At 33.2% G+C, this 288,358-nt stretch overlaps 2 protein-coding genes across 4 annotated transcripts; one reads left to right on the top strand and one right to left on the bottom strand.

Annotated features, from left to right (window-relative positions):
• The first annotated feature begins 84,051 nt into the window (after positions 1-84,051).
• Galk (N-acetylgalactosamine kinase) lies at positions 84,052-172,320 on the top strand. Of its 3 annotated transcripts, none has more exons than XR_015038588.1 (9): positions 84,052-84,248; positions 113,532-114,027; positions 130,591-130,700; positions 135,032-135,189; positions 144,029-144,250; positions 160,533-160,759; positions 163,439-163,637; positions 165,091-165,181; positions 171,469-172,320. XR_015038588.1 is itself a non-coding variant. In XM_085807887.1 (8 exons), exons 2-7 carry the CDS (start codon positions 113,543-113,545, stop codon positions 163,611-163,613), a joined length of 1,377 nt encoding a protein of 458 aa, XP_085664013.1. In that variant the 5' UTR covers positions 84,052-84,248; positions 113,532-113,542; the 3' UTR covers positions 163,614-163,637; positions 171,469-172,320. The 3 variants fall into 3 exon arrangements, 1 of the variants encoding a protein (XP_085664013.1); XR_015038589.1 differs by having other exon boundaries at positions 165,091-165,223; XM_085807887.1 differs by lacking the exon at positions 165,091-165,181.
• A 9,532-nt stretch (positions 172,321-181,852) lies between these two features.
• Positions 181,853-226,929, bottom strand: Ilk (integrin linked kinase). Its single transcript, XM_035377564.2, has 11 exons — positions 226,578-226,929; positions 220,305-220,470; positions 217,038-217,133; positions 203,640-203,736; positions 201,459-201,539; positions 201,274-201,359; positions 196,970-197,201; positions 196,441-196,562; positions 188,959-189,058; positions 182,645-182,775; positions 181,853-182,378 (listed from the first exon to the last, which is right to left on the bottom strand). The coding sequence occupies exons 1-11, from the start codon at positions 226,664-226,666 to the stop codon at positions 182,232-182,234; spliced, it is 1,347 nt and encodes a 448-aa protein (XP_035233455.1). The 5' UTR covers positions 226,667-226,929; the 3' UTR covers positions 181,853-182,231.
• Positions 226,930-288,358: the final 61,429 nt, after the last annotated feature.

Below are 288,358 nucleotides of genomic sequence, written 5' to 3'. Positions count from 1 at the left end.
ACCCTAATTATATCTATGCACAATCTCATACTGTACCGTTTTTCTGGTCAGCTGCTAATGTTGTACATATTTACCTGTATATAATGTATATATTTTCTTATATTTTTCACTTTGCATTTATGTTTTAGTGTTATGGTATTTACTTGTAATATGTAAACACTACACACGAGAGACTCTCAGATTCTGTGAGCTAAGGCATTTCTCTACCACGCCATTTGCTTATCTGCGCACTTACCTTCGCCAAGGCCTGCACCGCAATTGTATTTCTGTTGGACTCATTTACGTGCTTACCAAGACTGTGAACGGTTCTGAACTTTCATTTTCTTTGATACGACTCATAATCTGTTCGAACTTACAAAGAATCGAAAGTCAGAAATCATTATGCTGGGATAGCGTCTACACGCGGGCACCCGTAACTGCGAACCTTATCGAGTTTGCCTGAGCCGACGAACGCGCTTTTACGTTACCAGCGAAAAAGCGTCCAAACGAGTACGCTTGCGAAGAGTGCGTTTAACCAATAGAATTATTTTGCGCAAAAATCACGTGGCGCTGTAATATAGCGTCAACGGAGCTGTTATCTTATTACTTCGCTGTGCTTCTGTATGTTTGCGGCAAGTTGTCCGAGTCAGATGATTTTTTGATTGCTGAAAATTTACTTCATAAAGCAGGGGCGAAACCGCAAAAAAATGGCCAGAATGGGTCCGAAAGATTTATTTAAAGCGACCTGTTCAAAGAGATTTTTTTTTTTTTTTTTTTTCTCTTTACTGCCTCTTTTGCGAAATGAATATCCGGAATTATTAAATTTCTACTATTAGCTCACACTCTCCGTATATCTTGTTCAAATTTTCAGTCGTTAATAAAATACTTTTTATTCATCCACTCAAGTTCAAATACGATTTTTTAAACTTGTAGTGGATGACACTTGATGTTAATACAGCTTTTTCACATATTAAAATTTTTAATTAAAAAAATTCTGTGTGTATTTTAAATTTTTTTTTTAGTTTTGAAATTTTTCTTTGTTGACCTAAGTAGGAATTGACTTAATTTTTTTTATATATTACTTGTTTTTTAATTACTTCAGGATGAGTATCGACCAGTTTGACAGACTTGCAGATTCTATATTGTATGAAAATTACGATTTATAAAATTGGTTTCGAATGCAGTATATAAAGAGAATTTAATTACGTAATTCTCTTTATATACACCATCCACCATATAATAAAATCAACTTCATATTTTTTAAACTCCCCTTGGTCTTTTGTTTTCCTTTTTATTTATTTTTGAATTTAGAATGAGGTTCAAACTTTGGACAGTTTATGAGAAATTATGGGCATGATAAAATATGCAATAAAGTAAAAATAAAGAGATAATTTATAGATGATATATGATAAAGAGATGCAGATACTATATCATTACAAAAAAAAATTGCGTCAATTACGTCGCGAGCGTACTCGTGTGGACGAGCCTTAATAAAGCAGGAAAGTAAACGCGGGAGATTTTCGCTGCTACTTTTCGATCGCTGCCTCAAAAATTTTCAATACAATGGCCATTTTCAGCGCCAACTAAACGGCCGTCCTTTAAAACTTAAACGGGTTTCTATTTACTCTGCACATTTTTAAACTAAATTAAAAACAATAATAATAATGAATAAAATAAGAAATGAAAACAATAATAATAGGTAAAATAAGAATATAATGATTCATGATTAAATATAAGAAAAACTTTTCAAAGTGCGAAAAGCTAACTGAATTATATACTGTCTACGGGTGAGGTTTGAACTCGCCACCTTTCCATTTGCAGTGCAGCGATTCTGTGAAAAATAATATAACAAGTAGAAGTCAGTGCAAAGGTAATTTAATTAATATTCAATAAATGATTGCCGTATGACGCAAGGTGTAACTTTCTTCCAAAATTCCGTAATTGTATTTTATTGAATACTTTTTCACGGTCAACTGCTTTATTTTGGAAGTGGTTATATTGCTGAAATTAGTTTTTGGTGTATTAAATATTGGGATATTTATAGAGCTTTTTATTACGCATGATATAGCGAATATTTATAATAATTAAGGAGAATTTTGTAAGGCAGAAACTTTGATTTCGTAGAAACTGTAATTTATTTAGGTTTTTATTACTCACGGTATTATAAACAGGTGAAGCATATGGAAATACTGATCGGATCATTGCTTTATACATATACAGTTTTCCCCTTTAAAGAGAATTTGAAATTGATACCAATATATATGGTTTGAGAATTATGAGGATGGCATGAACGATGCTGATTATTTTATTGCTGTATACAGTTATGATATTTCTAAGCAAAAACTCATCTCTGTGGGGTTCTGACGCCATATTGAAACGGGTAAGCAAGAAAATTTTCCGGTAACGACACGTGATAAGAACTCGGTCGGCTATTGGCTATTCGTTCACGTTACAGGCGTAAAAGCTGAACAGGAGCGAACTGAGTTTTAAGTCTTCTGCGTAACGCAAATTTACGCCGGCGAAAAAAAAAAATTGCGTCAACTACGTCGCGAGCGTACTCGTGTGGACGAGCCTTAAGAAAGCAGGAAAGTAAACGCGGGACATTTTCCCTGCTACTTTTCGATCGCTGTCTCAAAAATTTTCAATACTATGGCCATTTTCAGTGCCAACTACACGGCCGTCCTCAGGGCCACTGGATCAGATTGCTTGTGAAAAATGCCAGACAGCGTTTACGCAACGAAAACGTTTATATTCTCATATGCTAAACGTGCATTCTGTAGAATCGGATCTGATATCTAATCAGGTTTGCTGTATGTGTAACAGAAGCTTCCGTACTATATAGGAATTGCATGATCATTTATAGGAGCAACACAATGTTTCGTTGAAATTTTAGGAATTCACACTATACTCCGAAGAAGACTTTCTTGAACGGAAAAGAAAAATTGAAAAAGAAAATCAATCGTCGTACAGGCTTAAGAGTTCTGGAAAAAAAAAAAAAAAAGAAAGAACTCCCATCAAGCTCTCCTATTATATTATAGCCGTCTTCGAAGTGGAATTTTTATCCCGAAAGAGGATAGAACGCAACGCTTAAAAGCAAGAGATTCTGTACGTTCTGGCTGTACCTGTTCCGATATTATTAATGTACCAGCACAAACTGTTAATGAAACGACTAAAATCAAAGTTCAATCAACACATGTTGGGCATGAATTGGAAGTAGACAACTCTGTCTAATGAAAAAAAAAAAAAAAAAAAAAACTTGCTTCCTCTCTTAATCTCGGGATTCCTATGTCGAAGATTTTGGGTGAAACAAGAGAGAAGTATTCTGTAACGAAACGATATGGCTTCACTACTCGAAAGGATCTTCCTAACGTTCGGAAAGACTTCAGAATTGGAAAAAAATATAATGTTACATGAGGATGATGCCACATGTGTCGATTTAACTGTAAAAAATTTACAAGATAGTGTTGTCCATTCTACACATACGCGAGCATAGCTTGAGTAAGCTCCCTGTACCCATTCAGGACTTTAAATGCTTCCCAAGGCAATAAGAAGGAATACTAGTCCTGATACCTTCTTGAAAAAATTTTGTCGGCCTGATAACTTTTTTACAAAGACTTCCTGCATTTTGTTTTCTTTCATATTTGGACATTGCTTCGAAATTGGAATTCTTATGCTTAGATGTGAAATGAGAGGAAATGTTATATTCTTTGAAAACTGCTACAGCTTCATTGTAAATGACTCACACTTTTACAACTGTAAAAAAATATTTCCAGGTCCATTCATCATTAAAGGCACGGCCCTCTAAATTAGCTTTACGTTTTTTAGTAGCCATTTTGGGTTTGAAATATTTTACGAATAACCCAAACAAGCACCAGCTATACGCAATACTTTTAATAATTTCACAACGATGCTATATGTCTGCAATTTTTCTATACGCATTTGATAACATTAGAACTCGCGCCAAAAGAAAAAGCTGCTGGCCGGTGCTTAAAAAAATGTGCAGTCTGCCACATGTGAGGTCTAATTCATCTATATTGGATTCCCATATGTCTGCTGCCCGAGAAACAGATAACGCTTGTTGGCGTCAATCTACAGCCGTAACTAACAAAAAACTTCCGCTTTTAACACTACCGATTGAAAGCTGTCTGTGCTTGCTATTTCCTCGATTTATATTTTGTAGAACAAACTAGAGAAAGTAAAAAGATAATCCGTCTTTTGAAAAACAGGAAGAAAAAATATTTTTATATATATATAAATATATATTTCTTGTAATTTGTCTCCGACCGGCAAATTAAAAATATATCCTCGGGCTGGATAGAGCCTTTCGGCGGGCCGTAGTTTGCCCAACCCTGCCTTAAGCTATAAACACCATCTGGAATACTGGAGAACAGAAAAAGACTTCGTAGGTGGTCTTTAGGCTTTTTTAAAAGGATATACATTCAGTGGTATGCGGAAAAAATGTCACCCAGAAAAAAGGGAAACGGAAAGAAAGTCCCCGGAAAATAAGGAACGGAAAAAATGTCACTGGGAAAATAAGGAACGGAAAAAAAAGGAACTCTAAAATCTCGCCAAATAATGTCGCCAATCGGAGTTGGGAAAACCTGCCAAATTCTAATTTAATCGGCAGGGGTTATAGCGGGCTCTCTTAAGGGAATTTTTAAGGCTAAGATGTTGAGCTGGCTGCAGCCGAGCAAGGTCATTTCGATAGTAGGTTTTTCCAACTTCCCTGCGTGAAAATTCGCATTTCTCCCCCGCGTTTGTTTCACCAGTTTCATTTAGGAAACCGACCTACGTTACCCGGAAGGAAAGAATTCATGGGGAGCCGAAATGTTTCTCCTTTGTTATATTAATGATTGCCGGCCTTGAAACTAAATTTCATCCATCGTTAACTGGAAGCTAACAGTTTGTTCACATTTAAGTGTTGATAAATGGCGAATTGTCAGTAATGACGGCACGCGAAAGCTGCTTTTTTGCAGGACTAAGTAGCTTAATAATTTCATAACTCGTAAAAATTTAAATAGAACTTTTGGCGTAGTATAGTCTTATTTTTTATTACGGTTTAACGAATCTAGCAATAATATTATATTATGCATTTCGTTTTTCTTTCTTATTTAATCTATCCGTAATATGAAATATAATTTTCTAAACATTAACGATTTATCATCGATTAATTTAAAAACGACAGATATCTTATAGTGTCAATTATTTTTTTTAAAGTCCAAAGGGGCTTTGTCTTTGAAGGACTATTGTTTTCGTTTTGCGATTTTGCGTTGAATCACTAAATCACTATAAACGGCGAATCACTTTTCAAACTGTTGCCACCAAATGTTAAGAGTTCTGCATTATATGTAAAGAAATTAAATAATGAAAAATCTGCATAAATGTATGTATATTTCTCGTATTGCGATAAAACAGCGGTACATAGAGCCATCGAATTTTGAATGACGTAATCCTCCTACGAATATGGGCATGTGGAAGACTAAATTTGAAATTTGTTTTATTATCGATTTCATATTTTGTAAAACTTAACAAAATTTTGAGTAACAAACTCCACAATTTAAAAGCGAGCAATGGCAACACTGTACCGGAGGGAAAACCTTTTTATCTCAGCGCGCTTAGCTGTGTATCGGAAATTCTAAAAGGCTCATTTTAAAAGTTATCGGCTCAGTTATCGGAAAGGTGTGGTGTATTTAATCATGGCAAAGCACACTAGGGCTATCTGCCTAAGGGAAGGGAGGCCTTCGTGGAGGACTTTCTAAGGGAAACTGGCTCGTATACACGTTACACATGGGGAAAACCACGAAAACACCCATGCAGCCAGCCCGTTCGCGGGATTCGAACCTTGGACCGAACTACCAGTGTTCAGCGACTTTACCGCTCGGCCGCTGGGCGGCTTTTACCTCTCGGCTGCTAGTGGTCGAAATTCATCCAAGTTATTGTCTGAATTTCAAAGTTATCGGTCTATGCTTTATTACAAGATTATTCATGCTCAGATTTTTGGAAACTAGAGACCAATTAAAAATTGGAATTCTGGATTACCAAGTTAAGTAATTAAATTTATTTAATTTACCGTTTTGATACGTTTTAGGTTATGAATACGGAAAGCTCCCACGTATGATTTATTTGAAGCACAATTCAGAGAGTAGAATGAACAAGTTTCTTTAATTTGGTTTGGTTTACTTGATTATAACAAAGCGCACGAAAGTTATCTGCCTAAGAGAAGGGTTGCCTTCGTGGAGGGCTTCTTAAGGAAAACTAGCTCGTAACCACGTTATATAGGGAAAAAACCCCGAAAAGCTGCTTTGCTAGGAATCGAACCCAGATATGACAACCAGTATTCAGCAACTTAACCGCTCGGCCGCTTTTACGTTTCCATGAGCTTTACACGTAATTGTAATCATAACTACTATGAGAAAAATCCTTTCTAGGATAACCATCCATGTTTCAGCCTATCAGCGGCCGAGCGGTAAAGACGCTGAACACTGGTAGTTAAGTCCGAGGTTCAAATCCCGCGAACAGGCTGGCTGCATAGGCATTTTCGTGGTTTTCCCCCCATGTATAATGTGTATACGATCCAGTTTCCCTTAGAAAGTTCTCCACGAAGGCATCACTCCCTTTAGATAGATAACCCTCGTGCGCTTTGCCATAATTGAATAATCCTAATCCATCCATGTTTCTAGTTGATTTTTGGTATTCTGTGGAGGTGATCACCCTAGAAAGATGATGTTCAGTGCAAGTGTTTGTTTATATTTATAGAAATGCTGATCACTTTTGGAAGTGATCGTCTTAAGGAGAAAGTCATCAATCGTTTATGGGCTACTAGAAGGTCCTGCTCTGAATGGATCACGCATCGGTGCTTTGTAAAATGTATTAAATCCTCTCTAAGACGATCATCCACGTTTCTAATTATTTTGGTCTTTCGTGGAAGTGGTCGTCTTAAAGAGATAATGCTCGGCACAAGTGTTAATTTCTGCTCTTGGAAATTCTTTTGGAAGAGGTCACCATAAGAGGATTCATTGCATGTCAAATGTTTAAATCCAGATTACGTGGTTATAGGATCCATTTTAATTAGAATTTAAAATTTTAGTAAAATAAAAAATCTGAAATGTTTCAGATTTTAAATTACGTCCAAAGGGGCCTTTTTTTAACATTTTGTGTGTTACCTTTATTTATTAAATATCATATTCTTCGCACTTTAATCATAAAATTCAGTTCAAGAGCAGTATCGCAAAATAATTTTAAATCGAGCATATTTTTAGAATTTCCGATTCAGTCTCACGCGTTAGAGATAAAAATGTTTTCTCTGTACAACGTTGCCATGACTCGCTTTGAAATTCTTGAGTTTGTTCATCAAAAATTCGTTAACGTTTTACAAAATATAAAATCGATAATAAAACAAATTTCAAATTTGGGCTTTCCAGTTGCCCATATTCGCAGTAGGATTACGTCATTCGAAACTCCATGGCTCTAGGTACCGTTTATATATCACAATATTTGGTGGCAACAGTTTGAAAAGTGAAACTAACATTCAGAGTGATTCGACGCAAAATCGCAAAATGAAAACAATAGTCCCTCAGGGACAAAGCCCATTTGGACTAATAATTTTGAAATAAACATATTAATTTTAATAACTCTGATATTTTTGTTTTCAAACTTAAGTGCAAAATTAAACAATTGCAGATACGTTACTTTTAATTAAAATCAATTGAGAAAAAAATTATGCGAAAATTAGTTAGCTAAAAAATTCAGTACTATTCTTCGCAAACCGTAACTTGAAATTGCATCTAAAACTTTCTTATACCAAAGCTCAGATGAATTCGTTTTCTGTTATGCGTCAATGTTTCACTAAACCGCAGCTTAAGGCTATAACTACATGCGGTGCGAGGAGAGCAATTACTAAAGACCTGACAATGGGCCCGATTCATGACATTTTTAACCACAGCGTTAAGTGATTTTTACGGAATCACGTGGTACTCTGACGTCACAAGTAGTTAAATCGCAAGTATTGGTTTTCTCATCAAAGCTAGCGTTAAATTTGACCGTTAAATTGACGAGACGGCTGTTAAAGTAAGGACAGGTCTGACCGTGTTAAATAAGGAGATGATTATATTTCCAGCAATAAACATGGCGGAAGGTTTTGCGTCAGTTTTAGCTGAAGCGCATTTGGATGAAATAAGTCGAATTTCTCTGCGTCGGCAGCGAATTTTATGGGTAATTAATTGGTAATTTTATGGGTAAGCAATGGGTAATTAATTATTGTCAAGATTAATGAATTCCGGGCCCAGGAGAGCGTCGTTGGTGAGGTAAGTTCAGCTTCGTATTTCTCCATAGCATGTTAGAAAAATTACTCTTCGTATTTCTTCAGAATGTATTATTTCACTGTCACTTATTGACGATCAACTGATTGTATAAATACAAAATGAATTGCGGAATGTGCATGTGTTTGTGCAGTAAAATTATCGCCAATACTGTTTGTGATGTTTCTTTTACTATCGCAAATAGTTTATGTTGTTTGTAAAATTGTATCCTACATTTTATGTAAACTTTGTGCTGAGTTATCACAAAGGTTAAAAATGTGATGTGCCTTATTTTTATATAATTTTACTGTACGACTGATAATTTAAAGTAGCATTCTATTTTGATTCTAATATATTGTCGCCAAATCTGTTAGTTGGCGCCAGTGTTAAAAACTTGATAGTGTGATCTAAATCATAAATAATTTTGTTTTTCTTTATAGTAAGATATATTATGTATTTTTTAGGAATTTTGAAGACGTTAAGTATTAATTTAAATTTTCGACAAATTGTTTTGAGCCCATTATAATGCATCTAGTAGTAGATCTTCATGTTGCATTTTTAAGTATACTTACTTTAAATTTATTTAAATGTGTGAACAGAAAACATGTTTTAAGTAGCTTTACAAAATTAATTCTATTTTCTTATAAAAATTAAAATTTATCAGAAAATTGCATTCTTAAAAGTGTGATTAAATTCATTTAATACATGGAACTGCTATTAAATACTAGTGCTTTAGAATTTAATGTTAAATTTCATGCATGCTTTTGTTAAATTTGCAAGTACATTTTAAAGAAAATCAATTTGTTCATAAATTTGTCGTGGAAGATCTCATGTTCAGCTAAATCAAATTTACTTTTGTGTGACCTTAAATTTGGGCACCGATAGTGAATTTGTTTTGGCATATTCATAATTTTGATTGGGAAACTTAGTGCTACTGTAAAAGAATGATCAACTGATTTTTACCTTATTATTGTAATGACTTGCAGGATTTTTCACAATGTGATGTTGCATACGTTTTACTCTTCTTTGTTATCAAATACATAAAAGAGTATATTCCTAATCTGATATTTCTTCTTTTATAAGAGTGTAATAATCATAATGTGATACTTGGGATTTTTTTTAGAGTACATAACAGCATTTTTTTTTTTTTTTTTTTTTTACATGCTAATAGAACCAGAGTATTTTATTTACTTGTTGCTTTAAATCAGGTTTTAAATCAAGGCTATTTTTTTCTGCCTACTCAGTATGCACATAAAACTTACTTAAACTATATTTTTAACAAATTAATGAGATATATGTTTTAGGTTAGCTGCTTTAATAGAAAAAGAACTAAACTAAAATGATGTACCTTGAAACATTTTATTGAAAATAAGAATATCTTAGCAGTGTTGGCTAAGATTTATTCAGACCTTTTTTTTTCATTTATTTTGATATTTCCATATACACAGAGTCGTAGCTAGGGTTTTCAGCGCCCAGGGACAACTGAAGATTTCGCGCCCCCTACTGCCTGCCAAGAATGGAAAACATTTAATTCTAAAATGTCGTAGCATCAGTTTGACGCCCCTTGGATTCTGCGCCCGGGGACAGATGCCCCCCTTGCCCCCCTCTAGCTACGCCCCTGCATATACATTCATTTAAATAAGAATCCAGTAAAGTAAAATCATTCTATACAAAGCTGTTGATTTATAATAGAAAAACATATCAAATTACTGCTGTATTTTAATAAGATTTCAATATAATGGAATGAATTGCACTACATTAAGGAAAAAAAAGTGAAAAAAATTCTGTTTTTGCATTATTTTCACTATCTGTGTTTTGCATATGCTTGTTACAAGAGGCCATAATCTATAGATCTGAAGCTAAATGATATTTTTATGTTTTTACATATGGAAATTAACTAATAAGAACTGTGATCAGAGTCGTAGCTAGGGTTTTCAGCGCCCAGGGACAACTGAAGATTTCGTGCCCCCTACTGCTTGCCAAGGATGGAAAACATTTAATTCTAAAATGTCGTAACATCAGTTTGACGCCCCTTGGATTCTGCGCCCGGGGACAGATGCCCCCCTTGCCCCCCCTAGCTACGCCCCTGACTGTGATTTAAGCATTGCCCTTGCAGTGGTATAGATTGAATCTTATATAGGTTATGGAATTATCATTAAATATTCAGATAAGTGTACTATTAACAGCATATGTATGTTTTTTTCATCATTTAATGCATGTAAATTCTTAAATTTATCAGTATTTTTTCTATGTGTTATAAAAAGTAGCTATCAATAACAAATAATTGATTAGTAAATAATATCTGCAAATTCCGTATGTAAAAGTATTATTTTTATTTATGTACGTATTATTTTTTAATTTCGTTTTACCTAAATAAGGGTGAAAAAATGTTTTTGATGTGGAATTTTTACTCTACTAAATCTATACAATTTTTTTTTTTTTTTTTTTTTTTTTTTTTTTTTGCCATCAGAGAACTGAAGTATATTTTACAGCATTTTGCACTTCAATCTGAGCATTATAATTTAAAGGTGCTTGTCTTGAACCAGTATTTAAAATCATAAAGCCTTTTCTGGAAACACATGCAAAATAACATTTTTAACCAGTTTGCTACAATAATAGATGTTAGATTCCATGTAAGCAAACTTCAAATAGCAGATTTAAAATAAAAAACATGCTTTATATGCAGACATGCTATTAATTTTTTTCAGAAGTTTAAACTGTGAACTTGCTAGATATATTAAAGCGCCAGCATGCACTTATGTATTCATCATGTAAAAATTTATTGACAATTTTAGGAAATTATCTGTTGATTCAGGAAAGCTTTAGAAACTTAAAAATTACTGAAGTTGTATTCATACCAATTTGTACCCACAGCTTTAATGGCCTCTAAATAGTTTAACATGTAATGTAAATAAAAGTAATATGCTTAACTCCATCAGTACTGAAATGCCATAGCTGAGAAATTAAGAATTATCATACAAATAGAGCACTGAGAGACATAATTTTTATATGACACATGAAATTACCTTGAATTCTAAAAAGGAAAAAGTTTAATAACTATGAAAGTATGATTATAAATCCAGTACAACCTCATAAAAATTTCAACATACAGCTGCGAGGAATTTATTGTCAAAAAATAGATTTTGAGATGCTTAACATTATGCATGTATTTACAAGTAAAAATTGAAAATTCAATAAAGAAAGTATTTTTAACTAATATACAAATGTGAAATATACTATATGAAAATGTTTTAGAAACTTTCAAAATAACTTAAATCATATGAGAAATTTGGCAGTTTAAAAAAAATAGAAGAAAGAAGCTGAACTGCAGAGAAAAGAAGGGGGACAAATCCACACATCTTTATATGAATGCAAAAAATCGGAAGTTTGGATACCCTACAATGTTAAATAATAACGTTTTAGCGAACACCGCTAAAGAGCCAAAAATGGCACCCCAAACCTGAAATACAACCCTAAAGCGTGACTACAATACGAAGGCCCACGCTTGAACATGGCTGATGAGTCAACCTGTGTCTCTAGTAGCTGTAATATGATTGGCTTATTTTAACGAAGTTTCCCAACTCTCGAACGAAGGTTGCTTACCGTAAGGATTCCTCCGACAGTCGTTGTCACGAATACCAATTTAACCAACAGTCCTTACGGTTACTGGAGCCGTGAAATTTAGCGGTCGTCCGTTAAGAGATCGTTATTAACGCTCCTTGTCGTGAATAGGGCCCAATGACAGACGCTGGACACCCCGCTGGTTTCCATCGCAAAAGCTTCCCCCGCTAAACATCCCTCTATTTTTAACCTTAACGGAGAAAGCAGCAGCTAACACTTCTACTCGCACATGTTTCCGGTAATCCAAAGTTACGGTTTTTGAGATAAAACTTATCACCTAGCTTGGCGATCTTTCTAAATATGCCTTATATTTCCCATTGCAAACGAAGGGTGACATTTTTTCCGTTCCTTATTTTCCGGGGACATTCTTTCCGTTTCCCTTTTTTCCGGGTGACATTTTTTCCTACAACCACATTCAGTGATCGTGTTAGAAAATAGTACCATTCACTTGTGCAATGTTAAGTGCTGTGGTGAATTAAGACTTTCTGTTCGTTCTTTGCCTTTTGTAGATTAAATAAATTTCATTTGCAATATTTAAAAATGCTGATTCGCTTTTCGATAAGATTATAGACTCTAGGATAAAGATTATTAATTTTTGTCTGTGTTGCAGTGGTAGTATTTTTATTCTTGTCTTATTTAGGAATTTTGATTTTCCTATTCAGCATCGGCATTTTAAAATTTTTACCACATTAAAAGTAGTAGGAGCGGTAAAATAAAAATATAGTTCAATCGTTTTATAGTCAAATTTTTTGTGCGAAAACTTAAGACGACCACCTCTTAAAATGATCAATCTTTCTGAAAATATACATAAAACTTTGCTTTAAATATCATTGCTTTTAAACAATAGTCTTCACAGAAAATCAAATCTTTTGGACATGTTGAAGATTTTCTTAGAAAGGCCATATTCCATTCTGTAAATTTCTTCAATTTCAATGATAAATCAGAGATTGAAGGTGATATATATATATGTCGGCATAGCTAGAACATTTCCCGCCGGGGGCGAACCCTGAGTGTGTCCGCCTAAGCAGTCTTTGAATTTGTCTCTCCTCTTGATATAAGCAGCTGAGTGAATGGAAAAAGGGCATAGAGGAAAATAAATTAAAAATCTACCTTTACTTTTCAAAAAAATTTAATTTATACTGAAAAGAAATATCCTAAAGCTTTCTAAGAGGAACAAAACTTGAGAATAAATGATGACAACTTAGTCTCTTTTATTTATTAGATTTTTCTATGACGAAAAAAAAAAAAAAATTGTAAGTAAATTATTGTAAACATCTTTGTTTTTTACTACACCTTTCAAGCTACACCACCTCATAAAGTTTCTAATCTTGGAGGGAAATTACTAAAAAATATCATCCCAAATTGTAGGTACTCATCGGCAGTCTGGTTCTTCTCGTAGACTTATTAATTTTCAACCACGAAAAAAAAAAAAAAAAAAAAAAACTATTATGCAAACGTGCTCAAAAACAAAGCGACTATTCAGATTTGGATCTTAAAATCTTTGAGCAAGATTTATATAACAGTATAAATAAATTAGCTCTATTTCTAGATTTTCCGAAGAGTTACGTTCGTTTTTGGTAATGAATATAACTTAAAACTAGACTCCAGACCATTAAAATTTTAAATATTTTCTTCAAATTCTTGTCATAATAATGCTAATCAATTTACGGGAAATGTAATCGCAGACAGCATAAAATTACTTCGAGGACAGCATGCGACCCGTGGGCCGCCAATTTGACCGACACTGCTTTTACTATAAAACAATATATGTGATTAAAATTAATTTGGGATGTCCATATCGCTAGTTTTAAACAGGCAGAGCAGATGCAACATAGAGACGTCAGATTACTTCCTGTTAACCCCTCCACCTTACGAAGATCGCGTTGGCGAGAAGTCGCACAAAGGAAGGAGACAGCCCTTCTGTTTAAGCCAGGGATAACCTTTCCTATAGAAACAGCTGCAGAAATCGAACATACTGTGAGCCCGCACAACCTGCTCCACGCACCTCTAAAGCGACCTTGAGCCCAAGTGAGTATATGGTAGGACGTCTAAGGAACGTCCACTATATACTCTCACTCGGTTATGAGCTCACTCGGTTATGAGCTTTTGAAATCTAAAGAAAAGCTTAGTTCAGAGAGATACTGTTAGCAAGTGGACGATTTAAACAAAGTGGTCAAACAAAAGAGGTCAGCGATCCTCAATATAATGTTCAATCTGGCATCATGATAATACCACACCTCATGCTGCTTTGGTGATTTATAAGAAAGCTAAGCTTGGAATTTCTGCCGCATCCACCATATTCTTCAGACCTAGTACATTCACATTATCACTGGTTTCTTTCCTTGCAAAATTTTTTGAAGCGAAAAAATTCGAAACTGAAACAGATGTCAGGCAAACACTGCTTGAGTCCTTCGCCTCGCCTCTAAGGTGGTGTGGTGTATTTAATTATGGCAAAGCACACTAGGGCTATCTGCCTAAGGGAAGGGATGCCTTCGTGGAGGACTTTCTAGGGGAAACTGGCTCGTATACACGTTACACATGGGGAAAACCACAAAAACACCCATGTAGCCAGCCCGTTCGCAGGATTCGAACCTCGGGCCAAACTACCAGTGTTCAGCGACTTTACCGCTCGGCCGCTGGTGGGCCTCCGATTTCCCTTAAAAATCCTCCACTAGGCATTCCTTCCTTCACGCAAAGAGCCCTCGAGCGCTTTGTCATCTTCAAGTAAAGTAACCTAACTGCAGAATAGACAAAGGCATTTTCTTACCCCAAGCAGAGCCCCAAGTTTTGAAGGAGGAAAAGGATATCATGGGGATCAAAATTTTTCGTTTTAGGACTAGCTGTACAACTCGATATTCAATCTGCTTCGAGGACCACCAGTGGCCGAGCGGTAAATTCGCTGAACACTGGGCGTTTTCATGGTTCCCCCCATGTGTAACATGTATACTAGTTAGTTTTCCTTAGAAAGTCATCACGAAAGTATCCCTCCCCTTAGGGCAGATAGGCCTCGATGCTTTGCCGTAATCAAATAAACCAATCTACTTCGAAAATTTTTCCTCTAGCATTAAAGCAGTTGTCATTTTTGTTTGAATGCGCAAAGCACACTAAGAATAGCCATAGTCTTGTTTCAGAATATACACTTCAGGGTCATTTTAAAGGCCCGCCCTGCCTCGTAACCATAATAGCGTAAGCTGCGGTAGATGGTCGAGTTTCCCAATACATTTTTCTCTACTTCATTTCACTTCGGCGTGTTCCGTGTACGATTGGAGGTCTGACTTGAATTGCATGATTTCAAATGAGATTGAAAAAATAAGTGCTGCGAGTGCTTTACGATCGAAAATGAGAGAGGATGAAGACATTAAATTTGAAGCACTTTTTTAGAGTAACAAATTATAGTTGAATGAAGGGTTCCTTCATAGAAGATTTTCTGAAGGAAACCGGCTTGTATTTACCTTTCAAATGAAGAAAACCGCGAAAACGCTCATGAAACCATTCTGTTTGCTGAGATTTGAACCCAACTGGAATAATCAGTGTTTATCAGTCTTAGCCGCATAGCCTGTGATGGGCAACTCTTTATTAACTATATTAAAAAAAGCTCTTTTGGCACAAGTAATATCTACTGGATAAAAAGAAATCGACGCAGCCTGGCCTAGAACCAACGTCCTTCGAAGACAGTTTTAAAGTATTACAGATGAGCGTGTGTGTGTGATTATGGCAAAGCCTCGAGGGCTATCTGCGTAAGAGGAGGGATGCCTTCGTGGAGGACTTTCTAAGGGAAACTGGCTCGTATACACGTTACACATGGGGAAAACCACAAAAACGCCCATGCAGCCAGCCCGTTCGCGGGATTCGAACCTCGGACCGAACTACCAGTGTTCAGCGACTTTACCACTCGGCCGCTGGTGAGCCGTATTACAGATGAACAAATTTCGAATTGAGAGAGACATTTATCTATAGCAAATTTAATTTTGAGGGCTAGTGTCTCTCATTCGAAGACCTCTTCCATTTACAAGTTTTCTGCTTTACGATCCATGCAAGATGAGGATGCGCAACGTCGAGTAGTTGAATAACTTGTCTAGAAGAGTTACCAAGCTGTTTCGCCTTAGTTGCATGTCGCAAAGGAAAACTAGAACCAGATAAATGTTCATTGATACAAGTCCTTCCGAAGAAATTTTTTTCAAGAAGTCTGCTCTGAACGCATTTAGTAGCTATGACATCACATTATTACCCTTACTAAGCATTCCACATACAGGACAGGAATAAAGCTACAGGACAGCGGACTTTAAAATGAAACAATTCAGCCAGTTTTTATAGTACGAGATAATACATTTTTAAAATTTACTTTTCTTATGCTCCTTGTAAGCTAAATTAACTTTTAGTATTATATTTAAGTTCGCTTTCATGAAAGTGTGATTATGCTACAGGAGAATTCGGAATGAAAAATATTGACACTAATTCCAGATTTAAACTAGGAAGATGGAAGTGGTATGAAAATTAGTTCTCACGCAAGAAATCATTACAGAGCATGCGCAAGCGACTTACGAAGCCATTTTATGAAAATGCTGTAGCCGATAAGCTGTCAATATCACGTTTGATTTTTTATTTGATTATGGCAAAAAAATACGAAGGCTGTCTGCATAAGGGGAGGGATGCCATGTGGAGGACTTAACTGGCTTGTATCCACGTTACACATAACGCCTATGCAGCCAACCCTTTCCCTGGGATTCGAACTCCTATCGAGGCCTACCAGCTGCCGAGCGGTAAAGTCGCTGAACACTGGTAGTTCGGTCCGAGGTTCGAATCCCGCGAATGGGCTGGCTGCATGGGTGTTTTCGTGGTTTTCTCCATGTGTAACGTGTATACGAGCCAGGTGCCCTTAGAAAGTCCTCCACGAAGGCATCCCTCCTCTTAGGCAGATAGCCCTAGTGTGCTTTGCCATACTTAAAATACACACCGAACTCCTGTCGAACCCTACTAGTTTTCAGCGACTTTAACGCTCAGCCACTGGTCGGCTCCTGTCAGTATCACGTCCTATAGTCTCGTGTTTTGGGGGATAATATATCTTCGAAAGAAGCAAAGATAAGGTAGATTTATTTAAAATGCTCTCATTTGGTACTAGCAAGAAAAACCAGTCATTCGAAAGTGGAAAATCACAAAATTTCACAATAATTAAGCCTACGCAAACTACAAAATAAACTGTTTTGCTGGCTTTGCGCTCCGAGATAAAATATTTTTTAACCATTTATTTACATTTCGGGTAAAGGTCATTAAATTAAAAAGCTAAAAAGAGTTATTTATATACACTTACTTTGACTTCGCCTCTTAATCCAATTTTCATAAATTTTATCAGTGTTAACCATTATTGTACTCGTTAGTCGACATTTCCAAATGCAGTAATCCTTGTCTTAACGTTCCAAGACGACCACTTCTGAAACGTGGCCAGTTTTCCGAGACCAAAAATAAACATTAGCCCTGAATTTCACCTCTCTAAGACAACGACCACTGCCACTGTACACTCGCTGTCTTCTTAAAGAAGATTCTAATTTTCTTTATACCTAGTCCCCTTCGGTAAAGGCCGTCACGGCACGCCACTAAGTCTGATATAACGTAAAGTTTCTGCCCGGCTATATGTTTGCGAGTTTTAGCTTAAATCTCAAGCTTTGGATAAAGTGACGGAAAATGATTAGGTTTTAAAATTGTTTTTGCCTTTGTGTAAAATAAATCGGGAATGCCAGCCTGTTTCCCGGACAAAGGCATTCACGGAGACATATCTTCCCTAAAGCAAAGTGTCTTTGGGTGCTTTCCCGTATGGAATTCAGCATACTTTACAAAATTTCACAAATTAAGGGAAAAGATGCAAGTGTTCTGGCAACACCCGTGACGTCCCTAACAAAGTGAAACCTCACTGATGCGCCAAATGTGAAAGCTTAGCCAGTCACGAAGTATCATTAAATAAATTCAAAATTTCGCTACACTGCAACAAAACCCTATACATTTTTTTTTTCCTCATTGAAATGTATTATTAAACAGTTTTATGTCGAATTGTTTTCGCTTGAAATGCAGAATAATATTTTCTCAGAGTATCATTCCTTATCCTTACAGAGTTAAAAGATGATACTTTACAAGATGGCTCAACAACTGACGCGGCACACACATCTCTGGCATTTTTACATAACATTTGTTTAGGCCAAGTAATCATCAGACCTCTCGCCACGTGACCATTTCGTAAAGGGTTCAAAGAAAAGACTTCATATTCAGATAACACCCAGTGAATTGAAAATTATCATTAAAGGATAAGTACAGAATTTGGACAGTAGCATAATGGAAGAGGGGTTGGTTGGTTGGTAGGACTAAGCAAAGCACACGAGGGCTAGCTGCCTAACAGGAAAGATAACTATCGTTGAGGACTTAAAGGAAAACTAACTCGTATTCACGTTACGCACGGAGGAAACCACGAAAACCAACCACGTAGCCAGCTCGATCACCTGGGATCGAACACAAGCCAAGTTGAACTACCAGTATTCATCGGTCTTTCTAAAGGTAACTGGCTCGTATCAACGTTATACATGGGGAAACTACGAAATCGTCCATACAGCCAGGCCTTTCGTTTGGATTCGAACTCGGGTCGAACTACCAGAATTCAGCAATTTTACCTCTCGGCCGTTGGTGAGCCATAATGGAAGAGTGTTCAGAGGAACAAGAATCGCTATGTCAGAATGAAAAGTCATTTCCAAAACATAAACGGAAGATTTTTTTTAATCGAATATCAACATTTTTGGCATCCTGTAATTTATGTTGATAACCTAATCAAACAAATATTAATACCCAAACAAGTTTTGCAGCGAAAGCTCCGTGAAGTGGAAGATTTCATGCCTCCACCCTAAATTAGTTAAAACTGAAGATGTCTTTGCTGGAATCTAAAAATTGTCTTCACTTTCTTTATAATGAAGTTAAGATATTCAAACAAGATAATAATTTAAAATAGTTTATTATAATTTATGTGATTTCACCATTACTAAAAATTTCATAGAGCAGAAATCCTTTGGGATACTACTGATCAGCATTGGAATGGATATTAGGCAGATAGTAGCTCTCATGTGCTTAATTGAAATAACGCCATTCAGGCTGATAGTTTTGTCCTCCCATGACGAAGTAATTAAAGCGGCGAAATTTTAATAGTTCCGTCCAAATTCTCTTCCCTATGATTGAATGGGCTGGCTGCATGTGTATGCCTTTTGACAAGTGAACAGAAGCCAATTTTCTATAGAAATTCCTCCAAGCAGGCAACGATTTAGAGGAAGATTACCTTCGCATGATTTGTCGTAATAAATTAACCAAACAAATTTTTGAAAGGGGGTTAGGTTCCTTTCAGACATTCATAGTAAAGTACCAGTTCAATAGGGAAGATATTTTATGAGTAAAAGTTCGTAACTAGCATTTTTGTACTAAACATGTGTAAGAATTTGTCTTTTAGAATAAAATTCGACTATATACTTTTTCTCCGCAAAGACTTCTATGCATTTCATTTCTGTAGAAAATGTCGATTATGAAACTTGGGCATGTTATCCTACGTTTTGTTAAAGTAAAATATAGTTCTTTTTATTAGGATTCTTCTAGCATAAATTAATTGCAACATAATAGAATTTGTAATAAACTAGAATTTAAAGTACCACTAAATGTCGGGCTTAAATGCGCATGAGGCTTACTAATTCGGCAAATGAACCAATGCCATTAACTAACTTTTTATGCATCCTGCGCACAACTTTTTGTTTTACAAATGGGAGAAATAAATAAAGTTTTATGCATAACTTATCTGCTTAAAAATTGTCTATAATCACCTACGTTTTATAAATCTACACCTAAAATTATTTTAATTACACTTTTCTACCTTTCCTTTCAGCGATTGATTGACTACGTCCTTTCCCTTATTTGATTCTATAAAAATTAAGAAAAACTTAATATCATTATCCAGTAATCTGTCTTAATTACTTCTGAATATTAACTTGCTGCAAGTTTGCAGAAAAGGCAACAGAAAAACAAGTGGGAAATATATTTGGAGAGCAAGGTAAGATATGCTAATCTGTAATCATAAACTGCCAAAAAATCAATTAGAATTCCAGTATTTAACATTTTGCGCTTGGGTCGAGATTTAAAACTCTTCTACAGCACGCTAAGTCGGAGAAATATAAACAATGAAAATTAGTATAATACGTATTTTTTCCTTACCAGTGCCATTCTAAGTATCGTCCCGGGCTTCGCTCTTGTGCATCTACTCTATCCTAAATGGGGCCCAGCAGCGGCCGAGCGATAAAGACCCTGAACACTAGTAGTTCGGTCCGAGGTTCGAATCCCGTGAAGGGCTGGTTGCATGGGCGTTTTCCAGGTTTTGCCCATGTGTAACGTGTATATGAGCCAGTTTCCCTTAGAAAGTCCTCCCCAAGGCAGATAGCCCTCGTGTGCTTTGCCATAATTGAATAATCCAATCCATCCTATCCTAAATGACATGAATGTACCGACCACAGAATAGCGATTTCACATACAATTACATTTTAGTTGTTATGCGAGATGCAATGCATGAGAATATGAAAATTTACTTTCATAATGAAAGCGAATTTTAAATTATTGCTAGACATTTTAATTTATATATATCAAAGCAAGAAGTACGTTTTAATTGAACTTTCAAAAAGTTATTTATTATTAATTTTTGTAACTGATACGAAAATGTTAAATTATATGCAATCTTAATTTATTAACTTATCCAAAGCTTTATTTTTTTTTTTAGGATAAACTAACAGTGTTCAACTATTTTAATGGCGACTTCGATATTAAGTCTAACTGCACATATAACCGTAAAACTTATGTAAAAGCAAGTTTAATAACCGATTTTAAGAGTTCAGTTTAAACATGGAAATTCCTTGAAATCGATGATTTAATCTGATAGTCCTCAAGCAGTCGATATTTGATTTCGGAACACCAGCTACACAAAGATTTAGTAATAAATTTAAAGCCCAGTTCAAATTACTCCAATTTCTTCGATACATAAACGTCAGTTCAGTTTCTTATTTAATTATACCAGATTTAATACAGACATTTAAAAGTAACTTTTTTGTTATAGCCCTACCACGTATTTTTGGCTAATTTTTTCCCCCTCACATTTGACTAGGTATTAGCCGAAAGGTAATGATCGGAAACAGCCAACAAGAGACTAATTTCTAGACAAAAGCCTAAAAAACTCACTATGGGTAAAGAACACGCCTTACGCTATTTTATCTTTCTTAAACAAGTTTTCACCAATTTCCGCAATTATATTAACCCTTCGATTTTTAACATTAGGCCAAAATAACAAGCAATCGTCTCTTACCTCTTCCATAATTATTCCAAACAACCGTTGTGTTGCTATTCATCTGAAGGAAACTAAAAAGTTCGCAAAACTCAACAGACTTTAGTTCCCGGCATCATAAATAAATCGTACGGCATTAATGAAAGAAATTAGTGATCCAGACTGTTTGGACGGAATAAGCGGTCGGAATAATTCTTCCCGGAATAAGTATTACGGCTAGAAGTCATTTTAACTTTAATTTATGAAATGATTATTTGAACAGAACGTTTCTTTGTGGAAAAAAAATACTTTTTGGGGTAGAGAGAGGATATCCCGTTCTTCATCTCTTGGCAAACCAAGCTGTGAAATCCATTGCAATAGAAGAGAAAAGAATCAGGTGAAAAATGTTGGGCTTGCGAATGATTATAATAAAAATAATGACTAGGAAATAGGCCAAAGTAATTCCTTCTTCCCCCCCCCCCGGAAAATGTTTCAAGTGATCTTGTTTCGAACAGGAAAGTATCTTTCTAAAATAAAGACTACTAAGAATTTACTCAAAAATAGTTTATATGTTCCCCCTCTTGAGTAGATAATATACCAAGTTGCATCAATATAGCAGTTCACGTTCAGAAGTTTCGTATTGTCGTTTAACATTTTTGAACCATAGCGCTTTTAGTCATCGGCGATACAAATGGCATTGGAAATCTAAATTTGCTTAAGTAAGCGTGTGAGGCACCTAGAACATGTTTTAACCAATTTTTACCTTAGCTGGAGAATGTTATGTGTACCTTAATACTTTTATTATTTTAAGTGAAAATAATGAATGCAAGTCTTAAATATTACTAATCAGTTATAAGACTGAATGAATGCATATTTATAGAGTTCGCTCAATGCATTTTATTCAACAGTTCGTATTCACATTCACACAGCTTAAAGGTTAAGATAAAGAGCATTTCTTGGAAGGTTAAATTTAAGCTCAGCCAAACCACGCCATGGCTTAAAAATTTCAAACACCAGCGAAAGGTACTGTTGACAGAAATTGAGAGAGACATTTGAAAATGAAGTTGCGTTTCATCCTATCGCAAAATCAATTTCTGTACCTAAATCCCGATTTATTGCGGATATTGGTTTACACGAAAATCTCCATTACATGTTTGTGTATTCCTTAGTTTTCCGAATGGCTGCAGAATGTTTTGCCCTTTTTATTCACTTTCATTTAGTATTAAACTTCAAATTATTTACAAATACATATTTTGTACGAGCTAATCAATTTAAATTTACCAATTTTTAAACAGATAAATCACTTTCGCGAAAGGAACTACAGTTAGACGTGAGGAAAATGCTTTCTGCAGTTTCGTGGGGTTAAGCAGTTTATGAATTTAACAGAACATAGCATAGTTTAATGCTGAACATTCAAATTGTCGAATGCGAAATTCGTACAAAGAGTCTTAATTCTATTTAAAGATTGAAATGGCTGTTTACTTTTTCAAATGTGTCTATTCTCACAAAACTATCTGCTTAAGTAGGAAATGCCTTCTGAGGAACTTTCTAAGAGAATGGACTATTCGATTACGGAATTGGAACTTAAATGTTGATTAAAATGAGTTTATTTAAACATTGCTTAATGTGCATTTTCTTTTTTCTTTTCAAACTCTGCATAGTTCATTTAAAACCATGTGAATAAATGTTAAGGAAATTTAATACAGCACTAAACTTAATATTATAAATTTCTTTTAACGTAATAAGGTTCTTGTGTAGCGTGTACCGGTTTGATAATCGCTGAATTTGTATTCAGGTTGACTGATCTTTCAGTTAGATAGTTAGCAGATAGTCGAAATATGAAAAGCTCCACCAGTGGCCGAGTAGCTAAGACCGCTGAATACTGCTAGTTCAAACCTAGGCAAACGGCTAGTGGCATATTGGGTCCTCCCTTACCATGTGCAACGTGAATATGAGCAAGTTTCTCTTAGAAAGTCCTCTACGAAAAGCATCCTTTCCTGGAGCAGACAGCCATCGTGTGCTTCGCCATATTCGGGGTAACCTAACTTCGAATGCTCCAAGATAACATTGTTATAAACATACCACCAAAAATCTAGGTATTTTAATTACATAAGTTGAAACTAAAGCAAAAGATATGTTTAAAGGATAGTTTTAAACCTTACCTATAATAACAGACTCTTAACAATGAGCATCTTATGTTAACATGAAAAGAAAAAGTATCTTTTCCGTGTAGGACAACACGCACCAAATAACTTTCTATAGAAAGATCTATGTGCCAATGTTGATTGACCATTGTTAAATGAAATGAGTTTTTCTGATCTCTTGTTACAGTGTTCTTGTTTTCAGCTAGGTAATATCATCAATTGAAAGTTTTTGAAGTGACTTCAAATAGCTTTTAATTATTGAGGTAACTACATAAGAACCATTTTTTGCGTTCAGAAAATTTTTTCAACCGAAACGAGATTATGAAATTTTGTTCTTTTACTAGAAGTATCAAAATGACACACAACTTTCTAGAGAAAACTGTTTGGCGCGTCTTGTCCTGCGACAGAAAAGATCCATGAAATGTATTCATGAGAATATTCACTTTTAAATTTTGCAGTTTCCTTCATAATCAATACTTTGAGGATAACTAAGGAAAACTGGCACGTATCCTCGTTACCATGGAGAAAACCATAAGAACTCCCACGCAGCCGTGCTGTTCATTCTGATCGAACTGCCAGAGTTCAGCGAATTTTACCGCTCAGCTTCTGGTGAAATTAACTGAATGGAAAGTAGCGTAGAAATATCTCCAACACACTAATAAACTACACCGCTGCAAAATTATATACGATTGCAGCATATTTAGTTACTTTAAATTTCTGGAATGAGTAATTCAAGTGCACATTTTGAAACTGCGAGAGAAGTCAAAAGAAACTTCAACATTTTCTAACTGAAATAACACTTTTTCAGACGAAATCTTAGATTCTACTGTTCTAGGTCAATCGGATTTCACACTGCACTTTTTTGTGTTCTGTTTATTTGAAACATTACATCTTCTGAAAATAGAATTAAAACTGAAGATATCATTGTCGCAATAAAAGGAAAACTCTTTCAAATTTAATTTTTCACACAACTTTATTGAATGAGAAATATATTTCTGAAGTCAACAATAAAGCAAAAAGAGAAAATATATACAGTTCTGTTAAAATTATCATATGTTAAAATTTGCTCATACGCTAAAAATGTGGAGCTTGTTAATAACTAAATGTTGAAGATGAAGATCCACAGGAATTCTCAGGAAAGAACCTATAAATAAATTTTAATTTTTAGATTTAAGCAACTTAAGAGAACTTGCTATTTTCGAACTTTAAGTAGATTTTAGAGCAATATTTTTAAAAATTCAGTTTATAAAACTGTCGTGAACGACTTATTTCAATTAAAAAAAAGAGGCAATTAATTTTCTATAAGACTGCGTTTCTTACATGCAATTAAGATCACTGTAAGCCCTTGAATTAGTTTTAGAAATCTTTAGTTTTAGAAGTAAGGCAGATAACCAGTTATTTCACTGCTACATTTGATTAAAGCCCACGTTTTATTTTATAACAATCGCTTTTAATAACTCTCCTGAAAAATTGATCTACGAGTTATATATGTACGCATAACAAATTTTTTAACACCTTGTATTTTAAAGTAAATAGCGCTGATCTTCACTATTTAGCTTTGTAAAGAAATTGGGAAATACAGATACCATATATAAAAGAGTGGTAAATGCTTTTGGACTAATTATGCGAGTGGAAGGTACAATTTACAGGATGGTTTTTAAAGCATACTATTAAGTATTTTTCAAGTGCAGTAATTCAGGTTAATTCAGGATGCATTTAAAATTTCACAACCGTATTTAAATGCTTTGAAGTACATTGAAAAAGGACCATATTAAAAATATTTTCCGTCAAAGATACATACCTGAAATATTCAACCATAACGAGTGGAATCTCTAGCTAACTTTTTCACAGTTAACACACTAGATTTCACTTTGTTTGCTACAGCTTTTCCCTCAAGGACTTTACCAGCAATCTTCAAGGGAACACCCAGTGGGCCCAACACGACCCCAATCACTTTCAGAGGTTTACCGATTACTTTCTGCGCAGTTCCCTTTGTACCCTTTACTACAGCACCAACACCGTAAAGTATAAATTTCTTGTCTTTAGCCTTTGTTTTGATACGAGCTTTCTTATGAAGAAGCTTGCCAGCTATGAATGCTTCTAGCGGTTGGCAGTAAAACAAGTCCAGCAGAATTAAGATTACTATCAAAGCATAGACCTTCATTCTTTATAACCTGAAGGAAAGAAAAATTCATATTAGTAATTGAAGAAAGAAAAATTAACTCCGCGTATTGTTAAAACTTTTGAAAAAGAGACGGGCTAACTAAGTATGTGCTAAATTAAACTGAACGAAATTAAAGATGGGGGGTCAGTGCCGAAAAACCAGGAAAAGTTAAGTAGTAAACGTCTGGTATCAAGAGGATAAGAACTTCCATTGCACGATTCTAGAGAATCAAAAGTCTTCAAATATTTTAGTTCATTCTAAGGAGCTTCTACGATTAAGAACACGATTCACTTTCTGCGATATGAATCATCAGCAAGGATGATTAAAGATATCATAAAACATTGCGAGTTACCAAAACTAGAAATAAAACCTTTTCCTGTGGGCTGTAGAATTCATGTTTAATGTACATTGGGCCATTTAGTTAGCTATTAGCCAGGAAGGAACAGAAAAACAAATCCTTAGGATCTTCCACTTCGTGTTCGACGTAAGTAGCAAATTTTTATCTTTATGGTTGACTGAAATTCTTTGAGCCTCATTTAATATAGGGAACGCGTAGTAAATGTACGGCCTAGCCCAGCAAAATGATAGTTTAAAATGACAAGTGTAAATAATTTAGTTTATTCCATCGTATTAGATATTTATGTACCACATAAAGCATTAGAATTACGACTTACTTCAATTTAGCGAGTGCCTGCTTCTTTTATATTTAACAGTAATGCAAAAATTCTGAATAACAGATTCCATGAAAATTTAACAAAATCTTAAGAGTTACTTAGTGTTACTTATGTATTCTTTAGTGCTGTAGTGGTGCAAGTGGCTATCATATCCAGCTAACAACTGGAAGATTCGCGGTTCCAGTCCCCGGTGAGCAAATATTTCATTTACAAAGTTTCTCGCTTCCAAGAAAACCTAAAGTCGTTAGAAGACCATTACATCCAAGTTGTGTCGAATAAAGAGCAAACATAACGTGGAAGTAAAACTTGAAATTTAAATAAATTCCTAAATATAAATAAGAATTCGTACTTCACGTCTATCAGAATTTTTAAACTACATTTCTGGAAAAAAGGAGCTTTAATAAGTTCTTTGGTATTGCAGATTTATCGAACAAAATATCTTCGCTATCATTTACAATAATGAGAAACTAAAAGCTTTCGAATGAATAAATTCACTTCTTTAGAACACAGATTCATAAAGCAGGTATCTAAAACAATATTAAAATTATTAGAAATATCAAAGCTTTACCGCTATTCCTAAAAATCTTCTTAAGTCTGTCTGAACAAAGCTTAATTAATCTTACTTCTGATTGTTGCTCGCGAAGCAACTAATGCTTAAAAGTTAACATAAAAATGAAGAGCGATAAAGAAGAAAAAAAAAAATTAACTTCTTCAATAGAGCACAAAATTCTACTATTTACTGTCTTAACATAGACTGGCAAATTACTTTAGTAAATGCCCTGTCCCGCAGAAATTAAATTTCAAATTTGCATGAGAACAAGATTTCTTTCGTCTTCTTGTTCTCATCAATGAATTGTTCAGCAAAGTAGAAAATATATTTTATTTAAAAATTTTATATCACATGTTAATCTTTTAAATATTCTATTAAAAAGAATATTTGACTAGTTATGTTAAATTTTTATAAAATTAATAAGGAGACCAATTTTTTTATTATGTTCATGTACTCTGTATTTTTTTCAAATAGAGGTTTTTTTTCTTACTTTTTATAAATGCGATATTTTTATTCTTAATTTCTTTCTTGAGCATTTTACTTGAGCTCTTCACATTATTATTCATAACGTTGGAGGACTTTTACAAAATGTAACATGTGTGTGTGTGTGTGATTATGGCAAAGCCTCGAAGTCTATCTGCCTAAGGGGATGGATGCCTTCGTGGAGGACTTTCTAAGGGAAACTGGCTCGAATACCACGTTACGCACGGGGAAAACGACGAAAACGCCCATGCAGTCAGCCTGTTCGCGGGATTTGAACCTCGGATCGAACCTACCAGTGTTCAACGACTTTACCGCTCGGCCGCTGGTGGGCCCAAAATGTAACATGAAAGTTCATTTGGGGTTATTCGCTTCTGTTTTCTGCATTGATTATCTACGTTTTTGTAGTTTTATACATAAATTAATGCTGTCAACCTCGTTCTATATTCTTCTTCAACAAAACATATATTTTGATAAATTTTGATTTTTTATAAGTTTTGTTTTAGTGCAAAAGCCTAAGTGATAGTAGCAGGTTGGCTCCTGAGCATAATTTATATAGATTTAAGCAAGCAAAATGGAAATTGCAATACCGTATCATTGAACATCTGGCGAGGTCTAGAACTATTACTAAGGGCAAATTTGCTGTGTAGCAAGGTGCTATCATTTCGAAATTTTATCGCTGATTAGAAGGACAATGAAAAGGTAATAATCATGTTTAATGCAAGCAGTCTTTGAAAAGGTACTTTCGGGTGGTTTTTTTTTTTTTTTTTTTTTTTTTTTTTTTTTTTTTTTTTAATTTTGCTGCGACCTACATCAATAGAAATCTAAGCTTGGAAACACGCGTTAAGATTTCAACGAGCATGGCAATTACAGTCTTCCGAATTGCTGATTTAAGTAACGGCGTTTGATAGAATTAACGAGCTCTGCTAGAATATCAATTGAAGAACTAAGCGTTTAACCGCCGTTAAGGAGGGCGGGAGGGGGTACAACTATCTTATTTGCTTCAGCTAAAAAAGCGACGACTTTTTTTTTTGGCTTCTATTTAAAAATATTATTATTTTTTTAAAATTAGAAACGCGTAAACATAGCGATCAACTTTACAATAAAAAAAAAAAGCGTATTCAATAATTTTTGGAGCAATTCAGTAACTTCTGGCATCATTGCCAATTTCGCCACAACAAATAATTTTTAAATGCTCTATTGCACAGTTAAAATCTAGTATATACATTTTTTACACCTAAGGCTAATAAATGTTTCTTCCGCTGTGAGTTATAAAACTACATTACTATGCATAATTTTGCAAGGAATGAATGTGTGTGACTATCCTTTCATATATATTATATATAAACGTATTACATATTTCAAACATATATATAATATGTATGAAATATATATATGATGTACCAGCTTTTGTCCGGAATAAATAGATTGGTGAAGAATCATAGATGTAGTCGTAGCTTAAATTATCAGACGATAAGTTTTAAAAACAGGATCCATTTATTATTGGTCAGGAGAAATAGCAGTTACAAAATCAGATATACGGAGTAAATAAAAAAGAATTACTAGTAACCTTTTGTATTTAGTTTACTGCATCGTTACATTAAAGAAAAGACCCAGATATTCCTTTGCGAGTCCTTTTATAGCCTCTGGAAAGGCAGAGCTTCCAAGAAATGACGTCAGCCATTCCAGTTCGCTTTAAATATCTCCAGAACATTCTATAACTGTACGTGTAGAAAAGGCGGGAAAAACAACTTGACTACGTGGCTGTGGATTTAATTCCACGTACTTTCAAATAAGAGACCGTCGCCATTAAAAAATGAAAAGAACATACAGTTAGAATTTTAAGTGTATTCTTGACTATGGAATTTTATTATTACATATATATATATATCATGTGTATTAGTAAATAAATTATCAATATTTCTTAAGTAAAAATATTTATGAAATATATCTATGAATATATATATATATGTTGTATGGTCTTAAATTTATATATCATGTGTTATCCGTTTTTGAAATCCCAGATAATGCGTACTTATCGTTCACATCGATTTCTCTCGCGCGTTATTTCCTTATTAATTCGTTAATTCCATTTATTTATTTCTAAAGTTATACTGGATAATATGCATAAATTTTGGTGAAACTCATTTTACATTTTAAATTTCAAAACAGCAAAAGTCAAATCCTATTCGTTATCAATAAACCAAAATCTTCTGATAAAATATGATAGTGACGATGTATTGAAGCTTTTTGTAAAGGTACAGCTCGTAAACCAAGCTATGACTTAATTTTTGCTGTCTTGCTTTCGACTTAAATGAATAAAGGAATTTACTTGCCAGTCTCATAACAATTTATTTTGCGCACTCATTAGTCTCTCTTTAAATGCATCTTTTTTTCTTTATTAAATGCATTTGCTTAATATTTGAAAATTCTGAACTAAAAATAAGGAAGTTTACAGCACGTATTATCTGTTTGTTATTCGAATACCGGAGAAGGCATGGATGTTTGTATAGTGTCTGTGCGGCATGGGCGCACTCTAAATATTCAGCGAGCCTGCAGTCCTCTCCAGAGGTAGGTGGTAGGGCAGAGGGGTAGGAAATCAAAGGACCTGTTCCCCTGGGTTGAACTGGACCCAAAACTGGAGGTCGTACCCAGTCGTACTATTACCTGTATGGTGCCCAAGGCGAAATCTTATGGTATAAATCTGTATGGTGCCCAAGGCGCAAGGCCAACGACAGGCGCAATCTTGCGTCCTTGCTATGGTGAATTTCTTGGGCTTGCTCTGATATCAGAGAAGCGAAATTAGTCACAAAACAAGAAGAAGCGGAAGTATCGGTAAAGCGGGAATAAGTGGGAAAAGGTAGCGGTGAATCGGCACTCTTTTTGAGTTAAAATTCATCGGGAAAGGGATGATATAACACTCAACCGTTAGCTTCCGTTCTCTACGTCACATCATCAAAACTCCTTGCCCGGCGATAAAAGAACAAGAGGTTTCTTAGAGTGCATATGGTGTAACTTCCTGGACAGTTTTGTGGTAAAGGCGCATTCGTTAAACCGATGTCAAAAAATAATGAGTACAGCAAAAAATTTTATTGATCTTATGTATGATGATAGCACCTCAGATTTATTAAACCCTATAGGTAAAATATTACCTTTCTTTTTCATTAATAAAGGTATGCAATGAATAAGATTTAAAGAACAAACAACAGTAATATTAGTAAAAACAATATTTTTTCTTAATTAGTAAAAACAATATTTTTTCTTAATTCATGTACTGAACGTATTAATGAAAGTTGCAAAGTATTTTACTAGTAGGCATTTAGTTTGAGGTAAGTTAGAAACATATAAATAATTTTCCTCATCACACACTTGAAGTTGTGAATCTCATGAGAGACGAGCAGAATACGTTAGCAAACTTTAGAAGTATCAACAAAGAAAAATATCTAAAACATTAAACACATCCGTTTCTTTGACAGGTGTCACATTACATCTGATCTTTTAGAGCGTCTCTTGTTTAAACATTTTTAGATTTTAAATGAATGCCGCCCACTTAAAGTAATCCTTTTTGTGAGTAACTGAAATGTTGTTCAGCTAGTTGTGTGTAGGGTGCAGCTGCCTTCCGAAACGCTCCATCTACGGTCGAACTAAACTCCTTTCAGAAGCCGCCTAAATATCTCCTTTTTTCTGTATTTAATTTCACTATGAACACAGAAGACAAATTTACATTTAACAATTAATATTCTAAATATAAAGTGATGCCACTTTATACTTCAAACATTTTACTACATGAACACTAAGTATAAGAAAAACACGCTTTATTGTTAAGGCTTCCAACTTTACACCCCTAAAGATCACTGAATTGCAAATACATGGCCGACCATCATTTTATACTCGTATTTCTAATACTATAATACCATTAAAACATTTAACTGTTTTTATTTCCACAGAGGAACTGAGTAACACAAGCTATATTTAAAATTGTTAATTGTAACTGAAGTTAATAGTAATGGTAAATTCACTGCAGCCACAACTTTTACATAAATATATTCTTGTCATTTACTTATTCAGTGCATAAATTATAATAATATTTTTAAATGATTGGAATTGTAAAATACTTTTCAGAAGCGTTCCGGGTTAGATTAGGTAATCGCGAGGCATAGATATCTTTCAGGCAGGGCAGTATCTTGAATGTTTTTAATGGGTATGCTGCTGAAGACCAAATTTTCAAAAAAAAAAAAAAAAAAAAAATATATATATATATATATATATATATATATATATATATATATGGAAGCTAGAATTACAAGCATTCGAAAGTTGTTAGAATTACATGTATTCGAAAGGAAATTTACGTATTAATGTATTTTTAAATAATGCAGAACATGTAAAATTATGAAATGCACACAATAAAAAGTTAAAATTCCCAGATTTGATATCTGAAACTGCAATTTTTGAAATTAGTTTTGCAAACAGTTTATAAGCTAGAGTCATAATTCTATTTTGCTTGATATATGCGGATCTCACTATAATATATTTCCAAGTATAATCAGTAAATAAATTATATCAATCAATTATTAATTCATCTTAGTGTCAGATAATAGCTGAACACTGGTATAGTTAAAGCTGATAGTGGCAAAACCAACGATTCAATCTTTTAAGTTTCACTTATCATGTTACGAGTGGTATTTATTTATACATGGTATAAATTTACGCACAAATTCATTTTCAGCCTTAAGATAAAACAGGGAATATTCAAACCAAAACAACTTGCTGAACTAGTATTAAATGTAGTTAATGAAATTTCGAGAAAATCGGATTTACAAGAAGAAATGTCTTTACATTCAGAAAGCTCACAAATTCACACTTATACATAGAATCAAGATTTTCGCATATTTTCTTGGATATAATATAGATTCAAAGATAACTGATTTCATACTTTTTTATACAAATTCTGTTTGACGATGGGAAATTTTTTTCTCCCCTTCTGTGTTGGCTTTTTGTGATTTGTGATAGTGCTTTTTTCATTGAAATAAACTGAGAAATCCTTATTTCTTTTATATGGTACTTAGATGATTTATTAACTATAATTTATAAAATGATGTCGAACAGTAAGAAATACCCATGCTAAATTGTGACTAAATTTTCTTCTGTTACTTAAAACTACCAATTTTGTGTAATTTTATCTCTTTGTGGAATCAGAAGAAAAATCAAGGCCTCTAAGGGCAGCTCTTGTTTCATTAAGGCATGTATATAATTTATCCATTGATTTGATATTTTATTGCTTTTACTCCACGAAGTTTTAAAGATACTTTCATTTGATTATTTTACTCAAGATCCATTTTTTAACGCTTACATGTGAAAAGCTATAAACTTGTTCTAATATTAAAACCAAGGGTTAATTTTTAAAATCAGAACTGCTGGAATTGTATAAAATGCCGTCAAGAACGGTAAGAAAAATAAATATATTTAATAATAAATATAAAATAACAGATAAAGATTATAAATAACGAATAATTAAATAAAATTATTTATTAATTAAGTTTAACATAATGAAATTGATAATGAATTAAAATATAAAAAATAAAGAAAAATGATTAAATTAATAATAAATTAAAATATTTCGCAAAGTGAAATAATTAAATAAGTCAAAGATAATAATTTTATAATAACAAGACATGATATACGAGATAAAAATGTAAATTTTCTTTCTCTTCTTCCTTTCTTTTTAAATGGTCTGACACTTACTTTTCATGTCTTTGTTGGAAATAGCCGAATCTATCAGTCTAGCTATTGAATCTAGACAATCGTGTTATCACCCAGAATATTGAATAGGATATATCACTAGGGTGGTCTGGTATTTTGCTCACGGAGAAGGCAGAAAAACTCTTAAATAATCAAGCCTTAAAGAGATTCAATCCCTCCGCTAACCGCTCTACCGTCCAAGGGGAGATAAAACAAAAGCAAATATTTTATTAGTATTCTTCGCACTGAGATACAAGTACATTTTTATTTTAGCTTCTAATCCATTTAAAGACATTTTGACGAAATGGATATGACCAATAAAAAATCCGTTTTCTGATAGGTTTGCATTTTTTTGACAAGGAAGATTTTTTCTTCTTCCAGGTGCTGAAATTTACCCACGCGTTGTCGTTTATTCTGTATCGAGTACCAAAATCCGATTTAGTAACTGCTAAATAGAATGGAGCATTAATGTTTTACGTTAATAGTATTTTTTGTTAATATTGTAATTCAATTGTACAATGGACTATGCATTATTTGAAGCTCCGATACACTCTGGCTAGAATTCAGATTCCACTCAAAACTGTTTTCTGTCTGAAAACAGTTACTAATAGCACATTTAAATTTTTAAACTCATAATTTACAGCTTATCACGGCAAAAGAAAACCTTTCATTAGCAACATAAAATGTTAACTAGCTAGTTTTCTTGCATAATGTATTTTGAGCGAGTCTCGTTTTTACCTTTATATTTATTGTCCATTAAATTTCACCATTTTAAGGTAATTTTTATTTTGCAGAGGACGATCAAATCTAAATATCAGCTGAATTAATGCCTTTGAAAGCTCTCCTATTTCATCTTCGGTCACGCTTCAAATGTCTGAAAAAGTGGTGTTTCACTTAATATTACAGGTTTAATATATTACATTATGAAACTTCGAAAGAAGCCCAGAAATAAAAGTTATTAAACTAAACGTCAACTTTAAAGCAGGTAACTGGTTTTTACATAATAATAAATGCATATATATTATTAATGCCTAAAACGTAATAATAAATTGCTCCAAATTAAGTGCTAAACCACCAACACTCACCACTTCCCGCTGCATGCTATATGAAGACCGTAGGCAGTCTGAGAAAAATTCGCCTTTTCTTTCGTGTTTGAGGAGAGAAAAGGTTTTATTCCTGTTGTTGTCTTGTCCATATTCCATGGAACAATGGTTGACACAGCCTACTCCAAAGAGAGGTTGGACTTCTATTTTCCACCCCCCAATTTTGAGGAAGAGCACTCCGATGGAGATCCGAAGGTCTCCCACCCCTCTACCCTTCCACCAATCCACTTTCCGCTCGCCGCATATTTGGAGTGCCGCCATGCCGCTATGCCGCACCGACGCTATACATTTACAAATATCCATGTCTTCTCCGGGATTCGAACCCGGGCCCTTCGCTACCGTAGTAGGCTCCCCTAACCACTAGCAACCAGGAGCCAGTTTCTGGACAGATTGGTTCCAGAATCTACAAAGTAACAGAGTTGCCCAGCGGAAACTGAAAACAATAATTGACTACTGTACTCTAGCAATTACTCTTCTGACGCTGGAAGATAGTAGTCATAAAAGTCTATATAAGCTAGTTCAATATGTCAGCAACAGAGTATGTGATATGCATGTTCAATATGTAATTTTGTATTTATGCTGTGCCAGGTCCTCTTACATAAAGTTCGTACTGTATCTGAATGCTGTAATGTATCTGTACATGTTTATATCTTTTACATACGGTATCTAATTTATACTAAGTATCACGCGTACCTCAGTGGCATGCTTCTTGTAAACTTTATTATCATGATAACGTATATGTATAGATGTATATATCAATATGAGAGTATGTATACTTTTATTTGTTTCGGAATATATATGTGTGTAAGTGCGTATATATCTGTATATGAGTTGGTATTTAAATGTATATACATATATTTTGATTGTACTCTTCTTCAAGTGCCTTGTATGCACATGTATATATTTCTTTGTACATTGTTGTACTCTTCTTCAAGTGCCTTGTTTGCACATGTATATCTCTTTCTTGCATTTTATAAATGTTGTCTCCTCAGCAGGGGCTGCCCAGGGCTGCGGCCTGGTAGCTAGTGGTTGACTCCCGCCGAGTTGGTAACCAATTCTGCATGGATATATCTATACCTGGGTCGGAAGCCAATTCAGCGGTTTACCTCCCCTAACCACTGTACCGTCTGGAAGAGAATTTTTTCTCTTTGCCCCTGTAAAATAGTTTGGTTTGTTAATGATGCTGGCATTTGGTCAGCATGCAAATGCAGAATCAGAGAAGAAACTTCAGCGCGCAACTCGTTTTGTTTTAAATTTCTGATTCTAAGTAAAATGCATAATTCAATGCGAAGCTGTATATCTAAAGTAATTAATAAGGATTTTACTATACGACCGAGTTGAAAAATAAGAATTCTTATTTTCACAATTTCAGATTTATAGGCATGCACCGCCCGTAGTACCTATTTTCCTTGCTTTTATGACAGAAAACAGAGTTATGAGGCAGTGTTATAAGAAATTGTGGCCCCCTAAACCTGGGGGCTCTAGGCTCAGACATAGCAGTTTTAAGCGGTAATCAGGCTTTGGAAATATTTCGTCTGCTAGATTTTCACAGGCTTGCCTATTATTAAATGTAGCCTTAAAAGTGGTTACATTTAAGATTGATTTCTATGTCTTATTTTTACAGTACTAAAGTAAGACTATAACATACAGTACTAAACTAAGGTATGTTACAGTCTTACTTTTACAGCAGTATAGCACCACGTAATTTGATGAATCAGGTCTTAAGAGAACTACATTAAAAACATTAAGCTTTTTTTTTTTTGGTTCGCGCGCTCGCGTGTGTGAATATATATGTATATATATATGTGCTGAATATTCTTAATACATTTGGATCCAGAAATGTTTCCTAGTAACGCAGTTATCTTTCACTGAATTACAATACTTGAGTGAGAGCATTTCACTCAATTGCTCTTGTGCTGAAAGTAGAAAACTAAAATTTATATGTATACGTAATTTTCAGATATTCTACAGTTTATTATCTGTGACGGGGAGACATTTTTCAAGGAAAGGAAACAATATCTACGCAGCCATTTTGTCTTTTCTCGCCTTCAGCTTTAGTTTCTTAAATAGATTACTGCTATTTTCTAAGAGAAAAACTAAGATTTAGTTCAGGTTTTGACTGAAATATGTTAGACAGAAAGTTCAGTTACCCCACTCCCCAAAGCTTACGTTTGGAATCGCATCCAATTTATTATTAATTAGAAGTGTAAACATAATTTCGAAACTATTAAGCGCTACTTAAAATACGCCTTTTTCGAGTTCTCTGTGTACAGTATTATTTTAGAGTGAGCTGATCCCATTTCTTCTCATAAAAATACAAATAATTTTAAATTCCGCATATATATTTAATAAAGCTCATAAGTCCTGTAGAATTTATAAAATCTAATGTAGTAATTTAGAGCATACACATTTTGCAGAAAGCATTCTTCTTTGAATAACACAATGCCCTTTTTCGTTCCTTTTCATTTCATTTTTCAAAGACCTACAACATGAAATTTCGTCAGGTTTCCAGATGAGATGAACCACTTTCTACGCAAACAGAAGTGTATAACAGTATACGCATCCTGGCACCCCAAGGAGCTCCAGGCCCGGATGGTATTGATAATATCATAATTAGGGAAATTCGCCGGGAATTGCCAGAGTTATTCTTCACACTTATTTTAGCTTGCTGAAAATAAAATCACTTTCCTAAGGAAGATGAAATTGGCAGAAGGCAAAATTGGCAAATCCGACAAAACCGTTGTAGATTCTTTATTTACAGGCCGGTCTGTCTACTGCCAGCGCTCGGTAAGTCATTGGAAAGAGTAATTCTTTCAAGATTTAATTTCATTCGGTACAGGACCGAGGCCCTCTATCTCAACCAGTACGGATTCGGAGCAGGCAACTCAACCAAGCATACCATAAAAAAGACCTAATGACTACTATCCAGTGAAACAAATGAAATAACTTGCACTCACTGGCAATATAAGGGACACTCACTGGTAGTACATCAATATTAAGGGAGCCTTTGACTCCCTTTGGTGATTAGACGTAATACAATTGCTGGACAATATGGACTGCCCCACAGCCATTATTACCATCTTCCACTCGTTCATTCGGGATTGAATAGTACACGTAACATAAGACAGTTTCATCTACGTCAAAAATATCTCTAGTGGCCCACAGGTTCTCTAGGGCCCTCTATGTCCGCAGGGGTCGTATTTAAACCCAAGCCTGTGGTATATTATGGATAACTTGTCATTTTTTCAATTCTAGAGCATGGAATATGCTCGAATTATAGTCTACGCGAACTGTTTTATAATAATTGTAGCAGAAAGGAGCAAACTCGAAACGAAAGCCAAGTGTCTTGACCTCTTCTCCCAATAGGCTAGAGTACGTATGCTTCAGATCTCAGCCCAGAAAACTAAAGCTTTACTCATAGAACGCAGCAGATAGCTTAGATGTAAAACAAGTGTTAAACTCCATGGAATACCAGTTAAATGTCTCTCCCCATTGAAATATTTTGAGCTAATATTCGACTGCAGACTTTTCTGGATGCCACATGTCAGGAATCTCACGATGCGAATTAGCATCTTAAGTAAAATCATGAAATGCACGGCTTCACTTAAATGGGGTATCCGATAAAGCTGTTAAAATTTGGCATAGAGCCATTACAGAAAGGGTAATCATACACAACAGATCGGCAGCTGAGGTTGGTGAACTTATCTCTCAAGTGAGACAACCTTGCTCTCAATTCAGAGCCAGCAGCTACTTCAAGTATTCAGGGCCTACAGCATCATCTCAGCACTAGTTGTACAATAGTTAGCAGGAATTCCTTTCCTAGATTTGATAATGGAAAAAGAAGTATTTATCTCAAGGGTGACCAGGCTAGACCAAACGGTATCACTTTGGAGTGATAGTTATCACCGTTTGGAATATGAGGAGGAACACATCTGCAAAACTTTGTCCAGATGTTTTTAATCTCCGAGATTTCCAACAGAAATAAAAGTCTCCATGAGGAAATGCAAACGACGCTTTATCGTGCCACATGCGCAGCAAGAAATCCTTCAAGTACTGAGCGAGTAGTTGACCCTTGCTGTCTCCAATCTGCGTACAACACAAACACAGATACAATAATCGGAGGGTTTGCAGCTCTACCACCAAATTCAAGACTGAAATACCAGAAAAACGCATTACGAAGAGATTAAAAATTTCAAACCGGACCTGTATTAAATCCCAAATAAAGACCAAACGAGATATCAACTACAGCAAGAACTGTAACAAATCTCACCGCTGCAGGACCTCAGGGGCAAAATTTCAACTGTTCACCAAGTTCAGAGCGAAAGCATTTCAAATGAGTACCATACAAAGAACCTTACAACACTAGAAAACTCCTTCACTACTTCACTAACTGTGCATTAGGAGATGCACAGTTAGTGAATACAAAAACGCTAGTCCAACAAAAGCCGAGGTGGGCATTACATAACATACCAGCTACGATACGGAAAGAGGAACTAGAGCGCATTCTAGCTACAGAAACGCAACCTTACCTATCACATAGTAAAAGTCATCCATCACTTAACAACAAACAGCCACAATGTCAAATGGCTCATCGAATGCTCCGCGTAAGAATTCCAGACGCTCATACGAGAAACTTTTCCAGTGAAGCAAGAAGTTTTCATTGGATGACAGCACCGAAAAATCACTGAACATTTTCTAGTCTTGCTTCACGTTCCAAAAACTAGGATATGCAGATCAGGATTGCAAAAAATGTATCTACTTCGCCTATTGCTCAAGACCCCCACAAAATACAATAGTGCCGGGCACAATATCCAAAATGCTTCAACTACTGTGACACCAACAACGGCACAAAGACTAAGCACACAACACTCATTATACTCTACAGAATGCCCGTATTACATTATACGGAAAGAACGCAAGAGAATGTACTAATAACTTGTCGGTTACAAATACAGGCATTAAATGCAATACCAGATGCATTCAGATCAACCTTCAAAGTACGCGGACAGTCACCAGTTACTTAATAATACTTTGCAGAGGATTATGACGCAGATCTCAATGTGTTTTGAGAACTATACACCAGAGATGGAAAATTTCAATCTTACAAATACAATGGACAATTTTTAAGCATCCAACTGTCTCATCAGCCAAAGCACCAAGAGCAACCATAATCTCTTGCAAACCACAACCAGTACTTTGGATTTCTGTCATTATCAAGACCATAATAGACAGCATTCTACTGGAATTACAAAATCTTCAGACGGTTATAACTTCCATCAGCTCTAGCTCTCAGAGATAACCACCATCTGCCCGCAGACAGAGCCTAAAAACTTACAACCATAGCCTGATGAAACAAAGATGTCCAAAAGCAGCAACACAAATGCAAAGCCAGGGGACAAAAATTAAAAAGTGCTATATAGGATTCTTTACTTCAACTCCTTTTGTAGAAGTTGTAAAAAGAAATTCTTATTTACAAACATATGCTTGCAAGAGCTAAGCAACAAAACTGAAGAGACCTTTATACACAGACTACAGAAGCACATAGTATTTTGTACAAAATAGCGACAAAAAAACATTGTAACCATTCTATAATCGTAATAAAATGCAAATATTTAAAGATCTTTTGCAGGATCCGGCACGGCAGGCACTGCAGGCACAAGCTCCAGATGTGGAACAAAGACAATCACAAGGGCAAGCCATTAGGAGGCAGGAGCAATTGAAAAGAAAGTTTCCCCGTTGGAAAGTTGAAGGTAACAAGAAAAAGAAGACGTTCCACCGACCAGAAAAGAGAGAGCACGACCACCCCCAGAATGAAGAAGGGAGAAGTACGACGAATACAAAGAGAGCCAGGAGAAATGACGGCAGCTATAACCCGGCTCCAAAACGGAAGATCTACCCATCGGACAGGCGTCTACGCAGCAAATGTCGACGAATTGATGAAGGAACACTAGCTCCGGAGGCAAAGAAACAAGGAAAATTTGAACAGCCAGCAACGAGATCCAAGCAGGAACGAGAGAGAGTTGTCCCGGTTCCGCCAAGACCAGCTGCCATCAAACGGCCGAGACCACAGGCAGAGGCTAAAAAGAAGGTCTTCAAGGGTGACCAAACTGGAAGGAAAGGAAAGCTCATGGAGGAAGGAACTGAAGGGCGAACCCGCACAAGAAGGAAGATAAACCAAACCGTCATCTTCGCTACCTTCCAGGACTGGGCAGAAAAAAGGATGTCCGAATATCACAAAGATAAGTAAAACTTTGTTACTTTGAAACCTTAAGTTAATCTTTCATTCTTACTGCAAGTGGCAGAATTCAAGACGTTTTACCTCATGTGAGGTCTACCTTTATCGCCAAAAAGGCGAGAAATGAATTTTTACCTATTTTGGTATTATGTTTTTCAATTACTCGCGAGTAAAACTAAAATTAATGTATAATAGGAATGTGTAAATACTTGAATATTGTAAAAGTTATTGTATAAAATTTTATTTAAAAGATTCTGGCAAGAAAGAAGTTTTAGTCTGAAAGACTTTTGAAATGTAGTATTTCAATGTAGAAGAATTGGCACTTGCTTGGAAAAGAATAGAAGTTAACAATGCACTACTAATGTATGTTTTAAAATGCGTAAAATTAACGACATGTTAATATGTCATTACATAAAATGTGAACTGTTATTTTAAACGTTAAGAAATACTGTGATATGTTAAAAGTGAAAGTAATGCCAAAAATTTTAACTTATTCGTGTGACTGTAAAAAGAGCAAATTATTGTGAATATGTGTTAAAGGTTGAATGAATGTAGTTAGGCTCTCTGACGCTACACTTCAGAGTTAGCCACTTTCAGAATACTACCTCAGGGTTTAGAGTTGAAGATAGGGTGTATTAAGAGGTCTTGTCATGTTGAATTTTAACACGTAGTTAAAGTGTTTTGATTGTAGTAGGCAGTGTTGAACACGTATACATAAACACATTCGTGTTTGGTGTTCTTTTACAACACATGTCAGAGATCACGGGGAGAGATAATTAAAATAGTCATGAATGAAATAAGAATGTTAAGAGAAATATAAGTATTCATGTTACTTGCCATTTAATTGTGTAACATTTCATTAAACTAGCTTTCTTTCCAGAGATCTGGAAATAACCAGATTTCAACTAAGAACTCCTGTTTAGATGCAATACAGATGAAAAGTAATTGTCCATGGAATTGATAATGTAAAAACGACTTTTTTTTTTTTTTTTTTAATTTCTAGTTTCTAGTGAGAAATGTTTGTAAAAGATTGGCCTCGCGTTAGATTCTAGAGCTAAAAGTTTTCAACAAGGTCGTTTTAGACCTCAGTTTCAAACTAATTAACTCTGGCGGGAAGTATGTAAGGATCTTAAGTTTTACTAACGTTTATTTTATTTTAAATCTTTACTATCACTTCTTATTTTCTACTTCCGGCCAGAATTAAAAGCTTTAACTTATTTATGCAAATTTGTCTTGCGAACGCCAAGTACTTAAGTTGTGGCTTTTTGCCAAGCAAGAGAGAGGAAGGAGCTATTAGAAGCAGGCCGCTTGCCATAGTAGTTTTACTCGGTTGCTGGTTGCCTTCAAGGCCAGAGGTTTAATCCTCTTGATAATTTTAAACGTATCGTAGTGTTAGCAGTTCTTTGTACTACATACGGCTTTTTGCTAATATACGGCCAATCTTGAAGTAGGCACTTGTTTGATTAATCCAAAGTTAAGTTTAGTTAGAGTTTAGTTAATATTTTTATATTCTTACGTTCAGACCACAAGTGGTTGGTCTCTGTATTCCGAAGTCCGGAAATCATTATAAAGAGAGAAAAATAAAGGGTTTCGTATACCCTTGCTGTGTGTATTGTCTACTTCCCAAATTTATTGAACACAGCTTTAGTAAGCTCCCTATTCCGAGTCAGGACATTTAATGTTCCCAAAGCAAGTAAGGAGGATTACAGAACCTGATAACATATAGACCATTTCACTTCCACTTGTAATCTGGACAAATCACAAACAGTAGCCCAGAACACACGCTTAACAAAATATTGGATGAAGTATTTCCAACTGACAATCTCACACTAGAAACGCCATTGCAACATTCTGTGCGGACGAACACGACCAAGCCAACAACATCTGATGTTCTGCCTTCCACAGCAGAAGAAATATGTCTTTCAACAACTTCCTAAAAATATTCCAAACCCAGATAGAATTGGCAACGTCATGATTAAAAACAAAATCTACCACAGCAGACAATAATACTTCCTAAAAATTTCCACCAAGCTGCTGCATTATAGAATCTTCTCAGTACCTTAAAAATGGGCCGAGTTGTTCTTTTTCTCAAACGCAATAAAGATTCACAAAGTGCGGAGTACAGCCGTCGCATCTGCCTTTTACCTGCGCTAGGAAAAGTGTTCGAAAACTTAATAGTCTATTAATTATCTCGCCATTGACACGTGTCTCAGTACTTGACTTACAAGACATTATGGCTTTTGATTCGTAAAATCGTCAACTCATGCCCTCATGGATCTAAAAGACAGCATTTTGACCAACTAGTTAAACAGATATCACACAATACTTCTAAGCCTTGACCTCCAAAGTGTATTCAACACCCTCTGGTACACTGCCATTCTGCGCACAAAATGCCCAAACATCTCTCATTTTTGAAAATTACCTGATCAATAGACAACAATTAATAATGCATGACACTGATCCATCAGTAGAATGCAGAACAGAGGTTTCCCACAAGATTCACAGAATGGACTTATCTTGTGGAACCTGACTTTTAATGACATCATTAATGCACAATCGCTAAGTCACACCTCACTTATTGCCTATGCTAATGATACATAATAAAAGGGAAGCAAGAGACAGAGTTAAACGGCATTGCAACGAAACGAATTCAGTCTTTTAAATAATCGCTGCAGCTAAACAAAGCTTCACATATCCGAAACAGAAATCCACGCCATACATAGTCCCTAAAAATGGCATCAAACCCGATGCGAAGGTTATTCAAATAACGCTGCTTAGTAGTCCCCCTCAGATTCAAGATCTTATTTGAATTATGAAACCCGGCTACGCAAAGAACAGTTATTTAAGCTAGCGGTGAAGTTCGAAAGTAGGGAAGTTTCAATGGATATAAGTGCAGCGAGATATGAGCGGATATTTTTATGGATTTGTTGCGTGAGAAAGACCAAAGTTTGACGCCACTAGACGTCTTGATTACCTGAAGAATCTCTGAGACCTCAATGGTGATCGCCAGAATACATTGCAAAAGAGATAACTGGGGGAATATTTTAAGCCTTTAAGCAAGAGAACAGTACTGAAATACAAAGGGTACAGTCACCCCAGAGGGAAATAAATCCCTCTAAGCTCAATTAAAAACGGCGTGTCCAAATTTTATCCCTCCCAGTGAATCAATTTCTATTAAATAACGTACCAGAAAACGCAATGTTGACAAGGAGAGCAAAGTACAGTGGTACCTCGATATACGAGTGCCCTAATACACGAGTGTTTTGAGATATGAGCCGCCGAACGAGCGATATTTTGCTTTGAGACGAGAGCAAGATTTGAGATACGAGGAATCGCACACTACACCGCTGCACACGACCGCTACATGCGCGCGCATGTTGGTGTCGTGTGCAGCGTCTAACAGTTTCTCCCACCTCAAACTAGACTTGTTTCTTTGGGAAAATCCATAGGTCTGAAACGATTACAAGAGATAAAGGAGATCTTGGAAATGTGGGAGAAAGTTGTTGGATAAAAATCACCTGTAGAAACTGTATTGCACCAGATGGCGCTGTGTGCGCTTAAATTCTTCGGACTAGTGCAGAACATTGATGATTGCGAAAGATATAACACCAACGCGAAACATTAACCAAAGTTTATATGTGCCTCTCTTTGTTGTAAATGCATTTAATTGTGTCGTCAATAATATATAGAGAAAATGATAAAAGTCGAGAATGCGTCTGACAGGTAAGTGAGATTTCTTTATACGAGTATATTGATTTGAATTGAGTTTTAGCGACAAAGAATGTATATGCGTATTCACAATTCTTTTTGGTGCCGATAATCCGGGAGAGACCTTTAGATAAAGTAAATTGCGAAGTGAATACTGAGAAACGTATTTAGCGAATTGAATAATTTAATTTGTTATGATGGATATTGAAGCTTTAAAAAAGATTAGAGCACCTGTCAGACGCGCGGCAACTGACACTATGAAACTGTTGGAAACTGAAATAAACATACAGGAAAGATCAATTGATTTAATTGATGAACTTGTAAGGTCCCTCACTTGAAATCTAAGTTAATGTTGGAAGTGAGGAACCTAGGAACTGATAAGCGAATAATCGTTAGAGTTCGAAGACAGGAAACAACAAGAGAAAAGGGTAAATAACCCTTTATTATTTCTATAAGATTTCACAAAACTCCGCCTGGGAGTGAACAAATAAAGTCCGCACTTTGGACTTGAACTTAAAGGACTAAGAATTAAACTAAAACTAAGATTAACTAAGTATAGCCAAAGCTATCAAGGTACAATGAGAGTTGGCCCCTTAACCTATTTTACTACGAAGCTTAGCAAGGGCCTGAGTACGGCCGAACGTATAACAGCTTTGTGTGAGAGAGACGCCAAAATGGCAGACGCGCGTAGTTCAGAAACTCCGTTTCTCTCTGTCTCGGTAAGTAACTTCGTGGTTTAAATACCGCTCCTTCTCATTAAATATCCAGCAAATTCCAAAACTACGTTCTGGCCGGAAGTAGTAAGTTGAAGTTAAGAATTTGACAGGAAAGGAACTTTAACTTAAAATTTAACTGTTAATAAAATTAACATAATTCTTACATAGCTTCCGACCAGACTTTAAATACTCGAAAAATAAGGTCTCAAAACGACCTTGTTTAAGACTTTAAAGTCTGAAAAATTATATTAACTACACTCTTCCAACTTTTACATTACCTAAATGACTTTAAAGTTTCGTTTTTAGGGCCAACTTTACAATTCTAAAAGCTAGAATAAAGCTAGGAAAAACAAAAATTTACAATGAATTCTTTCTGGACATTATATCTTGACATAAATCTTCTTCCTACATACTCTTTATTCAGCTAGACTTATTTCAGGTCTTGATCCTTCCATATCTGGAAGGAAATGTCATTAGTAATGCATTTTTACAAAACTTAACTTTAAATTCTAGCTTTACGCTTTTAATTCATTATTTGGCCCTTATGCACTTTCATTCATCTACAGATTTATTTCACCCATACTCTCCAGAAAATGTACTGAAATGTACTTAGGGTCTTCTATGTTGTGTTACCGCGAACAAACTACCGCTACACAACACCTAACTTTGTTAAAATTTGACACACTAGACCTGCCAAGACTCCCTACACGAAAAGTGTTTCCTACTGTAGTAAGCAAAAGCTTATATTTTACTTTTAAACGTGTTAACTGGAGAGCCTAACATTAAACACATATATATCAATATTACATTCTTCCGTAACTCCCATACACAGAAATAAAAATTTATTTTCTATGTCCTTTTAATCTTTACGATATTTCAACACAAAGATCAAACATTTATACATGAACATAAACATTTAAATATTTACACATCACTTTTGAATTCCTTTTACATCAACAGTCATAGTTGCTTAATTACACTTTACCAAAATTTACACGAAATCTTAACTTTACGTTAACATATTTCAATAGTCTTCCGACTAAACTTATTCAGAATTTACTTCTCGCAACTTGCGAGTTCTTAACAAAAAGTATTTGACGCTAGTAGCTTCTCGCCAAATTACTAACATAAAAATCTATGTTTACGAACATTTACAAAATATCGCTATCTGCGATTTAAGTTTTCTAAACAGATTTAGCAACTTATAACAATATGATATAATTTGAACTTCAAAGAAAAATTAGCAAAGAAATTTTCACTTATCTTTTTCTGTACTCCTGCATTTTGTCTTTACAGAATTGATCAAATGTAGAAAACCTGATAACCTCCACTCTTCTTCTCGATGTTCGATGTTCCGCTCCATTCAGTTCCAGTGCTTTCCTTTTCTGGACTTTATGTAGGAATCTGGGACTCTTCCGGGCAGGTTGTGGATTCTGGAATGCCAATTTCCTTTTTGACTCCGGTGGGGCTCTCCGTCCTTCAGGGTCTTCGAATCTTCTCTTCGCCCTTCTAACTTGTTGCTCCGGCACGGTTGTGTCTACATGTCTTTTCTGGCTTTTCGGTCTCCACGCTGGTCCTCCTTGGGTCTGCCTTGTAGTTGTTGATGCTGCTGGAAACTGTGGTTTACGTCTACTTTGAATTCGTCGTTGAGTTTTCTCCTTTCCTGGAAACTTGTCAGCAGGCCTCCCTTGTGTGGTCGATGGCACTTGAGTTTTTGCAGCATCCTGGGTTCCGACTCGTTGATCTGTTGATGCTAATTTCCTCCTTTTTTTGTGCGCTTGTAGCCTTAGTGGTATGGGTTTCCCTGGTCGAAGTTTGTTGGCTCTGCTTTCTTTTTTGCGTTGGGGGACTCGAGCTGTACTCCTGAGCTGGCGGGCTTCTCTCCTTACTTCCAGAATCCTGTAATAAATCCTGCAATATTTTAAAGTCAGTGCGGCTGTAAGAAGGTTTTAACTGATCGATATTTGCCACCAGTTGTTGGCCATTTTCGGCCTTTAAATAAAACGTGGCTTCTCTTATTCTTTCCACCATGTACGGCCCTTCAAACCTGGGCTCAAACTTCGCCACTCTGTTTTCCGGTGCCGACGATAACGAATATTTCAGCTTCAGGACTTTTTGTCCCACTGTATATTCCTTCTATTTCTATCATAATAACTCTTTTGTTTTTGTCTTGCTATATCAGAACTTTTAATAGCTTCGTCAATAATTTTTTGAACGTCTTTTAACTTAAATTCTTCTTGTCGCTGTTGTACAAAGAATAGCTTATCCAACGGCGTTATGATTTTTCTTCCTAAAAATAACTCCGCGAGGGGTTTTCTGCGTAGTATCATGCTTTGCGGTTCTCAAGGCAAATCTAATGTAATCTAATCTAAGAAAATAAGCCGTACCGCCAAAATTGGCACAACCGACAATTTAAAAGAAATAAACTGAAAGATAACTGGATAAACACTACAACAGAATAAGGACTAATTCAGAAGACAAACAACAAAAATCAGCGTTATATTTACAAAATTTCCACAGGACTAGTTTCGATGGTTTTACCTTTTTTTTTTTTTTTTTTTTTTTGCGGTTTTGCAGCTGAGGATGGTGGTTCGGTAAAACCATCGAATCTAAGTTAATGTTGGAAGTGAGGAACCTAGGAACTGATAAGCGAATAATCGCTAGAATTCGAAGACAGGAAATAACAAGAGAGAAGGGTAAATAACCCTTTATTATTTCTATAAGATTTCACAAAACTCCGCCTGGGAGTGAACAAATAAAGTCCGCACTTTGGACTTGAACTTAAAGGACTAAGAATTAAACTAAAACTAAGATTAACTAACTAAGTATAGCCAAAGCTATCAAGGTACAATGAGAGTTGGCCCCTTAACCTATTTTACTACGAAGTTTAGCAAGGGCCTGAGTACGGCCGAACGTATAACAGCTTTGTGTGAGAGAGACGCCAAAATGGCAGACGCGCGTAGTTCAGAAACTCTGTTTCTCTCTCTGTCTCGGTAAGTAACTTCGTGGTTTAAATACCGCTCCTTCTCATTAAATATTCAGCAAATTCCAAAACTACGTTCTGGCCGGAAGTAGTAAGTTGAAGTTAAGAATTTGACAGGAAAGGAACTTTAACTTAAAATTTAACTGTTAATAAAATTAACATAATCCTTACAAACTCTTAGCGAAACTTTTAGATAAAGAAGCTAACTTAAAGTATCTTAACGAGGAAATTCTAAAACTGTGCAAAACGGATAAATAGAAAAGGAAATTGAAAAACAGCAAGAATATAAAGATAATATTATTACTTGGAAAATTCGCGCGAATATAATCCTGAAAACGAAACAAAGCGAAGTTGTTCGCGAAACTGAAAGAACGAATGTTGTAGAAACCAGAAGTTAGCAGCGGAATACAGTAAAACTTCCTCGCTTGCAGATACCTCAATACGATGGCAATATATTAAGGTTTAACGAATTTTATTCTCAGTTTGAAGTAGCTATCCATAAAAATGTGAATCTTACTAATGTAGAGAAGTTTAGTTATTTAAAATCGTACTTAACAGACGAAGCTGAGGTAGCTGTACGGGGTTTAGCATTAAGCTCTGAAAACTATGAAATTGCCTTGAACATATTAAAAGAACGCTTTGGTCGAAAAGATATTATTATCGATGCGCATATGGCAAGACTTTTAAACTTAAGTCCAGTACGAAAATCATATGACATTGTAGCGTTGCGTAGACTTTACTCAGAATGCGAAATACATATTCGAGGATTAGAAAATAACGGAATTAATCCTAATAGTTACAGTTGTCTATTGTATCCAGTGTTGTTAAAATCGATACCCAAAGATTTGTCCTTAGAATTTTCTCGTAAAACACATTCGGAAGATGAAAACAAAATATCTGATTTATTGGAATTTTTAAAAATTGAAATTCAGTGTCGTGAACGTAACGAGTACTTAAGTAGAGACTTTAATTTGAACACTTCAGATTCGCGATTGGAAACTAAATTTAATCCTTTACTAAAACCTAATGAAAAGTATGGGAGATTTAATAAAACCAAAATTGAATGTAAGGGGAAAAATAAATTAAATTCGAACATTCCTACTACTTCTGCATTTATTGTTGATGTGAAAAAATGTATATTTTGTACAAAACCGAAAATAGAGCACGATTCTACCTCTTGTCCCTTATCGGTAGAACAGAGAAAATTAATTCTTAGAAAATATGGTATATGTTATGCTTGCTTTTCGTATATAAGCAGTGTCAAAAGAAATCTATTTGTGGAATTTGTAAACGTTTTATGCATCACGAATTGATTTGCGATCAACCCAATGTTTATTCTTCTTCCCCCCCGCTCTGGAGTCTGGTCAGACCGTCGACGCGAATAAATTAAATGTTCTGTCTTCCGTAGTATGTGTGAATGAATCCGATGATTGCGACATACTACTTGAAACTTGCTCGGCAGTATTAATAGGCAATAATAAAAGTAAAGATATTAATATTTTGTTAGATAATGCGTCACAGAGATGTTTTTTGAGAAAAGAAGTAGCCGTAGAAATGAAACTACCCATAATTAGACAAGAAAGTCTAGCTGTTTACACTTTCGGTCCTAGAGTGCCAATACAAAAAACGTATGACGTAGTTCGGTTTTCACTTTGTAATTTATGTGATTCGGACAAGAAAATAACGATTGAAGCACTTTTGACTGACTGTATTTCTGGATCGCAGTTTAAAGTATCACATAACAAATTAATGCAAATACTTTCGAGGAAGAACCTGCAGTTGTCAAACTTAAGTAAATCGTCAGGAAATGAATTGTCTCTGCTTATTGGAGCACAGTATTTTTGGGATATTCATACGAGAGAAAAACAGCGATTAAACAAATCTTTGTATTTGATTGATACTCTATTTGGAAGGGTTGTTCAAGGTCGAATCCCTCCATCAGATTTAAATGCTAATCGGGATATTTCTATTATGAAAATTGAATGCTGCGCCGCATTAAATGAAAAACTAACGCAGTTTTGGCAGTTAGATTCAATGGGGATAAATGATACTCATGGTGGAGATTTTAAATTTAAAGAGGAATTTATTTCTCAATTCGAAAGTAATTTAAAATATGAAAGTGGAATGTATACAACTAAATTATTCTGGGACGGTAAACCAGAAAACTTGTCTAACAATTTCGCGGTAGCAAAACGAAGATTTCGTAACTTAAGTGTGAAAATGAAAGAAAATGATTGGGTTTATAATGAATATAAGAATATAGTTAAGGAGCAATTAAAACTGAATATCGTTGAAGAATGCCTTTTCGGCTTAGAAGAGAATTCTTATTATATGCCTCATTCAGCTGTAGTAAGATCGGATGATAGGGACACTACGAAAGTCAGATTGGTTTTCGATGCATCGTCAAAAGGTAATGGGTGCAAATCTCTTAATGAATGCTTAAATAATGGGCCACCGTTGAATCCCAGAATTTTGGATGTAATCTTGCGATTTCGCGAATATGAATATGCATTCAGCTGTGATATTCAGGGAGCATTTTTGACCATAGAAATGGCGGAAGAGGATAGAGACTATTTACGTTTTTTCTGGTTTCTAGATGAAAGTGATTCAAAAGCTTACAAAATTTTACGAATGACTCGCGTTCTCTTTGGAGTGACATCAAGCCCATTTATCCTTGCTGCGACTATTAAATACCACATTAGAAAATATAAACTTGAACAAAGCGAAACTTGTGAAATGCTTTATGTAGATGATCTTTTTTACGGAGCAAGTACAATAGAGAAAACTTTAGAACTTTCACAGAGCGCTGTAAAAATTCTTAAAGATGCGAACATGAATTTAAGAAAATTTAATACTAATTCGGATGAGTTGAAACATTTATGGAGTGAACGAGGTTTGTCTGATTTGACAGAAATTAAAGAACGTCTTTTGAAGGTTTTAGGCATAATATGGAACACCGAAGAAGATACTTTTAAGTTAGATGTAAAACCTCTACTGGACATGACCTGTGATAGGAAGAATTCAAAACGTAGTGTACTTCAGACAGCTTCGAAGTTATTTGATCCTATGGGAATTGCATCACCTTTTATTGTTCTCATAAAATTATTAATGCAAGAAATATGGGAACTTAGTTTAGGATGGGATGATGAGCTATCAACTGACTTGAAGAAAAAATGGGATAATTGGTGCTCTCAGATTTATCTGTTGAAAGATTTGACAATCGAAAGAAAATATTTCTCCATACCATGGAAGTTGGTGAAAGAATTAGAACTACACATATTTTCTGACGCTTCTCCTAAAGTTTTCGGAGCAGTTGCGTACTTCCGTTACGCGTCAAGTGATGATTGTATTTATACAAGTTTTATCACTGCGAAATCTAGAATCGCACCGCTTAAAAGGTTAACATTACCGAAGCTTGAACTTAGGGGAGCTGTTATTTCTTCTAGACTTTTCCAATATTTGAAAACAAAATTTAAATTTCCTGTGCCTAGGGTATATATGTGGACAGATTACTTAATCGCTCTTCATTGGATTAAAGGGAAAGCTTCAAAATGGAAACCTTTCGTATCGAACCGTGTATCCGAAATCCAGTCTAGAACTGATCCTGCTGATTGGAATCACTGTAGTGGGCAGGATAATCCTGCAGATTTCATATCTCGAAGAGCTACCGTGGGAAAGTTTATGTCCAGTTCGATTTGGATGCAAGGTCCAGAATGGCTTCGGTTGAAGAAAAGGGATTGGCCAAAAGGCTCTAATTATGAAATTTGTCCAGAGATTTCTCCAGAAGTATATTGAGAAAAAAAGAAGTAAACTGGAAGAAGTATCGTCTTTTGTGTGCGAAGTGAAATCGAATTTGACACATTTAATGGATTTGAATAGATATAGTAGTTTAAGAAAGTTATACCGTGTTACAAGTTGGATACTACGATTTATATACAACCTTAAATTTAAAACTAAACGATCTGGTGAACTAAGCACTGAAGAACTTAACGAGGCTGAAATTATCTGGACAAAAACTGTTCAAAGTGAAGCTTTTGCGGAAGAGCTGTCCTCTTTGAGACAGGGTAAAACAATTTCTAAGACTTCCTCTATTCTAGAACTGCCCTTTCTTAATAATGACGGGATAATGCATGTTGGTGGAAGACTTCAGAAGTCAAGACTTTCTTACCTTCAAAGACACCCAATTATTATGCCCTCAAAACATCACTTTGTGAATTTATTAATGTGGGATGCACACAGTAAAGTACTTCACGGTGGAATTTCTGAAACTTTGATAGAAATACGCGAAAGATACTGGATAATTAAAGGAAGACAAACTGTTAAAAATATCTTAAGAAAATGTATTCTGTGTAAACAATTTAATTCTTCTCCTGGTGTGCAAGTTACTGCTCCTTTACCAGTAAATAGAACAGAAGAATTACCTCCTTTTTCTGTAGTAGGTATAGATTTCGGTGGACCACTTTATACCAAAGACAGTGATGAGAAAAACTACATCGTGTTGTTTACTTGTGGAGTAACGCGAGCTCTTCATTTAGAGTTTGTTGGTAGCATGACCACAGAAACATTTCTTCTTGCTTTTCGACGATTCATTGCTCGTCGAGGTCTATGTTCTCAAGTTTTGACGGACAGTGCCAAAACTTTCAAACGATCGGAACTTGAACTTAAAAATTTGTGGACTGTCATTAGTCATCCAACAGTAAAAGACTTTTACGCCTTCCACAAAATCAAATGGTGCTACATCGCTGAGAAAGCTGCGTGGTGGGGTGGCTTCTATGAAAGACTAATTAAATCTGTAAAACTTGCTTTACGAAAAACTCTCAGAAAAACCACTTTATCTCGAGACGAATTAGAAACTCTAATTATTGAAATTGAAGGTGTTCTTAACTCTCGTCCTTTAACTTATGTTTATTCTGAATTACAGGAACCTATGCCTCTAACTCCAGCTCATATGCTATTGGGGCGCAGGGTGAATAGTTTGCCTCCTGCCAGGCTTCATTTTGATTCTAATTTAGTTAATAGGAAAATGCTAATTAAAAGATTTAATTATCGAGAAAGATTGGTAAGTATGTTTTGGAATAAATGGAAAAATGAATACTTATTAATGCTGGGATCTGTTCATTGTGTTAAGCCTTCAGGTAAAATTACTGAATTTAAAGTTAATGATATTGTATTAATTCATGATGAAAAGCTACCTAGACATTTTTAGAAATTAGGAAGAGTTGTAACAGTATTTCCTGGCAGAGATGGAAAAGTAAGGTCTTGTGAAATTAAAACAGGTACATCAGTTATTAAAAGACCTGCGCAGCTTTTATATAATCTTGAAATAAATGAATAAATTTAATTGTTTATTATATGTTTATTAATCTGTATTATTGTTACAGGACTATTCCATATATGTGATGAAAGTTTAATGTATGTACAGGTATTGAGTTGCCAGCTTATTATCTTTATTATACTTTATTGCAGGTAACTTTACAAATTGTTTAAAGATGAATGATTTGTTTAGATAGTAAATAAGTGTAGTTTCTTTAATATGTGAATTGATTGAACTTTACATTGTAAAAGTTTCTTTTGTTAAATTTGTATTAATGCAAGTGTTTGAATGAACCCCTGGTCATTCGGGAGGGCAGTCTGTAGAAACTGTATTGCACCAGATGGCGCTGTGTGCGCTTAAATTCTTCGGACTAGTGCAGAACATTGATGATTGCGAAAGATGTAACACCAACGCGAAACATTAACCAAAGTTTATAAGTGCCTCTCTTTGTTGTAAATGTATTTAATTTTGTCGTCAATAAAATATAGAGAAAATGATAAAAGTCGAGAATGCGTCTGACAGGTAAGCGAGATTTCTTTATATATTGATTTGAATTGAGTTTTAGCGACAAAGAATGTATATGCGTATTTACACACCCCGAAAATGTCTCAACTGGTCGTGCATCGGAGTTGTTCAACGAAACTTGCCTAACTCATTTCCGCAATATCCTGAAAGGAAGGAAGAAACAAATCTCATTGGACAGTTTTTTTAAACGATCTGCAGATGAAAATGAGCACAGCGTGACGAAAAAAGCGAAGACCAGTGACGAAAATTAAGCACTTCACTTTCTCTTTTAATTATGTTTTTATAGAATATGCATTTGTTATTTATAAATAAATGTTTCTTCTTGTAAATACATTTTTCTTATTCAAAAACACTTAACAAAAACAACTGAGGTGGTGTTTTGGGAGCTGGAACGGATTAATGGCATTTCAATTAATTTCATTGGGGAAAATTGCTTTGAGATACGAGCAAGGTTACGGAACGAATTAAACTCATATGTCGAGGTACCACTCTATACTGCTGGCTATTAAAATTGCAAACCATGAAAAAAAGCAAACACAAAAAGATATTTACTGTACGTAAATAGTATCGCATGAAGACAAAATGATTAAATTTGTAAGCAGTTTGGGGGTTTACAGGAGTGCGAAATTAGTAGAAGCAGCTGCCATTCCTGGCAGCTAAAACGGCCCTTACTCGGTTAGTCATGGAGTCGAACAGGGCTTGGATGACCGAAACGAGCAACTCATTCCATGCTGCTTCATGTCTATGCCACACTTCATCAACAGTATTAGCTGGAGAGGAGTGGCGAGCCAGTTTCTCAGCAACCCATGACCAGACGTTTCAATGGGTGATGGATCTGGAGACCGTGCAGGCAAAGGCAGCAGTTGAATATCCTGTGTATCGAGGACGGTCAGAACACGACGTATCACATGTGGTCTTGCATTATCTTATTGGAAGATGGCATCTGGTAAGCCCTGAAGATAGACACAGCCACTGGACGTAAGATGTCAGAAATTATACCGATCTGCGTTCAAATTACTGTCGATCCGAACTTGGGATGTGCTTGTCGTGTACCTAATAGCTGCCCAAACCATCACATCAGGTGCACGGTCTATACCGATATCGAATACAAGCGGGCGAAGTGCGGTCTCCTCGGAGCCTCCAGACACGTCATCAGAATATTGTACGCAGAAAGACGACATTATGCCACTCCTGTATCCAGCTTTGTCGTTCGGCGCACCAGAGTCCTCTTCTCTCTCTCTCTCTGTGTTGTAAAGTCAAAGGAAACAAAAGTAATGGTCGCCTTGCTGGCAGTCCATGCTGGTGCAAGCGTCCGTATACAGTATTATGTCGGGAAAAAGTTTGACTGAATGCAGTTTTTATCATTTTTTCAGTGTGTAACAGACACTACACTTTTTCCAAGAATGCATTCCTCCATAGCTGTAGATTGCTCTGCAGACGTTAAAAACCAGTTGTTAATTTATAAGCGGTTTCTAATGTTATTTGCTTTTATCAGACATCAAATCATATCTGACTACGCATTTGCATTTTTTAGATTTTGTGCAGTATTTCAAAATAAATAAGTTATTGAGATACAAAGAGCTTGATATACTATATTAAGTAATTATTCTTCCTTTTCAAAGTAAACAGTCATTTGAAAACATTAACAGCTAAACGTTTTATCATATAATAATAAATAAAATCCTGCTAATTACTAATCCCAAGCGAAAGATTTTACCACAAGAAGTTGTTTTTTTCTGAAGAGAAACTATACGTCAAGCATTTTATAAGCATGTAGTCACATATTTTGTAAATGTTAACTGCTCATAATTGTATTAAAAGCTTTGAATTTTGTTCGAGTTCTAGAAAATTAATAATAAACCGCTTAATACAACAGCAGGCTGTGATATCAAAATTAAGGATTAACTAAGGAAATACATGATTGAAAAAATGTACACTGCGCCAAAAAAAAGGGGGGACAGTTCTGTATCTCCCGTTCTACTGGACCGATTGACGAAATTCAACTTGCGTTTTTCATGTCTGGAAAGCGCGACTTAGGATATGTATTAGATTTATATATAGCATTGTTCTAATATAGGTATTTTGACACGAAATCGGCCTTTTCTGAAATAACATACCAATTTTTTTTCCATATTTCAATTCTACCACTCAAATCACGCCAAACTACCAAGTTTTGTAAAAATGGCACAAGTAGTTTTTAAAATATTAGCTCTCAAACTTTTAGCTCCTCAATGTTAATTGAGTTTGGTATATATTTATTAATATCTCTTTTTTCATTAAACTTATTTGATTCTTCCTTTCACATTTCGAAATTCAGGTTTATTCCAAATAAAATTCACTCATTTTTTTTAGGCCAAAGGGGCTTTGTCCCTGAAGGAATATTGTTTTCGTTTTGCGATTTTGCGTATATCCTTTTCACTTTTCAAACTGTTGCCACCAAATGTTAGAGTACTGCATTATATTTGAAGAAATTAAATAATGAAAAATCTGCATAAATGTATGTATATTTCTCTCATTGTGATAAAACAACGGTACATAGAGTTATCGAATTTTGAATGACGTAATCCTACTGCGAATATGGGCATATGGAAGCAGAAGTTTGAAATTTGGAATTTGTTTTATCATCGATTTCATATCTTGTAAAACTTTAACGAATTTTTGATTAACAAACTGAAGGATTTCAAAGCGAGCAAGGGCAACGTTGTACAGAAAAACATTTTTATCTCCAGCGCGCGAGACTCTGTATCGGAAATTGTAAAGATATGCTGAAATAAAAATTATTTTGCGATATTGCTCTTGAAATGAATTTTATGGTTTAAGTCGCGTGACATTTAATAAATAAAGGTAACAAACAAAAATGTTAAAAAACATTTTTGGACGTAATTTAAAATCTGAAACCTTTCATTTTTTCATGACTTATTTTTAACATTTGTATTTTTAAATAATTTTTATAAATTTTTCAAAAACATTTTGAATTATGAACTATAAAATTTTTATCATCTTAAAGTAGACGTATTTCTAAGCATACCTGCAAAAAATTAGTTTTTTATTCAAAATTTCCGAAGATATACGTTTATTTATATATTGACGCGTTTTGAAATTTGGCATATTTCTTGAAAGCGATGAAACATCAAATGTGGTTTAGACACTTTGCTAAAATTTTTCGAAAGTAAGAACTAAGTGGCTTTTTTCCCGCTCTTGCACAATGCAAAAAGGTAGGGACGAGGTGCCTTTTTTTTTTTTTTTCCGCTCCGTCATAATGGAAGGAAAAGGAAAATTGGTTGTCGTATATTAAGAAGTGCGCTAAGTGAATTATTCTTGGCGCAAACTGAAAAAAAACTTGCGCCAAGCTAAATTTTTGAATTTCTCCGTAAATTTCGCACCAAATTTTACAAAATTTAATATCTAGGCATAATTGGAGTCCTAGAATCGAAATACGGAAAAAAATTGGTATGTTATTTCAGAAAAAGTCCGATTTTGTGTCAAAATAACTATGATAGAACAATGCTGTATATAAATCTAAGTATATGTCCTAAGTCACGCTTTCGAGACATGAAAAACGCAATTTGTATTTTGTCAATCGGCCCAGTAGAACGGAAGATATAGAACTGTTCCTCTTTTTTTTCCCTTTTCCTGCCCCCCATCTTGAGTGTACATCTCAAAGTGTACATCTTTGAGTGTACATCTCAAAGGAACTGACAGTTTTTTTTTGGGGGGGGGGGCTGCAAATGAACTTATTTAATTTTTACTAAGAATGTGATTCAAACCTTTAAAAATAGCATACACACGGATTTGAATTTTTGTTTCCGCTTTTTATTTGTACTATCTCATTTCTTACCTAATTTTAAATGGAGAAAGGGAATTTAGGAATAATATTTGCAAATGTTTCCTTCCCTTTCTTGCATTCTTGACAGTGAGTACAAAGCTTTGATTTCACATCCTTCCCTTCTTCTTAAAGATCACATAGCCTCTTCTCGTTAACCTCAATTTATAACGTCTTTTCTTCCCGAAAGCATCTTAGATGACTACATTTGGGTCACTACCCTTCGAAGACGTGTATCTCATTTGAACTCGTGGAAGTCAGCCTAATAAAATTAGGTATTTGTTTTATAAATTTCTGTCAGTTCATTACAAATAGTGCCGGGCTTTTAAATCGCATCCATCTAAATTTCAAACATTGCAATCGATTTCCTTCAGCACCTCTTTTTCCGATTATTCTGTTAGTAAGTGAAATGTGTTATTTGTGAGATATTTAAAGGAGCTGATGTATTTTACTGTTAAGATGATGCGTTTTATTTACAATCAGGTCTTGTTATAAACAAATGAACTTGCCTGCATATTGCTCTGAGAAAGAAAAGGAGATATATTTTATGTCCAAACATAGTAAGTTATCTAACAGCACAGTTTGTGAATTTAGAGTTGGAAGCATCGAAAGTTTGCAACTGCACCATTTGTACATACTTATTTGTACGATATTTTCTCCTTCTTTACAGCAGTCATTCGTGTTGTAATTGGAAGCACATCTGGGTAGCGTCGGGTAGTTCGGAGTTCGAATTCCGAAGAAGGCATCACTGAATTTTCTTTCCGAGAAAAAAAAGCTAAAATCAGAGAATTAATTAAAAACTCGGAAAACGATAATTTTCGCCCTCATTTTCCCGAGTGGCAACAGTCTCACAAGACCTAATAGACTCTACATAATTAATTTTCATTCAAGGTGGAGTTACATAAAGTTCGTATTTTACTTTAATAAAGATGACTTATTGTACCTAGTTAATGAACTAAGCTGCTGTTACGTAAACCACAAATTCTTTGAATTCATTGCAACGAAAATCATAAATTTGTTATGTTGTTGTTATCATGTTTATTAGGATTTACGTTATGTGATCGAGTATGATATTACATCCAATTGTAAAAAAGTAGTGTCGCCTTACTGGCATGAGAGAATTGTTTGTGATAACAGAATTAAATCCAACATTTTATTCTGTTGTATGGAATTTCGTTTTTTTTTTTTTTTTTTTTTTTTTTTTTTTTTTTTTTTTTTCAGTGTTTGCTCCAAAAGTCATATTTTTCTAATGAGATTTTATTGATTTAACTACTATATGATAAATCATGATTTATTTCATTTCAAGAACTTAAAGAGTTGTATTTAGTTTGATACATGAATTTTCGTCTTACAACTAGACTAGTAGCCAGTTATCTCTATGTCTGAAACGGTGCGACAAAGACTTGTGAAAGTTACGAACAACACTTTTATTAAGCTGAACTTTTAACAAAACGGGCAAAACTCGTTTCACAGGAAAACAACTACCTGTGGTGATGTACAATAAGCAATAACAGGCACTTAATTTTAAACACTTAATTTATTATATTTAAACAGGCACTTAAATTTAAAAGCTGATAAAGTAATCTACGAGGTTTATTTTGAAGCTGAAGGACGTGGAAAAGGAGTAATGCCCCTCTCCGGGACTCGAGCCACGGACCTCTGGAATACGCGCACTACGAAGGCATGCTAAGAAGGCTACCTTATAAAGTGTCATCGAAATGTGTGATTCCATTTCTGTGGATTTTATAAGGAACATTATGTGATAACCCCGTTCGGCCAAAGTGCCGTGCCCATGTTCTCCTCACAGCCGCACCGTCGACGGATACCCCACCGCAGCAAATCACGTGGTGCTGCTGTTAGTGTTAGTGTTTGTAAAAAAGTCCGAAGTCATGGGATATTTTTAAGTCCAGAAATTGTTGACTTTCAGTTTAAAAATACAAGTGCTTCAATTCTGACCAGACCAAGCCAGCCACGGTAGGCTTATTTATCCCTCTCATTTACTATTATGTCTTAACTACCTTTCTTCAAGGAGTAGTGTGGTTTAAGTATAATTTTCCAATTAATCTCAATCTCTCTGCTACAAGTGTCAGCCATGTTTGTTTACTAAGGGTGACAATAACGGTAGCATTATACCCCCACAATAACTTTTCTTCACTATTATGCACTTAGGCATAATTTAGTGACTTCTGTATAATCTTACCTTTATATTATTTGTTATACTAAGCGACTCTTTATTAATATTTGGGCTTGGTTGCAATTTTTCTTTGTAATAGGATAATTAATTGTAATTCTGTTTAAGTAGTTGTATCATATTTTAACAAATAATTATCGTAATGTGAATTTAGTACTTAGCTAACACTCAGGTTCTGCATCTATTGAAAGCCTACGTTCCCCACCCAAACTATCTGTTACGTATTATAACGTTTTATTATTATTATGCTGGTTGATTATTGAAATTTAAGAACAGTGTTATTTTATGTAGTGTATGCAATATATTGTAGTGTTGAAATAGCTTAAAAAAGATTTCTAAGTTCAAACACTTTATAACAATGGAAAATCAAAAGGATTAATACCAGAGGCTTATAAACCCTTTTTAACACAAATTGACCTCAGCTTTCCAGTTTTCTATTTCAAGTCTAGAGCTTCCAAATTTCCGCAGTAGCTAGCTTTATACAAAATTATAACTCCTATATATAAAACTCTTATATATAAAATTATAACTCCTATTATAACTTTCAGAGCCTTTACATTTTTAATTGTATGTAATTGCCTTTAATTTGGTTTTATTTATTCAATAACTTCTTTTCCAGGAATCTCTCATAAATTATTTTTTTATTTAGTCCATGTCAATGCCAAGGAAAAAACTTAGCGGTTCTCAGAATCGGAAAAGAAAACTAGAACCAGAAAAAGAAGATATGAAATCGAGAATAAAAATGGATTTATATTTAATAAAAAAATAGCAAAAAGAAAAACTAGAAGTTAAGAAGGATGAAGAACTAAATTCAGATTTAGATTGTATTCCTATTGCTGCTGAACGTCTATACGATAACATAACACAGCAAATAAAATACTCTAAAGAAGATGAAGATGGAGGCCCAAGTACATCAGGAGTTCCAAGCCCATGTCCATATCTAATAAGTACAGAAAATACAACAGAAACACTCACTGTAATTCCGGAAGTTCTGGAGTTCAAAGATGTTGCTTATTTAAAATTCTCTAATAATCTTTTAATAATAGGGCAATACAGGGCAACAGTCGAATATCCTGTGTATCGAGGAGGATCAGAACACGAAGTGCAACATGTGGTCTTGCATTATCTTATTGTAAGATGGCGTCTGGCAGGCCCTGAAGATAAGACACAGCCACTGGATGTAAGATGCCAGAAATGTACCAAGCTGGCGTTCAAATTGCCGTCGATCCGAACTAGAGATGTGTCGTGTACCCAATGGCTATCCAAACTATAACACCAGGTGCAGGGCCCTATACCGATATCGAATGCAAGCAGAAGAGGTGCGGTTTCCTCGGAGCATCCAGATACATATACGGAAATCATAATACTGCATGTAGAACAGGGATCCGTCTGAAAAGACGACATTTTGTCACTCCTGTATCTAGTTTTGTCGTTCGGCGCACCAGAGCAGCCATCTCTCTCTATGCTGCATTATCAAAAGAAACCGAAGGTCACCGTTCTAATAGTCCACGCTGCTGCAAACGTCGATGCACCGTACGAGCGGATACTGGTCGTGCTGCAAACATGCCCATTTCCTGACTAATGGCCCGTGATGTAGTTGTACGGTTTTGCCGAGCTGATCTCAGAATACGTCTGTCCTTTCGGGTATTATACATGGGAGTGCGTTGCGATCCTACATGCCGTTTAATATGACCCTCAGCAACCCACTGATTTCATATTTGCATGACAGTGGTTGGATGTCAACCAGTGCGGCGGGCAAAATCAAGGAACGATAATCAGCACTCTTGATACACAACGATCCTGCCTCTATCGAATTCCGACACTTGCTGGTAAGCATTTCTTATTATTCGAGGCATAACATGATATTGTTACGAAATGTCCAGGCGCGGTAAGATAGCTTCCCCGCAAAGCAATTTTGGCGAGAAATCGCCATTTTGGCGGCAAAATTGGCAATATACCATGGACGGTTGGAGAACCTTCTGGAACGAATTCTTACCGGTTTAGCCCAGAATGTTCCCGAACACAAGCCGAAACCTATATAAACCCTGCTGGCCCGCAGTCAGTTAGAGTGTGTATCTCTCATCGAGTATGTTTCTCGTCTAGCGAGTCAGTCCCTGCGGAGTGGATCGAGTTGACAGCCGGGCAGCGAGTGCCGACTGGGTCGTCGAGTGCACCGCAAGAGTCTCGTAGTATATTGCGGTTAGTGCATCGTCGAGAGAGTGTGTTGGGCTCCCGAAACGACTGAACTGAAGAGGCGGGAGCTTTGCTTGTGTGTCGTCGAATGCATCGCAAGTTGTAGCGTGGACAGTCTGGAGAGTACGTGGGGTTCCGAGAGCGACCAAGCAGAGTCGGGAGCTTTGCAGCGAAGCTGTCTCCGCCGTTATTCCCTGACGGTGTGAGGGCTGTGTCACTGATTGTTCCAACGTGTTTGGAGTGGATCTTCGATGACTGTAAAAAGTGTTACTGGAGCTGTCCTGATTAATTTTGGGTAAATAAAGTGTGTTTCGATACTTCATCAAGTGTCGTCGTTATTCACTCCAAATCTACAAACCCCGTACGAACGTGAAGGAAGAAAATAACATAACAATATTCTGAGCAAATTGCGACCTTACAAAGCGGTTTCCGAGTGAGATATCCACTGCACAACTTTTCTTTTATACAGTGCCTCAGATGTCGTTTCTCTCTCCTGCGTCGTCTAAATGCGCTGATATCCCAACCTCTTTTTCTTTTCATGTGATTTTGACATTCGTCAGATCATTCCTTCCTGGTGTTGCAATTTTAATGGCCAATAGCGTACATATTATCTTTTTAAACCTTTTTCAAAAACTTAAATTTAGAATCATGAATTTACTCCCTAACCTGGCTTTCAGATTTTCAATGCTGAAAGAGTGTTCACTTTTGCAAAAGGTATTTTTTTTAATTGTATCAAAAATTTTATTGTGAAAATATGCATGTTAGAATGAAAAAAAAAAACTGGAGATTGTTCAGAAATTTCATTATTAAAAAAAGTAACAGATTTTGTAGGCTGAGACGGAAATAAGTCTTTAGAGCAGAAAATAAAGTAGTGACATTTTCGATTCTTGGAAATGAGGTTAAAATAGCCAAAAGCTGTTCTTGCTATGGGATAAAAGTTTTTGATAATTGATTTCACCACATTCGCAGTCCTTAAGTTATGTGCAAGTTGTGCGTAGATGAAAATGTAGCTTTTGATAACTATACTCTCTACGTTCCCTAGGAATATATCATCACCATTCTGCAAACAGTTATGAGGAATACGGCCTAACATCTATCAAATCTTTATATACATTCCTTTTAAGAGCAGAAATTATAGTCATTCCACTCTTCTGAGTAAGGCCATCGAAACTAACATTTGCATTATCCCCATTGAAAGTAATGCATGTAGAAAATATGTTTCTTTATAGTCTGAAGAATGTCAGAGCAAATGGTCTTTTACAGTGTCATCAGGACACGTATTTCTCTTTTATGAAACCTGAAATGTAAGTACATAAATATATGTAAGATTTATAGAAAGCTTCAAAGAATGTTTGTACCATACTTGTAAACTGACCAAATTTTTCACCCAGTATTTCCTTCGTCCTCTTCCTCCTTGTCTTATCCTTGAAATGGTTCTAGTTTCAGTTTTGGTTTCTTCTGAATGGGTAGTGAAGGGTGGTTACGAGATGTATCTCATTTACCAACTGACACATGTGCAAATTCCATCTATCTATATAGTTGTTTACGTATGTGAAAGAGTACAGCAGAGGAAGAGTCAATGTTATCACATATCATGTGTACATCGATCCAACACATTATATGATAGTGAGAGGAGTCATAAGTATATGTTCAATTATTCACGTGATGCTCATTGAAAATGAGAATGAAGCTACTTAAATATGCTTCAAGTTCTGATGTATTGTTACAAGTTATGAACTACACTATATTTATTTATTTATTTAACCATCATAATTTATTATATTTGTACTAGTTTAACAAATTGAGGCACACTGTATTAATGTATGCTCATAAGAGATATATTCAAGGAAATATAGATTAATCTTTGTCTCTCATTTGCGGAAGTCTTATACATTCACCAATGCCCAAGATCCCTTTTTCCAGATGCGCTGCGATCACTGAGGCAAGTGGCCGCACGTTCACATTGCTTCGTAAATAAGTAACAAATTTTCAGCTCCGATGTTGATGAGAGGGACAGAGCGGACACTGTGAGAATACACGACGAAAGCCTGAAATTTTGAGATAAGTATACTTCTTTCATCTAAACTAAATCAAATTCCTATTACTAAAGTGCTTTTAGATTCATTAATTTATATTTTCATCAGCTTTTAACGTTAAACAATACTTAAAATTGCTCTTTGCTTATGGGTCTGTTTGTCGTAACAATTCCAAAGACACTCAGCTCGTTATCAGCTCGCGTCTGTCAACAGTTGTCCCTTATCTTGCTTTGAGGAATTTCGTGAGAGGGAAAACGAAGGTTCTTGAGCATCGATCGTCCTGTATATTAGGTTGCGCTTGTGCCACTTTAATCTCCGATGTTTTTTTCTTTTTTTTCAGATATCTTAAATATTTTTTCGCCTTATTTATTAAACCTCATCGATTCTTTTTCCTCATACTGTTCTTTGTATTATGTTTAATGTCCAAATGTGAGGGATGGATTATTTTTCATTGTCTGAAATAAATTCTTAAAATTAATAGCTAATATAAATACAGTGTGTCTTAATGTGTTAAATTAGCATTAATTAACAAGTAATAAATTATGATAGTAAACTGATAATAAGTAAACTTTTAGTAAATTATGATAGTTAAATTAATAAATACTATGTTTAATTTATGTTTTTAATAAATTTACTCCGTAATTTATATATATATATATATATATATATATACATAATTTTTTTTGCTGATGTGATCTTGTTTTGTGTATGGATCTATGTTTTTGTCTGCTGCAGATTTTTGAAAAATGTATGAAAATTTTGGGAACGGTAATAGCTAAAGTTACTTTAACTAAAGTAATTTTTACTTTCGTCTGATGTTACGGATTTTTTGCTGTTTTGTCCCAGGATGAAAGCCTACATATTGCCTAGTTATTCCATGCTACATATTTTGATACGAAGCATCTCAACTGTGTCCACTTCCCCCCTATCATCACATCTATTCAGCCTTACCAAACATACTCACTACCCACATCTGTGGGACACTATTTATTGTAAATGAAAACAGTTTTCTCTTGACTGCACTCATGGACACAATTGTAATTTAGGATATTTTCTACATCCTTTCCTTTTCTTTCTATAGGCCCCCCTTTTTTTTCCTCTCCTCTATTAATTTTTTTGAGCCATTTATTTTAAATTTATTTTGTCAGATCTTTTCTTCCTGGCCTTTCGAACTCGTACAAAAAGTGTGAAGTTCCTTTTTACTCTCCTCTGAAATACGAAATTGCCTCCCTTTCTATATACATTTTCATCACAAGTAAGCTTAATTTTTCGTTCATCGGTGCAGAAAGACTTGGCGGGTGCAAAACAAAATATCTGTCTTTCTGCCTATCCCTTTTTCCCTCTCGAGAAATTCCTCAAAGGAGCCCACAAGCGCCTGGCCCCAGCCACCACCCCAAGCTCTTATTGGACAAGACTTATGATGTCATATAGTGACGAACAGAATTCTCCGCAAAATTTTTGCGCACCAAAAGCTTGAGTCCGAGGCCATTTTAGAGCTAAAACGGGCGAAGCGATAGGTGACAATAGAATAATTTGTCATATTTGAGAAAAACTTACAAAAATAAAAAGCAGCCTTAGAAACATTGTTAATATACATGGAATTTGAAAAAAAGGTAAATTTCGATGTGCAGTCGATAACTGTTTAGCAATATTTTTTGTTATTAGATGAATATCAAAGTCATTTGGCAATAAACACTTTTCATAAGATATAAAAGTTAAGAAACAAAACAATAATGCATAAAAAATACATGATAACTCCAATTGACAAAGTCAAATAAACGATGTTATAAGTGTATTAAAAATATCTTAGTACTTTATCTAATGTTTACCATAAAGGAAGAGAAATTAATGTCTGGAATTTGAAAGTAAAAAATTAATCTGACTACGAACAATTTTGATTCCAAACAATCTCTATTTAACAAACAATTAATAAATGAAAGAAAGTTTATTTAGTTAACAAACAGTTCATTTTTATGAAGAAACAACTAGCTTTTACATTTATATCTCTTTTAAAAACACTTTTTTGCAAAAGAAACCGCTAGTTCATGAAAACTGCGGCAGACAAAATTATTCTACACAGTAAGACTTAAGTGCTATTTGTTGACGTTGCTGAAGAAGCAAATCTTTTAATGTCTCCTGCTACGTGCAATTATACAATGTGTTTCCTAAATATCAGTATAGCGCTACGAATACAGACTACTACTGAATACAGATACTAAGCCAAACAGTATTTACGCATCATAAAGTTTTATCGATTCCAATTAACATTTAAAAATTGAAATAAAAAGTGGCGACATATTTTCTTATTCTGTTATGTTTGTTTTAATTGCAAATATTCTGTTACATTGCATAAATTCGCATTAACACAGGACATAACCAAAACCAAAGTAATAAGTTCCCCTTGACATAGCTCAAACGAAACGTATTCTACGAAAAATGTGATTCCTCCACTCACGAAGTTATTAAAAACATAGATTTCAACTATTTAATAAAGATTTTGTTTCATCTAATCATCCTTTTCATCTTACTATCGACTTCGGCCGGTACCAAGGCTGCTGACTTTATCATCATTAAATTCGTATATCACGTGACAGTCTACTTCCCTATCAGTATTCATATATATAGGTACTTTCGCCTCAGACGAAAGCACAAAAATTTCTGGGACTTGTATATATTATTTTCTATTTTTACTGTACGATACTGTGTCAAATCTACGATAATGTGTAAAAGATATGCCAAAGTTATTAGTTGCTATTATTGCTTATCCAACCAAGACTTCATCTGTGGCCGATATATGGCACCACGCCTGATCAACTTCACTACTGAAGACTTTGCAGTTTTATTACAAGTGCACAAGATTTTCCCGTTTTTATGGAATTTAAAGAACTTTTACAGGTCCTTAGAGGATTCATGAACATGCAGCGGTAAAGGCCTTCGGGTCGAACACCACTTAACGAATGATGATCGCCTTAGACTTTATATTTGACCGAGCTATTGCGAAGAGCAATGTTGCCGGTTCCAGAATTAAAGCCCAAGGGCACTTGATATAAAGAAATCCGGACGTGGGGAAAATCTCAGATGAGAAAACGGAGAAAAGGGGAAGAAGAGAAGTACCAAAAGGAGCAAGACAATCCAATCGGACAAGTTCGCAAAACTTGACGAGCGATCATAGCTTTCAAGGAGGACCCAAGACAATGCAAATCAATGGCAACAATATGAGAAGATACACTACAGCAATAGTTCCAATGACAAATTCAAATACTACTAAACAACCTCAATCAATAGTGCTAAATACAACACAATACAATGCAACTATACAACACAAATTTAATACAACTATTCAACGCAATTTACTACAGCAACTCAACAACAACCTAAGCAACCTATTTACAACACTACTATATCATCACAATGCGAAAAATCTCACAGCATTAGTTTTATAATTCACCAAAAATAATATTCAAGCTACAGAAGAACTTCAATCAAAATCAGATGCATTGGAAGTATAAACAGCTACCGATTCAGGAGCTAAGTGAAAAAATTGTCGTCTCCTCCCATGAAGGTGTGAGCTGCAAGTGGTTTGACGCTTCTATCTTCGAAGAGAATTTCATAATTAAAGACTTGGGAGTAATTAACAAAGTCACATTGCACAGCTTTGTTGAAGAATGTTTCATTAGATCTTCTGATGTAATCTGGAATCGTCTCAAGGTTTAAGTCTCTGTGTAAAAATTTATTGCGGATAAGATAGTGTGAATCAGTAATAATGCGCAGAAATTTGTTTTGCACTACTTGTAATTGATGCAGTTGAGTTTGAGTGACCATGTTCCAAGCAGGAGCAGGATAACAAAGTATCGGTCAAATGCAAGTGGTATATATATATGTTTTTTGGTACGCAAGCTAAGATTTGAATATTTTCCAATGACCGGGAGAAATCTGCATATTATGCCCATGGCTTTGCTCTTGACACTATTAATGTGGCTAGACCTAAGGCTCCTCTAAACCAGGCTGAATCACCAACTTTTCTCTCTTGGCGAGGGAGGGAACACGCTGCCAATTTTGGCGCGTTTATCGCACACGCTGGCTGAATGTCTGCTGTTTTTTTAAAGATTTATTTTATAGATGCGCCGCATTCAGCGCATATAAACTTTTCGGATAATTTATTAATTCTCGAATAGTATAATAGACGTTTTTCACTTAAATAAAAAAATTTCGCGTATATTTTGTAAACATATTCAAAATAACTTATTCTTTAGATGTTTCAGTTTCGTTAGCAGACTAAAGAGCCCACCAGCGGCCGAGCGGTAAAAACGCTGAACACTGGTAGTTCGGTCCGAGGTTCGAATCCCGCGAACGGGCTGGCTGCATGGGCGTTTTCATGGTTTTCCCCATGTGTAACGTGTATACGAGCCAGTTCCCCTTAGAAAGTCCTCCACGAAGGAATCACTCCCCTTAGGCAGATAACCCTCGAGGCTTTGCCATAATCACACACACGCGTTAGCAGACTAAAATAAATAAGATATGAATAAAAACTTTCAATAGTGTCAAATGGTGAAATAGTTAAAGCGTAGAGTGTGCAAATAAATTTATCTTAATGACATTTTAACAAAAATTTCCATAAAAACACTGTAAATTCATACTAAAAAAAATAACTTAAGAATATGTTGTCATTTAAGTCTGAGGTATATGGAAATAATTGTGCAAGACTCTGAAGAAACACTTTCTTTTAAATGTGTGAAATATTTCATAACATATATGGAAGAAGAAGGTACACCATTCTGTGTTTTGGATGCTTTTCACCAAATGTAATATAAATACGAACTGGAAACCGTAATAAAAAGTCCTTCCTCTCCAATCAGATCACCTTTGTGTTGCATTGTATTTGTAATACTTCTAAAAATCCAATTTTTACCTAAATTAAAAAAACAGTTATTCCATAAAAGGTAATAAATTTGAACGTATATAGAATGAATTTTGTAATTTGAGTTATGTTACAAAATAATTCATAGTTTATATATTTTATACTAATAATTTAGGTAAAACCTGTCCAATTTAAGAATGTGTGTTAACCACATTCTTAAATTGTAAAAGGACGACTTAACCACATGTAATTCATTTCAAAGCCTAAAAGAAAGCTTATTTTTTATTTTACACAGCAACAGCATTTTCATGCAGTCATGTTTTTTTAATTGCTAGTTATTATACATAATACTTAATTTTAAACACATTCTTATTAGAAAGCATAACTAAGAAACTTCTTTTTAAAGCACCACAGTAATTGCAAAGAATGTCGTTAAATTTACAAAAGTGTTGAAGATATATTGAACAGCATTATAACAAGAAAGTACTGTACAAAATATGTAAATTTAGCATAACTTCTTTTTTAGAATTTGCATAGTTTCCTTCAAATGAACCTTAATGGGAAGTTATCTTGCGAAAATTTAAAAGTATTAAAATGGCCTCTATTTAAGAAGTAACTGCATTTATAATTATTTTCTAATTGTGAATAGATTATATTATTGCAATTAGATTATGCACTTACAACATAATTGCATAAAGTAATGAAATTAAGAGTTCACAGATACAATGTAATATAATTACAATGCAATTATCTAAATTGTAATTATAATCACTTATTTAATACCACAATATTATTACAATCACAATGTAATTTAAATTGGGTACTATAGTTGCATACCCTCCACTCAAAAGGAGGTACTGATAAGCCTGGAAGTTATTATCAACAAAAAGCCTGTTCAGGACAGTTTGATGACAATTTCCACCGGGCGAAAAGTACATTCTTAAGCCCAGGCAAATCATGACAATAAAAATCATTTAGTCTCATGATTCATCCAATATTTATTTTTTACTTATAATTTAAAGTGTTCTTTAGAACATTATCCAAAAATTAAATGAAGCAGTGTTTTGCTATAACATTAAAAACAACTAAAATAAAACGTTATATTTCTTGCTATAGTGCTCTTACAATAGATAAGAAAATATCACTTCACCCAACTTTTAAGATACTAGGCCGATAAATACATTTATAATTAGAGCAGACTATGATTCTTGTTATAATTGTAGTAATGTTTATTGCTCTAATTGAAATATTTAAATTTTAATTTTTAATTCTCTAATCATTCAAAACATAGCCCTAATTTGGGAGCACAGTGCCAACATGCATTTTAAAAAGCATCAAGGCCAGTTTAAACGACAATTTTTTAAATTACATCAGCACAGACATATCCAATTATTAAACTCTAGAACGTAGTTCAGTAGCTTTCTGAATTTGTAGGCAATTTCTTATTTAGAGATGACAACACAAAATAACGCTTCAGAAAATATTATTTATCATGTATAAAATTCTGTTTTGTAACACAGATCAGTAATAACTGTTTATCAATGTCATGAGGATTTAATTTGATGAGATCACATTCTTTAGAAGTATCGAATTCATGAAAGGATTTTGGCTTGGCCTTTGAAATTCATCATTACAGGCAGATTTATTTGATTGTTATGCATGCATTATACACTACACTATCAGGGTCAATGTTCCTTCTTACCTTCTACGGGAACATACAAGGACCTGACTCGGAACAGAGAGCTTACTAAAGCTATGTTCACTAATTGTGGTAAGTAGACAGGATACAGACGAAGGGTATACAAAACCCTTTATTTTCTCTATATATACAAGAACTTCCGTACTTCGGAATACACTGACCCGCTACTTGGGGTCTAACGTAAAAGTATAAAAATAAAACTAAACTCTAATTTAACTTTAGAATAATAAACGTGGAAGATTGGCCTTATAATAACAGGAAGCGTATGTAGCACAGAGACTGTGAACACTACAATACGTTTAATTTATCAAGAGGATTAAAACCTCTGGCCTGGAAGGCAAACAGCAACTGCGTAACTTCTAAGGTAAGCGGCCTGCTTTGACTCACTGCTTCCTCTCTCTCGCTTGGCAAAAGGCCACAACTTAAATACTTGGCGTTCGCCAGACAAACTTTGCATAAAAACCTTAACGCTTATAATTCTGGCCGGAAGTAGAAAATAAGAAGTGATAGTAAAGATTTAAAATAAAATAAACGTTAGTAAAACTTAAGATCCTTACATACTTCCCGCCAGAGTTAATTAGTTTGAAACTGAGGTCTAAAACGACCTTGTTGAAAACTTTTAGCTCTAGAATCTAACGCGACGCCAATCTTTTACAAACATACTTCGCTAGAAACAAGAAATTTAAAAGAAAGAAATTTGTTTACAATAGCAGCTCCCAGGATATACAACATTTTTTTTTCATCTGTACTGCATCTAAACAGGAGCTTTTATTCAATTCTGGTTCCTTCCAGAGATCTGGAAGGAAAACTAGTTTAATGAAATGTTACACAATGAAATGACAAGTAACATATACAATTATATTTCACTTAACATTCTTATTTCATTCATGACTATTTTAATTATCTCTCCCCGTGCTCTCTGACATGTGTTGTAAAAGAACACCAGACACGAATGTGTTTCTGTTTACGTGTTCAACACTTCCTCCTACAATCAAAACACTAACGTGTTAAAATTCAACATAACAAGACCTCTTAACACACCCTAATTTCAACTCTAAACTCTGAGGTACTATTCTAAAAGTGGCTAACTCTAAAGTGTAGCGTCAGAGAGCCTAACTACATCATTCAACCTTTAACACATATTCGCCATGCTTTAGTCTTTTTACAGTCACACGAATTAAAAATTTTAACATTCACTTTTACCATATCATGGTATTTCTTAACATTTAAAATAACAGTTCACATTGTATATAAGAACATATCAACATGCTGTTAATTTTACACATTTGAAAACATATATTAGTAGTACCTTGTTAACTTCTTTCTTTTCAAAGCAAGTGCCAATTCTTTCTACATTGAAATAATACATTTCAAAAAGTCTTTCAGACTAAAACTTCTTTCTTGCTAGAATGTTTTAAATAAAATTTATACAATAACTTTTTACAATATTTAAGTCTTTACACAACGCTATTATACATCAACTTTAGTTTTACGCGCGAGTAATTGAAAAACATAATACGAAAATCGGTCACAACTCATTTCTCGGCCTTTTGGCGATAAAGGTAGACCTCGCATGAGGTAAAACTTCTTGAAATCTGCCACTTGCAGTAAGAATGAAAGATTAACTTAAGTTTGCAAAGTAACATAAAATTTTACTTATCTTTGTGATATTCAGACATCCTTTTCTGGGCCCAGTCTTTAAAGGTATTGCAGATCGTTGTGTGATTTATCCTCCTTCTTGTACGGGCTCGCCCTTCAGTGCTTTCCTCTGGAAGCTTCCTTTTTTCACCAGTTTGGTCACCCTTGAATACCTTCTTTTTCTCCTCTGCTTGTGGTCTTGGCCGTTTGATGGCAGCTGGTCTTGGCGGAACCGGGAACCTTCTTTCGTGTTCCTGCTTGGACCTCGTTGCTGGCCGTTCAAATTTTCCTTGTAACTTTTCCTCCGCCGCTGATGGCCCTTCCGCAGTTGGGCGACTTTTGCTGCGGAGAGTCTTGTCGGATGAATAGATCTTCCGTTTTAGAGCCGGGTTATAGTTGCCGTCATTTCTCCTGGTTCTCTTCACATACGTCGTCCTTCTCCCTTCTTCATTCTGGGGGTGTTCGTGAACTCTCTTTTCTGGACGGTGGAACGGCTTCTTTTTCTTGCTACCTTCAATTTTTCCGCGGGGCAATTTTCTTTTCACTGGCTCCTGCCTCTTATTGGCTTGCCCTTGTACTTGTCGTTTTTCCACCTCTGGAGCTTGTGCCTGCGGTGTCTGCCGTGCCGGATCCTGCAAAAGATCTGAAAATATTTGCATTTTATTACGATCGAAGTAGGGCTTGATTTGATCAATGTCTGCGGAACAGGTTTCACCATTTCCGGCTTTTAACACTACTACAGCGTGAGTTATTTTTTCTATAACATATGGTCCTTCAAATCGTGGAAAAAATTTGGCAGTTTTATCTTCTGGTGCTGAAGAAAGTGAATGCTTAATTTTTAAAACTTCATCCCCTACTTTATAAGTTACTCCCCGTCGTTTCAAATCATAATAGAGCTTCTGTTTTCTTTGTGCTACTTCCGTATTCTTTTTTGCTTCTTTTATTAGTTTTTCTATATCACCCATTTTAAATTCTGGGGCTCTTTGTTGCACATAAAATAATTTATTTAACGGCGTTATAATCTTTCTGCCTAAAAATAACTCAGCAGGAGTTTTGCCCGTTGTATCATGTTTTGCGGTCCTAAGGGCGAAAGCAAATTCATTGACATAGTTATCCCAGCTTTTATGAAAATTTTTAACACAACTACGGATAATTTTCACTATATTTCTATTGACCCGTTCCGCTATATTTGATTGCGGCCGATACGGGACCATTTTTAAATGACGTATGCCCAGTTTTTGGCACATGTCTTCAAATATATTACTTACAAATTGAGGACCATTATCCGATATAACTTTTAGGGGCGCCCCGTATTTTAAAATATATTTATTTAAAATAGAATCAGTAACTAATTTCGCGGAGGCTCGTTTTAAGGGAACAATTTCCGTCCATTTACTAAAATGATCAACCATAACAAGGAGATAGCGACTTTTATTTAACTGACTTTTTGGGAAAGGGCCCAATAAATCGATGCCAATTATTTCATTTGGAAATTCGGATTTAATACTATTTAGAAACCCGGCCGGGCGGAAATTAATATAATTAACTGCTTGACATGTTGGGCAGGACTGGACATACGCCCTTGTTAACTTTTGCAGTTCAGGAAAGTAGACTGCCTCGCGTACGCGTTGGATAGTTTTTCGAATACCAGCATGAGAAGCTAAAGGGCTGTCATGGAGCTCCTGCAGGATATTTAATCTAAGACTAGCTGGGATAACAGGTCGAAATTCGTTGTTGGAATTCGTAGTTTTTGTATAGAATAATAGACCATCTATTAGTTCGTAATGGGCCGCCCTATTTCGTATCGCCACAATATCTTGGTGGCTAAAATTTTCAGGATCCTTCAAATACTCATAAATGCTTCCAAACTCAGGATCCTTACCCAGTTCGGTTATTACAGTTTCTCGGGAATTTATTGTACATGCTGTAAGCATTGCCACATTTGCGGTATTACCTTGTTCGTCTATTTTAATTCTTGATAGGGCATCTGCTACGATATTTTCCTTCCCGGGGGTATGCTTGATTACCAGATTATATTCTTGCAGCTTGAGTGCCCATCTTATTAACCTTGGGGATAAATTTTTCCCTGAGTACAATCTAGTTACCGCCGCATGATCAGAGTACACTGTTATCGGCACCTTTCCAAAATAGACTCGGAACTTTTGTACTGCTAACAGAACTGCAAGTGCCTCTCTCTCGGTCGCGGAATAGTTTCTTTGTGTTTGATTTAAAGTTCGGCTAAAAAATGCCACGGGTTGCTGATTTTGCGAAAGTACCGCTCCTACCGCATAATCCGAAGCATCCGCTGAAATTTCTAAATTCTCATCCTTTTCAGGAAATTTCAAGACGGGCTTGCGTTAATGCTTGTTTTAATTTTTCGAAAGCACTATTGGCTTCGGCCGTCCACGAGAATCTTGCCTTTTTCCTTTTTAATTTTAACAATGGCTCAGCGATAACCGCAAAATCTTTTATAAAGGACCTACAATATGAACAAAGTCCTAGAAAAGAAGAGAGCTTCTTTGCCGTGTTTGGAGTCGGATACTTTTGTAAGCGATTATTTTTGATTCATCTGTCTCGATCTCTTTTTGAGATATTTTGTAACCTAAATATTTTAATTCAGGGGCTGCAAATTTGCACTTTTCGACATTAACGTTTAGACCGGCCTCATTTAATAAAGAAAACACCTGTCTTAAATCCTGTACATGTTGGTCGAGATTATCACTAGTAATAATGATATCGTCTAAATAGTAGATAAATGTGGACTTTCCAAGAACAGGTCTTAACACAATGTCCATGCATCGCTGAAATGTTGCCGGGGCCCCTGCAAGGCCAAACGGCATACGCAAAAATGCATAAGTGCCAGACTTGGTTATAAAAGCAGTCTTAGGCACGTCCTCAGGCCTCATCCCTATTTGAAAATAACCAGTCGTTAAGTCTAAAGTCGTCATAAATTTGGTTGATTTTATGTTCCTTAGAATTTCTTCTATGACCGGTAATGGATATGCCGGATATTTAGTTATGGAGTTTAATTTACGGTAATCAATAGCGAATCTCCACCTTTTTGGATGCTCCAAAGGATAATCATTATTTTTCTTACATAAGACCACCGGGCTAGCATAACTACTTGAGATGGGCGTTATGATCTTTTCATGTAGCATATCGGTAATATGCCATTCTATAATTTTTTCCTTATTCTTATCATACCGGTATGGTTTTTGACGAACTGGCATTGCATCTCCGGTGTCAATACTATGGTTAGTAACCTGAGTAAATCCTGGAATATCACTAAATAACGAAGCAAATTCACTTACCACTTGTCGGATTCTATCTTGCTCGTCATTAGGCAGGTGGTCAAGATTTACCATCGGCGGTTCAGCCTTTTCAGTACGAACTGGTTTCATTGTCAGCTTAAGGGACGCTTCATTAAAATCCAGTGTTGCTTGTGCGTCTGAAAGAAAATCTATCCCTAAGATTAAATGTGCTTGCAGATTCTTTACTATAAAAAACATCACCTTTATTTGTTCGTCCTTGATACGGATATACAACGGTACTTTACCTATGCACTTACATAGTTCTCCTTGCGCCGCTAACACTGTCGTATTATCCGAATTATATATGCGGTATTTCCGAAAATACTTCCTAAAAAAATCTTCTGCCACACAGGAACACTGCGCGCCTGTATCCAGGAGTGCGGTGGCTGGGATATTATTCACCAAGACTTCGATCTTCGGAAGAGTCACATTTTTCACCATTACTGTATTTAACTTGTAGGAAGAGGGGTTTTCTTGGTCTTCGGATTTCCGCACCCTCCCGTCAGCAGAAATCCGTTTTAGTTTAAATTATTTTTCCTTTCCGTGCTTTCCTTCTTTTTCCACTGGCCTTGAGACTTTTTTCCTGGGTTGCTATTGAACTGTCGACGTTCGCCGGCTGTTTTTGAATGCTCGGGTTTCCTTGCCCACTGATTCGCTTTTTCTCCGTAGCCGTGTTCTTGAGTTTGCTGTAGTCTTGGCGTACCAAATTGGTTTCGCTGTTGATATTGGCGTCTTCTTTCGACGTCCGCCGTTCTTCTACTTTCAAACTGGATTGCTAGCTCAAATAACTTTTCCAGTGTAGTCGGATTTCTTAATTCAATAAAGTCTTGCACTTGGGGTAGTAACCTCGGCAAAATCACTTGAATTATTTCAGGATCCGGACGGTTTCCATACAAGAGTTTGAAAACGTGAATTTTTCTTAAAATAAAGCTCGAGAGGTTTTCGATTCTTTGTTGATATATACTGAAAAGTTCCGTTTCTAATTTCGCACGATCCCTTACAACAGGGAAGGCTTTTAGTAGGGCAGTCTTGAAATTTTCGTAAGTATAGGTGGGACTTCCTGCTAAGAGACTTCTTCCTATACATTTAAACCAGTTAAGCGCTTGGCCTCTCAAAGCGCTGGTAGCTAAGGTAACTTTTTGAAACTCGTGCACGGGGTAGAGCATGAAGTGTTCATCCAATTTTTCCAAAAAACTGGTTACCGGTGAGTTTCCGTTAAATGTTGCTTCTGGTTTCATCGAAGCGCGCATGGTCTGGACGATGTAACCAAATCCTTCCAGGGCGGCAGCTGGCATTTCTGGATTCTGAGCCGTTTCTGCAGGCAGCACAGGTTCTTCTTGAAACTCGGCCATGGTTATTCTTCTTCGTTGGGAGCCACTATCAGGGTCAATGTTCCTTCTTACCTTCTTCGGGAACATACAAGGAGCTGACTCGGAACAGAGAGCTTACTAAAGCTATGTTCACTAATTGTGGTAAGTAGACAGGATAAAGACGAAGGGTATACAAAACCCTTTATTTTCTCTATTTAAAGAACTTCCGTACTTCGGAATACACTGACCCGCTACTTGGGGTCTAACGTAAAAGTATAAAAATAAAACTAAACTCTAATTTAACTTTAGAATAATAAACGTGGAAGATTGGCCTTATAATAACAGGAAGCGTATGTAGCACAGAGACTGTGAACACTACAATACGTTTAATTTATCAAGAGGATTAAAACCTCTGGCCTGGAAGGCAAACAGCAACTGCGTAACTTCTAAGGTAAGCGGCCTGCTTTGACTCACTGATTCCTCTCTCTCGCTTGGCAAAAGGCCACAACTTAAATACTTGGTGTTCGCCAGACAAACTTTGAATAAAATCCTTAACGCTTATAATTCTGGCCGGAAGTAGAAAATAAGAAGTGATAGTAAAGATTTAAAATAAAATAAACGTTAGTAAAATTTAAGATCCTTACAACACATGCATTAAAAACACTACAATTATTTTTGAAAAATACACATGCAGTTTCACAAGTTTTCTGTGCTTATTTGAATGTTCTGCATTCATTTCTAAATCTTTACTCCATTGCCAAATTATATAATACTGTGATTATAAATATATGGTACTTGCACAATCCTTGCAATTATTGAAGTCAGATTATATATATTTTGTCTCACACTATTCTATTGACTTCAGATTTCAATGTCAAAATTCTGGAAGTTATTTTAACCAAGAAACACTAGTGGGCACTGTGCATAAACAACTCATCTAACTTTTTAACAATAGTGATTATAAAATAAAGAAAAAAATTATATATCATTCCAACGATATTGCAACTATAGTATAATGTTACATATATCTTTAGCAAACATTCAGATTTTATCTTGACTTTCCAAATTATTATTTATTTTTAATAAATTTCAATATGCTAATGATTTTCATGTTACATTAGTATAAATTCCACAATTAGCACAGAAAAACAAAATCTGCGCTTTATATTAAAAGAGAAATTTCTTTTCCACATTCAAAACATCCACATTGGCGATGTTTGGCGACGGGTACATTAACCCTAGACTAATTTAATTATAGCTATTATTACAGAAATTAGCAGATACTTAGGTTATTGTACACAAGAATTTCACTTTACGTGCACATTATAAACATCAGAGAAGATATAAACTCTAAATGAAGGCGTAATTAACATTATACTTAGTAAGCAAAGTTCAGCGCCTGGACCAGGTTTCCAATTGTCTCTTCGGCAATTATTTACCCATATTTTTCTTCTTTCTTCATTTTTAGGAAATTTTACCAATGTATGACCTTTCCGTGAATGATTTGAACAATTAATAGCTGCACATCCGCCCATTTTACACAAAAAAACACAAAAAATTGTTGCACCGTAACTACACAGCCGCCATTAAAACTCCCACTTGGGATCGCGAATGCCTGATGATTCAGCCTGGTATATAGGAGCCTTAGTTAGACCATGTGAGCCTTTGGTTCAAAATAATTCCTAAGTATTTGGCTTTTGTGACCAGAGGAACAGCTTCCTGAAAAAGGTTGAGATATTTAAAAACGATGTTTTTCTTAGTTTTGCTAAGAATTAAAAGTTGTGACTTGCTAGCATTGATTTTTACGCCCCAATTTGTGCACCAGTCTTCTACGGCATAGAGGTAATTTTGCATTTTGTCTATTGCATGATTAGCTTGGATGGATTTAATTGCAATCGCCGTATCATCGGCATAACATGCTAACAGAGAGTAATTGTCCAAACCAGGGTGAGGAAAATCTGATATGTAAAAAAGATATAGCACTGGACCGAGAATACTTCCTTGTGGGACGGTGGATCTTATAGGTCTTGAATTGGATTTTTCATTTCCTTGAGCGACGAAGAAAGTGCGGTTCTGCAAAAAGGAGAAGATCAGAAGAATGAGTTCTATAGGAAGTCCCAAGTTCATAAGCTTGAAGACGAGCCCCTCATACAAGACGCTGTCAAAGGCTTTTGCCTCGTCCAGCATAAGGAGCGCAACACTTTGCTTGTTATGGAATGCAGATCCCACAAATCTACAATTCTTACTAGTTGTCGAGTAGTACTGAAGTTTTTTCTGAATCCGTATTGATCATTAGGTAGCAGGTGAAGAAAAGGTTCCAATCTTGTGAGAATAAGTCTTTTATAAATTTTACCAAGGCTGGTAACAAACTGATTGGACGATAGCCATCAGGCTTGGTCACATCTTTACCCGGTTTGGGAAGAAGAAAGATCTTGGCTTGCTTCCAAGGATCAGGGAAATAGTTGAGAGTAAGACAAGCGTTGAGAATACTAGCGAATTTACTGATAAGATTTCTAGGTAAGGGTTACGAAGCAATTTATTGGTAATTTGATCACTTCCAGGAGCTTTTTTGATGTTGAGATATCTAATAATATTAGTAATTTTAATAGGAGAAGTAAGCCTTGGGATGTTATGAGCCGAAGAAGAATGAAGCCAGGAACACACATAGTTTTCCAGAACATCTTTAAAGGTCTGATTCATGGGCTCCATATTATTAGTAAACTGCTTTTACAGGTATTCAGCGAAAATATCAACTTTATCTTTAAGTGAGTAGGCAATTTTAGTATCCGTATGAATAGGTCTATTGTTAATACTACGTCTTTTAAGATTTTTAAGATACTTCCACAAAGAACCATCATTAATATTAAGTTTAGAAATAAAATCGTCTCTTGTTTCCTTTTTAAAATCAGTGATAAGCTTCTTGATTCTTTTATTAAAAATATTGATTTCTCTTTTAAGGGCAGGGTCCCAGTTACGGTGCCAAAGCTTCAGCAATCGTTTCTTTCTTTGATAATGTCTCTGATACTGGGAATCGGATATTATTTGTAGTTAATTGAATGGTAACTGTAGCATCTCTGAAAGATTTCAGTATACTGTCAGTGAAGATTTGAATGGCAAGATCGATATCCTGTTTGGTAGAAAGTGAAGTGAAAATAGGGGAATGTTTGATTAGGATATTGTGAAAAGTAATCCAATCAGTATTATTTCTGGTAATAGGAGGGTCGTCTTTAGAAACACCAAGAGAAGCAATTACAGGTACATGATCAGATGTAAGTTCTGCCTTGACATCCAAGGAAATAGGGATAGAAGTATTTGTAAGGATAATATCCAATATGTCCGAGAGATTTGGAGAGGCAGGACGAAAAGTGGCTTCAGAAGGTACATGTAATGCGACAGGATAATTGCAGATAAAATTATGCATAATACGTCCATTGATGTTTGAACGACAACATCCCCATTCGAGGTGCTTAGCATTCATGTCTCCGGCAATAATAACTTGTTGATCTTCAGGAAGTACGTTTTTTAACATATTTTCAAAAAGTCGATTTCGTGGTGGATTATAAATAGCCGTAAAATGGATGGTACCAAATTGTGGGAGTATAACAGTAACAGTCACGAATCCAGAAGCAGAGTTTGTCGAGACAAGACAAGATTGCAGAGAGCTTTTAACAAAAATTGCAGCTCCTCTTCTTCTTTGTGTTAGTCTATCACCTCTGTAGGTGCGATAATTAGCAATATACAGCCCATCGGCAGAAACAACATCTGTTTCAGAGATCATACCAATATCTATGTTATATTCTATGATAAACTCCGAAAGTTCATCAGTTTTGTTAACAATGCCAGCAGCATTCCAATAACAAAGTTTAAGCGAATCTGACTTATTGAATATGCTGGTCAGAATTAGTTTCATCTGATACTGTATTAGTGGCATTTTGATGGATGTCTTGCGCAAGGAGTTGTATTCCTGAGTTTTTCAGGAAAGTGACTAGAGTATTAAGGTCATAAAATATCTTTTTTGCTTCTGCAATAAGATTTGGAGAAGGATTGTTATTAGTTTTGATGGCTTCAGCAAAAGACTTATTGATAATAAACCTATCAGCATATGATTTGATTTGTTTTATTTAGCTTGCTTCGGGAACTTTTCACAACCTTTAAATGAAGCTGTGTGGTCTAGACCACAATTTGCACATTTAGAAGGTGCATTCTTGTCTTTCTGACAGGTTCTTGAGTCATGGTTATCACCACATTTAACACTTCTAAAGTTATTGTGGCAAGCAGCTTGTGAATGGTGAAATCCTTGACATCGGAAGCACTGGACTGGGCCAGAGCGTCCTTTATATGGTTCGACTTTGATATGTAATCCACAAATTTTGGTTTGTTTAGAAATTTCTTTAGATTTTTCATTTTTCTGCAGAGTAATAAGAAAAAGAAGAAATTTTTTAACTTCTTTAAATCTACGAGAGAGTTGATTGGCAATTATAACTTGGTAATTTTTGCTTAAAATTTCTTCTTTGATTTCATCAAGATCTGTGTCCATCGTAAGATGACGGAAGACCACTTTATGATTCTTCTCATCAGGCAAGAGAAAGGAGTGATATTTAATTTCCTTTTTGTCCAGAATGCTTGTCATTTCTCTATGATTGTTGACATGAGAGACTTTAATTTTAAAGCCTTCTTTTTGAATGTAACCTGTGTAATCAGATTTGTCTGATAATTTATGTTCTGCAAATAACGCTTTTAGTTCTTTCCAATTAAACTTTTTATCATTTATATAAATAGCAGGTGGAACTTTGCCTTTTTTGTTTTGATCGTTTTCGATTTCTTCATTTATCTGAGATTCATTTGGAACAACAGAACTAGTGTCCATTGATTCTTGACTATTAATGGAAGGAGTAACAACTGGTTTGTGCTGAGAAGGATTAATGGGACGAAAATGACCCTTTTTTCTTTTACCCACACTACGATCTCCTCTGGGTTTTTGTTCAGTTTCATTACCTGAACTATCCGTTTCTTGTTCGAAAGGAATTTCATTTGAATTTTCTTTATTTGGCTTATTAGGTGAGCCTTTCATATGTTTTCTTTTGACAATTTTCCATTCACCTTTTGTAGATGTAGGAGGAGTTTCTTCTTGATATTCTAATGTCTCTTCAATTTCTTTGTGAGCAGTAGTTAAGGCATCATACATTTTTTGAAGTAGATCAAATTCTCTCCGACGAAACATACAATGGAATCTTTCCAGCCTGACGTCATAAACGGCAACCAATAAGAACAGGGGTAGTGGCTGGGGCCAGACACTTGAAAGGGCCCCCCCCCGATAGGAAGTGCTAATAGACGACAACTACTGATAAGGATAGCGTCCCTGCGGAATAGTTACGAGAAAAGAGCCACATGATTTAAAGAAATTACTATTATTTTATGCCATCTTACCCGAATGATACTTATCTGGATGTTCTGTCTTCATATTGTAGAAAATTAACAGCAAGGAAGGTATGACCTTTAGGGACAGGAAATTTTTAGGTTTTGAGGACCAGACATTGCAGAGGATATACGAAAAAACGTTTTTTTAAGGAAATGAAAATTTTCTGAAACACACATTTGAAAATTTCGGAACTCTGCTAAGATGCTGCCACCATCGTACGTAATTACAGCGCCCTCGGACACTAGAGTACAGACAGACAAAGTAGACAGATGTCTTATTTTGCACCCGCTAAGTCTTTCTGCTCCGATGGGCGAAAAATCAAGCTTAGGTGCGAAGGAAAGGTATATAGAAAAGGGGCAATTTCATATTTCAGAGAAGAGTAAAAAGGAACTTCGTACATTTTGTAGTAGTAGTAGTAGTAGTACATTTTGTACGAGTTCGAAAGGCCAGGAAGAAAAGATGGGACAAAATAAAATTTAAAATAAATGGTTCAAAAAGTAATAGAGGGGGAAAAAGGCCTATAGAAAGAAAAGGAAAAGAAGTAGAAGATATCCTAAAATAGGATTGTGTCCATGAGTGTAGTCAAGAGAAAACTGTGCTCATTTACAATAAATAGTGTCTCATAGGTGTGTGTGTGTAGTGAGTGTGTTTCGTAAAGCTGAATAGATGTGATACTGGGAGGAAAAAAAGGGACAGTGTTAAAATGCTTCGTATCAAGGTATTTAGCATGGAATACAAAGCAATATGTATGCTTGCATCCTGAGACACAACAGATGTTAAGGATTACCATCAGACCCATGACATCAGACAAAAGTATATATTAATTTAACTAAAGTAACTTATGCTATTTTCGTTCTCCACATTTTCATACATTTTGCAAAAAACAGCAGCAGACAAAGATCATATAACCATACACAATACAAGACCACAACCGCATACACACATAAAAAAGTATATATATTTATATATATGTGTGTAAATTACGGAGTATATGTATGAAAAACATAAATGAAACATAGTATTTATTAATTTAACTATCATAATTTATTACAAGTTTAATTGTTTTACTATCATAATTTATTACTAGTTAATTAATGCTATTTTAACACATTAAGGCACATTGTTATTTATATAAGCTCATAATTCTAAGAATTTATTTAAGGAAATGAAGAATAATCCATCCCTTACATTTGGCCATTTAACAGATAGCAACAAACAGTATGAGAAAAAAAAAATCGGTGAGGTATGATATTTAAAGGCGAAAATATATTTATGCGATCTTAAAAAAGAGAAACCAAAAGATCCGAGAGGGAAGTAGCGCGATGCCCCAAATCCCCAAATTTTCCTCTCACGAGATTCCTCAAAACAAGATAAGGGGGGCTTTGTAGGTGGTGACAGACGTGAACTAATAACGTAGGCGTCTCTTTGGAATTGTAACCACAAAGGAAGCCACAAGCAATGAGCAATTTCAGCTATTGTTTAATGCTAAAAACTGATGAAAAATTAAAATTAATTTATTTAAAAGCACTTATTTATAGAAATTTAATTCAGTTTAGACGAAAGAAGGGTACTTATCTTAAAATTCCAGGCTTGCGTATATACTACGAACATTGTCCGCTGTTTCATTCTCATCAACGTGGGAGCTGAAAAATCTTTGGAAAAGGTGTAGGTTTTCTAGAAAGAACACTATTTCAAAGTAATTTTATTGATAATCACTAAGGGGAAAGGAATGTTGTTCACTTATTTACAGAGCGCTGCAAATGTGCAGCCGCTTGCCTCGGGGATTGCAGTGCCACCTCGGACACTAAAGTGCAGTGTTTTTAGGGCTCGCGGACAGTTGAAGATATCTTCTGTGTCCATAATACATTACAGTCTAATGTAATTAGCATGATATATATAACAACCAAACAAATATGTAATTACAAATTGCTCTTTTTACCACAACTTTAATTTTGGAACTTAATATGTGATATAACTGCGAAAATATTGGCAATATTGATTTGCGAATGTGATTGCCGGCATTCATATCCCTGCATGCATCTGTGCAAAGCGTAAACAACTGGCGGCGAAATAAAAATGTGTTTAGAGACGTGTCCCTTATTTCAACACACCGTGATAAGAAAAATAAAGGGCGTTAAGCTTAATAACCTTTTATTAATCCGTATTGCCTGACTTATCATTTACTATATCTTAAGGGACCAGATTTGTAATCGACTGTAAGTTCAGAAAACTTTCTGTATTCTGTAAATTTTTTTCTAACTTTTGCTTTAAAATATTAACCGCATCCTGAGTAAAAAGGAAATGAAATGCATATACATATATCTGTATATAAAGAATGTAAAATTATATTTGAGGGTATCTGTGTTAAAGCATATATTTTTCGGGCAAAAAAATGTAAAAATATATTTCGGATTTTTGTTCCATGTTGCTATATCTTTAGTAGGGATTTTCTTGTTATCGTAGAGTAAAATATGCGATAATAAGCTTTCAAGCAGTAGAACTCGGTGATATTAATAAAGAAATATAAGTTACCTTGAGATAATTTTGGGAGGTAAGCTACTGAGGAAGCATTGTAATTGAAATTACAATTTTTTTTTGTTATATTGCCTGAAATTTGTAATTTTAAATCTAAGTTTATATTCTTGAATAATTATAGTTTTTCTGCTACGCTGAGTAAAAAATCCTTTATTACAGCAGGAATTCCTGTTTTCGAGGGAATGATTTTCGAAAATTCTTATATTGCTTTGATATAGTTGGAAATTTTTGTATAGTAGAACTGTTTATTTATGTAATGAGTGACTTGTAACAACTGTAATTTAATTTATAGTCTGAAGGACTTTCTTGAAAAATGCATTGAGCAAAATGATAAAAAAACTTTCATTTAGCAAATACTTTTTTGATACTATTGAATAACTGCATTTATTTGTCCAAGCTGCATGTAGTTCTCTGGCTTCATATCGAAGAGGGAAAAGGATTTGTGTGTTGATATTATGTTGTAATCACACAGATGCTTCAAAGGTCTAGAATTCATTTTAATCAAGAAATACCAATTCAAGTAGTTGTAAATTTATTTCCTCATTTATTGACTGATCCAAACTGAAAATTGTCTATCTAATTATTCTTCAAAAATGAAATAAAAAAATGTGGTTGTTTATTACAAGAAACAAAACCAACTAATTCAAAGATAACACCTACTTTTTTTGACCTCCCCAGTAGTATGAATTTAATTTTAAAGCTCTGTATCTATTGCATATCTTCCTATACAGTTATTTTGTCAGTTAACAGTTCCAGATGGTGGATGTAAGTAACTATATCGTGGTAGGTGTTATTAATTATAACTATGTTGCTACCCATCTTCTGAATAAAATTATAGTTGCTAAAAAATTGCAAATTTTTAAACATCAAGTTTGAGAACTTTAATTTCAGAATTTTAAAAATTAAAACTAAAAGATGTACATTTTATTTGTGTGTTTTCATATCAAAATAAATTATTAATATTTAAAAGTAAATTAATATTGTGCAAATTTTTTCCTGCAGTGTGTTTAGTTCACGAAAAGCTTATGTCTGAATGAAGGCTAGCTTCACTACAGTCTCAAAATAAGGTGGTGAAAATAAGTGCAGTAGGGTGTAGACAACATATGTTACGGTTGAAAATGGGAAGGGCTAGCAATGGTCTTGAAGTGCTTATTTTAAAGCAGCATACTGTAGCAAGTCCTATGTAGTTCTTATTGAGGGTATTAACTGCATGCCGAAAAAGCTGGTTCATGAAAAATATCTTCATTTTAAGCAAAGGTTTTGTTTGCTGAAAGCTAGTTAAAGAAAAGAAGAGTGTATAAAGATAAGTATATATATGAAGCTGATATATTTAAGAAATAATAATAAGTGTAAATTACATAAAGTTCTGAAATCAGAAATTTTAGCTTTGAATCTTGTTATTTACCGAAATACTAGTAGCTGGAAATGGCTGAAGAAAATTAAACCAAATATTAAAATTATTCAGCAATTAATATTAAGATTAAATGATAATTATTAACTAAAATTGTTTAGAACTTAAGATTATAACATCAAGATGAATTGACAAAGGCATTATCAGTATTACACCAAAGCCATGGATCTGCACTGTTTTTCACATACTTATATTTTTAAAATTGTTCTAAATATTCTGCACTGTACTAAAATAGTGCTTCCTACTCTTTGGTAAATGTGTAAGAGCTATTATCTAGAAGCTTGTTACTTGACTTTTCTCAAAGGCCTTTAATGTTAAACCTAATGTATGTTAAACCTTTAATATTTTGAGGGAATGATTTTGTGCATTTGTGTTTTTTGGGTACTGTTAGCAATATTATTATGCATAGTCAATAACACTGATACTAACTGAAAAGGGCTCACAGCTGTTCTCTAAACTTGGGATTATGATATTAATACTAAAGCAAACAGAAGAGTTTTGATTTAGTATGGTAGAGGTCAACCTGAGAACATTGGATTATAGTGGGAAAAGTTGTACATTTAACTAAAACATGTGGCTCCATCATTTCTGATCAGTGGCGTAGCTAGGGTGGGGCAAGGGGGGATATCTGTCCTCGGGTGCAGCATCCAGGCGGTGCCAAATTGATGCTACAAAATTTTTTAACGATATGTTTTCCATGCTTGGCAGACAGAAAAGGGGGCTAATCTTTAGAATATGGTAACAGGTAGTTTGGCGACATTTTGGTAAGGCGATAAAGGTTACTAGCTAGGACTTTAGCAATAATCTGAGAAGTACACAGTTTGAATCACAGACTATTTCGTCTCAGAGAAATGAGAGATCATGAGACATGTAATGTGACATTTTTTTGAAAATTCCAATCGGGATTTTAGCTAATAAGCACTTAGAAACAATTTCGCTTCTAAAGTGCAGAATCGTCCACTTATTTGTTTGGCTCTTTTTACAAGAGTAAGAAGAATTGGATTTTTGTCAATTTTCTTTGTTTTTTTAAGTGAAAATAGGTCGATGTGTACATGGATAAAGTCAAGAGTGTGCGCAATGCCATTTTTGTGCAATTCTGGGATTTTTTTAAGTGAAAATAGGTCGACGTGTACATGGATACCGTGTGTGTGCAATTCTTAAAAACGCAGCAAGCAGTGGGCGATTCTGCTCTTTCTCCCAATTTCGCACTTAATCTTCGTCATGATTAAGCACTTTTGTTCCATAAAAGTTCTAGCATAAGCGTAATTTGGCTACCAGATTGTTGGAAAAAATGTTGAGTAAAAAAAAAAAAAAGGCCTTTGTGAAAACAAAATGGCGTCCAAAAAAAAAAAATACTATCAGGTTGCTGTAGCAAGGTTGGTCACCAAATTTTTGCCAAAAATCACCAAGTTACCATAATCCGAAGATTCACCGAAAAGGGTGTAAATTCTTAAGTAGTCCCCAGGCATTGGAATCCTAGTTACGCCACTGTTTCTGATAGTCATATTTTAGAAATTACACTAGTAAATATGAACGCTATTAAGAAGAAAAGAATTAAAAGCAGCTCAAGGATGGGATATTTTATTTCCAAAGTTTTATTAAAAATTGTAGTAGAGTACTGATGAGTCATTTCATGATCTATGGCAGAGGATCTAATTTTTAGCAAAACTGCATCTTGCAGTAATTTCAGTCCCATTCTTCCTAAGAAAAGCAATTAAACACTCGTTCATTGACTAGAAGAATAGACAGAAATTGTCATATTTCTGGTTAATTGGGAATTCCTGAAAGCCAAATTATCATGGCATTGGAGGTTGGCAAGAGTAACAAATTTGTATTAAATTTAAATGCTTGCATGATGTTCAACTTATATGTTTAATTTTTAACATTAAAAGGCTACAAACGTTATTGTTATGATTATTTTGAAAAAGTTACATGGGTTCTGATAAATCTGGCACTGGAGATGGAGGCGTTGGTACCTCAAATTCTTCTAATGATGAAAATAATTTAATAAAATGAAATGTAATTTACAAATCTATAATTTGATACAAATTTATAATTTAATCCATAATTAATAATGTAATCTGCAAATTCTGCTATTACAAAATGCAAAGAAAGACAGCAATGTCTTATCATATAAAAATATGCTTCTAGTATTTTTTTATGTTACTTTTTAGCCTTTTGACAGTATTTGTAATCAATTTTTTTCTTCATTGTTATTCATTGCCTTATGTACTTTTTCATATGAAAAATGAGTTCAAATCTCTTTTCAGAATTATCTCGCATATTTTACTTCAATTTGCAAAATCAAATTCTGTTATTCTTTATCTTTTATAACTTTAATTATGTATTAATAGTGACTACAATCTAAATTTAAAGTTGGAGCTTAAAATCAGAGATTGAATCTAACGAATAAAATCCAGAGATTTGTTGTGTATATTTTCTTTCCTTGTATTTTTAAATAGAAATTGTCAGTCATAACTCATTAATCAAAATCATTTTAAAGTCTTTTTACAAAATTTAATTTGAATTTGTTAAATAATAAGTTAAAATCTAATTGTGTTCTTTAAAACAGAATTTGAAATCTGTGTGCGTTTTCACTTTTCTCCCCTCACTGATGAGCCAAAACATTATAAGACCATCCCTACATTTTTCAGTGAACTCATCTGGATGACGTGGAGGGTATGCAATTAAGTGGGAATGATATGTAACTGCTGCTAGAGAAGGTAAGGAATCATTCTTACACTTACTTTTGTGGGTGATGGGAAAGGCTTCTGATCTAAGCGAATTTGATAGAGAGCAGATTGTAATGGCCCAAAGCTTAGAACGAGTATTTCCGAAGTTGCATGGCTGTTAGGTTGTTCATGATCTGTCATTGTTAGTATTTATGCAAAGTAGATAAATGATGGTGAAACCAACAGCAGACGCCAAGTTGTTGGATGTGCATGCATCATCAAAGAAAAAAGATGTCGGAGACTGTCCCACTTGCAAATCGACTGGCACCAGACAGTGGCTCAGCTGTCAGCCCAATATAGTGCAAGTGTTTTGGAACACACAGTTCAGTGGACACTGTTGGATATGGGACTGCACAGCAGATGTCCCATTTGTGAGCCTCTGTTGACCAAGCATCATTGTCAGAGGGCCCGGAAACTTCGAATTTTTACCATGGATAAGTGGAAGACAGTTGCCTGGTTGGATGAATCATGATTTCTTATTCATTACATCGATGGTCATATCAGGGTATGCTGTCTTCCAGATGAACAGTTACTCCTTCCCAAACAGCAGGTTATACATAGGCTGGTAGTGGCGGTATTATGCTTTGGCGGACGCTCTCATGGGCAGCTTTGTTAACTTTAGTTGTAGAACAGATCATGAAAGTTGCAGATTATCTGAACATAACTGCGGATCAACTGCATCATTACATAGCATCTCTCTTTCCAACAGGAAATTGAATCTTCTAGCAGGACAGCACCCCATGTCACAAGGCTCAACTTGTGTTGGAGTTGTTTGATGAGCATTAATTGGATGAATTCCAATTAATGTTCTGGCCACCTAACTTGCTGAATCTTAGCCTGAAAGAGCATATTTGGAATGTCATGGAGTGGCAGCTCTGACAATGAATATCTGGACTGTGTATGGCTGCTGCTTAGACATTTGGTACAACCTACCAGTCATCTACCAAGAACTTGTGGCATCCATGCCAAGGTGAATAGCAGCTGTTTTGGCCATAGGTTGTGCAATGCATGATCATAATGTTTTGGCTCTTCGGTGTGTATGAAAAATAGTGGTATCAGATAAGCTGAATCGTACACTTACTTTTACAGATTATTAAGAAGTTAATTTACTGTAAAACTGCATATTTTGTTTTCTTCTGAAGCCCAGATGGGAAAGTGATTAGTGACTCTGACTGCCTTACCGAAGGGCACAGCTTAGAATTCCAGAGAAGGCATGGATGTAAATTCTGTCCCTTTATAGGAGGTAACAGTAGCCACTTATAAAGCCTTATTATTATAGAGACTCCTCCATAATAAAATGACCACCGCTTCTGGCCTTGGTAGGGGCCAAAGCGTAAAATACCTAGAGTCCAACTAAAAAAAAAAAAAAGTGCTTTCAAATGAATGTGATTTTAACAATTTTTAAATCAAAATTATGAAGAATATCATCCCAGTTTTCTTTTGACCAGTGATTCAGTTTTGAGGTCATACATAAAATTGCTGTCACTGAAACATGTTAAATTTTGCTACTGATTACCAAACATGTAAAATAATTGAAGAAATTGGACTTTTGAAGATTGTTATGGTATATTGATATATTGTATATTGATATATGGCAGTCATTTATTGTACTGGCTTGGATCTGTACCTTTGTGGTATTGGCACTAGGAGATAAAATAATGGAACCAGTTCCTGGTACCAGAAGGGCAGTTATTACTGTTCTGGAAGGTAGGTGGCTTTGGCCTTCCAAGTAGGCTGGCACAGTGGCCAGTCCTTCGACTGCTTGCTCTGTGTTCTGCATGATGCATTGGGACTTGCGAGCCGAATGACCCCTGCCTGAGATAGGGAGTAATTAATGGGTCAGCCTTGTTGTGTGACCTTGAATGGATGCGGTACAAGTAACCTCATAACTCGTTATATTGATATCTTGAAGAACAGGAGGGAAAACTAGTATCGATTTCTAGTAGGACCCAAAACTGAATATGTGAAAATAACTAATAAAATATGCATAAAAATTTTTCAAGTCTTCTTAAAAGCTTTGTAAATTATACAGATATGCTGATTATTCCAAAGTTGATAAGTTCTTATATAGATTATAGGTCTGATTTATCTGTGTAAAATTTGGAAAATTAACCCATGGAGGTAAGAAAAGGAGGAGGGGCCAACTCCACACTACAAGTGAAGCACTGCTCAGAGGCTTTGGTCTCCAGCTGGGGTGTTTTTTGTTTACATTAAGAAGTTCCCTTGACAGGGCATAGATAGTATTCCGACATACGACAGTTCCATACAAATTGAAAAAACTGTACACTTCCGCATAAAAGAAACATTCATTGTGTGATGGATGATAGCAATTTGTATAGTTTAATAACATTTGATAGCAATTTGTATATTTTAATAACATTTATTCAAAAATCACATCTTGGTTATTTTCTGATAACTAACAGCGATTTTGATTATGAATTTGTTTTATAAACTTCCAAGCTGTTGAACTACAAAAATATAGATTTTAGCAAAAATTTTATGCTTAGAGAATGAAAAGTACCTTACCAGTACCTTTGAAATTGTATAGGTCTTTCGATACCCTTGATAGAGTATTCGCTATTTTTATTTTATGTTCCAAATGCCGAAATGTTTTAAATAAAAAAATTTTTTTTGTCATCTACATATTATTGTAATATGTACTTTTTAAAAAAAATTTTAGAGCAGAGGCTTTATAGTTACTCATTTTAAATTCATCATTTTATTTTTATGTAATTAAAAAATAATCACTTTGGGGTTACACATTTTACTTATTTGGGTTAATTAAAAAATAAAACTACCACCAAATGCTGCAATCCTTATCAAAATTAATAAACATACGCACATGTATGCCAGTAAGTTAACTTTTCCTTGATTTGTAACCACACATTTGTGCAAAATTATGTACAGATTTACACAATGTGTGAAACAGAAGACGGATACATTTTCAAACTTTGCGAATGAAGCAATATTATGCAGAGTAAGGCAGTCAAGATTGCGATCTGATGGCAATGCAGTTAATGTTTAAATGTGAAATGTATAGTTATTATTTATTATATTTTCAGAGAATTATTAAACTGGGTAAAATTGCTAAAAGAGGTATTGAGTGCTCTGCCAAAATATATTTACTAGAGGATTTGAATTCGATAATGAATTTATCCCAACATGTGTTTTAAGTCAACAGTTTGAAACTTGATGGCTAAATGTAAATATAAAACTATGCATGATAAAATATTTGTAATTAGGCACATAGGCCAGGTTAAGGCCCACCAGCGGCCGAGCGGTAAAGTCGCTGAACACTGGTAGTTCGGTCCGAGGTTTGAATCCTGCGAACGGGCTGGCTGCATGGGTGTTTTCGTGGTTTTCCCCATGTGTAACGTGTATACGAGCCAGTTTCCCTTAGAAAGTCCTCCACGAAGGCATCCCTCCCCTTAGGCAGATAGCCCTAGTGAGCTTTGCCATAATTAAACACACACACATAGGCCAGGTTAAGTTTTTAATGAGTAAGGCATGCAAGGGCTATCTGCCTAAAAGGAGAGATGCCATTGTGGAGGAATTTTGAAGAAAAACTGTCTCTTGAGTGAGTATTAAAAATAATACATGTAATTTTCATTCAAATTATATTCATACATATTTCTTATGTAAAAATTTTGGGTATATGCTAAATTATTGTAAATTACTTTACTCAAAAAATATAGTGAATGCACAAAAATTAAAGATTCGCACCTGCCGGAAATGAAAAATATGAAATACGTATGGGTATTTGTGCATATGTTTGCAAAAAGCATGTATCTACCTTTAACAAAATGCGTAAGTATTTATGAAATTATTTATAAATGTATTTGAAGGCTCAGGTGCGAGGCACTTCAACAGGCTTCTAGGCTGGGAAAGCCACATCCTTTGTGTAGCTTCGTGTGGAAAAGTATATCTTTCCTGGCATAACATTGAATAGTTCCTTATTGAGAAAAAAATTTCTCTTGATAAGCGATGAATGAGCCTTACGCAAATACAGATTGAAGAGTCAGTCATATCATGAACTGAGCAATGAGAGGCCTCTGCTCGGGGGAGCCTCCTTGCTGATCAAGGCATACCCCAGTGCCAGAAACGTCAGGGCGGCATGAAAAAGAAACGAATTGCTTATGTAATGAGGAGAATACTCGTTAAATTTGTATGCTATTATTTTTGTTACTAATGAAATACTTTTTAGATTATAAATACATTAGAAACTTTATTTTTACTGTAAATGCTGCACACTGACACATTTCAAATTTATGGATATATTATTATGCATGATGAAAAACATTTGCGTATACATTCATTAATATACATCTGATTCATTACATTAATAAACATACATCAACAACTTCTAAATCATCGTATCTCTTGCTCTATATTATATGTAAATATATGTCTTATAGGTGTGTATTTATATGTATGCATGAACATGAAAACTGCCAGAAAGTTTATTTGAAGTCGCTTCTAATTCATATAATGATCGTATAGTTGATAGCAATAGTATTCACCAGTTCTTTGCATATTTTCCTGGTTATGGATAGTACGGTTCAAAAATAATTGATGAGCGTATACACTTTTTGGTTTTGTATTAATACATAATTATATCATAGGTATGATTTGCATGGTATAAACATAACTTATGAATGACCGTGAGGATGTAAATATCGGCCATATAGATTTTTGTCATAAAAGTTCTTTTTGATGTTTTTTAAATTATTATTTACAGACAAAACAGTAGTTATGAGTCGTAAAGTTTGTCAATTAAATGTTTTTGGCCAATTCACAAAATTGTCAGTGAGCCGGTGACTTTCATGGGAGTGCAAATATCAGAAAGTGCCAGATATACATATATGTACTGCCTGATAAGCAGACTTCTATAGATCCAACATGCATTTTAAAGTGGTCTTTATATATGCAGAATTTGGCCATTGCCGATGTAATTGATTGCTATAACCAGAGCTGTGTTTATTTGTCAAATGAACATTATTCTATTCTTAACGAAAATAATGCTTCACTGATACTAGAGTTGCAGTATTAAAATTAATTACATAATTCTCTCGTAATTATGACTTGCACAATATGTACATGAGTCGTGAACTATTTTAGTAATTATTATTAATTTTTTTGTATGATTTATTCAAAGGCCCTTCCCTTAGGCAGATGGTCCTCGAGTTCTTTGCCATAAATAAATAAATAAACCTCTTCGGACGTTTTTTCTGTTTAGTATTCAGAATCGCCAGTGTCGAGATCAAAGTGATCAGTTTTAATGGCCACCACCTTCCTATTATCTGCCATAATAACAAACAAGTTTAAACGTTAAGAAAATATTGAAATGCTTCCATGAGCGTGCAATACAGCACGAAATTTGAAAACAAACGTCAATCTGAGGGATAAATGATTTCGCTTTGGCGATCTAGTTTGTTTAGCAACTGAAGGTGGAAACCTGGCTACATAGATTTTATGGAAAAGGGGATTTTGAGGAATTTTTCTTTCGACGCGCTGTCCCGCCTATGCATAGCAGATATTAAGGAATTAAAACGGTTTGTTATGGTAGCGAAGTATCATCTGGAAGAATCTGTGAAGCAATGAATCAGTGGCCACATTGATTCGCCATTTCACAGATCATGGAAGGTCAAACAATCATGGAACTAGTGAAATGTGTGAATATTTCAAAACAGTCTCTGTGCTATGGAAACATTTTCAGAACTTTGGAACTGTTGTAAGAAGTACCTAAAAAGAGTTGTAAACGGTTGATAACCGCCTCTCAAGATGGATAGCTGGCAATAACTGCCCTTCGTTTGCTTCTCGACAATTTAGTCTGGTTTGCAGCCGCCACTGGAACTGTTGTGTCATAGCAAATTGTATACAGAAGGCTTAATGAAAATGGCCTTTAAGCCAGAAAGCCAAGGTTATGTGTTTCGCTGTCTTCTCAGGAAAAGCGGGATATTTTATTTGGTGCAAAGAACGTCATAACTGGAATGAACACGAGTGGTCCCACGTTCTCTTTACTAATCGTTTGATTTGGTTAACTGATTAAAGGAAAGCAACAAGAGCTTTTCTAATGAGTCGATGTTTAGTTTAACATCTGATTCTAAATGTGTTTACATCTGGAAAGTATCAGGAACGCGAAATGTTTCTTCGAGCATTGTGACCGCTGTGGTAATGCAAGTGTGATAGTATGGAAAGAAATAATAATCGATGGACGTACGCCCCTAATGTGTTTTCCACAACGGATCTGTTACTGACCAGAGATATCGGAATGAGGTAACCTTATGTAAGACATTTCAAAGTTGCACATGGATTTGATGTTTTATATCTGAAATATTGAAATGCTTCCATGGACTTGAAAATTGATTACAGTTTATGAGCACGAAAGTTTTTCATTTGCATCCTTTTGTAGACGTTAAATCCTAAATGGGCTTTCTTCTTTAATTTCATTAGCCTTTGTATCCAGAGTAAACTTTTGAAGGACAGACCTGATTTCATTCTGGTTGTTTGCATGTGAGATAATATTCTATTTTATTTATCTCGTATGTTTTGAAGGATGTTATACAGCAGGAATGGCCAACAATAGATCATAGATCATCTTTTGCGAACTGGTACCAACTGCTAAAAGTTTTTTCCAGGAAATTTAATTTTGCCGTAAGGCCAATCACTTTAATTTATTATTTAGGTGCAGTTGCACCTTTCACCCAGAGGCGTGAATGCATTAGGTGACAAAGTCATATATACACAGTTTCAGAGTTCATAAGGCAATATTCATATGGCATATCTTTTCTCAGATCGTATCCATCAATCTTAATATTCAGTTCAATTTATCATTCTTAATTTTCAGTTTGTCAATTCAATCATAGTAATGTAATTTACTGTTAATTTTTAAAATTAGTTAAAAGTTAAGTAAAGTTAACTTTAAAACTTAACTAATGTGCTCTCAAAATGAGTTAAGTAAATTTAATTTTGAGAGCACATTGGTCACATGATTTGTTTCCACGAATGAATTAACGCATGTATCCCTGTGATGTTTTCATTAAAGACTTAATTTCACTAGTTCGTGCTTTGGTAAAAAAAAAAAAAAAAAAAAAAAAAAAAAAAAAAAAAAAACAAAGTCTGGTCACATATTTACAAGTAATACCGTTTATTAAAAATTCCAGTAATAAATTCTTTGTAATCAAACAGTTGAGAAGTTAAATTTAGAGCAATTTACACTTGATTTTTCTTGTAATGAAGAGACGTTTTTAATGCAAAATTCCGGATTGATCATTGCGAACATTTTTGTAAATTAACAATACTTCACTAGTTGTATCTTTGGTCAAACGCAGAAAGTTCATTTGTAGCACAGTAAATAATTAAATAAGTTGAAAATCTAAATAAATAAAATTGTAGAATTTACTCAAAGTCCATATCCTGCTTTGCCAGGAAAGTTCAAAATCCTGCTTTGTCGAGTAATAAGAAAACAGAGAGAAAAACTTAAATATTTAAAAGCATTTAGATTCACCACCAAGAAGCATTGTGATGTATTGTGAGAGGTCTTTTGACTACACTTTTTACTGTAGGGTCGTAATTAATTCCTGAATTGCTTTGTAATGAAAATTTCTGATGTTTCGAAAATGTTATGTGCGTTGATTAATATCTGATCGTGTATTGTCTTGATACTCACACTGGCCAATGAGTTAGAAACCCAAGATCAATATTTTATTGAACCACCTTTTGCACGGATAACTGCTCTGATTTGTTTGGGCATCGAGTCTGCATGCTTCTGGAATGCATTTATATCCACAGAATACCATGCATTGGCTATGCAAATTTTTAGATCTTGTAAATTAGACGGAAGAGGAGAGTGCTGTAAGATGCATCTTTCCACCATATCCCACACATTTCCTATGGGGTTAAGATCCGGGCTATGCGGTGGCCAGGGAAGGTGTTGGAAGTCAGACTGATGTTCAGCGAACCAATTTGGAACACTTCTGGCGCGATGCATAGTTGCATTATCGTCCATGAAGTATCCATCGTCATCAGGATTAAAGTGCAAAATTTCAGGGTACACTTGATCTGCTAGTATATCTAGGATCTCATGGCTGTTTTTTTACCCTCGAGGAATACCAGGGCACCACTTCCATGCCAGAAGCACGTGCACCATATTATTATACTCCCACGCACAGTGTGAGTAAGGCAAGGTGGATTCATGGCTACAGGGGGTTTCGCCAAATTCAAAGTCTTCCATCAGTGCAAAATAAAGTATAGCGTGATTCATCCGACCACATTACCCGTTTCCAATCCTCAGATGTCCAGTATCGTCTTTCCCGACACCACTGCAAACGAATTCTTGCATGTCGGGCAGAAATGAGTGGTTTCTCTCAGGCACCGTACTATTTCTATCCTCTGCAATTCTCTACGCATGGTTCGAGCTGAAATCTGTTGGAAAGAGCCTTGATTGACGATTTAGTATCAGTTGAAGCACAGTAGAGTCCCTTTCTGCCGTACAATTCGTCGGAGACGACGCCGATTACTCTCTTGGAAACCTGTGCTCGAATCGCAGTTATGTCTTCTAGAGAAGGACTGTAGGTTCTGATTCCAACTTTTGAAAACCTTTGATATGACTGCTTTTGAGAACCCAGTGAGATTTGCTGTCTTCGAAACCACTGCTAAGCGAACACCAAATAGTGAAAGATCTGGCGTTTTCCCCATTTCACTTCATTCATCGTGAACAAGCACTCTTGCACGTTACTTATTCTAACTAAGTGTAACCGAAGTCTTAAAAAAATTTGCGTACTTCATCCCTAGCACGCATTCAAATGAAAATTCCAAAGGTGTCTAATTCATTGGCCAGTGTGCGTTTATAGATTTATATTGAATTTGGGAGTTTCTTACATACCGTGGAACATTTACTATGAAACGGAGGATTTTGTTTTGAGGTGCATTTATTTTGTCGTAGTCTGTTTTGTTAGCTTTAGCCCATGCTAGAACGGCGTACAGTAAAATCGAGCGAATTAAAATAATGTACAGTGTTGTCTTGACTTTTATACTAAATTTTGGTTTTTCTTCCTAGAAGGCTATAAACAGCTATAAAGGCTACTTTTGCTTTATTTGTTATGTGAGTGGTTTGGTTCTTGAAAGAAAATGTTCTACCCACAATGACACCTAAGCACTATAAGAATCTGCAGTAAGAATGGTGACATTTTTCAATTTTAACATCCATTTGTACATTCATGCATTTTTTATAACGTCGAAAAAGCACAACACAGCATTTATTTGAATTTAAATTTATCTTCCAATCTTTGTACCATTTGCAGCCGTCTGTTTAAGAAGCAAGAAATATAACAAAGGTGAGTAGTACGTTTTTGTGTCATCCACAACTGTTCCCTTCCAGGCAGACTGTTGAGTGGATTATTAAGTTAAGAAAATTTCAAGCTTGTTAAGTATTTCATATGCACATCCATGCTGCTGCATTCGTAGAGGAAAATATTTGTGGTGGTGAATTTTATTTGATCTGCATGTGGCAACATTGCAGTTATAAAGAAGCAACTGTTGCTTCGTTGCAATTAGTGCAAATTATTGTTAGTTTTTCTGCCAGGTTTTCTATTTTAACATAACGTTAATTTAGTTTTAGTTTATTTTTCATTTTTCGACTTTTTCAAAGATCTTTATGGCAGGGTGTTAATGTTGTAAGACATAGAGCAGATTCCTTCCTGGAAAACTTTTAAACGTGACTGAAATTGAAGCACAGGGGCCTAAATCAGAAGCTGTACTTTTGATCTTCCTTTGGGGACTAAAAACAGGAAAAGAAGGGGGGGGAATGAAAAGTTAGGTCATTTCCATCTTTAAATATAGGGTGTCGTAACAAAAGCGCCGGATTTGACATACGAAAAAAGGCTTTATTTTTAGAAAATGGAAATTATTTTTATATGCTTTCGCAACTTTGTTACAGCGTAGTCGACATGGAGCGCTGTACAAAGGAACAGTGAATTTTGATTTTGCAAACTCTTCGTGGAGGACTTTTCTTAACGAAACTGGCCTATATACCCATTCTACATGGGGGAAATTACGAAAACACCTATATAGCCATCCCGTTCGCTTGTAATCGAACCCAGGTCGGAACTGCCAGTGTTCAGCCGACTTTACCGCTCGGCCGCTGGTGGCCCTTTTAATCTTATGTTTATTGTATAGTATATAATAAAAGGTGTCCCAGTGAACGCGACGGATTTAAAATGCCCGATACAACACTTTATTTTTAGAAAACTGAAAATATTTTTATATATTTACAACAGGTAAATGTTCCGACTTAAGAATGAAAAATAATATCTGGCTTTCGTGACTTGTTTTGTAGCACATGACTCTATAGACTCTATCGAGCTGGCTAATGACATGTTCAATTTCTTCTTTGAGTTCTTTGGAAGTGCATGCAGTCTTTGGACCTGAAAGGGCAACTAATAAAAAAAAGTTCACAAATTGATAAAGACATTTGAGGGCATAGATTTGACTGCAGACATTAAATCTTCACGTTCTTGATTCAGCCGGTCTGTTGAAAACATCGCTATTGCAGGTAACAGCGTTATTTTAAGTTCCAAAAGAATCTGAACTTAAAGAGAAACTACAAAAGAACTCAAAGAAGAAATTCAACATGTTATTAGCCAGGTCGATAGGCAGATACGTGGAAAAGTTATTACGAATTTCGTCCAGAGAGTAGATAAGTTTATGATAAGTTTAACTGGGTTAAAACCGATGTTAACTGTACAGTGTTACATAGAGCGTTGAAGCCAAAGTCTCAGAGTTGTTAGTGATGGCAGAAAGTACGACAGAGAAGAGTCGGAGATTTGCATCCTGCTTGCAATATACCTACCTTGAAACTCCCAGTTAGTGTCATGATCTGGGATTCTCTGACATTGAAATGTGTGGGCAGAATTTGCAACTAACGGGAATATAAATGCCGTAAAATACGTAGATGAATACATTTTGCCCACACTGAAGCCTTTCACGCGTTTTTGTTGTTGTTGTGACTCGTCTCAGTTCTTTGACAGTAACATCAGAACAAGCCCCCGAAATTCATCGTGGCAAGTAGTACAAGATTTGGTCTGTCGTTGGCAAGAGCCTCGAGCACCATACAGGTGACAGTACGACTTTGCCCCTCAGTTTTGATGGAGAGACCCCGGGAGGGACTGGTCCGAAGGTATTCCACCCCTCTTCCCTTACTACCAACTTGTCGCGAGGACTTTCGGCTCGCTGCATATTTAGAGTGCCCTAATGCCGCACAGACTCTTTCTTTGCATTAACAAACATCTATGCCTTCTCCTGGCCCTTGGGTACGGCAGTTAGAGTCACTAACCACTATCGCGGTTTGGCTGCAGGCCTTATTTTTCAACAGAATTCAGCTGCATATCGTGTTGCTGCTGTGTGCAAAAGTAGTCTCAAGATTATCATATTTTATTGCTGGAATGCTCTGGACATAGCTCAAAATTTATAGCCAAGTTGAAAATCTATGGAAAACTTGTTGATAACCGAAAAACCCACCAATAAATCCAAATAATAGAAGCAATAATTCTATCTTGATTTCACATTATAATATGTGGAGAACTGAAAACTTGGTTCAGTCCATTGAAAGGCACTGTTAAGTCGTGATAACACAAAAGATATACGGTTATTATTATTAAATTAGTCAGGCTTTTATGATTTTAGATCTTCACTATAACTTCTCTGAGATTTTTGGATTTTAAGAGAGCGTATTTCTGGCCTGCGCGTGCACACTTCGTTTAATTCCTGCCATCCTGAATAGTTGTAATTTTCTGCTTTGTTTTATTCGCTGCTTACAAATTGATTTTGACGCTCAGGTTAGAGTAAGATTTAATTATGTAGTCTTTGACTATTGTTCCACGTTTTAACATGAATTTGACTAGGAATTTGACATTTGGCGAGCACTTGGGGGGGACGGGTCAGAAGGTATTCCACCCCTCTTCTCTTACTACCAACTTGTCGAGAGGACTTTCGGCTCGCTGCAGATTTAGAGTGCCCTAATGCCGCACAAACTCTTTCTTTACATTAACATAGTAGTTATTCCAGATATAGCGATAATTCGTCTGTTGGTGTTATTGGACTAATTACTAGTTTCGGATCAAGTAAAACCCCATAAAGGTTACTCAGCTAAGTATTAACGGTTATGTGAGAATTTTCGTATAATTCATTTGCTCTGTGTATTTCATGTTTCTTGTTTATGACTACTATTCTCATAAAAAAAAATCCCTCATACATTGCATTCTTGATTACATTATCGTTTCATTGGTATATACTTTTATGGTACCACTCTTAAAGAGAGGGGAAAAAAAAAGTGATATGAGGCATCAAGCCTCAAAAATACACTTTTTCCAAAAGGTTTCAACAATTTTTAGCCATTAGGCTAGGTCTGCACCACAGCATGTGTCAGAAATGCGGCTTCACATTTGAAGTAAATGTGTATTGTTTTATTTTGTACAGGGAAAGAGTGAATTGTACATTAAACTTGAAACATCATGATTTTTTTTTTTTTTTTTTTTTTTAAATTTCAAATAAGAGTCACGTGCCCGAGCTTACGTCATTACCCAAGATGGAACTGAATATGCAATAGCAAATTATATTTGCAGTGCAAGTAGTTCATGGCACATAGTCTCAGCCATGAGTATTCTTGAATGAGCATGCATTTCATACCTTGTGCATATAAAGTTAGGTTAGGCTATTTGAATATGGCAAAGCACACGAGGGCTCTCTGTCTGAAAGGATGCCTTTGAGGAGGATTTTCTGAGAGAAACTGGTTGGTATTCACGTTAAGCATGGAGAAAAACAACCATACAGCCCAACCCGTTTACCTGGAGGCAAACCCAGGGAGAACTATCTGTATTCAATGGTTTTAATCTTTCGGCTACTGATGGGATGAACTTTCTGCAGAGTAAAGATTTTATTATGCTAAAAAATGATAAAGGATTCATTGAATAGGCAGAATATATTTGTTCATCGAAACCTACCTCAGGAAAGAAGAATCGAAATAGAAAAGGAAGATTTATCCCAGATAAGTTAAAAAAGCTTAACTTAGCCATAACTTAAAGGCTAAATTTAGTCTGGAGGAAGAAAGAAAGTTCTAAACCTTCAGCAATCTGCTTGCGTCCATGCATTCAATTCCATTGTTTATTTACTGGTTTTTTAACTTAATGGTAAAGCATGCGACGATTGCTGTTTGCGTACGAGAAGAAGTGCTTTCGTGGTAAAATTTTTAAGGAATGCTGGATCTTTTTCATGTTACATATGAAAAAGACAAGAAAGGGGTCATGGAGCCAACCACGTCGTCGAGATTCGACTGCTGGAGTATTTTGCTGGGAGTGTTCGAATCCCTTCTTAGTTACCCACCCCAGATTAAGGCATGGAGGTAAGAAAGGAAGGAGTGGCCAACCGGCACTAGGAGTGAAGCACTGCTTCGAAGCTTCGGTAGTAGATAAAAAGTGGGGGTTCTGCGACACGGGGTGTGAGGTGTGGGCGTAGTCAGTGACGTCACACAGAAGGCGGGACCAAAGGCAACGTCATCACAATAGGAGGCGTGGTCACGAGTGGAGTTGAGGTGTTGGTAGATTGCTGATTGAGTTATAGACCTCCTGCTTTTCATTTAAAGTTAGTTTTTTTTAAATTGGCAACGGGGTCATGGCATCCTCTAGGGATGAAAAATGAAAATAATCTATTTAGGAATTTCTCATGGCGTCCTCTAGGGACGAAAAAAGAAAATAATTTATTTTAGAAATTTCTTTTTTAAAAAAAATGTTCTATTATTCAAAATATAGAATTGAACTCTCAAACTAAATATCTCACCAGCTCAGTAGTTTGAAGATTTTAACCACTAAGCTGATGTGATACATTCAGATTCAGGTAAAAAAGCCTATATAAGAAAATGGAATCTGAATCGCCTCATCAATTTATTCTGATACTTTTATCCTTTCTAGTTTTCCATGAAACTTTAACTTATTTCTCAGGTTTTCTGTTTCATAATAACATATTCATTTACTGTCATATTTTTTTAATACTTAACGTTTCTAATTTGTACTATTTTATTTAATTTCCACATACTATTTTTTTTTCATACCTTTCATAAATTTCAGAATACCCTGATTTTTAACTTATACGTTATATTTCACAAACGTTCCCGCACGTGCTGTTTACTTGTTACATTACTTAATTTTAGATGCAATTTCACACTTTTTTTAACGTTATAATGTTCAATATTTTCTGAATTTTAACTTCATTTACTTTTTTTAAACCATTCTAGTATTCCATACACACTTTAACTTAGTGGTTTGAAATTCTATTTAAAAAGAAACGTTTATTTTTCGTGATCTTAGTTCTTTTACTAAATTGTCTACAGAATTTCTAATTTCTTTCACATGTTCAACAATATCTTCCTTACATTACCGAATATTTTTTTTAAAAACGTAAGTCTATAACTCTTAATTGCTTTTTTTACGTTCACGATTTCCCTTCTGTGTTTATATTTCTTAATTCTAGTTTAACTTATTTAATATATAATATATATAATGTTTTTATTTCCGTGTCATAACTCGTAATTCCAACATTTTATCCCTTTTTATTCATTTTAACGATATGAATTGTTTTCATTTACTCCATATTCAAACATTTCCTTTCAATTTTTAAAATACTTGTTTTATTCTCCGATCATAATAGATCATCTACAGGTTTTACTCAGAAATTTCCATTCACAACTTTACAGTTTAATACCATTTATATCTAAATGCATTTCTTTCTCATATAGTTTTATGGTCTTCAAAGTTTCTAACATCATGTTTAGTTTTAAATCCCGATTACCTTTAAGTGTGTTGATAATTTTCATTTCTAATTTTACAACCACGTTCAGTGTTTCATCCACACATACCAAAATATTTCTTACATTTTCTGATATTTAGTCTATGTCATATTTCAGTACTTCAAATGAATTTACACTGCTCACACTATTATTTTTTCATGTTTTAGAGACACTGACTATACTAATTTTACTATTTTTCCTGCACTAATTGCACCTATGTCAGCACTCATGATAAACTAGCAATTGTTTTACATCACATGCATAAAGAAATTCTTAAAACCAACTTTTTCAATATCGTACTCAAATTACTGTTTTCCAGATGGGAATTACCAGTATTCTTTGGTTTTACTCTGTTACATCTTTTTAAATTTTAACATCTTACTTTTAATTCTAACATACATCTTTTGAACAGTTTTTTCTTTTAATGATAGCCTTACCTTATTTGTTCAAATTAATTCTTTCATTCACCTTTACTACCTTTCAGTACCTTCATAATTCACTATGCAAACGCAATGTCTTTCACTGACATTCCGTTTAATAATACTACAAGTTTCGTTAATTGACAAAAAGCGAATTATTTCTCAGTTCAAAATTGAACTACTATATTTTTGCACAAACATTACCTTTATCCATTCAAGCCACCCCTTAACCTGTAACTGACGTAGCGATAGGAAAGGAGACTCTTATCACATGATCTTTCGACATTTGAGGTTTCTAGAACTTCTTTGACAAGTATATCAATACCATCAGAAAATATACTTAACACTTTTACCCAGTTTAAAGGCAACATACTGTTATAAGAATGGTTTTAGTTAAATTTATAACACAAATAAACACATTTTGTGCTAAATAGGCATAAACATTTAGATTCAGAATATTTCTTTTTAATCCGATGTAAGACTTGAATTTCATTCATGATACGGATTGTCTCTTGATTTTCTTTTTGTTTACCTTACACTAATAGAAAATTTTTATTTTACAAGTTCAGCTTTTAACGAAATAAAAACTACGATACACCTGCTGTTTTTAAGAAAAGGAACTTTGATATATTTCTGGAAATGTAAATGCTTTTAGAGTTTTCTTTTAATAACGTGGATTTTCATTGCTTTACTAACTTCAATAATTCTTTTATTAGCTAATATGAATGAAAGAAGATTGTCAAAAATGTGACACAGTATACTTCTTACGAACATACGTACCTTTACCAGCATACAGATATTACCGATTGAAATGAAGAAAGATACAGATATTTTACTCCAATCTACATTAAATTAAAAAAAAATATTTAAACTTTCATACATTCCAAAGAATAAACGAAAACTCAATAGATATTGTCATGTTTGTATATATAAGAAAAAAATTTTTATGAATGGTATTTAAAGTAATGCTTAGAACTTCATAAAAGCGAACATTCACTATGTTAATACACATATCATCAGTTATTTACATTAATCAATGTAATATTAATCATTACATGTACTATATGCATATATATTTAAAGTTTAATTGTCTTACAATTGAATAATTAACTATTGAGAGAAAGAGGTTCATATCTTACACTATTTAATTCACATGGAACAAATTTTTCCATCAACCACATTGAACCACGTTTATTAAATTCGCCAAAGCTCTTTTATTTCTGCATTTTCACACTCACGACACATTTTAAATGTAACTATTGATTACGATTTCAAACACCGATATCATAACTCAGTGTGAAACTACATCATAACTCATTTTTTCCCTACTAACTACAATTTTATATATTCAAGAAGTACATCTAAGACATGATCATTTTCTATGTTCTAGCAAATCGATTCAATTGCGAACATACTATTAAGACTTGCGATTTTAGAAGACGCATGTATTAACGATGTCAACGTTTCTTCGTTTTTGTAAGATTCGCATCAAACCATGTCGCATTCGAATGTGGTGTAAGAGATCACTTTTTCTTTTAAACACTTGTAAACAATGGATGCAATTTATAAGAAGAGAAGTATCATGCTGTTTCAAAACATCATCATCAGCATATTTCTGTTTCTTTTGACACCAGCAAAATTAAAAAAAAAAAAAGGTTCGTGAGATTTTCTTCAAATTCTGTTTTACTTGAAAAAATGTCCGAACATTCAATACGATGTAAAGATTCATATTGTTTTAAATTCTTATGCTCACTAAATATTTTTTATCATGATTTACTCTTAAAAGTAACTTTATAAGTTTTCATATCCTTTTTACATGAAAAGAACTTGTGATTATTCACTACAAAATTCTAAGACGAGAAGCTTCGCGACTTTTCAAACTATAAACTTAAATAATTTCTTAGGACATACACTACATCTGATGTTTCTTTCATGAGATTTCAAATATCTCTTCAGATTACTCGTATTCAAGAAACCTTACAAATATATCACATAAGTTCAGCGAATAATCGCTTCATAAACTCTTAAATTTTTAACACGAGTGAATCACTTGAAGCATATACTGCACTGTAAACATACAATACTTAAAAAAATTGTTATAAAAAATAAAAATACATTCATTTCACCAAGAAGCTTTTCTATTTAAATACATTTATTTATTTCCAAAGAACAAGTTTCTGTATTACACTTAAAATACTTAGAATTTTCTTACATTAATTAACATCAAATTAACAGCAATATCCATTTACTGACATTTGATATACATGTTTGCTTTAAAATTAAAACTAAAATTTCAATATATTTCTATTAAAAAAAAACATAAGGAAAAAAAATAGTCATAACATGAAACAAACACAGAAATTTAAATAGAATAGCTGTACTTATATTAATGCATTTTTATAATCTTCATAACATTTCAATTCAAAAAACCTATCACAAAATAAATGAAAAATTTTTTTCTGCCTTAAAGAATCTCTTATATTTTTAAAATTAATACATAAAAATATATCTTCACCAATATATTTAATTCTATTATCAACACTTATTATAATGCAATCATGTCTTGTTTGTGAAGGATGATTTACAATGCAACCTTCGTATTTAAATAGTTTTTTAATCACTGAATTTAATTCAGTTTTGATAGAGTTTATGAGTTCTTTAAAAAGTTCATCATCATCACTTGCCATATCCGAACAATTGTTTTTACATTTGATTTGCAACGGTAAAATAATTTCAAAAATACTTTTATATAAAGTATTAGATACATCAGGAATAATTTCTTTCAATTTTTTAAAATATCACAGTTTACTTTTAGGTACGTAGGTTTTAGTTTAAAAGAATTTTCATCTTGTTTAAAAACTTGTTGAAAAATACACTCACCTTCTTTGTTGAAAACTACCAACTCATTATTGCAAATGATGCTGGCACTCGTATAGACAAGATTAAATTCATATATTTTTGAGGAAAATTCTTGCCATGTTGCAGGAGTTATAACAACACCGCGTGTAGTAGGGTATAATATTTTATTTTGTTCCACACATTCACGTAGATGAATGTTCATTCTGTTTTCAAACTGATTTTTGGACACAAAATATCCCCAACCAAGAGTCCACTGTGCAATCAACTTCGAACTTTCTTTTTTCTGTTCTCGATTATTCGGCATGAAGATATTTTCAGGAACAGATTTCATATAGTGGGCAAACCAGTCATCCTCTGGAAGTTCATCCTCATTATCTTCCAAGCGTCGTTTTTTAATTTTCGAAATTTTTATGTTTCGGAATGTGATACTAATTCTAGGATCTTTAACGTCAGGTTGAGAGGGTATTCCATGCATCCAAAATTGATTCGTTGGGGGTTTCATTACAAGGAGAGTTCCACGAGTTAAGTCCACGCTTCGAGATGTGAAATTTCGCCTGGTAAATACCATTTGACGTTTTGCACCTAAACTGACGATAGGTATATCACTTTCAGGTTCGAGACAAGTTTCATTGTCTTTATGCGTTGAAATTTTCGTCACTCCGTCAGGATAATAGTTCAATAAAGCAAAATTATATTTTTTGCCAGTTATCGTTTCAACATAATCTTTTACATTTAGAAGAGTTTGAGTCCATGGTTCTGCACAAATGCTCGTTCCAGAGAATTCGTAACTAAGTCCTTCATCACCAAAACCGAGTACTTTTCTTCGTGGAACATACTGAGTCCCATTAATTTCAAAACTAATATTTTTAAAATCATAATTTGATAGTTCATCTAGCAAAATATCAGCTTCATTTCGTGAATAAAATTCTTCGTATAATTCCACATTTAACTCTGTATCACATATATTCCTCATATTCGCTTTTGAATCTAACGACAATTCTGAATGATATAGAAATACGTAGCATTCTTAAATAGTAAAAATTATCTAAAAAATACATTAACGAAATGATTTCATCAACACTTATCGTAATACATTCTTGTCATGTCTTGTTTGTGAAGCCAGTCTTTCCGGCGTCATATGTGTAAAAATAATCATGATAGGATAGTGGGAAAGAGTTATAGTGTCCTAATGTTGTTATTCTGAACCTCGATATTACATATATGCATAAGGAGAATCTTAAAAGCATCATCCACTTATCATGATAGAGTAATGGAAAATTTCTAAAACTCTGATAATCATACGCGAAAGAATGTATTATCTTAAGGTTGTTGTTGCTATTCCAAGTTTGACAATACATACAGAAGTGTGCAGCGTCAGTTACAGGTTAAGGGGTGTCTTGAATGGATAAAGGTAATATTTGTGCAAAAATATAGTAGTTCTATTTTGAACTGAGATATAATTCGCTTTTTGTCAATTAACGAAACTTGTAGTATTATTAAACGGAATGTCAGGGAAAGACATTGCGTTTGCATAGTGAATTATGAAGGTATTGAAAGGTAGTAAAGAAGGTGAATGAAAGAATTAATTTGAACAAATAAGGTAAGGCTATCATTAAAAGAAAAAACTGTTCAAAAGATGTATGTTAGAATTAAAAGTAAGATGTTAAAATTTAAAAAGATGTAACAGAGTAAAACCAAAGAATACTGGTAATTCCCATCTGGAAAACAGTAATTTGAGTACGATATTGAAAAAGTTGGTTTTAAGAATTTCTTTATGCATGTGATGTAAAACAATTGCTAGTTTATCATGAGTGCTGACATAGGTGCAATTAGTGCAGGAAAAATAGTAAAATTAGTATAGTCAGTGTCTCTAAAACATGAAAAAATAATAGTGTGAGCAGTGTAAATTCATTTGAAGTACTGAAATATGACATAGACTAAATATCAGAAAATGTAAGAAATATTTTGGTATGTGTGGATGAAACACTGAACGTGGTTGTAAAATTAGAAATGAAAATTATCAACACACTTAAAGGTAATCGGGATTTAAAACTAAACATGATGTTAGAAACTTTGAAGACCATAAAACTATATGAGAAAGAAATGCATTTAGATATAAATGGTATTAAACTGTAAAGTTGTGAATGGAAATTTCTGAGTAAAACCTGTAGATGATCTATTATGATCGGAGAATAAAACAAGTATTTTAAAAATTGAAAGGAAATGTTTGAATATGGAGTAAATGAAAACAATTCATATCGTTAAAATGAATAAAAAGGGATAAAATGTTGGAATTACGAGTTATGACACGGAAATAAAAACATTATATATATTATATATTAAATAAGTTAAACTAGAATTAAGAAATATAAACACAGAAGGGAAATCGTGAACGTAAAAAAAGCAATTAAGAGTTATAGACTTACGTTTTTAAAAAAAATATTCGGTAATGTAAGGAAGATATTGTTGAACATGTGAAAGAAATTAGAAATTCTGTAGACAATTTAGTAAAAGAACTAAGATCACGAAAAATAAACGTTTCTTTTTAAATAGAATTTCAAACCACTAAGTTAAAGTGTGTATGGAATACTAGAATGGTTTAAAAAGAGTAAATGAAGTTAAAATTCAGAAAATATTGAACATTATAACGTTAAAAAAAGTGTGAAATTGCATCTAAAATTAAGTAATGTAACAAGTAAACAGCACGTGCGGGAACGTTTGTGAAATATAACGTATAAGTTAAAAATCAGGGTATTCTGAAATTTATGAAAGGTATGAAAAAAAAAATAGTATGTGGAAATTAAATAAAATAGTACAAATTAGAAACGTTAAGTATTAAAAAAATATGACAGTAAATGAGTATGTTATTATGAAACAGAAAACCTGAGAAATAAGTTAAAGTTTCATGGAAAACTAGAAAGGATAAAAGTATCAGAATAAATTGATGAGGCGATTCAGATTCCATTTTCTTATATAGGCTTTTTTACCTGAATCTGAATGTATCACATCAGCTTAGTGGTTAAAATCTTCAAACTACTGAGCTGGTGAGATATTTAGTTTGAGAGTTCAATTCTATATTTTGAATAATAGAACATTTTTTTTTAAAAAGAAATTTCTAAAATAAATTATTTTCTTTTTTCGTCCCTAGAGGACGCCATGAGAAATTCCTAAATAGATTATTTTCATTTTTCATCCCTAGAGGATGCCATGACCCCGTTGCCAATTTAAAAAAAACTAACTTTAAATGAAAAGCAGGAGGTCTATAACTCAATCAGCAATCTACCAACACCTCAACTCCACTCGTGACCACGCCTCCTATTGTGATGACGTTGCCTTTGCCCCCGCCTTCTGTGTGACGTCATTGACCACGCCCACACCTCACACCCCGTGTCGCAGAACCCCCACTTTTTATCTACTTTCGGTCACCAGATGGGGTATTCTTTGTTTACATTCAGAAGCTCGCTTGACAGTGTTCTGATAGTATTTCGACATACGACAGTTCCATAAAAATCGAAAAAGGGACACTTTCGCATGAAAGAAACATTCATAGTGTGATGGATAATAGCAATTTGTATAGTTTAGTGACATTTACGCGAAAATCACATCTTGGTTATTTTTCGATAACTAACTACAGCGATTTTGATTATGAATTTGTTTTATAAAATTCTAAGCTGTTGAACTACAAAAATATAAATTTTAACAAAAATGTTATGCTTAAAGAATGAAAAATACCTTACGGTACCTTTAAAATTGTATACGTCTTTCGATACCCTTGATAGAGTATTCGCTACTTTTATGCTCCAGACGCCAAAATGTTTTAAATAAAATAAATTTTTTTTACATCCATTTATTATTGTAACATGTACCTTTTAAATTTTTTCAGAGTAGAGGCTTTACTGCTGCTCATTTTAAACTCATCATTTTAATTTTATATATCTGAAAAATAATCCCTTTGGGCTTACACGTTTTACTTATTTGGGTTAATTAAAAATAAAATATAGTGAATGCACAGAAATTAAAGATTTGCACATGCCGGAAATGAAAAATATGAAATATGTATGGGTATTTATGCATGTACTTGCAAAAAGCATGTATCTGCCTTTAACAAAATACATAAATATTCATTAAATTACTTATAAATGTATTTGAAATGAAGAATTTATTCATTTATAAACAACTGTGAAGAAATCTAATTATTAAATGTATCTAATTTATAACGATTATAAATGTTATATAAATATATAATAACCTTAGTATTGAATTCTAAACATAAATTGAAATCCTGTTGACAAATACGTTATAAAACTATTTAAGCAAGAATTGTTCGTACTGGAAAGCAATCTGTTAAAAGGCATTGTAAAAGCAAATGCTATGAGATGCGCACTTAAGAAAGCAATAGTTTTGAATATGTATTGTTGAAATTAATGGTAAAAAAAATCTGATAAATATAATTAAAAGAATTATTCCCCTTACATTTTATAATAACTCAGTTACAAGTTTTAAATAATACTTAAAAAAATCCTTATTTTATTCCCTTTCAGAAATGTTCAGAGAAAGTTAAGTACTATTTAAGGTATTTCGCTAATTTCTAATAATTCTCTAATTTAAAATGAACCGAATAGAGCATTAATTATAAATTGACTTATATTTTTCGATTTAGCCTCAGAAGATGCCTCAGAAGCCAAAAAATCATGTCATATTTAAGAAAGTATTTTAGGAAGAAGCTCTATAAATAGAAAAGAAATAAAGCAAAATTTTAATATTAATAATACAATAAACTTTGATCTTAATTTTTGTACCTTAATCGAATTACCTTAAATTTTTTTTTTCTAATGTAATTAGCGAAAACTTGTGAAAATATTTCATTCAAATTAAACCATTTTGAGAAAAGTGTTTTGCGAAAAGTATAGCATTTAATTCCGTTCAGAATGAAATGTTTATTAAAAATATGTTGTTTTCATATACTTAGGACTCTGAAGTGTTGTGGAAAAAAAAATGTACATTTATATGTATATTTACGACGTAATTACAAAATATTTACATCCGATCGCGTCAAAACCCATTGAACTTAATGGTAAATGACCCAATGCTTTGGTCGCCACGTAGGGATCGCCAGTGCTTCAGAGCAGGGTACGGGAGAAACCTGTTTAGGGCCAGTCAATCTCACTTCCTACCTCCATGGATTACAGACATTTATCCCTCTGGCTTAGATCCCCATGCAAAGTGCAATGTAAAAAAGTGCAAAACATGTTAAAGAATATAACTTAAAACATTTATGAAACACTAAACAATAAAGTAAAAAAGGCAAGTTAAAAACAACACAAATAAGGAAAATATCAATCTCCGTTAGTCTTCAGATAAGGAATGGCCTTTATATAGTGTGTAGTAGGTTATTGTGTTTTTGGTTATTTTTTGTTTTTGTGCATATAAAACGATACAACGACCGGCTGCAGGTATTTTTTAAAATTTTCTTCTGTGTAATATAAATACGGATCAATTTCGCTTAGAAAGTCCTCCGTGAAGGTAAATTAGTCCCACCAGCGGCCGAGCGGTAAAGTCGCTAAACACTATTAGCTCGGTCCGAGGTTTGAATTCCGCGAACGGCATGGGCGTTATCGTACTTTTTCTTCAGTGTAACGAGCGGTAAAGTCGCCGAACACTGGTAGTTGGGTCCGAGGTTCGAATCCCGCGAACGGGCTGGCTGCATGGGTGTTTTCGTGGTTTTCCCCATGTGTAACGTGTATACGAGCCAGTTCCCCTTAGAAAGTTCTCCACGAAGGCATCCCTCCCCTTAGGCAGATAGCCCTAGTGTGCTTTGCCATAATTAAATATACCAAATAAATATACCTTCAGTGTAACATATATATGAACCAGTTTCCCTTAGAAAGTCCTCCACGAAGGCATCCTAAAAAAAAAAGTATTTCTACCCTTGGACGGCTAATCCTCATGCGTATTCTGTGAAACAATTTTCCGCTGGTAAGGACAGAGCAGCCGTTTTCTAAATTTAAATGAAACAGGAACGGGATTCTATGTGTAGCAGAAATTTAAACTGAGCAAAATAAAGGAAAAAGAATTAGATTTTTATGATATGGTCGAGAAGAAATTAGAAAGTATGCACATTATATTTTAAAATTTTAGTAGTCTCTTCGATTAATAATCTTTTGGTAGTTTTAAGCATATTTTGGTTCAAAAATCAAGTGTTCACGTAAATTCTTATATAACATACTATTTTTAACTCTGATCAGCTTTAAAAATTTGTAAAGGCTGATAATTAGCGTAGTGTACATTAGCAATTATTGGAATTGACATAAGAAAGATAAGACTTAACGGAAATGTAATGCTATTCAGATGCAGGGAAGGAGGTAAGTGTGATAACGCTTTGTGGATGGGAAATTTATAGTATTAAAGTTTGCATTGTAATTTTTACGTTTAAAGCTTTATTATTGGATAGTGTCTGGGTAATTCCTAGGCAACGCCGTCCTGAAACAGCACACCCTAGACTCAGATTCAGGGGATGCCGCCTGGAACGCATTGCGTTCGTTATCAAGGCATGACTGTACTATATTATAGTGAATGTTTTCAAATATAAATGATATGCTGATTGCATGTCTTTTTTTTTTTTTTTTTTTTCTCTTAAGATAATTTCTGAATGTGACGTTCGGATTGTTAAATGCATTTTTACTAATATAGGCCTTTTTTTTTTCCAGGTTAATGCAACATGGATTGTGTTCCTGTTCTTCCAGTACATAAAGCTAATAACGAAACTAAATATCATGAAATAGCGAAGTATTTTACGTCATGTTTTGGTAGCTCGCCGCAATTTTTTGCCAGAGTGCCAGGTAGAGTGAACTTGATCGGTGAACATATTGATTACTGTGGATTTTCTGTCCTGCCTATGGCGATAGATCAAGATATTGTGTTGGCTGTTGGAATAAATTATGGTGATATTTTAAATCTTATTAATTTCCATGGTGATAAATATGAAAAATTTTCTTCTTCAGTTAAGGATTTAAATATCGATACATCTTCTCCTCGTTGGTATCATTACTTCATTTGTGGGTTCAGAGGCATCGCAGAGAAATACGACATACCTTTCAAAGGTTTGGATGTTGTTGTTAAAGGAATAATACCACCTTCATCTGGTTTGTCAAGTTCAAGTGCTTTAGTGTGTGCAAGTGCATTAGCTACATCTTTTGCAAACAGGTAACTTTATCTTGAATTTGATGATTAGACAAAAAGGTTCACTTTATAATACTGGCCGTCAAAGGTGCCGGCGTCTTTTGTGAGACGGCCAGCATTCGAAAAGACAGAAACCTTCATAAAGATGCTCCAGTATAAAAGCTTCCACACTTTCTGAATATCAGCTTTAACTCCTAAAAAGTAACTTTCATAAAGATGCGAAAGCCTTTATGGCGAGCATTCCTTATGAAAGTTTCTGTGTTTTCGAACTGCCGCTAACTTGTCGGTTCGTGCCAAAATCTTTGACAGATTACTGTTATGGAGGCGTTCTGGGGAAAATAGATTTTTATTCAATGCACTACATTATTATAAACTAGAGTTTCTCAACAAGTGTGCCGCAAGAGAAAAGTGTAATGAGAAAGATGAGGAAATGTGCATTATGCCGCAAACAGAAAATAACGTACTATTGTACGAGCCGTAAAGTTTGATATAAACAGTTACCAAATTGGATTTTTGAGTTTGTATTACAATATACATATATATATGTGTGTGTATCTTAACATTTATAAAGTCCGATTTTTTTTTATTAATGTTTACATACGTAGAAGCGCAACCACCTTATTGTAGTTTGGTGATTTTTTGTGGAAAGAGCAGTAACTTATAATTTCAAAAAATAATTTGTTACATACGTGCATAATGCATACATACTTTACGTTTTAATTAGGTATTTATCCCGTAAAACAAGATATTAAAAATAGATAAAAAGATATTGAATAAATATATGTATTATACAAACGATTTGATTACATGTTTACTTTGAATTTCAAATTATTAAAATCAAATTGTCATACTTGCAAGCATAAGAATGACTAAAAATTCAGTGTGGTATGATATACCAATGAAGCATGGTACTGCACAAAGTCCAACATTACATTTCCTGCAATAGTATCTTGTTTCTTTCCTTATCTTTTTACCCCTCTCATCTTTTTTACTGCAAGAAACGGCGTAATTTCTACAAGGGCCCGCTTTCTTTTCTGTCGGTGGTACAAATTCAGGGAAGAGCCTTTCGGTTAGTCCCAAAGGCCCAGGTCGGTAATCAGGCCGGCGTATTCTTTTGGGTAACACTTTTGAATGGTATTTTTCAATTAATTTTTCCACAAGCATTTTACGGAATTCCAAATGGTCCCGTTTTCCTCCCCCCCTTTTATTATTATTATTATTATTTTTTTTTTAATAGTACAAATGAATTCCATACGGATATATCCACAAGATGGAAAACTATTTTCTTATAGTACATTTTTCTTTGTTTTCTTGTTGGGTAATCGTGGAGAAGCCGATCAACGCCTCCCATTGTTATCAATTACAGCTTTCGGCTTCTTTATTTGAGTACTGTCATTGGCTGTTTTACTTGTATTTTCCTGCTGTGTGTTATGGATTGTTGAAAGCATACAGACATATTTTTTGTCCTTCCACTTCATCACCATTACTTTCCCTCTTTGAAACGCTATAAGATCACCCTTTTTCAATTTTTTATTTCTAATTTCAGATGGAACTTCTTTTCTGATACTTTTCAGAGTACCGTAGGTATCTGTTTGGCGTTTTACTAGGAAATCCGCTAATTAAGGAGAAGTATAAAAGTTGTCAATCGTCAAAAAGTACCCCCTTTATCTAATAATGGTTCAACCAGTGACACCACCACCTGAGCTGATACCGGCATTTCTCGATATGCATCGCTCATATTCGTTCCTTTTCCGATATATATAATGGATGAATATAAGTAACCTGTTTTTGATTCGCAAAGAAGGTACATCTTTATTCCGAAACGAGATCGTTTAAGTGGTATATATTGCTTCCATTTTATTCGCCCTTTATACAGTATTAGACTTTCGTCTATTGTGATATCTCTTTCCGGTGTATATAGAGAAGAACACTTTTTATTTATATGGCCAAATACAGGCCATATCTTATTGAGCTTGGGATGGGGGTGAATCTCAGCATCGTAAGTTTCATTGTTAGACAAGTGAAGATATCTTTTTATCTCAGAATAACAACGAAAACTAAGGAGCTCGAGCAAAATAGGTGATTGAAAAATTTCAACTTTTGACCAATACATCCTTATTTCAGGCTTTCTAATTATACCTTGTAGTATAAATATGGCTTAAAAAATATATAATTCTTCCATGGTAATCGGTGACCATTGGTTCTGTGATGATCCTGGATGTTGAAATGCATATCTATTTGTTTCAGTTAGAATTATGTCCATGAAATAGTTATCAAAAAATAATTCAAAGTGTGACAAAACATCATAGCAGTCTGTCAAAGTAAAAGAACAGCCAGGGTTTGCTTCAAATCGAAATATCGGTGGTGCAACGTTTGGTTGATTTGTACTAATTTTGATACCAGTTTCTTTCTTGCTATATCCAAAATATCGTCATCATTATCTTCCGATTCACTTCCATTATTCAAGAAATCATCACTTTAATCGCTGAAATTGTCTGATAAGTTGGCATATTCAAAATCATCATCGTCAGAGCCGCTCATTATCAGATAACTTTTTCCAAACAATTACAAAAACGCTTAGTAAAAGTTAATTTGTGGTTAACTGTTATTTTTATATTTTACGTAATAAAAATGGATATATTACCTTTTCCACACCAAACAACTGCTTTATAATAAAGAATTTCTAGCAAACTTATAACCGCTTGGTTTACACAAGGAAAATGCTGCATAGTGGTGCCATCTATGTTAAGTTTAATTATAATGTAGCCTATCTATTTTTACTGGAGCGGATCTCAGACGGGCATTAAAAATAAAATGACGCGAAATACAAGAGCGGCCGTCTGAAACACGGGCATGTGCAAATTTGTCGGTAACTTTCGCCCGTGTCAGACAGGGGCAAATGCGTTAAGAGCACTAATCCACTTCATTCTGAGTTTTGCCTCATGTAAAGAGCAGAAAGTATGCTGCATCCATCATTATTTGAAGATTTTTTTAGAATAAATTTCAGTTTCTTAAAATAACATTTACGTTTCAGAATATTTGCTGCTGCATTCCCAGTGGACATCAGGCTTACATGAGAATTGGCAAATGAAATATATAAAGTTGAAATCTTTATGCAGCATAAGTTTATTTAATAGAACTTCTATAAATTGTACTTATCTAAGTAAAAGGTTTAGTACTTTGAGGAAATGATATATTCATGATATCTCTTGTTGAGAGCATTTATATTTGTGAGCAACTTTTATCCTTTATGGAGCATTCAGAATATAAAATAAGAATAAAATTCAGACACAAATTTTGAATATACTCTTCGCAATTGCCGCCACGTCTATTAGATTAGATATAAATCCTGCAGTATTTAAAACACATATTTAATGTTTGCATTAAAAATATCGTGTGCAAAATTTTTTCATAAAAATCTTGTTTTGGGCTAAAAAGCAAGTGTAATTTTATCAGGCGTAATAGTTACATAGGTGATACTGTGGTTAATAGTAAATGTAAAATGTACATGTCACGCCCTTGGTATATTTTTGTAAGGCTATGAAGCTCAGAATTTCCAAAACATTGGACGCTTTTACGATAAAGGAAGTGCAAAACCGGCTACGTGTTGGAAGCTTTTATTTTGTAAGACAGATTATAGGAATCGTGATTAACTTGTAAACCTTTATGCTGAAAACTCAACGACAATTGTGATTTCTCTCCTTGCCTTTACTTTTGCCGAGTTTATTAAAATTTTAGCCACTGTCTCACCACAAAAATGTCTAAGTTCCATTATGGGAATCATGAGTCTGGACTGCGGTATTCATATTTGGCCCAAACTGATACCATGCCGACTCGTAATGTTTTAAGTTTGACCTGATACTGTGACCACGAATCCGACCCCTGTATTCATGTTTAGCCCAAAATTGCGACTACGCGTTAATGCTAGTTACTGTATGGCAAGGGGTTAACAGTTTTCTTTTTCAGAAATATCTAATGGTAAATAGATTAATATTCTTAAGGCCCGTTTCCATTACTGCGTTGCCGATGTAGTGCGTATGCATTTCTCCAATCAGCAAGCGAAGATTGACCATCTGCAATCCGGTGACGGACCGGTGACGGACGGATGAAGTTCAGCGATGTTCAACTTCTATCCGTACGTCTGCGGAAGCGTTGGGGTCACGTGGCAGAAAAGGAAGCAATCAGGTGTTGTCACCAAAAATTAATGGCGACAAAAGTAGCCATGAACGCTGGATTAGGGAAAGAATGTTTTGCTGAAAAATACTTATTTCTGAAACATTATAGCGAGAAATCTGCATACTGAAATAGGCAACAATCAGCTGAATTTGGTTAAAAATAAAGAAAAAATACGATAACTGCAACTAACAGTACTAGTTCGTAGAAAGAGCAGTGATGACTGTCAAGAAAATCAAGTGCAAAAATACCATAATTCCAAGTCCATAAAACAGCAAAATTTGTCATGACAATTATTTCCTCGTTCTGTATTCTCATTTACTGTTAATGAAAATGAACGTCTGACTATATCAAACTGCTATAGCAAATCAGATACGGCATTAAAAGATTTTTTTTTTCTTTTGAAACAGGTAAAAATTAATAACGTTATTTATAAATTATATTTGATAGCCTTTTCAATATTCTACTGCATTAAAAGGGATGTTAAATTTTTATTTCTCTATTTATGAATATACCTTTTTGTCTTGCATGTATTGGTAAGTACATCTTTCACTTGGCATATATTTTTAGCAGTCTGTCTGACTTCAATCGGTATGCCACTTTAAAATTATGTTTTTGTAAGAAATGCCTTAGAAGCTGAAGAACAAATTCTGGTGAATGTTTTAGAGCATGGGTGTCTAAACTATGATTGTTTGAGGGCCGCATTGCAAAGAAAAAAATCTGCGGCTTTGCAGATTTTTTTCTTTGCATACATACAATATTTTTAACAAATTGAAATAAAATTAACTCTATGTTGTCTTATTAAAATATATTAACTTCTTTTTATTATTAATTTTTTTAATTTGAATTAGATATGTATAGGACATATTTATTATTAATTTGTAAAAGTTTCGTTTCATTCAGTTTGGATTTCATAAAGATTGAAAAAATTCAAATTAATGAGAGGAATATATTTGCTTTTGTTGAACAAGCAAATCGATATCGGGTTCAATAGACGAGTTTGCAATTTTTATGCATTTTCAATATGTTTGTCAGTGATCTTTGTCCTATTTTTGTTGTTCGCATGCTTCATTTTTGAAAATAATTCTTCACAAATATAGGTACTGCCAAAAGCTGAAGGTATTAATAAAGCATGATTGGGAAAATTAGGATATTTATCGCGGGGAAGGTAATCTTTATAAAACTCCAGTAAAGAAACATTTTCAAATTTGTTTTCAGTTGAATGTTAGTTTGCAGTTCAATGCATTCTATTTGAAGATTTCAAGGTAATTTACTTATTTCCAGAGAAAAATGGGGTAGAAAATATGTTGAAATACTCTTCAGTTTTTCGAAAATCTTGGAATCTACTTTCAAACTCTTGAATTAAATCAAAAATTAATGCAGCATATTTTACATATTTTGTGCAATTCACTGGTATATGTGCAGCCAAAGTACTGAAGCGTCAAATCTTTTATTTGATTGTGCCAAAATTTTAACTTTCTTTCAAACACTGTTATTGTTTGGAACATATTATAAATAAGTTGATTTTTCCCTTAAAGTCTCAAATTTAAATCTTTCAAATGTTAAGTCTATTAAAAAAGCTAAACCTGAAACCCAATCGTCGTCTTCAATTTCAGTCACAAATTTCCCTTTTGTTTCCATAAATATTTTTATTTCAGTTCTTAAATCGTAAAATCTTTTGAGCATTTTCTCCTTATTGAGCCATCTTACTTCTGTATAATAAATAACATCTGCAAATTCAGTGCCCATTACCTTGAGAAAATCTTGAAATGGTCTATAATTGAGTCCTTTTGCTCTTATAAAGTTAATGTTTTTATAACAACTCTTAATACACTTCCCATTTAAAAAAAATTTCTACATAAATTGCCTCTGATGTACAATACAATCATATGCCATTAAGGTCATATTGCCAGCAGCGACGGCTTCATTATTAACCATTTTAACGAGTCTCCCATTTTTACAAACTATGGCCAGTTATGATAACTGATAATCATCTGTTATGATAGCTGATAATTTTTTCATAGATAAGGGAAACCTTTTCGTCGTCGTTTTTAATGCATCGAATAAATCTACAGACTTTGTTGTGTTCTTTAACGATGATTGCTAAAGCAATCATTTCTTCCGTGATATTATAATGTTCAGTGATTCCTCTGATAAAGATTGCCAATTTTGCCGTATCAGAAACATCAATGCTTTCGTCCATGGCTAACGAATAAAATTTAAAATTGATTCATTTGCTTTTTAAACTTTTCAACTGAATTCCCCAACTCTTCAATTCTTGTGGCTATAGTTTTGTGTGATAAACTGATTTTAGAAAAATCCAACATTTTTTCAGGGCAAAATATGTTTGCTACTCTTTCCATATATTCTTTTATAAATTCGTCATCAATACAGGATTTTAATTTTTTCGCTATTAAATTTGCTACGACATAACTTGCTTTTGCAATATTATTATTTTGAGTAGCTGTCTTAAAAAAAAAAAAAAATTGTTCAGATGATAGCCCTTTTTTTAGTTCTGTTATTTTATCTTTAGGGCAAATGCTGAGATATACATCATATTTTGCAGCATGCTTCTGACTATAACGTTGTTTTATACTGCAGTCTTTAGAAACTGGCACAAAGTCCCTACAAATTAAGCAAAGTGCTTTACTATTCTCCTCAATAAAAAAGTATTTCTCCGTTCAGTTTTCATTAAAAACTCTTTTTTTTTTTTTTTTTTTTTTTTTTTTTTTCGTCTTCAATTTTCTTTTTTTATGTTCTGTTTTTTTTAATGACATGGACGCCATCTAAAAAAAATTATACATTTTAATATTATAAGCAAATATCCATAATGAATATGAATTATTCATACCTTTTTAAGAATTAGGAACTTAAACTACTATGCAATATACTGCATACAAATATTGTAATTCGTCGAAAATTTGTATACATATTTAAAATTTTTAAAAGTTTAACGACGGCAAAAAGACATTGACAATTAATGGTTGATTATTTTTGGAAATATAAAATCGAGTGGATACAAACATAATTCAAAACGTAATTCTCATGTGTGGTAAAATATGCCGCATGGAACTGTTTTAGGATGTATTTAAGTATTTTACAAGTTGTGAACTTTTGTGAATTGCAAAAGTATAAATTGAGCTACATGCTAACTAATTTGTACAGCTAATAATACTATTTATACTTACTTACTATTATTAATTAAGACACAATAACACGCCGAATAAATACTAATTCAGAAGTCAAACAACAAAAATCAGCGTTAATTTACAAAATTTTCACAGGACTAGTTTCGATGGTTTTACCGAACCATCATCTTCAGCTGCAAAACCGCAAATGAACAAGATAGGAAATAATGTTTAGATAAGATAAGAAAGCCTGGACAAGAATAAGCAAGTGGCGCCATCTGTTGGCGAAACCAGAACTAAAACATAAAGAAAATCCAGTTCTCCAATGGAAGATGATGAACATCTTCCATTGGAGAACTGGATTTTCTAGAGGCATTTCACATTCATAAAAATCTTTCTGTTCTAGTTAACGATCCTAATTCCAATCCAAATTTGCCTTTGGCTTTTAGAGAAATTATGTTTTAGTTCTGGTTTCGCCAACAGATGGTGCCACTTGCTTATTCTTGTCCAGGCTTTCTTATCTTATCTAAACATTATTTCCTATCTTGTTCATTTGCGGTTTTGCAGCTGAAGATGATGGTTCGGTAAAACCATCGAAACTAGTCCTGTGAAAATTTTGTAAATTAACGCTGATTTTTGTTGTTTGACTTCTGAATTACTATTATTACTTATAAACCAGAAATTCTGGTTTCCCAAATGACAAAGACAGTTCCCGCCAAGAATGAAAAAAGCAATAGTACTCCCTTATAATGATATAAACCTGTGGTTAGGTGCAAAACGAGACGTGAAATATGAATATTAGAATATTTTTAGCCTATACGAAAAAAAAGCGGGATCCATATTGAAAATAAGAGAAATAAACTTACGCAAGCTATTTTCACGTGACCCGTATTACGAGACTGATTTCGCATCCCATGAAAATCGCTGGAGCCGTGTGCGGAGGGTTTAAATACATCACGATATACTGTTTTTATATTAAAATAAATGTCAACAAATCGATTATAGATGAATCAAATTCAAGCATTTATTTTATTTTAATAAAAATGTGTAAATTTAAATACTTTCATAATTTGCGTTTGGGCCGCATTTTAAGGACTTTTAGTCCGCATGCCACCCGTAGGCCGCCCTTTAGACATCCATGTTTTAGACGATAGCACACTGAAATAAGACCAAAATATTTAGTTTTAAAATTTCATTTACTTGTTGATGTATATAAGACAAAATTGCTAATCAGGTGCTTGTGATGATAGCTTGGTGGTAAAGCTGACGGCAGCAGGATTTGTCTTTTGGGGTCGTGAGTTCGACTGTCATATTCTTTTTCCACCCTGTTTGCAACTTGCTTAGCTCCGTATTCTAATATGATCTATATTTGTGTATTATAGTTTATTTCTATTATTATGTGCATTAAATATAATGTTTTATTTATGCTCTTATTTATTTAAATTGTCCCCGCAAGAATTTATTTTGAAAGTTATAGTATAAATACGAATTTAAAGCATACTCCCGTATATATATATATATATATTTTTTTTTTTCGTTTCATTTTTATGTGAATATGCATACATGTGCTGAGACTTTGGGATGTTTCCAGCTCTAAATTTTTACTACCAATTAACGTAAGACAGTATTAATGCTCTAAACATTTTTAATAAAACATTTTTTAAAACAATTATTATAATAATTGCTTTAAAATTCAGTACTCTCCAGCTGAAGGCAGGAATCTTTACCTTATGTATATACATATATATATATATGAGAAAAAAGCTTACCTTTATAACTTCTTTAAAAAGAGGTCTGAATTTAAAATTTCTAAATTAAAAATAATATTTTATGGATTATGCATATAATATAACTGTGCCTAGTGCATTTTAAAATAAACGAGATTTCTAATAAATTATCCAGCTATGACACTGCAGAAATTGATGCTAAAATTTTATATATTATCTGTTTTCTTCCCAAATTTCGGCATATTTTAAAAATATATAATCTCACATGGCAGTCAGCGTTATTACAAGCATAGCAAATTTTGTGTAAATATTGCGAACCTTTCTTTACAGTTGCTCTGTATTTTTAATGTATCATCTATTTTTAAATGTTTTTAACTTTATTTGTTTTATAGTAACAGTAAATTTTAGTTTTTGTTATAAATTATTTCATTAATATTTATAGCTTCTAGAACCACAAAGAAATTTTCAAAAATTACTTCAGCTTCTATGCAATTGGGGATGTTCATAATATGCATTATAACCTTACTTATCAAAAAATTACTAACGTGCTTTACGTTCATAGTTCATAAGCAGAGTACCCCAAGAGTCCGAATCCCATAAGTTAAATACAGAGACCTCTGGTGGCAATAAATGCAATCGACCACCGAACTCCCGTACGCATATTTCACAAGTGCACATCTGTGTAGCCACCGAGGGAGTGGCTTCTAAGATGGACCAATGAGCATCCAGTAATAGTCTTGTCATGTCACATGACCTTTCGCGTGTTTTAAGATTTAAGCAAGATGGTTGAAAATATTCTGCCACACAATTTTCTGTACAAAATAATTAAAACATTGTCGATTGCTTCTGAAACTTTTCATTGCGAAGTTAAATCAAATACAGGAAATTTGAAGATTTCACTACCTCGTTGCAATAAATACAAACACATGTTGGATACTTCGCAAAAATATCGATGTCAAATATTACTTAATAAGTGGTAAATAAGATGAAGAAAGAAATATGCGATAAACATCCGAGCCCAAATGCAATCTTTGTATAAAATTATGCGTATGAGAAAAATATTTACACCAATTATATATGTGAATAGAAGTCAGCCCTTTTTATTGCAGTCTATATGAAAAAGATGTTCTATAATAATAACCAATGCAGAATTTTAATTAAAGTGAACTTTACTAATTTGTATTCGTATACATTTAGTGCGTTAAATTTCACATTTAATAAATGCTCACTCTGAAATGTATTTTCTACACAAGAAATACTCATCAAACAGAGTGAGTTCATTGTATTCACAATGAGTATATTCAATTTATTCATATAAAATTTTTAATGTTAACAATGGATATAATAAGATCATATATGTTCTGAATCTTACACTTTAAAAATCAAAAGAATGCAAGCACTGAAATAAGAAAACACTAGATTCATTGTAACACTTTCAGTCATTCTCAGCTCAATTAAAAACACTTGAATTCTCGTAGTCCACATAATATGCCGCGAATATCAATCCTAATATTAATGAGTGATAAAAATCGCGAAAGTGAAATGACAGCGATTAATCAAACTCAGAAAAGGAAAGCACTGCGAAATTTTCTACTATTACGCCATATATTTATAACTGCCAAACAAATGCAAATTAAAACGTAAACAACATACGCACACATGCACGAAGATTTAGCGTCACACGAGCAGTAGCAGCTCATTGGTCCATTTTCGAAACCCCTCCCTCAGTGGCTACGCTGATGTGCACTTGTGAAATATGCCTCCCGTACGCGTAAATCCAACGCAGTAGTGGTAATGGTCTTCCGTCTGCGTATGCGTTTCTCCCAATGACGCTACGCGTTCTCAACGCACTAATGGAAAAACTTTTTGTTTACTAAAACAGAATGAAATATGCAGACGTTTACTGTACCGTATACACTCACATAGGTCGTTCAAATATCGCGCTTTGTCTCGCAATTTTTAGTGTAAATTTCATTTCAAACAGCCAAGTTAAGTTCTAAGTGGAAGAAAATGGCTTAAGTAGTGAAAGTATCAAATTTAAAGTTGTCTAGTAGCTACCTAAAATTCACAAACTCACTTTCTCCCATTCACATATATAGTATAAATTTCCCCGTTTACGTTATCAACACTCGGCGCGTATTAGTTCGCACAGGATAGAGGCGCAAATTAACCCTCTGGCTGCTTATCCCGCGATTTCCACGGGCAACTCAAATGTAGCAAAATCTGCTCATCCCGCGGGCATGTGTTTTTCTTCCTTTATTGATGAGGGTATCCCGTTTTTTTCCCATTTGACCACTGAAATAAATTATATACAGTATTAGACGTTTAGGTTACGTTTTGGACAACAAATATCGTTAGTTGTCCGCTAAATTGGGGCGTTTGACGGCACGTGGTATTACCGCTCAAACACGACATTTTGCCGCTTTTTTCTTACAGAAATGGCCGCTCGAAAACATTCAGCGATTATCTTGATTATTTAATTAAATTTTTGAATTATTAATTAGATTTTTGATTAGATTAATAATTAAATTGATTATTAATTAGATTTATTGAATCTCGTGCAAAAACTGTGAAGTTGGACTTTGCCTTGAACCCCGTTTTGAACTCTATCATACTAAACTGCATTTTTAATGTATTTTTCCCTCAGTGCTTTATATTTTCTTAAATTTTATAATTCTACCTTTTATATTATGCAATAAATAGAAATTAACTGTAATTCGACTGAAATTTATTAAAAAAAATTTTTTTTGGTGATAACATTTAAAAATTGGTATTTCTGGCAACTTAGTTTCTCATGATAAAAATCTATATAAAAAATATTTTCTAGAAAGAAAAAATGCATTTTTCAATTCTCCAATATATATAGATTTAAAAATTGCAAAAAAAAAAAAAAAAAAAAAAAAAAAAGAATTACACAATTTTTGAAGCGATTTCGGTCCACAAATTGAGCAGTCAGAGGGTTAATCAATACTTGCAATTTTAATATTTACTTTTACACAAATTAAATAAACGTTGGTTCTTGTAATATCTTGCACACGTTATTTAAAAAAAAATCTCTTCTGACGTACTGTATGAAAATCCATTTCGTTTCATCATTCGCCGCAACCAGCCTTCACTCACTCGCCTTGAATTGCGATGTAGGAGTGTCTTGCGCACAGCTCCAGTTCCAATGTTAAGCCGCGAGTAGCTTGCAAATTTGCTCGCTAAGTTGCTACTACGTCCGGAGGACAAACTAGGAGGTGAAAATGGCGTGACTAATAGTCACGTGTGATGCGGCAAAGCATCGGGTTGGCTGTCCAAGAAGAAGTATTTAAAATAAACTTTTACATGCAAAATTACTAACAAAATGGCATGTAATATCAAAAGAATAATGTGGAAGCATGACATTGAAGATGGCGTAGATGTATCATCAGTAAAGGCATTACGTACAGATAATATAGACAGGTAACTTAATATGTACAGGTCTCGTGATCAGAAAAATTTCAAAAGCTCCATGCTGGTACATAGTTAATACATTGCAGTAACTCATAAAATGGCATGAAAGTAATCAGGATATATAAAATAGGAGGAAATCCTATAGGGGAGAGTAGCCTAATTTGAACCAATTTTGTATTTTTCACTATATAGAAAGACGGAAGAAGTGCCAATAAAAATTAAGTAGTAGAAAATAAACTCACTAAGTGTACCCTCAAAATAAAACCATTTATTAAATTTTAAAAATTATTTATAACGGTGAAAAATGAATTAAAAAAAGTCGTGTCATCGGTTCAATTTAGGAAACCGATCTCCTTATTTGGACCGCTAGTTTCCTAAATTGGACCATAAGCTTTCTTAACGGCAATTACAATGAAAGAACCATTTAATTGCAGCACTAACTCCAGCACACCGAGTATGTATCCAAGCGTGACATTTCATGCATTGTATCAGTTCTTCTTCCTTGGTTTCTTCACATAATATACAAAACCATGAATCACCAGTTTCTTTTTTATGTTTCTGCATTTTGTTAAACTTTGGTGAACTGATTTTTTTTTTAAAGTTTTGGTATAACCGCGATTTGTAAGGGCTACTTGTTATTTCCATTGCTTTCTGGGCTATTGGTGCACTGCGAGAAGACGGAGGGCTAGTTGGATTTAGATTTTTCTTTGCTCGCGGTGATATTTTTTCAAGAACTGTCCTAAATCCTTTATTTTCGTTATCACTTCTATCTTCATCATCATCACTACTAGAAGGTGAAACAGGGGTTCTGCAATTAGCTTTTAAAATAAGTTTTAAGCACGCTTACGCATACTTCGTCTCGGAGACGAATGGTTGCCATTCCCGTAAATTTTTCGAAGGGTAGCATTCTAGGGTTAATTATAATTTATCCATGAAAAAAATGTCGTTGACGAAATTGGACCGGTTCAATTTCGGCAACTGTTTTCGGTCCAACTTGAGATGCTTGATATTGTACAGAAACGTCAAACTAACATAACCTCGCAAAATTATAATTGCATATTGTAGGTAAATAAGCAAGTTTTGTAATGGTATAATAAGACATGTAATTACTTACGTTTAGACGAATTAACTGCTTTCACACTTATGTCGAAATAACAGATTTTCTTCTTAGTTCTTTAGAATAACACTTCTCTCAATGTAATCACGAGGCGTTTTTTTTACAAACACAGTTGCATTAATTTCTTCTACATCTACGTATAACAAAATGCCTATCTCAAATCTCGTAGATATCATCAGTCTTTGTATATCATAGCGGTCCAAATAAGGCTACGGTTCAAATTAGGCTACCTCCCCCTATACATACGTACAAGAATTCTGTACCATGGGTAGCAGATACAGTTCGGAGGGGGTCACGTGGGGTGGTCACCCTCTTAACCTCAGACCCTGGAGGATGCTGCTTGAAAAACGTAAACAGCACACTCAGTTACTCAGTGATGATCCGCACAGTATTAAGTTAGGAAATTGTGATTCCCATCATTCTGAGTGATAAAATACGCAGCATAAGGGCTTAAAAACTTATCCTCATTGAGGATTTCGTAGTGGAACAAGTTAGAGTGTTGCAAATATTCACAATCGAGTGCTCCAGCGTAAAAGTTTCTGTTCAGCCTGTGCAGGAAGTCCTTTATACTCTGCTGGCCGCCCAAATTGCAACACCAAGAAAGACGAGATACCACAACAAAATTTATTTAGTAGATAACATGTTGACCAAGTATCAAATGATTAAATTTATAGACTTCTGTAAAGTGTGGTTCCTTCTAGAATCAGTAGCCAGAGTAGCCTCCATTGTTGGAGATCACCGCTGCCACACGCCTCGGCATAGATTCAGAGAGACTTTGGATGTGTTCTTGTGGTACAGCAGACCAAGCAGCTTTCACATGTTGCCAAAGTTGATCTGGTGTAGCAGCTTGGGATGTAATCTGGGTCAATCGTTCAGCAACCATGGACCACATGTTTTCTATCGGCGAAAGATCCGGAGAGCGAGCCGGCCAGGGAAGCAATTCAATCTGGCGATTGACGAAGAACCCTTGGACAATGCGTGCCACGTGTGGTCGCGCATTATCCTGTTGAGATATGGCTGTGGGCAAGCCCTGAAGGTAAGGAAGGACAACTGGCTCTAACAGATCGGAGATGTAGCGCTGGCTGTTTAAAGTACCGGCAGTGTGTATTAGAGGAGAGCGAGAGTGATATCCAATACCACCCCGTACCATAATACCCGGTGCAGGACCAGTGTGGCGGTGCATAACGCAGCTGTTCAGCATCCTCTCTCCACGGTGTCTGCAGACTCGAATCCGACCATCCTGGTGTTGCAGATAGAAGCCTGACTCGTCAGTAAAGACAATTTTATTCCATTCTGCCGTTCACATCCTTCTTTCATCGCACCATTGGCGGCGAAGACGTCTGTGGTTCTGCGTCAAGGTTAGACGAAGCAATAGACGAAGACGTCTTGCAGACAAACCACTCTGCTGTAAACGGCGTCGAATGGTACGCGCAGACACTGGATGATGCGTTACAGAGTGAATGTGCTGTGCTGTGGTTCGTGATGTGACTGAGCGATCCGTCACTGCCATGCGCACAATATTCCTGTCATCACGTGAAGTGGTGCACTGAGGTGGATGCGATCGAACGCGTCGGTCCGTTTTACCCTCCTGCATCCAACGCTCACATTTCCGCATTACAGCTGTTTGGTTTCGTCCAACACGACTACCGTTTTCCCTGAAAGATAATCCACACTCTTGGTAGGCAACTATCCTTCCTCTGTCGAACTCGGATACTTGATCAAACGATGATCGCTGTTTACTACGAGGCATAATTGATCGTTTTTTTGAAAGAAAAAAAAAAAAAAAAAAAAAAAAAAAAAAAAAAAAACCCACAAGGAAAACACAATTGCTGAACTTGAAAGCGTCGAAAACTCCAAGCCTTAAATAGCGCTTTGAAGTGGCGCCACAGGCGCGCGTGATTTGCGTCTGCGCTGAAATTCTAATCATTTGCATATCTCACCTCCGCTAATGCATGTTTTAAATTTCATGTTATTTACATGCTTCCTTCAGGGTGTTGCATTTACGGTGGCCAGCAGTGTAGTATCCAATTTTAGGTCATGATGTGAAAGGTCGTTACGGACAAAGCAGTGTGCATTCGTGATAATGCGTAAGTACTTGTTTTGAATGATTTGCAATTTCTGGATATCTGAGTCTTTGGCAGCTGCCCAGGCTGGTGATGCGTAGCACATGATGGGGCGTATAATTGAGGTATAAATGAGTTTCTTTTTGGTCAGATCGAGTTTAGAGTAATTCCCGATAATTGGGAAGAGACATTTCATGACTTTTAGAGCTTTATTTCGGATGTTGTTGATATGACTGGTCCAATTGCGTACACACTTTTCGTCCACCTTATTATACTCTTGCTGCTGCTCTTTTTCCATTTTTCTCTGCAAATTCTACGACTTTCAGTTTAAAAGCCGCTGTATAGCTTTTGTATTTTTCCACGCTACTTGCTAACTACAATGAATTCCAAATGATACTATGAATGAAAAGAGAAAGCTTGAAATATGGGAAGGCTCCAAGGAGGAAGGAGGAGAATGTAATTTCATTACAAAACAGGATTTCCTGGAAGCCAGTGTAATGAAAACCTGTTTGGACTGCTTTCATTTATTGTCGCGTCTGCCGACTGGATTGCTGGCGCCGATGTTATGACTAAATAACAGCTGCACCAGACTGCAAGGAAAGTCTCTGCTTTCCATCCTGGTGCCAAACAAAGACTAAACAAATGCATATTCTTTCTTTAAAGGTGTTTATTGACTAATAGGGAAAAGGCAATTCTAAAAATAAGTATATTTTAAAGTAAGAAATCTTTAGTTTTGGGGGTGTAGACATTGCGCGGGTGCCTTTTTTTTTACATAAATTTTATCTGTAAAGTTGGGATGCGAACATTACATGAGCACGTATAGGGTAACTTGTAAATATCTTCGATCCAGATGATTTCTTTAGTTTATATAGTATACTTGCATTATTATTAAATGTGACATGGAATTATGAGCAATTAATTCTAATAAGTTACTTATTTCTTAGAATTTTTCCTTCTAAAATGGAAATTGCATCAATATGTGCGGAGGCTGAGCGTTACATCGGAACCCAAGGAGGTGGCATGGATCAAGCAATTGCTTTTTTGGCTGAGCCAGGTAACGAAATGCACTAAAAATATATTAAACTATGCTCTCTTTTTCTTGTATTAGAAAGAAATCCCTTCTTCATTGTATTATTGAAAGAGAGGGGTAACCTCAGTATTTGATTCCAAACGGATTTCTTGTTGGTCTGTGTTATGCCAAATTTAAACTTCTCTGTGAACATACTGATATAGAATAAGCCTGAGTTACTTCAGTTGAAAAAGAAATAATCATGTCTTGTTTGGACATACAAGCTACTATCCTCCCCCCCCCAAACAAAAAATTTTAATAGACCTTAAATTTCTAAATCTTCCAAATGAGCACAAGTGTGATATTCAGTAGCTGTAGCCTCCTCTGCAAAAAGTATGTAAAAACTATTTCAAAAAGAAAGTATGAACTACTCTTTCAGAATATGAATGAATAAAATGAATTTCAGAATGAAAGCGTTTACTGCTATTTCAAAATGAATCATGCCAAGTAATTTGTGGAATACAAATTTAACAATGTTAACATTTCTTTTAAGAAAAATAACTTCAGTTATTAGCTTTACCGTGCATATGTCATCTTTTATCTGAATTCACTTTCAGCATAACAACTTATTTCCCCTACTTGTATCAACCTCCCTCAGTATGATTCAGGATGTAGAGTTGCTGGGTGATCATCTCCTTCCATTTGTGTTTTCCTGTCATTCACATGTAAATGGAGTATTCCAACAAGACAGCTGCAACTGTCACAGGTCCCATTTGTCCACTACCTGCTTGGAAGAGCATTGCTCTGACTTCTCTGTCTTGAATTGGCTACTTAGAAGCCCTGATTTAAATCCTACTGAGTATCTTTTGGATGTTTTGGAGAAATGTGTGAAACCTTATCACAGAACACTAGCGAGCCTCCCTGATTTGTGGACAGCTCTATCTGATGTTTGGCAAACCATTCCTGTAGAATGTTCATGCAAACTTACTGAATCTATGTCTCATTGTGTGGCAGACATTATCAAGGCCAGAGGAGGCCCAACTCGTAATTGACTTGCTAAATTCAAAATTCAAAATTCAAAATTCAGTGGCACTTCTGTGTAAATGCCAATTAGAAGCAGGTCAATGACAGTTTGACATTATAAGGTGGTAAATGTCGACCTTCTCTGGTGAGCCAGTTGTGGAATCAGTTTCTGACTACTGATTCAGTCTTTCAAAGACCTACTGAAAGTATGCCGAGAGTTACCACTTCTAGATATAGCCAGTATTTGCAACTTATTGTATTTTGTAACAGGACTGAAACTCCATCTCAAGTTAGACCTGCACTTATTTCTCCTGTAGAATGGACGGTATCAGCTGTGACAACAGGCATGAAAGTAGTCTGTATGCTAGGTGACCAGCATTGTGTGCCCCACTTACCTCCTGCCACCAGAGAGATTGTTTGAATTGGGCATGCAGTCATGTAAATTGGACTGAAAGTCAGGGATGGTCTGTTTTGTTCATTGATGAGTCCCGCTTTAATTTATAGAGGGATTCTCGACATGTTTATATATGAGGAGAAGCAAATGCTCGATATCTTCCGTCTAACATACAGGAAAGGGATACCTATGCAGGAGGTAGTATTCATGTATGGAGAGACACATAAGCCTGTATGTGATGCAACATGGAATTCTGAATGCTCACAGGTATGGAATTTTGAATTCTGAATGCTCACAGGTATAGAAATGACATACTGGATTCTATTATTCATCTGTATGTTGTTGCAGTTGGCGATACCTTCATTTTGCAAACAGATAATACCCGCCCTCGCATTGCTCGCCTTGAACACCAGTTTCTTAGAGAAGAAACTGTACTACTAATGGAATGGCCAGCATGCTTTCCGGAGCTTAATTCCATTGAGCGTGTGTGAACATTCTTGGGAGGCTATTACTGGCCTCAACCCCTCCCTAAATCTTAGATGTGCTTAGAATGCTTTATGTGATCATTGGGCATTGCTACCCCTGCAGCTTATTGACAGTGTACGACATCGCTGTCAGATCTATGTTACTGTTCACTCATTATTGAGAATTTTTTTTTTGTATTTAGTATTTATGTGCAAATTTAGGAGATTTTTATGTTCCTGTTGATATTACAAAATGTAAATATTGCATAGAACACTTTCCTGTGTTTTTAAGTTACTAGTGGCATAATAAATATTATCACCGAGTTTGGTCCAATTTGCTTGTATACCTTTTGAGTTATCATAGGTTTTCCGTTCGTGGCTTAAATTTTGGGAACCAGTGTATTTTAATGAATTTATAATGGAAGTCTTTTCTTAAAATTAAACCATGCTATTTATCTTATGATGGATTAAGGATTTAAGAAGCATTGGGCATAATAAGCTATTTCCAAGAATTGAATTATATTTTATCTTACTTTACATAATACTGAATTATATATTATAAAAAATGCAGAAATATCAAAACACTGTTTTAGAACTTATCTGTTTGTAAATTTTGTCTTTTAACATTTTGCAAATCAAGCGAATAAAAGCCACTCCTAAGCTATGTAAGGTTAAATTTATCCTGAACACTGACCATTTTCAAGTACATCATTTGCATAAAATAATGGTTAATGGAGGGAAAAAAGTTTTTGATTGACAAGCATTGTTATGTAGACTCTTATGAAATGTCAGTATAGATTTTTTCCAAAAGAGAGATCTTATTCAGCATCTTATTTGGAAAACAGTGCAGGTGCTTCATTATTGGTCAGTGGCCATCTCATAACATTATTTGCATAAGTTAATAGTGTAAAACATTTCCAGTTTAATGATTTTTTATTTTTTTTATTTTCTTGATGGTTTGATTCATTAATTAATAAAATTGTATGTTAATATTTAATAACATGTTTATCATTTGAAAATATATCAGTTAATTGCATAAAAATTCTTCCAGCATATCACATACTAGTGAGTTACAAAAAAAAATATCACCTAAAAACACTAAAGGGGGGGGGAATCAGCCTCAAATCATTCTACTTTATTTTGTAACCTACTTCTGAAGACCAGCTGAAAAAAAAAAAAATGTCTAAAATCCCAATTTTTCAAATTAAATATCTCGGTCAATTTTTGTCGTATGGAAGTCAAGCTTTTTATATTTTAATTTTTATAACAAGTAAAACTTTTGCTAAATATGACTATGAGGACCATATAAAAATTTAATTTTGTAAATTTTCAATTTTTTAAAATTAAAAATTGCCCAAACCTGAGTATTTGCATAATTTAAAAACATTTTTATTACTAGGACTATATATATAAGACCAGTAGTTGTGAAATAAGTTTGAATAAGGCTTTTTATGGTATTCCACAAAATTCCTTACCCAGCATTTATTTTTGCAACTCTTGGTCATATAGATATATTTTGAATCACAAAATTGTTTTAAGCAATGCATATTTTGGTATTTTTAAATTTAAAAAATTCTGAAATCTATATTTTTATATATTCCTTCATTCCTTATTGTTATATTTAGAAAAACTTGTAGTCATAAAAAATAAAATACAAAAAGTATGACCTTCCATACATTTCTTCATGGCAGTTTCTTTTTGATGTGTTGGCAATATAATATATCTTATTTGTTTATGATGTATCAAAAATTCGTTTTTAACATACTTTTCAGCATGCAACTGAATCCAGTGTTTAATTCTCAGCAACATTGTAGGCTAACTGCATAGATGTATTTTGTGATTTTAACATATATTTTGTAAATGCAATTCAATTTCTCTTACTAATTCCTCCATGAAGATATCTTTTTCCTTACTCAGATAGCTTTAATAACAATAACCTACTTAGCCGCAAATCGGTATTCTTTTTTACAATAAAAATTATAATAATTCAACCTTTTTTCAAGCTAATGAGAATTAGAGAATATAAACTTGACCTAGTTTTGTAGACTCGATCACCAGTGAGTGGAAAGGGAGTTTGTGTTTTTTAGAATGAAAAATCCAAGTTTTTTTTAATAATAGTTTTTAGTTATGTGTTTAATAGTAGTAGCAATAATATGCATTTTTTGTTTTAAGCTAAGCCTGCAGTGTTGTCTTAAGTTGTTTCAGTTTGCATTGTTTCAATTTCATAAAATAAATTGCAGCTTCTGCATTATTTGAAGAATTTTCAGAATATAAAATTTAAGAACATTATCAGTAGTTCCATTGAAAACAGCAGAAATAAAATAATCGTTTCAGGGAATAAAAATCAAAGAACTTTCACTTTATTGATTGATTGTTCTGTAAAATGGTAAGACATTTAAACCTTTGAACTTCCCTATTGAAATCAAGTGTAGCAAATTCTAATCTATTTCAAGTGATAAATTATCTGCTGAGTGAAAAATTCCCTATATTTTCAGGTACAGCCAAGTTAATAGAATTTAACCCTTTGAGAGCAACCAGTGTAACTCTTCCCAAAGGAGTGGCATTTGTTGTCAGCAACAGCTGTGTGGCAATGAATAAGGCAGCAACATCACAATATAATATGAGGGTCATGGAGTGCAAATTAGCTGCTAAGGTAATATTTTAATTTTGCACAGCACAATTTTTATTAAATCATGGCAGTAATAGAGAGCTGCTTTTAAAATGGATAAGTAACTAATTTTTATGGAAATTTAGGTTAGAAGAGCAAATATGTAGCTTTACATAGTTCTAACTTTCAGGTAGATGTGTTTGAACTGTGAATTATTTTAGTCCAGCAGTAAAACAGTGTTTATCACATATTAATGTTATTATGTTAACATTTTTATATAACTTGTCGCTAAGGTTAATTTGGTGTTTATGTATTCAGTAGGGTTATTTTAAGTGAAAACGAATATTTTTTCAAAAGTCATTATTCAGATAATGCCTCTCATACTTGAAATATTTAAAATTATAATAAATATCAAATTTAGTAGATTATACACTTTTAATAATCTGAATCTTTTTAAAATGCTCACCAACATGGAGGAATGGTATTTTATTACAGATTTCATATAAATATATACCATTTATTTACATGTATCTGTTGAGAATATTTAACCATTCTTTTGCTACTGAAGTTTGGAGATTGGCTTATATACAAAAATTTAGTTATGATTTGATCACAAAATGATATTTTAGATTAAATAATTGAAAAAAAAGTACTTTTTAAAATTTTATTTGATCCTAATATGCATTTTTTCAAATTTCATGATGATTCCTTATTTTTTTCAGTTGATGAGGGCTCATTTTCGGTTTGTGTGGTATATCAAGCTAAGTTAGACAAACTATTATTCATATTTTTGGGAGCATACCACTACATTTACAAGGCTGTTTCAAATTTCAGCTTATATATGAATTTTCAATTTTGTCTGTTTTTTTCACAAAAACTTATCTCTCGTTTCATATATAGATTAGTTTATAGTTTGAAATGCATTAACTGACATTGAAAATGCAAGACCAAGTAGGAGTGACCCAAAAATTATGCAAGTTTCAGGGTAGACTCGCATCACTGAGTTACGCAAGTAATGTGAAATGCACAGCTCTCCAACATATGTTGAAGAAGATATAAGGAAATTAACCTTCAGGCATGTTAAATTTTTGTGCCTCTATTTCTGCTAGGGAAATCATCACAGAAAATTAGTTCTTGTCTCAGAGGACATGTGTAATAATGGAGAATGCCAGGCTGTCATCAACGGAGGCAGTTCCAGCAGGCAGACGATTTTACGAGTGGCATGGTGATCAGACTGAAAAGGGCAGTTTGGTTCATGGGGCAAATCTCAGCTGACACACACCTGGATGCATCCACAGTATATCGGCTGTGTCAATGACGGTTGGAACAAGGAAATGTGGCAAGTTCGAGGAGTGCTGGTGCAGACAGAGTGACGTCAGCTTGTGTGGATCGAAAAGTGGGGGTGCACTCGCAAGCCATTTCTACCTCCATTCTGCAACATGCTCAAGACACCCTGGATGTCCCCATATTGACCAGAACCATTTGCCACCAATTGGTGGCTAGTGGCCTGCACTCGTGGCATCAGTTCAGAAGACTTCCATCTACCCCACATCATAGACTCCAATGTCTGCAATGGTACCTGGCTCGAGCGATGTGGATGACAGAATGGCACAGGATCATGTTCTCAGTTCCATTTCTCCAATGATAGTTGCTGCATACAAATGTGGCGTTGATGTGGAGACAAGTCCAATCCAGCAGCAACTGTTGAAAACCTCACTACGCGATAATGCGACATCATGGTTTGGGTGCAATTGTGTCCCATTCCAGGTTACCTTCAGTTCGTATTTAAGGCACTATGACGGCCCAATTATATGCGGATGATGTGCTGCAGCCGGTGACATTCCCCTACCGTCAGGAAATGCACAGTGACCTTTATCAGTAAGTTAATGTCCAACCACACACTGCTTGCATCTGCCAACATGCTCTGTAAATTTCACAGATTCTCCCTGGCCATCGTTCTCTCCTGATATCTCAATCAATTAAACACATTTGGGATGTGATTGGATTCCATTTGCAGACCCTGCCTTTGCTGCTTTCAGGAGATGAAATGTGGTAAATGGTTGACAGGGAATGGGCAGCCATTCCTCAGAAGACCATTCGTAATCTCATTGACTCTGTACCTAGACATGTGACTTCATGTATTGCCATCCAAGGTGGTCCTGCAACCTTGATGCTGTTATCACTGTGTATTTTGTATATTGTTTCGAAATAAAGATCACTTATTGTTCATCGCTGTCTCTCTCTGTTTACCAAATTTCATCATTTTCTGGCCACTCCTTCTTGGTGTTGCATTTTCAGTGTTGGGTAGTGTATATGATCATCAGGTTACTTGTGGTTAGTAGACACAATGCAGTCATCGAGCCTCCCTTGGGAATCATTGCAAGATATTTAGTTTTCCATTTAATAATGATGACAAATTGTTGTCATCCTGAGGTTGATGGCCTTCCAGACACTGAAATTTCACTTTATGAAAACTGTCAACTAGTGACATGATTTTATGCCTAATAAATTTTCATTGAGTAATAGGTTTAATGTTTTCTTTACAATCAAGTTTATATAAAATAAAAGAATTTAAGAAACTTCAGCTCCTCCTATCCCCTAAAACACTTTTCACCATTATTTTAATTATTTGCATGAAAAGCAATATCTAGATCAGAAATGATTTGTACGATTCATGCCACCCATGAAAATCCTTAACTTACTAATTACTACTTGAATACTTAATACTACTTGAAAGTTTTTTGTTAACACTGCCATAGGCCCACCAGTGGCCGAGTGGTAATGTTGCTGAGCATTATTAGTTCGGTCCAAGGTTTGAATTCTGTGAATGGACTGGCTGCACATATGTTTTCATGGTTTTCCCCCATGTGTAGCACATATACAAGCCAGTTTCCCTTAGAAAGTCTTTCACAAAGGCATCCCTCTACTTTTGCAGATAACCCTTAAGGCTTTGTAATAATCGTATAAACCAAAACCAACACTGCCATATGTAATTCAGGCATAGTTTTCAATAATGTAATATGTATTCTAAGCATGGCAATAATTCATTTATCCTTCCATGGTAGGGTTAAAAAAGTATTCTTTAATTGAGTATAATATAAGAATTTAAGAGTATAATGCTTGTTATTCTGAAGGTATATTTTTCTTATTTTTGGTGGCAAAATTTCTATTGCTTTAAATGATCCTTGTTAAATAGCTCTTCCTTTTTGATATGTCTTCATGTGTTGGAAAACTAATAGTATAATATCTATCAATGTAGAGATGATATCCTTCAGAATTGGGAATTCTGTTGGCAGTGCTATGATACCTGAAACTGTGGAAAAAATGCAACAGGTTTAACATAAGTGAAATTCATCTTATTTGCATAATATTTGTGTGTACATAGTTTGATATTATGTATTTAATAGTTTGTAAAATTAACCAAAATGCAGCTATAAGTGTAATCTGGATAACTGCCTACTGTACTGCACCTTTCAAACTTTATGTGCATCTCTTATTTTTACATTATTTCTTATTTAGGTACTTGCAGTTTGAGTTAAAAATTAAACAGTGTAATTAATTTACTGAAACTAAACACTAAGAATATTAGACCTCATTCTTATGAATTCAATCTTGCAGATTCCTAGGTGTCAGTAAGCTTTGAAGTTCACAAATATAAACAAAACAAATAAAGACATCTTATTTATTCTGACCAAGGAAGAAATAAGTACAAGTTTGTTATCTACTTTTACTACTAAATAAATTGTTGTCAATTATGACTATTTGTATTGCAATACTGCCAGATTTTGTAAAATAAAAAAAAGATTGACAACTTCTTTGTTTATAATGATATTTTTCCTAATTAACAGGCTATAAAATATGCATAATCAACATACTACACAACTCTATAATTTGCAAAGTGCTACTACGCATTTGTATTATATAGATTTGCTACATATTTATAGCAAATAACAAATATGACATAGCCCTATTACATGTTCATTATATGTACTAAATATTACCTAGCACCAAATTTGTAGACCACACTAGCCTTACATTTTTATATTTTTTACTAACTTACATTTCTATTTTGCTGTTTCAAAATCTTTGAACTTGGTCTTTTCCTATAGAGAAAATGCTGCAAGTGATGTATGATCATCTATCATGTCATATCTTTTTTTTTACGGATACTGAAGCATATTGCTATAAAAGTTGTTCAGGTCTTCAGTAACCTTTTTTGGTAATAGCATAGACATTCCATTAATGACTTTTTTACTTTGCTACCAAAAATGTTGTTTTTTCTTTGCCACTGAATTTTAGAGTGAAGTTTAATTTGTTTGTAACTCTCTAGTATACTTAAGTTAGTCCTTTCCAGTGTTTTAGCTATTATTTCAAGCTGACCATTCAGAATTGCCTAAGAAATTAAAGTGGATTTCAGGCAACACTGCTTTGACTGGATAATATTTCATGAAAATATTAGATAATAATTTTGGACAACTGGGATTATTATTGAAGTAACTTTTAATTGCTTCTTGGTTCAAAAACTGATGGAACGTGCTTCAAAGATCTCCATCCACTCCACATTCACATATTCAAAAATGATTTTAACTGTTTTCTTCATTTGACTGAGTGATCATTCTTTGTATATATTTTCAACATCAGTCTATAATCTGCTAATTGCAAATTTAATTATGATATATATGCTATAACTATAAGAACTAGCTTTCAGTCAGTATGTCTTTTTACTTCACAGTTACTGATATATGGAATGTGTTTTTCAAAATTCACATCCAAACTGTGCTTTTTTAAGCTCTAAAGACTTAACGACTTGCTGACTTAATGACCGTGATTTTCTAGTGAAAATTCAATGGTTTAAAATGCACTGTCACCTATAACCTCACCTTGAAACAGACTGGAGATAACAACAGGAAGTAGAAAAGAAGCAGAACTGAAAGACCCAATCAGAGATTCTTTAAATTCACTCGTTGCAACCATATGATGATTGGTTGCTGCGTCGGTTTAAAAGTCAGCATTTATAAAATGCAGCATAACTAAAATTATAACAGTATTATTTTCCAAGGAATACAGGAATTTTATATAAAATTAGAATATTCATTAATGTGTTGACCTAGGGTTTTCAGTGTGTGTCAAGGAAAAATTATATCATGGTATTGAAATGTATTTAAAATGCTACAAACAGCTACCCTTGAAGAGCCAGCACACCTCCATGTGAAGAACCGAATTGTTGTAACTTTCATCACTGTGGCCTCGCAGTTTTGTAAAAAGGCCGTCATTCAATGCTTTAGCTTTGATAGTATTTATTATTGCTTTAATGCATAGTTTTAAAACAGTTAAAAATTTCTTTCTGAATATTTGCACAACTAAATGTTGTTCATGTTAAAAACAGCAAACAGTCTAAATGTTATGCAGCTTTTTTTATATATTTGCTAAAATGGCTAATATCACTGGTGCACCATCACAAAAAGCTGCAATAATCTTGAATAGGGGAATGTTATACTGTTGGAACATGTTTTCAAAAGAATGAAATATCTTCTCTTATTGTGTATATTTCCAAAGGTCTGTGTGAAAAAAACTCCGGTAGTATTTTTTCTGTAGCAGAATTATAATAATGTGCATAGATCATTAAATTGTTGTTCTTTTTAAATGTTGATTCATCCTGCAGTAAAGTGAAATGTATTAATTCTTTAGTCAGAGATTGGTTGTTCAATAGTTTCAGCCATTTCATCTACACAAAGTTAAACTGTACTGTTAATGAGCTGCAAACTTTGTAAAACTGGATCAGAATTTATTTTCATAACTGTAGTTATTCCTTCTCGAAACATTCAGAACAATAAATTGTTTACAGATATCTTCATTTTGCAATTAAATATGAAATGCTATATGATGCTTCAAGCCCTTCATCATCATCATCATCAGTTAGTTGGTAGAATTCTTGTCAAATGTAAAGACTGCACTTGCTTATTGTCATCATTGCTATCTGACCAAAACTTGTCAGAACTTGCCTTGAATAGGCATAGATTTTCCTATGGTTCATTATTATTTTTTCGGTTGTGTTTTCTTATGTTTCTGAGTTCTATTTCAGTATCATATAAAATGTTTATAAATTTAAAAAGAGTATTGAAGTTTAAAGTATATTAAATAATTTGTGTGTTTTTTCCTTTATATTTATTTTATATGATTTTTTCTTTTCTACATAATATAACTTTAAATCAGTAGATAATTATTTATCTGTTTTATTAAGATTTTCTTTTTGTAACCAATGAGATCATGATTATGCCAATCAACTGCCAGTGCATATTCAGCTATCACCACTTCATCATCATTGATCTCCTTCAAAATTTCATGAACCCTATTGTCCATTAAAATTATGCCTGCCTTTCTTATTGAATGTTTTGATCAGGTAATTTGGTATTTCTTTTTAAGCTTTGTCATGGAACTATTTAAATGCAATATATGTTAAGCATTTGCAACTCTATAATTCGTTTACGTTTTCTATAATAGTATCTGAGATAATATATGAGTATGAGGCTTCCATTTCTGTTGGTGCACCAGAAAGTAGATATATGCTCTTTGCTTGACTTCTGGAGATACATTTTGATGATTTGAATGCTTCATTGCTTTTGGATAATGCTCTTTAATTTAAGTCTGCTTGTTGACATTGTAAAGGTGATTCTACTGAATGCTTCCCTCTTTTAAAAATATATTTAGTTTTCCCGCAACTTTCAGGCAATATTTGCTTCTGCACTAAGAATTTTGGTTCAAAACTTTTTTTAAAAATGGTGAGCTCTTTTCTAAATCTAGAAAGCCAACCCAAACATGCTTTATCTTCATTCATGTACAATTTTTTTTCTAATCTTTTCTACTAAGTTGCACATCCATTATTTTATCTATTATAATAACACGTCACACATAATAATTAATATTATTTAAGAGCTGTCCTGATTAAGGGAATCCGAATTAATGAGAACTGCATATGAATGACAATTTCTAATGAAGAGAAATATGAAGTTAATTGCTTCTGCACATAATTCTTCACTTTCATATAGACATTTGTTATTTACATGTTTTACCTTTGATTTATAAAAAAATATTTAAGATTTTTTTAAATAAATTCTTGAAATCTTTCCAGTAAAATATTCAAATTACTCTGAAAATTCATGATTATTCTATTTTAAAAATCTTCTCTTTAAACTGTATAGTTTATTCTGTATTAGAAATGAAAAATGTGTTATTTTTTGAACGTAGTTTTGTTATTGTAAGATGCCATTTGTATGCATATGACTCTGGAAAAGAGTTTTCTTGGCAGTGCCAAAGAAATAAATATTAGTATTTTTCTTGCTTTTCTAGCAATTTTTCTGTCATATCTTTGTCATGAAAATTTGCAGTTATTGCCAAAGTTCTGAGATTTTAGCAATTTATTTTCTGTAGGCCTCCAATTTTTCTTGAAAATACTTTTTTTTCATTGCTCCAAATTGTATACTGAATTTACTTCATTAACTTTGTGGGAAATAAAAGTATAGTCATTGCTAATTCTGCTTTTCCTTGTTTAGCCATCTGCTAATGTAAAGCTAAAAAAAAAAAAAAAAAAAAAAAAAAAAGTATATTCTTGCATTGTAAAAAATATTTTAACCTTAAATTTATATGTAAAATGGAAGTATTCCTCTAGTAATATTATAGGGGTAGCAATATATTTATACATTTTAATTTGAAAATGCTTGAATGTGGCATTTTCATTTTATTGTTTATCCAGTATTAGAAGTTTGGTCATAATCGATATTAAAAAATGTGATCTAATCATTCCAAATTGCTTATTTAGCCAGTAGAAGTTTTAAAAATGCAGTATATAATTTTAACTGGTTTGTGTGATGGTAAAGGCTATAATCAGTTGTGAAGTGGGGACAGTATGAGAAAGCAAATTAATGAAAAAAGCACAAACTAAGACTTAAAGTTTTTTCTTTTAAGACTTGTTTTATGACCTCTGCCAATACAAAAAAATAATGAATACTGATTGCCAGCTTAATTTAATTCCCTGCCAAATGAATTTGGTTACAAGAGTTTATTAACGATAATTAATTCTTCCTGTATCTGTTAATATAGATGGAAGGCTTTTCAAATACATAAAAAGGAAAACAAAAGGTCTTTCCTAAAAATAATTTCTTCATGAGATTATTTCCTGCTTTCTTTTGAATATTTTCTTAGATAAATACCTGTTCCTTTCAAATGTTGAAAAACTTGGGGAATTTCAGTTAAATTCATGAAATGTAGTATCTCCACTGAATGAGTATAATTTAAATAAAAATTCAAAACATTTCCTATAATAATTTGTATTGAGACATCTAACATGTTTTTTACATGTTAACAGCAAGGCTATTGTTGATTTCAGCATAAAATACATTTTTCTCATAATTTTGGGGTATAAAATTACATCATCAATTAATACTTCAATGATTCTGTGAATTTATATCATTAGCTGTTCTTTGAAACTCCAATGATGGATAATTTATATGAGAAAGTAAGGAATACAAATGCTGCCATTTTGATAAAAGTGGCACATCTAAATAATATTGAAATTTTTCGCTCTGAGAAAAACTAATTAATAAATTTAAATATTGTGTCCTCTTTTGTGTATTGCCAACTCTCATTCAGTGCCACAAAATTATTATTTTTGCTATGCATTTTAATTGTTTGATGACGATTTACGAATTTGTTTCAATGGGCATTTTTTGCTGACTAATTCAGATCTGAAATAGTAGGTCATTATATTAGCTCTAGATGATGTACTTATTCATGTTGATTCATAATCTCAAATATCTGCCACATAAAGACTTTTTTGCAAAATTGTTATGACTTAATTCCTTTTGTAATTATTACCATTCATCCTTAGGTTTTAGCAAAATGTTTTGGTTTCAACTGGAGACGTGTTGAAAAGCTTGCTGAAATACCAATTTTACTTGGTAAAGATGTATCTGAAATGACACTTGTAATTAAGGATGTTCTATCATCAACATTTTATTCAAGGCCCGAACTATGTTCCATTTTAGAAATAAGTGAATTTGAATTTACTTCTTTGTTGACCAAGAATACTCTGCATATGGAAGAATTTCAGGTATCTTTTTATTTAGTGAAATAATAGTTAAGGTTTCAGTAATTTAAGTTTACATTTATGTTATACATTAGCAAAGCATCAATATGATCTGCTTGATTTCAGTATAATTCACTGAACATAGCTATTAAAATTATGATTACTAAGAATTCATTAACAATTTAAGTATAGGAAAAGTTAAAAAAAATTCTTGATGTTATTGTAATATAGCTTGAATTTCACTTCCAAGAATTCTTTTGCAATAGAAGTACAGAATTTTTTACCTGTAAAAAATAAAAAGGTGACTGAAATTACACTGAAAGAGGAATAAAAGGAGGAAATTATTTTGGAAAAAATAGTTAAATTGTTTACATGTCTGGTCTGTAAGTATTGTAATGCTTGAATAATATTGAAATTTAATGCTAAATTACATAGAATTTTGGATTACCTGTATCAATGCATAAATCCATAAGATTCTTAAGTTCCATAAATCTGTGGATATACCTCTGTGCTGCATGCTTTCATGTAAGCATGTTTTAAATTGGATTAATGGACTGTTTCTGTGTAAGATAGGCAAACATTTCAGGGCTATCATAACTGTCAGAAGAAAAGGTGACATCTTCTTTCCATGGCTATTTCACAACTGCGTATCCCTCTGTTATTTTGTAGGAATTGTGGAAATTTTTTTCAAAATTTCTATATCATTAGCAGACATTTCTTTATCTTGAGAAAGTTTAGTGCTAATGGTTTTTAAATCCCCAAATCTAAAATTTTCAGTTCTATGCATGACACTTGATATATTAGCATTGTGAATTACAGATAAGGGATTAACTGTAGTTTTGAAATGAGATCTAATGATCCAACTGAAAAATCAAAGGTACTATTGCAAGGATTTCTGTTAATTTGACAGGTGGCTCAGAGTTAACAACACTGCAATAAAAATCTATATTAATCAAACTTCTGTAGTTATGTTCTGTGGTGTGTCATAGAGATTCAGTTTCTGTTTGCGAGCAAAAAGTGCAGTATCTAATGATGCAATGTGATGATATGCATAAGTGTGGCTGCTTTCAATTGCCTTTAGGGTGACTGTAGATGTATTCCAAATGCTGGATATTGTGATGCTGGATAAATGAATTGCATCTCTATTAAATTCAGGATAATGTTTCTTCAGTTTAGTAATTAAAAAGCCAATTACATCTTTCCCTTTATAGTAAGTTATACCATGAACTGCACAAACTATTTTTTGAACTCGTAAACTGTGATCATCCATGAATGGGAAGATGCAGTCAAGCATCCTAAGGCCAATAATTTAATCCATTCTGAATGAAAATATTGTTTCATCGGTGGAATTTTTAGATATTGTTCCCAGTGATGGGTCTTCATCTCGCATACACAGTAGGTAACATAACCTGCAACATATGCTAATGCTTCTTTTTCTGTGGTTGAAAATTGTCTGGCATAATTCAATTCTAATTCCCAACCAATAGGAGAAGGCTCCTGTATGAAATACAAATCATCAACAGTATATAATGATGTAATGGAAAAGCATCTTCCTCCTCAGTTTTCAAAACCTTTTCAAGTAATCCTGATGTTAAAAATATGAATAAATATTTCTGCTTTCTTTATTTATGCACACAGAGATAATTTTGGCAGCTTATTAGCAAAGTAATAATTGCTTTAAGTGATGTATAACTTCAATGGGTGATGGGTGATCATTAAACCTATCAAGTCCTCAAATCTGACTAAAGAGACTTTCAAGTGCATCCTGAGTTAATCTAGAGGTTAAAATATATTTAGCATCATGCAATGATTTCAAATCCTGGTGTAGCTCAAAAAGATAATTTATTGAAATTTTTATTCCTTTTTGGAAAGGCAGTATATGAGATTTTCCCTGAACTCTTAATCCACTGACTTTCTTCATTAATTCTAAAACTTGAATTTGTTTCTCATGATGTTCATTTAATCCAAATGCTGCTTTAAGTATTTTATCTGAGGGAGGATGTGGTTGGATGCCTTTTTATTTTCTGTGAGGTGAAGTATACCTTTTGCAGTAGTTCTTGAAAATAATGTTTACACTGGAACGACTTTTTGTCTTTTGACCATTAAATAATTTGGTTTTAGTTTGTAATACAATTTAATTTCTCCTGAATCGCTATTTAGAACCTCTTTAATAATATCATTATTTAAAACAGTTCCATCTACTAAAACAAATCCTTTATCTAAAAAGTAGTTTCTCGGTAATTTAAGACAGTGCGCAAAATCTGCAAACACCCCCCCTTTTTTTTTGCAGTACAAGATTTGGAAAGTGAAAACTATTAATCGAAATATGTAACTCTTTGCGCAAAGTACTAGATCCTGCTAAATCAGGCACTATGGGTTTCACTTCTACTCCAGATGATTGAATATGTCTTATTAGGGAAAAAAGAAGCTCTTTCTTCACTGAAGTTTAAAATTAAAAAAATATTGGTAGTTTCCACTGCAAGATGAGACCTCTGATTAAAACAAACGGCACATTTTGAAAAGGACCAAGAATTTGGAGCATAGCAGAGTTTTGAATCTATAGAATTGTCAAAACTGAGAATGCATATTTTTCCTACAGGATTCAAATATTTGCATCTTTCCTTCATTGGAGCAAGAACATCATTTTGAATTCTTAGACTACACTAAAATTTAGTGCACCATTTCTTTAATTTGCTAATACTAGGTAAAGGAATTCCAATTTTTTTCTTTCCAAAAATCATAGCTTTAAGATGACAGAGCTCTTATGACAATGCAGTGTGAAATATCTTCACTAGTCCACTTGAGTTTTTCCGTCTTTTCTAGCATTGCATTAACACGTCTTTGTAAAAACGTGTTTTAGTCTTTTTTCCAAATTCTCCGGTCTGTGCTGTTTTTTTTTTTTTTTTTTTTTTTTTTTTTCTTCTAAATTTCGCTATTTGAGATTTCAATTTCTGAATTTCTGATACAAATTTCTTTCTAGATGTCGTCCACCTTTGTTGGATTGTCACTGAGTAAACTTTGTCACTGAGTAAACATTCTAAAATTTTTCTTTTCTCTATTTTTCAATATTGCAATGCAATTTTCTAAGGATATTATTTTGTTCTTCAAGTTATCAATGCATTCTTGTTTATATCTACACTTAGGACATTCAGGAATATTTACATTGCCATTTGTGAATTTTATTTCAAAATCATTCACACTTGATTTATTATTGCCATCATCAATTTTGTTTTCCACCTCAAAATGAACTTTCTTTGGACTTAATTCATGTAGTCTTTCATAAGCACTCTGCATTAGTTTTCTTCACTCTTGTGTATAATTTCTTGGTGTTATTTCATTTGCTGCACACAGTAAATTCATTTTCAGCACAGCATTGCATTTCAAGTTTCTTTTACGGCAAGCCAAGCAAGTGATTTTTCATGTTATGAAAATGTTTGCTGTAAATTATTGCACTCTTAACATTAATAAAATCCTGTCTTCAACATTTATGTATCCATTCTTTTGTCAAAAGCAAATTGTGCTTTGAAAAAGCATGAAATGCAATCTCTTCCTTTTGTATTTCTATAAGTGTTATGGCATGTTGCTGCAGTGCAAGAAGCCATATTACATAAACGATACTTTACAATGTAGAATCTTAAAAGGAAAACTGACTAAAACTATATATGTACAAATTATTTAAATAATATTAACATTATTAGAAAACAAATATATATGTTTAAAACTAATTTGGGATACGTATCCTCCAGAAAATCACCTTGCAGCTGTATGGAACTACAGTTTTAAATGCTTGAAACCATAGCAGATGCAACACAGTGACGTCAGATTATCTCCGATTAATTCCCTGTAAGGCTCATGTCAGCGATGAGTCACTCAAAGGAATGAACTAGCCCTTTCTATTTAACCCTGATAGTATCTGCTTATCCACAGCTGAGCCATTTAAAAAAAGGAGCTTCTTAATTTCATCCCAGGAAACAACTGCAAGCCGAGACTTGAGGTATTCTACTCTGTTAAAGTATGTGGTACTCATACATTGTAGATGCTTACATACCCAGTCTTCTTTAAAGGATCTTGTTCTGCACTTTTAGCAATATTTAGTTTGTCTCATATTTCTTGAACTATAATAGGGAGATTTTTGGAGGTAGTGTCTTTTAACTGGTTTTTATTTACAGAGGATGGTTGTTCTGAGGAAGCATAGTTGAAAGTTTCTTTTAACTGGTTCTTATTTGCAGAGGATGGTTGTCCAGAGTGAGCTAGTCTCCGAGGCTACAACAGTCTGTAAATTTTTCAGCAGCAGAACAAGCCACCAAATCTCTGCTGTTCTGAGTTTTTTTATGCTTTCTTGGCATCTGGCAATTCACATTTATTAACCTTCTAAAGCCGGCGGTAGAGCAGTTGTACCAGGAAAATGACTTTCTTTAACGCCGGCTGTGGTACAACTGTTGTACCAGCCATCCCCTCCCTATTTTAGGGAATCGCCTATCTCTAGATCTGTGGGTGGTCCATTGTCGCTGTTCAGAATAGCCACTGGCTACGCATTGTTTCCCTCTTCTTATCAGTTTGGCTACATTTTGGCAAAAACTGCAGGTTTCGTCTTGCGCCAATATACTTGAAAATCAAATACAAGCCATCTCTTTCTCAAATGTTAGAGCACTGTCATATAATTTTAGAGCTAACTTTTTTAGTACTAACTTTTGCTATGATTAAAACGTCAGCGATTTTGCACGCTGTTTAAGCTTACCAGATTTAATGCTTTTTAATCATAGCAAATAAGATTAGATTGATATTTTAGCTTTACCGTATTTTTCGCTGTATAAGACGCACCGGCATATAAGACGCACCCAATTTTAAAGGAGGCAAATCTAGAAAAAAAAGATTATGAACCAAATTCTGTAGTAAAATATTTTATATCAACTGTATAAAGTTAACAGCAGTTTAAGAAAAATTTTATGTCAACCATGTAACATACTAAGAGCTATCTTTACTCTCATAAACAGTCAGCAAACAGTGAAAGTAACAAAAATAAGGCTGTCATGTTTTTATTCTAACCCCAAGAATTCCTCTTCTTCGCTGCTATCAGAAATGAGGAAGGACAGATCCACGCAGTCATTGTCATCACTTTCTTCCTCACTGGTGTCAAATAAGACGTCATCTTCTGTTCCGTCCAAGGCATTACTAATGCCACACTTCTTGAATGATTTTACAACAATGTCTTTCTTTACGGAGTCCCATGACCTTTTAACCCATTCACACACTTGTGTGATAGTGGGCCTCTTCATCCGTCCAGTAGGAGTCAGATCATGGTTCCCAGCTGCCATCCAGGTGTTCCACTCCTCTCGCATCAGAACTTTGAATGGTTTGTTAATAGAAACGTCCAGAGGTTGCAGCTGGCTGGTAAGACCACCAGGAATCACAGCTATTTGGGTCTTAACTTCCTTAAAGTTCTTTTTAGTAGTATCTGTAATGTGCGCTCTGAACTGGTCAAGCACCAACAAGGAAGATTTCTTCAGAAGCCCGCCAGGACGTTTGGACCACACTTTGTCAATCCACAGCCTCATGCCATTTTCGTCCATCCACCCTTTATCATGAACGTGAACGATGACTCCCCGTGGAATTGTTTCTTTTGGGAATGTTTTCCTTTTAAAGATCAACGTTGGCGGCAGTTTGGTACCATCTGCACAGCAGGACAGCACAACCAAGTAGTGGGTTTTCTCATGCCCTGAGGTTTTTACGGTTATGCTTTTGCCTCCTTTGTTATTTACGGTTCTGTTAGATGGCACATCAAACGTTAGCGGGACTTCATCCATGTTCCCAATCTGGCTCATTTCAAAGTTATTCTTCTTCCTCGCATCAATAACAAACTTATGAAAAGACAGAATCTTTGATTCGTATTCCTTTGGCATTTTTTGTGCAATTCTGGTTTTGGTGTGCATAGAAAGGCCAGATCTCTTCATAAATCTATAGCACCACGATGGTGATCCGGTGAAATCCTGAATGCCTTTCTCCACAGCAATGCGTTTGGCCTCATAGATTATCATTTTTGTTGAGACAAAGTCCATTTTGCCGGTGACGTGTGATCCACTCCTTTACTTCTACCTCTAACTCTGGCCACTTTGCAGTTGGTCCACGCAAGGTGTGCTTGCTTTTATCCAACTTTTTGGGCTGATCCTCCTGTTTCCTCCACTCTCTTATCATTTTCTCAGTTGGAGGTGGCCCAAAGTGTCTCTCCGCTGCTCTGTTTCCATGCTCCTTAGCAAATTTTATTACTTCCAGCTTGAAAGCAACTTTATATGCCAGTCTCTTCTGCTTCGACATCTTGATGGGGTGGTATGAAATATGATATATTTCATTCAGATATACCATACTACATATATCACAGCTCACAGCTATCCGCGCCTCCGCTTGCTCCCGCACTGCGATTGGCTGGGCGAAGAGACGCGTGCCTTCACTTGCTCCCGCGCTGGCTTACAAGACTCTAAAAAGTGCACAAAGCCAGCGCGGAAGCGAGCGAAGGCACGCGCCTCTTCGCTCAGCCAATCGCAGCGCGAGGCAGAGACCGTCCAAATACAGTGCGAGGCAGAGCGGGGCTTCCTGGTCTCGGACGGCACCAAGAGGTGGAAGGGAATGGAGTGGCCGAGTATTCCTGTGGTAAGGTATGTATGCAGAGGTGGAGGGGCAGGTGAGGGCCATGGTGGGCTTTTGTATTTGCCGTATAAAACGCAGGCACTTTCCCCCCTGATTTTGGGGAGAAAAAGTGCGTCTTATACGGCGAAAAATACGGTAATGCCCTTCTAGAAGATAGGTAAAACAGCTTTTCTCGTTGAGTTTCTTTTTATACTTATGAATAATAAGATGTTATTTTGACCCTTTTCCTTGGAGCGCATAAAACCCTTAAGAACTGTTAACTCTTTCAAAGTGATTCTATTATGTAGGCAATTTTGTCTCAATTATCAGGAGAAAAACAAGAGACAATTGCATGCATAATAGTTTTTGTAATTTTCATTCATTGTAAATTAAATAAAACCAATTTATCTTTAGACCCTCTTTTTAGGATGACATCTGCCAAAAAGTATTCAAATATCATTAAAGTTCACATAACTTCTAAATTGAATCAAAACATCAGTTACTTTGCATAAAATTTCGGCTAGTTTTATTTGCTGAAATCTTATACTCCTCAAGAGATAAAGGGAATTCAGACAAGTTAATAAAAAAATTATCTTTAAAAAAGGAATGTTATTTTGTCTGTAATAAGGTGTATGTCAGCTTACTATTAAATGTTTGAGAATTAGAATTGGATTACGGAAAAGCATGCGAATGCTATCTGCTTAAGTTGATGGATGCTTTCGTGTAAACCTTTTTAAGAGAAAATTGCTCGCATTTACGTTTCTTGTGGAAAACTCCACATGTAATCAACCCGTTCTCCATGTTTGATTGGATTAATTTTGTTCTCTTATTGAATTATATCAAAGCACACAACAATTACCTGTATAAAGGAGTGGGATGCCTTCACGGAGGACTTTCTAAGGTAAGCTGGCTTGTATTTACATAACACAAAAACCATGAATCCAACCCTTTAGCCGGGATTCAAACCTGAGCGAGCTACAAGTGTTCAGCCACCTTTACCGCTCTACTGAAGGTCTCGTAAAAAATTAATAAAGAAAAAGTATTGAAATAACCAGTTTAATTTACTAACCTATATTTCTCAATTGACAGTATATAAATTAGGCATATGAGGGGATTACTTGTGAATAAATAAACTGTATTGCACTTTTCTCCACTATTTCATATTATGATGGAATTATTGCATTTCAAAGTTATTTCTCGTGAATTAATTTTGTTCCATTCAGGATTTTTTATTTTTTCAAAGAGAAAATTTAACACTTTAAATAAAAAATACACGAGAAGATACTTTATGCAAAATTTGGTATAAACAGTTTTCTTAATTTTGCTTTAAAAATATTCCAAGGTAATCATTTTCATTACTGGAAGAAATCTGAAAAACTGATTTACTACATTGTGTATGCCCTTATTCTTTTGAAAACGTGAAAGATTAAATTAGTCATTACCAATATTTTGTTAATGAAAATATGTTATTAAAAATCGCATTTCAACCTGCAGACTTACAAAGCTAGTTCGTATTTATTATATTTTGTTCTCGTTTTCTAACTTCTAATATGAAAATATGCGAATATAAATGAAGTGTGAAAACAAAGTTATAAAATTCACAAATTATTGCCGAGATTGATCAGAAATAGTAAATGAAATATAAACATTGCATACATTTTGTTCTTAATAGTGCACTGGATGCATTAGCAAAATAATCATCGAAAAAATCGCAAATCTAGCAACCCATCTACTATGGAACAGCACCCGACAAACATGTAAATTTTACTGCATCCATGGAGGGGACTAACAACTTTTCTCATTAGGAAAATGTCAAAGAGGGGGCAAAAGTGTTTTGGATCGTGCTGGTCTGAAGGCTTTATTATGAGAATTTTAGCTCAGTTTTAGAAGGTTAAGAAAAGACTCATTGCCAAATCTAAAGCGATAGTAACAATATCCTCCATCAGGATTAAATAATTTTCTCGAAGGACTGCAACTCTTACTTCTGTTTAGTTGAGGCTTAGTCAAAGCAAAATTCACTCTTGGGTTATCTTCAAATATTTAGTGCTGAAATCAGTTATTCCTTCACAGAAATTTTGTCAAGTAGAGTATTCAAAACAGAATTATTCGGAACAGAAGCATTCAAAATAGAATTTTCTGTGCTTGCCCAATAAATTTCTGAGGAAGTCTTCATTTCAAAAATTTTGTCAGGTATTAAGGACAAATTATCTAAATTTTGATTGTTTACAACTAAAATACATTTTATTGATTCTGGCAGTTTTTTGAGCCACAATGTTCTCAAAACTTTATCCGTTATATTAATGCCTAGCAATTTCATTTGATATAGCGATTGACTAGGCTTCGTATCACCTAAAGAAATTCCCATAAACAAACATTTTATACTTTTTCCCTCACTTTCTTTAAAAGTACTTAAAAGTTTATTTTTTGTAGTTGAATATGTATCATTTTATCACTTTGAATAATATCACATGTATTCTTGAGAAATTCTGATTCCAACTGTGGGTAATAATTAAATAATATAATTAAATTTAATTTCACATTGATTAATGCTAACAGCAGAGAACTAAGGTTCTACTTGATAAAAGCATATTTCAGATTTTTCTTCCCAAGAAGGAGAAGTTGTAATATTTTATCTTGCTTGTTTCATATTTGTCATTACCTGATTTTAAAGTAGAACTTCCATTAATTTCCTTTATCATGATCATGTCTGGATCACCAAATCTGAAGCTGCAGCTGCCGGTATTTCAAAAATAATAATTATGTACTTTCTTATATAACAAAAAATAAAACACCCAAAAATCTCTTCAATAGTAATACATTTTATTTTTAATGTTTTGGTTCCTTTTTTTGTTTCCCTCTTTTTGTTAACATTCTGAACTAGGAAAAGCCTGTAATCTGAGTACCAGCTGCTATTACAAAATGTAATACGAACATTTAAAAAAAGGATTATATTTAAAAATACGCATATGTATGCGTAAGGAAAATAAACTGACATTTCGACTTAAAACCACTACAGTTAGGGAAGTGACGAGTTGCAATGCAAGTTATGCTCTCACAGACAACTTGAAATGTTGAAAAATGAGGCACTAAGTTTTTGTTTTGTAAGGCACTTTGGTCCATAATTCGACGTACAGATTTCTTAAAAATTTATTTGAGCTGAACTTAAAAAATACGTAGGATTTCAACTGAAAATGCAGAGAAAAGAAAAAAATTCAAGGTTGGAGATGTTTTTGGTACAGCAAGTCCTGTTGTGCATATAAAATTGTATGCATAAAGAGGCATTACATAATTGCACTGCATGCATAATTATAGAAAGTTTTATTAAAATTTTTTTAGATTAGAATCATAGACTTGCCAGCTTTCTCAATCTTTGACCATACTCCTGCAGAACCGATTTACCACATATTTCTTCTGATTTTATCTTATTCCTAAAATTTTAGAATTTTTAGGTTGGCTTAATATTTCATTATTTTCACAGCAGAATGCAGTTTCCATCATCATTAACATCTGAAATCATTAGCTTTTTCCTTTTGATTACCTATTTTTTAAAAAAGGAAAAGTTTGTGGGACACTACTGCTGCCATATGGTGTAGACATGTCTTAAAAAATGCCATGATCTAGTTCTCCAGTGTGCATTAAGCACAACAGCAGAAATCTGGTACACATTAGCTTGTGAGCACAAAGTGAGATCAAAACAGTCCTCTGCATTTTTGATTTGGTGAACAGTGAGAGATTCATGCAAATGTTGAAGTTGCTTAATGATCTGCGAATATTTACCTTAGTTATGTGTAGGGAAAAGTAAAATACTCACATAAGTTTCTAAAACTGTATACCAATTTGCGATGTACCGTTTGTCATAGTGGTTTTTCAGTTTTGCATATAATAGCAAAAAGAAAGCATAAATTATGTTGAAAAAAAAAAAAAAAAAAAAAAAAAAAGAAAAAATTTTTCTGTGAAAACAAAGGATTAAATAGTTATTAAAGCAGAATGCCTATTTTCTGCATTTTGCTTCAGTACAATATGCCATTGAATGCCTTCGATTACACTGTGGCTTTATTTACAAATCCACTAAGAAATACTTTTGTGCAAGAATAAAAAATACTGCAATTGTTAGGAAATGATTTTGAAAATTAATTTTTCACTTTCATTCCTTTGTTGCTTGCATTACAATGGCCTTTTTTTTTTTCTTTGTAACAGTACTGATACAAAACTGTATCCAAGTGTTGTTACCTTTTTTGATCACGTGGCCTCCAGAAACTGAGTGTTTCCTTTGTGCCTGCACTTTAGAAAGAGATTTTACAGGCTTTAATATAACACAACTAATTGCTAAAACTCTGATGGAAATTGAAATTTAGGTAACCATTTAGCTGTTTATGCTGACAGTATACCAGTAACTTGAAGACTGGTTTTCCAAGCGTCTTAAAAATGAAAACTCATATTTACAAATTATGGGGTATACCTGTCACCCTTTAAATTTAGCAGAAAAAAAAGTATAGTTTCTTTTACAAATAAATACAGACGAATTCTTTGCTGATGTATATTATTTTCTTGAAAAAAGTTCTAAGAGGGAAGAAAAATTGAAACAATTTGTTCAACTGTATAATACTGAAATAAGAAAATTTATTTAGTGTCATTTGATTTTGGCAAAGCATGTGAGGGCTATCATCTAACAGGAGGGATGCCTGTCTAAAGGACTTTCTAAGGAAAATTGGCTTATCCGTGTTACACAAGAGTAAAACCACGAAAATGCTCATGTAACCAGTTTGTTCATATGGAATTGAACTGGCAGTATTCAGCAACTTTATCACTTGGCCACTGGTGGACCATCTCAAATAAGATACTAATACATGTTGATTATCTTAAGCTTGTTGGGGGGTACATGTTGATTATCTTAAACTTTTATTAGCAAAAGCAGATCCCTGTGGCAACTGCTATAAGCAAAATAATGATGCTGCTTTCTTTGCTGTTACTGGCAATTGTATGAAAATGGATTAAACTAAAGGCTTTCTATCAATCTTAAAAATAATAACATTTTTAATACATAAGTACTTTTGTACTAGCTACTAATCAAATTTAAAAGCTTTCACTTTCAGCTATTAAATACATAGTATTTATAGTTTATTTTTTTAAAAAATAATTTCCGTTCAGTTTATATTTACTGTTTAAAGATTTTTTTTTGTAAGTGAAAACAGCCTGATTTTTTAATTTGGCAGGTTGGCATGTCTGAAATCGGAAGCATCCGTAAATTAAAAAAAGGCGCTTTAACTCACAAACAGTGCAGCAAAACTTCAATAGGTTAGATAGTGTTTAGCTATAAGGACATCAATGCTGCCTGTCTGTAAACAAATGAATGTATGGAAGGCATTTTAAGTGAAATTGGCTCATAGAGGATAACTGAAATGCTGGATTATAGGGAATTTTAAAATTCATTATTTTATTGAAAGATGGAACTAAAGAGAGAAGTCACAACCATGATATATACTAGAATACTCTTGGCGAGCAGTTTTACTTTCATGTAAGTAAACTCAAGGAGGGAGAGAAAGTTGTAAAATTGCATAATATGGGTAAGGTACAGAGGAAATGGACTTTTGATGCTTAATTAAAGAATGTTACTTGTGAAATAACACAGCCTTTCCACTGTTAAATACCATTCATTCATAATTACTGACAAATCCAAAACAGTCATGTTCTCACAGTCATGTGTGAATTTAGAAAATGATTTTTTGAATTTCTGGCTAACCAACTTTGGAATTGCCCTAAATTTATGTCTATTTAAATAACTTTGGAAAATGAAGTTTATCAGTTGTACAGAGAATTAACTGTGAATACAGTGTTTTTATTAGAGAATTTATCTTAACTAAGTTTAAATAGTCAGGTGTTGAAATCATAAACTATTATCTTTGCAAAAATCAGGTATGATAAATAGTGTTGTATGCTACAGATTCACCTAGATCTCTTAAGTAACAAAGCAAGATCAACAGGATAACTTGAAAATTTATTTCAGCTTTAGAGGAAAACTAGTGGTAAGGTAAACAGCTAGGAATGGGTGAATTAGTATACAGGTTCTCCTGAATATGCAAGGGGTACACTGCTCAGAGAGCAAAGCGGGAAGCAGTAATCATTGAACAGTATAGCAAAATGGTCCTCAAACAGAATAAGGTTTGAACTCTCAGCTGAACTGACAAGTAGCTTTTAACAGCTATCTGTTTAGAAGATTGCTTAGGAGAGCGATTATGGAAGCTTTCTACAAAAGTAGCTTCCAGGGCATTTTAAGAGACCTCCAGAATGTCGCAAGGTAGAAAAATATTGCCAGATGTTACTAAGCCAAAATTAAAAGCATAAAGCACAGTATGAATCCACAAATTCAATATTAAGCAAAATACTTTGTGAAGGAACAAAATGACCCTACTAAATGCATCAAAAATAAAGAAAAAAATGCAAATATTTATGTGAATTAAAAGATTTTTCACATTTGTGATAAAAGAATAGAATGCAATTTTTCCTAGTTAGGTAGGTAGGTAGGTATCTTTTGTGTATTTTTTCATAGTTAATAATCAGCCGTATAAATATTGAACTTTGTAATTTAAGGGATTTTCCATGCAATACAGTTGAATCAGCGATTGGAGATATTCTGCAATTCATTAGGCAGTTGAGTCATTTTACTGGTATTAGCAGGCAATCAGTGCTTTTCTTGTTCCAAATGGTCATTCATGACTGATGGGAAGTTCAAGAGATGCAGCATTTGTGTATCAGAAATTGCAACAGTTGCATCTTCTTGGTATATGTCTTAGATGTGTATTCTAAATTCTATATAATTTAACTTTTATTTTAGGCACTAATATACTACTAGTATATTAGAAAGAAAACTGATTTTATCCAAATTCTGTCTTCTTTTTGCTATATGTTGCATACCTTGCAGGGTCTGTTTGTCATCATTTGAAAGGCTGATCCCATTAACTGGTACAAATCTTGAGTGTTAGAATGGCATGCAAGATATGTGTCTTGACTAAAATTCCAAAATTTTATAGTCAGTTTGTAATTTTCACTACTATTCCATTCCATAAGCTATGTAAAATACATGCTCATAAATTTTGTTTTTGTGCATTATTTGTATATTTGTATCTTCTGTTTAAATTTTATCCATAATACTACCCATTGCTTTTAATTGTATAAAAATATGTATACTGTGAGAACTTTAATTTTTGAATTGGGTTTTTCATGTCTAAAGTTGCTGAATGTGTAATATTTAAAAATGTATTATTCAAGTTGATTTATTTGAGCAAGCATGGATGTTTTCTTTCAGTACCAATACTTTAACATAAATCAGCTTTCTGATTTGCTTTTATGAGAACCTCTGTGTCTCCATGTCAAAGTTTATCCTAGAGAAAACTAGTTTGTGAATAAAATTATATGTTTAAATGTATGCTGTGTCTAAATTATGTTATATACATCACATAATGGTATTTCATGGAGGATGATTAAGTGTTAAATTAGTCTGATTTTTTTTTCCTTCATGAACCAAACATTATGCAAACCCAGTTATTATTATCTAGTTTGATCAGTCTTTTTCAGAAATGCTAACAGTAGCATTATGTCATCCCAAAATTTCACAAATTTTTGCTCAAAATACATTTGTGCATATACTGTGCTTTAGGATTTGATTTCAGTGTTTATTGAACAGTGCTTTGGGATTTGACATCAGTGCTTTTTTATTTTTTTTTACAGTGTCATTGAAAGAATTTTTGAAGGTGAAGCACTATTAGTTATTTAGAAGATCAGACAATTATGTAAGTGACAGAAAGGTTGAATGTTTCAAGACAGGCATTATCTGTCCCAAGGAAATAATTTTAAAATTCTGCAACTGTTGCTAGGAAGTAGGACAGAATCCTAAAAACCAGCCTTCTTCTCAATATACGTTTTACTGTAACTGCACATTATAACAGGAATTTGATTAGTAGTCAGCTGAGTTTGGTTATCACAGGAACAGTGTCATGATAACTATATCGAAAGCTTTGTAAAAAAAGCTGTTGTGCCAGAAATCAATGCATTGTTTCACTGAACTCACAACAAAAAAATGCCTGTCTGAACTGGTGCTGAGAACATCAGAGCTGGAGTTCTGTAGCTGTAGGCCTGTTTTCTGTGTAATGACATGACAACTCTGTGTAATGTCTGGTTCAAAATATATTTACATCTGGGAGGAGCCAGGAACTCAAAATGTTCTTGCCAACAACAGGAATATGATCATTACACTGATTAAAATGTGATAATATGTGGAGTAATTACAATCAATGATGTACTCACCTGTGTACATTTGACAGAAGCTTTTTACCCAGAGGTATTGAGATAAAGTCTGACAGCATTGTATAAGGCTGTTTAATGATGCATGAGGATTTGACTTCCCTTTAAGGTATAGTGATATAATATATAAGCAAAAGATATTGAGCAAATAATTTCTCCTGTCAAATTTCCCAATTTGAGTTACACAGAGAAATTGTGGGATACCACTGAAAGAGATGTTGAAAGAGACGAAATTCAGAATCTCAGCATCTTGAAAACCATATTGATGGAGGAGTGGAAATTACTTCTCAAGCAATTAACTACTTCATTAATAGCATGAACTTGAAATTGTGAAATGGGATCACATAACCTAAATGCAAGAGATTATTTTGCATGCATTAACTACACTTCCCCCCCTAAAATTTTCTTTTCACGTGTTATTTTAGTTTTATATATCTCATAGAACATTCTGTAGGCATTCATTTTCAGTTTTGGAGTTGTTTGTTTGTGTTACAACAGATGCAACAACACATATGCTATATCTTGCACCAAATAAATTTATTTTCTTTGTTATTTATACATCTGTTGCATTTCTAGACCACCTGCATTCGTTATTCAATGTGCAGAACTCTGTGTTTTTACACGCTTTATTGAGATTTAATAATTTTAATAACAAGTGTCAATACATCATCTCTACATATAATAAAAGAAAGAGTCTGTCTCTGTGTGTGTGTCTGTCTTTCATTCGTGCTGCGTGTAAGCTAATATTCCCATGGCTACGAAATTTGGCACATAGGTGCATCTAGACAAGAGGCAGTGCACCTCGAAGCGATTTTTTTCAAAATTCGAATTAGAGTTTTCAAATTTTATCTTTTCAATTTTATCGCATTATTTTGAATAGTTTCTTTTAGAAATTTGGTTTTGGCAACAGTTTATCATTCAATTGTATATTGGACTGCTGACTGTTGAAAATCAGCACTGTTGCCACTTGGAAAAATGAGGGTGATAATTCTGTGTAGTTTTTAAATTTAATGTTTCTCTTGGATACTGGGCATTTGTTGAGGAAGGCAACGGTAAGTTGTTTAATTTATTTATTAGGATAATTAATATTTGTATTAAAGGATATTGTTTATTTTGTTGTAATTTTGTTATATGCAATACATTTTTTTAATTTGTGGTTTTTTTATGAAGTTGTTCTGCAGAGTAAAATTCTGCGCAGTTTTTAAATTTGTTTGGTGTTCCCTTCAGGTATTTTTCTGGTACATTTAAAAGCCAAACAGAGGCTGGCAGTGTAGCTGCTAGTGTCAAATATAATATTCAAGTGAAATATTTATTTAAATAAAAAAATGTAATTTATATATTGTATTCATTATATCTATAATTATTATAAAAAATCTTGATTTTTTAGCTAGCTCAGCGTGCTGAACACGTTTTCCAAGAAGCCACTCGTGTAATGAATTTCAAATCAATTTGCAAAAATAGTTCTGAAGATACAATTAATGACTTAGGTCATCTAATGAATGAAAGCCATGAAAGTTGTAGAGATCTTTATGATTGTAGCCACCCTGATCTGGATGAATTAGTTAGAATATCATTAGAAGCAGGAGCCAAGGGTAGCCGATTAACGGGGGCTGGGTAAGTGATGACATATTTTTTACTTCCACAAGGAGTGTAAACAAATATGAGGGATATTTTTTAAATGCAGATTACTTTATACAGGATGATTCTAAATTCTTTTTACAAATTACAAGGGGTGGTAGTACTCATCCATATGAGCAATAATTACGATAGAACATAGGGTCGCATTCCACTCTGAGAGGCAGAAAATAGGAATATTAAAAATCCAACCTGAACTTACAACAGTATTGGAAGAGTGAATGGACGAGACCAAAAGTTGCATAATCAGTTTAGTGAAAAACTCGCAGAGCGTGCACAAAATGGATAAAACTGGAAACTTGATGTTCGAGAGTTAATTCGAGCTCAGACTTTGATGGCAAATACACATCTTTAGTTGGTAAGGTGTCAACCTCGCAAATGATTGCAACAAGTTAATTATCTAATCAAGGGCTGAATATTACCAACTAACTCCAACTTCCACTGTATGCCAAGATTGACATGAAAAGTTCATGCTGTGTTCCCGCTGTCGAAACTTCGTGTCCTACTAGAAGGGTGCTTCAAGTAGAATGAGCGCAGCACAGCAAGTCCAGGAGGACAGGATAGAAGATGGTGAAGAGTATCAAGGCAGCAGTTTTTTCCCCTAATAAATAATTTCTCCTAATAATTTAGATAATTAACTTGTTGCAGTCGTTTGCCAGACTGAAACCTTGCAAATCAAAGATATGTATCTGAGTGTTTGCCATCAAAGTCTGGGCTCGAATTAACACTCGAAAGCCAAGTTTTCAGTTTTGTCCGTTTTGTGCATTCTCTGTGAGTTTTCACTAAACTGATTGTGCAACTTTTGGTCTCGTTTGTTCAATCTCCCAGCACTGTTTAAGTTCAGGTTGAAATTCTAATATTCCTTTTTTCTGCCTCTCAGAGTGGAATGTGACCCTATGTTCGATGGTAATTATTGGTCATCTGGATGAGTACTATCACCCCTCTTAATTTGTAAAAACAGTTTAGAATCACCTTGTATAAGAAATAAACTACCAAACATTTCTGAGCTTCCTTTTTTAACTTTTAGGTACCTTCAGTTATTTTTTTTTTACATAATTGCCATTATTGTTGAAGCATTTGCCATACTGCAAGATGAGTTTTTGTAGACCTGTGTCATAGAAGTTTTCTACCTGAGAGGAAACTGTTCCTGAACCATTATTTCTGTATCTTTTTGAAAATGTTTGCCTCTCTCCACCAGTGGCTGAAAGGTTAAGACCACTGAATGCTGACATTCACTCCCAGGTGAACAGACATGCTTCACAGTTGGTTTTCTTTGCACATAATGTTAAGTTAGTTTCCCTTAGAAATTCCTAACAAAGGTATCCCTTCCTCTAGGCAAATAGCTCTTCTGTGCTTTGCCATATTCTAATAATCTAACCTAGAAATACTTACGAGTGAGGTACCTTTGCAGATGTAGGAAGATTTAGTAGTCTGTTGTCTTAAAATCTGGGCTGTTTGAGGGCTGATCAGTTCCAGTCAGCATACAGATTTTACTTGGATTAGTGTTTCAGCTCCAGCATGTGGTCTTGTATTGTTATGAAGCAGCAGAACTCCAGCATACAGCAAGCTGATACATGAATTCTGGATTGCATGTTGAAGTTTTCTTTAAAGTCTCTTAATATACAGTAACATTTTCGTTGTTCACCATGCAGCATGAAATCTACCATCAAAATACAGCATCTTTCCTTGAACATGATTGCATTCATAATACTCATAATAACATGATCACATTCATAATCTCTTGTTGGAGATGATGTGTGTTACTCTACTGTAGCAACTGCTGTGCTTGGATTGAGGAATCACATGATATAGCTATGTCTGATCTTCCATGATAGTATGACTGAAAAGTTGATGTTACTCATAGTATATAAGATCAAAAATTAAAACTAGTGACCTATTTTCTCATTTTATGTTCTTCTGTAGGTGTCCACAGTATCAATTGAGACCAAATTTTATGTCACTCAAGTTTTCAACACAATTTTATAAAGAACTGACTGGGAAATTCACTGATTATAAGGAAATAATGATCCATTTGTTATCATGAATTAGGATGTCTTCTATGCATACAAAATTGTTGACAATTACAGATGGTTATCATATGTGGTTCATCATGTATACTCTCCTGACCTTTAAACAGCCTCACCCTGTTATGAGATTTATTGTCATTAATGGCATTTAAACCATATATTTCACAAATCTAACAATAAATTTCTGCTGTTTTCACATGCCTTTCATTGGGAAGCAAATAATGGACCTTATTTCACAAGCAGTACACTGCTGAATCATTTTAAAAATTTTCGTCATGTGACACAAAGCATGCACATTCTCCTGTTAATGTCCAAGGCCCTTGCACATATACTGTATAGTTGTAAGGGATACCAGTATACACTGCACAGGTTCAAAATTGCAAAAGCAATGCTCTAAAAAGATATTGCTGTATTACCTTTATTTAAAAAATATTCCACCTATAGATATATGTAATTCAGAAAATATATAATTTATAAAATTATGTAAAATATAAAATATTTTTAATTAAAGAAATTTCTGGAAAATGTCCTAATGTCTTTTTTCCTTTGGAGTACATATGAGCATTATGACAGGAATGCTGCTAAATTTGTGAAATAATGATTTTTATGTATGTGTGTATCTAATTTAAAGGTGGGGTGGATGCTGTGTTTCTTTGATTATGGAGAAGCAAGTGGATGAATTTTTGAATGCAGTTAAACGAAATTTTTATGAGAAGAAAGGAATATCTCAGACTATAGATATTGAAACTGTCATTTTTTTGTCCAAACCCAGTGGAGGAGCAGCTATTTATACTACAGATAATTAATTATGCTATCTAGACAATATTCAGGTAATGTCATCATTAATATTGATTTTGTGACATGATGCTTAAAGTTTAATTACTGTATTACGGACTTCCATTGACTTTCCAAATGCATACTGCTGCAATGTTGTATTTTGATCTGCAGTTTATTTTTAAGATTTAATGCATTAAGGATTTTTCTGAAATAATTTTAATTTTATATTATTCTTCTAGTAAGAATATTCATATTGTCAACAGTAGATTAAGCTACATTTAAATTTAACTTAGCATCTTTTTTATACCTTTTTTGCTTATAAATCAAAATTTTTTAGATATGTTTAATTTATTTATTGAAATTTAAAAGTATGGTAATAACATGATTTTCTTAAATATCTGTAGCAGTGATGATGGATATCATACGTTTTTATCATGCAAAATGTTAGGTAACTTACAATATTTAATAATTGTGTTGTTTCTATATTCGTAACTTATTTTCATAAAAGCTACTTTTTCATGTTAAAACTCTTAATTTTACATACTAATATGTAACTGCTATCTTGAAAAATGATTCTACTTATATATTAAGAATGTGCAAACTTTTCTTAGAAGAAATTTTAGATTATTATGCTTAAGAGTGGATGTATAGGGTTATACTCTCAGATATGAAACAAACATTGTAAGATTTACTTTTCTAACAGCTTGGCCATTTATTAGGCTCTTCTGTTTTTCCTTATTTCTCTTTATTGGAGTTTTTTTTGGGGGGTCACTTAAATGAAGTTATGAAATTTAAATGGCTCTACAACTCTATGAGGATATCATTGGTTACACTTTGAACTTTTGAATTCTGAAAGTGTAGAGCCTCTTACTTATCAAGTAATTGGCTTAATTATTCAGCTGAGGAAGTAATTTAATTTTTGGTTAAGAGAGGTCCAGTGAGACATTCAAAGTTCATCTAAAGAAAATGAAAAATACATTGTTATAAGCAGGTCTCTTTGAGCTGTGATTTCTCTATTCAGATTGCAAATTGCTCCTGTTGTGTTTATGTAACCAATTAGTTTTATAAATTAGATTTGACATTTTTGTTCTGTGTTTTTTTACTACTTATTAGCAAAAGCTTTTTGTGATGGCTTAGTGCAGTGGTCTTAAACTTGCAGATGCATGAGGTTCTCAAATACATTTCAGTTATGTATTTGTTGCTTGTCATTTCAGAGGTATAAAGATATGGACTGAGATTATGTGCACAACACAATTGAAAGAAAAATGAAATGCTTTGTCTTTGAGTGAATTTAGTTTGCCAGCTGACAGCTGGTGGTGTGTCGGTAGTTTGGAATTTCCAGTTTAGGTTAAAAGTTAATTATTTAGTGGTTAATTTAGCATATTGGAATTAACCGAACTAAATGTCAATCTAAAATTTAATATTTAGCTGTCAGTATGTTTTATTGACAAAGTATAACCATTTTTTATAATAGTGGCATGCAATAATTTTTTTAAAATATTTCAGGAGGAGCAAAATTTTACATAATTACAAGTTTTCAAGTTCTTTGAGACAGCATTTGGAAATTTATTGCAAGATCATCCACACTATTTCCTTGGTTTGCTAAAGAATTTCGAAATATTTGTCATTACTTAGTAATGTAAAATGTGTTTGAAATATTAATTTTTTAATTTCACTTTAATGAAATAAAATAATTATGTTATATAGATAAAATAATATTTCAGCGGCTAGCATTTGCCAGATTTATATTTTCAGTTGTTAGCATTTTGTCAAAAATTTCTTGGGGATAAGAATAGGTGAGATGGTTAAAGTAATTGGTGAAAAGTTTGATAATGAAATGAAGATTAATGAATTTTCTAGGCATGCTTCAACACGTTGCTTCTAGAGGAATCTATCTTAGTAAAATAAATGTATACTAATTTTATTGCAATTTAATTATATATTTTACCACAATATTTTTATGCTAGAGTTTGCCAGTAATTGACTTTCTTTCTTTTTTATCTTTTTGCAAATATTCATCCGAACATGTTGGACTGTCTTGAAGATGGAAATTTTAATTCACGGGAAGGGCACAACCATTTGACATTCATATTCATGCATTTTAATTTGCGTGAGATAGTAAAATTATCATGCCACTGTTTTTTGGATTATTTGAGAAAGAAATATCTTTATTTCAAAACTGATTATGATAATTTTTTCCAATAGCATGAAGCACTAGGAGACACAGAGGAAAATAATCACTTAAAGGATAATTTTCTCACTTAAATGAAATAGTAAATGCGAGTTCATAACAGATAAGTTCGATTTAGAGAGATAGTCAAGGAAGCCAAGGCGTAACCAGGAGGGAACATCTGGGTTCTTTCTGGTGTTGAATTATTTTTTAAATTATAGTGATTTAAAGTTTCTGAAAAATAAAAATTATAATTTTTTAAAATATCACGCAATTTTTAAATTTTGACATGTACATTTTAAATTTGACATAAATTCAGTTGATTAACAAGGATTTCACATGAAGTTCTTAATGATGAAGTTTGAAGAAGAAAAGAACTAAGGACAAAGGAAGCACAGATACGATGCTGCTGGAAAATCTGATCTTAAGAAAAAGCAATTTTTCTTTTGGTTCATAACACTTAGTCATAAAAATATAGTCGTTCGTAATTTCTAAGTGTCCCATGACTCGTTTTCCATGCGGCCTTTAAAAAAAAGTTAATGTGGTAAAATCCAGTTTTATTATTTACCAGGAAATATATTTTTTAAATAAGGGGCAAATCATATTTTGCATAAATACTGATTAGTTATTAATGTTGCATAAAATATTTTGATTACAATTATGTCAATAAATAAAGTATAAGAAGATTTTTGATTAAGCAAACAATGTAAGTTGCAGTTACTTTACCATGCTGAATTTTTTTTCTCTTCATATTTTTAAAGTATTAATTTTTTTCATTTGTGTTCTGATAAAATCTTTTAGGTAAGCGTAATTTCTTGAAAAATTATATTTAATTATCCTTTAAGCATCTATCTTAAGATTGTAAAAGTAATTTTTCTTCTTGGCTGACATAGCTTAAGAGATCCCACAGTGAGAGATTATAAAGTTCAAACTTCACTTAACTTTCATGCATATCTCTTTTAAACATTTGATAGCATGAAAAGACTGATTTGAGTCAATAATTTAACTATAATTTCTTTAAATAATCTGTTATGTAACAGTTAAGTGCATAGTAGTAAATTGTGTGGATGTTCTGTATAGTTTTTCTTTTAAAGGTAAAAGCTATGAATTTTTGTTAAAAATGGGATTGAAATCAGAAAGAGAGAGCCATGAATGCCTTAATTCTTGTATATATCACTACAATTCATGTGAATAAATTTTTGCATGAAGGGTTATCACCATAACTTTGTATGCACTTTTTGTAAACTGAATATTAAGCCTAAATTCATCTTTAAAATTTAGTAAAATACACCCCAGATTAACCTTAATCTTACAGAAATGCTGTATGCAGACAAAACTCAAATCTCTCTTCTTTAGGCTGACCAGTGGCTTAATGGCTAAAGTCTCAAAATGGTAGATTGTTTCTGATCTCAGTGAGTGAAATGTCTGGCTGCACGAGTTTTTCAAATTTGTCTTCATACAGAATGAATATGTGTGTGACTGCTGTTTTGTCTTATTTTAAATGTATGTGATGTTTTTGCTTTTTGCAGGAAATTACATGTAAATCAAAAAGCTCTGTTACTAATTATTAACAGATATATTTCTTGGCTGCAGTAGCTTAGAATACACTTTTGTTACTTCTCTAACGTATCATGTTATTCCAGTTTTACTATCACTGACTGCTTTAAGAGCAATAAACCAGAGTAGCAGTAGTTACTGCTTGGAAATCTTTCCATCTAGTGGCATTCTGTTATCAACTTAATACTCCTCTCCATATATGATCAAAATCTTAATGAGAATATTCTTATTTCTGAGGGACTTCTGAGCTACAATTTTTCAAGTGTGAATTTTTTCCCAGTTAAAAGTTGACAAAAGAGATTATATATCTGTGTCTTTGCACTGGACTTTTTTGGTTCTACAAAGGTTTAGTGATTACTAAAAGTAGATGCTAAGGTCAAGGGTGTGGCTTGTCATACTGTAACTAGTTATGTGACTTGATTATTTTTTCAAGATTTGAAACTAGGGATGGGTGCTGTTTTCAAAAGACTATTTTAGAGAGAGAGATTTTGTATCTGTTACATAATCATATTCCACTAAATTGCCTATTTTTTGTGTTCTTGAAATTTAGTGTGCATAGTAGACTGCATGATGCACAAGCTAAAATATCTGCTATGAGAGTAAAATGTAAATTTCCTGTATCATCATAGTTGCTAGTATTTTGTTTCTTATCAAACAGTGATCATTCACAATTTTGCTAAGCATGTACTGAAATAGAATGGTAACTTTTTCTTGTCGTTCAATTTCCCAAGAGTTAAAAATATTTATCCCATCTTAGTATAGCAAATATTTCAGCACTTGATTTGCTGAGAACGAGAACAAGGTAAAAGCACAGAAATTTTTAACAACCAGCTGTTGAATGGGAGACAAATGATATTGTTTTACATCTTTCATTTGCCTTTTTTTAAAATTTCAAACATTAATTTTGTACTGGAGATTTTAAACTTGCTTTCAAATTATTGTATGTGATGCTTGATTTTAATGCATTTGTACTGAGATTTATAATGTGTGAAACTTAAGAAAACGTTTGTTCACATAAGGTGGTTGATTAAAAAAAAAAAAAAAAAATTCACCCAAAATCCTTAACTTTTCCAAATTAAAAATACTGTTAAATTTACAGATCTCTTTGTGACTGTGGCATTGTATTAAATCAGTATAACACTGCACAGCTATTATTACAAGTTAGAGCTTTCTTTGCTGTACTATCAGTTTTGATTGAAAATGGATTATCAGCTATTGCCAGTCATATTTATATTTTTCGAAAATCGTCAAATGTTCATGAAAACTCGTCATTTGGTGCACTAATGCTTCACTATATTTAGAAACTTCCTGATTTCCTTAGTAACTTCATGTTTGAAAAGTAGTCTATCTCGCTATTCAATAAACATTTCTATAACAACTGGAGTGCTCTACTTTGGAATCAAACTTTTTAACCACATCATAGGCATATAAATTTTTATCTCATAACATCAAATTGTGTCATGATGTCTACAGTAAAAGCAACATCACAAATCCAATCATTATTGGGTAATTCAAGGAAAGTCTATAATATTTTTTACTTTTATAAGTATAATGATATCTTTTTGATCCCCTACTCACAAAAGAACTTTTTCAAACCTAAGCCATCTCTGTGTTTATATTCAATATCGCAAAGAAAAATGATAAATCTGTATTTTAAGCCCCTGACTGTTATAAATTTATGATTAGTTTAACAGTGTAACAATGCAGGATGGTGCATGTTACTTTTAAGAAATTTTTACTGTATAATCAAATGAATAATTAAATTGTAATCAAGATAATTCATACAAATTTTATCCTGCATTTTCTTTTGTGCCCCAACACTTTCTCCTGACATACTTAGTTCTGTGTCAGCTACCAGTATGTTGCATGTTAAATTATAACTCGTGATGAGATTTTTAACTTTTTCGAATACATCGTCCCAATGTTTGGTTTTTAATTTCCATTGAAAAGTGCTGCTTAATAATTTCAAATTTAGAGGCACACACTTATAAAAAAATTAACTGTGCAATACTTGTTTCATCATTACTTTTGTCAAGAATAGTCAGGAGTTAGAACATGTTATAGAACAGTCAGGTATCATGTTATATAAATAAGCAATAGTAATTGCTCATTTATATTTTTGACAATAGATTCAGTTCTTCTTACATTGGTTCTCCAAGATAAACTTATATCTCAGGTTTGTGTTTCATATTATGCCTTATGATCACCCAAGCTTCAATCATGAATTTTTTTATATGATCTTCATCAAGACGCAGTTTGTTTCATTTTTTGCAATCATATGAGGGAAAACAAATTTTGCTTCTATCCGAGTTTCTTGCTCTTTAGTTTGCTATGTGAAGGCATTTCCTGTTTAGATAAATTTTGAGTCAATCCATCAACTGTTTTTGGAATTAAATTAGCACCACATTCAGCATATTTAATAGCAAATTGTTTTCTAATATATTCTTTAACCATTGGTATACTCTCTGTGCAAATTGGAAAAATAGCTTTACTAACATCAAAATCAACAACAAAATAATAATAAAAAACAAACTTTTTGCATTACTCTTTATTGAACATATAAATCTCATGTTTGACTTTTCTTATCTATTTTTAAAAGGATGCAGAAATTGTTTTTATTGCTACTGAGTTCAATATGATCAAAGTAAAAAAACAAACTACAGGATGGCTGTCAGAGATATTAAAACTTGGAACAATAGTCATATCCCTACTTTCATGCACTTGCCATCAGTATCACACAGTGGGACAAATTTGAATCTAGGCATTATTATAACTTATTATCTTGCTTCGTTTCATACGTGTTTACAAATTCTATCTAATTGTGAGTGGTGCGACATTACAAGAAGATTCTTCCTCTTTGTTAGGACTCATGCTTTTTCTTCTCAGAGAATAACTGCCATTTTAGGCCAAAAGTTTCATCAATTATTCTGCAAAGTTTGCATAATTTCATTCATGAATTTCTATAGGAACTACCGAATGACATGAAAGTCCTTTTTGAGGTGGATTCCAATGAGTGGTGATCTTTTATCTTGATTGGAATAAAACTAGAAGTTGCAAAATAGTTCACCAGCTGAAAAATTCAAAATGTGTTAGAAATTTAAAATTATTTTAATTAAAGAGGCATCAAAAGACAAAAAAACTATTTTAAGAAATATGATAATTGCTGGCATGCCACACTAAAATGTATGACAAGCCACAGTTTGCCTAATCTTGGTTTATAATGTGTATTTAAGGAAACTAAAAAAATATGGGAAATATACAAAAGGTATGAAAGTGTTAAAGGATTAATTGATTATGAAAATTGCATATAAAAGTGAATTGATAAATCTTAAAATTATTGACATGACGTATTGCATACAGACATTGTTTGGGGTGCTGTTGCATTGAATATCTGCACTTTGTCACATAAAAGAAGGAAAAAATTATTTGAGATATTTCTGATGTTTACATATGAAGCTGCCTTTTTTTTTTGGTGGGGGGGCAGGCAGTTTCATCATTATGGAAGTAATTCTACATTACAATATTTGCTGACATAAACGTTTAGACAAACAAAAACAAAAATCTGCTGTGAAGCATTGTAAATTATATATGTATTATTAGGCATTTAAAAGTTTGAAATACGGACATAATTTCCAATATGTTTAATTTTTATTTTTGTAACTAATTTGTGAATGCATATTTATATGATTATGGAGTTAATGCTTTTAATTTATTCACTTATTACATATTTTTGAGACCTCAGAAATGTGTTTTCCTTAGAAAGTGCATTGGTAATATACATTCCATGTAAATGCACTGTCCTACATTATTTTGAAGTGCTTGTTTCTATGTTGTAATATGCTCTGTTTGTAATTCCATAATGTAAAATATTCAATGTTCTATCAATTTAATGTTTTGTAATGCCATATAACGCATGATTTTTAATATATTTTGTCATGAGATTCTTTAATTTTGAAGTGTTTTATAAAATAATGTATATTGATTTCCATTTATCACTTTGTACAAAACTAGTAGAACTTTGATAAGCTAAAACAGTGGGGGGTGGGGAATATTTTGGCAAATCATGCCTAGAAATATTAAATTTTTATGTAGCTATACATATAAATACAAGGCAAGATACAAATTACTGCATACCTTAACGATGATTATTTCAATAGGTACAAAATACTGAAACAAGGTTGAGAAATTCAAGTACTGAATCATGGATTTATGCTGGAAAAAGTAATAGTGATATGAATTCTGATAGAAAATGACATGCTGGCTTGAAATCATAAAGATTCAGTTTAAGCTCTAAAAATTCTAAACTGATTGAAGTTCTGGTAGGTATAATTGTTTCAAATGTAAATGAATAATCAGTGTTACCTTAATGTCAGAAATAAAATTTTATTTGCAGTGGACATTTCAATGAATAAAGAAATGTTATTTTTAATTAACTTAAAATAACTAAATTTTAAATAACTTAAAATACTTTGAATAATTAAAATTTTATTAGTTTCAGTATTCTTAAAAAGAATAGAAAATATTTTTGATTGTTAAAAACAAAGAACAATACCTTAAGTAGCTGAACCTTCCAGTGCCATCATAAATTCAAAAATAATCTATTTTAAACCAGTCTTCTGGACAGTATTTAGTTTTATACTTTATGAACAATTTTCTTTTTCCTTCTGTGCATTAAATTTTTGTCAGCAATGTTGAGTTTTCAAGTAAATGATTATATACGTAAAGTAGAATGTTAACTTTTCTGTACAGATTTATAATTTCAAGATTTTCTTTTCTTTATGCTGTATCATTTTTCATGTGTATTGGACATTTTATTACTTCTTTTGTCATCTGTATCATTTTGGCTTTTAGAAATATCACCTATTTAGTACCAAAATGCATTTTCAGAAATTTACAATGTAGAATTTCAAAGAAAATGTTTTACTGCTTTTTCTAATGGAATTAGCTATATTTTGAAATATGTCATCTACTGAAAAAAAAATTTAAAAAAAAAAAAAAAAAAATTAAAATACAGTGTCCTCTTTCTAGTCATTTTATTTTGCCACAGGTAGAGATTATTGATTTGTTTCTCTAAATTTTTGTTTGGTGAATAAATATTTTTAGCACATTCTGTGTCTGGTATTTCACGTAAAATAAATATTTCTCTTGTAGTTACTCATTCTGTTTTTAACTCTTTAGATACTTATATAATTAAAATAGTATTTTTTTAATTATAGACCAGTGTCGGTAGCAACATTTATTTGGTTTGATAAAATAGTACATTGTTAGTATATATGAGTGCTCGATAAATGATCTAAATTGCAAAAATCTTAACTATAAGTGGATTGTTTCTTTCAACAAAAAATCATGATACATAGAAATTATTGGCATATAAGTTTGCAGTGATAAAAATTCTGTAAATAAAACATTTTTAATTTATGAAATCCAAGCACTATTAAAAAATTTCATAAAATATACATGAGAACATATATCTGATCATAGTGAAACTTGACAAAAACACAAATGTTTACAATATTTTAAACCAATTGGTAAAAGTAACAAAAGCATTCTAAAAATCACATATTTTGGTTAGTGAACTTGGTAAAAATTATATGTTTCAGTTAGTGATTACATTGATGAACTGAATTTTTTAGACTTTTGCAAGAAATATGAACTAAAATACAAAGAAAATATCATAAATTATTTTTATAGCAGGCATTACTATCTATCAACTTATGCATCACATGAATAAATTATTTCTATGTATAAAATAAATATGGATGGTATCAAAAGATATGTATGATGAATATGATAAATTTATGTTGGAAAACTAAAATACAGGAATTTGTTGTAAATCTACAAAATCTAGAAGTCTAGAAGAAATCTACAAGAGCTTATTAACCTGCTTCCAGTTATGTGACAATTATATAGCAATACTTCTATTTAAAACAACTTTTTAGTCATTAAAGCGGTTTGGAGGGAACAGAACTATCTCTGCATATTCAAAAGGAATTATACAAGTTAGCTGCAAACCTACTACAGTTTAGTGAAAAATGAAGTTTTTTTATTACTGAACATTTTGACAAAACTGGGCAACATTTTAGTTTTAGACAGGCAATTTTACATCAGTTTAACAGTGTTCCCCCCTTCAATACAGTATTTCTAAAGAAGTAGAAATTTTGTCATAGAATGCAATTTATAATTGTCTAATTTATGTAAATCATTTAATTAATTCATTGGTGCTTCACCTAATTTCCAACCTATACTTTATGTAAGTTAGTGACTACTTATAAATTTGCATAAATACGCACTCTTGCTACAGCTAATTTGCACAAAATGTAGGTTTTTTTTACAATATTTGACATGTTCAATTTGGTGTATGTAACTGCTATAAAATATTTTTTTATAATTTCTTTAGTGTACTTCTATGTTATATATAGCTATATAGCATACATTGTTTAAAGCTACAATTATTTCTTGAACTATCACATGAATTGTTTATACTAACATGAACATGAGTGTCAAATGTTTTTCAAGAATAGGATTATTTTTAAATTCCTCAAATTCTGGCTAGAATTTTTTAAAGCTTTTTTTTAAGTTCACTCATGCTGTTGTTGCATGGTCAAAAGTTTGTCACTAATTTTTAATCTTCTTTCTGATACGCTATAGAGTTCAAATTTTGTACATATATTGTGGATGACAATGCTATGTAGTGAAGCATCTTTTGTAATATTTAAACCATTCTTAGCACATAGCTTGCTTTAACGAGCAAACTAAAGAACCTCGATTCGTACACTGACCTGATGCTGAGGACAAAAACTGCTTATTTCTCCCATGCAGCTGCCAATGTCAACCTCATCTCATAGTTGATTGTATATGCATGAGGTTGTGCACGTTATGGTTTTGGGTGTATATTAGACATTTGCTAACTTGAATAGTCTGATTTACTCATTGGTACTAAGCTATGTTTGTTCTAATGATAGTAGGCCCTACCAAAATGCAGAAAACTTATCATTTTCATTCCTCATGGAAAACAGATTACTTCTTTACCCAGGTAAAGGACAAAAGTGTGTGTTTATTGTACTATGCAAGTTATGAGTTGGGAAAAGGAGCGTTGAATGTCACTTCACAACCCATTCACACAGGGTCTGAAAAGGGTTTCCCCACTGAATTCTGCTCTAAGGAAAGAAAAGGTAACGCAGCTAAAGCCTAAACTTGAAGCTCAACAATCAACTTTTAAAAAATCATTTAATGAGAATACAGCAGCAACTGAGGCGTCATTGGATTCAGATACTTATTACACAGTATAGGAAACCATACACGAAGACTGTGAAATAATCAAAACTGTACTTTTAGAAGCTGCAGATGCATTATTTGATAGTTTCAAAAATAACAGATAATGTCTGCTATTAAATCAGCACAGCTTTTTGCAAATAAAGTAATAAGAAGGTTTGAGGTTATGAGTTCTGATGTTATCTCACAATTTAAAACTGACTTTGATCGCTGCAGCTGTTTCTCCCTGCAACTTTACGAAACGACTGATTATTTCGATACAAGTCAATTGGTCATTTTTGCAAGAATGATTTTTGATAATTTTGAAGTAGGAGAGGAGTTAGTAAAGATTATATTGTTAACAGAATGCACTACAGAACAGGACATATTTTTAGCAGTTAAAGATCTTATCAACTCTGAAAATATTCATATAAATAAGTTGTAGGTTTACAAACTGATGTAGCTCATGTGATCGTAGGCAGAGAGAAGGGATTCATAAACTCGTGTTGTAAAGACAACAACTTTCCAAAATTTCAGCCTTACCATTGTGTAATACACCAGGAGTCACTCTGTGGAAAATTTTTAAGTATGAACAATGTAATGAAAACAGTACTAAAAATAGTGAACAAGTTAGAGTACGTATAATTCAGAGTGTTGACTGATAAACTAGATTACCAGTATGCTGATCTACTTCGTACGGAAGTTCATTTGTTGAGTAGAGACAGAGTTTTACAATGTTTTCATCAGTTGTTTCCTGTATTAGCAGAGTTTTTGAAAGAATGAGAGGATTCAGTGATCTAAAAGATCCCGTTTGGCTGCAGGTTTTGCTTTTCTCGTAGACATCATCGAAAAGTTAAATATCTTTTAACTTATAGCTTCAAGGTAATGATCAAGATATTGGTGGAGCAATTTTAGATGTTGCTTTATTCTGAAGAAAGCTGGAACTGTGGGGTAAATTATCATCGAAGGTGAATACAAACACTTTGCCTGTTTGAAACAAACCCTTGGCAAGCAAGGGTTTTTTAACGCCTCCTTACGACAACAAATAATACATTGAAATTATACGAGATTCAAATGTGAATTCAACCAACGACTTCATATGACAGGTAGACGGCTCACCCACAGAGAATTCATCTGCTAGGGTGTCTCCAACATATACCACGTGACTAATGCTCTTGGAGAGTGATAACTTAGGCTGTTCATCGCCAGTTTGGCCCGCTTTTGATATGGCAGGTAGTGCTTTTTATTTCCGTCTGCTAGCAGTCAGCAGACAACGGCCTCGAATTAGGTTGTTCGATTTTTTACAATTATATTTAGATATAACTTAACCCCTTTTTTCCTGAATATTTTATCTATATTTTTAATAATCGCTTTAAATTATTTGCACCATTGTTTAAGATGTTTAGGTTAAATAATTTTAGGAAGAAAATCTAAAATAAATAATAAAAAATTGAGATGGAAACTTTAATTTTGAATAACGTTAAAAAATTAATTGCACTACTGTTATAATATTTGAGAAGGTAAAAAAAAATCTCGTTTAATTTTAATGCATTGCATCCTAAAGAGAAAAAGAAAATCACATTGTATTATATGTATTTATGCCATTTATTGCCCCTCTTTTCTTGAGATTATATTACTGGAACAAAATAATGCACTCTCTTTTCTTGAGATTATATTACTGGGACAAAATAATGCAATCTTAATTACTGATTTCCACACTCATGTGTATGTCATGGCAGGGATCAATACATCTTATTAACTATAACAAATATTTTATATTGAATATGTATCAAATGGTAACAAACTTCAACTCAGTATTTATTATTAGGATCAAAACGATATTACAGTTAAAAATTCTCTCACTCTCCCTTTTTTTTTTTTAAATACTATTTAAAATATGGTAAGTTTTTCACATCACATTTTTTCAATTATAATAAATTTCTAACAGCATCGTAGATGAGACAGAATTATAATCCAGATTATTTTTATTTTAATTGATTTTATAGAAAATAATGATAAAGCATTGAGCTTTATAAAAGTAATCTGATTTTAAAATAATGCTGTTTAATTGTTTACGTTCAATGTTGCATGAATCATGATCTTCAGCTTTTTTTTTAACAAAGTAAACATATCGCACAATCTTTTCTCAATAATTTAATGCTAATAATAGCATTTTTCTTTTTCTTTTTTTTTTTTTATCGCAGGCAGTAATTGTTTATGAAATCAAAACGCGTACGACTTGGCGAAAAAAGGTTAACGCCAATTGGCGCAGCTTTCTATTTCAACGGAACACACGGGAAAAACATAAAATTCAATTATTTGTAAAGGGTGATTCCAGTAAATAGTGTCACAGTATTTAATACATTTTGATGCTAATAATACATGCTGAAAATGTCATATACAGCGGCAATTTTCTTATACAATATGGCTGAAACTTTCCAACCAATTCAACAGAGATAGTAAAATGACAAAAATACTGAAAATAAAATAATAAATCATGCAGTTTTAACTTGCCTATGAAAGGTTACAAGTCCTCCTTTCACGATACTTTCTTTACATCCGTAGGCGCTGCAGCGAATAACCATTTTTACTTAAATTTTATGTGACCAAGCAGAGCAGCAGTCTTTCGTTCCATAGAAAGCAATGTAAAGTATTTCCGGACTTTCGGAATTTGCGCAGCAGTCACGTGACATTAACGTTGGAACCGGTTGAAGGTTGCAATACGCTCTCTACCAGTATACTATCTCGTTGAATTCAACAAACGCTTCGAAGATTTCAAAAGGATTTCCAATCTTAAATTACCTTTTATAGAGATTGATGTTGAAGAGTTCTCTACTTGTGTCATGGAACATTTTGAGTTTCAAGACAATGCTGCAGTAGAGTTCAAACCGATTGATTTTTAAAATAATTTATCTGTAAGACCTTTCTTTAAGCTCTGAAAATATTTGGCCTTTTGTTCCTAAAGGAAAATACCCAGTTTTGATCCAGGTTTGTATCAAAGTGAATGTAATGTTCAGCTCTGTGTGGGATTTCTTTTTCCCATTGTGAAATTTATTAAAAATAAATACAGAAAATGAAGACTCACCGATGAACACTTGGAGAACTGTATTCGAATGGCATTCACTACCTATTCTACCAACATTAAAAAGTTTATTGATGGAAAAAAAGGAGTTCCATCTTTCTCATTAAAGTTAAGTTTTGATAAAAATATGTTATTACATTTTTTATTTATTACTAACTACACTTGAATTTTCATAGGTACAATTCATTTTTTTTGTTATATACAGTTTAATTAAATTAATTTCAATAGAAATGGTGACTTTATAGGCAATAAACAAATATAAGATTTTTAAAAAAATGTTAGTCTTGGTAGTTCACAGAATTTAAAAACGATACAGTAGCCCAGAAGCATCATGAGTTTGGCGACCACTGAAATAGACCAAGAAAAATGAATGAATTTTTAATGGAATTCATACAAAACTTTTGGCATATTTGATGTCTTGCCGAATTTTCGAAAATCGCTTGATTTTTTCTTCCTATTCTAACATCTATTTTAAAATTTCTGCAGTTTATAAAACAATTTCTTTGCCCTAAAAAATAATAATAATGAAACAGAAGGGGAAAATGTAGCTTCTTTACTTTCAAGATGATGTCATTACATCATTGTTTCTTGCTTCCATGACTCATGGTTAAAAACAACGGGATTGATCATCATTTAAAATTATTTGCAATGAAATCTATTGTGCCATTTTAGTACATTTCCTAAGCTTATACACATTTTTTTATTTCATTAAAAAATTTTATTGGGGTGTGTAGTATTTATTGCATTGTTTGATGGAGCTTTAAAGTTCTAACATCCCAAAATGTATCTGTAAGGTTTGGAATTTTCAAAGGTTTATATTAATTAGGTGAATTTTATTTATTTTTTTTTTTTACTTAGCATTTTTTTACAACTTGTTTATGGTGTTTGTCCCTATGGTCAAAACTTAGCTGTCAATTTTAAAACTATTTCCTGATAAGTGTAAGAGCTCAGACTTTGCACACATACTCATTGTAAATAACAAAACAATGTGGTGAAGTGAATTTTTTAAAATTTGGTTTATATTTTCTAAGATTTAATTTGAAACGATTTTTTGCAAATATCTTTTTTTTTAACAAATTCATGATTTTATGGTTGCTAGCATTGGGTAAAGTGGAAAAAAGTCTTAAGGTGTCCGACCTTGTTCGCGTACCATTTTTTTAAAAATGGTTTTTATTTTAACTATAAGCATATTAAAGAGTGAAAACAATTTAAAACGTAATGCTAAGTAATTGTAATTTTGAAAAATAATGAAAAAAAAGGATAATTTTATCTTAAATTTTGCCTTTACAGCAACAACCACGGTGAACAATGTATATATAAATATGCAGTTTTTTAAATTTGTATTTATGTTTACACTTGTTTTGTATGCAATGAAGCAAAATAATTAAGAAATATTCATATATTCTTGAGATATGTCAAAATATATAGTATTTACTGTATATTTTCCTATTATTGCATCCAAAATCTAAAAATAAAAAGTAAAAATTCAACTTCTAATTAATATTTCTAAAATCTTTTGCTTCAGAGCATGCATCAGATTATATGAAACATATATAGAACGTATCATTAATTTTTATCCATAAAATTTTGAGTTATGGCTGTTACCATTGGCAATATTTACAGAAAAAACATTTTTCAGAAAACAAGTTTAAAGTTTTCATAAAACAATTTCTTAGTGAAAAAAGCATCCCTGATAATTAAAATTCCTCTGCTTTGTAACTTGACACCTTGTTTTTTTCTTCCCATACTTTGCACCTTTTCTTTCGAACAAAGCGTAATTTTTTCTTTGGGCTTTTGAAAAACTCGTGGAATGCCATCAAAAGTCATGATTTTGCACTTTATCAAGTTTTCGAATTCCCTGCTCAGTGTAAAATTCAGGGAACATACCTAACCTTAAAAACGCTTCAAGCAAACCTATAAATCCAACATTAAATAACACAACACTTATATTTGCTCCAAACATTAATATTCGCAAGTTTATGAATGTTTCTTTCGGAACAATTTGCAATAAAATGCCATTAAAACGTTCCTTGATATTTTGAGTTTTGCCATGTAGACACTTTTTAATAACTCTTGCTTATGTAGTCAACTCCATATATGTAGGTTTAATTAAATTCAAAATATATATTGATATACCAGAGGTTTTTGCCTAATTTTTTTCTTTCTGATTTCTGCAATCACACATTCATAGTTGCACCAATTCATTGATTATTGAGCAGGGCATTGGCTTCGAAGAAGAGCTACAATGGAACAAGCAGTTAGTACAACCTGCTGCATCTCAATTAAGTTTCAAACAGGACTTCTAATTGCAATCCCTAATTCTGCAGTTTATCAATAAAAGAATCAGTCAGTTTACCTTTTTCTTTCAATTCAGGAGCGGAGTTTTTTACTTTTCGTAGTCTACTACCAACCCTTTTCTGTACATGTTCAATGCATTCCACTTTCTTGACTGAATCTTTACCATATATATCTTTTCCAATTAAAAACCTCTTAGAATCCTCATCCTCTTAATACTCTGTGTACTTCAGCCTTCGTAAAGTAAATAGATCATTCAAACAGGGGATAAGCACCAACTGCTTTTATACCCGAAGCTGCTTCTTTATAATTTGCAGAACAATTATGTTATGCTTTACAAATGTCGTGCTGAAGATTGCATGCTATTCTGTTTATTTTGTGGCAAATGATGCAAAAATGTGATATAGCTTTTAAATCAAGCACTTTGTCAACGCTAATCGACAAAGCAGCAGCACATACATTCAACGTCGAATACCCTCTGCGCCAAACTAAATACGAAATTAAAGGAAAAAACTAACACCAGATTCTTAACATGTATTACAAAATATCTAAACTTAGTACGCAGGTTTATAATTTACAAAATCTTGATGATAAATAAAGTTTCTAAATAGGTATATCTATTTAAACGCTCACTTCCGGCCCAGAATATTGGAACTTCCGGTTTATTCAGTTATAGAAAAATGCTTATAACTTCAGTTCTCATTAACCTATCAACAAGCAAAAACTTGTATTTGATAGCTAAAGATGTATTCTTTAAAATAACGTAATACAGTAAAAATCAAAATTTTGACCGAAAATCGTCTTTTGTACAAGGTCGGATACCTTAAACAAAGTTAATATCAGATTTATAATTTCTAAGTTTTGGGCAAAATCGTTGGATCCTTTTGACCATTAGATGTAACAGACTTGTTAGAAATAGAGCGATTATTTATTGTTTAAAAGCGTCTTTCAATTAAATAATTTTATTGATAATGTGTCATTAAGCATTAATATGAAAATTTTTAATTCATTATAAGGGGTTTGACTGTATATATTTTCATTGGAAGTATCTGGATTTCAAAGGTTGAAGGATTAGTAAGTGGTCTAAAGAATTAAACTGTGGCTTTCCCTTTTTCATTCCAATACCAAAAAGCAGTTTTAATCCTTGTGGAAAGAAAATGCATCCTTGTTTTTTAATGCTGATAAACACTACAAAGTTTTTATATTTATTTAATGCCAGTCATAATTTATACTTTAACCCTTTTGAGGCTAACAGAAAAATATGTCCCAAGGCAGTTGGTTCATTTTTAGTCTCGAATCCTTAGCATGCTACATTTTTATATATCATATCTTATAAATTATTTTAGATAACTCTTCCAGCAGAGTTTGAAAAGCAAAGTATCAGTTATTAAACTAGCTAATTGCACAATAATGAGTTATATTTAAGCAAGTTTTCATATTCCTGGTAAACAGAACCTTTCAGAAACCTAAATTTATACTGCGAAGACATTCACAAGGGTTAAGTTTGTGTGATTATTTATTTAAAAAGATATCTACATTTTCTGAATGAGAACGTTACCTGCACAGTAAACAGAATAGTGACCAGTAATATCACATTCCATTATTCTAAAATAACAATGTTCTAAATAAGTTTTGATTTTTATGAAATTACATAATATGCTGTTTTGAAAATAGGATAATGAATAATTTTTTCACAAACTAAAATCGCAATGGAGTTAAATCTAATAAAAATACAATCTAAGCAGTTCCAATAACTCTCAAGACTGTTGTAGGATGAACTTTAAATGTTATTCCTGAATAGTCCTGTATCCCTTGTTTCCTATTTATTATATCATTAGGATGAAAACTTGACAGGATTTTTTTTAATTGAATAACAATTCATCCCAATGCATGTATAAAATGATTCTCAAATGTTATCTAAAAAGGGAAAATGATAAATGTTTATTGACATGTTAGATATAAATTCAGTACAAGGAATAAATTGAAAATAGTTACATTATATTACATATAAATTAAAAACATATAGCTTAATACAGTACACAAAAATATGTTTATTCTGCATGTCTTGTTATAAATAACACTGATATAGTGAGATTCTCCCAAGATACAATATTAATAAAATGTTAAAAGGTTTTTTTGGAGTTCTCATAAGAGGACAATGAATGTACCCTTGTTCTGATGGCACATTTGCAAGCATCAACTTGCTTTAAATGCATATCAGGCACTATGTTTCTTGAATTCAATTCTCATATAACTTCATTAGTCGCACTGAGCCTTCTGCTTGACCATGTTCTACTGTTTCATTTTCTCTAAAATAGGTAATATCATATCAAATGTAGGCCTTTTTCCAGCATCCTCATTCATACAAATACGAATTAGACGTGCCATATGTTGTGAAATACCAGGTGGAATTGTAATTCTTAAACCTTCCAAAGCAATCTACAAAGAAAATTAAATTGATTTGAGCACGCTTGTAGTCAAATATGTTAAAAGCATTAATTATTTACTTTTTATATATGAAAAAATGCTCTAGATAGAAACAATCAGATCACAACTACAAAAATATCAGTTGGTTTTTACAGTACCATCAATATAAATGTCCAAAATAAACAGAAAAAATATAGTGCAGAAACAGATTACACATCACAATATCAATATAAAACATGCACATGTTCTTTTAGGGGAGGGAAGAGTGATAAAAATACCTTCATTCCAATTTCCATAGGAGATAAGTCAGCAAATGGGACTTCTCGAGTAGCTAATTCTCGTAGTAATATTGCATAACTCCACATATCTGATGCTTTGACATTTATATCTTCTGGCTTCTTTTGTAGTGCTATTGAAGAAAAATTGTTTCTGTTAAGCCCCGTATTTTGCAGCAAAATGATTCCCCTTACACATATATTCAGTTCCAAAAATTGGGAATCTTCATTTCGAGTCAAAAAAAAATCTAATGAATTTATTATTTAAACTCAGAAAATACGAAATCAAAATTTTAACCTGGGAGCTCTTGAGATTGCAGCACTTACATATTGAAATTTCATGTACAATTACAAACTAACAACTGCATTTGAAAATGCAATGGGAAAAATTGGCTAGACTTTATTTTCTTAAATTCTGAGTCCTACATATAAGCATCCAATTATAATTCTTTAAAATAAGGCGAAGATGTTTATAAAAATTATCTTAACTGGCTGAGATTTTCTGCCCACCTCCCCAAATTAATATGGACCTGCAGAGTACAAATTCCAGTTGGTAAAATATTTATTACATTTAAATTAGGAACAAAATGTTTACAAGTATAATTCGCCAATATACGCTTAAAACTGAATGCACATTTACTGAACATAAAGGCCCTATGTTGTGAAATACCAGGTGGAATTTTAATTCTTAAACCTCCCAAAGCAATTTACAAAGAAAATTACAATCTGCCACAATGAGTAGGTTTTATTTTGCATGGCTTCCAAAATTTTTTCTGAAAAGACATGACTTAAAACGAAACTTGCTGCACAAAATTTGTTCGTAAGTTTAAATCTGTTATCAAAAAGATTTATTTTGTAATAATCATCGCAGATATGACAACAGTAATTTTTGTTTACTTATCTGACATCATTTCTCAAGCTAGATGTGTTATCACCAATTACTATGTGCCATTGCTTGTAACATTTGCTGTATAATGCAATTTTGATTAATTAAAATTTTTAAATAAGTAAAAGGTTGTAGGCCTATTGAACATCACATAAATGCCTTATAAAAATATTTCAGTACACGTTTTCTACATTTGTTCTGAAAAAATATGCAGGACCAGCATTAAAATTGAAAAATTACTGTTGGGTATTGATAAGCCTTATATCTTTATTTTACTATTATTAATCTATTAGACTGACAATGTTTCTAGTGGGTCATATGTGAAACCACAAACTGTTACAAATCTGCATTTCTGTGTAAGTAAAGACATGTTTGTCGCTGAGAGCTGTTACTCCTCGTCGCTTTTTCGGGTAACTGACACTCTATAAATTATTAATGATTTTTTAATAACTTACAATGATAAAATAATTGTAAGTGTGGAAACTGGCAAGAACTTCTTTTGCATAGTTTGTAGTGGATATTATTAAAAATGATGCCAACACTGTTTTTGAAGTAGAAACAAAATGGGGAATTTTAAAAGTTACTTAAAAAGCTTAAATAGAAAAATAATGGATTTTATGTTAGAACATGATATGAGAAATCAAATCGCATTTGAGGGTGATTAGGTGTAGCGAGAGAAACATACAATGCTGTTCTTAATAAATTCTTGTACTTTAGAAAAATTATTAAGATTCAAACGACAGAGCACCAAAAGAGTGTTCAATTTTTTTATGGAATTTATTTGAAATGAAGTCAAAACTGACCAATAAGTTTCCATAATATTTACAGATTTTATTTTTAAAAGTAAATGCCTTAACTCTTCGAATGCAAGATATATGAATAACGTGTTCAATTTTTATCCTGAATATAGGTGGCCAATGTTCTTACTGCATCGGCTGAAATTGAGATTTCAACTGCGATCAGCTTCACAGGAAGGAAAGATATGAATTTTTTTTACGATTTTATGAATTCTGCACAAACGATTACGGAAAATAAAAAGATGAATTAGAAAGCAAACACAAAAATTGCTACAGATTGATTTATTGGTCCTTTAAGAAATAATCTTAGTAATGCATGCTTTTCGTATAATGGTAAACATAACAGTTATGAATGTTTCCAAGCTGAAAATATGTCACTAACACCAAAGGACAAAACCATACAAAATGAAAGACTAGGAACTGTAAATTTCCAGTGAAATGTATGCAGAACAATGGAGAGCAACATGTTTGTGCTCTAATTGATATAGGATTGGAGAAATGATGCATTTTAATGTCTTCTGTTTTTAAATATAAATTATCACCCAATTCAAGAAATTGTACATCACATTTTTATCTGTGGTGGAGTAAAAATGCATCAAAACCTGAATTTTATAAGATTTATTTAGGTAGCCTTGATGGATAACTTAACTATCTTTGCAATCTGGATGCATTAGATCAAGAAACGATTTGTGGTCATATCCCTCAGATTAGCTGTTGACCCTGGATTTGAGAACTTGAAACCTATAACATTATTATAAGTGATATACAGAAGGAATTAAGTTCTACTGAAATAATTCATTAAATCAGATGTTGCAGGAAACATTTTTACAGGGGGAAAAAAAAAGGTTGTGTGTTTGCCATGGGAACTAAAATAGGATGGACATTGATGGGAATAGTTCCTGGAAGTTAGATAAAGTTAAAAATGACATCATACTTGCCAATGGATTCAAGCATTTCAAATGTATGGGCTTGCAAGCTATAAGTATTACGGATACAACACAGTAGAGGCATAAAAACAAAATTAAATAAGCTATAATGCAACATTTCCGAGACACAGTGCCTGAAAGGTATAATGGCAGTTCATACGCCATGGAAAGAAGTTCACCATTCTCTGTCTAATAATTATGAACTTGCTTTGAGAAAACTTGATTCCATATACTGAAAGCTGGAAAAATATTGTCTTGCAAACAATAGGTCACTATTTGAAGAATGGCTGAAAGAATGTATTAACTGAAATAGTTCCAGAAACTGAACATTTTCTACAAGGTCATTTTCTTCTTGATCACGTTTTGAATGAAATTCATACAATTAAGACCACACCAGTTTTTAATGCATCAGCAAAGGTTCCCCCAACGAATGATTGTTTACAAACTAGAATAAACTTAACAGAATGTATACCATCTACACTGATGATATTTTGATATGGAAAAATAGGAAGACATATCAAGACTCTTATCAGACATAATAAGAGAATTATTGCAGATTCATGTTAAGAGGATTACCTCTGTTTCCTCTCTCTTATTTACACAGAAAGAAATTTGGAAATTTCTAGTCATAGTTGAGGGTCTTTGGTGACACTTACAGTCCATTTTTATTAGAAGCAATTATTAATTACTAGGACTCAGCTTACTGAACAAGGTGAAAGAAATTAGTCCCATTTTATTGTTGAAAAACTGAAAGATAATTTTTATGTTGATAACTGCCTTATTAGTGTTGAAGACAAAATCAGAACTTGAAGAAAAATCAAAGCTGAGAGAAACAACCAAAATTATGAAAATTCACTTGACTTAAGAGCGGTGGGAATGCAATTGTTTGAATGCTCCTATACTTAGCAAGCCAAATGTTTTAGGATTATTAGCCATTTATTAGAGTGTAGTGCAGTTGTTTCTCTACCTGACTAAAGGGCCTTGAATTTAAAGAAAATGAAGTTATAACTAAGAGGGAATCCTACTTATTCTCAATAGAGTATGTAATCTCATAGGATTTATATTATCTTTAAAATTATGTTCCAAGTTTTTATTACAGTTGACGTGGAAGACAAAGGACAGTTGGAAGCTGAAGTGAATAACAACATAAATGAAGAGTTGTTTAAGTGGAAAAAAGACATGTCATATTTAACTAATGCATGCAGATGCTTTAGTGGATGCAGTGAAACTCAATTCAAGTTTGCATACTTTTTTTTTTAATGCATGTCAACTAATGCACACTGCCACAGAATTCATAAGATGTGAATCAAAGTGTGTGTGTGTGATTATGGCAAAGCCTCGAGGGCTATCTGCCTAAGGGGAGGGATGTCTTCGTGGAGGACTTTCTAAGGGAAACTGGCTCGTATACACGTTACACATGGGGAAAACCACGAAAACGCCCATGCAGCCAGCCCGTTCACGGGATTCGAACCTCGGACCGAACTACCAGTGTTCAGCGACTTTACCGCTCGGCCGCTGGTGGGCCCCTGTGAATCAAAGAATGGAACTTCAGTTACGAGCACAATCTAGAACCATGAAGAAGATAACCATATCAAGATTAGAACTGTTTACTACAACTGGAGCTAGATTACAAATGCTGGATTATTTGGTTGCTGATTCTTAATTTAACAGCTAGTTCATTATATTTGGTCAAGGAAAATTAGGTAAGTTAAAAATTGAATCACTGATCATCAGTTGGAATCCTGTGCTAAATAACTAAAATACCAAACAGAGTGTGTTAACAGCTATTCGTCTCCAGACCATCATCTTCAGAAAGATCAGTATGAAGCACTGTTTATGCAGTACTCTTTTCGATCAATTGCATCAATAATTTCAGAAAACAATTAAGATTGGCAGGGCATCCACCATGGGCATCTGCAGTGAGGAACAGAGAATCTTTAATGTCATGTACTCTAACTTTGAATAATTGTGTTTATTGCCTTACTTAATCTGTCACATTAAATGTATTATATAGCTGATTGTGCCAAGCATATCCACGTAACTCAGTCACATCTTGTATCTGTATTAGAATTATTTCCAGAACACATTAGTTGCTAATTTTCTAAAAGCTCTTTAACAATATTTAAGTCATATCTATCCATTTCGCACATGTGGAAACTGAACTTGCTCTTACCTGCATTGCACCCTTCTTTCATGGCTAAATTAGCCACTCGTCATGCATCCCCACACTTTTAAAAAGAACTGAAGTACATCGGTTTACTTGCCACTGTTCCAGACATAACCCTGAGTTTGTAATAGAGGAAATGAAACTAATTAATTCTGTCAGCAGAGCTACCTGGCTGATATATGCTAACTGCCTCAGTGGATCGATTGCCTTGTCAGGGAAAAGAACAAATGTGTGTGTGTGTGCAGGGGGAACAAATAATTACATCAGTAAATTTTTATTTAACTATTTAAGAAAGCTCACAAGTAGATTAAATTTACTTAATTCTGCTGGGCAGCAAGTACTTTATCCCCTCATACAGATGTCTATGAATAACACAATTATTGGAATCAATCCAGATACCCAAATTTCTATATTTAGGTTAATGAATAAACGTTTACATAGATGATGTAGATATGCCCCCATAAATTTCTGATATAAAAGCTTACAGCTAACAAATAAGGTCTAGATAAAAATTATTAAATACTGCTACAGGGGATGGACTCAGCTTGAGATGCAGAGCAAAAAATCCTATCAAAATATTTCATAATTCAGAAAAAAATATTAAATATAATTTTGTGGTACATATGGTAGCACAAGGTATTATTTCATACTATGAAATAACACTGATATATATTTCAACACTTCATTTACTTAATTTCCCATTTGATGTAAATACTTGATAGCACAGAATGGTTAGGCTAGGTTATTTAATTACACAAAGCCTCGAGGGCTATCTGCCTAAGGGGAGGGTTGCCTTCGTGGAGGACTTTCTAAGAGAAACTGTTACATGTTACACATGGGGAAAACCACGAAAACACCTATGCAGCCAGCCCGTTCACGGGATTCAAACCTCGGACCGAACTACCAGTGTTTGGCAACTTTACCGCTCAGCCGCTGATAGCACAGAATGTAATAACTACTTGGCTATGGTATCTTATCTGCTCAGATGTTGGCAGTGAAAAGCTACAGTCATTATACAAGACATAATTAATGAATATTTTCAAATAATGCAAAGGATCAACTATTCAAAGAACTTAGTTCTTAAAATTTCAGTTAAATATTAATCTTAATTTAGGAACAGTATTTTTTACTGTACCCACCTTCAACACAATTGAAAATAATATTGCTTTTCTTGAAATAGTACTTACTGATGAAACTCAGAAATTATAATTAAACAGTCTTACAGATTCTTGGCCCAATTAGGCCGCAAAGAAGGAAAAAATAAAACTATTCTTATGGCTAGAATTAGAACCTGACAAGGCACAGGCTTTAGTTAATAATTTTTTAAATAAAACTTTCTGGTTTGTGAAACACTGGAATATTCAACTCTTACACATTTGTAGAAGATTATTATATTAATTTGACTATGTTATGCAAACATATAAGCTGTTTTAAGCACTCACATTTTTACTGCATAATATGGCAGCAGTTGAAATGCACAGTGAAGATTTTAGTACAAAACAGAAAATAGCTAGCTGAACATTAAAGATGCAATATATTACCTTCAGGAGACATCCATGCTGGGTTATACATTTTCCCTTTTTCTTGAAAAGAAAATTTTGCATCTGCCATGTTTATTCGTGCAGTCAGATCATCATCTATCTGAAATAAACATTTCACTTTAACAGGAAGTAATTTGTAATTTAATTTTGGCATACACTTTTATGCTAAAATGATCTTAAACCTTCCCTAATTAGGAAATTTTCCTGTTACAAGTAATAAAAATATATATTTCTTTCACAGCAGAGGACAGCTTTATAGTAATGCTATTATTCTTCTTTTATGCAATACAATACGACCAAGTTCTTGCAAATGAAGTGTATGTTTTATACAGCAGGTTCTGTTTGTTAAGAGGAAAGCAAAAGTTTATGTAAATTTTTAATGACACGAGATGCAAAAATTCATGATGCAATGACAGCAATGTTATCTTTACGAAACACTGAAGCATGTTAGCTAGGACTCATTATGCAAGAAATGTTTGCCAAACAATTCATTCAGTATTGATTTCCTAAGTTTAGGTCAGTAGATGTAAGCCTGCAAAACAAACCAACAGGCTCTTCCTGTAATCATTATAACAAATTACACGATTTGGCACAAATATGGAATACCACTCTTCAACTGTTTCTTAACATAAATGATCAGCTCAGTGGCTGCAGGCAAAGGAATTATGTGTCATGAAGGGAAAGTTTTGTCCGCTGAAACTGCACATGCAGTCAGTCCTTCAGTGGGTGAAAACCTCCCAATACTTGTGTCTCCACAGTTGTGGTATATATACATGTACATCTGGAAAGATTTTACTGCTGCCAAATGTCACTGTATGCCAATACAGTGGATATTTGAATTTGTTTAAACAGTGGAAAAGCATGCTAATTGTTTTTAGAACAGTACATCTGCAATATTTGTGATAAACATCTGATGGTCTGAAACTTTATAAACAAATCTTCATTTATGCTGAATTAAAAAAAAAAAAAAACTTTTCATTTTGAATATTTGATAATGCATAATTAATTAAAAAATTTTAATTTTGCTTGTATATAGCTAATAAATAAAATAGTGAACTTAATCGTTTAAAACTGGTTCTTTAAAAATACAGTGAAAACTTCAAAACTGTTCCAATCATATTTTTCAATACATGCAGTTGACTGTGACAAGGACTTGCATATTCTCCAAGCCCTTAATTCTGAGATAAAGAGTAAAATTGTTAGAACAACTTAGTATCCTTTTTCTACATTTTTTATTTAGATATGTTCTTCTTAGTATTTAACTTGTTTCAACATGTACCACATCTGATTATATTTTATGTTCAATTTTAATGCATCAGCTATAATTTGTGGACTTTCCCAGATGCTTTTTATCACAACAGCACTTCAATTGTACTTCATCTCTAAATGCATCTTCTATTTAATGGAAACATTGGAAACTGAATAATGGATTCACAAAAGTGTTTGCAATGATTTAAGAATCAGTTTTTGGCAACTAAAACAGAACTGCTTGAGATAAATATAAGAACAAAATAGAACAAAAGATCCAAGATATACACAGACATATGTTAAGTTGCATTAATTTAACACATCTTCAAAAATCCTCATAGCAGTGTTGGAAAAGTTCTTAGACATGACTTTGAACATAAAGCAAATGAAGCAGCAAGTAAAACAATCAGCTGTTAATTGAAAAATAATCCTCCAAGGCTCAAATTCCCAACCCAAACAGCTGTTAACTGTAAATTTTAATTCAAGGTCACATTCTCATACTTAAATTAATTTTTCATGGAAAATTGAGTACTTAGTTCTACAATGAAATGTTATGTCTTATTTAGGCATGTCATCACATAAAAATTAATCACAGTTAAATACTAAATGTCTATATACAAAAATAACTTTAGAAATTCACATAGAATGACATTAATTAAAAAAAATATACTCTACAATGTATGAATAGAAAAACACATTTTTTTACCTATTATCCAATGAAATATTTATAATGTTAGTTTTTATGCATACCATCTCTGCTGTTGTAAGAAATTTCTGCTAATGCCAAAATAGGCTTGATTAAAAAAAAAAAAAAAAACTTTAAGGTAAATTTTACTTAGAAAGTAATTTTTTTAAAAAAAATCTTTTAAGTGCAGTTGTATGTACACAAAACTAGTATATAGAAATTTTCCTGATGCTCAGTTCTGCTGAATTTTATATAAGCTTGTCCTTCTAATATTACTTTCAAGTCAAAATTTTTCTATTTAATGCAAAGATTCTTCATGTTTCGTAATGTCACATAATTCTGAACTTCATAAAAATTTTTAGAAATATTTCTTATTGTGGCAATGATCAGTGCTTCTAATTCTATTATTCATCTGATTTCTGTATTGCACAACTAAAATTGCATTATGAATTAAGAATTGCTCAACAGTCTGCCTGGTCACCGCAAACATAGTGGAACTCAAAATATGAGTCAATTTGCTTGTTAAATGGAAAATCACATTAGCCACAATGTATTAGTAGGAATGGGCCTAAATGCTGACAATAGCAGTCCTCTTCCGTTCTAAAATTTGTTCATAAGCTATTATAGTATCCAAAAGTAAATATGGCCACATAGCTAAACATAAACTATTTCCTTGCGATCTCTTTTAAAATAAATTTGGTACTTAAACTTTGTGGACACAATATATATAAATGTGGCATTATTCGCTTGATTATAACTATACCATGCACGTAGTTTGAAATGAAGTGCACTACAGAAATGTTTAAAATGCTGTTTTTTCACATCCCCTTCATTCAGTTATGTGGGTTTATCTTTGGCGGAAACTGCTACAATATGGGGTGATAGGAACAAAGGGCAAAATTCAAATGAATTTTTTATTTTAATACATATTTATTTTTCAAAGAATCGTTTTGATTAATGAATGTAATGCTTTCACGTCTATAATAGTCTATATATTTTTTACACTACAGATAATTTAAAAGATTTGCAAGTACATTTTTATTTTAAAATTTGAGTAGATAGCATATCAGCTTGCCTATTTCTCCCCCTACCCTTTTCAGCATATGATTTTGAAACTTAGGAATGACAATAAAAAACATATGCATAAACAGAAATGTAAATTCTGGCATTAAACCAATGAAATTAAAAAATGATTTCTTTGAAATAGTAATATTGCTATGTGTATTTATATGTGATTTTTAGTGTTCTAGATTTCTCATTCAAGTGTTTTTCTCAGAAATCTGTATGCACAATGTAATACCCCCCTTTTAATTTTCTAGAGGTAAAATTAGTTCAAAAAGGAGTGATACATTAATATATACTAAAATACTTAGAAACTTCTCAATAACCATATTAAAATTATTATTCTTGATTAATTTAAAAAATTTATAATCGAATAGCTAAACATTTAGCCAGAAAATTTTTTTAAAAAATTATTTTCAATCCACTATTAGAAACAACATTGGACACAAAAACGTGTATGCCTAATTTTGGAGTCATCATAATAAACTGCAATAATTAAGCACATACTCATTACACACAATATTAAAAAAATAATGAAACACTTAATTATAAATTGAAATAAAAATGATTATAACAGTAACATTTGTTTCAGGAGTTAACAAATTTTTATCTCAACCACCACTTTAATTGTGCCATGAAGATCCAGAGTCTCAATGAAATTTGGATTTTAAATATACTTAAAATCTATTTTATGAAATGATCTTATATAAGAATAATTAATATAATATTTAATAAATTGTATTTGAAAGAACTATTTCAATTAATCAAGCAACTTGCCACTTTTAGGTCGTACTTTTGCAGATAACCTGTTAAATGTAAACACTGGCCAAATGGTGCTAAAAGGTTGGCAATGTCATGGAGATACTGTTGATATGTAGCAACCATTCTATCTAGCAAATGTTATCTTACTTTGTTACTCTTTCCTTTTTCTGATTATTACTATATTACACTATGGACAATAATTTTTATTTATAATTTGGCTGCTATTTTAATTTCTAACTATAAACTGGTGGGACTAAGTTACTCCAGGTGTGGGAATGTTTTTATTGCAATCAAAAGCACATTAAACTAAAAAGCATATTCATCCTATGGATCAAGGACATGCTGTGCCTATCATACAGACAGGCAGCCGCCAACAGACAGCACTGTAAGGAGGCAGATAAGCAACAAAATCAAAATATGAAAGGGATGGCATTTTGAAAACTTGCATCAAACTGAGAAAACCCACCTCAAAGCTCTGTTATGGATATTATGTGAACTAAACTGTAAATCAGCAGCTTCTGAATGTCAAACAATTCAAAAGCGAGATAAAGAATGAGCATTTAGCTAAAAACTTGAATTTTTGTTCAGATAATAAGAAACTCATAATACCTCTCAATAGAATAAAATCAAAATTATGTAAAAAGCAGCTTTTTCATCATGTAATTTCATCTCAGACATCATGATCAACCAAATTCACAAGATAAACTATGTATTACTATTTACTGTTAAAAATATATATGCTTTGAACATACAAATTAAATTAAAATTTGAGTCACATTGCAAGCTTCAAATAGTTTTACTTTTGTTTGTATGTGATAATAATATAAATTAAGTTTCTGACCATATTTTAATGAAATTTTACATTAACAAATTTGATACCCCTTTCAAAAAGTATGCATTATATTTTAACAAGATTTTTCAAACCAGTTCTTTATCAAATAATAATGCCTCTTGAAACTTCAAATTTCATGTTTTCTTGGCTGAATGGAGCTGCAAAGAAAATGTTACTGAATGAGCCCTTGATGATGAAATATTGAAGTGTCAACAATGCATCTCAACAGAAGTAAATCACATTTTTCACACTGACATAAAATTAAGTTTTAAGTAGTTTTTCTACTGCGTCATTTATACTGGGGCCTGTATGCTTTAATCATAAGTTTCTTTTTTCTTCATACTGTAACATGTTGCCTTTTAGTAATAAATGCATTGGCAAGACTAAATCTAGTTTGAATCATATTTGAACTATAGAATACTAAAACAAAAGGTATTACAAATTTTTAATATTTAGTAATAATTATTTTCCTAAAATACTTTGACAGTCTTTATTTTGGAAGAATATTTTAACTTTGAGTAACTTTGTAAATAATCTCTTTGGTACCCTCCCCCTCCAAAAAAAGCTTATTTTCATTTATACAGAAGCCAGAAGGATATAAAATCAATCAAGAATTTGAATATGTCACAAATCTACAAACCTAATGCTGACACCTTTCTCAAAATCCTCTTCAACAATATGTTTTATTTTTTGGATGTATTTATTTTTTGGTTTATAAAATATTTGTATTTCATATTAATAAATACAATTTAATAGTTCTGGAAGACAAACAAGACTGTTTCGGCTTGAATAAAATGGATACCTTTAACCTTGCAAAATGCTTCAAGACTCATTAAATTTTAAATATAGGTCAAACCCACATAAAACAAAGAGGTCTCTCAGAAGCTTACTATACGAAGAATTATCCATATCTTTCAAACACCCCATGTTGACCTGTACAAACCTATAAGTCTTGTAAAACAGTAACCCCTTGACAGCCAACTAACATCAGCATGCAATAATAGATGATTAGCTGTCTTGTCATTTTCTTTAACATAATCTGGCAAAAAAATGCTATTGTAAAAGATCTACTCAGATTTTATTAACAATGTTTACACATACTGTTAAAAATTATTCAATTTAGAAGACTCTTCCCACACAAGATGTCTATGAATGAAAAAATAGGCAATGCATATATTAGGATATTATGTAGGAAAAGCAAAACCTTGACACCGATCTGCCATAGCAGGTGCCTTAACAGTAGAAACTACATAAGTATTTTTTCACTGGAATAATAATAATAAACATATTTTTTCACACTATGTACAAGAGTCTTTCTTTTTTAGACTTATCAACATATTTCAGTAAAAGTAATTCTTCTAAAGCATTTTTTTTTTTTTTTTAATTGGCTAAGATACTTCCTGCAAGCCATAATAATGATTTTGGTTCCAGAAATTGATTCATCAAGAGCCTGCTTGTGGTTTCTTCAATGTTTTCAGATAACTTTTCTGTTTGCATTTTTACTGCATCATAACTTAAGTGACAATGACTTAAGAACAACGTTGAGGTTATTATAACACTGACCCTATAATTCCCTTTATAGCTATAATTTCCCCCCTGCATCTAAATAAGGTTTTACTTTTGCAATGAGCGTGGATATAAATAAGGTGATTTTAATCTGCTCTGAAAATAAGGTTGAGTGGAAGATTTAAGAAAAATGAAATTAGTCTTGCACGAGTTTCTCTCTGAGCTTTGTATAACAGGCAATATTTCCATTCTGTTTCAGATACAGTTCTTTCATTTTAAACACTTTTATTGAATTGTTGGAAATCTTAGTGAATAAGTTGGCTGCATGGACGTTTTCCCCCATGTGTAATGTTAATATAAGCAGTTTCCCTTTCAAACTTCCCCTTCCCCACAGTGGCATTGCTTTCTTTAAGCAGATAACATAGTATGCTTTACCAGATTCAAACAACACAAACTCACACAACGTATGGCACTGCAGGTAAATACTTTTCACACTTAAAACACAATAGTACACTATGATTATGCTTCACAGTTTTAGAAGGACAGAAACAATTTTAAGTTTCAAGTGAATAGTGTTAATGTTTTTTCTTTGCAAGACTTAAGTAAGCAAGGCTACACTGTACAAGTCCAGTATTATAATACTACAATTTGTTTTAATAAAATATAAATTATTATTAATTAAAAGCTACAAGCTGTTAAAGAAAAACCGTTACTCTCTGGAGAACAGATGCACATTGTTGCTGAGTAATTCTAGACACCTCGTCATTTTAATTAATATTCATGATTAAAATATTTAACAAGATTCACATTTTGCAAGGAATATAAATTACAGTCAAGCCTTAAATCCTAAAAAGTCCTTTACATTGAAGAAATTTTAAACATGAATATAAAATAAAACTATAATAATTCAAGTTATTTACAGTAATAAGTTAATAAAAAAATTCATACAAAACTTGAATAAACTTGCTTTTTTAACAAGCGCTTTTACATCAGCTTTATGCATACGACTAAACTGCGATCATCATTTGCACATGATATATCAAAGGAGAAACACACAGCATATGATTATAATTATTGGTAAAATATTAGACAGATTGTTCTTTTATATTGAAAAAAAGGTTTATCATTTATTCATTTCCTAATGATGAAACTTTTGCCGACAGCAGGTATGACTACTTTCCTGAGTTCCAGTTCAACCTCATTTTTGAAGAAAATACCAGTTTGGAAATCTGTCTTGAGTAAATATTATATTATTCACAAGAAATTGACTGATTATATTACATCACTGATGTATTCTATATAAAATATAGGACAGGCTTTATTAAGACTTTAGACTAGTCACAAAATAAAGGAAAATACATTTTCAAAAAGTAAACACTTTATTTACCATAACATGTTTGCTACTTAAATAAAATCTCGGGATCAAAGGGTCAAGTGTATGCAAGAATGCCATTCCCCTGCAAATATCTATTGCAAATTTCAGAGCTTGTACTGTATCAACAACAATACCTAAAATAGAATATTAAATTAACAAATGATTTGAAAACAGAAGAAATACATCTATGTACATATGCAAGCTAAAATTTGAGAAAAGGGGAGGGGGAATCCTGAACTAAAGGGAAAAATATTTTAAATCTTTTATAAAACCATCATACCAACATGTTAACACTACTTAAAAATACTATATGATTATATAAGCATTGACTGGTACTTGAAGTTTAAATGAACTGCAATTTGTAAAAATGACAAATGAGAACACTGAAATAATATTAGCACAAACCTCCTTTCTCAGAGGTCAGTCCTCTTAAAACTATATATATATATACATATTTTCTTATCTGCTATCAATTTATAACATTCTTAGGGATAGTTTCAATTATTTAAAAAGTACAAATAAGCAAATAAATATACCACACCTGTTCCTTCATGGAGTACTGTATAAAGTGATCCAAATGGCATGTACTGATTTATAACAATATGACTTGGTGGACTACTGCAACAACCAATAACAGGTAGCACATTTGGATGTGAAAAAATACGTAATCGAGGGTACTCATCATTAAAATCTCTTGTTACTCGGGCAGTTGGTTCTCTGAGTTTCAGAATTTTAGCTACAATATCGTTTCCTTGCCAGACTCCTCTCCAAGTCTGAAAACAATGTTGATGTATATATCTATATAATTACATGCTGATAATATTTATTTTAATTTGGAAAATACATATTAGTATTGTGCAAGTACACATACAAATACAGTATGAGCCAAACTGTCAAATGCAAAGATTTTAAGAAAATTAAGAGTCAGTTATGGAAAAATTGTGCATTTGAATAACAGTATAAACTTAGTAACAGTTATAATCAAAGCATGGAACAGAGACAACATAAAAATATCTATAAGAGTTATATTGTAAAAATAAAGGAAATAATATTCCATGAATGTTTTTCTTAAATGCAGAATGGTACATACATAGCAAAACAACCCGCCCCCCCTTTTTTTTTGTCAAAAACCAATACTCAAAAGCATTTTTAATGATGTGGTGAAAGGCATAAAATAATATTCCATTTAGTCTTCATTAGCATTTAAACTTCAATGCAAATCTATGTAAGCCTAAATTAGACTGAGTTGCCATCAAGAAAATATTACACTTTATTTTACATTCATTATAACACATAAATTTAAAAGATGTATAATAAATATAAACAATCTATAATTAACATTATAAATTATGTATATTTAATATAAAGAATGACAGAAACAATATGAGTTTAGATGAGAAACCTATGACCTTTAACTAGGTTGGTGAAAAATTTATATTTTCTGAAGCAATAAAAACTGTTCACGAATCTATCAAATCTATAATTGTTTAGAAAACTTCCTAAAGGCCAGTTTATTTAATCATAGAAATTATCACTAATTCTATTTTTTCTATAAAACATACTAAATATGTTCCATGAAAGTAATGAAAGCATCAAGATACTTTCCTAGGAAAATATATATATATATATATTAGATAACATGGAATGTTCCAGACTGAGAACCATACCACAGCAATTGAAAATTAAATAACAATATGAACAAACAAAATAAAGAATTTTAAGACATGGACTTGAGTGCTAACTATTTGATTCTTTGCAATACAAAGAAAGACACTGCAAAATGTCATGCAAAATATTTAATTTTTCCATAAAATGTTTTGAATGATTTAAATAAATTACAAAAGCTTACAAAAATATCATACCAAGGATTTTGCAATATTTTATTCAAAAATAACTTAAGTATATCAACTAAGCAAAGAAAATTACACAAAAAGTATTGCTAAAAAGTAAACAGGAATTGCCTTTTGAAAGGTAATTATTTATGAAAATGCATAAATAGTGTACACAATTTTGTTCAATTTTTGTTTTTTGGAATTTACTACATACTATATATTCAAATTTATATGGATGTAAATTATATTTTTTTATTACTGCTTGCTTCTAAATATGCAAAACAAGAGAAAATTTTAAAACATAAAACTTATTTGCTGTGCACATAGCATTTATGTGCAGTTACAACTGTTGAGAGAGCATCACCTTTCTCACTAAAACAAAAAATAAAAATTCTTAAAGGGTGAACTAATTTTTCAGCCATATGTACACATCTTTCTGAAGAATACCTTTTTATATTAAATGCTACTGATCGTATCACACACAAATCAGTAAACTACTAAACAAAGAAGTACCCCTTTGACCTTTCAGGTACACATATAAAAAAAAAAAAAAAAAAAAAAATCAGACATTTCATTTTTGGCACAAAAATAAACAGCCTTCCTTTCCTCATTCTCTTCAAATCTGTGCTTAAATTTTTCTTTACATCTTTGATTTTGTTCATGTATATTACTCATTTAACCCTCTGAGCGTTACAGGTTTAGCCCTGAAATTTCAAAGTTCCTCAAAATGTAATGAATAAGTGATATTTTATTGATTTTAATTAAAAAATGACTCCTTTTATACCTTGATTCCTTTTCTTCCAATATACATCCAAACCGAAATCAGATACATTTAACAGCTAGCAGAAATTTTCTTGTATAATGAATATAGAAGACAGCCTTCTGTACGGGATTTTCTGGCCATAACTCTGACAGGGTTAAAAGGATATCAAAATAACAAAATATAAGATACATATGAATTGGCTTTGCATCTTTTTCAAAGGGCTAAAAATACAGTTACAAAATTAAACAAACACCCAGCATATTTTTTATTTGAAGAAATTTCACATGTTAATTATATCACAACACATATTCGGACTATATTACAATTTTCAGTAGCTGTGGTACAAAATTTTCAGGTATATATTTCAAGGTTACCTATCATACTTCATTTCATTCTAATTATAACACTTACCTGAAGCCTGCCTTGCTCATAATAATGTGTTTGTGTAATTTTTTCTAATACTCAGCATAAATTTTCCGGGTATTGCAACTATATAAAGTCTGAATAAGTAGTATGGTTTTAAGCTGCTTCTTACAGTGGTATAGAATCACACTAGTTTACAATTTTATATCAAGCTTTAATTTCATGAATGCATTCTAAAAATTTTTACTTAGTTATTTCCAAGCACTAATTTTGAGATTTTTGTCCCAGTGAATCATATATTTAGTCATGATGCTATTGATAAAGTCTCAGTCAAATCCTTTATCAGCCAAAGTACAGTCTCAACCAAATCCTTCATCTGATAACAACTATCTTCAGTTTTAGTATAATTTTGCTTATTCATTTCAGTATTGGACTTCAAGCAAAAAATACTGAATTTAATTTTGTTACTAAAAGCAATCCTCTTCCAGAAAACTTGCATGACTGTAGAAAGCCCTTCAGCAAAGAACACTAGTTTAGTCTACAAGCTTAATTTATGAAAAATTTCTTGCAAGATGCATGATCATTGTAACTGTTTTGTGACATTTGGTGGACAGTTTCACTTATGACATACTTTTTAATTTATTTACAAAATATGACTTTATATATATGTATAATATAGTTTCTGACACATTAATTTTAAGACTTTCATCACATGACAAACCATTGCCATTTAACTGCAGCAACAAAAATCTGCTTATATCTTCTTTGTGGCTATCAACCAAGAAAAAACAGATTTTGGTTAATGCATTTCTGGCTCTAGTTTTGGTGGACTTCCAGTGAAGTTAAATACTTATAATTAAAAACTTCTGTTTTTCAAAATTACTGAAATGCTGAAGAATATTTAAAATGTATTATATTTATTCGCTGACATTTTAAAATGTTGCGAGACTGCAGATTAAAAAATTCAAAACAGAAATTAGGGGGAAATTTCTTTTTTAAATGAACATCAGCCAATTGTTTAAATCTTTACGATTAAGCAGTTGTTATATAGAAGATGTTGAACTTGAATAGCCAAATTTTGTATCTACTTTTGGTTATAACTTTACTATTACAATACAAAGTCCGTAATCCAGACTCATCAGGACTCAGGACTTCAATGATTCCAGATTAGGGGTTTTTGCGGATTATAGATCACCAATTTAAATATGGTAAGATGGCATGCAGAAATTACACAATTAAAAATATGAAACCATAATTTATGAAATGAAGAGCAATTATGATCTAAAGGATATCAAAATTTTCAAAATAAAAAGAGCTTAATATTTATTTGTTTACTTTCTTTCAATGCAAGTTGTTTAAGTTGCTTTGTTTTTTTGTGCTAATACTTTCTCTTTAATTCTATAAACAGACATAATTTCTTGTTCAGTTACAAAGTTCCGCTGTTCAAGTCCTGTATTTACTGCGTCGAGAATACCAACTAACTTGTCAATCGAAATTTTTTTTATTTTCAATATACTCTCTGCCACTTTCTTCACTATCGGAAGCGCGCATGGGTAAACGCTTTACACACATGTGTAAGTTTGTGGCTTTGAGGTCCGGATTATAGATCATTCCGGATAATAGACATCCGGATTACGGACTTTGTACTGTATTATAATAATTACTGATATAAGCTTAGCAACCTGACTGATGTTTATTTATCAGACGACAATTGCAACAAATCACTAGTATCATTTCTTGATGCATTATAAACATAAGAAAGAATTTGCTTAGTTACACTCAGGCAAATGTATACTATTTCTACAGAACATTACATATAATATAATGGTTTAAAAAAATTTTACACTTAAGGTAAAAAAGATGTAATCATCAGAATGAATAGCATACTTCTCCAGATGGTGTAACAGCCAACTTGAATTGAAAACTTATTTCTTTCATGTTAATACCAGAATGGCGCGATAATGTTGCATCTCCTGAATGAGGGAAAAATTGTACATATATACATAAAATCTGTGCATCTGAGATTAAAAAAAAAGGCCAAGAAATAATCATAAAATAAACAGAAATATTACTAGATCTTGTTTTAGTTCCAAGCCAGCTTTGGTCCTTGTATGGGATTTTTTTGGTTTCTTGACCCAACTGAGTTGCAAGTTCTGAAAGGGATAATAAAAACAAAATTTACCTGTCTTAACCCCTTAACTGCCGCGGGCGTATATATACGCCTTGCTCAGCTGAAGCGTTAACTGCCCCAGGCGTATATATACGTCCTTCCAAACTGCTATCATTTGCTTTGCGCTGCTACACCTAAAATTATTCGCAAAGTTAACGCATCGGCTGCACATCTGGGGCAGTTAACGCATCGGCTGAGCAAGGCGTATATATACGCCCAAGGCAGTTAAGGGGTTAAAAAAAAAAAAAAAAAAAGAGAGAGAGAGAGGGAGGACACAATGCTGTAGTACAGAAAGAAGATAGCATCAAGAGTTGAGACTTAATTTTATTTAAAATAATGACAGGCATAAAGCTCATTTTAAAATTATGGCTATTGGCATTACTTATCACAAAAGCCAGAAAATCAGACACGTTAAAATTAAGTTAGCAGCCCATTTTGCCTCTTGTTAAAACGAAAAGCCGGATATAATGTTTCATCACAATTATATCGTTTAAATTTGAGAAATAAAGTATTTGAAAGCCATCAGACATGAAAAGGAAATTATTTTAAAACATAAAAGTGGGAAATATAAATGTTTTATTATTATTTATTTCAGAAAGGTGTATTATTTGTATATTACCTTTATACTGATGATATCATTATAAAATTACGATGTTTGTTAGAAAAATCTTCAAAAAATTAGCAGATCATTAAATAAAAATTTTAAAAGACAAGTAAATTATCAAAATGCTAACACGTCACCAACTGGTTGTGATGCACAGCAGAATTTAAGGGTCCAGAAAGACAGAACTTAATTTGAACATGTTCTGATGACATTTCTGCCAACTTTAAAATCTGAAAAGAACTTCAAAATGACAAATTTTCAGAATACTGGCAGATATGGTATCTAGAAATATATAAATTACAAAGCAGTCTTGCAGTGAACAAAATTCCCATTTCATTTAACACACAAGCATGGAAATGGTGCCTAAAACCTCTTTATCACCATGTTTATATCGAACTGAAGGAATTGAACTCAGTACAACAATACACCAACTTAGAATATAGTTGAATACAATCTAACTTGATGGAGTATGGAAAGTATCCATCATCTCCTGACATAATACTGTTTCTTTAATTTTATATATATAATTTAATTTTATAAAATTTGCTGATAGTAAGTATTTTACCTATTTAAAAAAGTCACAAGTAATCCTCAAACAAAATAAATGAAGAGGGATTCATAAATTCACTGAGAAGCAGATCCTGGAAAAAGAGCAGATACATACCAAGGCTAAAGTAAGTGAGGGTAAATGACGAAGTAAAGCAAATTAAAATATAATAAATTGGATATTAATGTTAAAGGGACAAAAATTTTCAGGGGTTGGAATTTTGAGATTTTTTACAAACCTGTCAGCATGGTTCAGAAGTACATAGCTGGCATAGAACAATATAAGTCCCTAACATTTTAAGCATTACATATTAAAACTGGTGATAATTTTAACAAATATGTTAAAAGATGAATATTACTAACAGTAATAAATTGTTAGACAAATATTTATTATCCGTTATATTGTGCATATTTTTTATCTGTAATATGAGTCATGAGAAACTCACTTTTCTTAAAGGAGTAACAGTCAAGTATTCAACTAGATAGTATCCCATATACTCAATAACAAAGATAATACACACACACACACACCAATATTACAGAAATTTTCAACCTTTATATAAGAATGTGACATTACAGTACACTGCACGAAATACTGAGAAAATACGTCAACTACCACTACATGAAATTTTACAAGGTATATAACAGACCAAAAAATTGGATACAGCAAGAAATTTTTAAGGTAAGATATTTTCACTTAATGAACACCAACTTATTAACTTGCATGCATACATTTAGCAGCTTTGATTTAACACTCAGGTAGAGAACTTATTTAAACATATCAGAGTAAGAATTTATCTGTATAATACTTTAATAATATTGATAACTATACATTTACATATTTATGTACACCAAACAATCAACTATAAAATGCTTTTAACAGCTGTATTATTGATAAAAATATATTTTGAAAAACATAAATATAAAACATACCAAGCAATTTTTGAGCCATTTGACCTTTACATTTGTCCAAAGGTGTTTCACCATATTTATTGCAGATAGCAACCATAGCACCATTATTAATCAAATCCTACATAAGACAGACATGAAAATGGTTGTATTAAATTTTTAAAAAATGTACAAAGTATTGAATTATGAGGAAAATAACGCAAGCTTTTTCTCAGAATCAATAAACTGCTTTCAAGAATAAGCAAATTTTCTCAAAGTACAGCTTCTTGCAATAACAAACAACTTGTATAATTCTTAGCTATTCAAATTCAGAAAATACACTCCCCAAACTAAAGGAAGTGAATACACCTAATATTAGTGCAAACATTCACACATTTACTTAAGAATTTATATGTGCAAGTTGTGCATATATATCAGGGTGTAAATCTGAATCAGAGGATTAACCCCTTATCTGCCACGGAAAAAGTACAAAATTAATTTCCCTGTTCCACGGTTTTTCATACAGGCATGCACAGTTATGCGATGCATTGGGGGGGGGGGAATAAGTGCAAGTTTTACTTTCTAAAAACTGTTTACTTTCACAAAATAAAGAATAAAAGAAAAAAAAATGAATGCACAAAATTTAATGTTTAGAGTAATAAAAAGATGCAAGTAAAATAAAAATGATGTTTTATAATAAAAAAGATGGAAATGGAGTTTCGATCAATCTATTTTTAGACCAGTAAAGTGTAATATCAGATTTCAGCGTTATACTCTGTGAAATCAGTATGCCTACAAAAACATATTTCTTCTCAACTGGTTGAATGCCACGATTTTGTTCTTGATTTTTCATTTGTGAGGTGGTGGTTCATATACTTGTCTACAAAACGGTTAGTTTCAGTAACGAGCAGTTCATCAAAAAATAATTCAAGAAAGATAAATGGGTTTGAAACATCTGTTATATCTTTATTCCTGGAACCTACTACAAAAAAATAAATGAAAATGGAGGACACAGAATTTAAAAAAAATACGTTCATCGTCAAACACAAAAACACACAAAAAAAAATACGTCAAACAACACCAGCCAATACCACGCAGTCATTACTTTCACCGCTTTAGACACACCCCTCTCTCCAATTTCTTCCCACACTTCTCTGAAATAGTATCCTCCTTCGCATACTTTGTCAAGGTCATTGTGGTGTTGCATTCCAAAGCTTTGTGAATAATTTTACGGGTAGCAGCACAAAGCAAATGATAGTATTTTGGAAGGGCGTATATATACACCCGGGGCAGTTAACGCATCGGCTGAGCAAGGCGTATATATACACCCGCAGCAGTTAAGGGGTTAAAACAAATTATTCAAATCAGCAGTCTCACTTTTTTAAAGGATGTGAAATGTGTTAAAATTGAAGATAATCTGTTACTTTTAAAGAAATTTTAATTATTGAATGAAAAAAAAAAAAAAAAAAAAAAAAGAAACACAACTTTTGAAAGATTTATTTTTAAATTTAAAATTGTTTACAATACTTTCAACAACCATTTTAATACCAATGCAGGATTTATGTATAAGCTACGCAAGTTATAGCTTAGCTCCCAAAAGTTTAAATATAATATAAATCTAGTATAACAGACTTATAAAGGGCCTTACATCTCAAATAGCTTAGGGCCTTATCAAGTCTAAATCGAGCTCTGCTTAATACAATGCAAGAAAGTAAGTCACTTACATTTTTCTAGTCTCAAGTATAAATTTGATGATGACTGAATTAATTCAAAATACAGGGTACATGATCTAAGTAAGCATGTTGTAAAAACACAAACATCTTAAAAAATCTAAATAGGTCATTAATTTTTTTTTTTTTTTTTTAATGTTACAAAGCATCAAACCTTCATTTCATAAAATTGATTGAGATGCTGCATTCTGAATATAAGTCACTATTTAAAAATAACTTAAGAGGGAAATTATTAAATGATATGTATCAAAAGCATACAGAGAAATGCAGTAATATTTTTGTCAATCAAACAGTATGTATGATACTAGGACAGATTATCTAATATTCATAATGAACCAGTAATCTGAATGTATGTTTGTATAACAGATGGAATTGTACATTTAATGAAACTACTGATACATCAACAAGTGAAAATTTACTTATTGTTGTTGTCCCCCCGGGGAAAGTGGATTTTTTTTTTTTTTTTGGTGAAGTTTTCTTATATCTGCAAGCATTTATATTTATGTATCTAGCTGTTATCATGGGGCTTTCCTTATTAAACAAGAGCTTACACTCCATGGCTTTAAATATCCCCCGGCATAAACCCCAGGGTATTAGTGAGAAGGCAAATGATAAGCAAAATGAGAAGCAAGCAGGAGCAAATGTATCAGATGGCTCGGAGGCCGCTGACTCATACATTGCTGACAATCTATTGTCATATGTAAATGATCATTCTAGAGAACTTGATGAAATTTCGGGAAATCCAATTGATAAAGTTAATAAAGCAGCAGGAAACAAAATTAGATATTGTTCATAAATTACAGAATGTTCTAACAAATTTTCTTGTTAAAAAAAGCGAATTAAGAGGTTGATTATCAGAAAGAGAAAAACATTCAAACAATAGTGGAAGGAGGAAAAAAAAGCAAGAAATGATCTACGCTGAGAAGGCACAAAAAAAGACCCAGATCTCGAAATAGATCAAGGAGTTTTAAAAAACAGGAAGTCAAATTTTTCACTTTAGTGTAACCAAAGAAAAGAAAAAAAAAAAAAAAAAATCAAGCATCAGAACAAATAAAGGAAAATAAAACATATTTACATCTGGATTCAGCTGAAGATTTAAGTGCAAAAAGTTCAAAAAATGAAAAATGGAAGTGTCCTAATTAAAGTAACAAAAAATGAAGATTTGGCCATTATTGAAAATGCAATTATTGAAAAGAACAGTTGGAGACCAAAGAAAATTAATTCAAAAATTATCATTTATAATGTTGAAGCTGTGTTTTTGAGTAGTGATATTATCTTATGAAGTCTCAAAATGCTTATATGGAACATGCTAATAATGAACCAAAACTTAGCATTTAATCAGATATGGGTACACACTGGGTTGTTTCTTTATAGCCACTGACATTTGAAGAAGTTATGAAAGAAAAGAAAATATATTTAAAGTAGTCTAGACATCAAATCAGAGAATATTGGTTACAAAGTGCTTTCAATGTTACGGCTTCGGCCACATCAAGAGATTTTGCATGGGCATGGCTATAATAAAAGTATTCTTGAGGGATATACAAAGGCTGACTGTTCAGCAAGCAAACCAAAATGCAATAATTGTACTATAGCTAATTGAAGATTTGGTCTTCTATTAGGCACAGAAATACTCATAAGGAATGTCCTTGTTTTATAATGCTTGATTTATTAACTAGAAACACTGACTACAGATTGTAAGTCCATTAATGTGAAATTATATCAAATAAATCTTCATGTTATTAAGGCAACCAATCAGTTAAAGGTACAGTAAGTAACTCGGGATATACATTGCCTGCGTACAAAAACCATATACCTACCTATCAAGGCAGAATCTATGGCATTCCACTCCAAAATTAGAGCTTATTATCACAGAAAATTGCAGAAATAAGATTGGACATTTTTGTGTTTGGTGAAAGACTGCCAGTACTATAAAATTACATTTCTAAAGATATTCTGGCAATTTTGATAAAGGGTAATAATAGCCCATATGCTTAATAACATGTTATTTCTTGCCTTCAGATATTGTAGATGATCGTTTGCAAATTTTAGCATCTTTACTGAAAGGGTTCAGAGACATTTCTTTGATTATAAATGGAGACATAAATAGCAAGCATCTCTTATGGTGTCAAGATCAGATGGATTTTAAAGGAGAGAAGCTTGCTGAATTTTTATTGATTTTATTATGAATAACAACAGAAACAGTTTACCTACTTACTCTTCTGTATTAGGTAAGCCATGGATTGATATAATGGCTTCCAGGTTGATTAAGAGTATTGAATTCGTAATTAGCAGGTTCTGAACACTATTAGTTTGAGTAATCATAATTATATTTTATTTGAAATCAACAATATCAACTCTCAAGAGCTTAGTCAATCTCGAATTAGACTAAAAAGTCTAAACTGGATTACTCTCAAAGAACTGATTATTGAGAAGTTTTCACAGATGAAACTTGGAAGGCATATAGATATTACTATCTGGAATATTAATTCGACTATTCGATATATCTGTGGCGGGCCATCTATATATTATAAGGTAGATCAAGAGTAAAGAAAATGAACTTTTCTCCATGGTGGCTTTGTAATCTGAGCATAGGGGGGAAAAAACAAAGCGTGAGAGCACACACAAGAAAATGTCAAAATTCTGTTGAAGATCAAAGAATTTATCATAGAGGAATTTACAATAAATCTCTGGCTATTTATAAAAGTATGTGCAAAAGATTACTGGAATAATTTATGGGGAAATATAACCATGTGCAGTCCATGCATTTTAAGCATTTTTAATTTGGCATGCATTTTAAGATTGCTACAGATAAGCACTTATTTAACAACTTTTACTGCGATAAAGAAAAGCAATGACTCAATGACGAACAATATTAAAGAAGCTCTTGAAGAGGGCCTAGATTTTCACTTTTACATACAGACCTATTTGTTTACTATCAACATTAGGGGCTCTGCGCCCTAAGATCACCAAATTTGGCGATATGTGTTCTGCGCTGGTTTTTGGCATGATTCCGTGCTGTGGGATGGTTTGGTGGACAATGCTGTTTGTATGGCAACCCTTTTGATGTTGAAACTTAAATCTTTTGCTGCAGTGGTTTAATTGCTCATTGTGGTTTGTGTTATGAAATGACCTATGTTGCAATTATAGACGTGGTGGGAAGATTTCAGTTGTGTATTTTAGATTGTGTGGAAAGTAAATTTAGTATTAAAAGGTACGATGCTGAAGTTGTTAACGAGCCTTTTGTTCACGGGTGTGTTTATGAGGATTGAAGTGTATTTTTGGAATTTCTGTGGGACTTTTAAAACGGAGTATGAAATGCGGAGCTGCTATCAGAACTCGGACGAAGAAGAGTATTTCTGACAGTTCTTGTGTGGATTTGCAGTCAAATGCTTGTTGATAAAGTATGTGGCTGTCAGCGGAATTTAAGATTTGGATCATGGTTTTCATGTAGTAAGTTAACTTTGGAGGAAGTTTTTATCGTTACTTTCAAAATTTTTAATCACAGAAAGACATGTGATATAGCAAAATCGTGGCACTTTTGTTCCCAGACGTTGTGTGACTGGCGAAATTTTATTAACAAATGTATTATGGTAAGTGCATTTTATTTTACTGTTTTTATTTTGTAGAATGTTATGTTCATTTTTTTTACAATGAATTTCTGTTATTGATGTTTTTTGAATTGTTTGTAATTTCAGTTTATACTGTTGATTTGTGCGTAATGCCTAGATTGTGCAATTCATTAAACAGGATGTTGTGTACACGTAGTTCTTTAAAATTTACTGTTGTTAAGTTAATTTATTAAAGCCAGGTTTGCGTAGTTTGTAGATTCGTTCGTTGCCTAGATTGTGCAATTCGTAGATTTTTTTTTAAGTTTAAACATATCGCTGTGTACATGGATTCTTGTCTAATATTTTTTGTTAGAAACTACATTTTTGCTATCTAAATTTTTTGTTTTTGTTTTGGATTTTTAGCTTAAATTGTGTGTTCAAAATGTGGTTTTTGCATTTGGAGACATTTTAGGCTTAAAGTTCGAAATGTAGGCAAAAAATTTAGATAGTAATATGGCACCGTGGAGTTTCTCGCCAAAAATGTTTGGTGAGCAATTTGTCGCCACATTTGCCGACCTGAGGGCGCATATAAGAGTAGTTCCACATTAGGAAAGGTTTTAGACAAGTTAATAAACAAGAGATTGGTATAATTTTTTGTGATACAAAAATTTTCTGCATAAAAAACGATTTTGAATTTAACCCGGTAAGAGAAACAATAATGGCTATATGCAAAATTATCGATTAAAGAATTACCAGGGTTGCCACTCAAACAGGAGAATGAAATTCCCTGACTTTTCCAGGTTTTCCAGGTGTGTTTCAAGAAAATTCCAGTCTATCCACGTAATGTACGTTGGCTGTGCTAAGAGGTAAATTAATTATGGTATTACTTGTATTGTGTAGCAAATTCACTTAATTATTCAATAAATCCCAGAGGACATTTATTCTTAATTATTCTTGGTATACTTTGTTTGATAATTTTGTTTAGTTTTCCACTTAATAAAATTTAAGATATATACATTGGATAACAAATGTATGTTTTATTTAATTATTACTCATGATCATCACCAGTTCAACACGAGGCTAATCCGGTCCTTATAAATCACAATGCAATGCTAAATAGTTAGGTTAGATTTTAGGTAAATTTAATTTGCGTGAGGTATGTTCTTAAAAGGCATCTTAACACTTGAAAACACAAATATAATTATAACAGTTGTTGTTTTCTCCACTGAAGATTGAGATTAGAATCTTACCAATCTTGAACAAAATAAGGCTTTTTTTTTTTTGGCAGACATTCTGCAGCTAAACGGAAGAAAGAAATCTATTTTAATAAATTGAGGTATTTTATATTTATTTCGCAGCATACATAAGGAAAAAATATGTGCATTAAATTTCGTGATGGTATGTCATCATACTGCTATAATTAATTTCAGGATTATGCCAGAGAAAATTTCCGGAAATTTGGAAATATTATTTACTAATAATAAATAAATTTAGAGGGAAGAAGCAACATTAAATTATATGAATAACATAAAAATATTTACTTAAAAATTGAATTAGAATAATCAACGATATTTTAGCGAATATAGTTATATTACATGGCTAGCCTAGATGACTGATTACTATTTTTTTATTTTACTGCAAAATGGCAAGGTATTTATTAAAAAAAAAAAAAAAAAAAAAAAGGTTTAAAAAGATTTTGCGCTAAAATTCTAGTATACGGTAAGGCTTTGGCACGATTTTGAAAATTGTCGCCAAGACCAAAATGACCTGTTTACTGCGCATCATGATGTCGCCAAATCTCATTATTATTCTAACCAAAGAACGTCTATGTAAAGAAGAAAAGGTTCCATACAAGTAAAATGCTATTACGCCGTTAGAATGCGGAGGAAAAATTTGCCAAGGGATTTGGCGATGGAACCTGGCGGCCAGAATTTCCCTCTCCGCGATGTGTACAGGAAATTGAGAAACACGTGTTAAGAAGAAACGCTCTTTGACAAAAAGAAAACTACGAAATCCGTTTTTAAAATTATTGTGAAAAATCCACGCAATAATTTTAAAAACGGATTTTCGTAGTTTTTTTTTCCCCTGAAAATAACTAATCCATGAATTAATTTACTTGCGCCAAAAAATATTTTCTTTTCCTTTAGAGTTTAACCACTTGCGCTAAGACTAAACTTCACGGTTGCGGTGCCGTGCGCTACAATATAGCAAGTGGTAAAGTGTCTCATTTACGCCGCTCCGCATCTGCGAGTGCAATCCAGAGCTGTAACTCGAGAAATAAACAATCTCATTGTTAGGCGACGTGTGCACCACGTTATTTTCATTTTTGCGATAAATGCTTATCGACGTGGTGTTCACGTCGCTCACGGTTTGAGACAAAAGCATCTCGGCGTGCGTGGCACGTCTTTTTAGTGCAAGTCATTAAAGAAATTTTAAACAATATTCATTTTATGAACTCTTGATAATGTGACCTTCGAACTTCGACACCGGTTTCGAGCTTTGGCGACAGATATATCAGACATGCACAGCTGTTTCCCTCTATGATGGAACGGAGCCACATCTGTTGCAGAGAGGTTTTCCTTCTTTACAATACATATTCTTTGATTCTAACCTACATGGTACCGTATACCAGGATTAAACCCATTTTGTTTTATACGAGAACAGGTACTTTCTTTAGTTTATGCACTGCACATGCGATTCTTGAGAATACTGGAAACCAAAAGTTGCGGGAAAGTTGCTTTGCCTTTCTAAAAGACAATCAAATTGGAGCTGCGAAAATTGGCTCTATGCCAGTTACCCGAATGACACTCACGTGATACATAATTCACCAAAAAAGTTATCTCTTCCGACGTCGGCGCAAAAATCGCTTTTTTTGGCGGGATTGTTGTATGAACTTCCTTGACTTTTCCAGATTTTGACAAAAATACTTAAATTCCCTGACTTTTCCCTGAATATTTTGGTCAATTTTCGAATTCCCTGACTTTTCCCGGTTCTCCAGGTAGCGTGGAAACCCTGAATTACATATGGCTTTGATTACTACTTATATCAGAAATGCATTCAATAGTTTATGGTGGGCAAGTATAAAAATTAGGCTCATAAATATGAATTGTAAAAGAAATTTGCAAAACATCATTGAAAGTTACCTGGATAATCATCACATAGAATATAAAAATAATAATGTATATATCTGAAAGTGTTATAGTAAGGGAGTTCCACAGGGTTCTGTTTTGGAGTTGACTCTTTGGAACATTGTTGCTGATTCTGCATTACAATTAGATTTTGATGAAGTAGTAGTCTTATAAACTTACAGATGACTTTGCATTAGTTATTCCAGGAAGCAACTAACTTGCAATTAAAGAAAAAGACAGAGTGGCTTTAGAATAAAATCCATCAATGGTGTAAAATAAACTAAACATTAATCAAAAGATTTCTGCGTTGAACTTTTCCAGAAGGCTTCCCTTTGAGCAGGCTACCTATGGTCACACAGAATAGAGTAAGGATTAAGAGTAGTAAAACACTCAAATATTTGGGAATTATTTTAGATGTTAATATAAACTGGCTGACTCACTTAGCAAAACTCAAGAAAAAATAAAATAAAATATTTGAAGTAGTAAATAAACTAAATAGGCTTATACACAAAGACTGATATAAGAATAAAAGTATACTGAAGGTGTTACATAAAAGATGAATTAAACATATTATACTTTAAGGAGCACCAATTTGGTGGATAGGTACTGAACAGATCAGAACAAAAATTCTTCAAAAAATTTCATTGCTTTCATTTTATGGGCTGCTACACAGCTGTTTCAATAAATTCACAAGTTCTGGCTGGAGTAGTACCAATAGACTTGACCTCAGAGGCTGAAACACAGACATACAAAACTTCACATATAGAAAAAGATATTCATTACCCTGATATAAATATTTTAAAAAGTGAAATTGATAAAAGGCTGGGGAAATATTTCCACCCACAAAAATTTCAGTCTCCTGGAAAATAAGTGCTCCTAGAGGAATAGGCCTGGAAATTTTAACTGATGGCTCTGTTACAGATAAGAGTATAGAAGCAGCTTCTGTAGCCTTTTCTGATAATGAAACATTTTTTGAAGAAAACATAGATTAAACCAGAATGCCAAAATTTCCAATGCTGAGCTTCATGCATTTGAAAAAGCAATTAATTGGGCTGATTGTACTGGATATAAAAGGTATATAGTTAATAGCATACATACAGCATTATCTTTGGAATTCATATAAACTATATTGCAGAAGAAAATTTTTAGAAGGTGGCAGCAAAGGTGAGCTTGTGATATGACTGGAAGGGACGCTCACAAGGTTCTACCATAAGTTGATGGAAAAAGATTATACTGTAGTAAATTGGTTCAAACCGTTAAAAATGGGTCATGCTTAATTTCAAAATATTTATTCGGATTTCACATTGTCTTTGTGGCCAGCCAGGCTACCTATCAACAAGTTTTCATTGTATATGGGGTTGCCTGCTCACAGAATCCACCAGGATAGAATATTATGGAAATATTGCAAAGGTCAATGAAAAGTTTCTATACGTGACAGAAAAGGCTAGACCAGCCAGGCTACCTATCAACAAGTTTTCATTGTATATGGGGTTGCCTGCTCACAGAATCCACCAGGATAGAATATTATGGAAATATTGCAAAGGTCAATGAAAAGTTTCTATACGTGACAGAAAAGGCTAGACTGTGTATTACAAAATAATAATGAACTTAAATAAATAAGAATATTTTATTCTTGGAGATTTGTAAATACTGTCGAGTTAAAAACTTTTAGAAAGCATGAATTTTTGCTGTAAAGATTGAACTGTATTTAATTATTTTAAGTTATGATCATATTGATGTACTACTCAATCTTGTTCATGTGCACTATATTTGCTAATGCAGATAATGTATTTATTGTGAAACATAAGAAGTTTAATTAATGTTTTGATTTGCATTATGCTTGAAAACATGGATTATCTTTATACTGTGTGATAAAATAAATTTTAAAGTTATTATTAGTTTAAATGATTAGTAAAACATAAACAAAACAAAAGGAGTATCATCATTTATAATACAAATAATCGTTTTATAATGTAAATAAGTTAATTCATCATGACAAGTTTTTAAATAAATAGAAATATTATGATAATTTGTTGTTTTGAAAATAATATCGTTTAAAAACAAATTGTTAAGATAGCTGAAGCATTCCACATAATATGTAAGAGTTGTGGTTTCAAAGCGTTTCTACCAGACTGAAGATTTTCAGTCAGCAATGGTATGGCAGAAGTCTCTGTAGCCTGTAAAAATAACCTGTTTATGTGCAATACATACACCACCTCTTGTGTGGTACCCTCGAGTACATGCAGTTGATAATTCTTGTTGCCTGAATGAAACTATTTATATTTGTTTATGTATGAACTGCAATGAAACTATTTGTATTTGTTTTAGTATTTAAATTTTCTTACTGTTTGTATTTATTATTCTGAATAAAGGTCCAGATGACCCTATTGGCTAAGCCAATACATCTCAGAGGACGAGTAGAAGGATGAGCTGACCATTGTTGTTTAGTTGTCAGCCATCTTTTGGTTTAGTCAGTTTGTGTTGCCAGTTATGGCAGTTTGACAGTACTACCTTATTTTATTAGGTTATCACTGCTCTTGATGCCATGAAAAGAGTTGAAAACAAATGCAAAATTCATGCTTTGTAACTGATAATGCACAAAATACAGGAAAATGAGAAATAAAGTAGAAAATAATTCTCACTTTATATCATACATATGTTTAATTTATCGGCCAAAAATTTAAATATATCCAATGTTACTAAGCATGTTATTTAAGATGTAAAATGTTTTTGAAATCACTATATTGCCCCCACCAGACTGAATGAATACATTAGAATTGGTTTAAATACATTGTATGAAGTGTGTTGGAACCCATCATGTAACTTTCTTGAAAGCTACAGGAAGAACAGGCAAAGAACAATTTGTGGAAGAGAACTGGAACACAGTGCATAAGAATATTCAATCAAAAGTTCTCAGTATGGCAGTCAAATGAAATGCAGAAAATATTTCACTCCATTTAAAGCCAGTTTCAGTCACTTTAAATAAAACCAAGATAATTACAGCATTGCTGAAACTGTTGAAAAGATCTCGAAAAGAGCTTTAAAATTTTTGATAAAGCAGGGATAAAACTATTTAAAAAGTGATATGAACAAGTACTGTTATAAACATACTTTTTATCATGTATGTTTTTTCCACCACAATATAAAGCTAAATCTTTAAGAGGGAGTGAAAAGAAACAGGCATTGTAATTATTAAAATAAAGGTAAGCAGACAGTGTTTTATCCAAACTTACATTGAAATCTATAATTCACTCTGTGCCTTTCCGTGAAACCCTTTTTGAAAATGAGTCAAGTATTAAGCATTTAATTCATGAAGCAGTCAAAAGTATGGGAAAGAATTAGATATCCCTAAAATGTTAAGCATAGTGATAGCTTCATCAGCAAGGACTGAATGTTTCTTATTTTTAGAATTATACATAACAAATTAAGAAATCAGTTAGAAATTTAAAAGGAAGAGCAATTTTGTTTAAGCTTTGAATGCAAATGGCAAAGTGGAAAGATGTCATGAACTGTTTCAAAAAAGTTATGCAATTAATGGATATAAGTATCTCTGCTATTTTTACATTTAAGTTTTAGACTGCTCATTTGTATTAATATAAACCAGGGTTTTTGTTTTGTTGTATGTGTACCTAAGTTTATATTTACTCTTTATGTTTGTTTGGGCTAAAAAACTGCAAAAACATCTTATTGTTTTTGTACTACTAATTAATAAAATTATGTACAGTTTGTTATCTTTAATTATTACCTTAATTCTCATTTAAATATGTATTACACTTCTGAATATAATCAAATTATAGATTATTTTGAAAATCTTCAATGCATGGTAATCATTTAAAGTCAAAATGTCTAGTTTAAAAATTAAAAATCTAATTTTTTTTATTACTGTTATACAATAGAAGTCCAGAAATCCACAAAGCCTGGGACCAAAGGTTGTGAGGATTTTAGGACAGAAAAGATAAATCATAATATTCAGACTAAGTGTGCAAAATAAATAAGGCATATTTATACATTTAATTAAATTATTATATACATTATTGCAATAACTTATTATATGCATTAAATTATTATTACATATAGAAACTAATTATATTATTCATTGTATTATATGAACACAGCATCAAGGTTTGCCGATTTCGCCTCATGCAAAGATTTCCAGTTTCGGATTCCGGTGTTAGAATCACTGTTGCTGTAAAATTTCAACAGCTTTATTTTTGCCTGTATCATACACAATCGTGTCACAATTCCATATGATTGTGTTATAAACCGAGGAGTAGCACCTGCCTCGCTCTTTTGCAGAATTTGCACTTTTTACATTACCGTCAATGCAACGTTTATGAGTGCGTGACTTTCCTGTCATTGTATTAAAAAGGGCTGAAATTTAAAATATTCTTAATATATCCACAAAACATCCAGATAAAAAAAGGGCAGCACAAAATAATCACGTGAAATAACAAAGCTCAGAAAATACATAACAACGTGAATCGTGAACTTGAAAGAAGAGTTGAGTGAATCATCTGCTTTTTTACCTCGATGCAGATTAGAGTGGGAAAAACTTTTATCATGATGTCAATAATTTGGTATTTCCGTTATGACTCATTATTATTTGGTAATTATGACGTGTATTATGGCAGGTGCTACTCCTCGGTTTATAACACAATCATATGGAATTGTCACTATTCGGTAAGTATTTTTTCTTTGAAAGTTTGTAATCAATGTTACGGTTTCCAGAACCTATAAATTGAATGTTTATATTTTGAGAGGCAATGCAGATTTCAGGAGTTGGCGGATTTCAAACTGACAGATTTTATGTATTTGACTGTATAAATAATCAGAACATCAATTTTCATCTTTTCCTAAGAACTCCACAAATCCGTCTACAAGAGAAAATACAATACACACTCTTTACTTCCAAAAGTTTACAAATCTTGAATTCAATTTCCCTTTCTGATTCCAGTATTTTAGTGAACTTTTCCAGTAATCACAAGCATTCAAACTCATACTGAATTCCTAATGAATATTTAAAAATTTAGCATTTACCTCTGCAATAGCTTGATATCCCCAAAAACAAGCATAGTGGAGTGGAGTATTTCCATGTTCATTCACTGCATTGATATCAGCTTTGTTTCTCAGCAACTAGAAAAATAATTTAGGTTTTCAACTTTGCAAACTTTCTAAAAAGATAGCTAAAACTATAAAAGCTATTGAAAAATATAGATATTAAGCAATGCATATGAAATGGACTCTGTGATAAGCAAATCTTTCAAAATATTACTCATCTAAGATTAACAAAGATTAAAAATAAAATACAGCGTGCGACTCAAGAATTAACCAAAGTGTTATTTGCATAAAATTAAGTGCTTAACAAATAAAATCATGAACAGAGTTAAAACTTAACACTTACACTGTGAAAGTTATAGGTTTGCCTACATGCATGATAGCTACATTCTTAGAGTAGACTGGTAGATTTTAGCATGGCATGACCATAAAAACACATTTTTATAACAGCTGGTGATTTAGGCACAAGATTTCCCCCCCTGCAGTCATGTATCCTAATTAAATTATCTTATCTAAATGAACTTATCATGAAATGGAACATTTGGTAGTGTACACTGCAATCTAGTACTCCATTAAAAATGATATAATGATTCTGTGCACTAAAGCAGATGATGGAAAAAAAAAAAAACATCTGTACATAAATCGTAAATAATCTGTACATCTGCACTAAAAAACACCTGCTTTAGGCTTAAACTAAGCCTTTTTCGACAAGAGAACATAAATGAGAATTGATACATGCTTTTAATAAATTCCAATGCTCATTTATTTTCTTAGACTTCAAAACATAACAGCTATTGTCATTCATAACATTTCTCACTGCACTGCATGTAAAGTAATAATTTTTATATGCACAACAATCCAAACATTCCAACTAGATTCAAACATTTTAATATTAAACAAACAAATTGTGAAACCAAAATGTGCAATGAAATTTTTGTTTCTCTTCTCCCTCCTCTTTTTAAAGCTGAATATACACTGCTCGACATTGAAAATGCAACACCTAGAAAGAGTGGTCAGAAAGCGATGAAATTTGGAAAAAGGACAAAGACAGTAAGCAGCAATAAGTGATCTTTATTTCAAAATGATAGACAGAATACAAAGCGAGAATGGCGTTGGCTCAGTAGGATGTAGGACCACCGCGGACAGTGATGCATGAAGAAACACGTCTAGGCATAAAGTGCGAATGGTGTCTTGAGGGATGGCTCTCTATTCCCTTTCAACCATTTGCCTCAGTTCGTCTTCTGAACGAGGCAGGGGCAGAGTCTGCAAATGGCGTCAGATCTCATCCCACACATGTTCGATTGGTGACAGGTTAGGGGAGTACGGTGGCCAGGGAAGCACCTGCATACCTTGCGGAGGATGTTGGCAGATGCGAGCACTGTGTAGTCGGGCGTTATCCTGCTGAAAATTTACATTAGGCAACACCTGAAGGTAGGGGATTGCCACCGGCCGCAGTACATTATCCAAGTATTGTTGGGCCTGAATACGAACTAGAGGTAACCTGGAATCGTAGGCAACAGCGCCTTAAACCATTATGCCACATTGTCGTTCCACAGTTACTGCCGGATTAGATGTCTCCACATCGATGCCACACATGTACGTGGCGACTGTTACTGGATAAACAGAAGCATGACTCATCTGAGAACTCAACGTTTCGCCATTCTGTCATTCACATTGCTCCAGTTCGGCACCATTCTAAAAGTTGGCATCTATGCTGTGGGGTCAATGGCAGTCTTCTTAACGGACACAGTGAGTGCAGGCCACATTCAACCAATCGACGGGAAATGGTTCTGGTCGACACGGGAACATCCAGGGTATCTTGCACATGCTGCAGAATCGCGGTACAAGTGACTTGCGGGACCACCACAGCTTGTCGGGAGATATGCCGATCCACGCGTGCTGACGTCACTCTGGCTGCACCTGCACCCCTCCTTCATGTTCGCCATAGCCGATGCACCGTGTTCGCATTCATGTGGGTATCAGCTGTGATTTGATGGAAGGACCAACCCGCCCTTCCCAGTCTGATCACCATACCCCTCGTAAAATCGTCTATCTGCTGGAAGTGCCTTCGTTGACGGTGGTCTGGCATTCTCTCCTATTACACGTATTCTTCGGGACAAAAACCAACTTTCTTTGATAATTCGTCTGGCAGAAATAACGACATGAATATTGTCCATTCTGCACGTTCCTTCCCTTATATCTTACTTCACGTGCATCGGAGAGCTGCACATTTCACATAACTCAGTTCTGTGCGTCTACTCTAAAATTTGCATAAATTTATGACCACTCCTTCTTGGTGTTGCATTTTCAATGTCGAGCAGTGTAATATTTATAAAATAATTTTAGAATATTCATGCTTTAGAGAGAAAAAATGTAAAAAACATGTAGATAAATTTTAATTTACTTAATTTTGTATTTAATCAAAATTAAGATTCCCTTTACACTTTAGGTTAAGGAATAAAAAGGTAGGTGAATATTTTGATGAGGGCATGGTTCTGATTAGAACTGATTCATTTCTATTCATATTTCTATTCATATTTCAAAGCTACTTAATTAAATAAAATACTTTACTATGGTATAGAAAGAATAATTAAGAAACATTAATGATACATTACCTCTTAGTTTTCAAGCATGTCAATAACCAGTAGCAGATATAAACCTAAACTGAAATTGCTCAACCAGACTTGGCTATCATAATTAGCAATAGTTATACAGTTTATATACATGAAATTACCTCTTGCAGTTTATTAATCACCTAAACAGTCGAATTATTCTATACAGTACAAAAATTTTTTTATATATGTCAAAGAAAATATATCACAATCTGAATCAATGAATGCAAACAGACATTTGAGGTTCATTTTATCTCATCCTACTACTTTGGAAAGTCACAGCCATTTGGGAAGGGGTGATCAGTAAAACAAATTACACAGAAGTTTCTATTTGGATAAATTTAAATCTTTTGTCACTATGTACAGTCTAGTAAAGTTTTCTGAAAAGATTGAAGATTTAATTTTTACCATTCTTAATAACTTACACATATTAAACAAGATTATGTTAATACTATAATTGTTCATAGCAGCTATGATGCACAAATAAATAAAAATTTTGCATTTTAAACAGAAACATAATAATAAGCCAAAACGTAATCCTAAACAGCATGCAAAAGAATACTCACTATTGCTGAAGCATTACATGTAATATATGCTTAATGCAGATTAATATTTTTCTAAGATTTTTTTAACATACCATGTGAACTATATCCCTATGTCCATGAGCAGAAGCTAAGTGAAGTGCAGTATCATCTCCCATGTTGGTTGCATTAATCCTGGATCCTCTCATAATAAGCATTTCAACAATGTTAGCTCTTCCCTCTTTTGCTGCCCAGTGCAGTGGACTAAAACCATGATCATCTCTTTAAAGGAAAAATATATGTGTATATATGCATATTATATATAAAATGGAAAAGAAAATTTTAAAACATTCATAAAGCAACATTATCATCTCTCTCATGTAATGACAAGCAAGATACAAACATTTTAATTTCATAAATGTGTAATAAAAAAATATTTCTGAATTTAGATACTAATTTTTATACAAAAAATACTAAAATACATATTTTGAATTATAATTATATTAATATACTAGTCTTCAAGACTTAAGCAACTTTGCTAGTTTGGATCAACTCAAAGACAGAAATTCAAGAAACAAGTCAAGAAACTATGAGATAACTCATATTGGGCATGCTGAAGAAAAGTACTAATACGAGTTATCTCGTGTTGGGCAGTCAACGTGTTAAAGCATGAAGAAAATATAGTTTAAAAAAAAAAAAATAGGATGCATACACAGATTTTACTAAAAAAGGCTTTATTGACAGAATGGCATTGGTACAAAAAAAAAAAAAAAAAAAAAAAAACTGTCTACCTAGACGGGAGGGGAAAAAAAAAAAAAAAAAAAGTTCCTTAGTAAAGGATATGACCTTCCCTAACTGCAGTGGCTGCATTGCACTGTCTATTGATACTCAACATCAGATGATCTAATAGTTCTTTAGGTAAGATATCCCATTCTTCAAGCAGCATCTGTTTCAGTTGTCTGCTGCCTCCTAGACAGTAAGATCGCTTTGAAACGCATCTCCTTAAAGTATCCCACATATTTCAACATGATTTAAATCAGGGAAGGATGTTGGCCAATCCATTCACTGGATGTCTTCACTTTCCAGTAGCTCCTCAACAACATGAGTCCTGTGTGGCTATGCTTTGTCATTCATACCAATCACACATTCGAAAAGATGCACATGGGGTAGGATAACTGTGATGGGTTGGATAACTTCATCACAGCAACAAGCTATGGTAAGTAACCTGCGTCGAAAACGTGCAGCTTTTTCAGTCCATTCATCATAATATCTCCCCATATAAAGATGCCAGGATCACTCCAGCAGTCTCTTTCCCTGAGGTCAGTGACACAAAAGTCTGTCCCTACCTCTCTCTAACTGAAACGACTCTCATCAGTAAAAAGGATGCAACTCATTTTTGAAATTAACCTTTCACTTCTCTACATCACTGTGAATAGTCCCCCCAAATAGGCTGCTGTCAGTGGTATGTAGTATTCAGGATGGCGAAGCAAATAGGCTACAGTAAATATACCTGTTGTCTGGTTGCCATGTGCAACTGCTGAGCAATATTGCCTGCTGTCTGATTTTGATCTCTTTTCACCTGTAGGACAATATACAATCACCACTGTTTTCCTTGACCAACCAACACAAACCTTTTTCATAGTTGTACCTTTCATTTGGAAGGCTTTCCAAGCTGGTGAAAAAAAAAAAAAAAAAAAAAAAAAAAAAGCTGGTTTTTAGGTGAAACAAATGCTTTTATCACTTCTAAATTCTTGAATGACAGATGTCAAACTATGTCCCTCCTTAAGCTTGCCAATAATTATACCACATATAAAGGGGTCCTGCTGTTTTCTTGTAACAATATTGTAATCATAATCTCACTTGCAGGAAAAAAGGAATGCCTGGAAATGTACTGTCCTTTCTTTTTTAATTGCCTTGCACTGCATACTCTGATTCCCCCTGTTTTGCCTATCCCTGACATACCCTCTGATGTCATGGTGCTGATATATGCATATGCATACCTTTTTACTTAGTTGCCTTTTCATTGTACTGATTGCAAAAGGGCTTTTTCAAGAATTTCATGGCTGTATGCTAAAAAATGATTTGTTGCTCAATAGTTTATTTAAGACACTGTTTTTGCAAATACTGTATATTATTATTTTTCAAAAATATTCTACACTAATAGAAAATACCTTTCATAATTTATGAACATTAGGAGTAAATTTACTAACATTAAGGGTTGATCTTTGGATTATGGTAACTTGGCGATTTTTTGGCGAAAATTTGGCGACCAACTCTGCTACAGCAACCCTCTATTTTTTTTTTCGCCGCCATTTTGTCTTCACGAAGTAAAGACATGTTTCTTTTCTTTTTATTTACTGAACACTTTTTCCAACAATCTACTAGCTGAATTACACTTATGCTAGAAATTTTATGTAACAAAACTGCTTAATCATGACAAATATTAACTGCAAAATTGGGAAAAAGTGCACAATCGCAAACTCCTTGCGTGTTTTTCAGAATAGCACATACACATAAACCATTCACACGTCGACTTATTTTTACTTAAACATCCCAGAATTGCACAAAAATGGCATTGCACACTTAACTTTATCCATCTACACTGCTATTTTCTCATAAATTACAAAAATTTGCACGAAAATGCAAAAAAATTCTGTGAATCTTTAAACTCGGTAAAAAGCACATATATGAAATTACCTGATCGCAAAAAAGTATATACCCTTTCCAAGGATGAACATTTCCACGTATAAAATAAATAAAATATCCAAAAACTTTTACCTCTAAATTATCTATTATATTATAAACGTTACCGACAAATTCATACCACAAACATTACAAATGGTTACAAATACTTAGTGTCAAATATTTAAATTATTTCCATACACGTTTACTTCAACTGAAACGTATACCAAATTCCTACAAACATAAAATTCACAAAATAACTATCATTTAATTAAAATATCACTAAACCATGGACACGTAAACTTATTTTTACTTAAAAAAAAATCCCAGAATTGCACAAAAATGGCATTGCGCACACTCTTCACTATATCCATGTACACTGCTTTTTTGTCATAAATAAGAAAAATTTCATGAAAATACTCAACATATTCTACTCAAACGTATTCCAAAATACTACAAACATATAACTCACAAAATCACGATCATTAAATTAAAATATAATTAAATTAAAAAACACTACTTAAAATATAAATAAGCACATACATTAAATTAATAAAAATTAGATTACAAGCCTAATTACTTTAAACTAAATCATTGCTAATAACAATTTTCCAATAATACCATATTAATTTATTTACTCCTTACATTTAGAACAATGCATAAAAATAAAATCCTCAAATGATTAAAAATACTAACTTACCTAATCTTCAGAATCTTCATTACGTGGCACGCACACTTCCACTATTTCACACAACACACAATGAAGCTTTTAATACAAAATAATATAGTACTACAGTTTTCCAAATTCCCCCCCCCTTTTCCGATTAAAGAACTGTAATTCGTCCATTAATGTCACATGACATATCTCATGATCTCTCATTTCCCTCACACAAAATAATGCGTAATCGGAACTGAGTACTTCTCACATTATTACCAGTCCTAGGTAGTAACCTTTATCGCCTCCAAAATGTCGACAAACTACCAGTTACCATATTCCAAAGATCAGCCACATTAAGTGTAAAAGCCCTTTCAGCAGAAGGACAAATCATGTTACGAATTAAGATTTTGCATTGCAATGGCATATTAATTATCAGGAGTAACTAACATTTTATATAATGCTTCAAACCATAACATCTGTAACCAGAATAAGAAGTTGAAGACCTAGCTTTCAGTGAAGCAAAACCTTTACATACTTTTTACTCCACATGAAATCTAAAGGTGGAAAAGCAGTCTATATACACATTACTGAGGAACAAGCTTATTTATTCTCCAACTACACACAAAATTCACAGAAAGCAAAAGAAATAAAACTTCACAATAATTAAATAACCAACTATAACAAATTAGTACAGTACCTCAATATTAAATATCATTTAATAATAATTTAGAATAAAAAATACATACTGTACAACTGATTTTACAACAGGCATTTTGGATATATATCACATTCACTGTTAAGGTAGGTATAGGAAATTCACCAGAAGCTGACTAACATGAAAATAAAGCACTAATACAGACCTCACCACACACTTAGCACATGATTGGCTATTAAGTGAGGCCACCACATCACGTACCTGTATGTCCTCAAAAATTATATATGCTTTAATTCCTGAAAATATTTGGGGTAAAGTGCACAATTGCCCACTTATATGTCACATATCGATGTGTACATGGACAAGTCAAGGAAGTGTGCAATTCTGATGTTTTTTTTTTTTTTTTTAAGTGAAAATAGGTCGATATGTACATGGATACTGATTTTGTGCAATTCTTTGATTTGTTATTTTCAAGTTGATGCAGAATCGCCCACTTATATGGCACATATCGACATGTAAATGGACAAAGAGAGTGTGTAATGCCAAGTTCGTACAATTCTCCGATGTTTTTTGAAGTGAAAATAGGTCGATGGGTACATGGATACCGAGTTTGTGCAATTCTTTGACTTGTTATTTCCAAGTTGGCGATTTTGAGAAATGCACGAAGCAGTGGGTGATTCTGCTCTTTCCTCAATATTTGCAACTTAACACTAACATGCAATATTTTCCTTCTATAAGTGTATATTTTGAACATCTACATTACTACATTCCATTAGTTATGCTTGCGAAACATTGAGTACTATTATCAGCACATACATAAAAGATAGAATTGCATAATATAAACAATAATACAGAAATAACTTAAGAATAATACCACGATAGCATAGCACATTAATATCAAAATTATCTGACATACATATTTACACATAACCTTATATGTCCAAAAATAATCTGTAATAATTTTTCTTTTTGTGCATTAATAAAACTAGAAAACGTACATATCAAGAACAAATAAAAAGCAAAAAATTTCTTATTTATGCACATATCTACCACATCAGAAATATGTTTAGCAGTGACAGAATTCGATTATTTCGCACTAGTTTGGGAGAACTGGTTTCAGTTGAGTAAACTGGTTGTTAAAACTGAATGTTAATATTTATTCAGTCAATTTATACATACTTAGCAGTTAATTTTATCACTTACTTAGGTGATGAACTGCTTTTGAAAAACTTTTAGCCCAACTACTGATATTAATTTGTACATATGATAAAATATACCTAAAAATTTAATGTATTTTAACAACATATATACAGCAAAATTAATTCTGTGCAAAAGAATGATGTAAGTAATATTTTAGTGAAGTTTTATGAAACAGAAATTTAAATTTAGTTTTCTGAGTTAAATGTAAATACAGGAAAGTACATAACAGGAACTCAATTATGAAATAAAGTATTCAATCTCAAAATTTTTAGCAAAGCATACACTATGAGAAAAAGTGCTGAACTTCTTTAATCACCAGCACATGAATATTTAGTTAGCTTTTATATAAAGTGCAACGGTATATGAGGATATAAAATAAAGTGACAAGCAATTTTGCTTGCAAATTTTGATATATTCATATCTGAACATGCTACTAATATATTTAACATACATACTACTGATATGCCTAGTAACAAATTACGGCTAGCATGACTTCATCTAACTGACATAAGAGAGAGAGGGAGACTATTAACTTTAAAATTTGAGCCACTGACAACAGTTGCTTCGAGTAAACAAAGCCCCTCTGTCTGTATTTGCTCCTCATTTTCTTTATAAATTATTGATATTTCTAGAATCAATCCTCCTAAAAGGAACAAATTACCCTAAAGCAATATTTTTCAACTAGGACTGGCAGTAAGTAGAAAGTGAACCGAAGCATTGATTAATTTTTAGTAAATTAAAATATATAGAGAGTGAAATTAATTCTGAGCAAATAAATGATGTAAGTAATAGTTCAGAGAAGTTTTATGAAACAGAAATTTAAATTTAGTTTTCTGAACTAAATGTAAACAATACAGGAAAGTACATAACATTCAGTACTCAACTATGAAATAAAGTAGTCAATCTCAAAATTTTTATCAGAAGATATGCTATCAGAAAAGAGCTTAACTTCTTGTATCACCTGCACAGTACTTACTCAGCTTTTACATACAGTGAAAGTGTATACAAGCATATAAACTAAAGTGACAAGCAATTTACTTAGATTTTACGTACAAAATACATTGTGTTAGCCATGTATAATGTTACCTTGGAGAGTGAGATCATAATATAATAAATATCACGGGCTAAAATTTCATGATGTATAGATAACGGAATTAAACATTATTCACAAATACTAGAAGAAACAACATTTACCCTTGATTCAGATCGTGTTCAATGTCGTCGAGCCAAACACGAACTTGGAAAGCATTACCTTCTCGGCACCAGTGGAAGATATCCTCCATTTCTTTTATTTATTAAAAAAAAAATCTAATCTTCTGACAAAATAAGGCAACAAACACAGGAAAATCCAAATTACTAATTATAAGAATAATGACTGTCGTACTTATGTCGAAAAAATATTAAGGAACAAAAAGAATACTTGAGAATCAAAATTTAATCGAAAAATACGTTTAAAGAAACTTTGTCAGCAACATCTGTACACAGCAACTCTTGTTTCCGCCACTCCCATGTTCTCATCTCGCCATAAATGGACAGCGCTCAACAACATGTGGGCGCGATATGAATGTTGACACTATGCTAGACAGAAACAAACAAATTGATATCGATAAAAAAGTAAGGGTGAAAATATTTCAATGTATTATAAGAAGCTCTTAACAATGAGAAGTATACAGACATAAAAGCACATTTTCTTTAGAAAATGATTTCTACTTCAGATTTAATTTTTTTTAAATCCGTTTAAAATGGAAGAATTTAGCCGTCAAACTTTCAAACGACCAGTAGTTGTGTAGACCTCTTTGCGAAATTCCGACTAAATTTGCTGCTTAAAGTACTTTAACTGCTTAGGTATCTGCCCTTTTATTCAAGTATCGCTGCGACGTATCTAGTTTAATAACAAAATGCTACCGGAGCACTTGACGTAGGTAGTTCTGCAAATAAGTCCCTATAATGGGAAATCAAATACTGAGAGAAGAGAGGGGGTGTATAAACACAGGAGCTTTAAATATTGTAAGGCAATTCAGAACAAGAAAATAACAGAAAATGAGCTGGAATATACGTTCAAGCATAACATACATAAATTAAATTCATTCACTTCAGTGGATACTCATTAACGGATTTAGGAAAAAACGACGCTCACCTCTCCTAAGCACTGAAGGGTTTATTCCTCTGGAAAATTAATTATTTAGGAGCATGTTTGGAATACAGAGCAAACTCGCTTTTCTCATATGTACATATTCGTTTAGAAATTTTGCAAAGAGTTTTTGTTTTACTGAGTAAATATGAAAATGCTTGAACGTGTGTGCTTACTTTTAGCGGAGAGTTCGCCATTTACAGGAGAAAAGTGATACAAGAAAACCTCAAAATAGGTACGATTTATTAATACTTAACATCAAAAATTAAAACACAATACTGTAAGAAATGTTTAGATACGTTTAGACATTGTTTACTTATGGAGTCTGGCTTTACTTATCCCCGGACAGTGTACTTTTCGTAAGGAATGAGTCGTTATGAATTAGCTTGTACATACTGATCAAATAATTGTTTATTGGGAGATGAAGTTTCTATGTTTTTTAAGCAAGTCAGAGAACAGTTGAGAAATTCTTGCTGTCTGGTGACAATCTATCAACGCTTGCTGCATTTAATATTTTGGGCAAAATAGTAAACAGAAAATCAATAAAATATTTCCTTAGTTTGCTTGAATATCCATCAAGGTTCAGATTTTGGTAATTTTCTTTCCTTCTATGTATTACTTTATCGATAACCGATAGAATTACAGAAGAGAACACAAACAGGGCCGGCGCAAAGCACAGGCGACATAGTTTGGGACGCCGATTTATAGGCGTGGAGTGAGGGGGGGTGAGGAAATGCTCCAACTTTTTTTTTTCTCACAAGCCGTAACTAAAGTGTATTCTGCACTGAATTATTAACATTTTTAATTCACATGTGGGGCCAGTTGTACTGATTACCTTCGGCGCTGAGTATCCTTGAGTCCTGACTGAACACAAAACAATGCTTTCTAAAACGTAATGCTCCGGGTGAGTTTTCTCTGAGTTCCTTGCGTCAGCTGAACCATTATGGTTAATATTACCCGTGAATTTTTTTACAGAGTTCTTACACTGCATTCTATCAACGTTTTATTTAAGCTCGCAATAAGATGTAAATTTGATACGATTATAAGCGCTTGGTCTGTAAAGGGTGCTACGCATTTAGTTAGGACATTTTTCATCAAGGACATGAAACCAGTGTTTCGCACATCCAATTTAACGTATTTCTTTGAGTACCTAAGGAAAGGCATGAACTATACACATAAACATGGTTTAATGCAGTGTACACAGTGTCAGCCAACGAGATAATATACTGTTATAAGAAGTCGTTGGTGTCAGCGCTAGACCCTCTGTTTCTCGATGCAAGCTTTACGGTACCTAAATTCTGCCGCCCGGTGTGATCACTCCAGTGTCAACTGCTCTAACGTGGGCTCTGCGTGTATAATTAAGAGGCAGTTATGTTATGTGGTTTGTGGCCTGTAATTAAAAGCCTTACTTTATCTTACCTAATTCCATCTGCCCGTATCTTATTGCAGGCATAGTTTCATCGACACATTGAACTATAGAAGTTGTATTTTTTCCTGCGCTTCTATGTTCATTTTCAGTAACTAAGGTATGGCGTAAATATCAATTAAAAGGGTAACGCCACTGGTTGTGGTTATACATCTCAATGATTTTTGTTTCACCTGATATAGAAACTACCAGGATAAATTTTAGTCAATGATAATTACCAGTGATAGTTTCATCTAATATACAATCTGCCTTGGGTTCATTAAAATGACCTTGAAAGTAACATCTTAAGTAAACGTTATTCATCTTCGCTGTGTCTTCATTGGAAAGAAATCTCTCAATTAACGTTGCTTGCAATTTTTTTCCCGGAAAAAGTTTCAGAGTAAGTAACGATATACCAAAATGCATAAACGTCGAAGTAAAATAAGAAAAAATATCATTGTTTCCACAGGTATATCTTCTGCCTATTTTATACAACTAGTCATGAAGAATTAATGATGCTTTGAGTTAGTCGCTCTTTCGGTGTTCTGTTTTCAGAAAATACTGCCGAATTCGAGAGGTGACATACCTTCTACGCACTTGGGCATGGCCTATTATGACCATGAGACCATCTTGTTTGGTTGGGTGGGTCGGGCTGCGCCCACTTCTGATACTTCACATATATGTAGTGTATTAAGAGTTAAACAAATGATTACAAATTCAGAGCAAAAGATAGCTTTATTAAGAAGTTATGGCATTAAAAAGGTTACAAATCGGTCAGTAGTACAGCCACCTCTGATAACCATACAAGCCGAAACATGGCCTGGCAACGAATCAGGTAGGTCACCTATGGCACCTTGCGGAAGATCATATCATAATCTGCAATTTGGCAATTAATTCACCAATATTCCAGGACAGCTGCAGTTGCCTTCCAAGCATGTTCCAAACCTAGTCTATTGATGGGAAGTCTGGTGACCTTGCAGCTCAAGGAAGTACGCCATATCCTTGAAGACAGTGTTGGAAGAGTCCCGCAGTATGTGGAGGAGCGTTGTTTTGCTGATAAATGGCACCTGGGCGACTTGATAGCATAGACAGTGCAATCGGCGTTAGAGGCCAATACGCTTATTCGACCAACCTGCTTCTCTGAGACCTACTAGAGCCCTACGGCACGAGCAATTATGCTTTTAAACTCCCCCAGCTGCTCACTACAGAGCGCACTTACACTTGTCTCATTTGAGTCGAAATTTAAATCATTTGCATATCTCTTATCAGACTACATTGCTGCCGAGTTTGGTGACTGTCTCTCGATTTCTTCTGGGTGCGTATATTTTTCTGTGACAGATTGTATTACCATACTATATGATATATGGGTTTTTTCCATACTATTGAAATGTTACCTTTTTGTAGTGTCTGCCTTTCATTTTATTAATTTTTTATGTGTCTGTGAAAATACAATGACATCAAACGCAATATAAAATTTTAACCAAACTATTGAATCAGTGGGATAGAAAGAAATAGCTAAATTCGCGCAGTTTCATTTGTCAGTTGATCATCACTGCACAAGTTAAGTCATTAGCATTCTGAAGCGGGACTAAATTAAGACCAAAGTAAGTATTAAATGCATTTATAAGGTATTTCTCTTGCCTTCTTAGCATGCCTTCGTGGTGTAGTGGTCAACACGCTCGATGCGTATTCGAGAAGTACATGGTTCGAGTCCCAGCGAGGGCATTGCTCATTTTTCATCTCTCCTGCTTTCAAAAAATACCTAATGTCTCTACGCATTTTCATTCCTGTTACCCGTAATGCGAACAGTAAATTAATGTAATCCACATACCGAAAAAAATCTGTTCATACTCGAAGATTATGGAGGAACAGGTTTAATGCTTTTCATAAGAATATAAAATGCGTTACCTATATATTGATAAACCTCATTAAAGGATGTGCGTTCGTTATTCATTTCAATCTTTTACGCTTCTACTTGAAAAATTAAAATATCGGTATTTAAGTTATACTTCCCACAAGTATCGCTTACTAAAGCGTATTATTTAAGAATATTTTTCTGGCAATTTATCGTTTTACAAAAATTATGTTAGCTTTCATTTTAGGCTCTTTTGCTGCTGAAGATTTAGCTAATAAAAGAATTTGATTACACTGTAGGCCCGCAGGTTTCGTGTCTAAGACGCCAGGGTTTAGGGCGCTCTGAAATCATCTTATAATTTCTTATGATATTTTTACGCCCCGGGAAACTAAGAAAAATGAACGTTAGGGGCCGCTGAATGTATGCTGTGAGCTATCCTCAGCAAGTCTTCATCGGGCCTTGGCTCTTAACACAACTGCTCCTTTTCTTTGAACAAATATAACATGTATACATTTAATATGAGTTTATAACATAATTTTCTTGTTATAAATTAAGAGAACGACATCTCGGAGTCAATAATTAAGAAAATAAGGTATGACTATGACCTTTTGAGGTAATAAGATATGACGATACTCAAATATAAAAGTAACAAACGTAATGCTGCATTCCTCGAGCGAATTGTCCAAGTCTCATTGAATGTTCATCTGGTCACATGACCAGACATTCCAGAAAATGAAAATTTATGAGGATAAGTCAGTCATTATGTGACTAAGAGCAGATGTTCTGTCCGAATAATGAATCACGGCGTCTGTTATATTACATTATTCACTTCAAGCCGTAAATTTGTCCACGATTTACCGCTTGGCTTGCTCTTCTCTGATCCTTTCTAGTAGGGACATCATATCCATGAGATTCAGGAGCTTTTCTTTATCGACATCTTCTTAGAACTGAGAGTAGGGAGAATAGAGTCTTACCCTTCATATGACCGCCGGGAAGATACATAGGAGTTACCTACGGGAGAAAAAGGATCATCAGTAGCAGCGACAATATACGAATTTGGCAATCACTGAGACAAATTAGAATAAGGACCATCAGTAGCAGGTGCATGAACTTAGAAGTATGATTCTTGTCAGCATTACTAAGGAGGTGCACTGTAACCCATACTTTGCCACCTTATTTAAAAAGGGAGTTTTTATATTTCTTACCTGCGTAGTGCTTATGGTTATCTTACTTACCCTCTATTCGATTTTTTATCCCTTTCATAAAATTGGAGATTTTCTTTAGGTAAAGCGTTGTGTCGGGAAAGAAATTATCATTTTCGACTATATTTTCGCATGTCGTAGGTATTATCGTCCTTAGTACGTAGCTGTTATCCAAACATCAGATATGCTGCTGTCTGACCGGTGGAGTTACATTTTGCTATGGTTAAAAGCAAATCTGATTATTGGTAGTTTCTCGCTTTAACAAGAGTGATCGTTTCTAACACGAACAAACGAGACTTCAGGTCTTATCTTTCCTCTCCAAGAAAAAAACAAACTTGTTGCATTATAGCACTAATAAACTGGGATGCATTGTCACTAATGTCCCGTATAGGTAGACCATATCGCAGAAAGATTTTCTCTGTTAGTGGAACTCCACACATTTTAGCCGTTGCGGTGGTTAACGCAAATAGTTCCATCCATTTGGCGGCACGCGCAATATTCATTGATTAAGGCATATTATTTTTCAGCCAAATCTCTCACTCTTCGGTAAAGGTTAAAATAGATGTATTGAAAGAGATTCAAATCGTTGATTATAGATCGGTGTTTTCAATAGTCTAGATGGCTTTTCATTGCTGGGTATATACAGACTACAGCCATAGAAGTTCTTTATATAGTCGGTAATATATCTGCGCATGTCATACCGCTTAGCAACTTTATCATATTATTCCTTCGATTTCGTAATATCGAGTTTCCTATCAGTCGTTGAGTAATCTCTTTTGGGCTTTGTGAGTAATATACATTCATATTCAATGCGGTGCTCTTCAACACCAGTGAACCTTATAACATGACCGCACCAAGTGCATAGTTACTAAAATCTGTTCTTAGAATATATGCTTAGTTGAATTAATTTGGGTAAGAATCCGGAAACATGCTCAAAGGTGATTCAATGCTTTGAAAGAAGATTCTTGCCCTTCCCAATCCTAAGAAATGTTATTCTTAGCTAAATTAGTCAAGGGTCTTGCAACTTCAGAAAATTTGGAGATAAAGTATATATACCATGAATAAGTTTAATGGAAAGATTGCACTTGCATTACATTCTTTGGAGATGAGTTTTCTTGATTAGAAGCTCTTTCCTCTGGATAAATGTCAAGTCGCTGACTCATTATATACAGTAATGATCTAAGTACTTTAGGCGACTACAAGTAAAATTGCATTTCTCACGGTTGGCATTTGTAGTTTAAATTCTCGTAACTTTCTGGATATGGCTTCTAAATTATGTAAGTATTCATCAAAAGATTCAGACAGTATAAGGATGTCATATAGGTATGAAAGTACAAGTATAAACATTAAGGATTTTCTAAGATGTCCATCATGCTTTAGAAGGTTGCTGGTGCTTTTCCCAAACCAAAAGGCATTTACGATAGTGATAGATTCTGAAGGAGCAAATAAAAGCCGTTTTGCCGCAGTCTGCAGAATTTACTTTGAGTGACATTAAAAGAGTATGTTTGGCTTCGTGAAGAAGGTTGTCAATCCTGGAAGCGGGTATTTATCAGTCCTTGGGATATAGTTTCCAGGAATCTTCGCAAAGTCGTACTTGCCCATTAAGTTTAGGTACTAATACTTCCGGAGAAGTGTATCCCGGAAGAATCTTTTACAATTCTCGGGAAGTTTATAGGATTCACATTCTTCTATTATTCCATTTTCTAGGAATTTATATAGCTCTTTCTTTAGCATTTTTTCGTTGGTGGAGACAAATGATATGGCGGACTGCGACAGAAGGGTTGTTACTCGTATTAACGCAGTGTTGGACTTTGGAAGTCGGTTCTTCCCCTGGTTGAAAGATATATGAATAGCGACTCAATAATTAATTCAATTATGATCTTTTTTCATTGGACAAGTGTTTCCCTTAGCTCTCTCCTAATCGAAATGTGGTGAGTTCCGCATTATTTTCTGGACTCTTAGACGGTCTGAAAATGTCATCGCTAAAGCTAAACTTTTGTTTAGGATTATCATAATAATATCACCTATTATTTGGAAGGTTTAAAACAAGGGTTCTCAACCTTTTTTGCCCGATACACGCCTTTCACCACTGCTAGAAGTTTATTCCCTCCTCCTTTTCAAAATTTGAAAAATGCATATACATTTATTTAGATTTAGATATTTTACGTGTTTTATTAATTAAACAATAAAATGTATAGAAAATGTTGAAAAATATCTTTATTTGAATAAAAATAGATTTTTGATATTCATAAACTAAAACTACATATTGAACAGCTAAATCAAAGGTTGATCGTATTCCTTTCTGAAAATATAAAACTCCCTCCAGGTGTAAAGTCTGAAACAATTTCAGGGCTACACAAAAAAAAAAAAAAAAAAAAAAAAAAAAAAACAGTTCCTAAAAGCATTTTGTTATCTTTTGCTGTGAGTAACGCAAATAAATTTATTCGGAACGACCGTCTTTCAATTTCAATTTCTACTTGGATAGTATAAACTTCTGTTTCCTTTTGGGAACCATCGGCAAGAAACACAGTCATACTGTTTTTCACAAATTCTGTTTCTCTTTATCTCGTCTGGGATTCCTCGACAGAGAATGTCCGATTGAAATCAGCATTTGCTTTTTTAAGAGAGGTAGAGATAAAGGGTGAGAAGATAAGGCACTTAACCTTAATGATTCCCGACTTTCCACAGCCATAGGAAATAGTATTTAATCAATTTTCATTTTTTGCATTATATCTTGATGAGAAATTCTTAGTATGCTGAAGGTTGGTTTTTCGGCCTATCTCCTTGATGTAACTTAGGGGCTTTGCCTACTAACATTTTTATTCCTTACATATCTAACTTTTTCATAGAACTCTAATTTGCTATCAAGGTTAAGTGGATTGTTCCACTCGCTTCAGTGATCTAAACAATGTTCTTTAAACTCTGGATGTGCTTTCTGTTTAATTTTATCTGCCAGTATCAAATTCTTTAACTGCTGAGACATCGTGACTTTTGAGTCTTTAAGCCACCCATATCGAAGTCGTTTTGTAAGTCAAAATAAAAGTCTTGTCAGATGTTTTTTGGATTTTTCCTGTGGTGGGTAAAGTAAATTTCTCAGCACTCAATTTAAAGCGCTTTAAGAGAACGTATTTAATTTTCTCTTCTTTCTTCTCACTTTCTATAATATCTGAATAATTTAATACTATATAAAACTCTGTATTATATATATGGTTAACAATCATTAGGCACATTTTATTTTACACTGCTCGTTAAATGATGCTGACAAAAGTAAAAATTATTATGTACTGGAAAATGACTAAAAGTAATTTGTACAATAGGTTTATTTAATGTAACATTAATTACTACTATTGAGAGTTAATTAATCCCAAAACTTTGATCACTTCTAACAGAAATGCAAACCTTATCAGGTCTACTATTCATATTTATCTGTTTTGCGAACATGTAAGGGTCTTGAGTAGAACAGTGAGTTTACTGGAAAAGATACCCTTTTCAATTCACATTCCAAAAACGGACTCTGCCGCGAAAATCTTTGAGCTAAAACACATCGGACATATGAATATTTCTGCTGAATACTTGAAATGGAAGCCCGGCCCACCCCAGTGCTACAGATGTCAGCAATTTTTTCATAGTTCGCTTCTGTGTACTAGAGACTGGGTTTGCGTACGTTGTGGAGATAACCATGAACACAAAAACTGTCCTGTTGACAGGAATAAACCTCCAACGTGTTATCACTGCAAAGGGTCACATCCGGCAAATTTCTCTCAGTGCCTAGCAAGACCTCAACAAAATAGATCAAAATTTACTCTCAGCCAATCTCCTATTAGAAATCCATGGAATCTGCATAAAGAAGATTTCCCTCCTCTCAGCACAAATCTAGGAAATAATCAAAATGCGCACATCGCTGAAACCCAAGAAGCAAATAATTCGCTCTCAGAAATTTTCAATCTTGGATATTTAAAAACTTTATGGTCTACAATAACCGAAGGCCTAAAAGAAATGAAAAAACAAAAATCTGCTATTGACAAAATCAGCATCATAGTTAACATCATTGATAAAGTCTGCAGTTACCTTTAATATGCCTAAAAACGTCAATATGAGAAGCTTTAAAATTATTTCCTGGAATTCAAATGGCTTAAATAACAAAAAGGATGAATTGGATGATCTTATTCTTAAATTAGAACCGGATGTTCAGTTAATACAAGAGTCTCACTTACAACCTGCAAACAAAGTACATTATGCAAATTATGCTAGTTTCAGATCTTACAGAAATACAGGGCGAGGAGGTGGAATTATTACTTTCGTTAAAAGGAGTATATAGCATCAATTTAAACAAAACCAATCTACTTCTTTTTAGAGTAATTATATTGAAATTGAAATTGAATCTAACAAATTCATAATCTGCAATATTTATATTCCACCGAATCATAGACCAATTATGGCTGAAAGTGAACATCTTTTGGACTCTAATTATCCCTCTCTTGTAGGTGGCGATTTTAATGCGAAACATCAATGTTGGAATCCTGGCCCAAGCAACAGAAAAGGTACTGAAATTTTCAATTTGATCCAGGATAAAAATTATGTTATACATGCTCCTGATGAACCAACACATTTTGGTTACCATAGCTCCTCCATCATTGACTTTTTTCTTTTAAATAACCTCAGTTACAATAGTCAAACTTCTGTTATTCCTGCTTTATCTTCTGATCATAATCCTATCTTGCTTGAAATTAATATCAACTGCTTCCTTCCTGCATTAGGTTGCAGCATTGGAATTACCAACTGGAATAAATATTCTCAAATTCTGACAGAAACTATACCAGGAAATCCTTGCATTAGCAGTAAAGAAGCCTTAGACACGGAAATTCAAAATTTTACCAACAGTGTTGAACAAGCTTTAAGTTCTGCTACCAATAAATTCATCAGTAATCATCCTTTCCTTCCTCTTCCGAATAACATCAGGCAAAATATTAAATATAAAAATCGCATACAGAAATTATGGCAATCTACTAGAGACCCAAGAATTAAAGCTCATTTAAACGCTCTTCAAAGAACCATTAAAAACGATATCAGGGAATTTAAATCTCAACGATGGAGCAACTTCTTAAACACTCTTGCTACTGAAGACAATTCCCTCTATGACATTGCTCGTAAATTCAAAAAGCCTTTCAAGCAGATTCCTCCCCTTCATGGTTGCAATGGGCTTGTTTATTCTGATGAAGATAAAGCCAATACTTTTGCTGACACTCTTGAAGATACCTTTATTCTCAATGCTTCCCCATATGATAATGATCATATCACCACGATAGCACAGTATATTCTTTCCTTAATAGTTCTCTACCACCTAATTTCACCTTTCTTGCTTCTCCGAGAATTGTTGCGGATTTTATTAGCTCTTTAAAAACTAAAAAAGCTGCTGGATGTGATGGCATTTCTTACAAAGCACTCAAGCATCTTCCAATTAATGCAATTACGTGCTTAAGTAAAATAATTAACTCAGTTATCAAGCTCTCTTACTTCCCAAAAGTATGGAAACATGCAGTTGTTGTTGTCTTCCCTAAGCCTCATCAAAGTTCTACTTTTCCTCAAAATTATCGGCCTATCAGTTTACTTAGTCAAATTTCTAAAATTGCTGAAAAAAATTATTCTGTTTTATATTAATCGAATCATGCCTCCTAGCTCTTATACTCTTGATGAACAATTTGGATTCAGACATCTGCACAGCACCAATCATCAGCTTCTCTGCGTTATCAATTACATTACTGATAGATTCAATTGCAAATTTCTTACCGGCGCAATTTTCTTAGATATTGCCAAAGCCTTTGATAGAGTGTGGCACCAAGGACTTATATTCAAACTAATTCAGCTCAATTTTCCGAACCACTTTATTCGACTTATTGCCTCTTACCTCAGAAATCGCCCTTTTTGCTGTCAAAGTTGGAAACACCCTCTCAACTACTAGAAATATTACTGCAGGTGTCCCTCAAGGCTCCGTTCTCCCTTCTTTTCTTTACAATATTTATACTCAAGACATTTCAAAAGAATCTCATATTACTATCGCCTCATTTGTCGACGATACCGCTATCCTTTCTCAAGCTTCAACCATCAATACTATACAAATTTTTCTACAAAACTATTTGTAACTCTCTCTTTTGAAAACTGGATGAGGCTGTGGAGAATTGCCGTTAACACTGACAAAACCAAAGCCATTATTTTCAGAAAAGGACAAACAAACTTCCTTCCGCCTAATCCCATCTTCTTTGACTACGAAATTCAGTGGACGGATCAAGTGAAGTATCTCGGAGTCACACTTGACAAAAAACTCACTTATCGGCAACATTTACACGAAACGGTCAGGAAATTCAATATCTCAATAGCTACTATGCGTCCTCTCCTCGGCAGACATAGCTATCTGACTTTCAACAATTTGATAAATTCTCTGAAAAGCTTATTTTATACAAGTCCATCCTTAGACCTACTTTACTTTATGCCAGTCCGGTATGGGAACACGCTGCTAAAACCCACATAAAAAAGATCCATGTTATTCAAAATAAAACCCTTCGTGAAATTATTAATGCACCCTGGTTCATCCCAAATTCATATATTCACAGAGATCTTCAAATTGATACTATACAAAATTATATAAAAAAATTTGCAACAAATCTTTTCCTTTCTGTACTATTACATCAAACAGCTGTATCAGCTCTTTGCGATGCTCACCTTTTCCTAGAGCAAAACACAAATGTCCTTCGGATATTCTAACCTAATATTTTGTTAATTATTTGAAGTACCTACTACCTTACTGATCCAACTTTTTTTCACATTGCTGGTCTATTTTCATTCATTTCATCTTTCTTCGCCGACTGATGACGGCTAAGTGAAATATCCCATTCTACCATCTTGATTCTTCATTTTTTCCTTTTGTTGTTCCAGACATTCTTTTATCTGATGCAGAGTATAAGCGCGCTGTCGTGCGCTGTCACTCTCCTTCCATTCGACACAAGTCAATTGTGGAAGAGATGACACAGAAAGAAAGGGTTTAATTACCCTTTATTTTCCACAGGTGCTCTCGCACTTCGGGATACAAAGACCAGCTCTTGTGATCTGAAAGTAAGAAAATAAGAACTACAAGCTAGCTAAATTCAAGTAAGAACTAAAATATTTTACACAGACTAGTAACGTTAAGATTGGCTTTTTAGATTTTTGCGTATGTAATACACAGAACGCGGGAAAACTACAATACGTCTTCAATAACAAGAAGACTAAATTTCTGCCTTAAAGGCGGACAGGAACTTACTTGAAACGCGCCTGAACTAAAGTGGCGAGAAGTCTCACTCTCTCTCTAACTCTTCTTGTAGAAAAGCCACAACTTAAATATTTAAGAGTTTGCAAGCACAATTTGCATAAATAAAACTAACGCGTTTATTTTGGCTGGAAGTGGAAAATAAGAGAAGACAGTAAAGTTTTGAAATAAAATAAACGTTAGTAAAATGCCGTTTTGCCGCTTTAAGACCCTTAAATTATTTAAGATCCTTAAAACCTTACATCTTCGTTTCAGAGAATTTATCAAATTTTTGATCAAGGCTTCTGGATCAGCACACCACTCTTCTGAAAGTGTATGTTTCAGATCTTGAAGAGTCTATGGAGACATTTGAAGTGCTTAAAAATCGGCAAAGTAAGACATCTCACACATGTTTAATCGGATTCAGGTTTGGAGGGAAGACCTGAAATGAATCAATAATAAGCTTGTTGTTAATAAGCTTGAGTGGCTACAGTAAGAAATTTCCTTAAAATGAAAAATGTTTTGGTGATGTAACGGTGGCTAAAAGCAGATTAGCACTTCGTAAATATATTTTTCACTAAACGTAAAAATAAAATTAATTCTATGTTTAATTGCGCATTGCATGACTTCCATCCAAATATTTATTGTGACATGAATGTTATATTTTAAAGAAATTTTAAGCAGAAACGGAAGTGATAGGTTTCAGTGTTTGTTGTGGCGTATGAAGTATTTGCTTACATTGTGTCCTTTTTGTACCTTAAGTTAGCAGAAATATTATCATTATAGATGAAACACCTTAGGGCGTCGTCTAACAGACAGTATATTAATCTGATAACTTCTTTAAGTGAAACAAATCCACATGAAGGTGAAATTTTGAGTAAATTCTCTTCTCTTGAATGAATCGCAGATGATTTAATAAACTTGATAGTAAAATTTATGATATTTTGTTAAATGCTAAATCAAAAGATTATGAAAAAGAGTATAACAAAGTGTAAGAACATCGAGAAAATTTTAATATAGCTCTTGTTCGTGTGAAATCATTTTTTGGAAAAAACTTCTTGTTATTAAATATGGATAAAAACAAAAGAAAACTTTAAAAAATGGAATTAGTAAAAAAAGGTTACATTTTAGAGTCAATTTAGAATACGTGATTATAAATCTATGGCTGGCGAAAAGAATTCCCGGTGTCTGATACAGTGTATGATCTACATTGATAGAAGGGCCAAAGAAATTATGAATAGTTATCTGCACACGACAGAAAATAATTTTGAGGTTATTGAAAGCTTAAAAGCAAGGTGCGGATCCAAAGAGCTTCTTTCAGTATTTTACGTGAGAGAATTGCTGGGCATCGTAATAAACTTGTTACACACGTCAAATTATAAAGCAATATAATTCATCTTTATGAGATAAATTCGAGACACCCTTACGATTCTTAGAATCGATGGGTATGATGTCTGATAAATAAGCAGTCATGTTATTTTAAGTTCTGTATACCGAAGTATATGCTTAGAGTATGTTGTGGAATCTTTTGCTTCATAAGGAAGAAAATACGCATAGGCATAAATTATCATAGCTGCTACCTAGGACAGAACTGAAGAAAAGAATATATTTTTAGCAAAAAAAAGCTTTAAGCCAAATAAAATCTTTCTTCTAAACACTTTAAAAAAAATCTGTAAGGTTACTAAGAAAACTCATGGAAACTGGGATGCCATGGGTTATTTGAGTAACAGAAACAGGTGTTTTCTTTGTAACATTACAAGAGTTTTGCCTGTAATGGTTACAGATCTTTTTCTTGTAATATCACAGCATATAGTTATGTAAGTAGAACATATTTTTCTCATGTAAAATCTCAAACGATATATCTGTAATGGTTACAGATTATTTGCGTGTAATATTACAGCAAATAATTATGTAAAAAGAACCTGTTTTTTTCATGTAAAATCTCAACAGATATATCTGTAACCGTTACAGGTTATTTGCTTGTATTATTATAGCAAGTTATTATGTGATTATAAGATACTTTTCTTACGTAAAATTCCAATGGTTGTATCTGTAAAGGTTTCAGATTATTTCCTTCTAATATCCCATTAAGTAATTATGTGTGTAGAATATATTTTTCATAGATAATACTAAAGGATATGTCTATAAAAGTAATAGATTTTTTTGTCTAAAATGATGCTTATTATAATAAAATATATTGAAATCAAGATGTTTTGAGTAAAACAATATCTGCATGTGTATATCATTATACTGATATATGCAAGTGAAGCATAATAGTTTGGCTTTTTAAATTAGTCAATTTGACCTCAGAATGGCATTAATTTAAAAGATGTGCTTTCAACAGCAATGTTCTTTTTTCAAAAAGTAACATTAGTCTGTTGCAGAGTATTTTTGTTTTATGAAGAGAAACTTATGTCTGATATTATTGAAAGGCCTTTCATATTATCATTTTGATTAATTTAAAAGTTCAAATTGATATGCTACTCCTTATATTTGCCCTGTACAATAGCTGAAAAAAATAGTATGTTTTATTTGCATGTTTTAGTGTCAGTTAATAAGATATGTTCTAGAACTTTCTTTTTAATAATTTTAGCTAAAATAGACACATGTTGCTTTAGATTTAACTTATATGAGTAAACGTGTTGCATGTTGATATGATCATATTATTACAGTAAAAGAAATTTTATGAAATATTTCTATGAAGAACTCAGAACAGCTGTTCTTCATATTTCAAAAATATATTCTCTCCTTCTAAAAAATGACATTTTCAGTAAATTAAAGAATTCAACATAGCAATGAACTTCATTTTGTTACTACAAGGAATTCAAATTTTGTTCATACGCTTGAATTACAACGTCTAACTAATTTTTTTATTCTTATCTGCACTCAGTGTTTGTCAACAGTCTGCTATTGTTTGAAATAATGCATAACTTTTTTACTTACCTTCAAATAATTTCCTTTGAATTAACAGATAGAAGTCTTTCATTAAAAACCTAATGCCATGCTTTTTGAATAAGCATAAAACTTTGCCAACTGACCTTAATTTTTAAAGCCTTGTTTCCTTTAAAATTCTTAATACAATTATGCCTTTAAGAAATTTATTTCGAAAATTAATACTTCAGTTTAGCTTAAAATTTAATGCATTTTAATTTTACCTATAATTTTTTACAAACATAATATGTAATAAATCTAAGCTTAATATTTACCATTTCGAAAGTGATACTAAAAAGTATTCCTAGTTATTGTAAATTTCGAGATTCGCATACAAAATTGTGAAATAAACATGTGACAACAGAAAACAAACTTTTTGCTCTCTCTATATGTTAATTAAGAAGTTTATTGAATTTATAATAAACACTATGAAGCAAATAATATGCTAATTAAAATACAGAAGTAAAAATAATTTATTACTTAATTCATAAACTTTACATAAAACCTGAAAAAAGAATTAATTAAAAAATAACATAATATAATTTAATAAACATTTCATAAAAATTCGTTTCGACTGCTTGGAAAAAACGAATGGTGTTTCTCCTCTTTGTAAACCATGTCTCCTAAATAAAGAAAAAAAACATTTCTTTTAAAATCATAATCATGCTCTTAAAAAGCTTATAAAAATTATTTTAATAGATGTTTTAAACATGTGCTTATATAACACTTTTAATCATATTTCTTTATAATATCTTAATTAATTAAGAACAGCTTAAATTCTTTAAAAAATTGAATTACAGTGAACCGTCTCATTACGACAAGCTACCTCAGTCAATCACTTTTTAAATTTAAAATAACTAATTAGTAAACATAACTTCTCTAGGATGCCCACTATCATTTAAAGATCAAAATTTTCAGGAATCACGTATAGCTAGCTTAGAGAAGGTTCATTGTACAAAAACAGCCAATATTCAAATATTTTCATAAATGAAGCCACCATAGTTATTAAATATAATATACAGTATACTTATATTCAGAATTCAGAACTTGAATAAATTTCTCGAACTGTTTTAGCATTCGAAAAATATTATATTTATTACCTTAAATTTCTAAAACAATATTACATATTCGTACAAAGGAATCACTGGGACTCGGACAACATTTTCCCCCTACCTTTCTTTTAGCACAGGATTCTGAATATGTTTTAAAGATTTAGGTAATGTTTGTCTTCCTTAAGGCGCTCACAAAACAAGTTACCCTAAATGTTTTGTCCGCATAGTGGTCATTTTCATCTTACTAACTGATTTGCTAGTGGATTTTGGGTGCATGGCCTATCATTGATGAAACAATAATAGTGAACAGCTTCAAGAAAATGGGGATATCTAATGCTCTTGATGCCATATTCCCACTTATTTTTACTAATTTTATCTTCCGAAAATTAAGAGAGAAAAATTAAACGAATAATTTAATTTCCAAAGGACATATTCACAGTAGGAATATAACAAATGAAAAGTAATCATGGATAAACTACTACTATCACAATATTTTTTATTTAAAAGAAACCTCTATTTCAATAAGAATACACATAATTGCAACATCTAATAAGTTATCTCATTTCTTCTTTATAATTTGAACTTCTGTCATTCTCATTGTTGTTCTTGCAAATCCTTAGGCCTCAGATCATACATAAATAATTAGAGAAGGTTGTGGTCCGATGCTTGCTAGGGTGAACATTCAGCTGACATGGCAAAATTGCACAGTGAATGGCAGTTGGTATTTGCTTTCACTATCATAGATCATTGTTTGTATTAAGCTGACATAATATTCAACAGTTAGAAGAGAAAGATTCAACGGGGCCTTAAGTGTGCAAAAGTTTGCCTTTGTTAGTATGACGAAAACAATCATTATGTTGATAAATCCATTTTAAAATCTTGGGATATTCATTTTCTGAATGCATTAAAAGGGGGAAAATTATGTAAATATTTTTTTTAATTTTCAGAATCTGGTTCTAAAGCTGGGTGGGGTGGAATATGCAACGCAATACGGTAATTCTGAAGATCATTGCTCGTGGCAGTACAAACTAAACGGTGATAACTTGCATGCTGTAGAAGAAGACACAAATTGCAGTTCCAGATGCATTAAATGCTTTGAGGTCTAGGGAGTAGCAGTGGGCAATACTAAGAGTAAAATTCAAGGTATAGGGAAGTAGGAATGAAAATTACTTTTATCAAATAACTTAAATGGTTATTTTACTAAGCGTTCTTATTGGAATGTAGGTTTCTTTTAAATAATAATACTATGATAGTTACCAGTAGTTCATTCATGAATATTTTTGATTGGTTATGATCTTATTGTAATCACATCCTTCAAAATTAAATTGATTGCTTAATTTCCCCCTTGATTTTCATACTATAATATTAGTAAAAAGGAAGAAAAAAGTCTGCAAGTAAACATAACTCCTCTTTCTCCCTCTCTCTCTATATATATATAGTAGGTATGTATCTTCGTGTGCAACTAAGCAAACCAAATGTGACTTTTTCCTCTTTAAAAAAATTGTGTAAATAAATAGAATTAAGTTCATTTCAAAGACTTATGACATATGAAATATACATGATCAAAATAAATTAGAAAATTAAGTTCAAATAAATTTTAAGCTAAATTACGTGTTGCAATGTAAGTTGCAATAATTCAGTTGTAATAATTAATACTAACAAAACCAAACATCATATTCCCATTCTGCAAAGTATAAAAATTCTTCTGCAAAACTGAAAAAAGGACCAACACTTTGGCTTATTTGATAACTTTCAAATTCACTCCTTTGTTTGCATTTAGAATTTATAACTTTAATTTTCCACAGAAATTTGTTTTTGATTTTAAAAAATTTCACTGGCATAATTTCATTCACTTCAGCATATATTAATAGATGCAGAAGGTTTTTGTACCTTACATAATTTTAAATCTTATGTAAACTAACGTAATTAATAACAAAATCAAAACATAGATCAGAAACAGCATAAAATTTAATTAATAATTACTAGTGTCACACAAAATGCTATGAAATTAATTAATAAAATAAGAATGAGATAAAATATATAGAATTAATATTCCACATGTGTGAAGTTTGGAAGTTTACGTTAAATATTTTTTTTTAATTAAGTATTTTTAAAAATGACCCCTTAAAGCATGGGACCTTTCGTAATTAGAACTTGCAAATCCACTTCGCTAGTCTTTCATAACATTGTTCTTTTATTAACAAGAAATATTGCATTCAGTTATTTAATTTAAGATATCAAAAATAATGCTACTGAAAGGCATGAATACTTACTTAAATTTGAAATTAATTTGGTTGACTTAAAATAATATTTAAAAAATAAATCTTCATATATACGTCTAAAAATCAGACCTTATTAATTTTCTTTTATTTGAACGATATCTGAATTCTGCCTTAGTTTGGACTAGTAAATCATTGGGCAATTAAATGCCAAGCTATAAGAGAACTAATGTAGTTTACAAAGGCACTGAATTTTATTTCCGGTATTAACTTCCAAAGAAAGTAAAATTTTTTGCATATTTGCATCATTTGATTGATAGAATATGGCAAAGCATGCAAAGGCTATCAGCCTAAAGGGAAGTATATATTCATGGGCGGTTTTGTAAGGAAAAGTAGCTTGCATTTCCATTTATTCATGTGTGTATATATATATATATATATATATATATATATATTTACATTGTTAATGCTAAAATCAGTGCTTCATTAAAAATTCATTGTTATTTAATTTTTAATACAACATACAGATACAGAATTGTTTTAAATTCCAATAAACAATAATAATTTATTTTTAAGAAAACTTATTTTATGATTTATATATTATATTACATGAATAAGAGAAACATTTGTCAAGAAATGTATTAAACTTGTATTAGCAGATTCATGCTATCCTAGTAACAAGACTATCATACTCCAAAACTGTATTAAAACTGGGCAAAATAAAATCAACATAAATTCTACATTAAATGTTTAAAAACTTATAAGTATGCAATGGTAGTTATATATACAATATAATATATGTTGTCATTTATAAAATATTAATGAAATGATATTTTTGGAAATAATGCACAAAATTTTAGTTTTGTTTTATAATTAGTTTAACGAATTGTTGGAAAAATATTTTAGGTCATTTCCATTTTCCCCCTGTTGATATTGGTATATTAAAATATATGGAATAATTAAGTTGCATCTAGTTAGTAAAACAAAACATTACGAAAAGTATGATACGGCATATTTTTAATCAATAAAATTACTTCATTTTGGAATTATAATATTTTCGTAAGAAATTAATACCACTGAAAAAATATTATTACACTAAAGGAATAAACGAGATTCTCGACCGCGTTGTTCACGTTTTGTAATTTTACTTCATAACACACTCGTACGTAAACACATTAGACTGAATTATAAACAAGGTATAACTAATTAGATAATCCTAGAGTGAGTGAGTGAGTGACGGAGGACGTGGGCACCATCCCTCTACCGTTACGGTTAATTGGTATGAGCACCACGCCCGCCCTTATCTAGAATGACATAATTAGGTACTTAGGTTATCGCTACCCATTCAGACTTGCATGGTACATATTGCCATACTTTGACTTGCACGCCTATTACACATGCCGTACCATATTCGGACTTGCTTATTCATACTTGCATGGTGCATTTACATTCATATTGCATGGTACATATTTCACACATTTCATATTACACATTACATTTACTGGGAAATTGAATATGACTTATGTTTAAGGTTCTTTGCATCCGTAAGGTTCAATATTTACGTTAATTATACATGATTAGATACTTAGGTTAACTCTATGCATTCATTATTATTTACAGACTTGCATGGTACATATTACACACAGAGAGATTGATTAATACTTATGTTAAAGGTACTTTACATCTTAGGTATTTAGGTTAACACATAGTTTAACACTACGCATTCATTATTGTTTACAGGTTTGCATGGTGCATATTATATACATTACATAGTACAGCTTATATTTACTGAGAAGACTTGCATTGTACATAGTTCACGCATTACATAATACAAATTACATTTCTAAGAATTTAATTATTAATTAATAATATTAATTAATACTTGCATGGTACATATCATACATATCCTAGAAAAAGAATAAACTAAACCTAGTAAGCAAAAAAATATATACATTACATTCAGAATTCTAAATGTTTATATAAACGTTTCTCGCAAGGCCTGCCGGGAAAAAGATGTCAAACGTTCTTTGGTCAGACGATTGGAAAAGAACGCTAAAATGATTAGTTTTGTTTTCAACAATCATATTACCATTTCAATTATATACCACAAACAGTGATTAAATTTTGGAATAATTAGTTTTAAATAATAATACGGGCAATTTAAGGCGTAATTTATCGGATGCACAATGACAAAATACTACTATTAGATCTGCATTTGGAATAAATATTTTGCACTCTTTCAACTCATTAGACATTACGAACACTGATATTAATTAATCGCAAAGCTAAAACGTTTAAATACTTACTCACTACATATAACAGTGCAAAGTGCATGAGAATAATCTGCATAAAATGAACAAAAAATATTTCAAGCAGTAATTGTAAACATTTTCTTCCTTACCTGCGCTATACAACCAACATGCATTCAGCCATGTTTTTTTCTGCAACTAGCTTTCAAACAATTTTCTCCTGATTGACTAATTTCCAGTCAGTCACGTGATTCTTCCGCGCGGCTACTGAAACATTATCTGTAATGTTACAAGCAAATCAGCTGTTACCGCTACAGTTTGCTTTCAACCTGTTACCATTACAGGAAATTCTTCTGTAACTTTTTGATTTCTGTAACTTTACAAAACTTTTGCCTGTAAAGAGCGAACTTTTTTTTTACCGTGAAGTAGAGGAATTCTCAATTTAGAATTTCGACTCCTATAGCAAATGATTTATTGTAAGGTATCGAAGTTAATTCCGAAGTTTATCTTTTGCGGGAAACTGCCTGACAGTGACTGATCAAGTGAATATAAACAGAAAGTGTTAAAGAAAAATAAAGCATGTTTTAGTTAGAAAGTGGTTCACCAATTGAACAATTTTAAGTCAAATGTCGATTCCATTATATGAATTAAAAGCCACTGGACCATTATATATTGAGATGAAAGTCTTAATATTAAAGACACCGCTCAAAAAACAAAAGAAACTGGAAATGCTTGAATTTCTCGATATTAGAAAACAGAAGACACATTGCAAACTATAGAAGTGGGCAAAACTTAGCAACACATTCAATTTTCAATGTACAGCAATGAAACTATTGAAAATAGTTTTTTCTTTTTTTTTTTTTTTTTTAATCAGTACAATGAAAGTCAACTTAGTAGAAAGATGATGCATATGCAGATGTTAGGACTGTGACATCAGAGGATACGTCAAGACAAAAATTGTAATCTTTTTTGCACTTTGTTAATTTGAATTTTTTTTCCAAATAAAGTTTCAGAGTTCGAAAATGAATTACATCATTTTGCTTGTTTTTTAAATTGGTTACTAATTTAGTAATCTTTCCCTTTTTTGCCGTTCCTTCTGTAGTAAGGAGAATGAATGGGGTATAACTCTTCAGTTGTTATGCGGCATTTCTCCGGAGCTAATGGATGAGTTACGAAGATCATTCAGTTGTGGATATTCTAAATCCACTTCAAAAATATAGCCGAAAAATATAGCCATATTCAGGTAATAATGCAATTTTTCTATATCAGTGGTGGATAGTGAGAGTCACTGAAATCCTCCTTGAGGTAGGGATTGAGACATGACCCACCCACATAAACTGTTAGCACCCAGATACATGATATAACTGGATGCTTTTCTAGGATCATAATGCGGTAAGTATTTATAATTCGACTCTGCCCACTGATGGGATGTTATGGAAATAGCACCTCCACGAATGCCTCTTTCAATGAACAAGTGCATATCTAGATCAGTTAATAACTGCTGTGGTTGACCGCACATTTTCAAACATGCCTGCCACGCTAGCTTCGGTGATGTCAAAACATGAGCATAGTCCAGCTCATAATTTTTTAAGCATAAATTTCCAAAATTTTCAAATACATCTGTTAGGAGAAGAACATCTTACTTGACGTATAAATCATGATATAAGGTATGTAACGTATAAATCCCATTCAAGGTGTGAATTTTAAAAGTGTATCCTACATTTATGCATAGGAGTAATCTTGATATGTTTTTTTCCGAGATAACTATAACTGTATTCCGAGAATACTTTCGGCGGTTAGTATGATTTGTCAAACTTTTTTCGTCAAACAAAAACTACACAAGGGTGTTTGGCAAGGATTGCCAGAATATTTTTAGTAAATAAATAAGAGCGCCCTTGAGATGTAAATGATCTCAAATGAGACAATTCGTGACTTCTTAAGTTGTTAAGACGGTTAAAGCTCATCTGACATGTATTGCAGTTAAAAGCAACTTCTTGAGTTTCCTATGAGAGCTTTAGTCACCCTTGCTTGAAAATACTTGTGAGCACTCTTGACAACTGAAAAAAATTAAGTGTGACAATTCGTTATATTTTAAATTATCAGCATGGGTAAACGTCATAGAACAGGTAGCACAACTGAATGAAACACTTTCATCTGCCTTATGTTGATTCAAATCGCTTCCGCGAATGAAAGAAATTTCATGCACATCACAATGAAATGATTCTTCCAAAATTTTCATGCACATCACAATGAAATTTTTTTTGACAGTTTTTTCAGTTTTACTACATATTTTCTCCTTAAAAGAGATTCACGAAAAACATTTATCACGTCCTTTACAGTATAAGGTATTGCTCCCGCCTTCCTAGCGTGCCTTCATGGTGTAGTGGTCAGCACACTGAGCCGGTATTTCAGAGGTCCGTGGTTCGGCGAAGGCGATTGCTAATTTTTCATCTCTTCTGCTTCTAAAAATATATCTAATGGCTCTACAACAGCAGCAATAGTGTTTTTGATTTCCGATCAAATCGTCCATAACAAAATTTAGTTTGTGATTAGCGCAACGGAAAAACAAGGCTTTTTTAAACTTTTGTAGCAAGAACTTCTGGACACCATTAATATTCCCAGCCATGGTTGAACATCCATCGTTACCATGTCCAACACATTTACTCGGATTAAAACCTTCCCTTTAAAAAAATAGTGAATTCATTTGCTAAAGTGTGAGCATCCACTGCATTTAGTTTGATAAATCCTAGGAATTCTTCACAGACGGCTACCTTTTCTTCATAAAAAAAAATCGAATACCAGTTGACAACTGCTCCTTGCAAAATATATCGCTTGATTCATCTGTCATTATGCTGTAGGCAGAAGTTTTTCTTGCATAACCTACAACACTTTCACCACTAAGCTACAAAAATCGATTAATTCGTTTTGGATTTGAAGTAACATATAAGTAGCATTTTTACTACCTTTTTCGAAATGTCTTTCCAAGCTTTTACCTCCTACTTCGATTCTTAGACGTATCAGGCTGTCATAATTCCCTTCCTGTTACGTCTTACTCTTTATAGAGAAGTCATGGGTTACATAAAATGTAATTATGGAAATTATTGAGGCTCTTACCTTTTGATTACCTTCAATTGTGGGTGCATCTTTATTTTATTTTTAACAATATTTCTAATGCAATTTATATAAAATATATTTAATTCATGTGAAATAAGCATATGTCGCGGTTGCTATATCACAAAACATTATTTTTCTGTTTAAGAACAACTTTTCACTACTATAATATAAATAAAATTATTAATTATTTTAAGACATTGATCTTTTTCAAACACTGTTACTCTAATAATATTTTTTCCACCATTGCCATACATAGTCTACGTAAAGTTGCAGAAACGAAGGCTATATATGGTTTGTAGAAGTTACACAACTTAACAGGCCTTATATGTCTCTTAATCTCCTTTGGGAACATGACGTGTCCTGAATCGACAGTGAGTTTGACTATAAACTATGTCCTGTGGAGTACAACAAGGATGACAAGATAAGAAGGGTTAAGTTACCCTTTATTTTCCACGATATTACAGGTGCTCCCGCACTTCGGGATACAGAGATCAACCACTTGTGGTCTGAACGTAAAAAATATAAAAACTACTAATTAACTAAAAATAAGAGTTAACTTTGAGTACTTTACACGAATGACTAACGCTAAGACTGGCCTTTTAAATTACTACGTATGTAGTACGCAAACTGCGGAAAACTACAATACGTCTTTAGCTTTCGAGAGGAAAAAAACCTCTGGCCTTAAAGGCAGACAGCAACTGATGGCAAGCTCGTGTGAAATACAGTGGCAAGGCGACTCACTTTCTCTCCATCTAACTCTGTTCTTGGCGAAAGGTCACAACTTAAATACTTGGGCGTTAGCAAGTACAATTTGCATAAACAAGTTAACGCGTTTAATCTGGCCGGAAATAGAAAATAAGAGAGGACAGTACAGTTTTAAAATAAAATAAATGTTAGTAAAACTTAAGATCCTTACAAACTCCCTTTCCAAGCAACACAGTTGCGATGAGAAAAATGGTTGCTAATGTAACCTGAATACTTACACTGCAATAAAGTACATAAATGTTATTTACAATCATTTAATTAAAAATTAAGATAAAACATTAAATATTCACGTAATCTTGATAATGAGTTGCAAAGTAATTCTTCTTCCACTACATGCTGTTTTAAATTTTTAATTATCCATCTTTCTTTTATCATCTTCGTTTAATGGGGTGTTTTATTTCTTTTTATTTGCTAGGTTTCTAGTATCAGCTTCACCTGAGGTTAAGCTCGTTTTAATTGATTGACCACCTAAGCTCATTGTAGCTGACCGACGAAAACGTTGATGTCCTTTCCTATAATTCTTAATGTATAATACTTGCCATTTCTGGCAATCACAGGAAAAGATAAGGGGGGATAAGGCGACTCTAACGTTTTCTTGACACGGTCCATTCTGACAAATACATGTGAACATAAATCTAAATTTTTATGGGAAAATAATTTTTGTTTTTCTTTTACATTGGGTTTTAATTGGGTTTAATTTTTCCATTTGTTTTTGCAGTTCGCTAATTCTCATTTGGTTTTTGGCTCTTGAAAAAATTCCTCTGGTAGTTTCAGTGATATACCATAAACCATACTTGCAATGGAGCAGTTGGTATCATCGCGTAGAGATGAGAGTATACCAAAGACTATAGCTGATAAAGGTTGACTCCATTTCAGCGAATTGTGAGTTCTAATTGCTGCTTTTAACGTTCTGTGTTTAAATTTTTCCGCTGCTTTGTGGATGGTAGGAAGTTGTTGCTTGCATTTAAATCCCTCAAATAATACCTAAACATTTGAAAAGTTACTAATTTCTTCTGTCTGTGATCGTATTGTATGGAACGCCAAAGAGACAAATCCATTTTGTATAAAATACCTTTGTAATTGTTTCTGTGGTAATATTTTCTATCGTATAATTTCCAATCAGCAAGTAATACGATCTATGCATGTTAAGCAATATTCATTTCCATTTTATGGTGGGTATAGTCTAGTTATATCGATGCTAAATCTTTTCTCAGGTTCTTCAAATGAGTTGAATATGGAAAGCTTGTGTCAAATAATTTTATTTTTCTGGCAACTAAAGCAAGTTTTAAGTCATTCTTTAACATCCTTTTTAATATTCTTCTAAATGAATCTTGACATTACTTGTTTCACTGATGATTTGATGCCTGAAGTTCAAGTAATGTATTTTGTGGAAAACATTCATTCGAAACTGTTGTGGTATGAACGGTCGAACATTTGGAGTTGAAACATAACACCGTATTATTTTCCAAAGTTTAGTGGGTACTGTTTAAATTTAAAATTTTGGTACTACTTAGTTCATTATTGATCCGCAATGTTTTCATAATCTATGTCCAAAACTGATTCAGTTCTGAGCATCGAGCCTGCAACGATATTATCTTTCCCAGTCCTGTATTTTATATTTGCTGAAGACTGAGTAATATAGAGATGTTTAAATGCCAATATAATTGGCTTGCGATCCGTGAATATCGTAAATTATCGTCCTTCTTGCATATGTTTAAGTTGTTTGACGGAAAGATAGATACTTAAAAGTTCCCAGTCATATGTGCTATAAACTTTTTGAGTGCCACTACCTGGCTTTCTCCGGGATTCGAGACCGGGCTCATTGTTATGGCAGTCAGAGTCACTAATCACGCGGCATTCAAGTTAAAATCTGGTATACATTTAGCTAATATAGTTTCTGAATTTTGTTCTGCATCTTTAGTCAGTAAGTTTAAAAGAAGGTAATACATTAAAAAAATAGTCAAATAAGTGTGATAAAGCTTTCTTGAAGGAAAATTTTGGTTAATTGACTGCTGGTGTAGATTTCAGTGCTTAATGCTTGTCACCCTACAGCTGCAATTTCTGCCCCATTTTAGCACAATTTGTTGAGACCATATCATATTTCATTTCGGAGGAGAAGAGGTGAACCGTGTCTAGTGCTATCGCCAGAATTCGAACTCCAGAACTTCAGTTTGTTAAACGAACATGGAACACCACGAAGGTAAGCGGTAAAGAGAAAGAAAATACCTTGCAAGTTGATATACTTCATATGCCGAAATATTTAATAAGTTTTTAATTTCTTTTTTTGACTTCATATGTATGTTTTAATTATTTTAGGCATAACAGCACTTGTTTAAAGATATCAAAGTCATATGCAGAATTACATTTGGCATATCACTTACAACTTCAATGTTTGCATTCAATGTTACAAAATATTTCACTCATAATCTCCAGCAGTCAATACAGTCGAAGACAAATGCTTTCGTTATAAATGAGGAAAAAAAAAAAAAAAAAAAAAAAAAAAAAAAACACCAGCGGCCGAGCGGTAAAGTCGCTGAACACTGGTAGTTCGGTCCGAGGTTCGAATCCCGCGAACGGGCTGGCTGCATGGGTGTTTTCGTGGTTTTCTCCATGTGTAACGTGTATACGAGACAGTTTCCCTTAGAAAGTCCTCCACGAAAGAAATCCCTCCTCTTAGGCAGATAGCCCTTGTGTGCTTTGCCATAATTAAATACACACCATAAATGAAAAAAAGTCATGATAACCTTTCTATTGCTCAATGCTACTCTGTGATTGTATTTGTATGTAAAAGCTATGGTTAAAGAAACTTCAGAATTCTCTTTTCTCCTTTGCTGCCAACTTTTAATTTTCAAAATGTTATTATATGCAAAAGTTAAAAAGCTCAACACTCTCAACTCTTGGTATGTGAATCGGAGGGGGACATGAGGCATTGCTTTAAATTTGCAGTTTGAACATGTAACACTAGTTTAAAACACATCGAATTAAAAACAAATAACTGAAAAAGTATCTTTTTCCTTTTTCCCCACCCTTTTTGTTTTTGGAAAAACTGTTAGTTGGTTACTTATTCTGAAAAAAATTAAGTAATCGAATAACATATAGTCTAAAATTTTTATTACTAGTTAACAGAAAAATTACCAGTATATTGGCTGATTATTTTAACAAGCATGTGTCATGTTCCATGAGCTAATCAATTAGCGTTTTATATTAGGTATTAGCCAATTGCAATTAATAAAGAAAACATTAATGCTTCTGATGTTATCATTATTGGCGTCAATAACGTAAATTTTGAGTTACGAGAATATAATTTAAGGAACAAGCCCTTTTATGAAGTGTGAACCTGTACTTAAGAACCTAAATTATTGCATTCGTTTTTCGGGTTGCAGAATAATGAGCTGTGTTTGGACTTCTGTGCAGTCAATAAAGCCGTTAATGACTCATTAAATGTTACCACAGAATACTTTTCCTCTGATAACGATTTTCTTGCAGTTTCTACGAGATTCAGAAACTATCTTTTATAGACCATTATATGAGGTGTAATATTTATCCTTGGTTTTATGTCAGTGTCAAATGAAACTTCCAATAAAAGATTTAAGTAAATGATGGTTTGCTAAAGATCATCGTATTTTATAACCTAATTCAGCCTATGATAATAAAAAAAAACTGCTATTAACTTACCGCTAAATCTCCGTGAAGACTATTATTTGAGTACATATTTCGAATATTTTGGAGCATTTAGCTAAAGTTTCGAATTTTAAGAGTTTTATATAAGATGGAAATCAGTGTTTTTTTTAATACGAAAATATATGCTGATCACATCGGAAACACACGTGATATTTTCCCTCTTAAAAAAAAAATGAAAGAAAACAGGAAGAGCGGCAAACATTTTTTTTTTCTGTCTGATTATGGTATATACGAACTCAGTATCTTTTATTTTTGAGTTTCATATTTATGTTACCTTCACGTGTCGCATTGTTGGCGGCTGCCGTACTCTTGGTCTGAGGTCCGAGTCCTAGAAAAGACATGAAAATTTATAAAAGTATAACGCTTTTGCTGTCGAGCCGAAATTCTTCTCGGTGGGTTGATGGCAAGAGAAGAGGGGCAGAAGACACTCAGAGCTGTTCCCAAAGAAATTTTCCCTCAAATTGGAACATAATTAGGAAAATTCCCACTCTTACATATAAGATGCTTGAGGCTTAATCCAAAGACAGGGTGCCAACCTTGCATCTTGGCCGTATAAAATTCGGGGACAATTTCCGGCTGTAGGTTCAGTCAAGAGGATTAAAAACAGTAACAACGGTTTCGCTTAAGAAAAGAGTGGGCTCGCTGGATATTAAAATACATTTTAATTAGTTTTTTATGAAACTCTCAGCTTCCTTAATTTCAATTCCTTTGCTATTCTTACAATACTTCTTAGAAAGAAAAATTATATTCCTGTTGACTTCAACTTTTATTTTATTGCATACCTCTATTATCCTTAAAATACCAGCACTTTCATAAAAATAATTTCATATCATGCCTAATGTTTACAAAATATGTTTTCAATTCGAAAGATTTAAAATGGGAACAATTTATGTTATGACCCTTAAAATCAGAAAGTTGCGTAAAATAAATACATTTTAAAAGAGCCATGTAAAGGATTATTTTTCATTTAACTTATTTAACTTAATCTCATTTTTTACCGAAAGTGATAATTTTTGCTTTCTAAAATGCTTTAAAGTTGGAGGAAAAGGTCAATAGAAATTAAAATTTCAATGAAACGTTGCTGATTTCGTCTTTTATTGCATATTCTTATAATTTTTTGCATTTGTCACCGCAGAAATTATTTCAAAAATAATTTGTGTATTTTTTTTTTTTTTTTTTGATGGAAAAAGAATATTCAGAGGGGATTAAAGAAACTCTATAACTTAGAAATTTAAGAAAACTATAGGGAACAGAATGATGATTGCTCCTTGTTATTCAACCTCCAATAGTTTTCAGTTCTTAAAATATAGAAACTAGAATAAAACAACAAATTTTAAAATAAAGGGATAAAATGATCAAGTAAAAATTAAAATTTTTGCCATATAACATGCGGTTCATTTCCGTTGCAAATCTGTTTACGGAAATCTTATAAGATAGTTTCAGGGCACTGATTGCTTACTGTTAAATACTTTGGGAGCAAATAAATTTCAGAGCAAGGATGTTCAAGTTTTCGGAATTTTTAGATCTCATGCTTCAACAGAGGCAATAGACAGTAGATACGACAACAATATGGCAAAGAATGACATAGAAGTTAATGTCTGTTAACAATCACAATACACCCAATACACCCTATATTATTTTGTCATGTGATACATTTACATTAATTTTATTTTCAAATGACGTGATCTCTGAGAAGCAGGTAGCACGAGCAACAGTGACTAATTTTTGAAGCGACGGATAAATTAACTTGATGGTGCAAATCATCATAAGACTGATCCGAAGATAAATTTAGAATCTAATACTTTGTAGAAAGGCAATAACTCTAAGAATTGGTTGTTCGCGAAGCCCCACGTTAAATAAATTAGAGAATTTGTCTTTCGCGTAGTGGAAAAAATACTTGCCAAAGCGAGTGAATACTATATATACGATAAAGTAGCTTAGAATAGTTTGACATAAGTTAGGAGCCCAAAATTTTGGAAAATCTCCACTAAGATCTTTTCTAATACCAATCAACGGATTAAGTCATACAGTGTTAAAAGAAATTTGGTATCTACCCCCAACTATCATTTCTAATATCTAAGCATCATTTCAGATTAATTGATTTTTTATTATGGCAGTAGTATTCATCCTAAACATGCCTACTTTCCGCCCGATATTGTGCCATGTCACGTTGTATAGATTGTTTGAGAATGGTTTGTGTAGAACATAAGTTAGATTTCCAGGTGATGTGCTAACCTTCAGATTCCACAGATATGAATCATCGGACAGAATTATTCTCAACTACGTTTTCAATCGGAAAATCCTACCCAATTTTGCGCGGCTCAGTCATGCAATTGAAAAAATTAAAAGATCTGCTGATGGAATTTTTGGCTGTATCAGACACAACTTTAGAAAATTCGCAGTGTCTACTTTGCGCTTTGGTAGGGCATATTTTTTTGAAAGCCCATATAGAAGTAAAGTCATATTAAGCAAATGGTCATAAAGTTTGGATTCCTCGGTGTAATTTGCATTTTCTCTGCCGCGTCATCTTCAATAGTAATACTTAATAACGCTAAGGGATATACAATATTCATCCGAATTAATTTACAAACGTATGTTTTAAAATACTATATTAATGACGTAACCTGAAAACCATGAAGAATTAAAACATCTTCAAAGTTTCAGTTTTCCAGTAATTTATTTTTTGCCAAAGAAAATTACCTTTTTTCCAATGTATTCTTTAGCTTAATTTATTCTAAAGCTGCCGTTTTAATTACCTTGTTTAAGCTAAACTTTCCGATTTTAACAATGTAACTCTACTTCTGGTCCCACCAAGACAGACTTCGAATGATGGAAAAGCCTGAGCACTGAACTTTTAACTGCTGTGAAATTTGCTGAATAAAACGTTCTTAAAAATCCACTACTGACTGCAAGAAAATGTTACATAAAATGAAATAGTAGGACAGCAAGTCGACATAGTTCAGGAAAGTATAGCTTCCATCCATAAATAATTAACACAAAACTGAATAAAACATATAAATAATTCCAAATGAAACTAAATCGCCGGAAAAATACCTAAATGAATTACAAGTCAACCGATTCCAATTTTTATGCTAAACTGAATAGTATCTATTCTCCACAGATTTCGAATCTTGAATACAATTATTATTCTTATAACTATTAGCATTGCTTGTTCAGGATGTGTTGCACAGGAATGATGGAGTGCTCGAGACATTTTCCGTTTATGTTGCATTTTTATCTTTTAACCTTCAGAAGTGAAGTGTCGTTAAAAAGGAAGAAGTTAAATTTTTTTGTAAAATTATAGTCATTAGACAAAATATATTGCCATATGAAAACTGAATAAAATACAAGTCACATAAAAATTTTGTCTATATATTACTAGCTGTTTATATCTAGCTGTATGATGAATTAGAAAAGTATTCAAAATTCTTCAAAGTTTTGATATTTGTAATAGGCTTGCATTTGTAAGAAACCTTATTACAAATGTAAGTTTGTAACTAATCTTGTTACAAAAACACTTCATTGCAACACACACTTGTTCAATGCTCTTATTATTTTTTTTTAATAGGTTTCTCCAACAACACTCATTCGTTGTATCTAGATGATGTGCGCAGCTTTATGGCTACGAATGCAATAAATAATTGACGTTGGAGACCAATAAAATTGGCTCATAGAACATATTCCTCTTTTTACGATTGAGCTGTGCATCATCTTCCAATGAAAATTGGAATGAACGTAATGTTATGGGAAATCAATATTTTTCCAATCCTATCTCGCATGATGAGATGAATGCAGAGACGACTGTATATCAGATTTGTTTTCAACAACAGAATTTTTGATGAAGCTGACGTCATGTAATTCCATTTTGTTACGACTGGTTGTATTGTGGTAATAATACTGAGCTTCATTTTTCTAAAGGCATGCATACATTTCATTACAATTTAAGATATTGAAAACAATGTAGATTAAAAACAGCTAAAAATTACTTAGTGATGACTTCATTTTTCGTAAAAAGTGCACTGCTATTTAATTACTCTATGTTGTGACCTTAACTACATTATAATGCAAAAAAATTCTGCAATTTCATTAATCATGAAAACTGGGATGCCCTGAAATTTTTAAGTAACAATTACAGGGGAACTCTTAGTAAAGGTATGCGGATAACGCCTGTAATGCTTACAGATGTTTTGCTTGCAATGTTATAGGAAGATTTTATGCAAGTAGAACATATCTTGTATATGAAAAGTTCCACAGAATATATCTGTAAAGGTTGCAGATATTTCCCTTGTATCGTAAATGCAAGTAGTTATGTAAGTAGAACACATGTTTCATATAAGTAAAAACGAATATATATATATCTGAAAGTTACGCTTATTTTTCTTGTGAGGTTACTGCAAATAATTACGTGAGTAGAATATATTTTACCCATTTCTTTACCAAAAGATGTCTCTGAAAATGCTACGTAAATTTTATTTGTAAGTTTCCTTTAAATAATTATACATGTTGAACTCATGTCCTATGTGAAATACCAAATCATATATCTGCAATAGTTATAAGATTTTAGCTTGCAATGTTAATGTATTATATATGTAGAATGTACCTCCTGCAGATGAACTGCCAAATGATACATGGCCAGAAACTGAAGATGTTTGTCTGTCGCACTACTGATTGTAATATGATACCCTGAATATCAACTGATCAATGATTTTGAGTAAATGAAAGGAATGTAGATGCAAGAGAGCCACTGACCTTTTAACTTAGATGAAATCCAACTGCAGGATTGAAGAAAAATAAACTTAAAGCATTCTAAGTTAAAATTAAATTGGAATAAAAGCAAGGAAATTCCTCAACACTATTAATAACTGCAACCGTGCATAAGAGGTTTAACACAATATCTAAACAAATGAAAATTAAAAATAAGAATTCATAGTAGAACAAACTCAAAAAAAAAAAAAAAGTGTGAAAGGGGAAACATACAAAATTATAAAAATGCAAAAATTAATCTCCTTTTACTGAAACTCCAATTCAGAACTCATCAGGGGAAAACGAATTAAAGCTTCATAAAAGTCGATTAATATGCTTCGAAAACATGTCTCGTTCTCCTGGTTCATTTGAGATCAAAAACCGAAAAAAAAAAGATTCAATTAAATTTTTATTTAAGACATTAAAATTCATATAAAACCGAAAAGTCGAATCTCAAATGTCCCATAATTTTCCCTATGCGCTTTCGAAACACTTGGAAAAAGAATAAAACATAACATTGTGCCACATTGACTACTCAAATAAACCATAAATCTTTATCCATATATGCAAATTCGAAATTCAGAAGATTCAGAAGCAATTACAAATAAAGAGGAAAAAAAAATATGCTTTCAATCAAATTGTCATTTAAACAACACTAAAAAAATTGGGTGGTCCCCGATTATGCTAAACTAAACTTTTAATGCCAAGAAAACGAAAAACTTTTCATAGAGATTTTTATAAATAATAATAACTAATCTGAGCTCTTTGAACAGCTAAAAATTAAAAAATTAAAAACTGATTTGGAAAAAAAAAAAAAAAAAAAAAAAAAAAAAAAAACCCGCAAATTAACTGAATTCTTAAGACGACCATCTTAATCTAAACTTACTGAATTCTTAAGACGACCAAACTGCGTTCCTTGCTAAGGAAAGTAGAATTCAAAGCTACTCTGCAGAAGCAAAAATTTTGTAGTTCTTGAAAAAAGTATGCGATAAGTTTCAAAGTGTCCAATAGCAGAACTAAGTATTTTAACACGTGTTCAAATTGTCCTATCCTGTTAAACTTTGTATGAGGGATGTCAAACGTCGGGTGTGGTCTGTAAAAATTATTACCTACGAGGAGGGTAATCGTCAACTCCAAAATGGCGGTACAAGAAGCTTCTAAAAGATGCTGGTCTCTGTAAAATCTTAAAACGCGAAAACAGAACTGGCTCAAAGTTAAGGAAAAATATAGGTTATAAAAGCTAAAATCCTTCACGTAATAGGGGAAATACGTCTTTGAAGTTAGAAGCCCCATTTTTTTAGTAAAAGCAAAATTTGCCAATTATTAAATTTACAAATTAGTAGAAAGATAAAATAATAATTAAAAGGGAGAAGAAGCAAGATCTTTATATACATTTCATTAAATTTTTTATCGTAGTCATCCAAGTACTACCTCGGATTAAGGTTTAGGTAGTAATTATCATACTACTTTAGATGAGAAATTAAAAAAAATTTACTTAATAATAGCTTTATTTAAAGATATAGTAATTTTCAATAGAAGTGTTTTATTCTCTAAGAGAATTTTGACTAAGTTAGTGATTTCTTCTTGTAAGTATTCGACATTGTTTCAAATATTTTTTATTCTAAGGAGCTGAGTATGTATGGTATTAAGTACTACTCTTTTGGAGATATTGGAGTGCCAATGGTGTTTTATTGCTTTCTGTAAATAATTTTATTAATTTCCAAATCCCGAATCTATCAAATTTAGTGCTTTATAATTTCTGTTATTACATTCTCTTTACGTGTTTTAATATATATATGTTTATTCTTGCTTCTAATTGGAAAGTGTTAAATTAATCATAATTTTTTATATATGTAATACATATATGTAGCATTTTAGGTGCGTAGATAGAGAGATAGATGCAGAAACCAGTAACTTCCAGACGTGGCCGTTTCTAAACACAACTTTATTTCATGATAATTCGTATCAGCTCACTTTTGGTAGACAAGGCATTTACCAATCATAGTTAAATACATAATTTTTATATACACTGGTTTTAAAGGTATGACGTAGGCATCTTAGACTGGGAAGCAAAGCAGCGTGGATGTTGGCGTGGCGGAAGCTAGGAAAATAAATGACGTAGTTGTTTTGAAAGAGTATTTATACTCTTTGGTTGGTTTGTTTTATTGAGATAATGGCAAAGCTCACTAGGGCTATCTGCCTAAGGGGAGGGATGCCTTCGTGGAGACTTTCTAAGGGGAACTGGCTTGTATATACGTTACACATGGGGAAAACCACGAAAACGCCCATGCAGCCAGCCCGTTCGCGGGATTCGAACCTCGAACCGAACTACCAGTGTTCAGCGACTTTACCGCTCGGTCGCTGGTGGGCCTTATACTCTTTGGAAGGATCGGAATAGTGATCTGCCAGCATCGGAAGGCTCGGGCATAGCTGATTCGTAATGTTTACATCCCCCCCTTTTTTTTTTAAAAAAAAAGGGAAAATGGGGAGGGGGGACACTTTTTATTTATTTATTTATTTATTTTAGGGTTTAATTTTCTTTACAATATCTGCCTGAATTTATATATATATATATGTAATAATAAAATTCCGTAGCCAAACTAGTAACTGTATGTTCTTTTAATTTTTAATGGCGACGTTCTCTTATTTGAAAGTACGTGGAATTAAATCCACAGCCCCGTAGTCAATTTGTTTTTCCCGCCTTTTCTACACGTACAGTTTTAGAATGTTCTGGAGATATTTAAAGCGAACTGGAATGGCTGACGAGGCTGACGTTATTTCTTGGAAGCTCCGCCTTTCCAGAGGCTATAAAAAGACTCGCAAAAGGAATATCGGAGCTTTTTCTTTAATGTCACGATGCAGTAAACTTCATTAAAAAGTTATTAGTAATTCTTTTTTATTTACTCCGGATATCTGATTTTTGTAACTGCTATTTCTCCTGAATAATAATAAATGGATCCTGTTTTTTAAACTTATCGTCTGATTATTTAAGCTACGACTACATCTTCACAAATCTATTTATTCGGACAAAAGCTGATACATCACATATATAAGCTGGAATAAATAGATTGGTGAAGAATCATAGATGTAGTCGTAGCTTAAATTATCAGACGATAAGTTTAAAAAACAGGATCCATTTATTATTGGTCAGGAGAAATAGCAGTTACAAAATCATATTTCCGGAGTAAATAAAAAAGAATTACTAATAACTTTTTGTATGAAGTTTACTGCATCGTTACATGAAAGAGAAGACCCCGATATTCCTTTGCGAGTCCTTTTATAGCCTCTGGAAAGGCGGAGCTTCCAAGAGATGACGCCAGCCTCGTCAGCCATTCCAGTTCGCTTTAAATATCTCCGGAACATTCTATAACTGTACGTGTAGAAAAGGCGGGAAAAACAACTTGACTACGGGGATGTGGATTTAATTCCACGTACTTTCAAATAAGAGACCGTCGTCATTAAAAATGAAAAGAACATACAGTTAGAATTTTAAGTGTATTCTTGACTATGGAATTTTATTATTACAATATATATATATATATATATATGTAAAGTTTTAATTAAGCTCGCAGGTTCTACGCATAAGATCTTGTATATTTTGACTAATAACATATCGCTATTTTTTCCGTACATCGGAATTGCCTTTCCATTATTTATTTTTTTTTATCTTTTTTACACCTTAATGTGTCAAAATAAGCGGACGCGTCGGGAAATTGGAACAGAGAATTGAGACTTATTAAGTTTTTGACATAGTTTATTTAATTCATTAAAATATTTGTCGCGCAAAGTTTCAATAGTCTGTTTCGGCGAAACGCGTGATGGAGTTAGCTTAGTTCGAAATTTATTTTAAAAATTTCCCTTGACGAGCCAAAATAAACTTCGAATTGGGCTAATAACCATTTACCGCTTTTTAATTTTTATTTTTTATTTTTACCTCGATCAATTTATTAGTATTTTACTGTGTTTTAAATTTACTTAGTTTAGCATATAGCTTACTATTTTTATTTTAACCTCGACCAATTGATTTGTTTTTTACTGTGTTTAAAATTACTTAATTCGATTAGCATATAGTTTACTTTTTATTAATTTTACTTGTAAATATTAAAATGTTGTATTTTTCTCCTTTTTCAAACATTTCATAGCAACTAAATATGCTTATGTTGAAGTTTTCACGGAGCCACGGTTTTTGGTAACTTTTTAGAGTGCGTACTAAAATTTATCTTCTAATTTCCATAATTTTGCAGCAAAATGCGCAAACTCTTTGACCACATAGGTCTTTTTTCGTTTGTTCTTACAAATTAACTTTAAATTATATATATATATATATAATAGGAAGAAATATTGTAGTGAGCTTGCTAAAAAGTTAATATATATATATATATATATATATATATATATATTATATGAAGTGCATAACTCCTGAAATAAAGGATGTAAAAACCGAGATTATGATGGAAAGTAATAATAAAATTAATAAACCTTTATCAATATAAAAATATATAAATTTAGTAAAACTTATAAGGTATTTCCCCCACTTTCCTACAGTGCCTTCGTGGTGTTGTGGTTCTGCAGGCTGAGCCGGTATTTCAGAGGTCCGTGGTTCGATTCCCGGCGACGGTGGTTGCTAATTTTTCATTTCTCCGGCTTCAAATTAACCTAATGTCTCTACAAACTTAATGAATTTTATGTAACGTGTATTTATAATTTTATGTTTGAATAAAAGTGTTGTTCCACAACATGCATTTGGGATATTGTTTTGTAACTGGATTCACAGTTGAGTATTTATGTAGTGGATCCACTGCGTGCTCCCACAGCTGTTTTAGAGTTAAAAAAGGATATATTTACAAAGTGCTTATACAAAGTATTGATATGAGGTAAATCTAAAAAGAGATATGGTTCTAGTTGTACGCTTTATATTAAATTACAATTATTGAAATAGGATGTACAGGTGTAAAAAACTTACTTGAAACATATTCTAAAGAAATCTAGATTAATGCTTTGAGTTTATAGCAAGCTCTGCCGAAACTAACAAGTGATCTACAAATGTGCTTTTTACTAAGGAAATGCATAGACCAATTGGTCATTTTATGAATTTAATTGATCATGAATATGGGTAGGAGAAAAATTTCAAGCATATTTAGCCAGAGTTTTGCTAAAACCGAGGAGTTTTATGAAATGCTATCACGTATCCTGCTTTTTATATATATAGCAGACATGCTGAGAAAAACGTTTATATATGCTATCAAATAACTGCGTAGAGCACAGCAAAAACATTGCTATGACAGATTTGACGATAATAACTGTTACAAGCAAAATTCGTCAAGCAGATGCCTGTGTGTTCCTGTGTGAAGCTAATTCTTGTATTACCTGAGTGGTTCAAGTTTTCTTACAGTTCAAGCCATATTTTGGTGGAAATAAAGGATCCTGGCTAGAAAATATTTTCACAGCAATGAGAATGAATCGACTCCTTGCAAAGGAGATGAACTTAAAAAAGATTTTTTAAAACTGTATCTCCATTCAAGCATTTAAAGAAGATGTATGCCTTTTCGGATGAAGATAGATTACAACGCAATATGGAAGTCGCGATCTATTTTGAAGTTTTTATTAAGTCATACCCTTTCAGGTTAAAAAGCAGAAATGGACTTCAAAACTCGAATCTTGACACTTCATCTAAATGGAAAAACGAAAACGTTTGTTCGCAAAAGCCGAAGAGATGTACGATTGTTATTTCTGGAGGCGTACTTCAATCTACAACGCTTGTCATTCCAATACCATTTGAAAGAAAGATGCTGAACAATATTTAGAATTAAATAAACTCCAGCTAAAAAATAAGGAAACGACTCTATTATGCAAACAAATGTGACGACCTGGCGACTTTCATACAGACTATCATAGTTTCATGTAGACATAGTTTCATATAGATATTTCATATAATCTTTCATATAGTTCGTTTGTTCAGCAGGTTGACTCAAGACCAAAGGAAAAAGACAATGAAGAATCGCAAGTTTTAACAGAGTTACCACATTATAGTTATCCTAATGTAATTTTTATTAAGGTATGAACAGAGAAACTCTATTGTGGTATTTAAACTCGTATATTTCACATGATAATTTTGGTAAGATAAGTTTGGGAAACAGTATAAGCGTAATATATATATTTTGTCATGGAAAATATAAGACTAGTTATATTAGATCAGTGATGGAGATCCTATGGCACACGCGTTACAGTCGGCACGCAGAGCCTCATCAACCGGCACGCGATTAAAATATTATTTCCGTAATCAATAATCACAATAAATTTACACTATGTAATTTAAATAAGTGTTTTAGTCTGTTCTTGAACGTTTCATTTACCTACTTATGGCATAATGCCATTGGCATAGGGCCTAAGCCTAGATATAAGATTTTCATATATTGCCATAGAAATGGTATACATATTTATTGACCCAGCTTATGATGTTTCAATTGCTTAGGCCAATCAGATTACTTGATACATGGCAAAGAATACGCCAGCAGTTGAAGCAGCTGATGTTTCCTAAACGAATTCAAATTTATCGCAGACTGCTGGTGAAACTAATCTTTCTTTCACTAATACTTTCCATTTAGATTCCATTTTTCAGATCTAAGCATTTTGAGGTAGCTTACGAATAATTCTAAATTAATATCTTAAACGGAATGTACAAATATAATGTAAAAACATGCAATTTGATAATATAGCACAACACGAAAGCTTATTCACATGCACTCAGCCAAAATAAGCCCTATAAAGACGAAAAGGGCCGCCTAGTCAGTATAGTGGTTAGGGGAGCTGAGTGCGATGCCGAAGAGCTTGGGTTCGAATCCCAGAGAAGGCATGGTTGTAACTGTCCGTCCATTCATTAGAAAAGGCCATGGTGGCCTACCTATTAGGTGCCTCCATAATAAAGAGACCACTACATCCGGTCTTGTATAAATTAATGGACTAGGTTACATTTATAATTGTTCACAATCTGCCATTAAAAAAAAAAAAAAAAAAAAACGAAAAGGAGCGTATGGGAATCAAAGTTAGAAGTTTAGGAAAGAGATGTCCGAGTTAACGGTTATTGCTGTCCCCTGTGTATATTTGAATCTGTAGCCATAGATTGTTGATTCGTGAAAATCCAATTTCTTACCATTGGCTAATAATGTTACTTCTTTTTAGTATATGATCGATTTATATTTAATGCTTCATTTTTAAATTAGATTTGGATTCGTCAAAAGTGAGTTAGTTGATTTTAATGGTGCAGAACCAGGTTCCGATTATACTGAGCCAAATGCAGGATAACTATTTTGTTCGTCAATTTTTGCCTATACTACAACCACAGAAATCCAAGAAACTATTTCGAAGGCCAAGGAACTACTTTTTGATTAGTTAACAGCCGCATAAAAAGGTGAATTCCTGAAATATAGTAAATATACGTATGAGTAATCATTAACAGTTTTCGGGTATAGTCGACACAACGTTTCATTAACGCGCTAATAAACACTGGAGAATCAGAAGGAGTAAAGACATACTTTTTAACGATATTCTAGTTAACACTGTAGTTAGGATGAATCGTGCACGCCAATATAAAAATGCAAGAATACTGCTTCTTTATAAAAATATTTTTCAGAAATTCACTAGGCCAGAAAAAGGTTTTTCCCAGTACTCATGCAAGAATTCACAAAGTGCTCTTTATTGAAAAAAAGGAATTTTAAGAAAAAACAGATAGTTTAAAGGTTAAAGGTTTAAAGGTTGTTACTTTCAAACCGCATGTAATTGTAATTATTATGTAATATTAAGTAATTTTATTTTAGAAAGAAGAGATTTAATAGCTTTAATTCTCCGATTTTCATTTTATAAGAAACAATTGATTCATTAGTCACTTTATGAGTGTTATATTAGTTATGTGAAAGACCGAAAATATGATTATTCTATTTTTATTGAAGATTGTTGAAATAGCTGTTATAAGTGTTTTGGGGGGAAGGGGGAACTCATAATTAAAATTGCAAATTTCCGGCAAAACCATTGAATATTAAATGAAGACATCAATAATCATATCTTCAAGGTTATTAGGAAAATAATTTATCTTGGAAAAGCATACGTCTGCTATTCTGAAAAATGAAAATTGCTTTCTGTGAAAGTTATTTATGGTAAACTGAATTGTATTTACAGAATACATAAGGAACTGCACGAAACGAGCCATGCATTTAACTTGTTCAGTAATCGAAAACAGAATCCAGAGAGGTGAATACTTTTTGAGCAGACAATTGACGAATTTACTTTCAATTCTTAATTTGTAAAGTAAATATTTAGTTAATAATTCTTTACAACCTTTCTTTAATTCCCTTCACTTGTAGAGTCATTTTTTTTTAAGCAAGAGGTCATAAAAAATTAGCAATGCTCTCACCGGGATTCAAACCTGGACCTCTCGAATATGCGCCGGGTGTGCTATTATTACACCACGAAGGAATGCTGGAAGGAGGGAGAAAATGCCTTATAAACTCCGCCTTTTGAAAGGCGACTAGGGATTAGAGGACCCAGTCGTCAAATTCCGGTGGTGACGAATTATCGTCCAACACCTTTTAGTTCGGATGCCATTGTAGAATGATGAGTTTTTTTTTTTTTTTTTTTTTTTTTTTTTCCCGGAGAAATGAAAAATGAGCAATGCCTTCGACGGACTCGAACCTGGACTTCTCGAATACGCGCCGAGTGTGCTACCCTTACACCACGAAGGCATCCTGGAAGGAGGGAGAAAATATCTTATACACTTTCGCAAAACACGCATTGTGAATATCAGTTTGATGCATTTTGGGGCTGTAATATAAAATTTTTCAATATATATGCACTATATTTCTGTTATCAAATTGCTCGAAGTCAAGTGAATGAATTTTAAGGATGAATTCTAAAAGAACTGACAGCAAGTATCCAGTTTTCCAAAAATCAACAAAGATAGACGGAATAAAAGAAATCTCATTCACACTTCCATTTTAAGTAAAATTTAACTGTCCGTGAAACATATCCCCTTAAAAATAGATAATTTTGTTGCCATTGTATAATTTATAGTCTTAACTGAAGATCAAGCATAACCTTTTCTTTGAAAATATAAATATGTGGCCATTAATGATGGGAGCAGTGTGGGTTAAATTAGAATATTTGAACATGGCAAAGCACACGTGGGCTATCTACAGAAGCGGAAGCATATCTTTGTGGAAGACTTTCAGAAGGAAACTCACTAGTAGACACGTTACACATGGGAAAACACTCTTGCCAAACATGCAGTCAGTCACTTTGCCTGGAATCGAAGGGTTTCATTCAGAGGTCATCGAAAATTCAGAGGTCCCAGTATTTAATTGCCTTAAGCACTCTGTCACTGGTGACGCGGGACCGTGGCGCAAGATGAAAAAGTGTAACGTTGAAGTTGCGTCCTTAACAGCTCATACAACTTTCAGATAATTAGTACATTGAAATATTCTATTAGAAATTAGACATGAGGTAATTCAATCAATATGAAAAGATAAATATTGGGAAATTTAGGAACATTTCTCGTGTGTCGAAGTTTTTAGAAGCTCCTTCTTTGTTCTTCTTATTGTACTGCACCAGCGAATGAGCGGTTAACGCAGCTGAATATTGTAAATTTGTCTCAGTTAGATTAACTACCAACGGACTGGTTGCACAGGGCTTTCAGGGTTTTTGGCTTGTGCATCATGAATACGAGCCAGTTTTAAAAAATCTTCCACGGAATTCAAATCTAAGGCAGATAGCCTTCGCGTTCTTTGTCGAAATCAATTAACTTATAAAATGTGATGACGTTATCTTTAAAATTGCAATTGTTTTTATATTTATATTACTAATAGTAAAGGTTTAAGAAAATATATATCATATAACATAATTTTTCATTTGCATATTTTCTCTCTCTCTCTCTATATATATAACAACAATAATAATAGCAGTTTAGAAAAATGAAAGGATTGGCTTGTTTTAAAAATTTTATGTTGCTACGATTGTTGGATTTATGTTACGAATAATTCAATAGTAAACGGATTTTAACTCAAATAATTTTCTCTAATTTTCGCTGTCTCTCTAATAAAAGTAAAGGATATTCTTTTAACTGAACGGCATAAAACAAGTACTTATAATTCATAAAAGCATACTTGGACCTTAAAATATTCAGACCCCCGAAAAATGAATCCCTTTGTCGCACAAGGATTGGTTAGAAAACTGCGCATGCGTATTTTGCCTGACAACGGATATCCCTTTTCATTCTAAGATTCAGTGTGAGTAAATTAATCAATAAACTTCTTTTTCATGCAGATTAGCACGGAAAATGGAGAAGTTTCTGTGTTAAGAACTGAAGTGATGAATAACTCATTTATAAACTGAGTTAGTTTTACGCTTCTATTACAAGTATAAAATGCACGTAGCCATAAAATTCCTACTTATTCTTCTATGAGCTGTTAAGGATCCTGATTGGAGGAATTTTACGAGGCTGTGGAGGCAGGAGGAGTGAGTTGACGTTGGGTGGAAATAATGTCATAATAAACATGAAGGGGGAGGGTGCAAAGAAAAGCAGCGGGCTAAATAAAAATTGGTCGAAGAGAATGTGTTATATAAAGTCGATGTCGAGGTCTCTCTAAACATTTTAGGTGTGATACGAAATGTATACCTCGCTTATAAAGTCTTACAACGTGAGAAATCTTTGCGATAAGTGAGTTTTTATGGATACTTTATACCGTGATTATTATATTTCAATGACGGGTCACGACAAAGTTTTATTGATTTGTTTATTACCTTATGACAAAATTGCTTTTCTTAGTGTTTATTTCTCTGTGATGATTCAGGATTATTATTATTATTATTATAAATATTTGCAAAAATAATAACAAGTGACTGATAATTAATATCAATTTATATTATAATTTATGCCTAAAAAGGAACACTTTTCAGAATTTTAAATTAACTAATCCTGATATTAATTGTTTTCCCATTTAGTGTTACTCTTAATGTAAGAATAGCAAAATACAAAATTGCAGTAGAATTCTTTTCGTTTTGTGCATTCTGATTACCGTCTCTTAACTGCTTATTAGAAATTATTGCAAGTGGTTTTCCATAGTTAACGATTAAGGAAATTTAAAGGGAAATAAAGTCTTAAAAGATATACATACATAATGATTATATTTTGGTGATAAATTATTTTATATATGGTTTATCGAAAGGCATTATATTGTTTCAATCTTTAATTACTACAACTTCAGGCACTGAACTGCTGTTTCTATATTTAATATATCACATCATAATCAGAACATCTTAATATCTAGATCCTGTAGATTTGGGAAAAAAAAAAAAAAAAAAAAAAACAGAGAGAGAGAGAGAGAGAGAAGGGGAATTATTTTAATATGATAAAAAGCTGATGAAAATATCTCATTGTTGATGTTTTAAATAGAATAACTGGCTTTTATATTTATTGGTTTACATATTTTATAAATGCTTTAAATCACTAACACGGGGATTGAAAAAGAGCTACCGCTTTTGCTTTCAGCTGCAAAATTTAGGAAATAGTTGAATGATATATGAAGAAAGAACGGAAAGAGATTGCTAAATTAATCTGTCAGTGATAAGTGGTATTTAGCAAATAAAATATCAGATTAAACCGCATTATATTTAAAACTGTGATTCTTTATATATAAATATATAATCCCAATTTAAAACTGATTAAAAGTATCTAATTTCTGCCGAAGAGTAAACATCCCATTTTCTGAGAACATTTCTGCAACTGCTACCTCGAAGACCTTCGAATGACAAGAATGAATGTTTTTATTTTCTGTTTTTTTTTCTTCTCCACCCAAAACGTTCATTCAAAAATTACGTTTTTAAGTATTAAATCATCAGCGACTTTACTATATAATTTCTGAGTCCTGTATTTTAGTGTTTGATTATTATATTATTATACCGTTAACGTTATGCACTTATAGTACCAAATTATAGCATTCCTCTGCTTTTGCGGTGTAGTAGCAAGCGTGTCCGTGTAGCAAAGTTCCGTAAGATCATGTACAGCTTGTAAAAGTCTATCGCGAGCTAATATTTAATTTTTCTCGTTTCGCATTCCGAAAAACTGGTAGTTTCTGCTCTGTAAGTTTCTTATATTAATTAATATAAAGAGCTATTTACGTTAATTTTGTCATAATTATTATCTTACATGCAATAAATTTTTACTGAATATTTATGTACAATGGGCAGAGCTCTTTTTCAAAAGCTGCTGCGTTGAGTTACTGTCTAAAAGTAATAGAAGTAAATTAATACAGCTCACTTTCCTCTTATTACGCCCACCAGCGGACGAGTAGTAAAGTCGCTGAACACTGTTCGGTCCGAGGTTCGAATTCCGTGAACAGGCTGGCTGCATGGACGTTTTCGTGGTTTCCCCCCATGTGTAACGTGTATACGAGCCAGTTTCCCTTAGAAAGTCCTCCACGAAGGCATCCATCCCCTTAGGCAGATAGCCCTCGTGTACTTTGCCATAATTAAATACACCAACACCAACACCTCTTATTATTTAATGTGAAACTGTTAGGAACTTTCCATTTCCTGTTGCATTCTTGCACTCATTACAAATAGTCATCGCAAATTAGTTAGGAATTTCCCCATTTAGCTCGTGCGAAATAATCAGATTCTGAATCGATTTAGTTTTATCAAGTAATTTTGCTGCCTAAAAGTTTCGTCATTCAGTTTCACGTTTTTTTCCGTGAGTTTGTGCTTTCCCCCAGGCATGGTATGCTGGACAACTTACACCACTTCCTAATGTATTAAGAAATAAAAATTAATTAAAAATCCCCTAAAATTCTGGTTAAAGAATGCTAATCTTATGATCAAAAAGAAGAAGCCTTCAGTTGCTTATAATTTTTATTAAAAATTCCCTAAAATTCTGGTTAAAGAATGCTAATCTTATGATCAAAAAGAAGAAATTTACAAGCCTTCAGTTGCTTATAATTTTTATCTCTCGATTATATATTTAATTTTTCATAGCTAAAATCGTTGAAAATATTTAAATTAGATTTACTGAATCATCGAGTGTAATGACGCTGATTGCAGTCCTCACTGGCAACTTGTTTTTTCATCATTTTTGCTTCGTTTTTTACTTTACGTAGATCGTTAAAAGTCACTTGCATCATATTACATAAATAAAATGTATGCGTAAATTGATGTATGCATTACTGAACGAGATACGAGGGAAGATCAGCCATTACTTTTGTACCTATGAAAAATTTTTCCATTTTTATGTAATTTCTTTTCAGTCACACTAACAACGAAAAACGATAATCGTTTAGGCAGATTCAAAATGATTCGCTTGACTTCCCATGAGCGTGATTCAGCATTTATTATCCGTGTAATATAATAATGAACTTTGATTATAACAAAATGCTGCTCTGAATCAATTAGAGTAGACTCGATGACTTATTTTTCACAGCCATCATTTTAAGTTTTATTGGTCCTTACATAAACTTAAAATGATGTTTGTATGATAATGTTGTAAGATATAATATATCTCACAACATGCTACTACTACCACTACTCTCCGACTTAAGGTAATGACATCCGACTTAAGGTCCTCATATAGACCAATCAGATTAAGTCGATCCGATGGCAAATATTTATTGAGTCTTATTCGTTATATTACGTGATACATAGAATAGCTTCATGGAGTTGTGTTTGCAGATTCAAAAAATAGAGTAGATTCATGGAGTTGTGTTGAGTTAGTGCATGCAGTTGTGTTTGTAGATTCAAAAAAGCTTCGCACATAAATGAGATAGCATTATTTAGTCTGTTGTGACGATGAAAATTTTGTTACAAAGATATTTGTGTATTTGACAAAGATATTTGTGTATTTGACAAAGATATATATGTATATAAATTCTGACAAAGATAAACAAATTACTTACTGACAACGATATTTGACAGAGATATACATATATTTGAATATAACTACAATATGTCTATAGAATTATATATACATTTGCATATTACTATAATATAGCTACAGTATGTGCTCTAGTTTACAATACTATATACAAGAGTGATGCCAATATATTCAATATCATATTCAATAACTTGATATTTAACTTACTATTCATATATGATAATAATTTCAAAATAACCGATTTCATAAATTTTATTAGTGTACCATTAAAATTCAGTAATACATCACCATAATTAACGTTTTTAAATGCAGTGGCCTATTATTAGCTTTATGAAATTAAAAATTCCCATAATTTATAATGTACGCTGTTAAAGTCCCAATGTATTCAATATTATTTATGTACCATTAAAACATCAAAAATTTATCATAATGCTCTAAAAACTACCTTATGTACGTGTTTTATTATCATACATTATTTACTAATACTATTATGTCATCTACATATCTATATTATACACTATGTCATCTATATTATACACTGATAAAATTTATCATATTATATCACACAATGAATAATAATGATATACTATACTCATATCATACATTATGTACTAATAAAATTTACTATTAGAAATTTTATATAAGTATTGTATTGAAATTTAATATCATACGTTATGTACATTATATACATTAATACACATAATGCATGCTATCATAACCATAACATGCCATAATAAGCATACATTGATAATGCCATTTTGTTATAAATATCCTGTCAAAGTATCATAATATTTTAACTTATTTCTAATGGATATAATTCAGTTATTATGACTATTACAATTACTATTACTATTTCAAATATTGCAAGAATTAATATAATTCTTACAAAGCAATTATTACAGCTAACGCAGATATTAAAACCATGAAATACAGTTAGACGTTTTCACTATTACAGCAAGCTACTGTAACATATACTCACCTCTGACACACAGATGCTTAATGAGAAGAACCTCATGTTTTTGTTCAGAGACTAATCGTCAAATAGAATTTTGACACAAGGTGTTTTGGAAATCCCCTGGTGCGGTTTCGAGACAGTAATTACCCCATTCCAGGTATTTTCGGACAATGCGTTGAATAAAACGAAATAGAGGATCTTTTGTGTGAGCTTTTTATGTAGTCAACGACTCAGAAGAAGATGCAATCCTGCGTCGTGGCTGCATCCTGCGTCGTCCAGCGGCCATTGTGTGAATATTGGCTGTAATGGTTGCAATACGGATGTTCAGACGTTACACTACCTATAGATTGGTTTGGTTTATTCAATTACGGCAAAGCACACGAGGGAGGGCAACCTGCCTAAAGGAAGGGATGCCTTAGGGGGGGGGGACTTTCTAAAAGAAACTGTCTCGTATAGACGTTACACTCTGGAAGGACCACGGCCCACCAGCGGCCGAGCGGTAAAGACGCTGAACACTGGTAGTTCGGTCCGAGGTTCGAATCCCGCGAACGGGCTGGCTGCATGGGCGTTTTCGTGGTTTTCCCCATGTGTAACGTGTATACGAGCCAGTTTCCCTCAGAAAGTCCTCCACGAAAGGCATCCCTCCCCTTAGGCAGATAGCCCTAGTGTGCTTTGCCATAATTAAATACACCACCAAATTAAATACACCTGGAAGGACCACGAAAACACCCGAGAAGCCAAGATCCGAACCCTGGACCGAGCTACCAGTGTTCAGAGACTTTACCGCTCGTCCGCTGGTGAGCTCGCTACGAACAGAAATGATACTACTTGGAATAAAAGTTCATTATACAGTGTTCATTGTGCGTTTCATTATACAGTATTATATTTATTAGCACATCAGCTAATTATTTGATAAAATTATTCTGTGTTATTTATAAACTAAAATATCTATACTATTATCTATACTAACTAAAATATCTATACTAAAATATCTATTCATTGCATATTAATAAAAGTAATATTATAAGATTATATACAAATTTATATTTATAGTGAATATCAGGCATTATATAACACGATTTGCAATAATACACACAATGTATATAGTAATAACAATATCATAATATTAATACTATGTTAATACCATTGTACTATAAATATTCTGATAATGCACCATAATGTTCCAATTAATTCTAATGGATATAAGGCAACTTTTATGACTATTGCCATTATTACAACTGTTAAAACTACATTGGCTATCATAAATTAAGGAAAAATCATAAAAATAGCGATAACTCCCTCAAAAATAAGCCAAACCGTATAAAATTTGAATATGTTGCCAAGTAAAAGTAGCTGAGTAAAACTGCGATATGCAAATTAGTGGCGCTGCTTTCGGAATACGTCATCTGTGAGGAGCATAAAAGTCCATGTTTGAGAGCAAGCCCACATATTTCACTGTGACAGTGACATCAGAAATCTGAGATAGCCAATTCGTAACAATGACCTCCAGGCATCATTTGCCTGCAGAACTGCGATGGAGAGCCATTGGGAGACTAGAGGCAGGACAAAGTCAAACAGATGTGGCCAGATGGCTAAATGTGAGTCCTTCTGTGGTTCATAGACTTTGGAGGCAATTTTAAACTACACATTCGACACCTAGGAGGTTCAGCCAAGGACGGCCAACTGCTACGACGAGCGCCGATGACCGATATTTGACATTATGTGCACGTAGGAATAGAACCTCTACTCCGACTCTTCTTAGATCCTCCCTTGCTGCAGCCACCGGAAGGTTTCTGTCAACGTCAACTGTGCGTAGAAGGCTTCCCGAAGGTGGTCTGTATGCGATGCGACCAGCCATTTGTGTGCCGCTCATGTCACGCCATAGAAGGGACCGTTTTCAGTGGGCACGATAACATGTCCACTGGACGCCTGATCAATGGAGGGCGGTTCTCTTTACGGATGAGTCTAGATTTAGTCTAGAAAGCGATAGTAGGCGTTATTTGATATGGAGAGAACCTAGAACCCGTTATCATCCGTCAAACATCCGTAAAAGACATGCATACGGAAGGGGCAGTGTCTGTGTTTGGGGTGGCATCTTTTTGGGTGGACGCACAGACCTCCATGTCTTTCCAAGGGGAACTGTGAATGCTCAGATTTATAGAGATGACATCCTTGATGTTTATGTGCTACCATATGCCGGGGCAATAGGAGATACTTTCCTGTTACAGGACGACAACGCAAGCCCACACAGGGCTCATATCGTAGATGATTATCTTCAACAGGAAAACAATTATGTGCATGGAGTGGCCAGCTCGAACCCCGGACTTGAATACTATCGAGCACGTTTGGAATGCTTTAGAGAGACGTATAGCTGCTCTCAATCCGCCCTTTCAGACCCTTGTGGCACTTTCAACTGCTTTGCAAGAGCAATGGTTCTCGCTTCCTATGGTGTGGTGTGTATTTAATTATAGCAAAGCACACTAGGGCTATCTGCCTAAGGGGAGGGATGCCTTTCGTGGAGGACTTTCTAAGGGAAACTGGCTCGTATACACGTTACACATGGGGAAAACCACGAAAACGCCCATGCAGCCAGCCCGTTCGCGGGATTCGAACCTCGGACCGAACTACCAGTGTTCAGCGACTTTACCGCTCGGCCGCTGGTGGGCCCGCTTCCTATGGAACTGATAGACCGCATAATTGAAAGCATCACACATCGCTGTATGTGCTGTATTGCTTCTAGAGGCGATCATATTCCATATTGAATGTACTTCTCCTATAGCAAACTGATACTTTCGATTTGTTCATTTTATACATGTGTTAATTTCTATACTACCATATTTGTCTGGTAATTTTTTTTTATGTTAGTTGATACTTTACTTTGTGATTTTTCCTTAATTTATGATAACCAGTGTATTATAAGGCTTTTATAAAGTCTAATTAAAGCTATTGTAATAATTTAGTAAATAATTGTCTATATTAATGTTTGCAGTAATTATAATTAAACTATTACACAGCGTTAATTATAACTATTACAGACATTTAATCTGCGACAATGCGGGTATAATTCTTACTATCAAAGTGTCTAAATGTGATTGTACTTGAAATAAAGAAGTTTTACAGATTTTTTGGCAGTAGAATCCTTTGTAATGCCCTCGCCGGTATTCGAACCCCGGACTTCCCGATTGCCAGCAAAGTACTATCCATTTACTCCATGAAATCCTTATATTACATGAAGGTCTTTTATCCGTTTACGGCATGAAGGTAAGGAGGAGGAAAATACATTACGCAGAGTTTTTCAATTTTTTTGAATGCATTCTTTTCCTTTACAACGAATCAGAAGTTCATGACTTCATAGCGAGTCTAATTTGTTGTATTTTTACTCTTAAATCATGTGTATTAAATTCATATGCTAGCTGTGTTTGAATTTGAAACAGTGTTCAATTTTCTTCTATTGACGCGGTAAGCAGAACATGTTCAGAGAGTTTTTAAGTTATTTTTTCTTCTTTTGCACCATTGCAAAAGGTCTCTGATCTTCAGGTTGTTCTAAATCTGTCTCAGTTAATTCTGTAGGAGGTTGATACGAAGATAATTGTGGCACTGATTCAATAAATCTGTTAATTTGTTTGAATGACTCTGTTTCGCCTTGTTAGTTTTCAATTATTTGGTCTTTTTAGTGATTCTGTTTTGTGCTCTCTGCTAAGTCTGAAAGCATTTTCAGGTCTCTTTGATTCAGTTTGTACTTTGCGTTTGCTGCATCGTGTTACAGAACGTAATAACATTTTTAGTACGTAATAATGTATATTTTTCTACGAATACTTGAGTTCTGGAGGAATCGGCAGATAAGGATTAATTACATAATACTGATTCTGAGACTACCGAAGAGAGTGCTTTTTCCGATGAATCTAAGGATATGGAGATTAATGGAGAGGGTGCATTTTTTTAATGAACCAAAAGATATAGATGGGAATGGCATATTATTACATAAATTGATTTTTGTAGTAGTAGGAACAATTTTAATTATTCGTTATTGTTATTCAGTAGAACTGCTAAAATATTTTGAAATTAAAAAGGCCTAAATTTCGAATATCAGATTAATGATAAAAATAGTGTAATGAATTATTATTCAATATTAATAATTAAGATAATGAGTAGAGGTGTCTATTTGATATTGTGTCTATTTGATTGAGTTTAAACAAATGTATTATTAAACTATTATTCAATATTACTTAATTAATAATTTTACTAAATATCTAATTATTAATGAAATATAGCATAGTCAAGCGTTCTAAAAATTTTTATGCTTAAAATGCAACTGAAAATTGTCTATTAATTTAAAATTGAGTTGTGTTGAAGCTACTTGTTTAAAAGGAAAAATAAAATAAAAATATTGATATAATATAATGAAGGAATTTTCGGCAGAAAGAGTGCTACTAAGTGGCAAAATTTTTCTTCCGCTAATGGTGGTCGCCAAGGCACCAAGTCTCAAAAAAGGAAGCGGTGGACAGTAAACAGAAACCTTTAAACTAGGTAAAGATGCTCTTTGTCAGATGAGGCCAGTCACCCTAGAAGAAAGGAAAAGCCTCTAACGTCCAATTAAATACGGTACCAATTAAAAATTTGTCACTCCCAATTATTCAGATTATATTAAATGGCATACCTTCAGACGCTTTATTGGACAAAGGGCATAAAGCAGGTTTTTGGCGGAAAAGTCTTTCAAAATAGTTTAGGAGGTATAGGCTATTTGATGTAGAGGGAACTAAGGTAATAGCAGCACACAAAAAGCACTGTGAATGCGTAGGAAAATCAACATTAAACTTTAAGATTATTATTATTATTATTATTATTATTTGTAAAAACTTATAGGCAAAGGTAATATTGCGGTTGGAATTTTTAAAATCTGCTGGCGCGAAAATTAACTCTCAGGAGGACACGATACACTTGGACATGAACAAGCTGGCTGAGAAGGGACGGTGACTTCTGTCTTGGATTTGAAAGAATTACAGCATTATTAAAGAAAAAATGAAGTTGTAACAGTTAATAAGAAAGTTTTTAGAATTATTTGATGGCACCTCACGGAACACATGTGGTAAATCCCTCGACTGAAATAGGAAATAACCACCATTGTCAGAAAAAACCTTGCCACTGCAACTAGGTTAAAGAAGAGATCATAGAAATTGCGGATATGCTGAAAAGAAATTACAATCCCCATAAGTCATCCCTGCTGTAGCCCTGTAGTATTATGCAGGAAAAAAATAATCTCTCATGCACCGATTTTAAAATATGGCGATTTGTTATTGATTACACAAAATTAAACAGCGTAACAAAATACCTGGTTTACCCTTGACCATAATTACGGAAATAATAAGGAAAGTTAAATCTACAGAATACATAAAGACTCTAGACTCTGGATATTTTCAGGTATGTGTGAAACCGGGGAAGTTACTAAAAAATGCATTTATTGCTACTGTATTTTGAGAGTTTATAACTTCCTTAGAATACCGTTTGGCTTGTGCGGAGCTCCTGCTACATCTCAAAGAGCTATGGACATAATCTTAAGACCTTATACATTTACTTGGTAAATCAATATTGATATGTTAAGATGACAAAATAGTCACAAGCAACAGAAACGCATTCAGGATTTGCACGAAGGTTTTTAGCTTCTAAAGAAGCAAGTTTGTAAGTGAATGCGACAAAATATAAAATCGATACCTCGGCCAAAGAATTTCGATACCAGGGTTTTTAGATATCTGACAGGGAAACAATAAAGGGAAGATTCGAAAATTGCAAGCACTTGAAAATAATCCTCCATCTAACACGGAGAAAAAACTGGCATCATTTTTGGACTTAAGCCCCCCCCCCCCCCCAGTTCCCGAGAATGAAAAAAAAAAAAAAAAAAAAAAAAAAAAAAAAAAAAAAAAAAAAAAAAAAAAGCCGAGGTTAGATAATATTTCACAAAACCTACAGAGGATAAGGGAATGCGGAGCAAGATGAAAAAAAAAGAATCAGAAATTTTCCAAGGGTCAAGAAAAAGTTTAAAGATCCCCAAGATGTCGCAACCACCTGAGTACGAAACAACGGCAAATGGAAGAAGGGCGAAAAGGAATTTATGGTAAACAAATGTAGCATAAAACTTGCAGTGACGGGAAAATGACTGGTCAGCTAAGTCGAAAGCTACCTACAAAAACCGCTGGAAGAGAAATTAACTCAACGGAAAGCCAAGAGAGCCAGCGAGCATACAGAGGACATAAGGTAAGGAGCCCGCCGAGAAAACGCTCAGTTTCACCTGAATATCCCGAGGGGTGAAGGAAATCCGTGAGGATAAAAGACCGCGGGAAGAAGCGGAAAAAGTCACCGCATTACCAGAATAGTTGCCAACCTCAGAGATGCATCAGGATCCATAGAACCATCGCCTATTCCACGTGAGCGGAGTTGCAAGAGAAGCGAATGTCCGAATTTCACAAAAATAAGAGATAAGCGAAAATTTAACTTATTTCTTTAAGTATTCAGTTTATGTTATGTATAGATACAAAGTTGTTAATACGCATTTATTTTTACCTCAAGCGAGGATATCTAAGTTTAGCGAAGAAGCTTTTCTGTGAATGCATTCATCTACTTTTAATGATTTTGTGTTTGTGTGTTAAACACGATTATTTTAATTTAATCCAAAAGGATGTAACGAGCAGAAAATTTTGGCGCGAATGCAAAATAAATGATGGCAACTATTGTACATATCTATGTAAAGTATAAACATCTGAACCGTGATGCTGCGTGCTTACAGGTTCATAATGGAGTTAATGCACGCAGAACCGATGATAGCTTGATAAAAAAAAAAAAAAAAAAAAAAAAAAAAAAAAAAAATTCTCAAAAGACACACTTTACAGTTCTGAAACTTTTCACAGGTAAGTTTACAATCTGGTCCAAGTACTTGTACAGCTATTCTCAGCATGACAGAGCATAGTCGGTAGTTACCACTTTTAAGTACTAAGTACGTTAAACAGAACGTATTGCGAAACGCATATAAAAAGGCAAAGCTCGTAAGGAGATCTTTTAATACTCCGAAGTCAGCTCTGAAATAAAAACTGAGAAATGATGCTCTCTTAAATAGTCTTCCGTCACCAGCCGGGAAATTTTCAGGACTTCCCATTTCTCGAAATGAGTAATTTATTTTATTATTTAAAAGAGACTGGCTTTTATCACCTAATGTAATTTGTTTTGAAGATTGTGTCTTGGATTTTAATGTGTGCTTTTACCTTGTTTTTGTACGACTTCATCCTCTGGATTTGGTACATTTTGTCCACTTGTTTTTATTTATTGTATTTTAATTGCATCAATTGTAATCATGCCATCCTGTGTTTGGCGCGTTTTAATCGTCTTTGGTTTTGTGCCAATAACCTCTCACTCCCTCACTCGAAATGATTAGAAAGCACATACGGTTACAGTTAAATACAAGGGTCGAATACGGTTACAGTTAATATGGGGATCAACTGCAGTTATTCAAATACAGTACCAGTTATAGTAATATGGGGATCAACTGCAGTTATTCAAATACAGTACCAGTTATAGTAATACGGGGACCGAAACAACACGTCACCAAATGGTCTCAAAGTTTGGCGACATTTATCTGTTTCTTAGCAAATTTTGGAAGCAAAACATAGTCTCCAAAACCATAGTTAGGTAGGCGATATCTCACCAGTTTAGCGACATAGTCGATATTAAATAGACTTGTCCCTAATTTAGTTTAAATATCACGCTGAATAACAATAAAAAACAAAGTCCAAAATTCAAAAAATCAGAGTAAATTTAAAATTTTTTTTTTAAATTTGACTGTTCTTTGTTTCCGTTAGAGCTTCGCGCGCAAGAATTATATTAAAAAACAAATGGTTCGTACAAAATAAATATGTTCTGATGGTGGGTATCGTAATAAAAAGTGAAAGCTAGAAGACTAGTGATTTCCTTTAAAGTCAAAGCTAGCGTAGTAAAAATGAGGTTGTTTAAAAGTTAGGCTGTCTAGGCAACACTAATAAATTCAAATGAAATTTAAGCCTAGACCATTAGGTATAGATTTTTAAGATCTAGTGTGTCCGATACTTATAACATCTAGGAATTTGGTTAGTAGATAGTTGTTTAAAATATTACACTTTTACACACTAGTTCATCTATCACAGTGCTGAACAGCAGGACGAAAAACGTTTTAAAGAGGGAATCGGAATTTAGAAATGTTATTTATTAATTTAGAAAGGTTATACCTGAAAATTTATACATTATATTTATTTCTATGGCTATACTATTTTTTCTTCCAGATACCTAGAAGGAGATGTGAGACAAAAGACTGGTGATAGATAAAAAAATACGAAAATGTTAAGGTCAAGTTCTGTAGAACATGAATTTAAATTTAAGAATTATTATATGGTTGAAATGGTTGACTCATGCTTTTAAATAGTTGAATTTTAAAATCTTAGCCAAGGTCATTAAGTGCTCTACTTCCAGTTATTTAAAATCTGGTGGGAAAAAGTGAAACTTATTTTAATTTAAGACTTTCTACATTCTTTCTACGGTTCGAATCCCGCGAACGGGCTGGCTGCATGGGCGTTTTCGTGGTTTTCCCCATGTGTAACGTGTATACGAGCCAGTTTCCCTTAGAAAGTCCTTCACGAAGGTATCCCTCCTCTTAGGCAGATAGCCCTCGAGGCTTTGCCATAATCACACACACACACACACACACACACACATTCTTTCTACGTTCTTCCCCCAGAATGCAAATTAAGTTAATTGTGTTTATTGAAGGATTCGATTGTTTAAATTAAAATTTCTGACAGCCGCGTCTTGCTGTTACTTACTCTCGGCAGTTCTGCTTTCCAGCTTTAGCGTCTTACTAGCCGATGCGTTAAAATACGCGCCGGTAAAATGCTCAGCTTAATTTTCTATTTTATGTGTAGTTAGGTCTGTCTTATTTTAGTCTATTTTATATTGTACTACGTGATTTTATATGTAGTACTACGCTACTTTCACTGAAACATTAACATTCTGTTAATTTCAATACCCGCAAGGTAAAAATAGTACGTTTTAGCACAAATTGGGCTTGTTCTATTCAACTTAAAAAAGGAACAAAAAGGTTATTTTAACCATCTTCATTATTTTTGATTTGATTAAGGCTAAGCGATGACTCGCTAGCGGTCTTGTTGGGTATGTAGGATATAAATAGCGCACTAGCGGACGTTATTTACTTAAAATTAAATAAAATTATACAAAGCCTGGGTTATGAAATTAATATATTTTTATAAAAGTTACATGAAAATGTAAAGTAAAGTTTAAACTATAATTTTAGTAAGGTAAATGCTAAACTTACAGACAAATCGTTTTGAAGTACATCATTAAAAAATTTTTACCTTAATTCTGTAATTTATGCATTGTTATTTCATCAATTTAATTTTGTTCAAATCTTGAAATTTCAGTATTTTGTCAAATATAAGTCCCAGTATCATAAATCTTGTATTAAATGTTTCTTTTATTTAGGCCAGGGGGCGGGAAACGTTTTTTAGAAGGACCAAATTGTAAAAATTTTAATCTCGGCAGGCCAATTAGAAACCATGAAAGTATGAAAAAGTAGTTTTCTCCTACAGCCCCCCCCCAAAAGTTAATTTTTTTATTATGAAGTAGTACTCTTACATAATATTTGTTCGCATTTTATTAACTGAAAAAAAAAAGAATACAGATTTATATTAAGAAACGCTATTATTAAATAAATTAAAATTTCTAATGGAGTATGCGATTGGTTTTCCTGAGATAATATTTCGTCATATTAGAGTTCTAAATTAGTACTTCCTACCATCAAAGATTTTTGTTAAGTGTCATCTGTTAATTATGATCTGAATTGCGAATTTACATACATGATTTTTCAAAACGTCTTTCCACTTTGGCAAACGCTCCCAAATACGGATATCCATCCCTATGGACAGGACTTTGACTGAGGGTACTTATCCTCCAAAAGATAATTTTAAAACTGGGTTAGATCGTTTTCCTTAACATCATTTTTAACATATATTCATTTTAAAAATAAACCTTTTCAGCTGATCGAAGCTTCTCTATTATACAGTGGGGCCCACCAGCGGCCGAGCGGTAAAGACGCTGAACACTGGTAGTTCGGTCCGAGGTTCGAATCCCGCGAACGGGCTGGCTGCATGGGCGTTTTCGTGGTTTTCCCCATGTGTAACGTGTATACGAGCCAGTTTCCCTTAGAAAGTCCTCCACGAAAGGCATCCCTCCCTTTAGGCAGATAGCCCTCGTGTGCTTTGCCATAATTAAATACACCAACACCTATTATACAGTGAATGAATTTTGAAACATGAATATATCTTTTGCACTAGCATCAAGATTTGCAAAACGCTGTTGTAAGTGTAGACCAAGTTCTTAAAATACAACTTGCCCAACTTTCTTGGGAATGAAGATTTCGCTAATACCTGAAATTTTTTACAGCATGAAAAATAGTTAAATTTATTAAATGATATTTGCGTTCCAAACAATACATATTTCCTTCGATATGCTTTTACGATAAAATACATTTCACATATGAGTACTGTTTTGCCCTGTAATTTTAAATCGAATTCGTTGAGATATTTAAAACATTTGCCACGACGTCTGCGGCAAATGTTAATTTCCATAGCCATTCGCTATTCGATAACAAATTTTGTGAGCAATATTTTTCACTTAAAGAAATATCTGTGACTTAGCTTAGTTCGAAGAATCTCAACGAAATTTTCTCATTGCTGAGCAATCGAACAACTGTATGGTAAGGTAAGTCAGGACATTCAGCTTCGATCCATAATAAAAACTCACGAAACTGGCAAAGGATTAAGTCCCCCAGAGCGAATGAAGTTTAATTACTGATGCAGCTGGTTCAGTAACAAATGACAGATTTAGTTGTTTTCCGCAAAGAGCTTGCTGGTGATTAATACAACAAATTATCAGGGGCTTTAAATAATTTGCATCCTCACAAATCTTAAAAATTTGTCCAGCTGTTCCTTTACCGGTTCCACACATATTTTCCACTGTCAGTTGTGATACACTTATCCGATTCCATTGCAAATTGTATTGTGTTATATTTTCTAGACTTCCTTCAAGATATCTTCACTGGTAGTCGTTCCAAAGAAACTAGATAGAGAATCTCGCATTCATATTCTTTGGTTGTTCCACGCAGACTGTTCATAGAAGCTAATTCTTCAATCATCTCAAATTCAGCATTGACCAGTAGAATAAAAACCAGGGCAGTATCAGGAGTATCTGCCGACTGATCAAGAGCTAAAGAAAACCATTTGAAATCATCGTTTTAAAATGGTTTTCTTAGCTCGTTGAAAATCGTTTGCTTTGTCTTTTAATTGAATCTTGATGTGGCTTCCGATTTGCTCAAGTTTTCTAACAGTTGTTCTCGCCGTACGACTGACTGGTTGAAGTATATCTATTTTGGCGGGGGGGGGGGAACCATTTCTTCGGCTGTCACAAGCAAACAGGTTTTAATTAATTACACCATCGGTAAATGGTTTTCCTTTCGTGGCTAATAAATGAGATATTCTCAAGCTGACTTTAGTTATTGCTTCATTATCATTTTGTATTTTTACGAATGCATTGATTTACGATGGTGCATTCTATTTTAAACTTTCCAATTTTAATGACAGTCCATTTTCTATCATGTTTGAACACCGTCTTGCGTTCTTAGTTTGTTAATGACGATGTATATTGTTCTCTTTTCTCTCAGATATTATGTCATTCACATTAAACATAAAACTTTGTAAATTAATTCTATGAGAAAATAATTAGCTCTCCATTCTACTTAGAAAGCACGACATTCGAGGTCCACTGTTCTCTTCTTATTTGATTTTGAGAGTGACATGGTAACGGCAGGTAATGAATAAAATAAAATATAAAGAACAAAATATCCCAGAGTGCTTTCTCACACCATACCACGCGCACCGCTATAGCAAAACTGTCAACTTGCTCGCAGTGCGCACAATGCACAAACATTCGCCTGCCGAAAGTGCTTTTAAAAACGATAACAAAACGACAGAATACGTCATTATTCATATCCTTTCAATTTAACTATCGGCCGTTGAAAAATAATGCATAATTTGATTTATTTTGCATGTAAAAGAACAATATCTCCCTTTGGGCTGGATTAAACTAAACGGCTGGTGGGACTTAATCCGCAGGACATAGTTTGCGGACTTCTGATTTAGGCAAACACAAGGCTATGAATTGTATTCTAATTGTTTCACTTTATATGCGATTTATAATTTCTTTTTCAAGAATGCTAAAATAAGCGTCATACAAGGTCTGCTGCTTTGGCAAGAGTGGACACAACCTGCTACCAGGGTTTTTTTTTTTTTTTTTTTCGGGAATACTTTTAAAATGATGCTTTGATCTTAACTAAAGTTACCCAGAAACGTGTGCGATCTCGAAACTAGTGCTACTGCTACAGAAAGGGTAGCAAAGATCTGTTTGTGCAGTTAGAAGAAGTCACATAAAACACTATTAGGAAAGAGTTTTACAGTTTTTCTTTCATTCCATGTATTATTTGAACTTTTGATTTTGAAAACTTCTGAAATAATTTTAAATTGAGTCAGTCATTTTGAATCAATTACCTGTACCATCTCTTTATAACATTTTCATCAGTCTTCATAGGAAAATTCCCGATAAAGAACTTATACGAATAAATCATTCCCAAATAAGGTTTCCATATTTCCAGTAGTTTTATTAATTACTCCACTTAATAAATTTCCTTCTTTTTATTCCATTTAAAATAAAAATTTGAAACTTTTTAAAGTTTAAAGAATAACAACATGAGAGGATTTTAATGCTTGAAACCATGGAACTGATATCAACCGCGTTAGCATGTTTTATTCACAGCTATTTCTAACATTTTGTGTACCTCTCACTGGTTTGCGATGTTAAAATTCATTTAATGAACTATTACGAAATCTTAATTTCATTCTAGTTATCGCTCCACCAGTGGCAGTGTGGTTAAAAGACCTTTAAATACTAGTAGTGCTACTCGGGTTCGAACCCAAGAAAACGGGTTGGCTGCTTGGTTGCTTTTCGTGGGTTTCCCGAAATGTAGTAAGAGTAAGAACCGGTTTCCATTAGAAAGTTCTCCACAAAAGGATGCTTTTCTTTATTCAGGTGGTTCTCGAATGCTTTGCCATATTCAAATAATCTAACCACATTCGCGATCTTGACATTGGAGTTTTTCCTTTTGTACCCTTTCTTTCCATGACTTGATTTACCTTCTTTATGGGAAAATAAAAAAAAAATATAGTTTTCTCTGAACTAGCGAGAAATGTATTCAGTCACTAACAGGAATTAAATATTAATATTTACTCGAACTAAAAGCCATTTTCGAAAACTGTTCATATTCTGATGATTTTAGTAGCAGTGTTAGATAAATAACTGTATTCATGAACAAAATTATACTGCAAGTAATAGAGAAGACATAGG

The sequence above is a fragment of the Stegodyphus dumicola genome, chromosome X1 (genome assembly GCF_044657685.1).
Source record: "Stegodyphus dumicola isolate Sdum_Otavi_A_Nest chromosome X1, ASM4465768v1".
Lineage (NCBI taxonomy): Eukaryota > Metazoa > Arthropoda > Arachnida > Araneae > Eresidae > Stegodyphus > Stegodyphus dumicola.
Note: the sequence above shows the minus strand (reverse complement) of the source record. Positions and strands in the feature narration are given on the sequence as shown.

Excerpts from the sequence above, each read along its gene's own strand:
- Ilk (XM_035377564.2), bottom strand. The coding sequence starts at position 226,666 with ATGGAGGATATCTTCCACTGGTGCCGAGAAGGTAATGCTTTCCAAGTT. Across the intron at positions 220,471-226,577 it reads GAACACGATCTGAATCAAGG|AGATGATCATGGTTTTAGTC; the intron begins GTAAATGTTGTT and ends TTTCCTTTAAAG. Across the intron at positions 182,776-188,958 it reads AGCATGGATGTCTCCTGAAG|CACTACAAAAGAAGCCAGAA; the intron begins GTAATATATTGC and ends TTTCTTCAATAG.
- Galk (XM_085807887.1), top strand. The coding sequence starts at position 113,543 with ATGGATTGTGTTCCTGTTCTTCCAGTACATAAAGCTAATAACGAAACT. Across the intron at positions 130,701-135,031 it reads TGCTTTTTTGGCTGAGCCAG|GTACAGCCAAGTTAATAGAA; the intron begins GTAACGAAATGC and ends CTATATTTTCAG. Across the intron at positions 144,251-160,532 it reads TGCATATGGAAGAATTTCAG|CTAGCTCAGCGTGCTGAACA; the intron begins GTATCTTTTTAT and ends TTGATTTTTTAG.